Source organism: Delphinus delphis, chromosome 5 (genome assembly GCF_949987515.2).
Source record: "Delphinus delphis chromosome 5, mDelDel1.2, whole genome shotgun sequence".
NCBI lineage: Eukaryota > Metazoa > Chordata > Mammalia > Artiodactyla > Delphinidae > Delphinus > Delphinus delphis.
This window is the reverse complement of record NC_082687.1, coordinates 86,554,866-86,836,561: the sequence shown is the minus strand read 5'-3', so window position 1 is coordinate 86,836,561 and position 281,696 is coordinate 86,554,866. Positions and strand designations below refer to the sequence as shown.

At 39.3% G+C, this 281,696-nt stretch overlaps 2 protein-coding genes and 1 non-coding gene across 6 annotated transcripts; 1 reads left to right on the top strand and 2 right to left on the bottom strand.

The window, feature by feature from the left end:
• Positions 1 to 28,085: 28,085 nt before the first annotated feature.
• On the bottom strand, positions 28,086 to 36,498 carry CCKAR (cholecystokinin A receptor). The gene is made up of 5 exons (XM_060011775.1): positions 36,352 to 36,498; positions 35,421 to 35,672; positions 32,066 to 32,327; positions 29,689 to 29,816; positions 28,086 to 28,752 (listed from the first exon to the last, which is right to left on the bottom strand). The coding sequence occupies exons 1-5, from the start codon at positions 36,458 to 36,460 to the stop codon at positions 28,220 to 28,222; spliced, it is 1,284 nt and encodes a 427-aa protein (XP_059867758.1). The 5' UTR covers positions 36,461 to 36,498; the 3' UTR covers positions 28,086 to 28,219.
• A 65,850-nt stretch (positions 36,499 to 102,348) lies between these two features.
• Positions 102,349 to 259,049, top strand: TBC1D19 (TBC1 domain family member 19). 4 transcript variants are annotated; one of them, XM_060011770.1, is made up of 21 exons: positions 102,349 to 102,527; positions 134,110 to 134,182; positions 135,161 to 135,206; positions 151,605 to 151,680; positions 169,241 to 169,315; positions 170,485 to 170,548; positions 171,717 to 171,763; positions 175,652 to 175,762; positions 190,390 to 190,462; positions 193,821 to 193,859; positions 195,379 to 195,491; positions 204,499 to 204,573; positions 207,850 to 207,912; positions 219,911 to 219,995; positions 223,007 to 223,051; positions 239,149 to 239,181; positions 242,687 to 242,796; positions 244,886 to 244,977; positions 252,134 to 252,249; positions 257,581 to 257,651; positions 258,653 to 259,049. In XM_060011770.1, exons 1-21 carry the CDS (start codon positions 102,429 to 102,431, stop codon positions 258,725 to 258,727), a joined length of 1,581 nt encoding a protein of 526 aa, XP_059867753.1. In that variant the 5' UTR covers positions 102,349 to 102,428; the 3' UTR covers positions 258,728 to 259,049. The 4 variants fall into 4 exon arrangements, with proteins under 4 accessions (XP_059867753.1, XP_059867754.1, XP_059867755.1 ...); XM_060011773.2 differs by lacking the exon at positions 102,349 to 102,527 and adding an exon at positions 102,700 to 102,844; XM_060011771.1 differs by lacking the exons at positions 170,485 to 170,548; positions 171,717 to 171,763.
• Positions 170,925 to 171,040, bottom strand: LOC132426375 (U5 spliceosomal RNA). Its single transcript, XR_009519669.1, has one exon. It is a non-coding gene; the product is annotated as a U5 spliceosomal RNA (small nuclear RNA).
• Positions 259,050 to 281,696: the final 22,647 nt, after the last annotated feature.

The window sequence follows — 281,696 nt, the reverse complement described above, 5'->3', positions numbered from 1 at the left end:
CCCTGCTCGCCGCAACTAGAGAAAGCCTGCGCGCAGCAACAAAGACCCAACCCAGACAAAAATAAATAAATAAATAATAGATATTTATGAACTTTGCTGGAGTTTTCTTGTGTTATGTCTTTGAAAGATTGTTCTCCTCCATTATCTCTGTTCTCTCTTTCTGGAATTCCTACCAGTCAGATGACCCTCCCAAACCGCCACCCTGATTGCTTCTTTAATTTTCTTATCTTTATCCTGTTTTCCATTTCTTTGTCTTTTTATTTCATTTTTCAGAGAGATTTCCTCTAGTTTTCCTTTCAGCCCTTCTTTGGATTTTTTCATTTTGGCTCTCATTTTTTGTTTAAGTTTTCAAAAACTCTTTCTTGTTCTTTTTTTCATAACATTCTGTTCTTGGTGTATTTTATGGATACAGTATTTTCAAATGAAGTATTTATTGTAAGATCCATTTTAAGAGAGGTTTTTTTTTTTTTTTTTAAATATTTATTTATTTGGCTGCACCGGGTCTTAGTTGCAGCACACGGGATCTTCTTTGTGGCACGCGGGGTCTTTCTAGTTGCAGCATGCGAACTCTTTGTTGCAGCATGTGGGCTCTAGTTCCCTGATCAGGGATCGAACCTGGGCCCCTGCATTGGGAGCATGGAGTCTTAGCCACTGGACCAGCAGGGAAGTCCCTAAGAGAGTTTCTGACTCAAGAGATCTGGGTTGGAGCCCAAGAAATTGCATTTCTAACAAGCTTCTAGATGATGCTGACCCAGGGATCTCACATGGGTCAAGAAGTGTTGACCCATATTGGCTTTTCCTTTACAATTTTTCCTCAACTGTGATTTGCTACAAAACAAAAACAGAAACTACTCCCCATCCCCCATCCCCACACCAAATAGCCTGGAATGCAGCTAAGAAGTTCAAAGGGCAAGATACAAACATTCCTTTCTTCCAAAAGCCAGTTTTGAAGAACTTGAACCTGTACTTGAATGACCATGAACATGGCCTCAGATTTTCACTAACACATTGTCTGACCACAGGAAGTTCACGTAAACTCTCTGGCCTCTATCTCCTCATCTGTAAAGTGAGGGGACTGTAAAAGATGGTCTTAAAGGTGCTTCTAGCTGGAAGATTCTATGATCTGACTCTACCATCAAAAGCTTGAATGCTATTACTAGAAAATAGAAGTTGGTGCTACTTGCTGAACATATATGTGCCAGGAATATGCTAAATAGTTTACCTGCTTGATGCCATTCTTAAAGCTCTCAAGAACACTGGGGAGCAGGACTTACTATTCCCATTTCATAGACAAGGACACTGAGGCTCAGAGAGGCTGAGTAACTTGTTCAAAGGCACATTGTGAATTACGTCAGATTGGAGAAGGCAGCATGGACAGGGAAAGACCATGAGCATTAGAGACACAGAGACGTGGGCTTAAGTTCAGGTTTCCTCTTTCACTACTAGCTAGCTTTGAGGTCTTAGACACCTCACTCTATTTCTCTAAAACTCAGTTTCCTCATCTGTAAAATGAAGGGAAGGAAGGATATCTGCTTCCCTGAGGTTGTTGATAAACATAAAAATGCAATTAAATATGTAAAGTGGTTGGCATAAAGTAGGCATTCATGTAATGCTGAGTTTGATTTGGGTCACGTGGAAACCAAGCTACACATTTAGGTGGGAGCCAGTGGCTTGGAAGAGAAGAGGCAGACCTGCCTTATGTTTGAAGCCACCTGGATTTTCACCTCACTGAGATTTCACCTGTGGGAAGCCTGAGGGCGGTTTCACCTGTGTCTGAGCAGTCATCTGAATTCTCTAGTAAGAAGGGTGAATGCTCCCTGTTTTCAGCCTCCCAGGAACCATGTTTGTCACTGTGAATAGGGCTGCACAAAATTCAGGAGGCCCTTGGAGTAGCAGAGAAAAGAAAAGTTGAACTGGGAGGAAATTAGGCAGATTTCTCCATCTCTGCCGTAGAAGCGGACTCTCTGTTAGGATTTTGAATTCCGGCAAAAAAACAAAACAACCCAGGCATTTCAACCCATAGAAGGCTAGAAAGAGTGTTTTTTGTTTGTTTTAATGGAGGGAATGAATCCTGGGGGGAACTATACTCTGCGCCGCAGTGACAGGCTCAGTTAGTGTTGCAGTACAGCCGAAGGTCAAGGACACAGAATTCAACCAGGAGGTGGAGACTGAATCCGGGCTTCGCAGCCCCCCAGCAAGAACCTTCTCCCCCTGCAGGCTAGGAGGCAGACGTTCCTGGGGAGCAGGTGAGGTCACCAGCAAGCCTTTTTTCTAAACAACTCCATTGGCGCTTTCATCTCAGGGAGTTTGAAGGTGTCCTAGTCAGCGTGAGATAAGCAGGTGGGTGAGGGTCACACAGGTGTGCAGGATCTCACAGGGGCGGAACGCCTTAGAATAGAAGGGCCCAGCATCCGGGTGTTCCCACACAGGGCAAGGACAAGCAGAAACAAACAATGAAAAAATAAATAAATGAAAAGGGTTCAAAAGCAAATGTAGATGTTAAACAGAAGACTCCTTTGAACCCACAGGAGGACATGTGTAACCAAACACAAGCCAGGCTCAGCTGGGGAGCCCGAGGGGATTAGCAAGATCGACTGTTCATTTATTTTTGAAGATAACGCAGTTACAGGTTGATGATAAAATTGCACCCCAGGGGGGCCCCATCAGCCCGTCTGGGTCAGTGCGCCCTGGTCCCCGGGGGGTGTGGGGTGGCAGAGGGACTCACAGCCGCAGCACCCGGTATCTGGCTTCCCGAGCCTGCCCTGGACTCACGTGCCAGGGACACTGACAGGAAGAGAAACTGCCACGTCTGAAGCTGGAGCCTGGCACTCGAGGAAGCTGTCCGGGGAAATGAGATTCAGTCCCTGACCCTGCTGGAGCTCTTCCTTTCCAAGAGCCCATTTATATAAATGTTCTTGACTCTCCAAGTGCAGGGGCCTGAGACCAGGGGGCAGGGGACACGCAGGCCTCAGGGCACAGCCGCTTAGATGCGGACCGAAAGGGACAGGCCACTGCCTTGTTTTCAAGTGCCTCTTGTGTCACCAAGTAGGGGAATGACACCCTCATCCCACACGCAGGAGAAAGGAGAGCGTGGGTCAGTGCAAAGACCGGCGGGTGTCCAGAGCAGGGGTATTTATACTGTCCTCAAACTGGAAACAACCCAGATGCTCATCGGCTAGCGAGAGAAGAGACAAACTGTGATCTATCCATACGTAATAGGGTGCATGGCAGCCCCCAGAGGTCGTATCTGTGTGCTGATCCTTGAACCAGTGAAGGTGACCTTTTTCTGAAAAAGGGTCTTTGCAGATGTAATTAAGGATCTTGAGATGAGATCACCCTGGATTATCAAGTGGGCCCCAAATCCGAGGACAAGAGGGAAAGAGGAGAAGGCCATGTGAGGACGGAGGCAGAAACTGCAGTGATGCAGCTACCAGCCATGGGACCCCTGGCGCCTCCAGAACCTGGAGAAGATAAGGAAATGAACCTCCCAGAGAGCCTCTGGAGGGCGCGCAAGCCTGGCCTCCAGAATTGCGGGAGAATAAATTTCTGTAAATAAATTTACAAAAAATAAACAAGTTCATGGTAATACATCATACAGTGAACTGCTACTTAGCAGCAAAAAGCAACAAACCATTGATACGTGCAAAATTAGATTGATCTCACGTGCACATGCTGAGTGAAAGAAACCAGGCGTAGACGGCTCCATGCTCTGTGATTCCATCAGAAGACCTCAAAAAGGCAAGACCCTGGGGACGGACATCACACCAGTGGTTGCCAGGGAATGGGGGGAAGGGAATCCAGGGAAATGTTGGGGGTGAGGAAAATATTCCCTATTTTGACTGTGGTCACAGTTACACAACTATAGATATTCGTCAAACCCATAGAATTATGCACATAAAAAGACTGAATTTTACTGGATGTAAATGGTACCCCAGTAAATCTAATTTTTTTCAGGTGAAGAAATGCCAAAAGAGGGTTCTCAAAATTATGGCATGTTGTATAAATCAACACTATTGACACACCCAGAATAAAAACAATGACAGCCTCTGCCCTAGGCGGAGGTCACGTTCAAAGTTCTAAGTTTGTGGACTGTGTGAAGGTGTTGACCTAATTTATCATCCAGAGTAACAAACATTTTGATTATATTTGGAAACAGTTTGTAGTTTTGATTTTCTCCCTTGGGTAGGATTTTGGGGTATGCCTGATGATTGCCAAGAAACTGTGACCATTTGCAAATTCAATGTATTAATTATACACGTAGCTAGATAATCTGAAAAGCAAAATGATTAAAATATTTTCAATTTAAAAAAACCCTACAAAACCATGTTTGATGTGGGCTGTGGGTATTTTATATGAATGTGGGGCCTGGCCTCCAGGGACAAGTGTCTAGGGCCCATGGAGTCTTACGATTGTCCTGGATGGGAGGGGTGAGTAGGAAACACATTTCTGAATCCGCTTTGGTCCCAGAGCTGGCTTGTTGACTTGTGTCCTAAACGTTTCTTGACTCTGTCCATGCTACCTCTTTCCACGGCCATCAGTCTTGTCCAAACCTCCACCATCTCTTCTGTGGATTCCTCCAGTAGCCTCTTAATGGTTCTCCCCTTATCCATTCTGGTTTCCCCCACAATAGCCAGTGGGACTTCCTAACATAGAAACTGAATCACAGCTCTTTCTCGTAAACCCATACCCAGGACTAGATTTTCAGTGTCCTCTAGTGAAAGACAAAATTCCCAACAAATCCTACAAAGTCGTGCAAGGTCAGGCCCCTCCTCCCTCTCCGGCCGCATCTCTCCTTCCTCCCCCGATCTCTGCAACACCCGCACTGCCTCTGTCAGTCCTTCTTCACCACCTCGGCCCTGACTCTTCCTTCTTGCCTGACTGCCTTTCGCCTCAACCCACTTCACCTTGAACTCCCCCTTGCTCGGCTGAGCTCAGCTCAAATATCACTTCTTCTGGGAGCTGTTTGCTGTCACTCCCTCCTCCACTGCCAGCCCTACCTCTGCCAGCTTCCTCGTCACATGCTCTCTTAGCTCCTGGTCCTTTCAGTGATGTGTGTGATTATTTGGTCAATGCTGGATCCCCCAAGAGTCTCAGCTTCATAGGAGAATGAGCAGGTGTCTTTTGGGAGGAGGGTATCGGGGAGGAATCTTGGTCTTCCTCTTTTTAATGCCCCAGCAACTGAAAGAGCGATTAGAACTTGGTTAGTGTTCAAATAAGTATCAGTAAAAGGATGGATAAGGGAGTGAGTGGGTGAGTGAATGCTGTACGTTTTACTCCCATCCCTTGGTGGTCCACTTCAGACCCTAGCACAGGGCCTATTCAGAGAAGAAGCACCAACCTGCAGAGCTGAGAATTCTAAGCTGGACCCCACAGACACCCTGGCCAGGGGAGGGGCTGGCTCCAGACCGCGGGCTTTCTCTGTCCCCACCATCCCCAGGATCCAGGCTCTTTACCTGGGCTCTGTCGGGAAGATGCCTGCTTATATCTACGAGTCTGCAGCACATGGAACCCCTCAGCCCCTGTCCACTGGCAAATAGCTTAGATATGGTCTCTGAAGGAAGCTTTCCCAGAAGAGCAGAGATGAGAATTGGTATCAAGACCACCCAGAAAAGTCATTTCTGGAAGTGCTGCCCAGGGTAAAAATGTAAGGTGGATGAAAGAATAGGAATCCTCCCTAAGGTGGGGTGGAGAGGATATTTCTTCCAATCATGATTGCTTCTTCATTTTCTCCTAAAAATAAAAATTGTTAGCACCCACTATGGACCTCCAGCTTGGGAGGATATAGAAGCGGTATAAAGTATTTTCCCAGAAATCAAGTCACTTGCATCTGAGGATGTCAAATGCACATGGGTGAGACCAGGGCACCATTTATTCATTTGACAAATAGAGTTTATTATGGGTCAGGCCTCTGCTTGGCACTGGGTATCAGCTGAAATGCTGCCCACTAATTTGTCCCCGTTCTGGGCTTTCTCAGCAGTTTTTTACATAGACTGTGGTTGAGTGCATGGACATTGTAGCTGGATACCTGGGTCTGATTCCTGGTTCTGCCATTTTATAGCTGTGTGAACTTGGGCAAGTTAATTAATTTCTCTAAGCTGCTTCTTCTGTGACGTAAGGACTATTGATACCACCTACCCATCCCATTGTTACCAGAATTGCATTAACACTTGTAAAGTGCTTAGAATGGAACCCAGTAGAAGTTAGCCCTCTATAAATGTTGGTCATTATAATTGCTATTATTTCCATCTCCCTGTCTCTGATGGTACAGATCATTTGTATTTCCACCCAATATAAGGGGCTCATAGGGGATCCTCCTCTCCCTCTCTGCTCATCCTTGAGGTCAGTGTGGGGCTGTCATTCAGGAATCTGGGGTGAAGCACATGACCCAGATGGAGGCCAATCAAGACACTGCATTTCGCTGCCCATGACGATTGGCTCAAGGCTGGTAATATGATGTAAGCTGGCCCAATCAGAGTGATTCCCAGGACCCTGTCTTTCTCTTGGGAGGTTGGGTGGGGACTGAAGCTGCTGCAACCAACTTACCTGAGAATGAAACAAATATGGTGAAAGGCTGAGCTCAGACCTGGCAAACTCAGAGTTCTGGGTTCACCATAGGAGCCCCGTGTCCACTGGGTGGAAAGCCCAATCTAGTTCCCATTTTTTTCATTATCAGGTTAAGAAATTTTCTTTCTTTTGGAAACCAGAAGTTTTCTGCCCCTTGCAGCAGAAGGTCCCAATAGACATATCACACGTCCATATTACACCTATTTATTGAGTGCCTTCTACCTGCCAGGACCTGTGCTAGGTGCTGGGGGCCTGGGGGTTGGTGTGTGACATAGACGACACTGCTCTTCTCAGGAAACTTGGGTTCTAGGATGAGACAGTAAGACCCAGGCACCACCCTCCCCCTAAGGGCTACGATCTCTCAGAGCATTTGGGAAGGAAAGCCTTTGTCTTACATCCTCAGCCAGCTTAGCTGCAGACCACAGGGCTCTCTCTGTTCTCCCTCTGGACCCTCAGCCTTGACCTTCTCACCTGCCCAGGGGAGGCAGGGGTGTGGGTACTCCGCTCTCCCATGACAATGTCCCGTGCAGCTGCACAAACCCTCGGACTTCACAGAGGGACCGGGTCGTTAGGGCGTGTGGGTCTAAGCAGAGAGAAATTTAAAATGACACGCTTAGTGTAACTGTCCCCGTAGTCGTACAAGAGAAGACACACACACACACAAACACACTTCACTGGGGACCCCATAGGCACACCCTGTTCCTTTTCCTTTCCTGTCAACTGATACACCCTCTTCTAAAAGATTCTCTTCTATAAGTCTACCCAGGAGGAAAGGAAAGCACCCTTTATTCCCGAAGACTGGTTTGGTCCTGGGTTCTATCTTCCACCCCTACTCACCACCCACACCCCTCAGCTCTTCCAGGTAATACCCGGCACTTGTTTCTTCTCATATCAATTCAAATTCTTTAAGAGCTTGGGTTCTACAGCCAGATACCTGGTGTCCTTGCCTAGCTCCGCCATTTGCCGGCTGGATGACCTTGGGCAAGGTACTTAACCTCTCTGAGCCTCGGTTTCATCTGTAAAATGGGGATAATAATAGCACTTATTTCTTAGGGTCTTTGGAAAGATTATTTGAAGTTATGTATGTGACGTGCATTTGGTTTTTTTTTTTTTTTTTAGTTCCTTGAACATACCAAGAGATTCCCGCCTCTGGGCTTTTGAACCTACTGTTCCTTCTGTCTAGATCACTCTTCCCAGAGCTCCCCATGGCTGTCTCACTCACTTCATTCAGGTGTCTGCTTTTTGAGAAAAAGATGGCCATCCTAATAAGTCTCTCTCCTCCAGCTCCCCAGCTCATTCACGCTTCATCTCATTCCCTGTTTTATTTTCTGTGTAGCGTTTACTGCTCCTGAGTTTCTGCACTTGTCTATTGCCTTTTTCTCCTGCTAGAAGACAAGAGCCAAGAGAAGGGAAGCACTGTTTGCCTTGTTCAATGCTGTGTCCCCAGAGCCTAGAACAGTGTCTGTAAAGGCTCCATAAATATTTATTGGATGAGTTTGAGTCCATCTTCTCAGCTCCATAAATATTTATTGGATGAGAACCGCACTCTGTGGCGGTTTCCTGGCAAATCACTGGGCAAGAGAGACGTTGGTGAGCCCTGCCAGTGAGAAGCTGTGCAAGAGGCAGGTCTTAGCTCACACACACACACACACACACACACACACACACACACACACACACACACACACCACTCTTCTGTTCTTTAGGACAAACAATTCTCAGAGATGCTAAATCTGTTTTCAAGGAAGGGGAATGTTTCCTGGACTACAGTGTAGTCTCCCTGCCTGCCCCTGGCCAGAGGCTTCTCTCTGTGGTCCTGTGGGGCACTGGTGGCTTGGAACAGTCTAAAGAATCACCAGCAAGGGGCTTCTCTGGTGGCGCAGTGCTAATGCATAGGACACGGGTTCGAGCCCTGGTCTGGGAAGATCCTACATGCTGCAGAGGAACTAAGCCCGTGCGCCACAACTATTGAGCCTGCGTTCTAGAGCCCGTGTGCCACAACTACTGAAGCCCATATGCCATAACTACTGAAGCCCGCATGCCACAACTACTGAAGCCCGTGAGCCACAACTACTGAAGCCCACAAGCCACAACTACTGAAACCTGCGTGCCACAACTACTGAAACTCGTGAGTCTAGAGCCCGTGCTCTGCAACAAGAGAAGCCACCACAATGAGAAGCCCGCGCACCACAATGAAGAGTAGTCCCCACTCAGCGCAACTAGAGAAAGCCCATGCACAGCAACAAAGACCCAACACAGACATAAATAAATAAATTTATTTAAAAAAAAAAAAAGAAAATCACCAGGCAGACTTTGGATCCCATTCCAGAACCATCAGCTTCTCAATGGCCAGTCTTGAGCCACATTGAGTCTTAGAAAAATCTTTGAAATTAGAGGTGTATGTGTGTGTGTCTGTGTGCTTTCTTTCTGGGGGAGTTTTATTTATGGACCTGACTTACCTTTCATATGTACCACGGAGCAATGTGAGATCTATTGTTTTCCAATGCTTGCAGTTCAGGTATTTAAAAAGTATATCAAACACACACACGCACACACACACACACACACTTTCTTTTTTTTTTTTTTCACACACACTTTCTTGGTGGGGAGCTGGGAAGATGGACTTCCTAGCATCTTCTACTGAGTGGGCAGCTCTACCCGCCGAAGTTTTCTGAAAGTGTACATTCTGGGCCTGAGTAACTTCAGGAGACATTCTTTGACTTTCAGACTCAATATACTTTTTCCCAAACTCACAGACTATGAAGGAGGAGCCATAAAATCCGGAAAAACAATATATCCATCCTTTGAGGATATAACAATTTATTGATTGGAAATTTCATTGTGCTCTAATTTATAATCTAAGATTTTAAAACACGTAATCCAAAACAGTTTATTCTCCTGAAATGGGATATTACTTCCAGATCCTTATGATAGATCATGTTTCCGTAACTTTCTGCAAATGTTTTAAGTTACAAGTTAAAATTTAAATGTACGCAGGTAAATATAATGTCAAGTGTTGGCCAGTAGATGGCAGCAAGTTTGAACTTGGCTTGGGAAAGATTTTCACTAGTTCGCTGGAACAGGATATGAAAGTCAGCCTGAGCACAGTAAAGATTTAAAAGCTAACAGCTCTGGATAAAAATGAGAGCCCAATGTGCCCTCCAGCCCTCATCTTGATGAGCAACTTTGTAAAGTCCATTTACATCTCTATGCTTTTTGGCATTTATTAAGAAGTATACATCGAAACCCCACTTTGTGCCAGGCAGAGCCGTCATGGCAGACAGGATCACCGCCATTCTGAAGTTATGTTTTAGCGCCATCATTTGGGTTATCATCCCAACAGAGGTGGTCTCTAAACAATGTTTAAAGCAGTGTGCTGAGGGGCAAAACAAGGAGTTACAAGGTGGAGTGGAAGGCATTCTTATTCCAACTCCCTGAAAACCCCAAATGAGTCCAGTCACCAAGACTGAACAACAGGTTCCACACCTCACTGAAGTGAGTTCTGCAGCAGCTAAGAAGAAAATTTAGTTTCTGGAAGGTCTGATCATATCCTAAAAATGAAGAAACCAATTTTTGTGACACCCTAAGATCAGAGTTGATTAATGAGCAATTAGCATAGACAGGCCTGGAGGATGTTTGACAGGCGAGTAAGAACGGGTCCTCTCTTTCACCTCTGTCTTTAGGGTTTGTTGACGTGGTTGATGATTCACAGACAAGGCCGCCTCCCACAGTTACACAGAATCCTGTTCCATTCTATTTCCTAAGGTACAGCAGGTGGGCCAGGAGGATTGCAAAGGAGAGAAGGCACCTCTCACAGGGGACTGTGACACTGGTCAGCGAGCCAGGCTCCGGCTCTTCTTTTGCGCGATGCTACTGGACCCTTCCGAGCCCAACTGATTGGTCCGGTGTGGACATCCAGTGGGGTGGCTGTCAATCTACTGGGGGCCCAGCTAGGAGTGGCAGGTATCTGAGTCATGGCAGCCGGGAAACGGGTTAGCAGCAATGTTTGGAAGCCCAGGCAGCAAGCGCCAGGGTAGTGGGCTGGGGTCCATGTGTTTGGAGCAGTATGAAGGATCTAGACCCTTGGACTTGAGCAGGCTTCATCTATCTCGACTTCCTCTTTGATGATAGGAATCACCTAGGATGGAGAGGGGTGCTTATGAAGTACACAGATAAGCAGTTCTCTCCTCTAGAAAGTCTAATTCAGTAGGTCTGGGGTACGGCCTGAGCTTATTTATTTCTAGCAAGTTCCCATGGAATTCTGATGGGCTAGTCCTTGGACCACACTTCAAGTAACAAGGGCTTAGAGTCCCTTTCAACTCTAGATTCTACAGTGGGTTCATGGCACTAGGACAACTCTGATTTTGTATGTAGTGGGGAAAGAAATTTGGACACCAGCATTCCTGTAGGACCTATCCGATGGCGACCTTGCTCTTGACTCCGTACAAAAGCTATTTCATTTAACCCTCTCAGTACCCAACCTGGTGATTGTCTCATTATCCTCATCGTACAGAAAAGGAAAATGAGAATCAGAGAAGTTAAGTAACTTGCCCAAGGTTGAACAGTTAACAGGTGAAGGATTTAGAATTCAAACCAATGTCAGATTGGTCCAGTGCTCATTAATTAATTAGTCAACATGTTCATTGATCCAAAAAAGAATTATTAAATATATCTATGGATTAAGTACTGTATGAGGTATTAGGACATAAGGTTAGAAAAACAGATGATGCACAAGGCCTCATGAAGCTTTAGCAGGAAAAGTGGCTTTTGAATGAGAAATAACACCACAGAGTGGAAACAGATCCCAAAGCTTTTCACTGCGTCCAGAGCTGCCACTCTGGTTCCAGAGGACGGCGCTGGTCTCCTTGCCCGCCCGAGGAGGACACTTTTCCCCAGATCTTGACATGGCTGGTCCCTTCCTATCACCCAGACTTCGGCTCCACCGTCTCCTGCTCCGTGAGGCAGTATGTCGCATAGCAGGTGAGAGTGCGGACTGCGGCACAGCACCTGGGCCTGCATCCAGCTCCTCCACGTATTGGCTGTGTGATATAGAGCGAGTTACCTCACCTCTCTGTGCATCAGTTTCTTCATCTGTTAAAGGGCAGGAATAGTACCTACCGCATACAGTGGCTGTGAACATTAAATGAGTTAATATACACAAAGAACTTAAAATAGCGCCTGTCGAAGGGTAAGCAGCATGGAAACTTCCACTTCTGGTATTCCCTGAGCACCCTACCTTTTATTCGCACATATCCTATCACCCTGTTCTTTCTTCCTACTCCTGTGACCAAAGCACTCTGTGTTTACTCGTGTGTGGTCTGTGTCTCCACCTCCAGAGTCTAAACAGGGGACCTGGGCATTGTCTACACTCCACGCGCCTCCAGGCCCTGGGGCCAGGCCTGGCACCCAGCAGGTTCTCCATCACTCTTTTCTTTTTTTTAAGGTATATATTTATTTACTTTATTTATTTATTTTTGGCTGTGTTGGGTCTTCGTTGCTGCGTGCAGGCTTTCTCTAGTTGTGGCGAGCGGGGGCTACTCTTCGTTGCGGTGCGCGGGCTTCTCATTGCGGTGGCTTCTCTTGTCGTGGAGCACGGGCTCTAGGTGCCCGGACTTCAGGAGTTGTGGCACATGGGCTCAGTAGTTGTGGCTCGCGGGCTCTAGAGCACAGACACAGTAGCTGTGGCGCATGGACTTAGTTGCTCCGTGGCATGTGCAATCTTTCTGGACCAGGGCTCAAACCCGTGTTCCCTGCATTGGCAGGTGGATTCTTAACCACTGTGCCACCAGGGAAGCCCTATAACTCTTTATTAAAGGAGTGGACGAGTGAACATGAAGTCTGGGCTCCATGGAAAACAGAGCTGTGTTCTCTAGCCCAGCCCAAGCAATCAGGAACAGCTGCCTTCCACGGAAATTAACTTAGACTCAACTACGTACTATATCCCAACATGAAAGCCGTAGCCTCTGCCATTAAGAACAGATGATGGAAAGAAATAGATGGGCTTTGTTGGCCTCCACTGACTTCTCTGGTGAGTTGTTTGAGCCTTCCTGGAAAATCGTTAGAGGTTTTAAGCCCAGAAGCCAGAACATGAAGAACGTCTCTTTGTTGAAGATTAGAGGCAGCAGTCTGTCTTAGCTATTGCTGGTCTGTGTCGTACTTTTGACATTACATTTAAACATGGATTTTTATATTTAATAAATTAAAGTTCCCTGAGAGAGTCTCCAGAGCCTTCTGCTAACATTAGTCATCTTCCTGAACACATGCTGCCATGTGCACTGGGGAGCTGGCCAAACTTGAAGGGAGGGGTGGGCAGCTAGAATCGTCAGCCCAAGTTGCCACTTCTTGTGAGCAAATGATAGAATGAAGCAGATGTGTGGCTTCTGTTGAGCCCTTCTTTCAGTATTTTGAGCCTTCTTGAAAAATCAGCTATTTGATGGGGTGTGCCTCACCCTGGCTATTAGGAGTGTGAAATCAGGAGACATAAAAAAGCGTGCCCAGTCTGTAAATGCCTTTTTCACCTGCTTGGTGATTTCTGAAATCCTAATAGAAAAGCCTTTCTTTTGGCAAAGAGACAATGACTTGGGAAGCATATATATATTTGGGAGGGGAAAGTCTGTAGTTAAAATTTAGTTTAAGTGTTAAGAAGTTGACCTCAGGCCTTTTAGGTTGAAATTTTTCTATATATATATGTATATATATATATATATATATATATATATATATATATATATATATATATATATATATATAACAAATTCACTTTGCTGTACACCTGAAACTGACACAACATTGTAAATCAACTATACTCGAATAAAAATTTTAAAAAAAGAAATACTCTGATTGGGAGAAGACCTAGGAGAAAGGATAGGAGACACACAGAGTGAGGTGGTAGGAAACAGGGAAAGGGCAATGCATCAGTCAGGTATTGCTACAGTAATGCTGCATAACAAATCATCCAAAACCTCAGTGATATATAATAAGGGTTTATTTCTTGCTCAAGTGTGCATTGGTCAACTTGGGTTCAGCTGATCTGTGCTAGGCTGGGCTCGGCTCCAAGCTGTGGGTAGAGTCCAGATCTGCTCCATGTGTCTCTCATCCTTCTTGGACCAGCTGCAAACTGAGGAATAAATGGAAACCCTCAATGCTTCTTCAGTCATAGGCTCAAAACTTGCTCACTGTCACTACCCTGTCTGCAAATTCTTTTGGCCAAAGCAAGTCACATGGCCAATCCCAATATCCGTAGGGCAGGGATATGCCTCCTGCAGAGGAGGTGGCAGTGTCAAGAGAAAGAATATTGGCTGAATATTGGCTGTGTGTCTCACAGGCCTGGGTATCAAAGGCCACTTTTACCAACCTCACAGTGAGCCTCCCATTGCACTAAGCCTTCTCATGTTTATTGGGTCCTGGCAGGATTAGGACAGTGAATTGCAAATGGGCCTCAGGGTCTTTAAGTCATGTTACCCTCTCATGCACCCTAATTTTATTCTGCAAAGGACTCCCCTCTCCTCAGCGCTCCTCCCCTTGCTACCCCTCACTCCAAACTCTAGGACCGCATGCTCCACTGACTCTACTTTTTGGGCCCAAATTGATCAGATTCCATTTCTCTCTCCGGACCTTTTTATTGTTGTTTCAGATCCTCGGGGGACAACACTACCACCCTCCCCAATAAAAACCAGCCATTGTCCAGTATACCTGAATTTCTCAAAATGCCCCTTTTGTAAAAACAAGAGGTAAGGGGGCCAGGAGCTACAGTTTCAGACTCACCTTAAAGAGATTAGCTTTCCCACAGGAAATTCACTTATAACATTATGTTCATAGTTAATAAGTGTATGTTGTTAGTGCTGTGCTAAAAGTAAGAAATTGACAGATCAAGACTGACAACGGCCGACCTAAACCAATGTTTCTGGTTGCCCTGCAGTGGGCATGCACGGAGCCTCTCCCCTTTGGCTTTGATCTCATAGCAGCTGGCAGCTCGGTACCCACTTAGGTAAAGGGGAGGAAGGGGACCAGCCAGGGTGGCAAGCAGCAGAGTTTTTCTTCCTCTGGAGGTGCTGGTTCCTGACCACAGCGGGCAGGAGCAGTGTGCCTCCTGCCGTCCCAGACCCTAGGGAATCAGCAAGACCCAGTTCACACCCAGTGGGAGAGACGGGTGGTCCGGAAACCTGCCCAGCCCAATGCCCAGCAGGGACCAGGGGCTCACTCCCCCCACCCTTTGCTCCCCTCCCCACCTCCTCCTCTTACAGTGAAACACTGAAGATTCAAGTTACATATTTAAATGAAGTGGCCCCATATTTAAATTGAGTTAATTTGAAATATATTTTTTCCAGTACTTGACATTTTTATAATCTGAACCCATGTACAATGGCAGCCCGCTGTCTGGATCCACTCTGGTACCACTTGGGGGTTGGATGAGAAAGGAGGGGGAGGTCACGGGTGTTCATCAGTAAAGACATCAGGATAGTGAAGTAGCCTCAGAATGAACAATTAGCAACAAGACTTTCCAGTTTCATGGGCAATGAAGCCCTGGCGAGTCCGTTTTTCAAGTGTGAGAGGAAGGACTGGGGAAGATGATATAGCTGTCATGGGATCCATCTCCAACTGGGCTTCTGTTTGTTGGTACCTATCTTGGGTAAACCCTGTGTGAGGATCCTGGAGAAGATCACAGGACACTGCCCTCCCTGTGCTTCAGATCTGGGGGTGGATACAGGAGCAGCATGCAAGGCCTACAAACGCACATGTAACTGATATTTATTGAGCATCTAGTATGTGCCCCTTTCCTCTTTATGGACTTGCCAGAAGCCAAAGTAACAGTCCCAACCAAGACTCATGGGTTAATAATTTTAGCTAACGCTTTTGAGCGCCTTTGATATGGTAAGTGCTTTTTAAAAGGATGACCTCCTTCCTTCTCTGTAATTTCCTTAGAGGCAGACACTGGGCTCTTCCCCCCATTTCACAGACAATAGCACCGAGGCACAGAGAGGTTGTTGACCTGCCCTAGGAAGAATCCACAGCTAACACAGGGAAGAATCCAGAATGAACGCAGGTGGTCTGACTCTGGAGTCTTGCTTGAGGTTGCTGCACCACGCCCCCTTTCTCCTACTTCCCACCAGCATGCCTCTGCATTAGCTCGGATGGGGCCTCAGCTCGTGGGGCGTTGCACCAGCCACCCCCGCCATTACTTTGCAGTTCTTTCGGTCTAGCAGGGGGCCTCCTGGGTGCAGCCTGAAAGGGAGAATTGGAGAGCGGAGCTGGGAGAGCGAGGTGACATTGTGCACGTCCGTGTCACCACTCTCTCTGGCAGTGCCACAATCCTTCTGTATTCCATCAGGGAAAAGAAGACCACCCTTGCTTCCTGGCTCGGACCACTTGACTTCTTGGTCAGTCCCAACCTGTGACTCAGTTGCCCCCCCAGTGGCTCATGGCAGGGGGGCTGTGGTGAAATCTGTTGCCCCATAAATCCTTGTCTTGGGGAACAGAGACTCAAACCTTCTAAAGAATAGAAAGTTGCAGAACAAAGATTCTGAAAGTGCATCTCAGAACCACCTGTGTAAATACCACCCGGGGAACTTGTTAATAATGCATATTCCCGAGCCCCACACCAGATTCTAAGGATGCGACCCAGGATCTGAGGTTTTTGGGGGTTTTTTTTGAATTTTATTTTATTTATTTTTTTATACAGCAGGTTCTTATTAGTCATCCATTTTATACACTTCACTGTATACATGTCAATCCCAATCGCCCAATTCATCACACCCCCCCTCCCCCCACGCCGCTTTCCCCCTTGGTGTCCATATGCCTGTTCTCTACATCTGTGTCTCAATTTCTGCCCTGCAAACCTGTTCATCTGTACCATTTTTATAGGTTCCACATATAGCATTAATATACGATATTTGTTTTTCTCTTTCTGACTTAACTTCACTCTGTATGACAGTCTCTAGATCCATCCATATCCTTACAAATGACCCAATTTTGTTCCTTTTTATCGCTGAGTAATATTCCATTGTATATATGTACCAAATCTTCTTTACCCATTCGTATGTCGATGGGCATTTAGGTTGCTTCCATGACCTGGCTATTGTAAATAGTGCTGCAATGAACATTGGGGTGCATGTGTCATTTTGAATCATGGTTTTCTCTGGGTATATGTCTAGTAGTGGGATTGTTGGGTCATATGGTAGTTCTATTTTCAGTTTTTTAAGGAACCTCCATACTGTTCTCCATAGTGGCTGTATCAATTTACATTCCCACCAACAGTGCAAGAGGGTTCCCTTTTCTCCACTCTCTCTCCAGCATTTGTTGTTTGTAGATTATCTGATGATGCCCATTCTAACTGGTGTGAGGTGATATCTCATTGTAATTTTGATTTCCATTTTTCTAATAATTAGCGATGTTGAGCAGATTTTCATGTGCTTCTTGGTTATCTGTATGTCTTCTTTGGAGAAATGTCTATTTAAGTCTTCTGCTCATTTTTGGGTTGGGTTGTTCGTTTTTTTATTATTGAGCTGCATGAGCTGTTTATATATTTTGGAGATTAATCCTTTGTTGATTTGTTTGCAAATATTTTCTCCCATTCTGAGGGCTGTCTTTTCATCTTGTTTGCAGTTTCCTTTGCTTTGGAAAAGCTTTTAAGTTTCATTAGGTCCAATTTGTTTATTCTTGTTTTTATTTCCATTACTCTAGGAGGTGGATCAAAAAAGATCTTGCTGTGATTTATGTCATAGAGTGTTTTGCCTATGTTTTCCTCTAAGAGTTTTATAGTGTCCAGTCTTATATTTAGGTCTCGAATCCATTTTAAGTTTATTTTTGTGTATGGTGTTAGGGAGTGTTCTAATTTCATTCTTTCACATGTAGCTGTCCAGTTTTCCCAGAACCACTTATTGAAGAGACTGTCTTTTCTCCATTGTATATCCTTGCCTCCTTTGTCATAGCTTAGTTGACCATAGGTGTGTGAGTTTACCTCTGGGCTTTCTGTCCTGTTCCATTGATCTATATGTCTGTTTTTGTGTCAGTACCATACTGTCTTGATTACTGTAGCTTTGTAGTATAGTCTGATGTCAGGGAGTCTGATTCCTCCAGCTCCCTTTTTTTCCCTCAAGACTGCTTTGGCTATTAAGGGTCTTTTGTGTCTCCATACAAATTTTAAGATGTTTTTGTTCTAGCTCTTTAAAAAAAAAAAAAAAAAAAATGGCACTGGTAATTTGATAGGGATTGCATTGAATCTGTAGATAGCTTTGGGTAGTATAGTCATTTTCACAATGTTGATTCTTCCAATCCAAGAACATGCTATATCTCTCCATCTGTTTGTATCATCTTTAATTTCTTTCATCAGTGTCTTATAGTTTTCTGAGTACAGGTCTTTTACCTCCTTAGGTAGGTTTATTCCTAAGTATTTTATTACTTTATGTAATTAAAAAAAAGTACTTTTGGGGATTCCTGTAATGCTGCTCTGGGCTGGGGAAGGGGAACTGTTTATCTAGTTATAAGAATCTACCTTTTCAAAGGGCAGGGTGGAGTGGCCTCTGGGAGCTTAGAATGGGGAATGCCAAGCCTTTGTGTCCATGTGGGTGTGACCCAAGACCGCAGGCATAGATACCTCTGTTGTTGGAAGCTGAACTCCCCCTACCCTCATGCTTCCCACAGTTCACCCAACAGTGAATTATTCCCTGGCTGGTAGCAGTTTTTGAACCTCAAGGAATTTGCCAGATGATTCCAGACCCAAGCATCTGCTCAGTTCTCTACTGGGGACTCAGTTTTCTATTGGGGATAACACTTGGTAAGCCCTAGTCCTCACTCACTTGTCCCTCTTTTGAAAGGGCCAGTGGGTCCTTTGAGGGTCACAAAGTGTGACTTCCTGCTCTGCCCTCATGAGTGATGTGGTTCTGGCAGCTTTCTCAAACTCTTAGTCTCGTTTATAAAATGAGGTTAATAATATCCACCTCAAGGAACCATGAGGATAAGGAAGAGACATGCACATCTGAAACTGCATTCTGCCATGAGCTGAGGAAGCAGAGGGATTAAGCATTTAATGGACACACACTGAGGGAGGTGGGTGAATACTTCATGGGTAGACTTACTTATGCCCATTTCACTGAGAGCTGTGGAATTAGGAGACTTGAAGTCTCTAAGTCACTGTTACAGGTTGAATTGTGTCCCCTCCCAAATTCATGTGCTGAAGTCCTAACCCTCTCCCCAGTACCTCAGAATGTGACCTTATCTGGAAACAGGGTCACTACAGGTGTTATTAGTTAATGACGTCATTAGGGTGGAGCCCTAATCCAATATGGCTGGTGTCATTATTAAAAGGGAAATTTTGACACAGAGGCATGACCACAGAAGAACGCCAGGTGAGATGAAGGCAGAGATGGGGTGATGTATCTACAAGCCAAAGAATGACAGACATTCCCAGCCAACCAGCAGAAGCTAGGAGAGAGGCATGGACAGGGCTCAGAAAGAACCGTCCTTGCTGACACCTTGCTTTTGGACTTCTAGCCTCTAGAACTGTAAGAAAATACATTTCTGTTGTTTAAGCCTCCATGTTTGAGGTCTTTTGTTACAGCAGCCTTAGCAAAGGAGCACAGCCACTAAGATTCTGAAGGGTCAGAGCCTGGTCACCAAGGGTCTACACGTGGAGCTGTTGCTAAGACGGTGCAGGGCTCAGGCTACCCCAGGGCTGCGACCTTGAGAGAAAGCATACTGTGCTCTCTCCACCCAAACCAAGGGAGACCTTGTTGAAAGCAATATTTAAGGCAGGCTTAGGGTGTCAGAAATGCCCCCACAGGGTAGACTGGGGAGTATATTCAGGAGGTCAGAGCTGAGTGTGTCTCATTTTAGTTTCAGATCTACATTCTGTCTCCTTCCCTCAGCCTTTCATGTCCATGCCTAAGTCTCAACCCCTAGTACTCAACACCTTGATTTTTTTTTTTTTTTTTTTTTTTTTTTGCGGTATGTGGGACTCTCACTGTTGTGGCCTCTCCCGTTGCGGAGCACAGGCTCCGGACGCGCAGGCTCAGCGGCCATGGCTCACGGACCCAGCTGCTCCGCGGCATGGGGATCTTCCCGGACTGGGGCAGGAACCCGTGTCCTCTGCATCGGCAGGCGGACTCTCAACCACTGCACCACCAGGGAAGCCCAACACCTTGATTTTTGAGCACCATCCTTGTATATATCTAGGAGCCATGGATCCTGGCCAAACTCTGTTTTTTCCTAATAGCAGCCTTGACAAGGTGGCAGAAGCCACAGGGGAGAAACACTGGCAGATAGAATAATGGCCCTGCAAAGATATCCATGTCTTAATCTCCAGAGCCTGTGGGTATGTATGTTACCATGATCCAGGTGGACCAACATAATCACAAGAGTCCTTATATGTTGAAGACAGACAGATCAAAGTCAAAGAAGGAGAAGGGATAATGGAAGCATAGAGGGGGCAAGGAGAGAAAGGAAAGGGAGAGGGGGATGGGGAGGACAAAGGGAGGGAGAGAGAGAGAGAGAGAGAGAGAGAGAATTGAAGGTGCTATGCTGCTGCCTTCAAGATGAGAAGGCCATGTGGCCTCCAGAATCTGGAAAAGGTAAGAAATGGGTTCTCCCCTAAAATTTCCAGAAGAAATGTTGTCCTCCTGACACCTTGGTTTTAGCCCAGTGAGACCCGTTTCAGATTTCTGACCTCCAGGGCTATAAGATAATAAGGTTGTGTTATTTTAAGCCACGAGGTTTGTGATAGATTGTTACAGCAGCAACAGAAAATGAATACAACTGGGATGCTTTGACTTGACTCCAAATAAGGGGCTGCAGGTTGGGATGGTGACAGTCTCCAGCCCCACCTGCCCTGGCCAGAGACACATCACCCAGAAGCACTCCTTTGCTTCTTCCCAAATAGGTTCAGAACCTATGATGTGCCAGTCTCTGCCGTGTCCTCCGTCTGTGCTGCACATGATCATATTTAATTTCTTCCCTCTCAGTTTCCTGACATTCTTTCTCTGCCCCAGCACGTGAGAGCTCCTGGATGCAGTTGCCAGATATAGCTGATAAATACAACATTGCCCAGGACATGCTTATACTAAAACATTATTCATTGCTTATCTGAAATCAAAATTAAATGGTGTCTTGTATTTTATCTGGCAGCCCTCCACCTGGAAGGTGCCCAGGGAAACACCTGCTGAGTTAGGCCCTGGGATCCACTGGCTCCACCTGGGGAGTTTTTCAGCTGGGTTGAACCCGCTCAGCCACTACTCCTGTTCTCACTTGCCCAGCTCATTTATTTGCCCTGCACCCCAGCCCCCAGCCAGCTGTTTCCTTATAGCAGCTGCTGCTTCTGTGCTTGAGGGATGTAACTGAAATTAGGGCCCAAGAGGGAAAGACAGAGCAGTTGATGGAGAAGAGACCTAGGGGCAAGTGTGAGGACTTAGCTCAAACTCTCAGAAGTTCTGGTGGTACCACACAAGGGGCATTTCTGAGGCTCTGTCTTCTCTGACCAGTTTGGACCGGTTTTGGGCCTCAGGAATGAGAGGGGCCTTCTGAGCCCTGCACCTTTGGTAGGGGGAGGTGTATTAGTCAGCTAGGGCTGCATAACGAAATACTACAGACTGGGAGGCTTAAACAACAGACATTTATTTTCTCACAGTTCTGGAGGCTGGAAGTCCAAGATGAGCAGAGTTGGTTTCCTCTGAGGCCCCTCCTTGGCTGGCAGATGGGCTCTTGCTGCCTCTTCACATGGTTGTCTCTCTGTCCACGTGCAGCCCAGGTGTCTCTCTGTGTGTCCAATTTCTTCTTATAAGGACACCAGTCAGATTGGATTATGGCCCACCCTCAGAGCCTCATTTTAATTACCTCTTAAAGGTCCTGTCTCCAAATACAGTCACATTCTGTGGTACTGGGGGTTAGGACCTCAACATATGAATTTTAGGGGGACACAATTTAGCTCACAACAGGAGGCATGTTGGACCAGGATCTCCTCTCAGCTAAATGCTGTGGTGTGTTGAGTGGTCTGCTCACTCAACAAAGCCAAGGGCACAGCAAGTCTGCAAATCAAGACCCTAAACTTGGGAGGCCAAGCTTAACTGTAGTCACTCGCTAGTCCTGACAGAAGACAGGCTGATACTGCAGGTCCAAGGATCACAGATTCTTAGTCTTGATATCGAGTCAAATTAGTGGTTTTCAAACGCCAAGGGGTTCCACTAAGATTTCAGGGAAGTGTCTCAAAGCCCTCAATCTTTCATCTCTTTCCCATTTGGGCTTCCATACAGAATTGCTTGGGGAGGTAGGGAGGAAAGAGGTTCCTCTGTGTTAAAATTTTAAATCCACTAATCTAGACCCAATACTTTATTTTATAGGTGAGGGATTCATTCATCAAACATGTTTTGAAAACCTTCATGTATGATCCTCTGTGCTAGATTTGGGGTTGTTTGTTAGTGAAGCACAAGGCAACAAAAATTGACCAATAGGGCTTCCCTGGTGGTGCAGTGGTTGAGAGTCCGCCTGCCGATGCAGGGGACACGGGCTCGTGCCCCGGTCCGGGAGGATCCCACGTGCCGCGGAACGGCTGGGCCCGTGAGCCATGGCCGCTGAGCCTGCGCGTCCGGAGCCTGTGCTCCGCCACGGGAGAGGCCATAACAGTGAGAGGCCCGCGTACCGCAAAAAAAAAAAAAAAAAAAAAGATGAGCCAGATTTTGAGCCTGAGAATCTGAGCAAGTGGAGGTACCATTAGCAAGCAGACAGAATCAGAAGAGGTGGTTTGAGATATGACAGATCATTCCATTTCAGATGATGAATTTGGGGTGGGGACATCTTAGTGACGGTCTGTAGATAATAATAACCTGTAGATTTAACTGGGGAAGGGGGATTTGATAGATAGATAGCAGGTGAAGCGACAGACCAGGAAGCTTCACATGGCAGGCTGACAGATAAATTGACCTATATTTGTCTCCTCTCTGATTCTTCTGAGAAAATAGACCTACTTTAATAATGTTGATAATTCGCCCAAGAGGTGAAAGCTCATTGACTGATAGCATCTCTCGGCTTCCCCGTGATATGGCAAAGTGTATTATCTTCCCTCTAAAAATTAACATAGAGATAGAAGCATCCAAGACACATGTGCAAAATGCCAGCTTTCAAATCCTCCACATTCAGGGAGCTCAGAGCAAGGCCATTGGTGAGTGAGTTTGGGGGGGGCGGGGGACAGAGACGGGATTTCTCATCCTTAATCTTGTGTAGCACCAGGACGAGGAACTGTGAAGCATTATAGGAAATGAAATCACCAGCTGTTGATCACTTAGGTTACTGAATGTCACCTAATCCTGACAGCAGCTTGGTGGCGTTAGAATGGGCCTGATCTGTCTCTGCTGTTTACTAGCTGTCGGACCTCGTACACATGGTCACTCCCCTGAGGCTCAACTTATTCACCTGTGAATTGTGGAAAATGATGCCTTGCACGTTGTTTGGAGATTTAAATAAGAAACCAGATGCTGCTTTGCAAGCAGCCTTCTCGGGGCCTTCCAGGGTAAAATCTGAAACCGGCCTCCTTGGTAGAGGGCAGGGAGAGACTGAAGACAGAGGCAGCCCTCCAGACTGGTCATGGCAGGTATAAGAAGCAAGGGGACTTTCTTGGGTGGCAGCAAGATGAGTGGATCTCCACGTGTGCCTACCAGACTCTGAGAAGTTTACTCAGAGGCCTTTTCTGCACTGTCCAGGAGCCTCAGCACCACATTTCTATCTCAAGGTTGTATCCTTGGAGCAGCTTCTGGGAACAGGGAAGGCAAGTGGAAAGCATATTCCAGGGACAGGGGAGGGGAAGGGGAGCCTCCAGCTCGAGGGTCAACTGGCGGTAGCATCTTTTTGACGGCCTCCTTTAACCCCATATGTACCAGACATTTATTCATCCTTCCATGAGTGTGTATTGTTACCCGCTGTCACCAGTGACTTCACAATGCATAAAGCAGGCTTTAACGAATGTTGGTACTTCTTTCATCTAGGAAAAACTTGGTTTGGGAGTGGATTTTTCTGCCTACGTTTCAGTGGGAATGTGGCTCGTGTTCTAGGGACCAGCCTCACACAAGTTGCTCTGGGCAGCTGTGACCCAGAAGGGGCTGAGAGCTTGCACATTCCTCTTTGCGACCCTTTCTTTCTCACCCTGGCCGCCTTCTCTCAGAGGTGCCCTCGAGATCAAGCCTTCCTCAGAGGTGGTTACGTGCTTAGTGTCAGGGAGCTTTTCTGATTGCGAAGACAACGGGAAGCCAATGAAACTAAGGGAGGGTATGGAATAATAAAAGCACATAGCACATTCCGACCCACTGAATCCCACAGTACCAAAAATGGAGCAACAACCCGTCATTTTGCAGGAAGGAATTGATACCCAGAGAGGGTGTGTGACCTGCCTGGAGCCACACAGCAAGTTAGGGACAGGGCTAAGTTTGGGACACAGACTTCCGGACTTGGGGTCCAATGTATATCCTCTTTACCGTCAGAGGACGTGTTTATGGTCAGAGAACTGGAAAGCAGTTTTTGCTGTACTTCATGTTCAGCGTGGAGGATTGGAAACAGAATGAGGCTGCCCAGTCAGCTTTACCTCTTGTCAAGCCCTACCTACTGCACACTCTGGGCAAGATGCCTCTGGTTAGGATGGTGCTGTCCCCAGAGCAGCCCGGAAAGGCCCGGCATTGAGGACGGACTCCATTCAAATGTGTTCATCCATTCACTTATTCATTCACCCCCAGACACTTACTGAGCACCTGTAATGTGTTATGTACAAGGGTGGCTGCTGGACAATTCATACTTGTCTGATCTCTCTTCTTGAGCAAGAAGGAGGACCTGAAATTCTTCCCAGGCTGGGCTGCTCAGAGCCAGGGTGTAGTGTGGAATTGTGGGGCTGGTCCTCAGTTGTGGCCACAGGTTTAGGAAATGTGGAATCTATGTTCCACTTGAGGGTGACCAGAAAGCCGGAGGGGCCATAGAGATCCGAATCAAGGAAGCACATTGGCTGGAGCTGAGAGACGGCCACAGGGCTCAGAGGTAGGTTTGGGTGGGGGTGGGGGGGATGGCACAGGAAGATGCCTGCAGGAGAGCAAATAGATGGGAGGTAACAGCTAAGGGCGCCAAGTGGGCTTTGATAATACTTATCAGCCCTAACAAGTGAGTAGAGTACTTAAACATGGATTAGGGACACAGTGATGGTTATTTTTACTGTTCTCCTTAAAGAGAATGAGGGTGGAAAGGAGCAAAACCAAGGGATACTGTAGACCAGTGCTTCCCAACCCCCTCCCCCCTTTTTTATTTTGCTAAAAAACACATTAACTTTAAATTTACCATCTTAACCATTTTTAAGCACACAGTTCAGTAGTTTTAAGTACATTTACATAGCTGGGCAAGAGACCCTAGAACTCTTTCATTTTGCAACACTGCAACTCTACACTGGCTAAACACTAAAGCCCCAGCCCTTGGTAATCACTTTTCTATGTTCTGTTTCTATGATTTTTGACTACTTTAGATACCTCATGTGAATAGAATCTTACAGTATTTGTCCTTTTTCCCAGCCCTTTAGAAAAATCTGTGTCCTGGCACTGTTCACAGGCGTGACAGCATCCCATTGGTAACATCTCCAATTATACACACACACACACACACACACACACACACACACACACACACACACACGGGGGAGAGCAAAAGGGAGGGAGAGGTGGCAGCAAATGCTCACACAACCAAGTCTTGGGTAGGGATATGCGCAGAATTGGAAAAAGCCCTCTAGAAATTCTGATACTCCCCAAGAGTATGCCCGCCTTGTTGAAACTCACTGTTGTGGACAGGAAAAGAGTTCTCCAAAGCATCGGAGGCAGAGCAGGAGTCAGTCGCAACATTTATTGAGCACTCATGGTGTACAGAGTACTGGGCAAAGCACTGGAAGGAAATACAGTGGAGATTCAACAGCTGCTGTCGCTCGCCTCATGATTACATTTTAAGTGAATGGAGAAGATACACACACGAACATGTATAAACTAATATCTAGACACATGCATTTCTTATTCACCATTGCAAGCTATCTTGAGAGTTTACCGAAGTAACTAAGGCATGAGAAGCCATTGGGACACATGGGCTAAGTAAAAATCAAAGATACATTTCAGTGCTCAGGTTCAAACTTACCACTCTGGTGATGAGCGGAAGCTACCAGAAGACACTAGAAAATACCAGAAACTAGGTGAATCTATTTTCTTAACTCTATTGGTCATTTTATTTCAAATTTAAGAATTCAGTTTCCCATGAAATAAAGGCAATTGACTCAACAAAGTACTAGAATAGCTTTATGTTAAAAACATTTTTTTTCTTAAAGTAAAATCAGCCTATTGATAGTACCATTTCCAAAGGTCAGGCACCGATTCTGAACGTTAATAGCGTTTTTCTTCTTTTTAAAAAAAAGCTTCCATTATGTGAAAGACTTTCCAATAAATTTAGTGAACAGATGCATTTCATTGCTCTATATTATATTTGGGAAAACTTGTTTATATTCTTACATGCTTTTAAAGTAGGGTTGCCAGATAAAATATAAGATGTATTTTAGTGCATGGGACATACTCATACTAAAAAAAATTATTAATTGTTTATTTGAAATTAAAATTTAACCGGACATCCTGTATTTTATTTGCTAAATCTGGCAACCCTATTTTTAGGTTAACATACCTTTGGAATTTCCAAAGGTTTCCAATAAGGTGTGGGGAGCAAAGAGGCTAATTTAGCTTCAGTTATATGCTAACACTGTCGGAGAGGAAGGTTTATTCTTCTGGCAGGAAAATGGTAGGTTTTGTAGGATTTACTCAAATATTGGAGACATCTTCATTTCTTACACCTTTTATCATTACTATTTTAGCAGCGCACGTTTTAGTCAGTTGAATTTTTACCTTGAAATTTTTGACAGAGATGACTGGTTAGAATTATTAAAATAAGATTGTAGTCTGAGGAATAGAAAAACTAACATCTGGCTTGAAAAGTCCCCTATAACATATGTTCACATCCTCAATAATTTCTTCTCTGTTAACACTTTATACCCCCAACCCGCAAAAAAACAACAAATGTCAACACTCACATCTTGTTAAATTATACAACGTCCCTTCCCCTATTCATGATCACTTCCTGCCACTCTCTGCCCCTCCCCTTTCCGTATTGATTTTTTTTTTTTTTATAATTGAAAACACTAGCCCTTGTGCACCACAAAGAGTGTCTGTCAGGCATGGATCAATGGGTGGTCATGGACCCAAGAAAACAGGAAAAAGAAAAGCTCACCTCTCAGATGCTTGGAGGCATGAAAACTATGAAAGAAAGTGGTGGGGAGGGAGGGAGGAGGGCCGGTAGACTGGACTGACACATTTTGTTCCTTGTATCTAAATGTACAGTTCATGTCTTATTTTAAGCTGAGATTCTACATTGGAGGAGAGAGATTTCAACACCAATTTTGCAAAGAAAAGAAGTCATGAAACTCCAACCGTCGTAGAGGAATGTAGAATGATAACACTTTCTGAATTCCAACCTCCATCCGCTATTCTTTTTTTAAACACCCTGAAGAGTATATATATATGTAAAGAATGTACTTCTCTGTTCATATTCCACATACACATAAAATTACTATGAACATTAACAAACACATAGATTGTACTTAAAGGCATATACAGCCTTTGACTTTCAAAAGCTGCTTGTTAATTGAGTCCAAGTATGCCAGTTTTTATTCTGGGCCTGACTCCACCTGTTTCCAGCTTGGCCAGGTGCACATAGGTTACAGCTTTCCTTTGTACCTTGAGGTCTTTCCAGAAAAGAGGACGAGTATGAGAAGTTAAGTTGAGGCAAAGAAGCCATGGGGTTTCATATCACCATATAAAGGTGGAGTTAAGCAATATATATTATTAAAGTAGAAAAATGTTTCTATGCCCCCTCTGGCATTTAACATTCCTTATGCTAAGACAGCATTCCATCCAGCTACTTGCCACATACTCTTTTCTTTTCAGAAATATAAGTTCCAAATTCCATCGTTTAGACAATTTCCAGATGCTGTTCTGATGACGACATAAACTTGTCTCTGAATGCCCCTGACCGACCTCAAGGGGCACAAGTCAGGCTGTTCTTTTACTACAGAAAATGGCCGGAAGAGGGTTTGCTTTGGGTTCCCATTCGTGGTCATGATGAGGTGGGTGGCTACAGAATGTACGTGAAAAGGTGATGGACTCCCCAGGGGCAAAGTAGCCCCCCAAATTTTGCATCAGCAGAAGCAGCAGTGCACAGAAGGGTGTCCCTATGGGGAGTGAGAGCCCACTTCAAAGCCCCACTTCTAAAGCTCAGTAGGGTCCGCGTCCCAGTTTGAACACGTGCTTGGCAATTACACGTGCAGGAGGAGTCCTGTTGGACTCCTGTTACCGGCCTGCTGAGGTTTTTCGAATGGTGACTGGTAGGGAAACTGCCTGCCTGGAGCTGCCTGGAATCCCAGTCCCGGCCCCGCCCTAGTAGTGTTCCCCTGGCACTCAGACGAAGGATGCCAAGCAGACAAGGAATAGTTCGCACTGGGGATGGCGCCTTCCTGCTCCTTCACTTCCCGCTTCCTCTTCCTCCTGCTTTCTTCTTTTTCTCCTTCTCTGCTGCCTCCCTCGGTCCCCGCTCCATCCTTTGGTGCTGGCGGCCAGGGCACAGCTCACGGGGGCGGGGCAGAGGCGCTGGCGTGGCTGTACGAGCGCCTGGACAGAGAGGCCCGGGTGGTCCTGCTCTCCACCTCCTCCCCCGCCTCCCCTCTCGCTCCTGGGGGACCAGGGTTGGGGCAGCAGGGGAACGTGGCCATGAAGCCGAGGCGGAACCGCTGGTTCATGAAGCAGTAGATGATGGGGTTGACGCAGGAGGAGGTGTAGGAGAGCAAGAGGATGAAGGAGATGGGGGTCCCGGAGAGGCGGCGCTCTGCAGAGGCGGTGTCGAAGGCCCGCCAGGCGTTGGCGCTGAAGATGGGCATCCAGCAGAGGAAGAAGAGAACCACGATGACCATGAGCATGCGGATCACTCGCTTCTTGGCCATCAGGTTGGCCGCGGGCCTGCTGCTCCTGATGCGGCTGGGCCTGCCGCCGCCGCCGCTGGACAGCTGCTGCAGCTCCAGCTTCCCTGGGTGCTTGGACCGCTGCAGGTAACACCCATCGCTGGCCTCGTATCTGCCGCTGCTGCCGGGGCTCGGCTTCCTTTCTGGATGGGCAAGGGACAACACTTATTTTTCGGGATGGGTCATGCCAGACGGAAGGCGTGGAACCCCTGCCCCCTGCATCAAGGGGCTAAACCACACTTGAACTGTACTATTGGGCAGGCGACCTCGGGCCTGGTTGACATGGGTAGGTATTGTTTACACTAGTCCTTTCCTTCAAATGAAAAGCTACTTAAAACTACTAAAATACTGTGTAGTATCTGATGTACATAATTTATAATAGTAAAATAATATTTTACACGTGTAGATTATAGGGCTAAAGAACTGTTCAAGAATGAATAGGCACAGTCTTCTTCCAGCTCCTCAGGGGGAAGTTTCCTGCTTGCTTGGGAAAGCTCCAGACTGCTTTTACTGTGAGGACTCTGCATAATGAGCAAAAACCAAAGAAGACCTTGAAGTTGTATAAGTGGTAAAGAGCTGAGTAAAGGGGTGGAGTGAGAACGGTGTGTGGGGGGGGCAGCGAGTGATACCAACAAAGGTATCGGGTAAGTTTCTCTGGCGAGTGGACTCTAATGAAAGGGGGGACGGGAGGCTCTGTGGCAGCTGCAACAGGAGTGAAGGGGAGGAGAGAGGATGGCGCCTGGAATTACAATTTGCTTTGGTTGTGGAAGGCGGTCCATTTGTACGCAACAGCACAGAGAGCCTGGGACCCGTGGGCCCTCGGCTTGTAATTGGGCGATGTGTGTATTATGTCATCTTATTCCACCCAGCACCCTTTTGAGAGGAATAATTTCTTCATTTTACAGATGAGGAATAGAGACACTGGGTCTCACGACTGTGCCTTAGGACACAGAGTCTCCTAAGAAGACTTTTGAAAACCTCTAATATACCCTATACACACTCTGGGTATATCCATTTAAGTTACAGAAAATAAGCGTTTGTAATCTTTTGGCATCAACATACAGCTAAGAGATAGTTACCTCTAGCAGACTTCTTCTGGCTAGCATCAAATTTTATACCCTGGTAAAGTTCCAGAGAGATTAATCCATATGCCACCATCATCACAATTCCAGGAATAAGAAAGAGGATGAGTAACAGGAAGGTGTGCCTAATAAAATAAAAAGCAATAACCAGCATCTCTAGCATTTCAAACTCAGATGGGATGGAATAAGCAGGGCTCATCTCCATTTTAATGAGTCTGAGGAAACACATTAATTACTAGTATTTAATATCTTTGGAAATTCCCCATCTGGAGAGTCAGTCATTAGAAGTTGTTTACTTCTTTTCTTTCAGTTAAAGTCTCTTATGAAGGACTAGTTAAATGGAAAAGTTTGGTGTAAGTCTGTGCCTGAAACAAGTCTACATTTAAAACAGACGAGAGCTTAAAAAAGAAAAAACAAACAAGCCAATGAGAGTAGGTGAATACCTCAATAAAACGGTTTCTGAAATAATAATAATAAGAGTTTACATTCATTGATGACTTATTCAATTTCAATATAGTATATATATATATTACTATATCTAATTCCCATAATAACTTTTGAGGTAGGTACTATTAACATGATACCCATTTTACAAATGAGGAAACAGACTTAGAGACAATAAACAATTTGTCCAAAATGACACAGCTCGTGGCAAAGGTGAGATCTGAAGCCGAGCAATACAATTCTAGAACTCATGCTCTTAAACATCACAATATACCATTTGTTGACTTTATAGCAACAGAATCGTCTAATGCATAGGTAGCAATGATGGAAGACCTCCTTGGTTTTGCAAAATAAGCATTCTGGCTGTTCTGACCCGCTGGCACAGTGGCAAGCTCGTTCTAGTGCCTGGTGGGCCAGAGCTATGCTTTCTCTAAATATGTTTGATTCCTGAAGAATTGCAGCCTCCTTCCTTATGAGTCTGGCCCCTAAATCACTTTTGCAGTCTGGCATGTGTAAGATTACGCAATTAGGCCATAAAATTGTCAGAGGCTCACGGTGGCTGAGCCATTTCTCATTTCAATTGGACATGTTTTGATAAGAGTTCTTTTCAAATCTTGGAAAAGTCCCTCATTTGCAACATAACTCTTTGTGTGTACGCGTTACTTGGTTGAAATGAAAAAAAGGAAGGCAAAGAAAGCAGAAATTATCTCAGTTTTGAGCTATGTTTTTTTTAAATCCTTGTCTGAAGTTTCCAACATCTGTGTTATTTAGGGTTGGTTTCTATTGTCAGTTTTTTTCTATGTACAGCTCATATTTTCCCATTTATTCCCATGTCTAATACTTTTTTAAAAATATTTATTTATTTATTTTTGGCTGTGTTGGGTCTTCTTTTCTGTGCTAGGGCTTTCTCTAGTTGCTGCAAGAGGGGGCCACTCTTCATCGGGGTGCGTGGGCCTCTCACTACGGGGGCCTCTCTTGTTGTGGAGCACAGGCTCCAGACGCACAGGCTCAGTAGTCATGGCTCACGGGCCCAGTTGCTCCGCAGCATGTGGGATCTTCCCAGAACAGGGCTCGAACCCGTGTCCCCTGCATTGGCAGGCAGACTCTCAACCACTGCACCACCAGGGAAGCCCTTGAGCCATTTTTAAATGTCTAGCTCCCTGCTTCTAAAACATGCTGGGAACTGGTAAACATAATGTCCTGTATTTGTGTAGCCTTTTTAAAGATATTTAGTGACATTTTCATAAACATGCTCTCATTTGAATCTCACATCCATCTAATGAGGTAGATAAAAAAAATCTTTATTCTTAAATCTTTGTGTAGATAAAGAACTTGAATGTCAGGGAGGTTATATGAACTTGTCCAATATCACCCACTAGTAAGCAAAGAAACAGGTTCTAGAACCTTGCCTTTTTATTTCCAGTACAGTGTCCCGTGCAAATACCACAGCTGCAGCTCTAAGAAAAACCACGTGGGATTTGGAACTCATCCTCGGCTCTACCTCCAGTTCTTGGAAAATCAGAGCTCTTCCAGAAGCACACTGCATAGTGGTTAAGACCAGATGCTCTCTTATCTCTTCTAGGTTTGGGAACTTGAGTGACTTGCTTAACCTCTCCATGTCTCAGTTTCCTCTGTAAAATGGGGACAATAATAGTACCCACCCTATAGGGTTTTGAGAGGATTAGTTGAATTTATATATATATATATATATATATATATATATATATATATATATATATATATAGCATTTAAAACACAGCACTCTAAGTGTTTGCTGTCACTGTTACTCTAGAAAGAGGTTAGAGTGAAACTTCTCGATAAGTCTCTAGGAGACTGATCCCCCCAGACACTGGACAATACATTCCAGTTTTTATTAAACCTGCAAAATTATATCGAGTTGTATTAAACAAATAAACCCATGCAGCCTTACCAGGACTGCTGCATGACATCATTTGGCAGTAGAAAACGGCACATGTTCGCGGTCTGATTGTTATTTTTGGTAAAAGGCACCAAGTTGCTATAAATCGGGTACGGAGTCATGATGGTAAAGGAGAGGCACCAGGTAGCGGCAATCACCTTCAAAGCGTGGGATTTTGTCTGCCAGACGCGGGACTGTAAGGGTTTGCAAATTGCCCCATATCTCTCCAGCGATATGGCTACCAGATTAAAGGTGGAGACACTCACAGAGGTGCCTGGAAAAGGAACAAAGAAGCTGGTTACGCAGGCTCTGAAATCCAAAGTTTATTTGCACAATGAGCTTAAGCATACCTGATCTGCGCAGGTTTGATAGATAGCAGAGGAAAACGCTCAGAGGGTAAGAATATTGTGTATGTATATCTAAAAAAAATGACTTATTCCCAGCTTTGTTCCCAAAACGATTTGAGGCAGGTAAAGAAATGTGTTTGCAAATACATCTTATTGCCAATTTTTAGATAAGTTTATTGAACTTTGATTACAACCAACTCCTTCCTAGGCTGAAGGCGCTCATTAATTAATAACCAAGTGGATGAAATATGTTCCTATCCCACAGAAGAGGTTCTGAGCGACCTGTAGAATAGCTTTAGTTTTGAGCGTGATCTGCATAGTTAAGTTGACCTTTTAACCCAATATTCTCAAGGACTGTGACCCTGAAAATTCAGTGGGGTCTGAGCTGGGAGCATTAAAACTCTTCCTGAAAATTTCTAGTACAGACTTTTTTTTAAAGATTTTTTTGATGTGGATCATTTTTAAAGTCTTTATTGAATTTGTTACACTATTGAATTTGTTGCTTCTGTTTCATGTTTTGGTTTTTTGGCCACAAGGTATGTGGGATCTTAGCTCCCTGACCAGGGATCAAACCCACACCCCTTGCATTGGAAGGGGAAGTCTTAACCACTGGACCACCAGGGAAGTCCCCAAACTGTTTTTAAGAGTGAAACATTCTAAGTTTCCAAATGGAGTGTTGAAAAATTACCTAGTGAAAAAGGAAGAAGGGGAAACTCTCCATATTATAACTAACGTTTTTCTCTGGGAGGAAGGACTAGGGCCTTTTTTCTCATTCTCTTTGCTTTCTGTATTTTGTAAAAGGAACATGCATCATCAGTGAGAAAGACGTCAAAACACCTCATTCAAAAGGATATACTTACGTATAGTCAAAAAAGCTTAATTTTCCTTATTTTTTGTATTTTGTGTGTGTACATACTTATTATAATCTCATATCCCCTTAAAATTCCCTTTAATTCTTCATCCATAAATTCAACTGATTCTTCTCTTATCTCTTACCATGATGGAGGAGTTCTTAGCCTGGGGCCTTTTGTGAAACTATGTACAAAAATATTCTTTTTCTAGGGAGAATATCCAGAGTATTCCTGAGAGACTTGAAGGAATCTACAACCCTGAAACCATTCTATAAGAACTTACGTCTGAGACAGGATTGGCTGTGTTTTATAGGACTTTAAGGAGTTGATGACATCTGAATTAGAGGGTACAGCCCCAAAGTCCTGAGTCAAGTCTGTACAATGGGTCCACTGTACTTATAAACCCACCAGCAGGCGAGCACTCTTGTTTTTGGCTCTGTATTAGGAGCTTAATGAGTGTTAACTATTAGAAACAGTATCGAGGAGAACATAAAATTAAGGGAAGAATTGAAATCACTGGAATCAGAAATCCAACAAAACCATTATGGCATTGCAAACACTTGCAGAATTATCTTGCTTTTCATTTTCTAGAACAGTCTGTCCTAGAAATTTTCAGGAAGAGTTTTAAGGCTCCTAGCTCAGACCCCAGCTATTTAAAAACATTTTTGGTTGAGGTGAAACTTACATCACATAAACGTAATCATTTTAAAGTGAACGGTTCTGTGGCATTTAGCACATTCACAATGTTGTGCCGCTACACGAGCACTCTTTTTAAATCTCCTTCCACAAACCCCGGTTAAGATTATTAAGTATTATCATAAGATATATACAGACAGGTCTTGAAAGCCTAAAGCACTATGCGATGTTGGTTACTATTATTGCGTCATTGTTTAACAATGATCCTTTTCATTTGCGAGTCGAGGACTGGACCCAGATTGACACTTTCTTGGCTATTTGTCCGTGTCACGCAGATCAGTTATTCATCGTCATTTCGTCACTGCTGGATCCTGCTTCCTCAATTGGGAGAAATAAAGGCTTTCAAAGCTTTCCGGTCATTGAAGGCTGCCCTAGCCCAACTCAGCTCTGCGTATTTGGCCCAGCTTAGGTCAGAACAAACAACAACTCCTTCCTCATTCCCCGCCTCTCCTCCTCCTCTCCCAGCTAATTCTCAGAATGGGCAAGGGACAAAGCATTTTGACAGACAGAGGGGGCAGAGAGGCATGTTTTGTTTCCGCCTTAGAAGAGCCACAACAGTTGGCAAAGCGAGGTCATGTACTCACCACTGTTGTGGCTACCGATCTGGGTTCAAGTCAGCTCTGTAGCTTACCGCCTGTGTGTCCTTGGGCACATTATTAACCTCTCTGTGCCTCTGTTCCCTCCTCCATGAAACAGGGAAGGATAACTGTATATTCTTTATAGGGTGGTTGGGAGATAAAATATGATCATGGAAGTAAAAACTCAAAGCAATTAGGAGAATATCTGGTGCTCAAAAAATGCATTCAAAAATATTAGCTCTTGTGACTTTTATTATCATCACCATCATTTTGATTGGCAAAGGCAGAGAGCTGCGTATCTCAGCCAACCAGTGTCAGCTTAGTGACCCACAGGCTCTAGGAGCAAATTCAATTCCTCGTCTGGTGGCAGAGGTCTCTCTCTCTCTCTCTCCGTGCCTGAGATGGTCCCAGACCCTGGGAAAACAGTCTGGGAAGTGAATCCTGAGAAGGGAATCTAGACCTCTGATGAAACTCATTTTCAAATAGTCCCTGTTCCCTAGGAAAGCCAGAGCAACGGCAGAAAGAGCCCTCTTCCAGCACCCTGGCCATCCCAAAAGCCATGCCTTGGGTTGGGTAGAGCTCAGAATACAATCAACGACCTCCAGGAAGGAGCAGAACGGCTTGCATCTGTCTTACTTTCTAACAGAAACAAGCAAAACCAAGCTCTTCTGTGGCTTCTTACCAACTTATTCCACTTTGAGAAACTGACCCTTAAAACTGGGGACTGACTTCTGGGGAGTTATGAGGACTGACCCCTCATAAAGCCAGCTCCTCTGTCCTTACACCTAGCCCCACACAGACAGATGTTTTGTTTTGGCTGTTAAGGGTTGGGGAAGGCCTGGGGCTGAGCAGGGTCTGGGGCGAGCTCCAGAAATAGGCACCAGCAGCAACTCACCCATGAAGTAGGTGGTGGTCTTGCAGACAGCGCTCCCAAAGATGAAATCCTTGAGCAGGTTGGGGATGAGGTTGAACGGCATGCAGAAGAGGCAGAGCATGAGGTCACTGACAGCCAGGGAGAGCAGGAAGATGTTGGTGACCGTTCTCATCCTCTTGTTCCGAATCAGCACCGTAATGACCAGCGTGTTTCCCAGCACACTGAGCAGGAATATCAAGGAGTACAAGAGAATCTGCACGGCTGGCTGCCACTCTGAGAGGAGGAACGCGGACGAGGGATGGAGGTTATGAGAGCAGAATGTTAAAACCTAGCACGCGCACCAAGCACTTATTTCCTGCCGATTTTTTTTTTCAGGGGCGGACATCATTGAACCCAGCTCTCCCTGTACTTAACAATATTTTGCAGAAACAAAGTGAGGAGAGCACAGAGTGATTCAGTTGCTTCTAAAAGGTTGGTCTGTTAAAGGATCACTCACTCAGGGAACCACTTTTTCTTAAGAACAAAGCCCCTCTAGTGAATAGTGATTGCTTTCTTTCCTAGCTGCTAAGCATTATTTCGCTATAATCACTTCTTCACACTGATTTCCCCCAAGAAAAGGCGACAGCTAGATTGTGACAGCACCTTTTCTGTGATGCTTGTAAGTTCAAGCTTTTACACTTGTCCTCTCTTCTGGCTCCACTTCAGGTCCTCCTCCCACTGCTTTTGTGCCCCCGAGTCCTGTACATTAATCCCAACTGTCCCCTGGGGAACAAGAAGAACATTGGACTCAATTCTGCTCTTTGATCTCTTATCCAAACTTCTGAACAGATGACTTTACCCAGCCTTGTCTCACGAGGACTTTGTTATATTTTTGCAGTCAGCCTTGCCTTTGCTGATTTCTTCCCCCAACTTAATAGTTTTCTGAATTAAAGTATCAGCCTCTGACACCTACCTTTGGAGGCATGGGGCTGATCCAAGCAGAAAAGCGTCTCGTTTTCGATCCCCAGTTTGCAGGGAGGCGTCGTGTTGCTTCCATTCAAGAGAAGGCTGTCCACATCCATCCTTGCTTTGCTGCTTTTCACCAAGCGCTGGCGAGCTGATGAACGGCTCACTCTCGGCTCATTCCTCTAATGACCGACTGGAGAGTTTCCCAAATGGAACCTGCCGTGGAGGGGCAAGGGGGTTGGGGGAGTGATTGCCAGGTGTGGGCTTCTGAAGCCATTCTTAAAGGCGACTGGAGTTCCACACACTCAGGCCAGCTGGGCAAGCATGTGCACTCCTGTCTTGGAAAGAACAGCTGGTGCAAGGCAAGCCTGCTCCACCTTCCAGGCCCATCCCATTCCTGGGCCAGCCATGGGGCCCTGAGCACAGACAGCCTGATTGTAACTTAACCCTTCCTGGAGTGTCGCTGCTTTTCCACACACATGCCCACAGGTGTGGACACACACACACACATGGACACATTACCTCTCTTCTCTGTATAGGAACCTGTCACCGTCCCAGACATAGGCAGAATAAAGCCCAAACTGGCCGTGTGAGACAGAAACAATTAACACAGTAACAGATACCATAATGCAGAGCATCAGGACTAAAGGACACGGAGGGACTGCGTTTCTACCTCCTTATATAAAAGCAGTTAGTGCCTTTTTAGCTTTGGACCCATGCCCAGCAGTGTGTGTGGATATAACTACCGGTTGTTAAGTTCTTACCAACCGCAGGGTTATTTCTCTGCCCTTGGAAACTGAAAGAAGGGGGGTACTTTGACTATAGGTACCTGGATTCTTATTACAGAAACACTTGAGTAAGATTTTCCATTCATTCATTTATTCACTCATCCATTCATTCAGCACATGTTCATTGAGAGTCAGCCGTTTGCCAGGTACTTTCTAAACACATAAGCAGATAATGAATAAGATTATTTCAGATGTGTAAAGCACCACAGAGGAGGTGAAGCAGGAAGGCGTAATCGAGAGGGATGGATGGGGGGTGCTAGTTTAGGCAGGGTGGTCAGGAAGGGCCTCCCGCAGGAGGGGTCTCTGATCAGAAAGCTAGATGGCAAGGAGGAGGAAAGCTTGTGCCGATCTGCAGGAAGCTGCTTCTAGGCAGTGGGAGCGGTCTGCTTGGCAGAGGTCACAGCAGGAGCAAAGGCCCTGAGGTAGGAATGAACTTGATCTGTTGGAGTTCAGGTAGAAGTAGGAATGAGGTGGGAGGTTAGGATAGAGAGGGGGACCTGGCCGGGAGCTCTGGGTTTTCTGTGAGGCTTTGTGGTGCCGGAAAACTCCTCCAGCCCTATTGTACACGTGCTCTCCTCAGTTGAGACCTTTGGGACAGCAGGTGACAGCAGAGGGCCCTGTGTTTCTCACATGTTGCTTGGCCCAGCTGAGACCTGGTCTAGACGCCTCTGGGACCCCTTGTGTTTTGACAGCTCTCTCAGTTGACAGAGCTACGTGTTATATATTTGCTGAATCCCTGCTGGACACGGATGAGCTAAGGGACATTTTCACCATCCAGGCTCAGTGGAGCTGGGAAGAGAGTGGTACCTCTGTTCTCTGAAACCATGAACAGCTCACGTTGAGGCACTTAGTCATAAGAACTAGAAATTCGAGGAATGTTGGAGAAGCTAACAGTAATTATTAAGAAGACGAGCTTTGGCATCAGACAGACCCAGGATCACATCCTGGCTTCACTGGTTACCTGCCGGGAAATACTGGGCAGGTTTCTTAACCTAAGGCTCATTTCCTTCTTCTGTCAAATGGGGACCAAAATGACCTCATAGATATTTGTTATGAAGATTGATTGCCTCAGGACAGTGCCTGACACAGAAAAAGTGTTCCATAAATCACAGAGAATAGTAACTATTATTATTATTTTCCTTTTACACACAAGGAAATTGACTCAGAGTGGCCATGTAATTTGCTGGCGAGAACCAGCTGTGGATACCCCCTCACTGGCCGGCAGCCCCATCCTCACTCCTCTCCCTGCAGCATAGAGCTTTCTTCACTGTCCTAGTGTCCCATAGCCCGTTTGGAGCCAGAACCCGTGTCTCTGCCTGTCATTCCTGCCTCGGTTCCTGTTGGCTGAATCTTCTCATTCTGCAGACTGCTACGGACCCTGCCCACTAGGAGGGGACCCTGTGCAATACTGTCCTGATTTGGAAAGGGATAAACATTCAGATTCTGAGCACTGGCTATAGCTAAATTCCACTGCACTGCTGTTCCCAGCAGCTGACTGCTTCAGCTGCTTTAAGTGGGCTGATATCACCGTCCATAGAGGGTGCTTCCTAAGGACGCGTTCCTCAGGCCCTTCGGCTGCGCTCCAGCCACTGTAGGGAACCTGCTGCTCAGGGTCCAAGAGCAGAGGGGCAGAGGGCTGGTGTCCACCTGCTCTGAACTGAAATGGAGCCCAATTTGGGGCGTTTCTCCTCCTTTCCTTCCTCCCTCCCTCCCTCCCTTCTTTCCTTCCTCCCTCCCTTCCGTCCTCCCTTCCTTCCTCCCTCCCTCCCTCCCTTCCTTCCTTCCTCCCTCCCTCCCTTCTTTCCTTCCTCCCTCCCTTCCTTCCTTCCTTCCTCCTTCCCTCCCTTCTTTCCTTCCTTCCTCCCTCCCTCCCTTCCTTCCTTTTTTCCTTTTATCCTTTCTTCCTCCTTTCCTGCCTTTCTATTCTGTTCTGTTCATCCATTGGCAGGAAGAAAGGGTGGAGTGCAGGACAGTGGGTCCTAGAAGGTTTGTAAACTCACAAGGAGTAACTGTGGCACATCTGAGTGCTGTGTTTTACGAACTTTAGTGCAAATCTGATCACTCGGCTTAGTGGTTAAAAATTGGGGATTCCCAGGCTCCCTTCCCAAGGATCCTGATCCTTCAGCCCCGAGCCTGGGAATCTGCACTTTTATCCAGCATTCCTGGTGATTTGGAGGCCAGTGATCACAGGATTACCTCTCAGGAAGCTCCCTGGAAGCTGGTAAGTGTGTGAGAACAGGTGTCAGATGGTGGGAACCTAAGCCTGAACTTCACCCCAGTTGTGAACATGAACAAATTACCTGACTTTTCTGAGTCTCAGCTTGTTCATCTGTAAAACAGGCATAATATAGCACTACCTCTAAACAAAGCAACTCATGGAAAGCACCTCGAAAAATGCCTAGAACACAGGGCTGGACTCTAATTGTTATTATCAGTGGATAAGAGTAATCCTGGGAATGCTCTGTTTATCCCCGTTATTATGGTCAGGATAAGGGTTTGTGTCTCCAGGACCTCAGCACAGCGCCTGGCATACAGTATGTGCTTGGGGAATGGGAATAAATAAGGAGTAAAAAATCAGGAGAGCCAATATTGCATTGCTTATTCTACGCTTCTATATCTCTATTACATCGGTTCTTTTCCTGGCCAGCTCTGGAGTTTTCAGTCTGACTTTCTGAGCCAGTGTTACCACAGAGTTAAATTTAAAAAGAGAGAATTCCAACAAGAGACATTAGGGCTATCAAGGGAGAGCTGATGCATTTTTCAGGGCGTTAGCCGTCACTTCGCTCCTCAGCACGCATTTATTGAATACCTTCTAAGCGCCAGGCAAGGTGCCAGGTGCTGGGGATAAGCCATGAACCAAGTGGATGGAATCCTGCCCTTGGGAAATTCTCCGTGCACTGTGAGAGGCAGGCGATAAACAGATGGGGCAAAATAAAAGTAGTCTTTTTGGGCTTCCCTGGTGGTGCAGTGGTTGAGAGTCCACCTGCCGATGCAGGGGACACGGGTTCGTGCCCCGGTCCGGGAAGATCCCACATGCCGCGGAGCTGCTGGGCCCATGAGCCATGGCCGCTGAGCCTGCGCGTCCGAAGCCTGTGCTCCGCAACGGGAGAGGCCGCAACAGTGAGAGGCCCGCGTACCGCAAAAAATACAAAACAAAAGAAAAAAAAGTAGACTTCTCGCCTTGGAGCGCTACCTTCTGACTGAGCACAGGCCCAGGAGAATTGATAAAAATTTACTAAACTGAGTTGAAATGGTTTAAGTGCCTCCCCTCTCTCCGAGCCACAGAGTTTGGGTGTCTCCTGCAGTCCCCAAAGCCCCGTGGGTACTGAGGACATCTGGCAAACGCTCCCCACTAGGAAGACAGAACATGAGCAATCCTGATGGACCCCTGGATAAAGAAATTGGTAGCTGTTCCCCAAACCATTCTCCATCTTAAGAAACAATTGTTCTAAAACACATAAAAGATTTATTTGGATTTTTTTCCTCATTATAACGTGAATCATATGCTCATGATTCATGTTATGTACATCTTTTAAATAAAGAAAAATAGATAAGTAAAAATATTATACAAATACATTTCAGAGCCCCACATGATTTATCCTCAGAGAATCACAGTCCAGAAGCCAGAGGTAGTTAACAGGTAATGGTATGTTGCAGGATTCTCAATTCTTAGGGCAGCCTGACATTTCTTCAAATGATCTTACCTCCCCTCTGCAATTTTCCCCCTCTCTGCTGCTCAAAATGTCACTCTCTAAATTCCTTATTCCTCATTCTCTTTCTAAACTCACCCAGACTGCTGCCTACTAGGGTTTTTCTCTTCTCCTCCCTGTAACCATCTCAAATTTCTGGAAGAGCCTGACTGGGACTCCCCTCCCTCCTCACCCTGCACTGGCCACGTATGGGTTCCTCAGGAGGGTAGATGCACTGAGCCCCGCTGCCCTCAGAGGCTTGTGTGCAACCCCCTCTGAAGTCCTTCTCCCACTGGCTGCCCTTCTTGAGAAATCATATTGGATCCTTTCTGACAAGTGAAAAACCCCTCCTTGCTACAGAGGAGGGCAGACATCATGTCTGTGTCTGATAAGGCTGTCACTTAACAAGTCATGGCTGAGTTTGGGCAGGTAGCTTTGCCTCGGTCTCCATTTCCTCACCTGTAAAATGGGTTAACAGAGGTAACACCTACCTCAGAGAGCTGCTGGGATATTACATGTCACAGTGTGTGTAAAGCACACAGCAGAGTGGTTGGCATGTCATAAGGGCTCAGTAAATAACAATAATGATAGCAATAGTAATAATAATAATAATATACCATGTTTCATGTTGATAGGAACATTAAAATCATCCTTAATACCACTGCCTCAAGATAGACGTTTGTTTGTTTGTTTTTAAACATCTTTATTGGAGTATAATTGCTTTACAATGGTGTGTTAGTTTCTGCTTTATAACAAAGTGAATCAGCTATACGTATACATATGTCCCCATATCTATTCCCTCTTGCGTATCCCTCCCGCCCACCCTCCCTATCCCACCCCTCTAGGTGGTCACAAAGCACTGAGCTGCTCTCCCTGTGCTATGCGGCTGCTTCCCACTAGCTATCTGAGAGAGTGGCATGGACATATATACACTACCAAAGATAGACGTTTGTTAAAGACTTGGTAGCTCTCCTTCCAGCCTTTACCTCTAATCACAGTTCATAAAAAGCAAATTCATAAAGAGCAAACTCCTACTTTATATACAGTATTCATCCTACTTACCACTTTTTGAAAATGTACTTTTAAGATAGAATTTTCTCTCAAAATGAGAAATATGGTTTTTGTAGGGTTCTGGAAAATGTATTTATTTTTTTTTAATTTAGACAAGAAAGTAAAAAAAAAATTACAACTGCATCACCCAGAGAGTTTGAAAAGTGCTTTACACATATACTGTTTCGTATATTCATTATTTTCACTTAGTATTTTTTCATCATCCTGTTTCGGTACTTCTCTATGGTATTATTTTTAGGGATGGCTATAATTTCATTCAGAACATGTACTCCAAATGACTAAAGTATTTCCATACAGTTGGGTACTTAGTTATTATTTGTAGCCTTCTGCTTTTATAAGTGACACTGTAGTGAACACTTGTGCATATATATATTTTGAGGCATTTGATGTACATTGGCAACCTCGGGGCTGCCATCAGTACCACTCCAAGGGCAGCGCTCACGTTGAATGCACTGTCACTGCCACTTGTTAGAGCTGCCAATGAACGACGCCTGGCACTGGTGGCCTGAGGCCTGGGCAAATAGCTTTCTAAAGGATCAGACTCGTTTATAAGGTTGCTGCTTATTAGTACTGGTTTATCATCCTTTTATCAGCATTTGATATTATGAGTTCACATTTTCAGTTTGCTAATTTAATCATTGAAAAACAGCACCTCGTGGTTGCTTTAATTTGCACTTTTTCTTTTAATTGAAGTATAGTTCAATTAAATTTACAATACTACATTAATTTCAGGTGTATTACATAGTGAGGCAATACTTTTATAGATTATAATCCCTTTACACTTATTTTAAAATATTGGTTATATGCGCCGTGTTGTACATTATATCCTCGTATCATATTTATTTTCTACCTAGCAGTTTGTACCTCTTAATCCCCTACCCCTATCTTGCTCCTCCCCCCATCCTTTTCCCCTCTGGTAACCCCTAGTTTGTTCTCTGTATCTGTGAGTCTGTTTCTGTTTTGTTATATTCATTTGCTTGTTTTATTTTTTCAGATTCCACATGTAAGTGAAAACCTACAGTGTTTGTCTTTGTCTGACTTATTTCACTTAGCATAATGCCCTCCAGGTCCATCCATGTTGTTGTAAATGGCAAAATTTCAATCTTGTTTTATGGCTGAGTACTATAATTTGCATGTCTTTTATCACCAAAGATGCTGCATATTTTCCATGGGTTTGTTTACTAGTTGTATTTCTTCTGTCACTTATGTAAACCCAGGATAAGCCAGAGCATTTTTTATGACTTGTTTATGTGCTCTGTCCATTTCTTTGTTCAATCACCAAATATTTATTGAACACCTAGTACTTGGCAGGAACTGATGTAGGTACTGTTCACAGCAGTGAATAAAACAAAGTCCCTCTCCTTACTGAGCTCCCATCCTCATGAGGGACGCACAATAAACATAGAAATAAATAGAGCACATAATATCGGATAGTGATAAGTGCTATGCAGGGAAACAAAGCCAGATTAGGGGATGGAGAGTGATGGGTGACCAGAGAAGGTCTTCCTGAGGAGGTGACATTTGAGCAGAGATCAAAATGAATTGAGGGAATGAGCCTCATGACTATCTGGGAAAAGAACATTCCAGACGGGGTATTATTTGTCATCCTAAAATGTTTTTCTATCACTTGACAGGAATCCTACCTAAAGAGATGACAGCGATATTTAATTTACAATTTACTGTCATAAACTGCTGCGTGTAGCACAGACTGCTTCCCTTCCCCCCCTTCTTTTATAGTAATTGAAGCCCCAATTTTTAATTGGGTGCGTGGCTGCCTAGAATTAATGTTATATATTTCCATTCTCCTTTGCAGCTAGATGTGGCTGTATGCCAAGGTCTGGCCAATGAGAAATAGGCAGAAATGAATATACAGCTCCTGAGAAGTATCTTTACAGAGAAGGAGCATACCATTTTCTTTCCTTTTCATCCTTCCTCTGACTAGAATGAAGATGTGAGCACTGGAGCTGGAGCAGCCACCTTGTACCCCGAGGTGGGTGCCAAGAATTGAATATAGCAGAAACCTGGATACTAATAGAAACCTAGATTCCTGGTGGTCTTAAAATTTATATACTAGCCAGACCTGGACAGCTTACCTCCCATCTTCATTTATGTGAGAAAGAAAAATAAATTTATTTTATTAAGCCAGTGTTATTTTGGGTTTTCTGCCACTTGCAACCTAATCCTAACTAAAACAGTGTGAACTAGAGTCTGCATATTTAATTTCTGATCTAGTCTCACACGATTCCTCAGTTGCACTCAGGATGCATCATGATAGCAGTCACCTCACCGACTGGGCTTGCCAGCATGTCTGACTCCTTCCCACCTAATCAGGGTTTACCATTCTTCAGGGCCCAACTTCATCCCATCTCCAAGCAGCCTTCTCCAGCCCTCATGGCTCTGCCTTTTCTTTTTTTGTGTGTGCGGTACGCGGGCCTCTCACTGTTGTGGCCTCTCCCGTTGCGGAGCACAGGCTCCGGACGCACAGGCTCAGCGGCCATGGCTCACGGGCCCAGCCGCTCCGCAGCATGTGGGATCTTCCCGGACCGGGGCACGAACCCGTGTCCCCTGCATCGGCAGGCAGACTCTCAACCACTGCGCCACCAGGGAAGCCCTCTGCCTTTTCTTTTAACTGCCACAGCCTTTCCCACTGATCCCACCCATTGGGACTTAATCAAATTGCCTTATTCTTTCTCAGGTTGAAGATAAATTTCTGTCCCATTATTTCATCTCTCCATCTCCACTGTTCTACCCCAGTCCACGTGACCCATAACTGATGTTCCTACTTTCCCTATGACTTCTCCTATCCCTTCTCCATGCAGTAACCTGAGCCGTGGTTTCAAAACATAGACCAGGGGCTTCCCTGGTGGTGCAGTGGCTTCATCTTACATCCGCATGGCCTCATCTTACACTATTCCCCACCCACTCCCCAACTCTGTGTGTGCCGACACACTTTCTCCTCCCTCCAGTGCCACACTCCTGGTCCACTCTCTTTCCCACAGTGTTTGCCCACATTGTTCTCCTGTCCGGGCTTTTCTGCCTGCCTGTTATCTCACCCTCACTTACCCCTACCCACTGATGCCACCTTCACAGGGAATTCTCCCCTGGACCCAGACTAGTTTTCCTGTTGGATGTTCATACAGCCTGCAAGACTCTTCTTTCACTTACTGTGTACTTACATAGCACTTACTGTAGTTTTGAATGTTACATTTGTGTGATTGTGTGGTCATCATCTGTCTCCCCATTAGCCTGAAGCTCTGCGAAGACCAGGGCTGTGTCTGTTTTGCACATCGCTATAGTAACTCCTCAGTCGAAGTGTCCAGGACCATTCCTCGTAAAACCTCTAGGAAGTAATAATTATCTATTACTATAATTTTGTTTGGCAGATGAGGAAGATAAGCCACAAAGAGATTGGAAATGCAACATCAGTGTTCAGCCCCAAGTAGGACTGGGGCCAACATCTACGCTTGTTTCATGACACGACTACAGTATAAATACCACCTAACAATTCTCAGAGTCTTATGGCAAAAGAGACCAACAACTGACCGACTCCCACCCCGTCTGGTCCTCAGCACTGTTGTGGATGGGCTGTGAGTCTTTAAGACCCAAGGATATGACTCTCAGAATGGAATTTCACAGTGATGACAGACACTGGGCGAGACACGTGGGGGCAGAGGATCTGGTAACCTGAGAGTAGCAGGAAGACAGAATTAGCTTAGAATTTTCCCACTCTTTCTTAGGGTCTCCAAGGACCACTCAGAGCAGGACATCAAGGGATGAACATGCCAGGACCCCTCCATGTGTCTTTACTGTGCCATCTCCATTATCTGGCCTCAGTTGGGTTCCACCCTTGACCTTCATGACTCTGAATATCCAGATCCTAATTCGTAAAGTACTGACTATAATAGGAAGCTCACAGGCTCATATGAAGATTCCGTGGGATAGGGTACGTGTGTGAAAGTTCTGTCTGAACTCTAGAGAAGTGTGTGAGTGGTACAAGCACCATTTACTGAGCATGAACCCTCCTTTGGGTGCTTTATTCTGCCATTTCTATTCCTCACCCAACCTTGTGAGGTGGCTTTAATTATCCCATTTTACCAAAGAGGGACTCAGAGTTCCAGGAAATAGACCTGCTGCCCCACCACGGAGCATCCTCCAGTTATGTGTGGGAGTCCTCAGAGCAAGGCTCAAGGGCACCTGCACACCATTCTCTTAGCTACCATTCCTTCCTCATGTCTATCATTTTATCTCCCACCCTGGATCTCACCATGGGCATGTACTACCCTTGCAGCCACAGGCTATGGAAAAGACACTGTCTCCATATATTCCCGGTCCTTGGCCGGTCCTTGGCCGGTCCTTGGGCAGAGGTGGCGACCGAGCACCCAAATGGGCCAGAACCTCAGAAAGCCTCCTGTGAAAAGTGTTCCATCCGCCCCAGTCCCCAAATCCCGTCCAAAGGCCACCCTGACCCTCCATCTCCCCATCTCCCGCTCTCCTGCTCTGCTCCTCAACCAAAAGCCTTTCTCCCCCCGAGTTAAAAGACCACAGCCCCCAGGGACTTCCCTGGTGGTCCAGTGGGTAAGACTCCACGCTCACAATGCAGGGGGCCGAGGTTCGATCCCTGGTCAGGGAACTAGATTGCGCATGCACGCCACGACTAGGAGTCTGCGTACTGCAGCTAAGAAGCGCTCATGCTGCAACGAAAATCCCGTGTGCCGCAACTAAGACCCAGCACGGCCAAAATAAATAAATAAATATTAAAAACAATAAAGTCAATCCCAAGGTTTTTTTTTTTAAAAATGGACCACAGCCCCCAGAGATATCAGTGGCTGTGAAGAGCTGGATGTGCCTCCTGGGTGGTGGAAAGTCTGTGTCCCAACTCTGCCAGCCAAATGTCCTATTCCATTATTATTATCATCATTCAGTAAGATGTCCCAGTTACTCCAGGACAAGGCTGCTGCACACCATTAGGTCACTAAAAACTCCAGGTTCACATGGCTCAGAGGTGTGGGGAGCCATCAACACTGCTCTTACAGGGACCTCTCAGAGAGGTGTGCCTGCTGGCATCTGATCCACCCACATGTCCACTTGCTATCTGGGGACTGTAACAGCTACTGAATCCATTAACTGGACTAAAAATGAAAGCAGTTGGAAGCACAAGTGGCTTGAAATGTTTAAGCACCATAATGCTGATCTGGCTTCATTCCTGCCAAAAGTAGGGTCAGAGCAGAACTCTTGATCTCAGCCCGCTTCATGGCCCAATACATTAAAGGAGAAATGTCAGATTTAAGGGTTAAAAAATATGATTTCTCTGCCTGTCAACAATAAAAGCTTGGATTTGAAATTCGGTTGTCTTAGAAAGGTACTAACAGGTCATAGAGTACTTACGGCACCTAAGCACCCAGGCTCAGAGCTTATAATTCACCTTCCTTCCAGCTCCACGAAGTGGAGGGGGCATGGGGTCTGGGCTCCTTGAGGTCAGGGCCCCCTCGGCCACTTTTTGCTGCAATTATATCTCCAGCTGTTCCTGCAATATCTAGTGCATTGTAAGCATTCACTAAATGCTTGCTGGGTAAATGCATGAACAGATGGGAGGATTGATGTCATTGAATGTCATTTTATCATTCTTATAGACAGAAGAAAATTTTAGATTCTGACACTGAGAGATTTTCCAGACTGGATGGCATCGTCTTCCTTATTTTACTTGTGATATAACTGTTTAGAGAACTCAAGTCTCTTGAATGAAGGACTTTTTCGAAGCCATTAATAATATAGCAGCAACAATGAAAGTAATAATAATACCTAACATTGATTGACTTCTGTTTCATGAGCTTTATAAACATTGACTCTTATAATCCTCATATAACCCCTGAGGGAGGAACTACTATGCCCCCCATTTTCTGGAGAGGCTGAGTAACTTTCCATAAGACCACAACAGAAAAGAAACATGTTCCACTAGGGCTGTTCATGACTTTCTTTGGGTCATAAATCCTCCTTAGGAATCCAACATTATGAGTTTCCACCTAAGGAAAAATGTGCACTCCTCAAAACATACACTACCGTGCACAGTTTCAGCAAGTGCATGAACCTGCCAAAATCTATTCATAAACCATAGGTTAATAGCCAGTGTGACAATAACCTTAGGTTTTGGAATAAGACACACCTGGTTTCTTTCTCTTTTTTAAAAGTAATAATTGTTAATTAAGAACTAATACTGGGGACTTTCCTCGTGGCGCAGTGGTTAAGAATCCACCTGCCAATGCAAGGGACACGGGTTCGAGCCCTGGTCCAGGAAGATCCCACATGCTGCAGAGCAACTAATCCCATGCGCCACAACTACTGAGGCCACATGCCACAACTACTGAAGCCTGCACACCTAGAGCCCGTGCTCTGCAACAAGAGAAGCCACCGCAATGAGAAGCCCACGCACCGCAGTGAAGAGTAGCCCCCGCTCGCCGCAACTAGAGAAAGCCCGCACACAGCAAAGAAGACCCAACACAGCCAAAAAAAAAAAAAACCTAATACTGAAGTACATGTTCTTTAGTGAAAATCCAAACATTAGAGGTAATATCTAAATTCCTTTTGACCAGTTAATTCCAGGACCCTTCTTAGAAGGAACCATTCTTATCAGTTCACTTTATATCCATTTTCTATACATTAAATACCTATCTATGTACCCATGGAAATTACTTGGTATGGTTGCATGTTACTGGGGAGTTTACAAAAATGATATTGTATTGCATCTTTTTTTCCTGCAACTTGCTTTTTTTTACTTAAGGATCATCAGAGTTTTTCAGCCTATATAGATCTGCTGTATCCTTTAAGCGACTGCATAGTACTCCACAGTGTGGACACATTACACTATCACCATTTTCTTATCGAGTGACTTTAGATTGTTTCTAGATTTTTGCTCTTGCAGACAAAGCCACGGGGAACACTTTTATATGTACTTCTCAAGCATGTGAGCAGGTATTTGTCTTGAAGAACACCAAAAGTCTGGGATTGCTCGGTCATAGAATATGTGTTTTTTTTTTTTTCGGTATGCGGGCCTCTCACTGTTGTGGCCTCTCCCGTTGCGGAGCTCAGGCTTGGGACGCGCAGGCTCAGCGGCCATGGCATGGGGGATCTTCCCGGACCGGGGCACAAACCTGTGTCCCCTGCTTCAGCAGGCGGACTCTCAACCACTGCGCCACCAGGGAAGCCCTGCATTTTTAAAATATAAACAAAACCACCAAATTTCCCTGGAAAATGATGCTGTCAATTTGTACCCCCTCCAACAATGTACACAATCCATTATTTACCCACATTCAACCATTACTTTTACCAATCAGTCCAGGTTTCCCTAATCCGATAGGGGAAAAAAGGTATTTTGTTTTATTTGGCATTTTTGATTACTAGTGATGTTGAGCAGCTTTTTGTATTCTACTGATCGTTTGTATTTTTTCTTTTGTGAATTACCTGCTCATTTTTCTATGCATTTTCGTCTTGCCATTGATTTATGAGCTCTCTCTCATATTCTGATACTAAACATTTCTTAACTAATGTTACAAATATTTTCTCTCCATCTATTTCTTGTGCTTGTAATTTACACACCTGGATTAAAATCCCGGCACTAACACTGATTTCTGGATGACTTGAATAAATACTTACTCCTATGAGCCTGAGGGTCCTCAACTGTGAAATAGAAGTAGCATTTACCTTTAGGGTTGTTGTTAGGATTAAATGAGATAATGACTATAAAATGCTTGACTCAGTACCTGGCACAGAATAAATGCTCAAAGGTAATTAATGTTATTATTATTATTCATTGTTAAGCTTTAAAAGATTCCCCCATGTTTGAGCTAAAATAATGCCTACCTTCAACTTTTACCCAGTGGTTTCAGACCTACAGGAAAACAAAAATGAAAGTTTGAAAGATCTTTTAGGATGAATGGTAGAAAAAACATCACATCTGACTTTAGTTTATAACTTCTATTATAGCTCTGTTTTATTTTCACTTCCAGCCAATGTTGAAGAAATCAAATTGTTAGCACAGCAAGGGAAAGCCTGAACAGAAGTAAAAATTGAAAAAAATGTTTCAAGCAGATTTATAAAAACATTTTTCATAACAGCTTGGAAAGGTGTACAGACATCCTGTCTTCTCCCTGCTATAACATTACCTACAACATCATTGTTCTTAAAACCACCCATTTGTTCCTAAAGATCAAACAGCTCCTTCTGAATCTAATCATCATAAGACTTTTTGTATAACTTTGCTCTACAGGTCACAGACCGCCTCATGAACTTGATTCCCCCGTAAGCTTCTAGAATAGGTAAGACAGGAAGAACTCTGCCCCTCCAAACTTCCAAATAAGGAAACAGAGACTCTGAGGCAAAGCCATTTCTGACTTTCCCAGTCTGACTTGGAGTCCCCTCCTAGGCACCTCCATCCCATCATGTACCTACCTCTATCAAACCACTTTCAAGTCAGGTATATGTGTCTTGGTTTCCTTCACTAAATGAGTTCCTTGTGAGCAGAAACTCTACCTTCTGTCTGTGCATCCTTAATCCCTGCCTAGCATGAATGCATAGATAACAGATGGATTAATTGATGGATGGATGAATGTATGTCATACCTGCTAAAAAGTGGTACCCAGGTCTCCATAAGCCATGCAGAGCATTTCTTTTTTAGATGTATTAACAAAATTTTTTAATGTCTTAAATGATCATACAGTACAGTAGACTTTGGGGGGAGTGCGTATATAGAGCTCTATGAATTTTAGGACATGTATAGATTCACATACTCGCAGCCACAATCAAGTGACAGAACTGTTCGATTGCCACTAAACACTCCCTTGTATCACCCTTTATAGCCACACCCTCCCCAACCCCTGGCAACCACTCGTCTATTCTCTATCACTAGCATTTTGTCTTTCCAGAATGTTGTACAGACCATAGAGAGCATGCTCTGTAAGGCACTGAATATTCTAGAGCTTAACTTTGGTGTTGCAGCTGCTCCCTCAGATATTTACCTTGCTATCCCCTTGGCTGCTTCCTGCTCCTGTCTTATTGGCAATTTGCCTCTCTTGCAGGAACTGACTTTTCGGCCCGTCTCAGGCTGCTCTCATTTCCGACTGCATTGAGTCTCTCATATTTTGAGCTTTCTAGATCCACTGAGGGGCTTTATTTATGATTAACATTTTCCACACTGTGTCTGTGCCCTGGATGTCTTTCTTCTTCGCGTTATTAAAACTGGATATGTTAACACTAGGTGTTTTCATCTTTATTAATATACAGAAAAACAGCTTGTTTGTTATAATTTCATCTTCCCAGGACTCAGGGGTGAGTCCTTGGGTGCTGCGTCAGAGGGCAGACAATGGAAGTGACCATGGGATCTCATGTTGTGTTCAAATCCTCCCTCCACGCTAACCCTGCTGAGCTTGGATCACATCTGCATACTTGACTCTACCCTGGGACAAGAGTTTTCCCAGGAGGATTTTCTATTCCTTATGTTAATAGGGTCTTGGTATGATCCTCTCCACTACTCTTCCAGATGCAACTGAATCCTGGAGTAAAAGCCCATGGGAGTCCCTGCAAATATACTGGCATACAAGAGTGTTACACAGTTTTGTTGAAATAGCATGGGCTTTGCTGTCAGCTGGAGCTAGAATTGAAAGTGATTTTATCATGTACTCAGTGTGTGACCTTGGCCAAAGTACTCAGCCTTTCTGAGCCTTGGGTCCCTTATCTTCATGTGACAGAGAAAGAAGGGAAGATGTTAGATTATGACTATTTGCACTCCCCACCCCCATACACACACACTCCACAATACAACACACCTGAAATGAGCAAGGATTCTTTGCCTGCTATTGGACTCTGGATTGGTTCCACCAGGGTGAGAGGTGGAGAGGAGAATTAAAGAAACCAGAAAGGCCAGATTGCATTGTTTAAGAAAGATTTGAAGGGGCAGTGGTGAGCCAGGAGGGAGCAAGCGGGAGCCTTTTTCATGGCCAACTACAAGGACGTGGGAGCTTAGGAGCTGGGGCTTAGATGTGTCATTTTGCATCTTCCGAGAAGCAGATGCCAAGATGGAATTAGAAATACAGAGATTTATTAGGGAAAATGCCCGTAAAATAAAAGAGAGAGGAAGCAGGACACGCAGGAGGGAAGTTTGACACCTGTGAAGAAAGAGTGGGAAGGAAGGAGGATTGAATAAGAGCTTCAGTCTGCAGTACAGCTCTGAGGGAGTCTTGGCCAGGCTGATGGGAGCCCCAGACCAAAGACTTCTCAGTAGAGGAGCTCCCTGTTGGGCAGGAATGGCCAAGCTCAGGTACCCCTACCACTCACGTTGGCTGGGAGCAGCCCAGGGAGGGCAGTGGTGGGTCCAAAGCCCTACTGACGCTATGGTGGGTCCAAAGGAGCTGCAGCACGAGGCTGTCAGCTACAACAGGTTCTCTCTTGAAGGGAGATCAGAGAGGCATGCTCCAATGTCCTCCATAGACCGTGGTGTAAAGATGGCCCTACCCCATATACCCTCATGGCTGCAGGGTTGATGGTGTTACCGTTCTATTGCTGCTCTTGACAATTACCAAAAACACAGTGGCTTGAAACAACACACGTTTATTATCTTATAGGCCTGTAGGTTTGAACTCCAAGCAGAGTCTCACTGGGCTAAAGGCAAGTGTTGGCAGGGCTGTGTTTCCTTCTGGAGGATCTAGGGGAGAATGCGTTTCCTGGTCTTTCCCAGGTCCAAAGGCTCACAGCCTGCTTCCTCCATCTTCAAAGCCAGCAGCAGCAGATGGACGCTTCTTCCATCCCATCACTCTGACCTTTTTTCTGTACTCACATCTTCCGCCCTGTCTGCTCTTCTGCCTCCCTCTTCAACTTTTATGGACTCGTGTGATTACATTGGGGCCACTCAGATAATTCTAGAAAATCTCCCATCTCAAGGTCCTTAACTTAGTCATGCCTGCAAAGTCCTGTTGGCTGTTCAGAGCAGTATATTCATAGGTTCCGGGGGTTGGGACGTGGACATCATTATTCTGCCTCTCATGTTGGCTGTGAGTTTTCAGTCTGGATTCTGTGTCCCATCAGAAACACAGTCTGTGGAGCCAGCCATTGACAGAGAGGGAAGCAGTTGGGTTGTGTGGCAAATAGATGAACTCCAAAGTTGGATTTTTATCAAGAATTATGTGGGACGTTAATGATGGATATTTCTTACAAGCTATGTACTAAAGATAGTTTTGTTCAGGCAAAAATGGGAAGGGGATGATCAATTTGAGGGCAGAGGTAATGCTAACAAAATTTCGTCTACAAAAGAAAAATACAAGTGTAACAAGTTTGTCGGATGCTTTCATCTGAAGTTGGTTCTTTTTGTCCAGCAGCCTTTTCCCACAAGGAGAATACCTAAATATATTCCTCTCCTTGTGGGAGGAATACCTCCCACAAGGAGAATACCTAAATACCATAATCAAAATTTCAAAAGAAACATATTCACAATAAAGCACATATCTGTTTAAGAAGAAGAATCTTGAAATGTAGTGAATCTGAAACAGATTAAATTCTTTTGCTTAAAAAGAGTAAGTTCATACTGTGGGAAATGCATTGAGAGTAAGGGTTATGGGATGGCCTTCATCAATGTTCAAAATCTTATCAACGCCACAGAATTCATAATGGAATAAAAATCTGTGAATAAAATGAATGTAGGGAGATTTTTAGCCATGGCTGTCATCTTACTCAACATCAAGGACTATATGCTGGAGAAAAATGCTGTGGCTATAATAAGTGCAAGAAGGCTTTTAGCCAATGCTTGATGTTTACTCTCTATTGGAGAATTCATATTGTGGATAAAGCCTATGGATGTAATGGGTATAGAAAACCTTATAGCAAGTTCTCAGACCTTACTAGGCACCAAAGAATTAATAATGAAGTCGAAACCTATGAGTTTCATTACTCTAAGGCTGGAGTAATGACCGTGAGAAGACAAGACCTTCAGCCATGCCTCCAGCCTTGCCTAAAGTGAGGGAAGTCATGTTGGAGGAAAGCCCTACAAATGTAATGATTGTAGGGTGTCCCTTAGACAGAGCTCAAACATTGAGCAACATTTCAGAATTCTCATGTGAGTAATGAATGCAGAGAAGACTTTAATAGATACTGGCAATTCATGGATTGAACAAACCCTATAAATACAGAGAACGTGGGGACACCTTTAGTCTGTGTCACTCCTTACTCATATCAGAGGATTCATATTGGGGAATGAAGGTGGAGCTTCTCTTAGTTATACATTTCATTGATTTAACATCAGAAAAAAGGCACAGCAATGAGAAACCTCTGAATTCGGCAATGTCTTTGGTTATAGCTCAGTCTTATTGACAAGTAGAGAATTCTGATCTGGGAGAAATCCAAATCACAGAGCAAGTGAGTAATTTGAATACACAGGTAAAGCCTGAGAAATGTGAAGAGATCCATTTGTCTGTGTAAATACTTGGTTTTCATTATCATTTCACAGAAAATATTGGTAAATCAAGCCAAAGAGCAAGGATATTGAGGACTTTTGTCTTAGAGTCAAAATCAATAGAGGTAGCGGCTGCAGACAGAAGGCAATTTCTCTGTTATAAGGAAAGCCTAGCACATTTTTTCTTAAAAGTCTTGTCTTTTGGGACTTCACTGGTGGCACAGTGGTTAAGAATTGGCCTTCCAGTGCAGGGGACATGGGTTCGAGCCCTGGTCCAGGAAGATCCCAGATGCTGCCAAGCAGCTAAGCCCATGCGCCACAACTACTGAGCCTGCGCTCTAGAGCCCGCGAGCCACAACTACTGAGCCCTCGTGCCACAATTACTGAAACCCATGCGCCTAGAGCCCCTGCTAAGCAACAAGAGAAGCCACCACAGTGAGAAGCCCGCACACCACAACAAAGAGTAGCCCCTGCTCACCGCAACTAGAGAAAGCCCACACGTGGCAACAAAGACCCAATACAGCCAAAAATAAATAAATAAATATATTAAAAATTAATTAATTAACAAAAATAGATAAAAGCCTTGTCTTTTAATAATGTGTATTGTAGGAATCATGAATGAACTCATTTTTTAATGGATAAAGTTTTTTGGGTTTTTTAACATCTTTATTGGGGTATAATTGCTTTACAATGGTGTGTTAGTTTCTGCTGTATAACAAAGTGAATCAGCTATACATATACATATATCCCCATATCCCCTCCCTCTTGAGCCTCCCTCCCACCCTCCCTACCCCACCCCTCTATGTGGACACAAAACACTGAGCTGATCTCCCTGTGTTGTGTGGCTGCTTCCCACTAGCTATCGATTTTACATTTGGTAGTGTATATATGTCCATCCCACTCTCTCACTTCGTCTAATGCATAAAGTTTTGAATCTATTCCAAATGGCTCTGAGGAGACAATGAAGAACGAATCATCCAGAATGAAACTTTCCAAGTGAAAGGTCTTGATACACAGGAGGAGCCACAATTTTGTGATGATGAGTATAAAAAGGAAGATGTAGGAGCAGAATGGGAGAACCTAGTGATTTTAGAGGAGACAGTAGACTCACAGTGGTGGTGAGCATTGACTTATGGGGAGAAAAAACAAGGACAAGCTTCAGGATGGAGATCTGTGGAATCTGAGGGAACTATTTTCTTTGCTATCAGAAACCATGTAGAGAAGCAAGTGTGACCAAGGCAAATGGGAATGAAGGGCCAAGGTCCTCGGGGGAGACTGCGGCAGGACTCCCATTTAATCCACAGTGAACGTGAACGTTGGGGATTATGTTATTCTTTCACTTGAAAGTAATTTAATATATTGTATAAATGAAAAGGTTTTTTTGGAAAAAAAAAAGAAGAAAAATATTGGACTACAGTGGGGAAAAGATTTGTCAATGGAAGGAAGAGAGGCCTAGGGAACACCAGGAGGCTGAGAAAGCATGGCCCTGTGGAGAGGGAGAAGAAGGGAGGAGACATGCAGATCCTTGAGAAACAGATTTTAATTACGCAGAGCGGGTCTGTGGTGATTGCGCAATGTAATCCCTTCTTTTTTTTTCTTTTTTTAACATCTTTATTGGGGTATAATTGCTTTACAATGGTGTGTTAGTTTCTGCTTTATAACAAAGGGAATCAGTTATACATATACATATGTTCCCATATCTCTTCCCTCTTGCGTCTCCCTCCCTCCCACCCTCCCTATCCCACCCCTCCAGGCGGTCACAAAGCACCGAGCTGATATCCCTGTGCTATGCGACTGCTTCCCACTAGCTATCTACCTTGCATTTGATAGTGTATATATGTCCATGCCTCTCTCTTTCTTTGTCACAAGGGTAATCCCTTCTTTACTTCCCCATCCTGCTCCCACCCTAATACAACCTTCAGTAAAGTTCACATTGCTTTCAGTGCCAGCAGATCAGATCCGTGCTTCCTTTAAGGTGGCCTTGCTTTATTTGGGTTACGTGTAAAAGCATGATTAGCGTCTACCTTTGGGTCATAAGGGATACGTAAAGCGAAGCACGTGGAATTGCTTGACACAGAGCATACTGAGCATCTAAGATGTACCTGTCACTGTTCTATGTGCTAGGAATGGAGCGGTAGACAGGACGGTCTTGCCCTTGTGGATCTTCATAAGAGGTCATTTTTCTTAGCTTCCTTCTCAGGAAACATTCAGTTTAGGAGATAACACACCCAAAAGGACATTTAGGATCTCTTTGATTTCACACCTGCATAGACAGGCAAGCCCCTTGAGTGGTATGATATTGACCAGTTATGATAATAATCTTGGTTAATATTTGTTGCTTGAACTTGGGGAGTTTTTATGTGTGAATGTGTTGAATCCTCACATCGTGCTCGTAAAGCAAGTATCTGTGTCACCCCCATTCTGAAGATAAGGACGATGGAGCACAGAGGTCTCGAAGCACTTAGCAGGGATTTGGCAGAGGTGAGATTTAAACCAGATGTTAGCCTTCAAAGCTGCCACTCTATGGAGACATCATTCTACCACTGGAGTGAAAAGACCTATTCCCTCCGGAGAAGTAAGCGTTATCTAATGACCCTACCCACGCAGCCCTTAATGAGTTAACTGTTGGACAAATGTTTGCTTTTCATAAAACAAACTTTAATGCCTTTATCTTTCCAAATGTGTGTAGTGCCGACAAGGCCATTCAGGGAGCCAGGGAACAGAAGCAGGCCGAGTAAGCCTTTATTTACATTTTGAGAAGACAGTTCAGCATTTTTCTTGTCTACAGAAGAACCCTAATATCTGTCTACAGAGCTCGTTCTGGGTTCCCGCCACTGTTTGCTCCCCAACCCCACTGCCAAGATAAAGTCCTCCCCTTAATCCTCAGGATGCTGAGACTGCCCTTGCTCCCACTTCCAGACAGATATTTTCTGTGCCAATGCCAGGAATAATTCTTCAGCAGATTGCTGTATTAGTCCTTCATTTGTGGCCCAGGTTAATTTTTTTTCCCACTGCCATATTCATTTCTCCTGTGAATGACACACCTTCTTCTGGATTCATTTCTGTCTACTTTTTCCCTCTTTTGTTTAGTTTTTTCTTCCTGTTATTCAAGGTTAATAGTGATATTAATATCTTCTATTTGCACAGTGCTCTCTGAATTACAAATGTTTTCATTTACTTACTTTAATCCTCTCGAGAGTTTTATGAGATGGGCATTTTACACCCATTATAGAGATGAGAAAACTGAGACTCAGGTATTTTTGGCGATTTGTCCAATGTGATTGTAGTGGACATTTGTTGTTCGCCTAGCATCTGTTTCCCCTTTTTCTAACACCGTTCCAATTTTTATTGCCGTTGACTTCCCCAGTCTTAGGACGTGAGGTCCTTGTGAAGCTGAGTCAGCTAATGGTTCCACAAATGGCTATTAGAGTAATATACCACCTGAGCATCATTGAAAATTGGTCAGTGACCTCCATAGAGGTGGCAAAAGGTCATCTTGGGAGTGATCTGGAGAAGGGCCTTCTTTTTTACTGAACATGAATCTTTGAGGACCCACAGGAGACAAGAGATGACTGAAAATGGAGTTGATGCAGAAGGACTCAGAGCTAAAGACAGTCAGCGTCTTTATAAGCTGGATCCTGCTAGAAGTTCCGGTTGAGAGAGCCAACACCCACCCCTTCTGACTTAAGCTAGGTGAGTTAGGTTTCTGTGGCCGAGTCCTGATCACACCCCACGTGATCAAAGCAGCAAACTGATGTGACCCAGCTCACCTGACTCCACACCTAGTGTGTTTGCCCTTGTTCAGAGTCACCTTCAAAGGACCAGCGACCCACCCACCTGAGTGTGACTGGAGAGCATAAGGGACCACTTCATTACAGTGTCACCCCCTTCCTGCACACTCCCAGAACTTCATCTTTATCCCGGCAGCTGCATTTCTACTTAAGGATCTTCTCTAAGATCTTTAGAGATCCTAGTGATTAAAAACAGAGTTAAAAATGTCCAGCCTGTAAACCCAAGGTCACTCTTTTTTCATTTTGAGTGGAAGGGTGATCTTCCTCATTTTCTGAGAGTTTCCTTTATCCTTCTGAAGAACTACAAAATAATAGTTAATAGCTTTGCAGTAATATCTTCCCATTCCCTGAATTCCTTAGAATAAATGTCATCAAGCTTGGCTAATTGGAGTGTGTTCAGCTTCTAAATAATCACTGTCATTCTTTCATTTGCAGAGACAGAGATTAAAGAGAAAACACTTAAGGGCTGCCAACTTCAGGAATGCTATTTTTTGTCTATCTCTTTTACATTTTGTTTTGTTTTTCTCTGATTTTTATTGCAAAATTAATACATGTTTCCCGCAAAAATTTAAAATAAAGCACATAATATTAAAAACATACTCCCACTCTCCATTAGCCTACCCTTCCCAGTTCAACTCTCGAGAAATAATCACAGAACAGGGAATCAAAAAACATAACAAATTATATTTGAATCTTTCCTAAAATTTTTTAAAATGCATTTCAAACGTATTCTTTGGGGAAAAAAGCACATATATGTATAGAAAATACTCCTTTTCTCCACTCTCAAATTTCACTCCCTTAGGGTGGCAATTGGGTATTTTATACTGTTCTGTGATAGTTTTCATTTTTACTTAAGAATATATGATGGATAGTTTCCAGATCAACATACATAGTTCTACCTTATTCTTCCCAAAGGCCGCATGATCGTTCACAGTCTATTTATACTATAATTTATTTAACCATTCTCCAGTTGATGAGCACTTCAATTGTGTCTATTTTCTATGATTATGAACAATAAAGCAATAAATATCCTCATACATGTATCTTTATACACACTGGCACAAGTATTTCTGAAGGCTCAATTTCTGAAAGTGGAATTTCTGGGTCATAGATGAAATATATATATATATTTATATAAATATATATATATATAAATATATAAATATAAATATATATATATATCTCCTTTTTTAGATGTTGTCAAGTAATGCTCCAAAAAGGCTTTAGCAGTTTATATTGCCATCAAAGTATACAAAAGTGCGTGTTTCTCAACATGCTTGCCAATACCAGAGGTAATCAATTGTTTACATTTTGCCAGACAACAGGTGGAAAAAGGAATCTTGTGGCTATTTTAAATCCTCTTCTTTTACTATTAGGAGGAGTTTGCTCCTTTTTGATATGTACTTACCATTAATATTTCTTCAGTGAATTTCCTTAATATATCATTTGACCATATTTCTATTGAGTTGTTTGACTTTTTCTTATTGATTTTGTAGGACTCTTTATATTATTTATTTGTTTGTCCTTTTGTCTCACATCCCCTGAAAGCTTTCAGCTTATTGGATTATTTATATTGTGATCCATGGTGACTCATTTTACTCTAATTTTCCAGATAGACGATTTCCCCCCATTTTTATGTACTCAAATTTATCTGTTTTTCCTAATATAGTAGTCTTCTCAGTTTCATTTCATTATTAGGAAAATCTACTGCAATTAATAATTGATTTTTCTCCAATATATTTGTTAACCTTTCTTAGTTTATTTTTATTTTATTTGGTGTGAAGTAGGAACTTCATTTAAATTTAATAAATTGGTTGTCAATTATTCCAACACACTCTATTGAATAAATCACATTGTTTCTTCTGATCTGAAATACCACCTTTATCATATTTCTTAAACCTGTCTTTATTCTAATTCTGGACTCCCTGTTCTGTTCTAGCAATATATGTGTGTATTCTGAACAAGTGTTGCAGTATATCTATGCTCTACGTTATCCATTACATGTAGTACAGAGTTAAAAGCACAGGCTCTGGAATCAGACTGCTTGGCTTCAAATCCCGGCTACATCACTTATTAGCTGTGTGACTTCGGGCCGGGTACTAAATCTTTCTTGACTTCGCTTTCCTTATCTGGAAAATGTGACCAATAATAGTATAAGTCTCACGATGTTGTTGTGATGCTTAAATGAGATAAGATATGCCGAGCATTTAGTTGAATGCCTAGCCCGTTAAAAGTAGTACATTCCTAGGGAACTTCAAGTCTGAGACCCACCAAGTGCTGTGTGCTCCTTTTACAGATATGTTTTTTAATCTCCACTTTAAAAATAATAATAAGTAAGATTTAGAAATTTTAAGAAACTTGCCTGATGTGTGATGTGGTGGAACCCTGATTCTAAACTATGTCTCATTGTAAGACATGTGCCCTTTCCACTGTATTATCCTCCTTTTAAACAACAGGCACTTTGCAATAGTGGTAATTTGTGACTCACCTCCTTCCTTTTTTTTGAATTTAATTGAATTTAATTCTTTTATGCAGCAGGTTCTTCTTAGTAATCTATTTTATACATATTAGTATATATATATGTCAATCCCAGTCTCCCAATTCATCCCACCAACACCGCCCCCCAACCGGCTTTCCCCCCTTGGTGTCCGTATGTTTGTTCTCTACATCTGTGTCTCTATTTCTGCCTTGCAAACCGGTTCATCTGTACCATTTTTCATATTCATTTATATCATAGTCTTATTGCTAGTCCCATTAGTCTGAAATCGGCTTTCCCAAAAAACACTGTTTTTTACCCTCTCTTGACGCCCTGGCTTCCATGCTGAGGAAGGCTGCCAGTGTTAAAGTTACTTCCCCTGGGCTTCCCTGGTGGCGCAGTGGTTGAGAGTCCGCCTGCCGATGCAGGGGACACGGGTTCGTGCCCTGGTCCGGGAAGATCCCGCATGCCACGGAGCGGCTGGGCCCGTGAGCCATGGCCGCTGAGCCTGCGCGTCCGGAGCCTGTGCTCCGCAACGGGAGAGGCTACAACAGTGAATGGCCTGCGTACCGCAAAAAAAAAAAAAAAAAAAAAAAAGTTAGTTTCCTAAGGGACTTCCCATGCACTAAGAATTGGGGACAACAAACAAGGCCTAAAACATAGTAATACATTTTCTCTTCTGGTGGTTTTCATAACTATGTTACCCAAAAGAATATTCAACATAGGCTGTTGGCCAAAGCTTAAAATTATTTTAATTCCACTGACTTTTAAAAATGATATTCCTAGTAATAGGTTTGGTCATGGTGCTCTTGGTTTGCCCTCTGCTCTGAGTTCCCAGGACATCCTACACCCTGCCACCCTCTACTCTCTTTGACAGTTTGTTGAGCATCCCCCTCACTTGGTTCCAGTGATTCTAGGATTGTTCTTTCCTAGATCAGGGATCCTTTATGTTGAAAACTCACTGCAGCAGAGACCAGCTAGATGTTCACCAATCCCGTTTCCTCTTCTTAGACACATGGGACAATTATATTCCCTGCCTTCCCTTATGGGTAGAGCTGGGCCTTAGGATGAGTTATGGCCAATGAAATGTGGTCAGAAGTGATACAAACTACTTCCAGGTCTGACAAGAGTAGACTGTGTGTGATGGTTAATCTTATGTGTCAACTTTATCAGGCCACAGTTCCCAGATATGTGATCAAACATTATTCTGGATGTTTCTGTAAGGGTATTTTCGGTTGAGATTAACATTTAATTGATGGACTTTGAGCAAAGCAGATTGCCCTCCATAATGTGGGTGGGCTTCATCCAATCAGTGGAAGGTCTTAATAAAACAAAAGACTGGCCTCCCCCAAGCAAGAAGAAGTTCTGCCAGCAGATGGCCGCAGCACCAGCTCTTCCCTGGACTCCAGCCCACCCACCCTACAGATTTTGGAATTGTCAGACTCTATAATTACATGAGCTAATTCCTTAAAATAAATCTTTTTTTCCTCTCTACACACACATTCTATTGGTTCTGTTTCTCTGGAGAACCCTAATTAATACACTGTGCCATTCTCCATGCTATTTTGTTCCCCAGCTGCGTGGCTAGAAGTAAAGTCCTCCAAGATGAGGGAGCCACGTGACAGGAGGAGCTTGGATCCATCCCTGCCTGAGTCACCATAAAAGGCATTCTGCCCAATAACATCATCTGGCTGTATCAGGCTTTGTATGAGCTGGAAATAAATGCTTTTTTTGTTTTGTTTTGTTAAGTCACTGAGATGTGTTACAGCAGCTGGAGTTACTTGTCCTAACTAATATACACACTTATATCATTGTTGTCTAGAAAATCCAATGAAAATGTCTGACTTTTCTGAAGCCCTTTCTTTTTTCTTTTTTTTTTTTTTGTGGTATGCGTGCCTCTCACTGTTGTGGCCTCTCCCGTTGCGGAGCACAGGCTCAGGATGCGCAGGCTCAGCGGCCATGGCTCACGGGCCCAGCCACTCTGCAGCATGTGGGATCTTCCTGGACCGGGGCACGAACCCGTGTCCCCTGCATCGGCAGGCGGACTCTCAACCACTGAGCCACCAGGGAAGCCCCTGAAGCCCTTTCTTGAAACTAGGAATTTTGCTTGGAAGCTATCCTGACTCTGGGATTCTATCACCCTTGAGTGATAATCCTGGTGCTCAACTATGTGATCCTAATAATTTTTTTCTTCCAGTTTTATTGAGATATAATTGACATATAGCCCTGGATAAATTTAAGGTATACAGCATAATGATTTGATTTACATACATCATGAAGTGATTATCACAATAAATTTAATGAACATCTATCATTTCACATAGGTACAAAATTAAAGAAAGAGAAAAAAAATTTTTTTCTTGTGATGAGTGATCCTAATAATTTTGTCATATTTTCTATAGTAGGCCAATTAAATTATCTACAAACATTATTTTATTAGTTTATTCAAGAAGTATCTACAGAGTGCCTACCAAGTTCTAGGCACTGTTAGTGTTAAGGACACAGTGGTGAATAAGATATGTATGATGCCTGTCCCATAGAATATACAATCTAGTGGGGGATTTATGTCTCTCAGAACCTTGCAAGGTTCACATTATCATCTCTACAGATGAGGAAAAGGAAGCACACAGAAGTTAGGTGGCTCTACTAAGCTCTTTCTGGGTAAGGAGATCTCTCTCATTGACTCACTAAGCCACCCTAGATGTGGGCTTCCAGTGAGCAGTACCTGTTTCTGGTTTCAGCTTCCAGTAGCATTTGATTCAGGAGGAAAGCATTGTTTACCACTTCTCCTGCACGCTTATTCCTGAGCTCCTCCACTTTCCATAAAAAATTTAGTGTCCTGCAGGCCAAGGAAACCATAGGCTTCATCTCTACTGGTGTGCACATCCAAATGTATCATCAAGGCTTGTGACCGCAAGCAACAGAAACTAAGTTTGGTTAACTAGGGCAGAAAAGAGAATCTTTAGAATGATATTCTATTTCCAACAGAAATGATGGAAGATTTAGAGAGCAAGTTGAAAAAAAGTTGCAGGAACCCAGGTTAGCAGAAACATAGCCATGACCACATCTCAGGAACTTTCTGGCAAGGCTACCATTACCACTGTGGCCACTGGATTAAAAACTGCCATTTTTGTTTTGAATACTGTTTCTGCATCTTTGTGTCATCGTCTGGATGGGATAAGTGAGTTTCAAAATCTGGGCCAGGAATCCATGCTAAAGTAGCCAGGGATCAGGGAGAAGGATCCCTTTGAATAGAAATGGTGTGGTGAACAGATTCTGGGTAGCCAAAAGTAATGAATGCCCACTCCATCAAGACAGTCCCAGGTGAGACTGGGGTACAGAGGCAAGCCATGACCATAAGAAATTCTCAGCATTGGTGACCCCAGAAGCCAGGCATTGGCAGGGTTTTAATTCTGGGGTAGAGGGGATCCATCAAGTGTGGAGCAGTAGTAATCAAAATTCTGAGTTTCAAGAAGTAAAAACAAACTCTTTTCCCTTAAGCTAAAAAGGGAATTTATTGCCCAATGACATGAAAACGTACAAGAATATTTTGGCTTTAAATATGTCTTGGTCCAGAGATTCAAATGACGTCACTAGAATCCAGTCTTGCCATCTCTGAGCAAACTCTCCTGTATGTTTACTCTGTTCTCAGGCTCTACTTTGTGGCAAGATGGCTACCAGCAGCCCCAGGCCCACATTCTCCCAGGTTTATAATCAGCAGAAAACAGTGTGTGGCCCTCTCCAGAAAGTTACAGTAGAAGCCTAATTATGTCTTGTTGGTTTCTACCGGTGACATGCCCATCCATTAAATCATCAGTATGGTCAGGGAAAGATGATATCTGATTGGCTAATCCCAAGTCACATGCCCACCCTAGAGCTGGAATAGAATTAAGTCTATTTGGCACAAGGACAGAAAATGGGGGAGGAACTGGCCCTTCAGAGAAAAACCAGAAGACGGCAAATGCATGTTAATAGCAAAAGCAAGATGTCCACTTTGAAGTAGGACCCCAGACAGTGGTGGAACATACGGGCTAGAAGGTCTAACCTGGCAGATAAATAGGGGGTTCGTCCAAGTGGGGAACCCTAATGAAAACCAAGGAGGTGATGCAGAAGGGACTTGGGAATTGAGCCAACATAGAGAAGGCTTATGGACCAGAAGCTGGCCTGGTGGGCCAGAGCTTCCTCAGGCAAAACATATACTTGTCCTGCAAAACACATTTTAGATTCCAGCTGCTGGTCAGTGTGAGCTGATTGTCTGGTAAGAATCAACCCAGGGACTGTAAGAGAATGAGCGACTGGGCTCCTGTGGAGCCAGAGAGGCTGGGGCCCAACCCAGCTTACTCAGGAAGCAGGAGGGCAGTGTAGGTAGCTGGATCAGTAGCACTAGCCCAACCTCCCTTGGTCCTTTGCTTATATTCATACTTCTCCAAGTATCCCTGCCCTTCCACCTAATCTTGCTGACATCCTCATTTCTCCCTCTTACCCTATTTCTCTGTGATGAGCTGGGTTTCTTGCTCCCCTCACTTAGCCATCTGGCTCTGACCCATAGCTTGTTTTGGCTGCCAGGCAACCAGATGAGAACTCAGGAATCAGGCACTGATGTCAGCCAGACTCTAGTCTTTGATGTCTCCTTGCTCCTTGTAATGGATTGAATAGTGCCATCTCCCCAGTCATGTCTACCTGGAACCCCAGAATGTGACCTTATTTGGAAATGGAGTCTTGACAGATTCAAGTAAGTTAAGGCTCTCAGAGTGAGATCATCTTGGATTTAGGGTGGGTCTTACATCCAGTGACAGACATCCTTATAAGAAATGCAGAAGATGCAGAGACACACATCAAAGAAGGTGATGTGAAGATGGAGGTGGAGACTGGAGTGATGAGTGTGCAAGCTGAGGAAGGCCAAGGATTGCAGGCCGCCATGGGAAGCTAGGAGACAGGCCTGGAACAGATTCTCCCATTGAACCTCTGGAAGGAACCAACCCTGCCAACATCTTGATTTCAGATTTCTGACCTCCAGAACTGTGAGAGAACAAATGTTTTCTGTTTCAAGCCACCCAGTTTGTGGTAATTTGTTATGGCAGCCCTAGGAAATTAACACACCCCTTCAGGCCCTGCTGTGGCTGGTTTTCTGTATACATTGCCTGCTGCTCAACGTTAAACAGCCAGTTAGTGGTTGAATAGAGTTTGAAGCTGGTCCTTATGATACCTGAATTAAAACTCTTGCCTCTACCTCTTGAGGCTTTAGGAAGCACCTGATTAATGTGGAGGATGAGGCAGCAGGGAGCAAAAGCCTTTGATATCATCAACCCTGACCACTGTCAACTTCATCACAGACTTTCTGGTTTAGTATACTTGTTGCCTAATTTCCAACCTTCCTCCAAGGCGAAGAAGAGAGACTGCAAAACCTGTTCAACACAATGAAAGGGAAAAATTCTGTTCATCACCCTGGTTTTTATTTGCTAGTTCCAAATAGCTAAATAACAGAATTCTCTAACTGCAATCAGGATGTGTTTGCTTGGCCCAGGTATAGACAGGCTCAGATGTCTCCATAGTTGGCTTTGTTGGAGGAAAAATAATTAGAACGATGACTCAATGCAAAAATCACATTACTTTAAATGATATGAATAGCAGTCAAGGCAAGAATACAATTATCTGCAGGTGGAATCAGAAAGCAGAGGTTCACTGTCACAGTCCAGAAGGAGGTTTGTTGTCGTCTGAGTTCCTTCCTCTTCCAGACAATTTCATTGACTGTTGATCAATCAAACACAGTCGAGAACACAGAAACTTACCCCAGTGTATCTAAGAAAATAAGATGGTATCTTGGTCTGTGTGGGCTGCTGTAACAGAATACCATGGACAAAGTGGCTTATGAGCAACAGAAATTTATTTCTCACAGTTTTGGAGGCTGGGAAGTCCAGGATCAACAGGTCAGCAGATTCAGTGTCTGGTGAGACTCCACTTCCTGGTTCATAGACAGTTGTTTTCTCCATGTCCTCACATGGATGAAGGGGCCAGGGAGTTCTCCTGGATCTCTTTTAAGGGCACTAATCCTATCCATTAGGGCTCCACCCTCATGACCTAAGTACTTCCCAAAGAGCCCACCTCCAAACATCACATTGGGGATTGGGATTTCAACATATAAATTTTGGGGGGACATAAACATTCAGTCTATAGCAGATGGCATTTCAAGTTAGCTGAGGGAAAACAGATTATTCTTATCATTCAACAATTCATATAGGGTCAATTGATTATTTGAAAAAAGTTAAGTTCTATTCTTACTGCACAGCATACTTGAATTAGTCGGTGTACTTGGATGCAGACAATAGAATCCTCTCTAGTTAGTTTAAGTAGAAAAGGAAATGATTAAATTATTGAAGGATATTAAGTGGCCCTGAGACTCTCTTAAGAAGGCCAGGAATCAGGCCTGAGGACTATGCGGCCAGGGAATAACCCAAATTACAATACAGCCCAGCTCGAATGGAAATCCTACTGCTCCCCTCCTAAGTATGGACCTCCAGACTTCACCACTGTAGCTGCGCAAAAGCTGGCGACCCCAGAACCTCTGCCATCGCTGCCTCTGAGATCTGGAGGCCTGTGCCGCCACTCTGCTCAGAGTGGATCTTTGGAGACCTCTACTCCGATCATCACTGGTTTCTAAGTTGAAATTTCACCTGGATTGGTAAAGCATTGCTTGTGCCCTATTTGCAAAGGCAGCTGAACATCAAGCTTCTGGCTTCTACCATGAGGGAAGTACAAACAGATAAGGTGAGAACAGCCCCTAAACACACACACACACTGGAAGGAGTGTGTCCAAGTTGCTGGTTAGCTAAAAACACGATAAATATTCACTATAATACTTCAGAATAAATTCTAGGAATTACAGAGTTAACTGTAAAGAAGGGAGCCCTAAAAAGACTGGGAGAAGATACAGGCAAACATTGAACCAATCTTGAGACAAGGAAACACTTCCTGAGCATAAAAGCAATAGAAGAAATCACAAAGGAACAGATCAATAGATTCAGCTACTTAAAAATCGAATCCTTCTTACATCAAGCAAACCATGAACTATTTGACTGATCACCCCATGTGGCACTTGCCTCCTTTAAAATACACACGTGTAAGGCCAAAGTCAACTGAATAAAATATATTTGGAAAGTCATCAGACATCACACAATTTGAGTCCAAATGAAACTATTTCAGTCCTCTCAGATTGCCTAAAAACCAGCTCTGTTCTACTCCAGAGGATTATTTATATTTCTAAAGAAGAAGCTCTTGTTTTTCCCAGTCTCTTAAGAATTGCTCTTACATATTAGGAAAGTTTGTTTATTTTTATTGTCCAAATTACTTTCTGCCTTTTAGAGTTAATCCATGTCTAGACTTATGAGATTCTTTTAATTAGAAAGAGAAATGACTTGGTCACAATGTCGATTTTTCCTGCAGTTCCCTCAGCTCTGTTTATAAGGTTATTGCTGAATGTATTATTGCTAAAGTGGAGACCGATGTGGGGTGGTTAAAAGGAATCCTGTTTATTCCTTTTCTTTACAGCTCCTGGAGAATGCTGGGACTCGGCTTTTGTGGCTAGCTGGGCTCTGACAAGTGCTTTTTACTGACAATATAAAATATACGTTTTTTGATTCCTTGTCAGATTTCAAATGTATCATTCAGATGATAATAAACTTAATCTGCAAGGAAAATGAGGAAAGAAGAGCAGATCAGGGTCTTGACACAGAGATGTGCTGATGTGTGTGAGGCTGGTGGTCTGAGCCTAGAGCAGTGCAGATGTGGGGGGACATATCCCACACGCTGACCCACTCACTCCGTGGTAGGTGAGGGGATAAACAATATCCCACAGATGCGGAGGAGATAAAGAAGGGCTATTTGACCAGTGTGATCTTAATTGTTTTGGAGTTTGTGATCTAAGATTAAACAAAAAAGGGTACTTGTAAGCAGATATGAAAACCAGGGTCTATTCCCAGCCAGTAGTTTCCATCCTGTGCATTTCTACCCCTGTAAGCTTACCAATACCCATTTCATCACAAAACACAGAAAAAGTCAGAAGACTTTATTCTGGCATCTATATGCCAAGCACTTTGAATAGGTAACAGGAAAATAATTTTGCTGTTGACAACACTTTTTTCAAGATGACAGGTGTGGTGGATTAAAGATGGTGCAAATTCTAATCTGAGTTGGCTCTAGCTTTGACCGATAGAAGGTAATAGAAATCTTTACCTTAGAACATCCAAGGCTGAGCTTTAAGAGAGCTGCAGCTTCTGCTTTCAAGTGTTGGGAATGTTCCTTCTTGGAATCCAATTGCCATACTATGAGAAGCCCAAGCAAGTGGAGAGGCCACATGACAGGGAGCTGTGTGGCTCCAGTTCAGCTCCCAGCAGAGACACAGCACCAACTGCCAACCATGTGAGTAAACCATCTTGGACATTTCATCCTCCTGATGCCGGTAAGGCCAGCTTACACCATATGGAGCAGAGGAACCACATGGCTGAGCCCAACCAACCCAAAGAACTGTGACAGAGATAATAAATACTTGTTATGTTAAAACAGTGAGTTTGGGAGTTGTTTATGCAGCAATAGGTAATCAAAATAGTGAGTCCTGATAAAATGACTGGAGGACCCTTTGTTTCCTGAGCAGTGTGTCAAGTTTACATGTGTTAGTGTAAAATTCAGACCTGGCTTAGAGCCAAAGTCATATGGTAATAAAAGTTTGATAGAGTTGCTTAGGGTGAAAGATACTAGAGGGAGAGGAGTAGAGGCAAAAAAAGGAAAAAAAAAAAGAGAGAAGGAGAATGAGAAAGGAAAAGAAAGATAGATGGATAGAGAGAGATAGAGAGAGAAGCTCTGCCCCATCCCTTCTGGTGGCAGGTTAGCAGAGAAGGGAGTTGGAGAAAGAAACACTAGGTCATTCGCTATTCTTCATTGCCCCTACACAATCTTCATTAAAGTCTACATTACTTACAAATGTTTCTGCGCAAGTGCAACAGTCAGACACAGTGGCTGCCCACGGTTACTCCAGAGCCACAGGACAAGAAGGCAGAGTGCAGGGCACAGGCAATAGGCAGCATCTCATCTTGTCAGCTGCCCTGTGAGATAGGTATCATTCAACTCATCGGCAGATGAGCAAGTCGATGCTTTGAGGTGTGATGTTTCCAAAGTAGTGCGGCGTAAAAGTGACAGCAGCGGGATGATTCACCTCTAATACCATTCTATCTAATACCATTGCTTGAATTCTTTCCACCTCACCTTGTTTTCTGTGCCTCCTCTCATCTTTTACGGTTCAGATAAGCAATCTTCAAGACTTAAACAAGGGTTTCATATGCCTTTTATCCCTTGGTTTCTCAAGGCTTTTATTCTCTATCAATTCAATGCCCTAGTAGTATTTAAATGTTGTTTGAGAGGCTATTAGCCTAATGGCCACATGCATACATTCTGGAGCCAGACTACCTTGGTTCACAGCTCACGTCTATCACTGACTGACTTTCTGAAATTCGGCAACTTCCGTAACCTTTCTTTTACCTCTGTTTCCTCATCAGTAAAATGGGGATGATATTTTTTAACCTCTCCAGGTTGTTGAACATTTTCAATGAGTTAATGCCTAAAGTTTTTATGGCAGTACCTAGCACACAGTAAATGCTACGCAAGTATTAGCTATTGTTATTACACTACCCACATTGTATCAGCACCTTCTGGAAGATGGGAAACTAAACTTTTCCAGCCATTCTGGTGTTTATTGCTGGTATTCTTGGTTTGTATTGGAGATGAGAGGAGGCAGGATGCCCTCTCCTTGTTGTGAGCTGCACTGCCTGCTGAAGTGGTCAGCTTGTCCCCAGCAAGTGGACAGTGAATTCTGTCACAGGACAGCAACGGAGGACCAATGAAGAAGTCCATTTAAAACTTCCTTTTTCTTTGTGGGAAGAAAAGAAATAACTTAAGGAGACAATTTATAGACATCTCCTCTATAATTTAAGGAGACATCAGAAGAGCAAACAAACAAGCCTATTAAGGAGAAGCTCTAAACAAATTTCTGCATGGCACTAATTTTCGTCCATTAAAGGAAAAGAGGCAGTGACTTTGGTTGGCATACCTCGTCTGTCTCCGTGTGAAGGGAACAGCATTACAAGGTCATGTCAAAGATCTCAGATGTGATTTGGGGATTTGTCTCCAGGATTCCCCCATGAGAGAAAATGTAAAAACAGTTCAGGAAGACTATTTATCAAAATAGGTGAGAAATTTGAGACTTTCTAAGATCAGGTAAAAGATGTCCCCTCACACCACTCGTTTTCAACATCATACCGGAAGTTCCAGCTAATACAATAAAGCAAGAAAAGAGAATAAAAGATATACAGATTGGGAAGGAGGAAATAAAACTATCTTTGTTCCCAGATGACATGATCTGGAAAGTGTGAGAAAACACTCCTGGAACTGATAAGTGAATATAGCAAGGTTGCAAGATACAAGGTTGTTATACAAAAGTCAATTACTTTTCCACATACTGACAATGAACAAGTGGAATTTGAAATTAAAAACACAGTATCATTTACATTAGCATCCAAAAAATTCAACCTAGGTGTAAATCTAACAAAACATGTATAAAATCTATATGAAGACAACTACAAAACTCTAAGTAAAATCAAAAAAGAATGAAATGAATGGAGAGATATCCATGTTTATGGATAGGAAGACCAAATATTGTCAAGATGTGAGTTCTTCCCAACTTGATCTACGGAGTCAGTGCAATCCCAATGAACATTCCAACAAGTTATTTTGTGGATATCAACAAACTAATTCTAAAGTTTATATAGAGAGGCAAAAGACACAGAATAGCCAACACAATATTGAAGGAGAAGAACAAAGTTGGGGGACTGACACTATCTGACTTCAAGACTTATTATAAAGACTTATTATATTGTAGTAATCAAGACAGTATAGTATTGGCAAAAGAATAAACAAAGAGATCAATGGAACAAAATAGACCCCAGAAATAGATTCACATAAATATAGTCAACTGATCTTTGACAAAGAATCAAAGGCTATACAATGGGGAAAATATAGTTTCTTCACCAAATGATGCTAGAACAACTGGACATCCACATGCAAAAAATCGAATCTAGACACAGCTTACACTCTTCAAAAAATTAACTCGAAATGGATCACAGATCTATATGTAAAACATAAAACTATAAAAGTGCTACAGGATAACATAGGAGAAAATCTAGATGAATTTAAGTAAGATGATGCCTGTAAAAAAATTTTTCTTTTGACGTGGACTATTATTTTTAAAGTCTTTATTGAATTTGTTACAATATTGCTTCTGTTTTGTTTTGGTTTTTTGGCTGTGAGGCATGTGGGATCTTATCTCCCTGACCAAGGATCGAACCCACACCCCCTGTATTGGAACCACCAGGGAAGTCCGATGCCTTTTTAGATACAACACAAAAGACACAATCCATGAAAGAAATAATTGATAAGCTGGACTTTATTAAGATTAAAACTTGTGCTCTGCAAAAGACAATGTCAAGAGAATGAAAAGAGAAGCCACAGACTGTGAGAAAATATTTCTAAAAGACACATCTAATAAAGGACTGTTACCAAAATATACGGATAACTCTTAAAACTTAACAATAAGAAAACAAACAACCCAATTAAAAAATGGCCCAACAACCTTAAAAGAAACCTCACCAGAGAAGATATACAAGTGGTAAATAAGCAAATGAAAAGATGCTCCACATCATATGTCGTCAGGGAAATGCAAATTAAAACAACAATGAGATACTAATACACACCTTTTAGACTGCCCGAAATCTGGAACACTGACAATACCAAATGCTGGTGAGAATGTGGAGCAACAGGAACTCTCATACATTGCTGGTGGAAGTACAAAATGGTACAGTCACTTTGGAAGACAGTTTGGTGGTTTCTTACAAAGCTAAACATCCTCTTACAATGTGATCCAGCAATCACTCTTGGTTTTTAGTCAAAGCAGTTGCAAACTTATGTCCACACAAAAAACTACCTGCAGATGTTTATAGCAGTTTATTCATGCTTACTGAAACCTGAAAGCAACCAAGATGTCCTTCAGTAGGTGAATGGATAAACTGTGGTCCATCCAGACAATGGAATAGTATTCAGCACTAAAGAGAAATGAGCTAGTAAGCCATGAAAAGACATGGAGGAATCTTAAATGTATATTACTAACTGAAAGAAGTCAATCTGAAAATGTTACATGCTGTATGATTCCAACTGTATGACATCCTGGAAAAGGCATAACTATGGTGACAGTAGAAAGATCAGTGGTTGCCAAGAGTTGGCTGGGGGTGGGGGATGAATAGGCTGAAACAGGATTTTTAGGGCAATGAAAATATACCTTAAGTTGTTGTCACAACTCTTATCCAGCGGCAGGCTTTCATTTCTGTTATAAGACCTGGGGACCAGAATGCTCCATTGCCAATTGTTCTGCCTTAATGATAATAATAGTTGTAATTATTATCATTAATAATAACAAAATGACCATACTGGTATATTATTATTATTGCTACTACTACAATTGGTTCTAATCATTTGCAATAATTATGTTCTAAAGAGTTACTGAGAACTTTAAATTAGTTGATACTGAACAATTGCTCCTAGGGGAAATACAGGGTTAGGCACCTATAAACCTATGCTCACAACATTTTCATCAATCAATCAATACATACCTTATTTCATGTATGTTTCTGTTTAAAGATACCTCAGTTAGCATATATTGTTGATTAGTTAACATTGAACTCGTGGCCAATAGCACCATAACTCATGCCTGAATGACTCTTTATTTATTTATTTATTTATCTATTTTTGGCTGTGTTGGGTCTTCATTGCTGCTTGTGGGCCTTCTCTAGTTTTGGTGAGCAGGGGGCCACTCGTTGTGGTGCACGGGCTTCTCATTGCGGTGGCTTCTCTTGCTGCGGAGCACGGGCTCTAGGCACGCAGGCTTCAGTAGTTGTGGCTCGCGGGTTCTAGAGCGCAGGCTCAGTAGGCGTGGCACACGGGTTTAGTTGCTCCGCGGCATGTGGGATCTTCCCGGACCAGGGCTCGAACCCGTGTCCCCTGCATTGGCAGGCAGATTCCTAACCACTGCGCCACCCCAGAAGTCCATGCCTGAATGACTCTTATCTCACACATGTATTTTCTCTACAGGGCGTAGCACAGCCTTCTTGCACTTAGGGACACTAGACATCACTTCACCGTTACACATGGGGATTATTCTAAACAGACATCACCAGAAAAAGCAGAAATGCAAAAATCTTGGCACTAAATAGAGTGCAAAAGGCGATAGGTTACAGTATGAGAGCTGAAACAAGGAGGCAGAGCATTGCCTGGTTCAACCTCAGCTGGAAGCGTAATCACTGAGTTCCTCCCTAATTTAAAGAGACAAATACATAGCAGAAGAGCAAATAAACAATCAGCTAAAAAAGAACTCCTTTATATTATTTCTCAATTAGCCCAGAACTTACTGGGCCCTGGCATGTACCCCAACACACAGTAGGAACTTAAAATCCCTGGAATCTGAAACAGTTGAAATTTTCATCTCTGATTCCTGAAATTGTCTGAGCTACCCCTTTGTCAAACAGAGTTTCTCAGAGAAAGATGCTTTTTACAGCAAACTGTTATAGAAGCCACCTAGCACGTCACAGTAACCCTTCAGGCCTGGCTTGCAATTTCATTGTATTAACTACAGTATGCAGGGGCTGGCTTTAACACATCAGGACCACCCATTTCACTGTCCTTGGCACACAGACTTAACAGGGCTCCCTGCTTCTATCAGGACTAAATGATATTCAAACACCGACCAGGAACCGGGTTGGCCATTGCAAGCTGGATATATTTTCTTTGTTTTGTTTCAGAGCATATTGTCAGTCTCCCCAGGGCACTTTATATTCAGAAAAGATCTTCCCTGGGAGCAGTAGGTAGCTCTTACAATTTGGCAATGTGGATACAGTACTGGGTTTGAGGTGGCTGAAATGAAGTAAAATCTAAACGTCATTTTCATTCCAAACTCTTAGTTTACCTTAAATCAGCAGCAGGCTGCCTAAAAAATCAGAGCATTTAACCCAGAGGAACATGAAAGGGAAAGTCCAGGTTAGATTTTCTAGCAAATTCATTCTCTTGTTAGGGCCCCTTTTGAAAGTTTTTTGTTAATTACAAGCATAAGCCTAAAATCATATTTATTTATTTATTAACACTTTAGAAGCAGTTTAGACATCTCTGTTCTAGAATAGAATGATGGCAGAAGATCTTTCTTGTTGAACATTTAGTCTGTCTGAGCACAGCCTTAGGCACTTTCACAGATAATATTCCATTTAACCTCCACAATGACCCTGTAAATTGCATATTATTACTCCATTTTACTGGTAAAGACACCAAGGTTTAAACCTGTGATGTAATTTGCCCACAACAGCTCAGTTAGTAATGGGAGAAATGGAAGGAGAATCAAAGTTTCTAAAACCAGGAGTAGAATAAGAATTTTTTTTTGGACCCAGAGTCAAAAGCATCACAAACTTGACTACATTAAACAAACAAACAACAACAAAAACCTTTTCCAAAAACACTATAAGCAAAGCAATATGTCGAGAGCCCCTACATTTCAAAGTGAGGTGCTGGACCAAATATGCAGGACTTGCAAAAGGTATTTAGAAAAAATTATTTTGTGACCCCAAATTGAGTGACCTGGAGAGTCAGCGTTGGGGAGAGAGTTGCACGTGCTGTGCATTCTGTCTTCCTTTGATGAGGGCGGGGAGGAGAGCGCGGTCTCCACCGTAAGCCACATTCTGCAGGTTGCAAGAGAGCGTGGCATGTGTCCCTCGGAGTTGAAGGCACACAGGGATTTGTATTTGACCCAATTCTGAAAAATTTACAGGCAAGTGCTGGGTGATGCCGCTTGAGGCAACTGAATAGAAAGGTCCACACTGGGAGTAAACTACATTTCACTGTTGGGGAGCACAGATGCTTCCTGGGGGACCAGCTGGGGGACTAATTGGAAGGTTCCAGCTTGGAGTCATCTTGGACTCCACCTGAGAGAACCTTCCAGAGGTGTAATGTGACTCCAACAGAGGGAGTGGACAGCCAGATGCCCACAGGCTTAGGAGGAATTATAAGTAACCAGTGAAAGGGGGGAATTCTCTACATTAAGGAAGCTGTGATCACATGGGGCATCTCTGGAAATCCATGAAAGCATCCCATGAAAGAAAGAATCTGTTCTGGGAATCTCCATACAGTAGAGACAGTGCTATGCATTCCAACTCCCGGGTACCCAGACCACATTTCCCAGCTACACTAGCAGTTTGGTGGGATCATGTGACTGAGTTACAGCCAATGGAGTGTGAGCAGGAGTGGTACCACAGACACCTTCCCAACTAAAATACATCCACAGGATCTTCTGTGCTTGTTCTCTTTTCCGCCAATAGCAGAGCAGGATAATGCCCTAGAAAATGGAGAAGCCACAGACTGAAAGAAGTGGGGCTTTGAGTGCTACCAAATATTGGCCCTCTTCTGGCTTGTAACGTCCCTCTAACTCACTCTTATAAGGACACTAGCCATTGGATTTAGGGCCCTTCTGGATAATTTAGGATGATCTCTTCATCTCAAGATTTTCAACCTAACTATATCTGCAAAGACGCTTTTCCCAAATAAGTTAACATTCACAGGTTCCAGGGATTAAGATGGAGACATATCTCTTTGGGAGCCACCATTCACCTCACTACAAATTGATTAAAATTTTAAAAAATCTTTACTAACCTTATAGATGAAAAAATATGTTCTAGGTATTTTTGCTGAAAACATCTTTGCCACAAGCATTTTTGTCACCTAAAAATGCCTATTTTTCTTACATCTGTGGGCTCACACCTATGCTCTTCCTCTCCAACATATTTAGGTCTCTTTGGTGCCTCTTCCTTTCTATTCAAGCATACATACCTCCATCCTCTCTTGAAATCAAACACGTAAGAGCATCCTCATTTAACCCTGTAACCACCTCTGGCTGAGATTCTGTTTTTCTCCTTTTTATTGCTAAATTTCTGGACTAAGTAGGCATCAGATGGTCCCTCTGTTGCTTGAATAATTGCACCTTCATTGTCATATTTTGTCATAAAAGATAAAATAATGAAACTTAAAAGAGGGACATTAAAAAGGACATAATGAAGCAAGAAAAATGAATAATAAAATTAAAAAGGCTTCCTTGCAAAATACAAAATATCTGAATACATTTAAAATGTGTGCAGACAATATTGTGCAAATAACTGATTGCATTTTGTGGTTCATACCTAAGCCCTTGTCTTCCAAGTCTTTTGTTCACAGTATTTTATACTTTTTTTTCCTGCTTATTGATTTGTGTCCTTGTTTGGCATCACACTTTTTCTTTTTTGCTAAAATTTCTTCCTTCATTAAGAGAGGTATTGGTTTGCACTCCTGAGTCAGAATCAGCATTTTAACAAGATCCCCATGTGTCAGAAGAGTATGAAAGTTTGAAGAAGCACCTGTCATATTCCACTCTCCCTACTAAAAATAAAATATGTGTTTTCTCATTAAAAAAAGAGAGGTATCAGTTTCCACATGAGAGGATGCATGTGTGTAACTGAGCTTTGTGTTGCATTGTGAAAGCCTACACTTGCTTGTTCTTGGCATATTGTCACATGTCCATTGATAGATGTTCCAAAGTTGTATGGGAAAAGGGGTTCAACCCCATGCCTTTGAGGCCCTTGGCCTCTTTCTCCTTCAGTGTAGTGTGTTTCAAAATAAGAAACCCACCACTGGGGCAAATCATCATCATCTGTCAGCTCAATAAAGCCATCAGTAATGTTACTAACTGGAGGAAATGCTAGCATATTTCAACCAGTTGAAACCAAACTGTCAGCCCATTATTTATCTTTCATGGAAAAATTGCCTTAGGCAAATTAGCTAAGTGGCAAAAATGCCTGTGGTAAAAGTGTCTATAGCAAAGAAACTGAAGTGAAAATACCGGACAGACAAAAAAAAAAAAAAAAAAAGATTACCTCTATATACTCCTCTCTCTTTTTTTTTTTTTTTTTTTTGCGGTACGCGGGCCTCCCACCGTTGTGGCCTCTCCCGTGGCGGAGCACAGGCTCCGGACGCGCAGGCTCAGTTGCCATGGCTCACGGGCCCAGCAGCTCTGCGGCATGTGGGATCTTCCCGGACTGGGGCACGAACCCGTGTCCCCTGCATCAGCAGGCAGACTCTCAACCACTGTGCCACCAGGGAAGCCCAGCACCCATTTCTTTTTTATCTCATAGTTCCTGTGCTATATGGTTTGTTGACTTCAGTTATAATAAATAATTGGCACCAATTTTCATATTAATTAAAGAAAAATTAGACACTCTCGCCCCCCAAAACATCTGTGAATTGTGGTTGAGGCAACATGTATTAGTCAGGATTCTGTCAGTTGTTAGGGGCCGAATTGGCTGAAGTTATCATGGATCCTACAATAGGTGGTTCACGAAATTAAAACGAGCCTTGTAGGAATCATGGCACCTCCAGGGACATCTGGGATTGGAACTAGACCCCGAAGCCCCAGGACTCTACATCATCTGCCCATCATATTTCCAGTCTCTCTTTACTCTCACCTATTGAAGATGAGCTTTCTCCATGTGGAAGGGAAGAGGGCCACCAGCAGCTCCAGTTCCACAATTTTACCTCCTGTCCCTTCAACTCCAAATGGAAAAATCCCAGGGAAAGGCCATGTTTGGCCCAGCCTGGTCACTTTCTTACCTTGGAACCATTCTCTGTGGCCAGGGGAATGAGAGACCGTGGTCTTCCACAGAGGAATGGCTGATGGACTGGGGAAGGGGGTAAGGGAGGGGTATCACTCAACTGGAGAAGGAAGGTTCATTCCTCTACTTGGAGGAGGTGTCCTACATGAACAAAAACAATAGATAATCACCTCAGAAATGTCTTATTATTTGGAATAATAATAAGTAAGTAATAATAATTATACTAATTAATAATTATTATATATTATATATATTTATTATATATAAATATATAATATATTATATTATATATATTATTTATTATATTATATATTATATATATTATATTATATTATTATATAATAAGTAATTATAATAATAAGTAATAATAATAAGTAATTATTTGGAATAATAATAAGTTTCCAAATGTTTCCAAAGGTTGACACTGAAGGTTGGGAACTGAGTTTCCAAAGGTTGACACTGAAGGTTGGGAACAGCAAAAGTTTGAGACCCAATGTCAAGGAGCTGGGGGGCCCAAAGAACATGCTGATTTCACCGACTCATCTTTCAGACATCAGCTCAAATGTCAGTTTCCTCAATCTCGAAAATGAGGCCTATTCCTTTGTTATGTACTCTTGTAGAGTTGTGTCCCTTTCCTTAAGGTAACTTGCATCGATACATTTCCTCTTTGGCTCTTCTGAATAAGTTGGTGTCCTCTAGAGTGTAGAAGCCCCATGATAGGAGGAGGGCCACATTGGTTTAAGCGCCATTGTATCCCCAGCACTGAGCACACAGTACTTAGAATAAAGGATGGATATAATTGCTGAAGATGTCAACATGAATAACCTATTTGAGGAAGTGTGAAGAGATAGCAAAGCTGAGAGCCAGGAACTGAGCTTGGAGAGGGCCTAAATTAATTTGAGTAAGAGGAAGAAGAAACGGCTGGTGAGCCAGACAGAGATGAGCTGGAGAAGGGAGATTTGGCTTACCAAGCCAAGATAGGATAGACTTTCATTGAAAATGGACAGGTGGCAATGTTTACTGCAGTGAATCAGAAAAGGATAAAAACAATTTTAAGTCACAGCCCCCAGGTTTGTTCTGGAAGAGAGAGGTGAGACTCAGCTCACCACCACAGTCCGTCTTGACCCAAATCAGAACTGTTCCCCCATGGATTAAGGAAAGCTCTCCTACTTAGAAAAAGCCTGAGCACTTGGCCTCGAGCCCAGCCTATGAATTTGATCTGGGGTCTTTGCAGAAAAATGAATAATTTCAAAGCTTCTGCTGGTTATTTGTTTTGTTAAAGGTCATCAGTTGGGATTCACTTCTAGTGAAAGAAAGGAGAGATTAAATCTCTATGCAAAAAAGAACTCAAACTCATACTGGAATTGAGAAGCTGAAATAGTGGGCAGGGAAGCTGGGACTTCTTTACTCTGGCTGCACATTGAACCACATGGGGAGCTTTTAAAACATAACCATATCCTGACCCTGATTCAGAATCACGTGAATCAGAATCTCTGCAGGCACAGTCCAATCACTGGAATTTTTAAAAAGTCCCAGGTGACTCTAGTGTGTAGTCAGGATCGGGTTAAACTTCACTAAACTGTTTTCTATGTTTGTATGAGCTTTTGGAAGTTTACCTTCCTCTGCCTGGGGCTAGAGATGGGGAGCTAGAACTTGGGAGAGAGAGAAGATAAGAGGGGGCCTTTTATCTGATTGAGGAGGGGACCCTCAGCATCACTGTGACTGGCCTTGGACTAAGGAAGTAGACAGCCTATATTGGATGTCCCCCCAGTCCCCTCTCCCCCCCTGCCCCCCATGAAAGGGCCAGTCGGTAAACTTCAGGATTTGTGATTTGTAACTTATGACTGATACATAGTTAATTCTTTTGTCTTCTGTGATAATTCCTCACAGTAAACTTGTGTTAGCAGGGCCATGGGGAATGAGAGAAGGGGCTGTGTCCACACCTGGGCAAGAGTGGCAAGATGGCAAGGGGTACCCACCAGAACAGACTGGTACTACCATCTTGAGGGTGGTGACAAGCATCTTCCATCACTAATCTTCAGCTAGATCTGGCAAGACACTGGATTTCTCATAATAATGCAGAACGAGGGCAAAAGATTTTATCTGAATATAGTTTTAAAAACTAGTCCAGAAGAGCAATAAATTTGATTGGGGACAAGGAGATCAAGGATTTTTAGATTTGGCATTAAGATCTGTGGGAACACCCAAACCATCAGTTTCAGAGGAATGGAGTCATATTTGTAGGCTCTTACCAATAGGGTCTGTGTGTGCATGCACTTGCTGGGGGTGGTGGTGAGGACAAAAGAAAAGCAATGAAGGTGCAATTATTCAAGCAACAGAGGCACCATTTAATGCCCACTTGGTCCAGGAATTTGGCAATAAAAAGGAGGAAAAATAGAATATTACCCAGAGGAGGTTAAGGCATCAAATAAGGATGCTCTTATGTGTTTGATTTCAAGACAGGGTGGGGGTATGCATGCTTGGAAAGAAAGGAAGAGGCACCAAGGGGAACTAAAGATGTTGGAGAGGGAGGGCATAGGTGTGAGAAAAATAGGCTTTTTTTAGGTGTGTGGTCTAGAAACTTCTGATTGTGCCATTCCTATCAATATAATATGTTTGAGGGTTTACTTTGTTTTTTATTTTTATCTTTATTTTTTTGTGCGGTACGCGGGCCTCTCACTGTCGTGGCCTCTCCCGTTGCGGAGCACAGGCCCCGGACGTGCAGGCTCAGTGGCCCTGGCCCATGGGCCCAGCCGCTCCGCGGTATGTGGGATCTTCCCAGACCGGGGCACGAACCCGTGTCCCCTGCATCGGCAGGCGGAGTCTCAACCACTGCGCCACCAGGGAAGCCCTGAGGGTTTACTTTGAATGCAACTATGTTTATTTACTTATGAACTGCTTATGTGACATTATTATTTTATATTATATATTAATAAAATTGGCAAATGGGTATTTTTAAATGATGATATAAAATAAAATATTTTAAAACAGTTTTAATTATGATACTACATAAATCTTTTGTTTTCAAAATATTGTTTATATCCATGACTACATATTATTAATAGTAAAAATATTTTTAATCACAGCAAAGTAATCAAATATGCTTCACTATTTTTGAAAATCTTGATTTAACTTTTTGTATTATGTAATTCCAAGGTCTGGTTCTAATTTCAGCTTATTTTGATACTTGATTTTATGTCTGTGAGAGCCAAAAAAGATACCTCACAAAAATACATAGATCTGACTGGAAGTAGTGTATCATTTGCTTTGCTTGTCAATTCGTGATACTCATTTTTTATTGCCACCCATCAATTACGCAAGGATTGTTCTTGAAATTCAGCTAGGAAATTTTCATCTTCCCTGATGTCAATCATTTGTTCTTGTAAACTAATTGTAAGGCATTCTGTCTCTATTTTTAACAAATGGGTTTAAAATCCACTGAAATTATTTGTTTAGGGAAAAACTTCTGTTTTATTGAGTGATAACACACATGGTAAAATACACTGATCTTAACCTCAATAGAGGATTTTTAAGCAGTAGAAAATTCAGTTTCCAAGTTTTTCAAGGGTGCAAATATGGCTGCTTTTACAGATAACAAACAAATCGTTTGGAGCAGCAACATGAAATCATTGTGGGAAACTCCCAGTACCAGTTTCCAAACTGATCTCTCCATAACATCAATACATTTTAAAAAACAATGACATTTTTTTTCTCGTCATTAAAAATCTCACTCACCTTAGGGCTTCCCTGGTGGCGCAGTGGTTGAGAGTCCGCCTGCCGATTCAGGGGACACGGGTTCATGCCCCGGTCCGGGAAGATCCCACGTGCTGCGGAGTGGCTGGGCCCGTGAGCCATGGCCACTGAGCCTGCGCATCCGGAGCCTGTGCTCCGCGACAGGAGAGGCCACAACAGTGAGAGGCCTGCGTACCGCCAAAAAAATAAATAAATAAAAATAAAAATAAAAAAATCTCCCTCACCTTAAAGGGACAGATTAAACAGACTTACTTGTTTCAAAAATATTTGCTAGGTAGCATGCTAGTGACATTTACTTGTCATCACAGAAAAGGTCAGTAGATTTGTAATATTTATGGGTTTTTTGTAAAAGAAAAATAAGTATCATCTTTAAGTTTGACAGTGATTTTGCTTTGAGGTAACTGCTTTGTATGTGGGGTACCACATTAGTCTACTGTTGCTGCAATGATGCTGCGTTACAAACAACCACAGGACCTCAGTGGTCTAAGGCATAAGCAGTGTTTCTTGCTCACATGTCTGGGGAGACCCTGGTCCTGGTTGTGTGTGACTGAACTTGGCTCTGGGCTGCTTCATGTGTCTTATTCGGAACCCAGGCTGCCAGGAAACAGCAATTTAGGGCCTAGTCTTCTCATGGTTGTAGAAGTGAGCAGGACTTGCATCTTAAGCCTCTGCTCATGTGACAGCCTCTAACACCCTATTGGCCAAAGCGAGTCACACACTAAACCCAAAATCAAGAGTGGAAAGAATACTCCGTCCATTATGAGTCTAAGTCAAGTGTATTGAAGTTAATTTTCCAGACTGAAGAATTGAGACCAATCATTCAGTTCACCACAGGCTCCTAAGATTTTTGTGGTCATTTCTCATCTCTCTAAAACATATTATACAAACACTACCACAGGGAGTGCTGTATTTGTAATCTTTCCACAGAATGTGTTTACGTATTCCTCAATGCTCTGGCCCCATCAGTAGTTTGCACTAACACAGCTTTAACTAAAACATCTCTTTCTCTCTCTCTTTGTTTTTGAATGGAAGGCATTCCTTTTTTTTTTTTTTCCCAAAACAAACAACTTTTTATTGAAGTGTAGATGATTTACAATGTCGCATTAGTTTCAGGTGTACAGCAAAGTGATTTAGTACACATAATATATATTCTTTTTCAGATTATTTTCCATTATAGGTTATTACAAGATATTGAATATAGTTCTCTGTGCCATACAGTAGGTCCATGTTGTTTATCTATTTTATATATAGTAGTGTGTATGTGTTAATCCCAAACTCCTAATTTATCCCTCCCCCAAGGCATTTCCCATTGAATTCACTCGAATTCTTCTGCTGGATGCCTTTCCTCAGAGGTTCTCACACACACACAAAAGTAGTCAGTCCTTCCTCTGTTCTTTACTGAAACAGAACCCCCAAAACATTGTCAAGTGAAGCGTGCTGGCGTGACTGTGTTTTCCTTTGACAGAGTAGCAAACTTCCCATACTGTTTAACTTGAACTACTACTAATTTATTCAATTTTACAGCAGTTTTTGGTTATATATTCCAACAATATTTTCTGACAGATGAATATGTATTGTTTGTAATCCTATTGCTTTCAACATATCATTTCAGCCATTTCACCACCACGGGAAGAACAAGTGTTTCCACCTATGGTGTGTAGCTTGCTTGGTTTCAATCTAAACATTTCAAATGAGCATTCTAAATATTTACCACTCAATTTAACAAAATGTCATGAAGTACTAAATTGATATCACAGGATTTTAACGATTGCTGAAAAGTAGTAGATTTTAACTATTGCTGAAAAGTAGTGGGTTTCATGTTTTGCCTGCTTGATTTTTTATGTGACTTGGTGTACTATCAAAGGAGAATATCCACTATATCTGGTAAGGATACTAAAACACTGCTCCCTTTTCCAGTTACATATCTGTGTGACACTGGATTTTTTTCATCAACCAAAACCAATGTAGCACCAAAGATTGAATACCATAGCAGATTGAAGAATCCAGCTGTCTTCTGTTAAGTCAGACATCAAAGAACTGTGCAGAAATCTAAAACAATGCCTCTTTTCTCACTAATTTTTGTTTCTGAAAATACATTTCTTTTAAATAAAAATATGTAGGTTAATATATAACAGTTTGTTATTTTTAAATGAATTAATAGACAATTTTTTATTGTGGTAAAGTGTACATAACAAAATTTACCATCTTAACCATGTTTAAATGTACCATTCAGTGATATTAATAAACATTCATATTTTTGTGCAGCTATCACCACCATCCATCTCCAGAACTCTTTTCATGTTGCAAAACTGAAACTCTACATTAAACAAAAACTGCCTTCCCCTCTCTCACCAGTTCCTGGCATCCACCATTCTACTCTGTCTCTATGATTCTGACTGCTCTAAAGTACCTCATGTAAGTGGAGTCACATAGCATCTGCCTTTTTTGCGCCAAGCTTATTTTACTTAGTATAATGTCTTTAAGGTTCATCCTTATTGTTGCATATGTCAGAATTTCCTTCCTTTTTGAGACTGAATAATATTCCATTTTATGCATATACCACATTTTGTTTATTCTTTCATCTGTCAATGGGCACTTGGTTTGCTTCAATTCTTTACCTATTGTTAACAATTCTTCTCTGAATGTGGATGTACAAGTATCTCCTCAAGACCTTGCTTTCAACCCTTTAGGGTATACCCAGAAGTAGAATTGCTGGATCATATAATAGATCTCATTCTTGGGCTGGCGTCTTCCAGTAAAGTGAGATGTTTCCAGTATAATTCCCAAGATTTAAAAGCTTCTTTTTCCTTCTTTTTCAAGGTTATGTTATCTTGGTGACCTAAACAAAATAATCTGTACAGTACAATTTAGAAGTTCCTTGAATTTTTTGTGTTTGGCTCCAATTTGTACCTTTGAAAATGGGCTATGACTTTTCTTTGCTGTTTATGGCAGAACTATCTATTTTGCTACTTTCAGCTCTGGCCAAGTCGAGAATGCCATTTAAAATTAGTCATTTTTTCCTTCCTGGGCTTAATAGACACCTATTTATGTAAAGACAGAGAATGGATCTTTGCGTTTCCAGGAAATAGGGACAATTATGAGACTGTGCAAATAGTGGTCCCAGACAACACAGTGGTCCCGGTGGCTAACAGAATTTTATGCCATTCAGGAAATAGGAAAGCAACATGAGCAAGTTAGAGAGCAAATTATGGATAGATTTCTTTTCCTAACAAAGTGTCCAAAGAATTAGACAAGGGACATTAAGCCCCATAAGGAGAATGAAGAACAATTTGACATAATAGACCCTGAATTATCAGGAAATGAGGAAAGTTTATCTTTAGCCATCCAGCCTCCTCCTTTTATTAATGACTCTCTCTAATATCTTTACAGCACTTTGCAATTTACATAGAGCTTTTCTTGTTGGTGGCAGCCTCCTCCTCATGTCTTCCCCTGGTCCCCCTGGGCGTTCTCCAAATCTGATCTCAGAAATGCAATTGCACGACTCATCCCCAGAAAGCAGCTTCAAATCCTTTACGCAACAAGACAGGGTCATACTGGAAAAAAAAAAATTCATTCAAACAAAGGTAAAAATGACTGATAATGTTTAATATGTGACCTTTCCAGAGGCATAATATTTTACCCGAAGATAAGGTCTTAAGTTAAACAGATGATTCTGTAATTCTATAGGTCGGGCAGCAGGAGAGATTTTCTGGGGGAAGGGAGGGCATAGGATTTGAAGTGTCTTTTTTGATATCTCTAAAATGAAACTATTTAGGAAGCCATTTTGCTCTCTGGAAAAGTATTTCTCTGTCTAGTTCTGTAAAACTGATGGCGTACATTTCTTAGATTAGTTGAATTTAATTGGTTAGAATCCAGATTTTCAAACCATCCAAAAATATAGACTCAGAATTTTAGAGATTGGGACTACAAACAGCAAATGCTGGAGAGGATGTGGAGAAAAGGGAACCCTCCTGCACTGTTGGTGGGAATGTAAATTGATACAGCCACTATGGAGAACAGTATGGGGGTTCCCTAAAAAACTAAAAATAGAACTACCATATGACACAGCAATCCCACTCCTGGGCATATACCCAGAGAAAACCATAATTCAAAAAGAGATGTGCACACCAATGTTCATTGCAGCACTGTTTACGATAGCCAGGTCATGGAAGCAACCTACATGCCCATCAACAGACGAATGGATAAAGAAGATGTGGTACATATGTAAAATGGAGTATTACACAGCCATAAAAAGGAATGAAATTGGGTCATTTGTTGAGACATAGATGGATCTAGAGACTGTCATACAGAGTGAAGTAAGTCAGAAAGAGAAAAACAAATATCATATATTAACGCACATATGTGGAACCTAGAAAAGTGGTACAGATGAACCAGTTTGCAGGGCAGAAATTGAGACACCGATGTAGAGAACAGACGTATGGACACCAAGGGGGGAAAGTGGCAGGGGGAGGGGTGGTGACAGTGTGATGGATTGGGATTGACATGTATACACTAATATGTATAAAATGGGTAACTAATAAGAAACTGCTGTATAAAAAAATAAATAAAATAAAATTTAAAAAAATAGGAAATATCCCAACATGCTTTCAAAAAAAGAATTTTAGAGATTGGGAGAATCTTACAGCTATTTTGAACAAACCCCTTATTTTATAAATAAGAACATTGAGAGGCAGAAAGTCTAAATCTGATTAGAGCCACAAGATCCAAATGCTTTATTAATCAAAGAAGCCAATAATGTAAAGACTAAACCTCAGATTGGTGAAGAAGATCCCAGAGGCCAGGTTTTGTATGTTTGGTTGTGGCTGTGGTTCTGTAAATCCAACTGAAATGCATCCGAGCTGTAGGTGACACGGTTCTAGTGCTTACCAAGGTGTTGCTTTGATCGAGCACAATCATTACCTTTTTTCCCTAGATTAATCATTATTACTTACATTAATCTTTTACTCTCTCTCTATATTTATGAAATTTAACATATAGCAGGATACTAGAGAAGTCTAGTATTGGTGACCTGCTGGATTCCTTGCTGGCTTTACACCATCACAGATTTTTGATGGAAGACCTTTAAAGATCATCATGTTTAGACACATGTGGCTAAACAGATGAGACACTGAGACCCAAAGAGCTGCATCCAGAATTGAAAGTTTGGATGCCCTGTATCTGCGTCCATGTCTCTGTCCGTCGTACCACGTGGCACCATTTTACAACAAGCCCAGAGGCCTCTGGTGGCTCCAGAGAGACACGTATCCTATATACTTCAAAACTGGGGAAGGTTGCCCGGCATGATCCCTTTGGAGTAAATCCAGTTCTGGAAGAGGAGAGGAGACTAAGGTATTCTTTTGCCAGGCTTTATGAGATCCCTGGAAACGTTCTCAGATGATGTGTTAGTCGTTAAGAGTTTGATTTTTTTCCATTTAGCTCCTTTTTGTTTTGCTTGGCCTAACAAGGAAGGAAAACACTTACTGGGTGATAAAACCAATAACATCTAAATTGGCTGCTTGTTTTATGTTTTCCTCGTTCAGTATTTCCATTTGTGTTAAAATTCAGAAGCTCATCTTAAAGAGCAAAGGTTACATTCAAGATTAATGTCAAAGAATTCCTAAAATAACTGACTGAACTACCAAGATCCTGGTCCTTGGAGGAGCTGTTCTTTCCAAGAAAAGTCTGATGACTCGTGTTGGTTGTAGGAGTTTGTAATTTGCCATGAAAATTGAGCATTTATGATTTAAAGTTTTCCTTGGCTACATCTACCCTGAATTATTTGGAGGAAAATTGGAAAAAGGAAAAACCAACCAAACGGTCAATTGTCTGGGTATTTTGGCTCCATAATGACAAACATATAGCTGTTCTGCAAGTATCACATGACTGCCTGAATTTTTTATCATCCAGATTTACAGTCATGCACACATTTGAATTCAAACCTGCATTACCGTCAAGGAACAATTTGTTTCTACCTGGCATATAATTGGAAATTTAAGGCACAGATTTTGATAATTACTAGCTTAATGAATAAACATAGCTTAGTTGAATATGAAACAGCATGACTCATAGAATCAAAAATTAGTTGAAAGAAAAATATTATGTCAGAGAAAGGATTGAAGCAATCCAGCTGTAACTTATAATCAGAGCCAGCGTATTGTCTGCATAATGAGGTGTATTTTAAACCTAAATGTTCATTAAGACAATCATTTGAAAAGTTTCAATATAAAGGCAGGGTCTCTGGAACCTAAGCCCTGAGTTCTACTGATTACTAACAGGGAGGAACATCCACACATAACTTGCAGGTCAAGGGTTCACACTCATCTGTCCAAGAGTTCAGCCAAGGAATCCCTGGTGCCCAGAAAACAGGGGAGGAAAAACACACAAAAACAGGAGATTGTACGAAATGAGAAAGGGCTGTTCTGACCCACATCTATTCATCGGTCTTCAGAGGCTTTACGGCTCATATCTACCAAACTTCTAACCACTAGCAGCTTGGGCTTGGTTTCTTTTATTTTTCCGTTTGTTCATCCAAGCTAATACCTTTAATTTTGTATCATATTAATTATTTGGATGACGAATACAATTTGACGTTGATGACTAAGTAACCTGGGTCGACCTTGTCAAATATCATCGCTTAGAGATCACTGATTAGAGATGCCTTCCCTAATCACCCAATCTACATATCAGACACCTCTACCCATCACAGTGTTTTATTTTCTTCAAAGCAACCACGTTCATCTAAAATTGTCTTTTAAAAAAAATTGATGGGGCTTCCCTGGTGGCGCAGTTGTTGAGAGTCCGCCTGCCGATGCAGGGGACACGGGTTCGTGCCCCGCTCCGGGATAATCCCACATGCCGCGGAGTGGCTGGGCCCGTGAGCCATGGCCGATGAGCCTGCGCATCCGGAGCCTGCGCTCCGCAACGGGAGAGGCCACAACAGTGAGAGGCCCGGGTACCGCCAAAAAAAAAAAAAAAAAAAAAAATTGGTCATGCATTTAACAGTACATTTTCTAGAGTAGCACTGTAAGATCAGGGTCCTGGATGGTCCAGTTCATTGCTGGGTATCTTGTGCCCAGGACCTAACCTGGTACATGAAAGACACTCAATAAATATCTGTTTAATAAATATCTGCCTAAGGCACATGACCTTAATTAGATCTCTTTCTTTCCTTTGGAAGGGAAAAAACCCTCTAAGACAAACTGAGAAATTGGAAAGAAGTTAGGAATAACTAAAAACAAGACGGAATAAAACAAGCAGAGCAGATGATTGAAAAATTAAAATTCAATGACTATTATTATTCAATGATTAGGAAATAATTTAAGTGATTTTACAGGTAAAAATTCAAAAGATAGTGAAAAGGTTAAAAAGTAGAAGCAAATTTGGCCAAAAAAATAAATAAAGACAAGATATTGGGTGGAAGGTTTGAACTGCAGGCTTGGCATATTCCCTGCAGGGATCCTTGGGAATTAGAATCCTGGATGGGCCAGAAGCGCGGAGGATCTGGATTTTCCTGGCACTGTAAATAAGAGCCCACTCATTGGAAGCAACCCAGATTCAAATCCTGGAAAGTGTAGATAATTCTGAGATGAACCTTAAGTGAGATAAACCTGTATAGGTCTTAGCACTATACCTGCTTCTTAGCGAGTATTCAAAACTGCCAGTTCTTATGATGTTTTTTTAAATCAGGAAACAGGCTGTGATGAGCAGAGCTGTTGGGCCTCCCTGCCTGCATCCCATCAGCCACCAGGTTGCTCCCAAAGTTGAAGGAGTGGAGATTTGTCCAGAACATCAACGACATCTTGCAGGCGACATTTTGTGCTATCCCCTTTCCTCACTATCGGGTACTTGAGTTTCCCAAGAACTGTACATCTGGAATGGAAAAAAATTCATAAGAAAGGTTCCACTTACAAGCTCTTATTCAGACACATGTAACTGATCATGAAAGGCTTCCCCACCTCCTGTGCTATATTTTCTCCATAATCTCTCCCTGCTTCTGTTATGGCACTTAGCACCTGCAGCCGTGTTTATAACCGTTTCTCCTACAGCAAATCCCTCCAGGACAGAAGCATGTGTTACTCATTGTTATGGACTGAATTATGTCTCCCTGCCCTCAAATTCATATGTTGAAGCCCTAACTCCCCGTGTGACTGTATTTGAAGATAGAACCTCCAAAGAGGTCATTAAGGTTAAATGAGGTCATAAAAATGAGGCCCTAATCCAATAGGACTGACTTCCTTATAAGAAGAAGAGATGCCAAGGATGGTCAAGTGCGCAGATGAAAGGCCATGTGAGGACACAGTGAGAAGCAGCCACATGGAGCCAAGGAGAGAGGGCTCAGGAGAAACCAAAACTGCCAGTCCCTTGATCTTGAACTTTCTGCCTCCAGAACTGCGAGAAATAGATTTTTGTTGGTTAAGCCATCCAGTCTGTGGTATTTATTCTGGTAGCTTCGGCCGACTAATACCTCCATCTGTGGTGGAAGTGGTAGACTGGCACTCAGCATCCCTTGCAGCCTCCTTCCAGTGTGTCTTCCTGTACTGTAGAGGAAGAGAGCTCGAAGTGTTCTCTTTCAGTCTTGAATGTAAATGAGTTTCCTCAATCAGAGGCCCTTACGGGAGATTTGGAAGGTGGAAGTGAGGCAGGGGCCGTCTTCTGGTAGCTGAGGATGTTGCGGGGGCAAGCACAGTCAGGAAGATGCTGAGTTGTTCTGCCACAGCATTCTAGTATCCAGAACTTAGCTTCGAGGGCATTGAGAGATAGCTGTTGGCAGTGGTTGAGATAGCCTCTTGACTGCTAGATGGCCGCTAAGGCGGTGTATCCTCAAACTCAACTGTTCCTGAGGGTGATCTGATTCCCCCTCCCCTGACTGTGGCAGAGGCTGCAGCTGCCTTGGTGGGTTCCCTTGACAATGTTGTTCTGAGAAACATTTCTGGAGCCCTGGTTAGAACTTGCTTCTCAAGGCTTTCCTATTTCCCGAGTATTTAATGGTCTGGATAAAATCTCCTCCTGCTTAAGAAAGCTAGAGGGGTTTCTGTTCTTTGCAACTGAATCCAGACGGACGCATTCTCCTCTGTGTCATTAGCCTTGAGCACAATGCCTGGCACATGTAAAAGGTGAACACATGTTTATTGTTGTAGTCTAAACTAACGGTTATTAATCTTTGATGTGTATCATCAACACCTGGAAGGCTAATAAAGAACACGAAGTCCCAGGCTCATTGAGGTAGAATAGGGCCCTCATTTTTATATTTTTATCAAGTTCCTTAGGAGATTCTAATACTCACCAAAGTTTGAGAAGCTCTGGCTGAAACATTCTCTGAGGCCTCCCAGGGACCAGGGCATGCTTCTAAGCACAGTGACTCATTGAAGTCTCGTAATAACATTAACAGTTGGAAGTAGTATTATCCCCATTTTAGAGATGTGAAAACTGAGGCATAAAGAGCTTAGAAAAGTACCCCAAATCACACAGCAAGTGGTAGATCCTAACATCTAGCCCCAAGCATCAAGGAGCTTAGACCATGAGCCCAGGCTCATGACCACTGTAGTCTTCTGCTTGGATGATCTCTCTTTGCAGAGCCTAAAGATGAATCTCATTTAAATTTACATCATATTCCTCCAAGTAATTTTTAAAAAACTTAAGAATATCTCAGTCTCTCTGACCAGGTCCTTCAGTTACTAAAGAAAAATATTGAGCTAACAAAAATCTTTCCAGTAAAACAACAGTCTCTTGGATAAATGCCAACATATTTCAAAGTCTAATAAAACCTATTTAAATCAAGGAATAGCTTGAAGGAATAATTGCCCTCAGATACAAAACTAATAATTCCCTGAATTTTATTATATTTGAAGTGAAGAATAACAAAACTGACCCTTAGGTCCAACCATTTATTAGAGAAAGCATTTATACATTTTCAAGAATATATGAATATAGTATTATTTAGCTACAGAGTCTCACACTCCATTTTCCTTACTAATCATGTTCCTTACATTCTCAAGATTACATCCCTAATATTTAATAAAATCTGATTATTTCTCTAATGCCTAGAAATTAATAATGTCAAAAAAGATATTAGACGATGTCTAGAGGAACTTCTTATAGAGATGTGCACAATGAATAAAAGGAAATATTCTCCCCTCACATACTTTGTAACCTCTTGGTCAAGAGAAGTTCTCACATTTAAATTTTATCATTATTAAAAGGGAGGGGGCTTCCCTGGTGGCGCAGTGGTTGGGGGTCCGCCTGCCGATGCAGGGGACATGGGTTCGTGCCCCGGTCCGGGAGGATCCTGCATGCCGCGGAGTGGCTGGGCCCGTGGGCCGTGGCCGCTGGGCCTGCGCATCCGGAGCCTGTGCTCCGCGACGGGAGAGGCCACAGCGGTGAGAGGCCCGCATACCGCAAAAAAAAAAAGGGAGGATTTCTGAAAACTTTTGAAATGTTCATTCCTATCACTAGTGGGGCTTGTAAGATAAAAGTGGGACCTGAATATTTTTGAGGCAAAAATTACCCTCATTTTTCCCAGAGAGGAAATATGAGGCCAAATAAGCTGGGTTCAAATCCCAGCTCTGTTATTATGAACTTTATTGTGACTTTTGACAAGTTACCTAAGATTCAAGTTTTAGTTTCTATAAAACTTAGGGAGGGACTTCCCTGGTGGCGCAGTGGTTAAGAATCCGCCTGCCAATGCAGGGGACAGGGGTTCAATCCCTGGTCCGGGAAGATCCCACATGCCCCGGAGCAACTAAGCCTGTGCGCCACAACTACTGAGCCTGCACTCTAGAGCCCATGAGCCACAACTACTGAGCCCACGCACTACAACTACTGAAGCCCGTGTGCTTAGAGCCCATGCTCCACAGCAAAAGAAGCCACGGCAGTGAGAAGCCCGTGCAACACAACGAAGAGTAGCCCCTGCTCGCCGCAACTAGAGAAAGCCTGCGTGCAGCAACAAAGACCCAACGCAGCCATAAATAAATAAATAAATTTATATATATTAAAAAAAAACTTAGGGAAAATAACCCAGACCTTATGAGGTGTTACAAGGGTTAAGTGAGATAGTATTAGTTTATTTCCCTCCATGTTGAATCTCTGCAGCTCTGAAGCAAAAGAAGGAAGGAAGGAAGGAAAGAAGGGAGGGAAGGAGGGAGGGAGGAAGGGAGGGAGGGTGGAAGGAATGGAAGAAAAGGAAAGAAAAAAGATGATGACAGCAAACATCACTCACCAAAATAAAAATTCTGGAATCATGGGAATGCATGGGATAAATTGTCAGAAAACTCGGGTGTAAATTTGGAGCTCTGCCTCCATCTTCTTATGTGACTTGAAGCAGTTTTTTAATTTTACTGTTGGAAAGAGCAAATTTTCACTCTTGTCAAAAGGAAATGAAATTTTTGACCTCCCAGCTTTGTTCTAATTCTGACAATCTGCGCTGCAGGAATGTAAAAAGTAATCCTTAAAATTTATTTTAAACTTTCCACCTTTACTCAGATCCTGAAAACCTTAAAATGTGCTTTTCAACCATCTACATTTCCTGTCCCTTTTCTTTATTTGTACTGTCAAGAGAAGTTTTCCAGCAAATGAGTCAGTTGAGACAGAAACATTTATTTTTCTGATGTAATGTGTCAGTGATGCTCTTTTAAAGTGTTTCCTGTATGTTTTGACATTAAGTGACATCACACACATACACACACACGCACACACACACGGTCTGAGTAAAATACTAATGGTAAATCAGGGCCACTGTTCCCTTCTCCTTAGGGACTCCAGTTTGATTTTGCCACCTTCCCTTTCTCTTAACAAAAATGCTGTTTGACATACATTTCATGTTTAGTTCTATGAATTAAACTTTGTTTTGCTTTGGGACTCTCATACATTACTTGGGACCCAGCAAAATGGACCATTGGGCCCAGATGCCCAGTCTTGGAAAGGGCTGTGGACCCAGCTCAAGAGGTCAGTCCCCAAAAATGCAGTCCAGTTCAGCATGGACACACCAAGAACAAAAGAACAATGCAGCAAGGTAAAGTGCCAAAGAGTCCCACAAAACAGAAAATCAGAATGGAAATTCTATAGAGAGAGTCAGGATGTTAGGGAGACAATGAGGGGTCAAAGTAGAATGAGACTCCATGGAGGGAGGTATGTACATGGGCTGTTAAAGACCTATGTTAAGAACATGAATACCTCTTGGGTTGGTTAATTTTATGTGTCACCCTGGCTAGGCATGTCCTAACACTAACTTGGTCAAACCCTAATCTAGAAGTTGCTGTGAAGGTCTTTGGTAGATATGGTTAGCCTCTACAATCTGCTGACTTTAAGTAAAGCAGGTTGGCCTCCATAATGTGGGTGGGCCTCATTCAATCCGTTGTAGACCTTAAGAGCAAAAACTGAGGTTTCCTGGAGAAGAAGCAATTCTGCCTCAAGACTATAACCTAGAAATTTTGCTTGAGTTTCCAGACCGTTGCCCTGTGGATTTTGGATTCAAGATTACCACATCAACTCTTACTTGAATTTCCAACCTGCTGACCTGCTCTACAGATTTCAGGCTTTCCAAGCCCCACAGTCATATGAGTCAATTTCTTAAAATCAATCTCTCTGTATCTGTGTCTGTGAGTATAGATTTCTATCTCTATGTCTATGGGTTCTCTTCCTCTAGAAAATCCTGACTGATAAGATCTCTGTTGTCATTGTTCTTCTCCAATGCAAGGATATACAGTTTGGAAGACTCTCCTGGCCTGAAAGTTTGGGTTTAAAACTGCAAGACCCCAGCCAAGTAGCCCTGCCTGGAGAAAATTGCAAATGGTCATTTTTTTTCTTTGGCCAGCCCCTAAGAAATGTCTGCTACCTTCCAGGAACCTTATTTGGTGCCAGACTTATTTTGGTTCTCCCCAAAGCAGACTCTGAAATAAGAATTTGAGTGTAAATAGTGTGGGGAAGTAGGGAAGTGAGACAGGATAGGAAGACAAAACAGGGTATGTTAGTAAGTAGGGTACAGTTGCAGGCTAAAGTTCAACGCCACAGAGACTTCTAGGACACTGTGTGCTCTGAGGGCATACAGCTGTGTATCAAGGATACGAATTTTGCATTAATTTTCTAGATGTTGCACTATTTAAAATATTTTTACATTAAAATAAACAGATGCATATTTTGGAATACCTACACAGTCTTGTGAATTTTTGAGATAAAGCATGAAAACTCAAAGGTATTTTGAGGTATTTGAGAACCACTCTTTTAGTTCAGTCTTTGTCTTTTCCGCTCTTTATCAAACATGTAACTCAGTTTCCCATTTGAAGGCTTCTCCTTGCTGTGACACCCACTTCATTCCAGAGTTCATGGCCTTGCTCTTTCCACTGCATAGAGCTTATCTCAGGCTTAAGTCCTGGTAACAGACCTGTCAGCCCCTTCCCCAGGACCCCTTCTTGTTAACAGCCTCTGCAGTGGGCCTGCTGGTTATTCACTAGACGGCCGTGCTCTGCCCCCCACTGGCTCTGCTCCCAGATGACTGGGTCTCTGACATATGGTTTTTGATATTCTTCCTAGGTCTATAACTTGATCCTAAGTTCTCATCTGCATCCATAGGGACAACTTGTTTCCTTCCACAGTGAATAGAAACAGGCCCTACTACGATCTTCAACTGGATCTCTAGGACTTAATATTGTAGCTGTCTTATTCTGATATATACGCTTGTCTTGTACATGTCACTATGCCTTCAAGAAAACTGCAACAACAACAACAACAACAAGATGACAAGGAGATGCTGCAGGGAAGGCCACATAAAATGGAAAAGAAGCAGAGTTGTAATCATAGAAATGAAGAGAAAACGAGCTAGGTAGATCCTGCTCTACTCGGTTCCCTGAAACTTAGAGGAAGAGCCTGGAGAAACTAGGACATCACTTGGCAGCAGTAAATCTCTTTCTCCCCAAGCAGTGCAGCTTGTATTGAAGAATAGGTTATTTCTAATGTTCACTTCTGCTTGTACCACCAGAGAGAATAACCTAGAATTTCAATAGAGTGGTTTCTAGATACAGAGAGCCCTTCATCGAAAGTCATTTATGCACAGAAATATAGATCAATGGAACGGGATAGAAAGCCCAGAGATAAACCCACGCACATATACCTTATCTTTGGTAAAGGAAGCAAGAATATACAGTGGAGAAAAGACAGCCTCTTCAATAAGTGGTGCTGGGAAAACTGGACAGCTACATGTAAAAGAATGAAATTAGAACACTTCCTAACATCATACAGAAAAATAAACTCAAAATGGATTAAAGACCTAAATGGAAGGCCAGACACTATAAAACTCTTAGAGGAAAACATAGCCAGAACACTCTATGACATAAATCACAGCAAGATCCTTTTTGACCCACCTCCTAGAGAAATGGAAATAAAAACAAAAGTAAACAAATGGGACCTAATGAAACTTAAAAACTTTTGCACAGTAAAGGAAACCATAAACAAGAGGAAAAGACAACCCTCAGAATGGGAGAAAATATTTGCAAATGAAGCAAATGACGAAGGATTAATCTCCAGAATTTACAAACAGCTCATGCAGCTCAGTATCAAAAAAACAAACAACCCAATCCAAAAATGGGCAGAAGACCTAAATAGACATTTATCCAAAGAAGATATACAGAGTGCCAACAAACACATGAAAGAACGCTCAACATCATTAATCATTAGAGAAATGCAAATCAAAACTACAATGAGATATCATCTCACACCGGTCAGAATGGCCATCATCAAAAAATCTACAAACACTAAATGCTGGAGAGGATGTGGAGAAAAGGGAACACTCTCGCACTGTTGGTGGGAATGTAAATTGATACAGCCACTATGGAGAACAGTATGGAGGTTCCTTAAAAAACTAAAACTAGAACTACCATATGACCCAGCAATCCCACTACTGGGCATATACCCTGAGAAAACCACAATTCAAAAAGAGTCATGTACCACAATATTCATTGCAGCTCTATTTACAATAGCCAGGACATGGAAGCAACCTAAGTGCCCATCAACAGATGAATGGATAAAGAAGGTGTGGCACATATTTACAATGGAATATTACTCAGCCATAAAAAGAAATGAAATTGAGCTATTTGTAGTGAGGTGGATGGACCTAGAGTCTGTCATACAGAGTGAAGTAAGTCAGAAAGAGAAAAACAAATACCGTATGCTAACACATATATATGGAATCTAAAAAAAATGGTCATGAAGAACCTAGGGGCAAGACGGGAATAAAGTCGCAGGTCTACTAGAGAATGGACTTGAGGACACGGTGAGGGGGAAGGGTAAGCTGGGACAAAGTGAGAGAGTGACATGGACATATACACACTACCAAACGTAAGGTAGATAGCTAGTGGGAAGCAGCCGCATAGCACAGGGAGATCAGCTCGGTGCTTTGTGACCGCCTGGAGGGGTGGGATAGGGAGGGTGGGAGGGAGGGAGACGCAAGAGGGAAGAGGTATGGGAACATATGTATATGTATAACTGATCCACTTTGTTATAAAGCAGAAACTAACACACCATTGTAAAGCAGTTATACTCCAATAAAGATGTTAAAAAAGAAAGTCATTTATGCAGAAGCTGCTTTCTTCACATGTCACCAATTTTTTTTTTTTTTTTTTTTTTTTTTTTTTTTTTTTTTTTGCGGTACGCAGGCCTCTCACTGTTGTTGCCTCTCCTGTTGCGGAGCACAGGTTCCAGACGCGCAAGCTCAGCGGCCATGGCTCACGGGCCCAGCCGCTCCGCGGCATGTGGGATCCTCCCGGACCGGGGCACGAACCCGTGTCCCCTGCATCGGCAGGCGGACTCTCAACCACTGCGCCACCAGGGAAGCCCACATGTCACCAATTTTTGTCGTCTTTTTTTTTCTCACAATAACATTTACAGAGATTTTGCTCTTGCCACATAATCTTTTACTCATAGACCTTATTTTACAAGTGGATCTTCTTACTTGTTTTTAGCTTTTAAAATAGCATCATGATACTGAGAAATTGCTATACTGAGAAGTACTATAATTTAGATTCTGGGTCTTAAACTGCACACAATCAACTCTGTGTGAATGGTAAGTGATCTGAATATTGCCTAGCTCTAACGGTTTTAATTTATTTGTAGTCTGATTGGCCCCAAAATCAGTCAGGGAAGTTCATTTATAAGTGTCCATATCATAGTAAAATTTTACACTGAAGTCATTTTGGACAATAGAGCAGCATCAACAAGCAATCCTTCTCCCTCACCTTTCTCCCAGGATTGAGAATAAAGTACTGAATTATTTCTTGCCAGAGTCTCTTGTAGCTAGAGGTGGTTTTGTGATAGAGCTTAAGGCAATAAGTAGCATGGAGTATTCTTGGGGGCTTCCTGGAAAAAAATAGTTTTTCCTCAAGAATGAGAGACATACACAGTCATTGAGAACTCTTATTTCCTCCCTCCCTGCCTTTGTAGGCAGCAGTAGGAGAACATGTTACTTGGAACTGAAGTAGCCATCCTGAGACTGAAGCAATAAGCTAGATGGTGAAAGCCAGCATGCTAAAGATGGCAACATGGAAAAGAAAAGAAGAGCTCAGATTCTTGATGATGTTGTTGAGGCACTGAACCAAACTTGGGACACTCTTCCAGATTTGTTGTTAATAATAAGTATCCTATAATTTAAACCACGGTTACTTGGATTTTCTCCTGAGAGTTTTATAATTTACAAGGAGTCAGCACAGTTCCTGAGATTGCACACAGAGCCAGTAGCCCAATCTTCCCGTTTCACACACAGTTGCTTGGGACCAGAGGAAGAAAAAAAAATGGGGAGTGGAGGATAGCGTGGTCGGATACTCAGCCTGGACTCAGAAATGAGGTATGGCTGCCTTGTAAAGAGAGGTGGCAAACAGAATCAAAGGGGCTTTTTTCATGAGGGCTTTGGTGACCCTTGGGATTTAAGCACCTGTGGTGTTTTGCAGCTTTAAGATCACCAGAAGCAGCACCCTGGACAGTGGCTTGGGGGCATCAGACATCACCCAAGTGAGCAGAGGAGGTAAAAAGCAGAATTTTTCCTAAGCGCACCTGTGTCGTTTCCTAACAGCTCTCAGGAGTGACAGGAAGAGACTTTGAAGAGGAGCCTGAGGTCTTGTGCTAGCCTGTGGGGCTGCATATCCACGACAGGTCGTTGATATCTCTATGAGCTCGTTTGTTCCCAAACACAGCGAGATCTGTGACATTCGTGATACACACAACACACATGATAATTGTTATTTCAGTAAATTCCTGACGACATACAATTCAAGCCATTCTGCAGACACAACATGCTAAAAGCAGTGTCTCCTTCTAAAATAACAGCTGAAAATCATTTTCATTGTAGATTGTAGAGTTGATGCAAGCCACACTCATGTGAATAAAGTAAGGACATGTTCTGTTATATCCTGAAGCATGCCTTGTTTTTGCGTTAGGCTGGCAGGGTGTTTTTGACGTGGTCCACACCCTTGCCTCTGTGAAGTTACTGGTCAGTGATTTTAAATGCATCCCCTCACCCACAGTGAAATCTGACACTACATTGTATGTAAAATAAATCAAAGCAGCGCAGGTCTGAGAAAGTCAAGATTGGGTACAGGGGCTTATACATGTTGGCCCAGAGTACCTCTGCTCCGAATTTGAGGCAATTTCAAGGAGGCTTCTCTCTGCATCTAGTTTGTTGTTGTCTCCGTTTATACAGTTTTAACCGTTCAGATTATTTGGACCCCTTTTGCTATCATTTGTTAGTCTGGGTCATGGTTCACTCTAACATGTCAGAAATAGAGTGTTTTCCCAATCCTCAACCACACTAGGTAGAGTAAGAATTTCCAAGGTAAAGTTCTCCCTTGAGGGATAAATATGGGAATCTGCACCTTCAATGACTTTAAAGTAATAAAATGTCCAGATACACAGGTGGGAGGGGCCTGTCTACAATTCCAGCTCTTTATATGCTGGCCTTACCATCCCTTTGGGACTGCGAATTCCTTGAGAGAAGGGACCATTTCTTACTTGTATTCCTTGCCATTCCTAGCACAGAGCAGGTGTTCTGAAAAGTCTGGCTAAATCGAATTGAAAAAAAAAGAGAACCGAGGGCATTCTAGAATTGAATTATACTCCAACACATCCGCTTCTATGTATGTGAGAAACACTTTTTTAATGTTAGGATTAAATTTTGTTTTTGCTTGGGCATGCCTTCAGAATCAAATCCTAACTTCTTAATTGCTGCTTTAAGACTGAAAATTGTTTTCTCTTTAAAAGAAAAGTTTTTAAAGCCTCTGCCTGTGCAAAGAATTGTGCTGGCTACTTTCACATGTTTTGCTACATTCCTTTAGGTACTTTCTATTCCCTTGTCAATCGAACTGAGCATTGTTTTTGCCAAATTATCTCAATTTAATATTTACTGATTTTTAATACTAGGTACACTATCCCCTCAGGTGGGTATTTTATCCTCTTGTTACAGATGAGAAAGCTGAAACTCTGAGGACGGAAGGGACTCATGCAGTTCCAAGGGTACAGAGTAGGAGGGAAGCTAGACCGTCTTCTGACTCTGCGCACCATGCCTTTTCTTCGGCTCCATGGTTTCATTTCTTTCCCTTTAGTTATCTCTTTAGTTATTAATCACTTCACCCTTTTCAATCTCAAAAGAACTTTCTCCACAGTTTTCTTTTTTTGTTCATAGTGATGTTTGTGCCGGAGATTCCTGAATGGGCGGGGTGTTGGGATGGAGGGACTGTAAAGAGTTGAAGAGATGTACTCATCTACGAGTTTGAGAAATTCTGAGGTGTGGGAGAATGTTTTGTAGAGTCTGTCATTAATTGCCTTAAGTACTTTTTTTTTCCTTGCCTGCCTCATTCCAAAGATGTTTCAATAAACGAACCTGACCAAACAGGTTATTTGGAATTTGTATTTACCATCACAATATTCCGAACAGTTGTGTTGTGAAGGCCAGGGTACTGTGCATAGATGCCAGAGGTCCGGTCCCTTTGAATTGTTATTGCTCACCTGGTTTAGTCCTTTGCTATTCAGAATATAGTCCTTGGGCCACCAGGGTCACCATCTCCTGGGAGCTTGCCAGAAATGCAGATTAGCAGGTCCCACCAGAGGCCTATTGAATCAAAAGCTCTCTCTTGATGCCTAAGCACATTAAAATTTAATGCAGTTAGACTAGTTTTTGCAGCAATCTTGGTCTGTTTTCTTGGAATCTACATCTTCTCTGCTTAAAATATATGCACACACACATTTGAAATTAATTCCTTATTATTTTGGTGAGGTTATTCTAATACATGTATTGTTCCATAGGCCTTATATTAGCTGGCTTTTGGAATGTCATTCAACTAATTAAATCAGCTACTTCTAGTTCTCTTAAAAAATTTTGCTCTGTTACTTTGATGTCAAGAACCATGTTTTATTTACCTTTGTGTCCACAGTTTCTTGTATGTAAATGCTCAATAGGTTGAAAGCTGAATGAATTTTGAATTGATTTTTGATTGAACGAATGAGTGCATGGAAGAAGAGAAATCTGGATGGTACATTCCTTAAGGCTGGGACAATGTCTTAGCTATCCTGGAATTGCCAATGCTTCACAGAAAACCTATCAATAAATGCTTCTTGGTTAAGTTGTAGCTGTTAGGTAAGGAGATGCTGTCTATTTATTCCTGGCATAAGACCCCAGAGAACAGAAAGAGAAGGGGGGAAAAATGGAGTGCTAAGTATAGTATAGGCCCCCTCACAATTGTTACCTCAGCTAATCATCAGAGCATCTTGTCAACTGGGTATTATTTTACTAAGGCGGAAACTGAGTTCTGAAATTTAAGCACCTGGCCCAAGTTCACACGGCTAGCATCACAGCCTCATAATTTTTGGAAGTCATTTGCCATGTCGTTGTGTGCACTGCCCTGTTTCTGTAGAGATTGGAAGGTTATTATTTTCCTTTACAATATTTTCCTATTATTTTCCTTTATAATAAAACACAAAATACACAACTTTCTGATTTCCCCTGGTGCATCAGAGGCGCTGTGGCTCTAGAGGAAAGAGCTCCTCCTCTTGCCTTTCAACAACAGACCAAGCAGGAACAATGGAGTGAAAAGCTACTCCCCTCCCCCCACCCCGCAGGTCGTTTTCTGCCAGCGGAACGCAGGGGCTGGAACCTTCAGGCGTGGGGGGGACCAGAGAGGAACGGACACACGGCCCGGCAGTTGCTTGGTAACGCCCGCTGGAGGAGTCCCTGCGTAATAAGGTCCCCGAGAAGTGTCACTGGCCCTGATTGGGACCCCGTACGTAGCCGGTTCTCTCCCCGGTAGCGGCCTGCCCCCGCTGCTTGGCGGGCTAGGACAGGGGAAATGTTGCAGGAGGAGTCGGATCTCGCCCTCATTATTGCCCAGATAGTCCAAAAGCTCAAGGGCTCCAATTTGTACGCTCAGTTGGAACGGCAGGCCTGGGTAAGTGAGGCTGAGTGGGAAGGGATGGAGACCAGCGGGGCCGTGGCGGTGCTTCGGCCTCCTTCTGCACCCCGCTGACCTAAGCCGAAGCCCGCCTCGGGTCTCTCCAGCTCCGCTCCTGGGCAGGGAAAAGCCTCCCTTCCAGGTGTAAGCTCCACTTGCTCAGTTTCGGGCGTGAGAGTAATAGATTTTTTTTTTTTTTAAAGAAAGGTGGGGCACGTCACGCCTTTCTTCAGGCCAGAGAACCGCCGAGGCTATTCATTCATATTGTAGTCCTTTACAGGGTCTAATTTTTTAAGCTGCTGGCGTCAGTGGAGGTAGGTTGGACAACTTTTCCCATCCTGTAGGTGGGTTTGAGCCCCCAGGTACATTTTGGTTTCCGCGTCTATATATCACCTTCTTGCACTCTACCCTCCCTGCAATGATTGCCCGTCTAACCGTCCACTGGGCGTTTATCGAGTATTTTCTAATATGCTAAGTTCTTTGGATGCAGAGATTGATCAGGAGATCTTTCCCTTTTTTTTTGTGAATGTGATAAATGGAATCATACAGTATGTAAAATTTTGTGCCTGGTTTCTGTCATTTTGCATAATGCTTTTGAAATTCATTCGTGTTGTTGGTATTTCAGTAGTTCTGTTCCTTTTTATTGTTGAGTAATATTTCATTGTTTGGATGTACTACGATTTGTTTATCCATTCATTGGTTGCTGGGCAGTTTTGGTTATAGAGCTATGGGTTGTTTCTGTTTATAGAGATTATGAGTAAAGCTAATACGTGTTTTCTGGTATAGGTTTTTTTTTTTTTTTTTGCGGTACGCGGGCCTCTCACAGCTGTGGCCTCTCCCGTTGCGGAGCACAGGCTCCGGACGCGCAGACTCAGCGGTCATGGCTCACGGGCCCAGCTGCTCCGCGGCATGTGGGATCTTCCCGGACCGGGGCACGAACCCGTGTTCCCTGCATCGGCAGGCGGAGTCTCAACCGCTGCGCCACCAGGGAAGCCCTTTGTTTTGGTTTTTAGTTTTCTTTTCTCTTGGATAAATACCTAGGAGTGGAATTGCTGAGTTGTATGGTAAGTGTATGTCTATAAGAATCTGCCAAACTTTTCCTAAGTGGCTGTATTATTTTGCATTTCCACCAGCAGTTATGAGGATTGTTCTGCATCCTTGCTAGTGCTTGATGTCAGTTTTTAATTAATTAATTTTTATTTATAATTACACTCCTCTAGTAGGAGCATAATGATATCCCATTGTGGCTTTAACTGCATTTGCCAAATGACTAAAGATATTGAGCATCTTATCAAATGTTTATATCTCCTTTGGTGAAGTAGTCTGTTCAAATCTTTTGCCTATTAAAAAAAATTGTGTTTGTTCTCATATTGTTGAATTGTAAGGATTCTTTATATATGGCATAAGTCCCTTATCAGATATGCAGCTTGCAAATACTTTCTCCCAGTCTGTGGTTTATCTTTTCATTTTCTTAACTGGGTCTTTCAAAGAGCAGAAATTTAGAATTTTGAAGACATACATTTTTATTAATTTCTTTCATGATTTGTGCTTTTTGTGCCCTGCCTAAGAATCTTTGCCTCCCCCAAGGTCTCAAAAAGTTTCTCCACAGTATGGAGTTTCCTTAAAAAACTAAAAATAGAACTACCATACAACCCAGCAATCCCACTACTGGGCATATACCCTGAGAAAACCATAATTCCAAAAGAGTCATATACCAAAATGTTCATTGCAGCTCTATTTACAATAGCCAGGACATGGAAGCAACCTAAGTGCCCATCAACAGATGAATGGATAAAGAAGATGTGGCACATATATACAATGGAATATTACTCAGCCATAAAAAGAAATGAAATAAAGTCCACAGTTCCTCTTCCTAAAAAGAAACGAAATCCATCTAGGTGGATGGACCTAGAGTCTGTCATACAGAGCAAAGTAAGTCAGAAAGAGAAAAACAAATACTGTATGCTAACACATATATATGGAATCTAAGAAAAAAAAAAAAAAGGTCATGAAGAACCTAGGGGTAAAACGGGAATAAAGACACAGACCTACTAGAGAATGGACTTGAAGATATGGGGAAGGGGAAGGGTAAGCTGTGACAAAGTGAGAGAGTGGCATGGACATACGTACGCTACCAAACGTAAAGTAGATAGCTAGTGGGAAGCAGCCGCATAGCACAGGGAGATCAGCTCAGTGTTTTGTGACCACCTAGAGGGGTGGGATAGGGAGGGTGGGAGGGAGGGAGACGCAAGATGGAAGAGATATGGGAACATATGTATATGTATAACTGATTCACTTTGTTATAAAGCAGAAACTAACACACCATTGTAAAGCAATTATACTCCAATAAAGATGTTAAAAAAAATAAAAAAAAAATAAATGGTATCATGTCAGGAGGGAAAACCAGAAAACGATAAATTTCATATGTTTAAAAAAAAGAAAAGAAAAAAAAGCTTCTCCTATGTTTTGTTCTAGAAGTTTTATTAGTTTTAGCTTGCACATTTAGATCTAGAATCCATTTTAAGTCAATTTTTATATATGATGTAATGTAAAGCTTTTTGTTGTTGTTGTTTTTTGCATGGGTATGTCCAATACCATACCTATTTCTAGTACTTATTTGTTGACAAATCTATCCTTTCTCCACTAATTTTCTTGGCACCTTTGCTGAAAATTGATTTAGTATACACACACACACGCGCGCGCGCGCGCGCACGTGTGCATGCACGAATATTTCTGACTCTATTCTGTTCCATCGATCTATTTGTCTATTATTATGCTAATACCACACTATTTTGATTTTTATAACTTTATAGTAAGTCTTGAAATCAGGTAATTAGTCGTCCAACTTTGTTTCTCTTTTTCAATATTGTTTTGACTACTCTAGGTACTTTGCTTTGCCATATGAATTTTAGAATCATCTTGTAAATTACTACAAAAAACTTACTGGGATTTGTATTGGGGTTATGTTGAATGTAGAGATCAATTTGGGGAGACTTGACATCTTAACAGTATTGAATTTTCTGGCCAATGAACATGCTTTGTGTCTCCATTTATTCTTATCTGCATCTTCTCTCATCACTGTTTTATAGTTAAGTGCACAAATATTGCACATATTTTATTAAGATTTTCCCCAAGTATTTCATGTTTTTTTGATACTATTAACATGCTGACTTTTTTTCTCATTTCAGTTTCCAATTACTTGTTGTTAGTATACAGAAATAAAATTGATATTTGTATATTTACCATGTATCCTGGGGAGTTACTAAACTTATTTGTTAGTTATAGTACCGTTTTTGTAGATTGCTTAGTATTTTCCAAGTATATGTGTCATTTGCGAATAAAGATGTTTTACTTCTTCCTTTCCAATCAGTGTGCCTTTTAGTTCTTTTTCTTGCCTGTTACACTGGCTAGTGACACCAGTGCAATGTTGTATGGATGCTTTTTGTTAGGTTGAAGAAGCTCTCTTCTATTCCTGGTTTTCTGAGTGTTTTATTACTAATTGATGTTGAATTTTGTTAAATACTTTTCTTGTATCTGGAGAGATGCTCATGTGATTTTTTAATATATGTTGATATGGTGAATAATACTATTTGGTTTTGATTGTTGAACCAATTTTGCATTCCTAAGATAAATTCTACTTGGCTATAATGCATTGTCCTTATATATTTCTTGATTCAATTTGCTAATACTTTGTTGAAGATTTTGTGAGTATTCTTATAAAGGATATTGGTTTATAGTTTTACTTTAACATCTTTGTCTAGATTTGATATCAGGTGATGCTGATCTCTTAAATTGAGTTGAGAAGTGTTCCCTTCTCTCCTGTTTTCTGGAAGAATTTGTATAGAATTGATATTATTTCCTCCTTAAATGTTTGGTAGAATTCCCAATAACATTATTGGGGGCTGGAGTTTTCTTTGCGGGAACATTTTTTTTTTTGCGGTACGCGGGCCTCTCACTGCTGTGGCCTCTCCCGTTGCGGAGCACAGGCTCCGGACGCGCAGGCTCAGGGGCCACGGCTCACGGGCCCAGCCGCTCCATGGCATGTGGGATCTTCCCAGACCGGGGCACGAACCCGTGTCCCCTGCATCGGCAGGCAGACTCTCAACCACTGCGCCACCAGGGAAGCCCACGGGAACATTTTTTAATAAAGAATTTAATTTTTAAAACATGTGTGAGGCCATTCAGATTATCTTGTTGAGTGTTCCACATGCCCTTGGAAAGCATGAGCATTCTGCTGTTACTGTACTCTACATGTCAATTAGGTCAAATATATTGACAATTTTGTTCAAGTGTTCTATATCTTTACTGAGTATGGAGGCTTCAGTCAGTACAGTCAGGAGCCAAGCTAGGCTTGAGTTTTGTTATTACTGTCATTAGCTTCAGTGTACCACAAGCTTCAAATTCAGTGGGCTGCTGTAACTTTGTGCTTAGAAATAGTGCTGGGGTACTGGAGGGTTTTTCTCAGTGTCTGTATCCTCAGTTTTCATTTGTCTCGTTTGCCTGTGCCACAGAGGGAGGTCTCTCTCCATGCTCTGATCCCATCCTCAGCAGTAGCCTGCTGTTTGTTACTCAGTCCTAAGCTCATGGTAGATACAGGCGTTTTCTCTCCTCCTGGTCCTGTCTCAGTCCAGGTGCCTTGGGAGTGGGTCTTTGACAATGTTCCTTTCTCTTCTGCTTTTGGCAGCCAAACTTTGCCTTGTGGCAAATAATGGGTGAAAGAGAGATTCCTGCCTCTTCCTAGTTGTGGCTTACCTCTGCTATGTACTGGTACAGGATTTGGGGCCCGTGAGAGTTTTCTTACGTTTCCATGAGGAAGACAGTTTTTGTATCTATCTCACCCCCAGAAGCAACAAATTATTGCCTCCCTCAGAGGTTTAAGGCCTCTTCCTCAAATGAGAGGAGAGTTTGGGCAAGGTGGCATGGTTGCATGCTTGTTTTGTAGTGGTAGCCTATCCTTTCTTGTACACCTGTGCCACAGAAGGGGGCTCTCTGCAGTTCCTGCTCTCCGTCCTGATGGAGACCTATGGAAGAGGGCATGCAAGTGAGTGTGAATTCCCCTTGGGTTTTGAGCTCCCAGTGTTTCTCAACTGACATGCTAGCCCATATCTCATCAATAACAGTTAACAATTTTAGCTGAATTCTTCGGTAGCCTCCTTTTCCTCCTGTGCTTTGCCAAATATGAAACAGTTTGGAGTCCCATCTGTCTTTAGAGGGGCTTGTTACTCTTTGGAATTTAGTTCACTTGATTGTCTTAAAACTTCAGTTTTATGGTGAGTTGAAAAGTTATGATTTTGTAGATTATACCACTTTTTCTCATTGTTAGGGTGGGAGTGATGTTCCTTATTCTGGCTGTCCACATCCTATGCATTAGCAGAAGTCCAATAGTAAGTGCTGAAGGATTGAATCTATGTCAGTGAGAAAGATTGGTCTGTAATTTTCCTTTCTTGTAATGTCTTTGACAAGTTTTATATCAAGGTTATACTGGCCTGATAAAATGGTAGGGAAGTGTTCCCCCCTTTTTTCTTTTCTATTTGATACAAAAATGTTTAACTGTGTTATTTCTTTCTTAAATGTTTGGAAGAATTCTCCATTGAAGCCTGTGTCTCAGATTTTCTTTTGAGAAGGTTTTTTATTTTGTTGTGTTTTGTTTTTAATTAGTAGACTTTATTTTTTATAATGGTTTTAGGCTTACAGAAAAATTAAGTAAAAGGTACAGAGTTCCCATACATCCCCTTTCCTTATATACTGTTTCCCTTATTATTGGCATCTTGCATTAGTGTGGTACATTTGTTACTATTGGTGGACCAATCGATATTGATACATTATTATTAAATTCCACAGTTTTCATCAGGGTTCACTGTTTGTGTTGTACAGGTCTATGGATTTTTGACAAATGTATAATACTGTGTATCTACTATTCCAGTATCTTACAGAATAGTTTTACAGTCCTAAAAAAAATCCCCTGTGCTCCACCTACGCATCCCTCCCTCCTTCCAAGCCCCTGGCAACCACTTGGTTTTTACTGTCTCTATAGTTTTGCCTTTGAGAATGTCCTATAGTTGTAATCATAACAGTATATAGCTTCTTCAAATTGACTTCTTTCACTTGGCAATGTCCGTTATGTTACTGTATGTCTTTTTGTTTCTTGATAGCTTTTTTTTTCTGAATAATATTATATTGTGGGGATGTATCAATTTGTTTATACATTCACTATCTGTTGAAGGACATCTTGGTTGCTTCCAAGATTGGCAGTTATGAATAAAACTGGTATAAACATTCCTGGGTAGATTTTTGTGTTGACATAAGTTTTCAGCTAATTTTGGTAAATACCAAGAAGCATGATTTCTGGCTTGTATGGTAAAAATTTGGTAGAAACTGACAACTTGTCTTCCATTGTGGCTATACCATTTTTGCATTCTCACCAGCACTGATTGAGAGTTCCTGTTGCTGTACATTCTCACCAGCATTTGGTGTTATCAGTGTTTTAGATTTTGGCCATTCTGATAGGTGTGTTGTGATATCTCACTGTTGTTTTAATTTGCAATTCCGTAGTGACATGTGATATTGAATATCTTTTCATATGTTTATTTGCCATCTGTATGTCTTCTTTGGTGAGGTGTCCCTTCAGGTCTTTTGCCCATTTTTAATTGGGTGTTCTTATTGTTGAGTTTTAGGAGTCTGTTTTATGTTTTGGGTACAAGTCCTTTATCAGATATGTGCTTTGCAAATATCTTCTCCCAATTTGTGGCCAGTCTTTTCATTCTCTTAGCAGTATCTTTCTCAGAGAAGTTTTTAATTTTAATGAAGTCCAACTTATCAATTTTTTTCTTTTATGGATCATGCTTTTGGTGTTATGTCTAAGAATTAATCACCAAACTTAGATTTTATCCTATGTTATCTTTTAGAAGTCTTATGGATCTGGGTTTTACATTTATGATCCTTTTTTTTTTTTTTTGCATGTGGATGACCAGTTGTTCCAGTACAATTTGTTGAAAAGACTGTCTTTGCTCCATTGAATTGCCTTTGCTCTTTTTTCAAAGATCAATTGACTATATTTGTGTTGGTATTTCTGAGTCTCTATTCTATTCCATTGATCTACTTGTCTATTTTTTAACATTACCACATTGTCTTGATTTTGGTAGCTTTATAATAAGTTGAAGTTGTCAGTCCTCCAGTTTTGTTCTGCTTCAGCATTGTGTTGGAAAGATTCAATTTTTAATAGATATAGGAGTATTCAGATTTTCTATTCCTTCTATTGTCAGCTTTGATAAATTGTGTTTTTCAAAGAATTTGTTCATTTAAATGATATAAATAATTGACTTAAAGTTGTCTATAATAAGCTATTATTTCTTTATAAGGTCTGAAAAGTCTGTCACAGTTTCTGATTATGAAAATTTGTTTGCATGTGTGTCTTTGAACAGTTTTGCTAGGTGTTTATCTATTTAATTGATCTCATCAAAGAACCAGTTTTAGCTTTGCAGTTTTCTCTTAATTTTGGATCACATCTTTATTATTAATTTTCTCCTATTTTCTTTGGGATTGATTTGCTGTTCTTTTTTTAGTTTCTTGCGATGGAAACTTAGATCATGGATTTCAAGACTTTTTTTCTGTTCTAAAATATGCATTTAAGGCTATGATTTTTCCCCTAAGCACTACTTTAATTGCATTCCACAGTTTTAATGAGTTATATTTTTACTATCCTTTTGTATAAAACATTTCCTAATTTTTTTTGTCATTTAAAAAATTTGACCCAAGGGCTATCCTGAAGTATATTGCTTAATTTCCAAGCCATTAATATTTTCTTTTTGTACTTTTTTCGAAGTACAGTTGCTGTACAATATTATATGTTATAGGTGTAAAATATAGTGATTCACAATTTTTAAAAGTTGTACTCCACTTATAGTTGTTATAAAATATTGGCTATATTCACCATGTGGTACAGTATATCCTTGTAGTTATTTTATACCTAATAGTTTATACCTCTTAATCCCCTACTCCTATATTGCTCCTCCCTTCCCTCTCCCCACTGGTAATGACTAGTTTGTTTTCTGTATCTGTGAGTATGCTTCTTTTTTGTTTATTCACTAGTTTAAAAATTTTTTAGATTTCACATATAAGTGATATCATATAGCATTTGTCTTTCTGCATGACCTATTTCACTTAGCATAATGACTTCCAAGTCCATAGATGTTGCTGCAAATGGCAAAATTTTGTTCTTTTTTATGGCTGAGTAGTATTCCATTGCATGCATATATATGTGTGTGTGTGTGTGTGTGTGTGTGTGTGTATGTGTATATATATACGTGTGTGTATATATTTTATATATATATATATATATATATATATATATATATATATAATCTCCCATCTTCTTTATCCATTCATCTAATGATGAACACTTAGGTGGCTTCCATATCTTGGCAATTGCAAATAATGCTGCTATGAACATTGAGGTGCATGTATCTTTTTGAATTAGTGTTTTTGGTTTTTTTGGATATGCACCCAGGAGTGGAATTGCTGGATCATATGGTAGTTCTATTTTTAGTTTTTTGAGAAACTGCCATACTGTTTTCCATAGTGGCTCTACCAATTTACATTCCCACTAACAGTGTAGGAAGGTTCCCTTTTCTCCACATCCTCGCCAACATTTGTAACTTGTGTTCTTCATGATAACTATTCTGACAGGTATGAGCTTTCGATGTGCATTTCCCTGATGATTAACAATGTTGAGCATCTTTTCATGTGCCTTTTGGCCATCTGCATTTCTTCTTTCAAAAAATGTCTATTCAGTTCTTCTGCCCATTTTTTAATCAGGTAGTGTTTTTTTATATTGAGTTGTATGAGCTGTTTATATGTGTTGCATATTAATCCCTTATCAGACATATCATTTGCAAATATTTTCTCCCATTCAGTAGGTTGTCTTTTTGCTTTGTCAGTGGTTTTCTTTGATGTGCCAAAGCTTTTAAATTTAATTAGACTGCATTTGTTTATTTGTTTTTATTTCCTATGATTTAGGAGATGGATCCAAAAAATTATTGCTGTGATTTATGTCAAAGAGTGTTCTGCTTATATTTTTCTCTAGGAGTTTTATAGTATCTGGTCTTACATTTAGGTCTTTAATTCATTTTGAGTTTATTTTTGTATATGGTGTTACAGAATATTCAAATTTGTTTTTTTTCCATGTAGCTGTCCAGGTTTCCCAGTACCACTTATTGAAGAGACTGTTTTTTCTCTGTTGTATATTCTTGCCTCCTTTGTTGCAGATTAATTGACCTTAAGTGTGTGGGTTTATTTCTGGGCTGTCTATCATGTTGCATTGATATATGTGTCTGGGTTTTTTTTTTTTTTTTTTTTTTTTTGCGGTATGCGGACCTCTCACTGTTGTGGCCTCTCCCATTGCGGAGCACGGGCTCCGGACGCGCAGGCTCAGCGGCCATGGCTCACAGGCCCAGCCGCTCCGCGGCATGTGGGATCTTCCCGGACCGGGGCACAAACCCGTGTCACCTGCATTGGCAGGTGGACTGTCAACCACTGCACCACCAGGGAAGCCCTATCTGTCTGTTTTTGTGCCAATATTATACTGTTTTGATTACTATAGCTTTGTAGTATGAAGTCAAGGAGCATGATTCCTCAGCTCTGTTCTTTTTCTCAAGATTTTCTTGGCTGTTTGGGGTCTTTTGTATTTCGATACAAATTTTAAAATTATTTGTTCTAGTTCTGTGAAAAATGCCATTGGTATTTTGATAGGGATTGCACTGAACCTGTAGATTGCCTTGGGTATTATGGTTATTTTGACAATATCGATTCTTCCAATTCAAGAACACGGTGTATCTTTCCATCTGTTTGTGTTGTCTTCAGTTTCTTTCATCAATGTCTAGCAGTTTTCTGAGTATAGGTCTTTTACTTCCTTAGGTAGGTTTATTCCGAGGTATTTTATTGGTTTTGATGTGATGGTAAATGGGATTGTTTCCTTAATTTCTCTTTCTGATTGTTGTTAGTGTATAGAAATGAAATAGATTTCTGTATATTAATTTTGTATCCTTCAACTTTATTCTATGCATTGATGAGCTCTTGTTTTCTGGTGGCATCTTTAAGATTTTCTATGTATAGTATCATGTCAATGTTATTGATTTCCAGCTTAATGTCAGTGTTGTCAGAGAACATTTTCTGACTGATTAAATATTTTAAAATTTGTTGAGGCTTGCTTTACAATCTAGTATGTAGTCAATTTTGCTGCGTGTTCCACATGCACTTGTAAATAATGTGTATCTGTCACTGTTGGGTCAGGCTGGCTATATATGTCACTGAAATCCAGGTGTCAGTTATGCTGTTCAGCTTTTCTATAATCTTATTGAATTTTTTTCTGTTTGTTACCAGCTATTCAAAGATATATGTTTAAATCTCCCATCATGCTTGTATATTTGTCTATTTCTTTTAATTCTCTAAATTTTTAAATTTATTTTAATTTTAAGGCTATTTCATTGGTTGTATATAGCTTTATATTGTGATAGCTTCCTGGTAGATTAACCCCTTAATCTTTATGAAATGTCCTTCTTTATCTCTAATAAGGTTCTCACCTTAAAGTTTGTTTTGTCCAATGTTAGTATAGCCACAACAGCTCTTTTTGATTAGTGGTTGCATGGTATGACTTTTTCCATACTTTTATTTTCACCCTTTCTGCATCAGCGTCCTTGTATAGTTGTTTTTTAAATCCAGGCTGACAAATCTTTTTATTTTATTATTTAGTATATTTACATTTAATGAATTTACTGATATATTTGGTTTTATATTTCTGGTCTTAATATTTGGTTTTTTAATTTGATACATTTGCTTCACATTCTGCTTTCTCTCTTTTCTTGTATTCTTCTGGATTATTCAGATTTTATTCAGATATTTTTGTTGTTCTATTTTCATCTCCATTAATGTGATAGTTACACATTATTTTACTGTTATTTATGTAGCTACCCTAGAGGTTACAGCATTTATTCTTGATTAATTGTAGTCTTGAATAAACTAATTTTTTTTTTTTTACTATTTCCCTGTAATGTAATGCTAGAACTTAGAACACTTTACTTATTTACACCTCTTTCCTTTGTGTTATTTTTGTTATGCATTTTATTTTAAATTCCACAGGACATTGCTATTATTCTTTTGTAGCATAAGTATTTAGACAATATTTGCTGGGGTTTATTTTTGTTTTTTTTTTTTGTTTTTGCATTTTAGTATTTTTAATGGTATTGCCAACATCAATGCATTCACTATGTGATTTTTCAGAAAGGAGTTGAAATCCTCTGACCTCGATTCTGATTGTTTCTGATTTGTAGCTGAACTGCCTGAATGGGAAAGTTAAGACTATATTAAGAAAGAAAAAAAGTAATATATACTCATTTTTAACCAATTTTTATCCTTTTTGTTTCTCATTATTCCCTCCTACTTTTCTGTATTTACCCTGGGATTATTTTTCTTCTGCTATAACAACTGTTTTTAGTATTTGTTTCAGTGCAAGTTTCTGGGTGACAAGCTGCTCAGTTTTACTTGTCTGATGATGTCTTTATTTTTGAAGGATTTTTTTTTTTCTGTGCATAAATTTCAAAGTTGTCAGTAATTTTTTTGTCAGCCTGTTGAGACATTTCATTGCTTTCTGGCCTCTTTGTTTTCTGTTGTAAAGTCAGTCATCAGGCTTTTTGTTATCCACTGAATGTATGTCGCTCACCTTCACTCTGGCTGTTTTAACATTTTCCATCTTTGATTTTCAGCAGTCTTGTTAAGATGTGCCTTGGTGTGTTATTATTGTTGTTTGCATTATTATTATTATTATCATTTAATTTATTCTGGTTTGAGTTTGTGGGGCTTCTTAAATCAATTCACCAATCCTGTTTTATGCTATTTTATATCTCTTGGTAAATCCATCTAATGAATTCTTATTTACATTTAGTGTGTTTTTCAATTCTAAAATTTCCAAATGGTTCTCTTTTATTGATTCCAGTTCTCAGGTAAAATTACCTGCTTTTCATCTACTTTGTCCAGTTTTTCTCTTTTAAAAAAATATAACTCAATTGTTTTAAAGTCTTTGTCAGTTAACACCAAAATCTGGATCATATGTGGATCTCTGTCTATGGTGTTATTTTCTCTTATCTTTTATTCATCTGATTTGGTCTGCTGGCATGCCTAGTAACTTTTATTTGTTGCCAGACATTGTGTCCAAAAAACTGTAATGCCTCCTTTCTTGAGGGTTCACTCTCCCCTCCACTGGGCAGATAGTCCTGTGACTGATTCCCTTAATCCAGTTAGGGAGTGTGCTGGTTTGAGGCTGAGTTTTACTTTCAGGCTCAATTTTCCTCTGGTTCTTTCCTGGCTCTCACAAGTTTTCAGCTAAGAATTTGATATACTCTAAGGGTCTTTGCCCTTTGGGTCCCAGACTCTAACCTTTTTCTTGTCAGACTGCTAAAAAACTTTTTCACAGGTTTCATGCTTAGGTTTGTAACCTTCTACCCCACAGAGTTCTAGTATTCAAAATGTTTCTTGAGAAAACTGGCAATGTGCTTAAGATCTCCAAGTCTCTGCAACACCTCTGCTTATTTCTCTGTCCAACCTTGGTAGCCCTCCACCAGGCTTTGTACTGGGTTTGTCCTGATTCTCAGCCTTCTGTTCATGCTCAGAATAATGATCCCAGGGAAAATGTTGCTACAGAAGCCAGTTCGTCTCTCAAGATTTTTTCTCTTTCTGTTTCTCTAGTTCTTGTTCTGTCAACAACTCTTTTCTGTCTTCAGATATTTGGATGTTTGTTTGTTTGTTTGGTTCTACTAGTTGTTCTACATAGGGATGCTGATCGACCACCAGCTCCTACATACAACTTGGAAACATAAAGCCTATTTTGTGAGGACTGAACAAGATAATATGCCAGGCACATAGTAAGTACTCAGTAAATAGAAGTCTGAGTTAAAAGTCCAAATGGAATATCACTCCTTTTTCTAAAACCCCTCAATGCTTTTCATTGCCCTTGGAAAAATGTACAGAGTCCTTGATTAGGCCTGCAAAGCTTGGTGGCACTGTTCTTCACACTCTACTCTTCAGCCATAGCTGTCTAAGATTTATAGATCTTCCATAACCTTACAGTTTAGTTTAGGTACTTCTTTTTTTGTGATCCGTAGTACCTGGAACTTTATTTTTTGTAGTATTTAAACGTCTGCCTTCCCCGCTAAAGTCTGTTTCATGAAGGCAAGAAAAGACTGTGTCTCTTGTCCTGCTCTTTTTTACACCTAGCATAATGACTGGCCTGAGAAGGGTGCTCAACATGTCTATTAAATGGAAAAAATCCCAATTCTTCTTTTTTAATGTTCGTTCTAACAGTATATATTGAGTACCTACTATGTGCCAGTTACTTTACTAAATGATAAAAGAATACAAAAAGCATCTTTACCTTAAGGAATTCAAAGTCTGCTGTGGCACTCTGCTTTTCTTTAAAAATGTTTTTCCTTTAAATATTTCTTTTTATTCTAATTTGGGATCTAATAAGTCAATAGCTGTTTCTCAATTTTGTAAGAAAGCCTGAAGTTTCAGAAAATAAGCAGTAATGACAAAACTTTTTTTGAAGATTTTTGTATTTCACAATTGCAAATAAGAGATTCATGACCTATATAAATTATAACTTCATTTGGAGATTACTGCCCTGAAGACATATTCTTGTTCCTTTCTGTTTTGAACTCCACTTCTATTAATTCAGTGTGATTCTTTATTTTGATTATTCAACAAATATTTATTGAGTGCTTACTATGTGTCAGGCACAATTCCAGGCCCAGGGGATAAAACAATGAATAAGATAAAGTTCTGCCCGAATGGCAAGATGATAGTATTACAAATAAATACAGGTCCATAATCCCTTATCCAAAACCTGGGGGAAGATATGTTTTGGAATTCACATTTTTCAAATTTTAGAAAGGTAATTCATGCATATTTGTATGTTATTTAATATCCTTACCATTGTCTTACAGCACCTTGTAATTATACACATTAATATTAATGTAGCAAAATGTATGAATTTTTACACTAAGTGTGATAAATAAGGACTATAAATAGTCTCATGTCTATTCAGGTCAGATCAGATTTTGCTACCAAATGAGTTCAAGTCAGGACAGATTTTTGCCACTAATTCAGTTATGAAAAAACTTTGGTTTTCAAAGCTTTCCAGGTTTTGGAATTTCCTGTAAAGGATTATGTATCTATGTAACATCAGGCAGTTAATTGCCTTGAGGTAATAAAAAGTAGAGCAAGGAGGAAAGATAAAGAAGGGTAAGGAGATGGTTACATGGGAAACTCAAAAACATGTATTTGGCTGATTCTTAAGATAAAATAAGAGATCTATAACATTATAGATTCATACTTTAAAAGAATATAATTATAAATCCTTTAAAAGTAATGTAGTCTTGGGCTTGAAAAAATAAGTGATAACGATTTTGCCTTAGTTTATATCCAATAGCTCAGACATTTAATAGAAATCAGTTAACTCTTAAAAGGCAACTTTACAGTCAGCCTTGATAATATACATTTAAACAACTGGCTGTTCATTTGTTACACACCTTTAAAAATGTAATCAGGAGCCACGAGCATTTTCTGTACTGCCTTCATTTTATCTGAGTATATTCAGAAAGTGCTACAGCAGTGTTGGCCCAACTTAATTAGAAAAATAAAAATCACACCGAATACTTCAAAGACAAATATAAATGATTTTCAGATTTTTCCCTTGCCACTAGTGCTTCTCTTTTAGTATTAAACATTGACTTTATTTTAATGTATCCTTTTATATATTGAAGTTTAATTATTTAAGATCTTGGTATAATAACATGGAATTTTGTGTTTCTAGAAAAAGCTTATGGTTTTTGATTTCTGAGTTTTCCTAAATTATGAAGTCAACCTACATCTTGAAATTGAATTTGTTCACTCATCCTCTAGACATTAGAGTGATAGCCTAATTCCAAATTTGATCTCTAGCACCAGATCAACATTGTTATTTTGTATCATGCATTATTTGTGTTTAAAATGGATGTTGTGTAAAACCTCAAATGTTATTTCCATTCCATTAAGTGCTTAATAAGTCTTGTTGCTCAGATTGTTATTATAAATAATAGAATTGTGAAAGGAAGGAGTCTGAAAGAAGATAAGCTTTGGAGAGAGAAGGAATAATATAACTGATAGGATGTTGTCATGAGTCTAGAACCCCATAGCATCTTAATGCTGGTGTCCCTTACTAAAAACTTATGAAATTGTATCTCAAATATCATTTGTTGTACATCATTATTAGAAATATGTACCATATATAGAGAGTTTAGAGATCGTACAAATGAGAGAAGAAACTGACATTTATTTATTATTTATTTTAGGGAAAGGAAAATTAAATAGATTTAATTAAATAGATTTTAATTAGATACATTTTCTGTAAGGCATGGATGGATAGAACATATATAAAGTCCTGTACCATGATTAGAGCTTATTATCTTCTGTCTTTTTTTTCTCTCTAGGGTGGGATTGGTATATACTAGGGGAAGTTCCATATTGAACTACTGCATTTATTATATAAATTAACAATTCAGTGACTCTGATTGTGTTTGATGTGAGCCAGGGAGTGGTATCATCCTTACCAATATCTACCTTGGCTACTGTCATGTCCTTTCATCTTGGAAAGTAAGACAGTGAAGAAATGAATCATGGTATACAGGATTTCAAAATAAGGAACCTCTTGTCTCCATAGAATTTAGGTACTTGAGGGATTAGATAACTATTAAAATGTGAATCTGTTTCGTGTAAGTTAGTACATCTCTTCATGTTTTATTTCAGTACTGAGTTGCTTAGAGGTCATGTAGGGTTCTTGAATTAGGTAAGGCCAAGTTGAAATGAGAAGGAAAAGTACAATATATTATGAAAGGAGGCTAAGAAGTAAAGATGTAGAGTAAGGGGCATAAGACAGTCAGTGCTGGCAAAGAAGGGGGTCAGCTTGGGGACATCAGCAAAAGAAAGCCAGTGAAGGATCCATCCTCAGGTGAGAGAAACCAGAGCAGAGTTTGAATTATACAATACAGATTCAGTATTAAGGCATGGTCAGCTTGCACAGAGCCAAAATTTCCAATTTGAAACTAAAACTCATTCTTGGCTACAATGCACGTCCACTGGAACTACAGGCCTTACAGAAACAAATCTGGTTTACAGTTTTAGAAAGAACCAAAAGTATTAGGAAGAAAAGGGGGTACCCAATTCAACATGTTTTAATTGAGCCTCTTTTCTGTGGTGGTGATGGGCTCTTGAGAAAAATTCGACGAAGTACAAAACAGTTACGTTAATGACAAGAATGTTTGCGTTTGATGTGGGAAAGGACACTATTTCCTTTTTTTTTTTTCCTTCTCCCTTAGCTCTTTGTTTACCTCACTAAATACGTTTTGAGTTCCACAAGAGTGAGGAAGGACTATGTGTTGGTTTTCTTTTTATACTGAGGAACTGGCGTGTAGGACGTGTTCAGTTAATTATTGAAATAAGAATGCAAATGAAGAGGCATATACTAGGGTATAACTATACTAAAAGGAGACCCCTGGGATTGGAGAAGGCTTGGATGGCACTCAAGGTGGGAAGATGGGAGTGAATTCCCAATGTTGGAACAGTGAGAAGGCTAAGCAGAAGGTTTCTGTTGTAGGGTACTTCTAGAGAGATGAGATTATATAAACTGGGTGGGACAAGATTTTTAGAGTCTTGTAAAGCCAGAATGGGTTTGTCTTTATTTTATAGGCAGTGAAGTGGTCATTGAGGTATTTTGAGGAGGGTGAAGACATAAAGGTGGCTTTTTGGGACACTAGTCAGGCACCGGTGAGCAGGATAGATAGGAATCCAGAGAGTGTTCCCCCTTCATCCTCCACTTTATTTCTTCCTACGTTCTATTGGAACTTTGACTATTCTACAAACTGTTGGTGCACAAGAACATTCCCATGCCTCTGCTCAGTCTGTCCTCTCAACCTCTATGCCTTTGCTCCCCTTTTCCAGTTTCTTCAATTAGAGTTAATTGTTCCTTTCTCTGTGGATGATACCTCTGTTGTAACATATTTTCTTATAGCTATCTTCCTTTCTGGACTAAAAATTCCAAATACAATGTCTTATTCATCGTGTTCCCCATGGTTTTGTTTTATGCACTTTTATTTGTAACCTTTTTTTCCTCCTGTTTGGTTTTGTTGTTGTTGTTTTTTGCTGTGCCACGCAGCTTGCGGGATCTTAGTTCCCTAACAAGGAGTTGAACCTGGGCCACAGCAGTGAAAGCGCCAAGTCCTAACCCCTGGACCACCAGGGAATTCCCGTTCCATGGGGTTTTGCAGGTGTAGGCCTAAGGAATCTTTAGTGTAATGCATTCATTGAAAACATGTTTATGAAGTACTTACTATGTGATAAGTATTGTTTTGGTATAGAGATGAAAGACAAGTCCTCTAGAAACCTATAGTCCAGTGCAGTGGTTCTCAAAGTATGGTCTGTGGACCTGTGGTGGTCCCTAAGACCCTTTCAGGTCAAAACTATATTGTAAAATACAAAGGCCTTTTTTAAAAAAATTCACTGTGCTGACATTTGCACTGATGGTACAAAAGCAATGGTGATGGGTTTAAATCGGGGAACTAGTACCAAACTGTACTAGTAGTCATTGTATTCTTCACTGATATACATTCACAGTTAAAAAAAAAAAGTTTAATTTCAGTGTACTTGATCAAACAGTAAACAATTATTTTATTAAATCTTATTTCTTGAATATACACTTTTTAAATATCCTGTTTGAGGAAATGGAAATTATGCATAAGGTACTACTGCTGTATATTGAAATAAGATGATTATCTAGAGGAAAACCACTCTAGTGATTAACTAATTAACTGAGGTACAAGCTGAACTGCTTTTTTTTTTTTTTTTTTTTTTAATGAAACATCTTTACTTGTAAGAGTAAACTATTGACAAACTGTTATTCAGACTTGGATATTTGGAAGATATTTTCTTTAAAAATGAGCAAAGTGAGCCTGTCACTTCAAGGAAAACTGTTATGTGTTGCCAGTGATAAAATCCAAGCTTTAAATAAAAATCAGATTCTGGAAAACTTGTATTATCACTGTGACTTTGATGGCTACTTAATACTTAAAGACTTTTCTGATGATATTGATGGTGATATTAACAAATGTTACTTTTTGATATTGTTTAATGAAATGTGTCCACTGCATCACTTAGTTAATATACTTGAAATGATCAGTACATAATGTTACAAAATCATGTGTAGGTAGAAGATTGATTCAAAGTGCAAGGCAGATTGCCACATGTTTTTCTAATAAAGTCTGAAAAGTTTATTGATGTTCAGATTCCACATTGCAACTAATCTTTAGGAAACTACTACTTGTCAAATTTAGTGTACTATCAAAGGAGAATATCCACAGTATCTGAAAAGGATATTAAAATATCCTTCCCTTTTCCAGTTGCATATCTGTGTGACACTGACTTTCATATACATCAGTCAAGACAACATAGTGCCATAGATGAAGTATCACAGCAGATTGAAAACTCCAGTTGTCTTTTACTATCCAAACATCAAAGACATTTGCAAAAATGTAAAACAGTGCCTCTTTCTCACTAATTTTTGTTTCTGAAAATACAGTTCTTTTAAATAAAAATATTTAGGTTAATATACAATGGATTTACATTGTTATTTTAAGATGAATTGACAATTTTTTTTTTTTTTTTTTGGCTGTGCGGGCCCTTTGTTGCAGTGCGCAGGCTTCTCTAGTTGCAGTGCATGGGCTTCTCTAGTTGCAGTGCATGGGCTTAGTTGGGGTATGTGGGATCTTAGTTCCCTGACCAGGGATTGAACCCAGACGCCCTACATTGGTAGTGCAGTCTACTGGACTACCAGGGAAGTCCCAACAAATATTTTTATTGTGGTAAAACATAAAATTTAGATTTTAACCATTTTTAACTGTACAGTTTAGTGGCATTAAGTACATTCACATTACTGTGCAACCATTATCACCATCCATCTCCAGAACTTTTTCATCATCCCAAGCTGAAACTCTGTACCCGTTAAACACTAACTTCCCATTCCTTCCTCCTCACAGTGCCTGGCTATTACCATTTTACTTTCTGTCTCTATGAATTTGACTATTCTAGATAGCTCATATAAGTGGAATCATACAGTATTTGTCTTTTTCTGACTGGCTTATTTTGCTTAGCATAATATCCTCAAGGTTTATCCATGTTGTAGATGTGTCAGAATGATCTTCCTTTTTTAAGGCTGAAGAGTATTCCATTATATGTACTACATTTTCTTTATCTATTCATTTATCTGTGGACACTTGGGTTGTTTAACTATTATGAATAATGCTGCTTTGAGCATGAGTGTACAAATATCTGTTCAAGTCCCTGCTTTCAGTTCTTTTGAGTATATATGTAGATTTGGAATTGTTGGACCATATGGAAATTCAATTTTTAATGTTTTGAGGAACTTCCATACTAATAAACAAATAGGTTTCATTTCTCTGTATTAGTTTCTTATACTGTAAATATCAGTAGATCTAATCTACATAAACAAAAGTAATCTTGGATCCTCAGTTATTTTTAGCAACTTTATTGGAGTATAATTGCTTTACATTGTTGTGTTAGTTGCTGCTGTATAACAAAGTGAATCAGCTATACGTATATATGTATCCCCGTATCACCTCCCTCTGGCACCTCCCTCTCACCCTCCCTATCCCAGCCCCTCTAGGTGGTCACAAAGCACCGAGCTGATCTCCCGGTGCTATGCGCTGCTTCCCACTAGCTATCTGTTTTACATTTGTCAGTGTATATATGTCAGTGCCACTCTTTCACTTCGTCTCAGCTTACCCTTCCCCCTCCCTGTCTCCTCAAGTCCATTCTCTACATCTGCAACTTTATTCCTGTCCTGCCCCTAGGTTCTTCAGAACCACTTTTTTTTTTAAGTTCATATATGTGTGTGTTAGCATACGGTATTTGTTTTTCTCTTTCTGACTTACTTCACTCTGTATGACAGACTCTAGGTCCATCCACCTCAATACAAATAACTCAATTTCGTTTCTTTTTATGGCTGAGTAATATTCCATTGTATATATGTGCCACATCTTCTTTATCCATTCATCTGTCAACAGACACTTAGGTTGCTTCCACGTCCTGGCTATTGTAAATAGTGCTGCAATGAACATTGTGGTACATGACTCTTTTTGAATTATGGTTTTCTTAGGGTATATGCCCAGTAGTGGGATTGCTGGGTCATATGGTAGTTCTAGTTTTAGATTTTTAAGGAACCTCCATACTGTTCACTTTACATTCCCACCAAGAGTGCAAGAGGGTTCCCTTTTCTCCACACCCGCTCCGGCATGTATTGTTTGTAGATTTTTTGATGATGGCCATTCTGACCTGTGTGAGGTGATACCTCATTGTAGTTTTGATTTGCATTTCTCTAATGATTAGTGATGTTGAGCATCCTTTCATGTGTTTGTTGCAAATCTGTATATCTTCTTTGGAGAAATGTCTGTTTAGGTCTTCTGCCCATGTTTGGATTGGATTGTTTGTTTTTTTGATATTGAGCTGCATGAGTTGCTTGTATATTTTGGAGATTAATCCTTTGTCATTTGCTTCATTTACAAATATTTTCTCCCATTCTGAGGGTTATCTTTTCATCTTGTTTATGGTTTCTTTTGCTGTGCCAAAGCTTTTAAGTTTCATTAGGTCCCATTTGTTTGTTTTTATTTCCGTTTCTCTAGGAGGTGGGTCAAAAAGGATCTTGCTGTGATTTTTGTCATACAGTGTTCTGACTATGTTTTCCTCTAAGAGTTTTATAGTGTCTGGCCTTACATTTAGGTCTTTAATCCATTTTGAGTTTATTTTTGTATATGGTGTTAGGGAGTGTTCTAATTTCATTCTTTTATAAGTAGCTGTCCAGTTTTCCCAGCACCAGTTATTGAAGAGGCTGTCTTTTCTCCATTGTATGTTCTTGCCTCCTGTATCAAAGATAAGGTGACCATATGTGCATGGGTTTATCTCTGGGCTTTCTGTCTTGTTCCATTGATCTTTATTTCCATTTTTGTGCAAGTACCATGCTGCCTTGATTACTATAGCTTTGTAGTATAGTCCAATGTCAGGGAGCCTGATTCCTCCAGCTCTGTTTTTCTTTCTCAAGATTCCTTTGGCTATTAGGGGTCTTTGTGTTTCCATACAAATTGTGAAATTTTTTGCTCTAGTTCTGTGAAAAATGCCACTGGTAGTTTGATGGGGATTGCATTGAATCTGTGGATTGCTTTAGGTAGTATAGTCATTTTCACAGTGTTAATTCTTCCAATCCAAGAACATGGTATATCTCTCCATCTGTTTGTATAATCTTTAATTTCTTTCATCAGTGTGTTATAGTTTTCTTCATCCAGGTCTTTGCCTCTTTAGATAGGTTTATTCCTAGGTATTTTATTCTTTTTGTTGCAGTGGTAACTGGGAGTGTTTCCTTAATTTCTCTTTCGGATTTTTCATCATTAGTGTATAGGAATGCAAGAGATTTCTATGCGTTAATTTTGTATCCTACTGCTTTACCAAATTCATTGATTAGCTCTGCTAGTTTTCTGGTAGCATCTTTAGGATTCTCTATGTATAGTATCATGTCATCTGCAAACAGTGACAGTGTTACTTCTTCTCTTCTGATTTGGATTCCTTTTATTTCTTTTTCTTCTCTGATTGCTGTGGCTAAAACTTCCAAAACTATGTTGAATAAATGCAGTGAGAGTGGGCAACCTTGTCTTGTTCCTGATCTTAGTGGAAATGGTTTCAGTTTTTCACCATTGAGAATGATGTTGGCTGTGGGATTGTCATATATGGCCTTTATCATGTTGAGGTAAGTTCCTTCTATGCCTACTTTCTGGAGAGTTTTTATCATAAATGGGTGCTGAATTTTTTCGAAAGCTTTTTCTGCATCTATTGAGATGATCATATGGGTTTTATCCTTCAGTTTGTTAACATGGTGTATCACATTGACTGATTTGAGTAAATTGAAGAATCCTTGCATTCGTGGGAAAAACCGCACTTCATCATGGTGTGTGATCCTTTTAATGTGCTGCTGGATTCTTTTACTAGTATTTTGTTGAGGATTTTTACATCTATGTCCATTAGTGATATTGGCCTGTAGTTTTCTTTTTTTTGTAACATCTTTGTCTGATTTTGGTATCAGAGTGATGGTGGTCTCATAGAATAAGTTTGGGAATGTTCCTCCCTCTGCTATATTCTGGAAGAGTGTGAGAGGGATAGGCGTTAGCTCTTCTCTAAATGTTTGATAGAATTCACCAGTGAATCCATCTGATCCTGGGCTTTTGTTTGTTGGAAGATTTTAAATCACAGTTTCACTTCCAGTGCTTGTGATTGGTCTGTTTATATTTTCTATTTCTTGCTGGTTCAGTCTCAGATGGTTGTGCTTTTCTAAGAATTTGTCCATTTCTTCCAGGTTGTCCATTTTATTGACATATATTTGCTTGTAGTAATCTCTCATGATCCTTTTTATTTCTGCAGTGTCAGTTGTTACTTCTCATTTATCATTTCTAATTTTGTTGATTTGAGTCTTCTCCCATTTTTTCTTAATGAGTCTGGCTAATGGTTTATCAATTTTGTTTATCTTCTCAAAGAACCAGCTTTTAGTTTTTTGATCTTTGCTCTTGTTTTCTTCATTTCGTTTTCATTGATTACTGATCAATCTTTATGATTTCTTTCCTTCTGCTAACTTTGGGGGTTTTTTGTTCTTCTTTCTCTGATTGCTTTAGGTGTAAGATTAGGTTGTTTATTTGAGATGTTTCTTGTTTCTTGAGATAGGATTGTATTGCTATAAACTTCCCTCTTAGAACAGTTTTTGCTGCATCCCATGGGTTTTGGGTCGTCGTGTTTTCATTGTCATTTGTTTCTAGGTATGTTTTGATTTCCTCTTTGATTTCTTCAGTGATCTCTTGATTATTTAGTAGCTTATTGTTCAGCCTCCATGTGTTTGTATTTTTTACAGTGTTTTCCCTGTAATTGATATCTAGTCTCGTAGTGTTGTGGTTGGAAAAGATACTTGATATGATTTCAGTTTTCTTAAATTTACCAAGTCTTGATTTGTGACTGAAGATATGATCTATCCTGGGGAATCTTCCATGAGCACTTGAGAAGAATGTGTATTCTGTTGTTTTTGGATGGAATGTCCTATAAATATCAATTAACTGCATCCTGTTTAATGTGTCATGTAAAACTTGTGTTTCCTTATTTATTTTCATTTTGGATGATCTGGTCATCAGAGAAGGTGAGGTGTTAAACTCCCCTACTATTATTGTGTTACTGTCAATTCCCCCTTTTATGGCTGTTTGCTTTTGCCTTATGTACTGAAGTGCTCCTGTGTTGGGTGCATAAATATTTACAATTGTTATGTCTTCTTCTTGGATTGATCCCTTGATAGTTATGTAGTGTCCTTCTTGATCTCTTGTCATAGTCTTTATTTTAAAGTCTATTTTGTCTGATATGAGAATTGCTACTCCAGCTTTCTTTTGATTTCCTTTTGTGTGGAATATCTTTTTCCATCCCCTCACTTTCAGTCTGTATGTGTCCCTAGGTCTGAAGTGGGTCTCTTGTAGACAGCATATATATGGGTCTTGCTTTTGTATCCATTCAGCCAGTCTGTGTCTTTTGGTTGGAGCATTTAATCCATTTTCATTTAAAGTAATTATTAATATGTATGTTCCTGTTACTGTTTTCTTAATTGTTTTGGGTTTGTTATTGTAGGTGTTTTCCTTCTCTTGTGTTTCCTGCCTAGAGAAGTTCCTTTAGCATTTATCATAAAGCTGGTTTGGTGGTGCTGAATTTTTTAGCTTTTGCTTGTCTGTAAAGGTTTTAATTCTCCGTCAAATCTGAATGAGATCCTTGCTGGGTAGAGTAATCTTGGTTGTAGTTTTTTCCCTTTCATCACTTTAAATATGTCCTGCCCCTCCCTTTTGGCTTGCTGAGTTTCTGCCAAAAGATAAACTGTTAACCTTATGGGGATTCCCTTGTATGCTATTTGTTGCTTTTCCCTTGCTGCTTTTAATATTTTTTCTTTGTATTTAAGTTTGATAGTTTGATTAATATGTGTCTTGGTGTGTTTCTCCTTGGGTTTTTCATGTATGGGACTCTCTGTGCTTCCTGGACTTGACTATTTCCTTTCCCATATTAGGGAAATTTTCAGCTATAATCTCTCCAAATATTTTCTCAGTCCCTTTCTTTTTCTTTTCTTCTTCTGGGAGCCCTATAATTCGAATGTTGGTGCATTTAATGTGTCCCAGAGGTCCCTGAGACTGTCTTCAATTCTTTTCTTTCTTTTTTCTTTATTGTGCTCTGTGGTAGTTATTTCCACTATTTTATCTTCCAGGTCACTTATCCGTTTTTCTGCGTCAGTTATTCTGCTATTGATTTCTTCTAGAGAATTTTTAATTTCATTTATTGTGTTGTTCATCATTGTTTGTTTGCTCTTTAGTTCTTCTAGGTTCTTGTTAAATGGTTCTTGTATTTTCTCCATTCTATTTCTCAGATTTTGGATCATCTTTACTATCATTACTCTGAATTCTTTTTCAGGTCGACTGCCTATTTCCTCTTCATTTGTTTGGTCTGGTGGGTTTTTACCTTGCTCCTTCATCTGCTGTGTATTTCTCTGTCTTCTCATTTTGCTTAACTTACTGTGTTTGGGGTCTCCTTTTTGAAGACTGCAGGTTCATAGTTTCTGTTGTTTTTTGTGTCTGCCCCCAGTGGGTAAGTTTGCTTCAGTGGGTTGTGTAGGCTTCCTGGTGGAGGGGACTGGTGCTTGTGTTCTGGTGGATGAGTCTGGATCTTGTCTTTCTGGTGGGCAGGAATGCATCTGGTGATGTGTTTTGAGGTATCTGTGAACTTAGTATGATTTTAGGCAGCCTCTCTGCTTGTGGGCTGGTTGTGTTCCTGTCTTGCTAGTTGTTTAGCATGTGGGGTCCAGCACTGGAGCTTGGTGGCCGTTGAGTGGAGCTGGGTCTTAGCGTTGAGACAGAGATCTCTGGAAGAGCTCTTGTCGATTGATATTATGTGGGGCCGGGAGGTCTCTGGTGGTCCAGTGTCCTGAACTTGTCTCTCCCACCTCAGAGGCTCAGGCCTGACACCCGGCCTGAGCACCAAGCCACACGGCCAGGTACGTGGGGAGTTTCTTGTCTTTTGGGAAGTCTGAGGTCTTCTGCCAGCGTTAGGTGTTCTCTAGGAGTTCCTCCCCATGTAGATGTATTTTTGATATATTTGTGGGGAAGAAGATAATCTCCATGTCTTACTCCTCTGCCATCTTGAAGGTCCTCCCAGATCCTCAGTAATTTTTAAGAGTGAGGGTCCTGAGACTTAAAAGTTTGAGAATCAGTGGTTTAGTGGAATGAGTGAAGTAGAGTGGTAGGTTAGGAAGTTACTACAATAGAGGAAAAGTTGGACTGGACTTTGCTCAGACAAGGATGACCAGGGCGGTAAGGAGAATCTGTCATATGAAGAGATCTTGGAGAACCTAGAAATGTATGTGACCTTGAGAAGCTTTCAGGGAAGACACAGTAGTTAAATTCGAATATTTGAAGATCTCTCACAGAAAAGTGATTCAGCATATTTTCTGTGACCTTGGGGTGGGTCGGGGGGCACACATGGTGGTGGCAGATGCTAAGGGGAATCAATTTTAGTTCATAATAAAGGATTTTCTAACAGAATAGTTCAAAGATGGAATTGACTAAAGGTGGCGAAAGCTAGCTTAGAGTTTCTAAGTGAGAGTTTCTAAGCTAGAAAATCCCTTGGAGAAGAGAGTCAGTCATTAAATGGTTAGTCGACCTAGAAGAACTCTATAGTCCCTTCTAACCCTGAAATTCTGTGATTCTTCAGGCACAGAAAGATGAAGCCCAGGATTGGCACAGTGGCATCATGAGAGGTGGAGAGGATGGGACATCTTTAGAGAGAATCAGAGGGTTTTTGGAACCCTTTTTGTAAACCTTCCTCTGCCTTGGTTTGTGCTTCATGAGTATTTAGCCTCAGTTTATCTCCTGGCTTTTTTGACCCCACCACGACTTCAGCCATTTTGCTTCTCCAGTTTCCTTTACTCACCAAGTTTAGAAATTTAAGATTGCCAGTGAGCAATGCTTTGGATTAAGCCTGTTCTGGTGGAAGTAGAACGAAACTGGATATGCGCCACCAGGGAAGCCCCCCAAGTGGTTTTAGAACTATGCTCTGTTATATCCAAGGATTCTGAAAACATTCTATTCACTTAAAAATACTTAATTTAGTCATTATATTAAGAAACAACACTCTTTCAAATGCATTGTTATATCAAATACTCCATAATCCACTATTGTGATTTCACATTAACTTGTTTCTGCATAGATCTTAGAGGAAGAAAAACCAAAACCCTGTTTATTTCATCTCTTTATATGTTTGTTTGGACACTTAGAAATGTGTCATAGGTGAGGAAGGATGTAAATCTGCACTGATCTTTCCAAATATTTGGGCTTGCACATGTCCACTCATGGTACGTTGTACAAGTGAGGTAGTACTGCAGGGGGTATACAGTGACAGGCATGGGCCAGGCCGAGTGAAGGTGCATCTGCTCAACACGAGCCCCCATCCAGGTGCACTGCTGAGATATGGAACAACATCTGATGTGAGAACACGTCACATGGTAGTAATACTATGTGATGCATAGTTTCAGCAGTTCTAGGTATCAGAAGCCCTTTTCTGATGTTTGTATTTGTGATAAATACTTTTAGTGATTTGTCTTCAAAATAAAAAATTCCAGCTGCATACTTCTCTTTTGATTTCCTGCAGCAGTTTGTTTGGGAGTGCTGAGATTGCCAGGAGGGCTGTTAACAATGTAAACACCTATCTCTGTGAATCAGGATCTTTTTTTTTTATTGAGCAAATAAAACAAAATACAAAAATAAATTAGGTATTGAGACCATAGCAGAATAAAGCTGTGCCTTTTTAATGTTAATCATACCTTAGTCAATGAGAAAAGACTCATTGTTTTCATTGTCTAGTAGTATCACTTTCAACGTGTTTTATATAATTGGTTTCCGATAGGGTTCAGATTTCATTTGAAAGAAAGGATTAAGCTGCTAAAACATGTTTGAGAATTGCTGTGCCTTATCACGTTGCCCTCCTGTCACTGTCCTGCTTCTGAGTCTCAAATTTCTCAAGATTCTTACAATTAGCTTAGATGATTAATGAATTTTGATTTGCCTTTGATATCAAAAAGTATATCTAGGAGGACTTCCCTGGTGGCACAGTGGTTAAGAATCCGCCTGCCAATGCAGGGGACACGGGTTTGAGCCCTGGTCTGGGAAGATCCCACATGCTGCGGAGCAACTAAGCCCGTGCGCCACAACTATTGAGCCTGCGCTCTAGAGCCCGTGCACCACAACTACTGAGCCCGCCTGCTGCAGCTACTGAAGCCCGTGCGCCTTCAGCCTGTGCTCTGCAACAAGAGAAGCCACTGCTATGAGAAGCCCGTGCACCGCAACGAAGAGTAGCCCCTGCTCGCCACAACTAGAGAAAGCCCGCGCGCAGCAACGAAGACCCAACGCAGCCAATAAATAAATAAATAAATTTATATTAAAAAAATGTATATCTAGGATATCTAGCAACTTGAAGTATTGAAAATGCTTAGGAGGAATAATCATTTTTTTCTCTTGAAATTCTTTAAATTTTGCTACTTCTGGGTCATTTCCAAATACAGACTTAGTAAAAAGAAAACCTATTTCCTTTTGCCTTGATACTGTTGAATAATAAGAAGGGTTTTGCAGCTTTTAAAATCCTAGGAATTACAGACTGGAAACCGGTCTCTTCAGTTAAACATAAGTTTTATAAAGTTCCTTGTTTATTTGAGGGGAAATTAGTTGAAAAGGATAGAACATGGTTTGGTCAATATAATTTTGTCAAGCAACAGTTAATGACAAGTAACACTTGGGATGCAGAAATGAAGACATGGTCTTGCCTTTGAATTTAAGAGTTAAAAAGAGAAATAGGTGAACTGAAAATTACAGTGTAATTGGTTAAGTGCTCTCACAGAGGAATAGCATGTACTATTTGCAGGTAGCAGGTGAGGTAGTTGGGAAAGGAGGTGATATTTGAAGGATGTCTGGAAGTGGAAGCTAGTAGGTATTTGCCAAGGTGTTGAGGGAGCTCTTATATCTGAGGAAACAATATGAACAAAAGCCTGGAACCCTAAAGTATTTGACATTTGGGGTATCAGTGATTATAGCTCTCTGTGGCTAGAGTGTAGGGCGTCACGGAGGAGGTGTGAAAAAAGAGGATGTTGTTGGCTTGGTGGAGCAGCAGCTGATGAATTTGGAGAGATAAGTTGGTCTACATTGTGAAGGTCCCAGTGTGTGCTGTTGAAAAGTTTAGATTTCTTATATATGCTGTGGAGATCCACAGCCGAGAAAGACTTACGTTTTAGGAAGAAAATGCTGGAATATGGATTGGAAAAGGGAGAAATTGGTTCATTTATTCAATAAACATTTATTGAGCATCTACTATGTGGAAGTAACTATTCTAGGCACTTAGGATACAAAGGAGAACAACAAAAAAAGATATCTGCCCAGGTCGAGCTTACCACTTCTAATGTAGGGAGATAGTATACCAATAAACATAGTAAATAAATCATACAGTATACTAAGAGGCATAAATGCTAAGAAAGAAGAGAAAGTAGAGTAAGGTGGTGTGAAAATGCCAGGTGGGGGGTAGTTGCAATTTAAATAAGGTGGCAGCACTACTATATATAAAATAGATAACTAATAAGGACATACTGTATAGCACAGGGAACTCTACTCAACACTCTGTAATGGCCTATGTGGGAAAATAATCTAAAAAAGAGTGGAGATATGTATATGTATAACTGATTCACTTTGTTGTACACCTGAAACTAACACAACATTGTAAATCAACTATACTCCAATTAAAAACAAGAAGAAAGTACACATACCAGATGGGAAGCTGGCCATGTTTCTTCCTCCTTGACCTATAAACAGAAAAATCAGGTTGCCTTAATAAAGTGGGACTTTATTTTATTTTTTTTGTGGTACGCAGGCCTCTCCCCGGGGACTTTATTTTATTTTATTTTATTTTATTACGGTACGCGGGCCTCTCACCGTTGTGGCCTCTCCCGTTGCGGAGCACGGGCTCCGGACGCACAGGCTCAGCGGCCATGGCTTACGGGCCCAGCCACTCCGCGGCATGTGGGATCTTCCCGGACCGGGGCACGAACCCTCGTCCCCTGCAGGTGGACTCTCAACCACTGCGCCACCAGGGAAGCCCTAAAGTGGGACTTTAGAATGGAGAGAAGGAATAGATTGGGAGGATGTATTTTTCTTTTTCCTTTTTTTGCCCTGTTTGTTGTAAAGTAAAACACAAACAGAAGCTACACAAAACAAATCTATAATGTAATGAATTATTATAAGATGAACGACTTTAAACAACCACCCTGGTAAAAAAGTGAAATGTTGCCAGCCACACCAGAAACCTCTCCATTTGTCACAACCCAATCACAAGTCCCTCCCTCCCAGAGGACCTGATTTTTATGGTAATCACTTTCCTGCATTTCTTGATAGTTTCATTAACCAAATGTATATCCCTGGATGCTCTGAGTTTTGCCAACTAAAAAAAGATTATTTGATATACCTTTTAAGTCTTTTAAAATCTACAGGCTTTCTCTCCTTCCTTTTTTTTTTCTCCCTTACAATTGATCAGCTGAAGAACTGGGCCGTTTGACCTTTAGGATTTCTCACAACCTGGATTTTTCTGATTACACACTCATGGTGCAGCTTGTATGACGTAGAAGTTGACAGTTGGACCCAGAGTCTTTGATCAGGCTCAGGTGCCGTCTCAGTGACCACGACTATTGGCACTGGAGTCTTCTTTCATTCAGAAGCACATAATTGCTGGTTGTTTTTTTGCAAAGTTAATAGCTGTTTCTGCTCAATGCCTAGAATTGATTAGGGATTGCAAAACAGTGATATTCTAATTATATCATATCTGTTTTAGTTATTAGCTGGAATATTTTTATAAAGAGACATTTCCCATTATCTATTATTTGGTTACCAAGTGGTACAGTTCCTGTAGGAAAGGCAGGCTAGATAAATGCCTTTTCATTTATCAGTTTTCAAGGTAATAAGTTGGTTCCCTGTCATCCTCAATTTTTATTACTCTATCAAGTTTTTCTCCTCAGAAAGGGAGAAAGGGAGCCCTGGCTGGCCAGTTTCAAGAATTCATAGGTGCTAGGCTGCGCCAGTGTCTTCAGATCTCATCTGCTATATTGGATTAGACAAAACCCCTCCCATTGTCAGCTCCTGTTCTAAAATTAGCTCATCATATGTTCCAGTGAACACTTGCTGGCTATTTCGGGGTTCTCCTCTTTTCATATCTATCAGATACTCCTCTGCTTTTTCCTGTGTAGATGCTAATACCATACAGGTTATGTGGCTGTTGGTTTGTCCACAACTGCTTATATTTTAGGTTTATGAGGAATATCTTATCACCAAGTTTGGTTGTAAATGTTTTCCATGGAATTTTGGTTTTGCTCTCTAGTTGCTTCGTCTGTTTTTATGTGGAGATCAGGAAGATTAAAAAAAAAAATCGCACTGCCACCAATGCCGTCTTCCCAGAAAGGGGTTGAATCGTAGAAGAATTAGAGTAGAATTGAGAATAACGAAAGTTTCTGAGTTGGAAGATTTGGTGAATGGTAATTTCATGGATGAGGATTAAAAATAGAAGAGGAGAAAGGTAGTAAGTGGAAGATAAGATCAGTTTTTGATTTCTTAGATTTAAAATGCTTATGAGATACCCTAATAGAAAAACCTTCTTAAAAAATATGCTTCTAGAATTTGATAGAGAGAGCTAGGTGATGAAAGATGAACACTTCAAAGGTAACTGAAGCCATTATAAGTTGGAGAAATTAGTATTTTTGGTAAAAATTACAGTGTGAAAAACCAGTAGAATAGAAATCATGCAATTGAAGATGAAAGAGACACTAATAAGCATTTGTGAGTGAGTAGTTTTATGTATTTTCCATAAATATGTACAACAAATGCAGGTTTACAGAGCAGCGATCCAAAGATGACACTGTTCAAAGCTCCAGTTATATGGATGCAACAGAGTTTTTGGTTATTAGGTGAATCCAGGTGCTATATATGCTAAGTATAATATTAAGAGAATGAATTTATAAAATCTGAGTATTTTTCCTATTAGAAAAATAGATGTTAAATGTTCATAAAAATAAAATGCTTAGGTGAAGATGTTAACTATTCATAAGCTACAAGATTTAATATTTTAAGTAGTCTATAGTATATTATCACAGGTCCTCTATTTCAAGAATGGGTGAAAAAGTCTTCTCTCTTATGAGCTATTCCAGATACTCCGATGCTCTGACCTCAAAATGGAGTTTTTAAATAGTGTGCACATTTGGACATTCCTTTTTAAAACTTTCATTAGCATTAAATATCATCCCAAATGACTTACTTTTGACCTCTGTCTTTTCCTTTCTTCTTTCTAAAATTAGGCCAGTCTTCAGAGACCTGAGATTAAACTTGAATCACTAAAAGAAGATATTAAGGAATTCTTTAAAATATCAGGTTTGTAAGTTGCTTTTTTTTCCTTCTCGGATTCTTTAAGGCAAAATAAGGAAATACTTTATTCTGAGGGAACACTGTATCCACAGCCAATTACTCAGCCAAAATTGTGTAACAGTCACGGGATAGGTTTCTATTTGGGGAGAATTAGAACTTTCAGATATTTCTGCAGAAATGCTGCAAAAATTCAGGAACACTGTGGGAATGACTGCTTTACATTAATCAGTTTTAAATACTGTTTACCTTCCTGGTCAAAATACATCCTGAATGTATTAAGAATCTCCATAGCTAAGTAACTTGACTTTTACCTTTCATTTGTGGCTTTTTTCCTTCTCTGCTTCTTTTCTCTCCCATGTTTCTTTTCTCTCCTCTTTTCTACCCTTTCAAAGAAAACAGAAGAAAATCCCAACTTTTTTAGAGCAAGCAGTTTAGCAGCCCTTGCCCTGGGAACTGAGATATTAAGTGGTTTACTTGCCCGTATAAGTTCAAGTAGTTAGCAGCCAAGCGAACTGATCTGACTGATGGTGCCTCATAATAATCTACTTCTCTTGTTTAGGAGTTTAATGACTAGTTAATTGTCACGAATTACTTGTAATCTTTGTCAAGTGCCTGGCTGTTTCTTGCCCTTCCCTTGGCACATTTCTCATAGCTCTGGTAGTGCGATGGCCCAAGATTTTGGCATTCATTGAGTACCTTAACAGTGGAAGAAGGAAATATTCTTCTCATCTTAAGAAAATGGTGCCATAGTTTTATAAGAATAAATCATGTTGATGACTTTGCTACTTAGTGTTAGCCAAGGGATATTGGTAAATATATAAGAAATAATTCCTTAGTATAACACTTTACACAGCAACTGGAAGTTGATAAAGTTCTTTCACCAATGAATGTAATGTTAAAGTTTTTGTGAGATAAATTTAATTATGATGTATGTTTATTTTTAAAACTAATATGTTTGTATGTTTTACTCCTTTTTTTTAATAGGTTGGGAGAAGAAACTTCAGAATGCTGTGTACAGTGAACTGAGTGTGTGAGTTTTTCCTACCTATTTTGAGATACTCTTATGTTTAGCTGTATTTGCTTTGTAAGTAACGAATATAGTATTGCTATGTGTACTCAGTGTTATTATTTCTCATTAGTATTTAAATGGCATTTCAAGTAAGTTAATACTATTAAAAATTACAGTCTTGCCTGAGAATTAATAGGTGGGGTTTTTTATTGCCAACATTTTTATACTAATTCATTTATCCAGTGTAATTAGGAAATATGATATTTCTCATAAGTTAATATTTTGGATAATTTAAGCTTACCAATGTTCTTTTTATTGTTGCCATTTTGGATCTTATCCTTCTGTCTTTGTAAACTGATCATTTTAAACACAATTAACTCTTTTTTTAAAAAATTGGTGTCATTATTAAGAACATTAATGTGTTTATTTATCTGGATTTGTTCTCAGAGTCTGCTGAAGTGTACAGAACTATTTGTCATTACAAAAAATATAGATCCCAAATGTTAGCTTTTGTAGTTTATTTAATGTTCCATTATTCATCAGTTATTTATTTCTAGCACTATGCCAGGCACTGGGAATATAGCATAGAACAATGAACACAATTTCTGCCTTCATGGAGTTTATAATCTAACAGAGTTCTTAAGTCTTTTTTTCTTTTCTTTTCCTGCTATCAATGTGTCTCTAGCATTCTCTAGTTTCTCACACTCCCATTTCCAATTTGCTCCTTCTAATCTGCTGTTAACTGGGAAATGAGATAACCCAGTTTACCAGAATTGTCTGTAAAACAAAGAGACTCAGATGAATGCTTGTGGATTTGTGCTTAGACACGTTTTTGTTTTTTAAATTTATTTACTATTTTATTTTTGGCTGCGTTGGGTCTTTGTTGCTGCGCGCGGGCTTTCTCTAGTTGTGGTGATTGGGGGGCTACTCTTGGTTGTGGTGAACAGACTTCTCATTGCAGTGGCTTCTCTTGTCGCAGAGCACGGGCTCTAGGTGCGCGGGCTTCAGTAGTTGCAGCACATGGGCTCAGTAGTTGTGGTTCACGGGCTCTAGGGCGCAGGCTCAGTAGCTGTGGTGCACGGGCTTAGTTGCTCCACGGCATGTGGGATCTTCCTGGACCAGGGCTTGAACCCGTGTCCCCTGCATTGGCAGGCATATTCTCAACCACTGCGCCACCAGGGAAGCCTGACACACATTTTTAAAATTAGTATTTGCTTCTTCGGTTATTGCTATCTTCTGAGTTGGTTTTTGACCTCTTAAATAACATCACATATAAAATGCTATCTATTAACTAAAGTTGATTGTGATCATGCCTTTGGTTCTAGTCACCAAAGGAAAAGACATTTATCATGACAAGTAAGGTTTCAAAATTCCCCAAATGTAGTAGAAATACCACGGGTTGATTAGACTAATATGGACATGCTGATTTGTCTCTCTGCCTGTTAAAGCTTGTAACTTCAGTGTCTTTGTCTCTGATATGGGCAGAATAAAAGCATCTGCTGTGTATAATTCCAAATATTAGATTTTCATCTGCGGAGATATTACTGATGATTGCTATTTTTGTGGCATAATGCATTCCTGAAAATTGTTCTATGAGACAGAGTGCCTTTTTACTTGCTGGCAGGGACAGCATTTCATTCATTGTCATATCTTTGATATCCTACATAATAGACGTTAAATAAATATTTTATTTTGAATAACTTGTTGAGATATTTGAAGGAGCCCAATAATACTACCTCTTTCCTCACTTGGGTTCTGAACAAATTGAGAAAATAAAATAAAATATAAAGGCAAATGGGGGATCAAAATTATACTTTTATTTTTGGTAAAGACTGGGTAGGAGGACATAGCTTAGTGCAAGAGCAAAATAAGCTGTTTAACTGAACTCTAGGCTTAAATAGACTTAACCTTCTAGTTAAATAGCGTTGGTGAGTGTGTTCAGCTTAGTCTTCCAAAATTTAAAAGTTGGAGAAGGCATTAAACCTCTTCTGTGGTGTAGTGAGTAAAGCCCTGGAGAGAGGCCAAGAATGTTACGGTGAGGGAGCTCTTTTCATGTGGAAGGGCACATCTGGAGTGGGAAGAAGTGTTTCCTAACATAAGTCAGAAGAATAAAGTGGACTTAGCACATTCTGTTGCATTTTTCATTGGCAAAAACCACGATGGATAAGTAAAGAAAGCAAAAGTGAAGTAGAAATATTTATTGTTAAGTAATTGGAACTGAAAAAAAACCATACTCTCATTACTAATAGAAGTGTGGACATGTGAGCTCTACAGATCATACATGGAATTTGCTCATGTCATTTTACTTATTTTGGTAAACATTCCAAATATTTTAGTCAGTTTTTTTTTTTTTTTTTGTGGTACGCGGGCCTCTCAACGCTGCGGCCTCTCCCGTTGTGGAGCACAGGCTCCGGACGCGCAGGCTCAGCGGCCATGGCTCACGGGCCCAGCCGCTCCGCGGCATGTGGGAATCTTCCCGGACCGGGGCACGAACCCGTGTCCCCTGCATCGGCAGGCGGACTCTCAACCACTGCGCCACCAGGGAAGCCCTAGTCAGATATTTATTTAACAAATATAGCAGAAAATTTTCTGTGTTCTGTTATTACATGAAACTTGTAACTCTAGCCCAGGTTAGTTCTTCCCACTTCAAAACTGCCTACTTCGTTTAACTATTATTGTGTTAATAACCACTTAATATTATGTTGATGATAATTTACATTGATTGAATGCTTATTTTATGTCCAGCACTGTGGTAAGCACTTTTAGGTATTACCTTGTATTAGGTAGTCTTTATAACCACCCTATGAAGTAGAATTTATAATTATCATCATTTTACAGAAGAGAAAAATGAGTCTTAGACCACTTAAGTAACTTGCTGAAGATCATATAGCTTGTAAATGGCAGTGCTAGGGTTTCACCTCTAGCTGTCTGATTCTAAAGCCATACATTTTACTACATTTCACATATACAGTAAATCCCCTACATATGAACCTTCAGGCTGAGAACTTTGAAAGATGTGAACGTGCCTTCGCATGTCCAATTACATAAATTAGTTCACGTGTCTGGCATACATTGTCACATGCATGCATCCTCTACAACTGGTTGTGCTTTTGTGTACTTTACTGTACAGTACTGTATACTGTATAGAGTACAGTAGTACAGTATCTTTATTTCAAGCTAGATCTGCAAAAGGACAACTTCATTGAACTCCTTGCTGTGCAACAAGAGGAGCTTTCTAATGAAGACCTGATGTAATTGGAGGCCCAGGGAAAGGACGAAGAGAGACAAGAGGAAGAAGAGATAACTGAAAAGCCGAAGAGATTCACGACATAGGAAACGGCAAGAGGATTTTCTTTATTTGAGGAGGCACTGTTAGTTTGTGAGGCACAGGACCCGAACATAGAATGGTACACGAAGGTTGCAGCAGCCGTTCAGAATGCAATCCAGTGCTACCGTGTCATCTTCGATGAGAAAAAAAGAGCTACTACCCAGACATCACTGGATCGGTTTTTCAAGAGAGTAGATAGAACTGAATCCAGCAAGGAACCAGAACCTGTGCCGTCAGTGTCAGGCATGAGTGAAATTGCAGCTTGCCCTCCATCTCCTATTGCTGACAATCCTTCAGCTCTACCATCTCCCACCTCCTCTCCCTCCTCCAGTCAGTAACTCTTCTTGCCTGTTCACTCGATGCCAGACCCTGTATGCCAGCTGTTGTACTGTACTACTGTACTTTTCAAGGTGCTGTACTGTTAAGATTAAAAATGTTTTCTTTACTTTTTGTGTTTGCTTTTTATGTATTATTTGTATGAAAAGTATTATAAACCTATTACAGTTTGGAACTATATAGCTGATTGTATTAGTTGGGTAGCTAGGCTAACTTTGTTGTTCTTACCAACAAATTGGACTTACGAACGCACTCTCGGAACAGAACTCGTTCGTATGTAGGGGACTTACTGTATTTACATCTTGTTTCTTACCTAGATTAAAAGTGTTCTGAAACAAGAATTATGTCTTACATTTCTTTGAGTATCTCCTATAGCATCAAATAAATGACGTTGAATCAGCAAGTAGTTACTGAGCCACCCACCAATGCTGGCGCAAATAAATATTTGTTGAATTGAGGACACTTAGTACAACTGTTAATCCTAAACTTACTGTAAAGATTTAGAAAATGTACCGATTTCTTTGTGTCCTATTCTTTACTGTATTTTGTGTAGAGCAGTTTATAAAGAATTAGAAGACCTATTGTTTTCCCTTAAGGAATATAAATTAAAGAAATATATAAACCTTTTTAAACCTTCTATATATGTATATATTATAAAAAAACATGTACTGTAGTCTACTGCTATAGTAGATATATGCAAGTATCTACCATACCTTGGAGAGGTATAAATGCTGAACTACAGTGGGCCCAAAATGGAAAGATTTTAGATAATGAGTACCTTACACTAGACCACAAGATTGGGTAAGTCTTTATAGACATTCACGGTGTTCTCTGGAAGAGTCCTCAGGTGGTAGACCTGGACACCTCCAAAGTGTCCTAATCATAGCTCTTCTTTGCCCTCTTAGTTGTTTGTTTGTTTTTTATGTTTATTGGAGTATAATTGCTTCACAATACTGTGTTAGTTTCTGTTGTACACCAAAGTGAATCAGCCATATGCATACACATGTCCGCATATCCTCTCCCTCTTGAGCCTCCCTCCCACCCTCCCTATCCCACCCCTCTAGGTCATCGCAAAGCACCGAGCTGATCTCCCTGTGCTACGCTGCTGCTTCCCACTAGCTAACTATTTTACATTAGGTGGTGTATATATGTTGATGCTACTCTCATTTCACCACAGCTTCCCCCTCCCACCCCGTGTCCTCAAGTCCATTTTCTATGTCTACTTCTTTATTCCTGCCCTGCAACTGGGTTCATCAGTACCATTTTTTTTTTTTTTAGATTCCATACATATGTGTTAGCACACGGTATTTGTTTTTCTCTTTCTGACTTACTTCACTCTGTATGACGGTCTCTAGGTCCATCCACCTCACTACAAATAACTCAATTTCATTTCTTTTTATGGCTGAGTAATATTCCATTGTATACATGTGCCACATCCTCTCCATCCATTCATCTGTCGATGGACACAAAGGCTGTTTCCGTGTCCTGGATATTGCAAATAGAGCTGCAATGAACACTGTGGTACATGACTCTTTCTGAACTATGGTTTTCTCAGGGTATATGCCCAATAGTGGGATTGCTGGGTCATATGGTAGTTCTGTTTTAGGTTTTTTAAGGAACCTCCATACTGTTTTCCATAGTGGTTGTAACAATTTATATTCCCACCAACAGTGCAAGAGGGTTCTCTTTTCACCACAACCCTTCCAGCATTTATTGTTTTTAGATTTTTTGATGATGGCCATTCTGACCATTATGAAGTGATACCTCATTGTGCTTTTGATTTGCATTTCTCTAATAATTAATGATGTTGAGCATCTTTTCATGTGCCTCTTGGCCATCTGTATGTCTTCCTTGGTGAGTCTAGTTAGGTCTTCCGCCCATTTTTTAATTGGAATCTTTGTTTTTTTGACATTGAGCTCCATGAGCTGTTTGTATATTTTGTAGATTAATCCTTGGTCTGTTGTTTAATTTGCAACTATTTTCTCCCATTCTGAGGGTTGTCTTTTTGTCTTGCTTATGGTTTCCTTTGTCGTGCAAAAGATTTTAAGTTCAGTTAAGTTCCATTTGTTTATTTCTGTTTTTCTGTTATTCTAGGAGATGGGTCAAAAAAGATCTTGTTGTGGTTTATGTCAAAGTGTGTTTTTCCTATGTTTTCCTCTAAGAGTTTTATAGTGTCTGGTCTTAAATTTAGATCTTTAATCCATTATGAGTTTATTTTTGTGTATGGTGTTAGGTAGTGTTCTAATATCATTCTTTATGTGTAGCCGTCCAGTTTTCCCAGCACCACTTATTGAAGTGGCTGTCTTTTCTCCATTGTATGTTCTTGCCTCTTTCTCGTAAATTAGGTGACCATATGTGCGTGGGTTTATCTCTGGGCATTCTATCCTGTACCATTAATCTATATTTCTGTTTTTGTTTCAGTACCATACTGTCCTGACTACTGTAGCTTTGTGGTATTGTTTAAAGTCAGGGAGCCTGATTCCTCCAACTCTGTTTTTCTTTTTCAAGATTGCTTTGGCTCTTCGGGGTCTTTTGTGTTTCCATATGAATTGTAAAATTTTTTGTTCTAATTCTGTGAAGAATGCCATTGGTAGTTTGATAGGGATTGCATTGAATCTGTAGATTGCTTTGGGTAAGTATAGTCATTTTCAGAATATTGGTTCTTCCAATCCAAGAGCATAGTATATTTCTCCATCTGTTTATGTCATCTTTGATTTCTTTCATCAGTGTTTTATAGTTTTCTGAGTACAGGCCTGTTGCCTCCTTAGGTAGGTTTATTCCTAGGTATTTTATTCTTTGTGCTGCGATGGTAAATGGGATTGTTTCCTTAATTTCTTGTTCTGATTTTTCATCGTTGGTGTATAGTAATGCAAGTGATTTCTGTGCATTAATTTTGTATCCTGCAACCTTACCGAATTTATTGGTTAGTTCTAGTAGTTTTCTGGTGGCATCCTTAGGATTTTCTCTGATTGTGTCATGTCACCTGCAAAGAGTGACAGTTTTACTTCTTTTCCAATTTGTATTCCTTTTATTTCTTTTTTTTCTCTGGTTGCCATGGCCAGGAAATCCAAAACTATGTTGAATAAGAGTGGCGAGAGTGGACATCCTTGTCTTGTTCCTGATCTTAGTAGAAATGGCTTCAGTTTTCACCATTGAGAACGATGTTGGCTGTGGGTTTGTCATATATGGCCTTTACTGTGTTGAGGTAGGTTCCCTCTGTGTTCATTTTCTGGAGAGTTTTTATGGGTGTTGAATTTTGTCAAAAGCTTTTTCTTCATCTATTGAGATGATCATACGGTTTTTATTCCTAAATTTGTTAATGTGGTGTATCGCATTGATTGATTTGCGTATACTGAAGAATCCTTGCATCCCTGGGATAAATCCCACTTGATCATGGTGTATGAACTGTTTAAAGTGTTGTTGGATTCTGTTTGCTAGTATTTTGTTGCGGATTTTTGCGTCCATGTTCATCAGTGATATTGGCCTGTAATTTTCTTGTTTTGTGATATCTTTCTCTAGTTTTGATATCAGGGTGATGGTGGCCTCGTAAAATGAGCTTGGGAGTGTTCCTTCCTCTGTAATTTTTTGGAAGAATTTGAGAAGGATCAGTGTTAGCTCTTCTCTAAATGTTTGATAGAATTCGCCTGTGAAGCCTTCTGGTCCTGGACTTTTGTTTGTTGGAAGATTTTTAATTACAGTTTCAATGTCTTTACTTGTGATAGGTATGTATATATTTTCTAATTCTTCCTGGTTCAGTTATGGAAAATTGTACCTTTTCAAGAATTTGTCCATTTCCTCGTGTTTGTGCATGTTTTTGGCATATAGTTGTTTGTAGTAGCCTCTTACAATCCTTTGTATTTCTGCCGTGTCAGTTGTGATTTCTCCTTTTTCCTTTCTAATTTTATTGATTTGCGTCCTCGCCCTTTTATTCTTGATGAGTCTGGCTAAGGGTTTATCAATTTTTATCTTCTCAAAGAACAAGCTTTTAGTGTTATTGATCTTTCCTATTGTTTTCTTCGTTTCTATTTCATTTATTTCTTCTCTGATCTTTATGATTTCTTTCCTTCTACTGACTTTGGGTTTTCTTTGTTCTTCTTTCTCTAGTTGTTTTAAGTGTAGGGTTAGATTGTTTACTTGAGATTTTTCTTATTTCTTGAGGTGAGATTGAATTGCTATAAACTTCCCTCATAGAACTGCTTTTGCTGTGTCCCATAGGTTTTGGGTCATCGTATTTTTATTGTCATTTGTTTGTATATATTTTAAATTTTCTTCTTTGATTTCTTCAGTGATCTCTTGGTTATTTAGTAGTGCACTGTTTAGCCTCCATGTGTTTGCGCTTTTTACAGTTTTTTTTCCCTGTGATTGATTTCCAATCTCATAGCATTGTGGTCAGAAAAGATGCTGGATACGATTTCAATTTCCTTAAATTTTCCAAGGTTTGATTTGTGACCCAAGATGTGATCTATCCTGGAGAATGTTCCATGTGCACTTGAGAAGAAAATGTATTCTGCCACTTTTGGGTGGAATGGTCTATAAATATCAATTAAATCTGTGTGGTCTATTGTGTCATTTAAAGCTTGTGTTTCCTTATTTATTTTCTGTTTGGGTGATCTGTCCGTTGGTGTAAGTGGGATGTTAAAGTCCCCTGCTATTATTGTGTTACTGCCGATTTCTCCTTTCATGGTTGTTAGCATTTGCCTTATGTATTGAGGTGCTCCTCAATGTTTATTGGGTGCATAAACATTTATAATTGTTATATCTTCTTCTTGGATTGATCCTTGGATCATTATGTAGTGTCCCTCCTTATCTCTTGTAACAATCTTTACTTTAAAGTCTACTTTATCTGATATGAGTATTGCTACTCCAGCTTTCTTTTGATTTCCATTTTCATGGAATATCTTTTTCCATCCCTTCACTTTCACTCTGTATGTGTCCCTAGATCTGAAGTGGGTCTCTTGTAGGCAGCATATATATGGGTCTTGTTTTCATATCCATTCAGTCAGTCTGTGTCTTTTGGTTGTAGCATTTAATCCATTTACATTCAAGGTTATTATCGATATGTATGTTCCTATTACCATTTTCTTAATTGTTTTGGGTTTGTTTGTTATTTTGGGGAGGATTTGTTTTTGTGGGTCTTTACTTCTCTTGTGTTTCCCGCCTAGAGAAGTTTCTTTAGCATTTGTTGTAAAGTTGGTTTGATGGTGCTGAATTCTCTTAGCTTTTGCTTGTCTGAAAAGCTTTTAACTTCCCCATCCAATCTGAATACGATCTTTGATGGCTAGAGTAATCTTGGTCGTAGGTTTTTCTCTTTCATCACTTTAAGTGTATCCTGCCACTCCCTTCTGTCTTGCAGAGTTTCTGCTGAAAAATCAGCTGATAACCTTATGGCGATTCCTTTGTAGGTTATATTTTGTTTTGCCCTTGCTGCTTTTAATATTTTTTCTTTGAATTTAATTTTTGTTAGTTTCATTAATATGTGTCTTGGTGTGTTTTTCCTAGGGGTTATCCTGAATGGGACTCTCTGTGCTTCCTGGACTTGGGTGACTATTTCGTTTCCCACGTTAGGGAAGTTTTTGACTATAATCTCTTCAAATATTTTCTCAGTCCCTTTCTTTTTGTCTTCTTCTTCTGGGACCCCTACATTCAAATGTTGGTGCGTTTAGTGTTGTCCCAGAGGTCTCTGAGATTATCTTCAATTCTTTTCATTCTTTTTTCTTTATTCTGCTCCTCAGCAGTTATTTTCACCATTTTGTCTTCCAGCTCACTTATTCGTTCTTCTGCCTCAGTTATTTTGTTATTGATTCATTCTAGTGTATTTTTCATTTTAGTTATTGTGTTGTTCATCTCTATTTGTTCTTTACTTCATCTAGATCTTTGTTAAACATTTTTTGTATTTTGTCAATCCGTGCCTCCATTCTATTTCTGAGATTGTGATTCATTTTTTAAAAATTTTATTAAAAATTTTTTTTAACATCTTTATTGGAGTTTAATTGCTTTACAGTGGTGTGTTAGTTTCTGCTTTATAGCAAAGTGAATAGGCTATACATATACATATATCCCCATATCTCCTCTCTCTTGCATCTCCCTCCCACCCTCCCTATCCCACTCCTCTAGGTGGTCACAGAGCACTGAGCTGATCTCCCTGAGCTATGCAGCTGCTTCCCACTAGCTATCTGTTTTACATTTGGTAGTATCTATAAGTCCATGCAACTCCCTCACTTTGTCCCAGCTTACCCTTCCCCCTCTGTGTCTCCTCAAGTCTATTCTCTATGTCCCCCTCTGTGTCTCCTCAAGTCTATTTTCTATGTCTTTACCTTTATTCCTGTCCTACCCCTAGGTTCTTCAGAACCATTTTTTTTGTTTTGTTTTGTTTTTATATTACATATATATGTGTAAGCATATGGTATTTTTTTTTCTCTTCCCGACCCACTCAACTCTGTATGACGGTCTCTAGGTCCATCCACCTCACTACAAATAACTCAATTTCGTTTCTCTTTATGGCTGAGTAATGGTCCATTGTATACATATGCCACATCCTCTCCATCCATTCATCTGTCAGTGGACACCCAGGCTGCTTCCATGTCCTGGATATTGCAAATAGAGCTTCAGTGAACATCATGGTACATGAGTCTTTCCGAACTATGGTTTTCTCAGGGTATATGCCCAGTAGTGGGATTGCTGGGTCTTATGGTAGTTCTACTTTTAGATTTTTAAGGAACCTCCATACTGTTCTCCATAGTGGCTGTATCAATTTACATTCCCACCAACAGTGCAAGAGGGTTCCCTTTTCTCCACACCCTTTCCAGCAATTATTCTTTCTAAAGTTTTTGATCATGGCCATTCTGACTGGTGTGAGGTGATACCTCATTGTAGTTTTGATTTGCATTTCTTTAATGATTAGTGATGTTGAGCATTCTTTCATGTGTTTGTTGGCAATCTGTATATCTTCTTTGGAGAAATGTCTGTTTAGGTCTCTTGCCCATATTTGGATTGGGTTGTTTGCTTTTTTGATATTGAGCTGCATGTAAATTTGGAGATTAACTCTTTGTCAGTTGCTTCATTTGCAAATATTTTCTCCCATTCTGAGGGCTGTCTTTTCATCTTGTTTATGGTTTCCTTTGCTGTGCAAAAGCTTTTAAGTTTCATTAGGTCTCATTTTTTTTTTTTTGTTTTTTTTTGCGGTACACGGGCCTCTCACTGTTGTGGCCTTTCCTGTTATGGAGCACAGGCTCCGGAAACACAGGCTCAGCAGCCATGGCTCACAGGCCCAGTTTCCCCGCGGCATGTGGGATCTTCCCGGACTGGGGCACGAACCTGTGTCCCCTGCATCAGCAGGCAGACTCTCAACCACTGCGCCACCAGGGAAGCCCAGGTCTCATTTGTTTTTGTTTTTAGTTCCATTTCTCTAGGAGGTGGGTCAAAAAGGATCTTGCTGTGATTTATGTCATAGAGTGTTCTGCCTATTTTTTTCTCTAAGAGTTTGATAGTGTCTGGTCTTACATTTAGATCTTTAATCCATTTTGAGTTTATTTTTGTGTATGGTGTTAGGGAGTATTCTAATTTCATTCTTTTACAAGTAGCTGTCCAGTTTTCCCAGCACCACTTACTGAAGAGGCTGTCTTTTCTCCATTGTATATTCTTGCCTCCTTTATCAAAAATAAGGTGACCATATGTGTGTTGGTTTATCTCTGGGCTTTCTATCCTGTTCCATTGATCTATATTTCTGTTTTTTGTGCCAGTACCATACTGTCTTGATTACTATAGCTTTGTAGTATAGTCTGATGTCCAGGAGCCTGTTTCCTCCAGCTCCGTTCTTCTTTCTCAAGATTGCCTTTGCTGTTCAGGGTCTTTTGTGTTTCCATACAAATTATGAAAGTTTTTGTTCTAGTTCTGTGAAAAATGCCATTGGTGGTTTGATAGGGATTGCATTGAATCTGTAGTTTGCTTTGCGTAGTGTAGTCATTTTCACAATGTTGATTCTTCCAATCCAAGAACATGGTATATCTCTCCTTCTGTTTGTATCATCTTTAATTCCTTTCTTCAGTGTCTTAGAGTTTTCTGCATACAGATCTTTTGTCTCCTTAGATAGGTTTATTCCTAGGTTTTATTCTTTTTGTTGCAGTGGTAAATGGGAGTGTTTCCTTAATTTCTCTTTCAGATATTTCATCTTTAGTGTATAGGAATGCCAGAGATTTCTGTGCATTAATTTTGTATCCTGCTACTTTACCAAATTCATTGATTAATTCTAGTAGTTTTCTCATAGCATCTTTAGTATTCCCTATGTATAGTATCATGTCATTTGCAAACAGTGATGGCTTTACTTCTTCTTTTCCAATTTGGTTTCCTTTTATTTGTTTTTCTTCTCTGATGGCTGTGGCTAAAACTTCCAAAACTATGTTGAACAATAGTGTTGAGAGTGGACAACCTTGTGTGTGATTCAGCTTTACTGTTTTTTCTCTGAATTGTTTTTCAGGTAGATTGCCTATTTCCTCTTCATTTATTTGGTCTTGTAGGTTTTTACCTTGCTCCTTCATCAGTCACGTATTTTTTGGCCGTCTCTTTTTTTTTTTTTTTGAGTGGCATTGTGTTTCTGTCTTACTGGTTGTTTGGCCTGAGGCTTCCAACACTGGAGTTTGTACGCTTTTGGGTAGAGCTGGGTTTGGTGCTGAGATGAGGACCTCAGTGAGACCTCACTGTGATGAATATTCCCTGGGGTCTGAGGTTTTCTGTTGGTCCAGTGGTTTGGACTCGGAGCACCCACCACAGGAGCTTGGGCCCGACCCCTGGCTCATGAACCAAGATCCCGCAAGCCATGTGGTGTGGCAAAAAAAAAAAAAAAAAAAAAAAAAGAGAGAGAGAACAATAACCAAGTTAAAAAAAAATTAGACTAGGAAACTAACAGATGTATTAGAAAGTATATAAAAATAAAAATATAGATGAATCAACAACCAGAAGGTACAACAGTACCACAATAGTAAAAAAGAGGAGGAGGGAAGAGATAAAAAAAAGGGGCAGGTGGGGAAGGCTTTGGCTCTGGAGGGCGGGACCTAAGCAAGGGCAAGTTTTGGGCAGTGGGCAGGGCCTATGCTTAGGACCCACAGGGCTGGAAGAGGCCCTGTGGGCTGTGGGAGGTGGGGCATAGGCTCAACGGAACAGAAGGGGCCCAGGTATGCTCCCCACCCCTGGTCTCAGAGGGTGGGGGAACTCACCTGGGAATCCAGCAGGATTTCTAGGCTCGAGTGGGTGAGGCAAACGCCCTCCTCTCCTCTCCTGTTCCTCTGGTTTCAGAGGGGCCCTCCTGCCTGCCTCTCCTTTTATCCCCTCGGCCTCCTTCCTATGCCCCCAGGACCAATGCGGCCATGGGGAGTGGGGGCCCTTGGAGGGCAGGGGACCGGCTTGGGAGCTCAGCAGTCTCCCCGTGCCCAAGTCAGTGGGGCAAATGCCCTCAGCTCTTCCTCCACTCCTCCCTGAGGGCCCCTCCCACGTGCCTTTCCTGATCTCCCCAGCCTCAGGGGCGCTGATCCTGTCTGGCCTCCACTTTTCCTCCCCCCTCAGTCCCCCCACGTCCTACCAGTTCACTTGGGGGTTCCTCCCATCTCCTTGGGCGTTAGGGTCCTCCACCAGCAGCTGGCAGGGAACCTAATTATGGGGAGACGTTAACTTGGCGTCTTCCCACACTGCCATCTTGACTCCACCCTGCCCTCTTAGTTTTAAATATTACTATGTGCTTGTTATGTGTTACGTACAGAGCTAGGTGCTGGGATAGTGAACAAGCTAGACAGATAGTCTTTGCTTTTTATGGGGCTTACATCCCAGTGGGGCACAGAGAATTTAAAGAGTCAATTATAGTACAATATAGTAAGCACTATAACAGGATAAGTACAAGGAGTACATAGGGCAGGCGCTTAACTCACATTGGGGATGTCGTGATGACTTATCACAGGAAATAATATTCAGACTGAGATCAAAAAGCTGAGCTGGATTTAGTCAGGGGAAGGGGTAGAGAAGAAAATTGCTTTAGGCATGAGGGAACAACAGGTTCAAAGGTGTTTATAGGTGGAAAAGAATGCAGTATATTGGAGGAACAAAAGTTATATGGCAACAAGTGTTGGGTGGTAGAGAGGAAAGGGGCATAGGAAAGAATTATGCTAGATCTGTAGGCAAGGATGTGCTTCTTACTCAAGGATTTGTAGACTGGATCCTAAAAGCATTTGGGTGCCATTTTAGGATTTTTAAGCAAAGTAGTGACATAACCACATTTGCATTTTATTTATTCAACAATGTACTGGATATCTAGTATGTGCCAGGCCTTATGCTAGGCACTGGAAATACAATCACTGGTGAATAAGGAAGACACTGCTCCTGACTAACCGCCAGGCAAATTGGCAAATAGGTTGAAAATAGTGTGGAAGCAGGGGAGACTGCTTATGAATCTGTCAGATGAATGCAGGCGAGAAATGTTGTTTGCCTAAAACTGTCAGTGGGGTAGAGAAGATGAGTGGCATTTATGGGGATTTAGGGAGACAGGAAGAGGGAGGAGTCAAGAGTGATACGGAGGTTTCTGCATTGTTCCTACTGACCCTCATCTCTTTGTATTACTAAATGTAAAATACGTGAGGACAGAGATTTTATTTTATTTTGTTTTATTCTTTTGTATTCTATTCTATTTCATTTTATTTATTGTTTTGGCTGCGCGATGTGGCATATGAGATCTTCCCCGACGAGGGATCGAACCCATGCGCCCTCACTGTACCTCCAGGGAAGTCCCAAGGACAGAGATTTTAACATGTTTTGTTCCCTGCTGTATCTCTATTACCTTGAACTTAGTAGGTTCTCATTAAATATTTACAATTGAATAAATATCTAACTTTATTTTGGTTTAATATGAATGATTTGGGGTTGTCACTTCTTACCTTTTTTTATGGATAAATTTCTTTGAGCATTAAATAACCCTTAAGTTCATCAGTAAGTGCTCTCAAGTTTCAATCCTAAATTTCTAAGTTTTATTAAGTTTAGAAATAATTACCATTAAAATAGAAGAATTTTTAAGAGTTATATTTAATTATACATCACGTCTCTTTACAAATGATGTAGTGAGTGGTATAAAATATATAGCTTTTAAACTATCTTGCATATAAGAAGAAATACTGAGATATCTAGAGATTATCAAATTTTTTTTCGCTTGTGAGTGGGAAAAGGTGATTTGTTTAGGTACATGGAATGCAGATTTTAGTAGAAAAAAACAATTAGCCAGAAATAATCAGTTAGTGAAACTGTCTGGTGTCCCCCTTTGGATGTCCCCCTTTGGATGAGGAATTTCTTGAGAATTCAGTGTATGGTTCTTGATTGTTAGAACGTGGTTGCTTTGCTGTAGGTACAAGTTATATGATTAATTTCAATGGGAGCTATATGTTGTGAAAGAGATTGAAAACTCTGAGTAAATGTTAAATTGTTGTGTTCTCCTATTGCCTTCTCTATGATTTTATATCACTCTGTGCCTCAGTCATTACATTTCAACCATCCTGGCTTTTTCTGATTTTTAAACATTCCATATTTTCCCACCTCAGAGTCTTGTGCTTGCTGTCCTTTTACTTAGAATGTTCTTCCCCCAGATCTTTGAATGGTTGGCTCCTTTTCACTCATGTCTTGGTTCAAATATTAGCTTTTCTAGACACCTTCCCTGCCCTTCCAAATCACTTTTGACTCTATCCTGCTCTCATTTTCTCATGGCACTTATTACTATTTTATATTATTCTATTGATTTATTTATTTGTTTGTTTTTATAAATATTGACTCTTTCTTCACTAGAATATTAGGTACATAAGAACAGGAGATAACTGTCTTAATCCTACCATATACTTAGTACTTAGAATGGCTCAAATATTTGTTGAATAAATAAATCTGTTTTCTTAATAAAAAACAATACATTTTGAATATAAAATGTAATATTACATAGAAAACATAATTTTCAAGACATTAAAATTTTACTAAATTTGTGAATTAATGTAGTATGTAATATATTAATACTAAAACATGGCTATTACAAAAGATAGTATTTTTACTATCATTTCAATCCTATGGAAAAGGAAATTAGGAGAAATGAGAAAAGTTGATATATTAGTAAGTTAATGGACTTTTTTAGACTTCAGAATTAAAAAAAATTTCTCTAAGTGTTATAGTACTTACATACTAAAATTAACAGTTGTGAAAATTTTCATGTGAGCACTTACAGAGCTAAATAATTTTTAAATTTACCTAAGTTTATGAATTCACTTTAACTTTTAACAAGTCAGTAAATCATTAATTTACAACTACTATGCTAGTAGGATAAGAATTAAAGTTTTATTAGGTTGTTGTACCTTGTGTAAGCACATAGAACTGCTAACAAATATCTATTTCATTTCTATCATGGACTACAGAGGTAAGTAATTTCTAACAGGCGAACTGATTAATTATTAAGAGTAATGTATATACTTTTCAATTCTTAGCATAAGGGAAAATTATATCAAATACATAACTCAGACTTCTTTGCCCCCTATATATGCTTTTGTGGTGCTTTTGTAGTTTTTCTTGCTTGCTTTTGGTTTGTAAACCTTTTGAGGGCAGGGGCCTGTTTACCTGTATATAACCAGTACATGGCAGTAGGCTCTCAGGTCTGTGGTTGTTGAGTGAATAAATAAAAACATGCATTCTTTGTTTATTTTTTTTTAAAAAAGAGTAATGTATAATACTCAGCTTCCTCTTTTTGTCCCCAGGTTTCCTTTACCCAGTCATCCTGCTGCACCTCCTGAACATCTTAAAGAACCTTTGGTATACATGAGGAAAGCACAGGTTGGCTACTGTTCATTTTAATTTTATTTTTCCATACCAAGTTATATAATGCAGAGTGAAAGATCCTTATTAATATTAGGACTATATTTATTATATGAAAGACTGGGTAAAGACCATTAAAGTGAGGTGAATACTATTTGCATACTTTTTATTTTCAGTAACCAAGGATTGCACTTACTTAACTATAGTAATCTTGAAAATGTTGAGTAGAAGGAAAAAAAATCATGTACTATACTGGCCTAAAATTTAAAATATCATAAAAGTAAATATTATGAAACAATTTGTTCCTAATGTTGTGTGATATTAAAGGAATGAAATGGGAATGAACTGACTCACTCTTCCCTTAAAATTTTAGCTTTTGACACCAGTGTTACTGATACTATATTTGAAACATTTGTTTTCACAGCAGGTTATACATACTAATTGTATTCTGTTACACAACCTAAATGAACCTTGTATCTAAAATGCACTGAAGGGCTTCCCTGGTGGCGCAGTGGTTGAGAGTCCGCCTGCCGATGCAGGGGACACGGGTTCGTGCCCCGGTCTGGGGGGATCCCACGTGCCGCGGAGCGGCTGGGCCCGTGAGCCATGGCCGCTGAGCCTGCGCGTCCGGAGCCTGCGCTCCGCGACGGGAGAGGCCACAACAGTGAGAAGCCCACGTACCAAAAAATAAATAAATAAAAAATAAAAAAAAAATAAAATGCACTGAAAACAACTAAAAGTCACTTTAAAAGCGTAAAATAAAATAACTTTAACAGAAAAACTGTAAAAAGCTGTTAAAGTAGAAACTTAACAAGTTCTGTCACATGCCCCTAATTCTTTTAGCTGGCCTTTGCCTTGGCCCTGTGTGGTCTACCTGCCTGTGAGGTGGCACTATTCATGAGCCTTCCTCACAGTGCTGGGGACTCTCTATCTAACACTGCTGAGGCATTTAAGGAACCTCATAAGTCAACCTTCTTTCTCTATAGTCTCAGAAATTATTATGAAAATTTTCAGATACACCCTAAAGAACTCCAGTGAACCCGTCACCAGCTTCAACAGTTATCATAGTTCTGCTTCTCCTGAGAAGTGTTCTGCTTGCTTTGAGTTACCATGCTCCACAGTGGTAGATGTTAGGCAGGTTTTTCTTTTTCTGCTTTTATATTCATTTTAAAAACCCTCAAAATTAGAGGGTGAAAGGAAGCAATATAAACAAAAAACATGGAGATATTTGAGGAAATATGTAATATGTTTCTATCTCTAGGTGGTACTTTAGGGCTAGCAATCAGACAGTATTTATTATTGATGTGTCATAAATCATAATCATCACGTGATACACGTATGAAATAATTGGTCTTTTGTTGTAAAGATATAAACTCAAGAAAATAAAACTAAATGCTTAGGTCTAAGTATTTTTTGGCAAAATTTGAAAATTTCTGGAAGTTTTAGAGAAAGTATCAGTTTTAGCATAAGTATAAAAAACAAAGCACAAAAGTTGGTTTCCTATTAAGACTGAAGAGATACAGAGATAAAAAACAGGTCTGTTCTTAAAGCCTACTGCTAGTTGCTGAGACTATATATGAATGGTAAATATATGTATTGTGTATATACACACAAGGAGTATGGTACTCCTCTCTTTCCTCTCCAGGCTTACCTGCTAGATCCAGAGTTGGCACGCTACAGCGCATGGGCCAGATCTGCCCTGCCACCCGTTTTTGTATGGGTAGCAAGCTAGGAATTTTATTATTTTTTTTAACATTTTCAACTGGTTGAAAAATCAAAAGAAGAATAATATTTTGTGACCCATGAAACTTATAGGAATTAATAAAATATGTTTTATTGGAAAATAGTCATGCTCCTTTATTTACATATTGGCTATGTCTGCTTTTGCACTACTATGTCAGAGTTAAATAGTTGCTTTAGAGATGTTATGACCTGGAAAGCTTAAATTTTTTACTGTCTGCCTTTTTATAGAAAGTTTGCAGATTCCTGCACTAAATTAGTCCCTTTAAGAGCAGGGACTGTGCTTTTAATCCTGAGCATCTAAGCATAGTGCCTAGCCCACAGAACACTCTCGGTAAATGTTTGATGAAAGTCAGTTGACTCTTGAACAACGTGGGTTTGAGCTGCATGAATCCACTTATATGTGGATTTTTTTCAATGCTAAATATTGCAGTACTACACTAACCTGGGATGGTTGAATTTGCAGATTCAGAACCACAGGAACGGAGGGCCAAATGTTAAGTTATACTCGAATTTTCCACTGTGTGGAGTGTTGGCATCCCTAACATCCAAGATGTTCAAGGGTCAACTGTAATTGATTCTTTTTTGTTTCTCTGTTTGTTTGAAATTCAAGAATTGTTTATTATTTATCAAAATAAGGGAAGTGACATTTTTACAGTCTTTTTATGTGGGTCTCTAAATCTGCAAGACTGAAGATTTTTTTTGTTGCAGTAATTTTTTTTTAATATCTTTATTGGAGTATAGTTGCTTTACAATGATGTGTTAGTTTCTGCTTTATAACAAAGTGAATCAGCTATACATATACATATATTCCCATATCTCTTCCCTCTTGCATCTCCCTCCCACCCTCCCTATCCCACCCCTCTAGGTGGTCACAAAGCACTGAGCTAGTCTCCCTGTGCTATGTAGCTGCTTCCCACTAGCTATCTATTTTATATTTGGTAGTGTATATGTGTCAGTGCTACTCTTTCTCTTTGTCCCAGCTTACCCTTCCCTCTCCCCATGGCCTCAGGTCCACTCTCTATGTCTACCTCTTTATTCCTGTCCTGGCCCTAGGTCATCAGAACCTTTTTTTTTCTTTTTTTTACATTCCATATATATGTGTTAGCATATGGTATTTGTTTTTCTCTTTGACTTAATTTCACTCTGTATGACAGACTCTAGGTCCATCCACCTCACTACAAATAACTCAATTTCATTTCTTTTTATGGCTGAGCAATATTCCATTGTATACATGTGCCACATCCTCTCAATCCATTCATCTGTTGATGGACACAAAGGCTGCTTCCATGTCCTGGCTATTGCAAGTAGAGCTGCAGTGAACATTGTGGTACGTGACTCTTTCCGAACTATGGTTTTCTCAGGGTATATGCCCAGTAGTGGGATTGCTGGGTCATATGGTAGTTCCGTTTTTAGTTTTTTAAGGAACCTCCATACTGTTCTCCATAGTGGCTGTATCAATTTACATTCCCACCAACAGTGCAAGAGGGTTCCCTTTTCTCCACACCCTCTCCAGCATTTATTGTTTGTAGATTTTTTGATGATGGCCATTCTGATCATTATGAGGTGATACCTCATTGTGCTTTTGATTTGCATTTCTCTAATGATTAGTGATGTTGAGCAGTCTTTCATGTGTTTGTTGGCAATCTGTATATCTTCTTTGGAGAAATGTCCATTTAGGTCCTCTCCTCATTTTTGGACTGGGTTGTTTGTTTTTTGGATATTAAGCTGCATGAGCTGCTTGTATATTGTGGAAATTAATCCTTTGTCAGTTGCTTCATTTGCAAATATTTTCTTCCACTCTGAGGGTTGTGTTTTCATCTTGTTTATGGTTTCCTTTGCTGTGCAACAGCTTTTAAGTTTCATTAGGTCCCATTTGTTTATTTTTATTTCCATTTCTCTAGGAGGTGGGTCAAAAAGGATCTTGCTGTGATTTATGTCATACAGTGTTATGCCTATGTTTTCCTCTAAGAGTTATATAGTGTCTGGCCTTACATTTAGGTCTTTAATCCATTTTGCATTTATTTTTGTATACGGTGTTAGGGAGTGTTCTAATTTCATTCTTTTATATGTACCTGTCCAGTTTTCCCAGCACCACTTATTGAAGATGCTGTCTTTTCTCCATTGTATAGTCTCGCCTCCTGTATCAAAGATAGGGTGACCATATGTGCGTGAGTTTATCTCTGGGCTTTCTATCCTGTTCCATTGATCTATATTTCTGTTTTTGTGCCAGTACCATGCTCTCTTGATTACTATAGCTTTGTAGTATAGTCCAATGTCAGGGAGCCTGATTACTCCAGCTCTGTTTTTCACTCTCAAGATTGCTTTGACTATTCGGGGTCTTTGTGTTTCCATACAAATTGTGAATTTTTTTGTTCTAGTTCTGTGAAAAATGCCATTGGTGGTTTGATAGGGATTTCATTGAATCTGTAGATTGCTTTGGGTAGTATAGTCATTTTCACAATGTTGATTCTTCCAATCCAAGAACATGGTATATCTCTCCATCTGTTGGTATCATTTTTAATTTCTTGCATCAGTGTCTTATAGTTTTCTGCATACAGGTCTTTTGTCTCCTTAGGTAGGTTTATTCCTAGGTATTTTATTCTTTTTGTTGCAGTGGTAACTGGGATCGTTTCCTTAATTTCTCTTTCAGATTTTTCATCATTAGTGTATAGGAATGCAAGAGATTTCTGTGCATTAATTTTGTATCCTGCTACTTTACCATGTTCATTGAGTAGCTCTGATAGTTTTCTGGTAGCATCTTTAGGATTCTCTATATAGTATCATGTCATCTGCAAACAGTGACAGCTTTACTTCTTCTCTTCTGATTTGGATTCCTTTTATTTGTTTTTCTTCTCTGATGGCTGTGGCTAAAACTTCCAAAACTATGTTGAATAAAGGTGGTGAGAGTGGGCAACTTTGTCTTGTTCCTGATTTTAGAGGAAATTGTTTCAGTTTTTCACCATTGAGAATGATGTTGGCTGTGGGTTTGTCATTTATGGCCTTTATTATTTTGAGATAGGTTCCCTCTATTCCTACTTTCTGGAGAGTTTTTATCATAAATGGGTGTTGAATTTGTTGAAAGGTTTTTCTGCATCTATTGAGATTATCATGTTTTTTATCCTTCAGTTTGTTAATATGATGTATCACATTGATTGATTTGCGTATATTGAAGAATCCTTGCATTCCTGGGATAAACCCCACTTCATCATGGTGTATGATCCTTTTAATGTGCTGTTGGATTTTGTTTCCTAGTTTTTTGTTGAGGTTTTTTTGCATCTATGTTCATCAGTGATATTGGCCTGTAGTTTTCTTTTATTGTGACATCTTTAACTGGTTTTGGTATCAGGGTGATTGTGGCCTCGTAGAATGAGTTTGGGAGTGTTCTTCCCTCTGCTATATTTTGGAAGACTTTGAGAAGGATAGGTGTTAGCTCTTCTCTAAATGTATAATAGAATTTGCCTGTGAAGCCATCTGGTCCTTGGCTTTTGTTCTTGGAAGATTTTTAATCACAGTTTCAATTTCAGTACTTGTGATTGGTCTGTTTATATTTTCTATTTCTTGCTGGTACAGTCTTGGAAAATTGTACCTTTCCAAGAATTTGTCCATTTCCTTGTAGTTGTCCATTTTATTGGCATATGGTTGCTTGTAGTAATCTCTCATGATCCTTTGTATTTCTGCAGTGTCAGTTGTTACTTCTCCTTTTTCATTTCTAATTCTATTGATTTGAGTCTTCTCCCTTTTTTTCTTGATGAGTTTGGCTAATGGTTTATCAATTTTGTTTATCTTCTCAAAGAACCAGCTTTTAGTTTTATTAATCTGTGCTATTTCCTTTGTTTCTTTTTCATTTATTTCTGATCTGATCTTTATGATTTCTTTCCTTCTGCTAACTTTGGTGTTTTCTTGTTTTTCTTACTCTAATTGCTTTAGGTGTACATTTAGGTTGTTGATTTGAGATGTTTCTTCTTTCTTGAGGTAGGATTGTATTGCTATAAACCTCCCTCTTAGAACTGCTTTTGCTGCATCTCACTGGTTTTGGGTCGTCATGTTTTCACTGTCATTTGTTTCTAGGTATTTTTTGATTTCCTCTTTGATTTCTTCAGTGATCTCTTGGTTATTTAGTAGCATATTGTTTAGCCTCCATGTGTTTGTATTTTTTACTGTCTTTTTTCCTGTAAGTGATATCTAGTCTCATAGACTTGTGGTCGGAAAAGATACTTGATATGATTTCAATTTTCTTAAATTTACCAAGGCTTGATTTGTGACCCAAGATATGATATATCCTGGGGAATGTTCCATGAGCACTTGAGAAGAATGTGTATTCTGTTGTTTTTGGATGGAGTGTCCTATAAATATCAGTTTAGTCCATCTTGTTTAATGTGTCATGTAAAGCTTGTGTTTCCTTATTTATTTTCATTTTGGATGATCTGTCCATTGGTAAAAGTGAGGTGTGAAAGTCCCCTACTATGATTTAGTTACTGTCAATTTCCCCTTTTATGGCTGTTAGCATTTGCCTTATGTACTGAGGTGCTCCTGTGTTGGGTGCATAAGTATTTACAATTGTTATGTCTTCTTCTTGGATTGATCCCTTGATAGTTATGTAGTGTCCTTCTTGGTCTCTTGTAACAGTCTTTATTTTAAAGTCTGTTTTGTCTGATATGAGAATTGCTACTCCAGCTTTCTTTTGATTTCCTTTTGTGTGGAATATCTTTTTCCATCCCCTCACTTTCAGTCTGTATGTGTCCCTAGGTCTGAAGTGGGTCTCTTGTAGACAGCATATATACAGGTCATGTTTTTGTATCCATTCAGCCAGCCTATGTCTTTTGGTTGGAGCATTTAATCCATTTACATTTAAGGTATTATCAATATATATGTTCCTATTAACAATTTTCTCAATTGTTTTGGGTTTGTTTTTGTAGGTCATTTCCTTCTCTTGTGTTCCCTGCCCAGAGAAGTTCCTTTAGGATTTGTTGTAATTCTGGTTTGGTAGTGCTGAATTCTCTTTTGCTTGCCTGTAAAGGTTTTAATTTCTCTGTTGAATCTGAATGAGATCCTTGCTGGGTAGAGTAATCTTGGTTGTAGATTTTTCCCTTTCATCACTTTAAATATGTCCTGCCACTCCCTTCTGGCTTGCAGAGTTTCTGCTGAAAAGTTAGCTGTTAACCTTATGGGGATTCCCTTGTATGTTATTTGTTGTTTTTCCCTTGCTGCTTTTAATATTTTTTCTTTGTATTTAATTTTTGATAGTTTGATTAATATGTGTCTTGGCGTGTTTCTCCTTGGATTTATCCTGTATGGGAGTCTATGCGCTTCCTGGACTTTACTGACTAATTCCTTTACTATGGTAGGGAAGTTTTCAACTATAATCTCTTCAAATATTTTCTTAGAACCTTTCTTTTACTCTTCTTCTTCTGGGACCCCTATAATTTGAATGTTGGTGCATGTAATATTGTCCCAGGGGTCTCTGAGACTGTCCTCAATTCTTTTCATTTTTTTTTTTCTTTATTCTGCTCTGCGGTAGTTAGTTCCACTATTTTATCTTCCAGGTCACTTATCTGTTCTTCTGCCTCAGTTATTCAGCTATTGATTCCTCCTAGAGAATTTTTAATTTCATTTATTGTGGTGTTCGTCATTGTTTGTTTGCTCTTTAGTTCTTCTTGTTCCGTGTTAAACGTTTCTTGTATTTTCTCCGTTCGATTTCCAAGATTTTGGATCATCTTACTATCATTATTCTGAATTCTTTTTCGGGTAGACTGCCTATTTCCTCTTCATTTGTTTGGTCTGGTGGGTTTTTTCCCTGCTCCTTCATTTGCTGCATATTTCTCTGTCTTCTCATTTTGTTTAACATACTGTGTTTGGGGGTCTCTTTTTCGCAGGCTGCAGGTTCGTAATTCCCATTGTTTTTGGTGTCTGCCCCCAGTGGGTGAGGTTGGTTCAGTGGGTTGTGTAGGCTTCCTGGTGGAGGGGACTGGTGCCTGTGTTCTGGTGAGTGGGGGTTTATCTTGTCTTTCTGGTGGGCCAGACCACATCCAGTGGTGTGTTTTGGGGTGTCTGTGAACTTAGTATGTTTTTAGGCAGCCTCTCTGCTAATGGGTGGGATTGTGTTCCTGTCTTGCTAGTTGTTTGGCATGGGGCATCCAGCACTGGAACTTGCTGGCCGTTGAGTGGAGCTGGGTCTTAGCATTGAGACTGAGATCTCTGGGAGAGCTCTCGCTGATTGATATTACATGGGACCAGGAGGTCTCTGGTGGTCCAGTGTCCTGAACTTGTCTCTCCCACCTCAGAGGCTTAGGCCTGATATGGCCTGGAGCACCAAGACCCTGTCAGCCACATGGCTCAGAAGAAAAGGGAGAAAAAAAAGAAAGAAAAATAAATTAAAAAAAAAAATAAGTAAAATTATTAAAATAAATAATAATTTTAAAAAAGAGAGTAACCAAACCAATAAACAAATCTACCAATGATAACAAGCGCTCAAAACTAAACTAAGATAAACATAAAAATCAGAAACAAGTCAGTCGCAGACACCAAACCCCAAGTCTACAGTTGCTCCCAAAGTCCTCCGCCTCCATTTTGGGATGTTGTCTATTCAGGCATTCCACAGATTCAGGGTACCTCAAGTTGATTGTGGGGATTTAATCTGCTGCTCCTGAAGCTGCATGGAGAAATTTCCCTTTCTCTTCTTTGTTCGCACAACTCCTGGGGTTCAGCTTTGGTTTTGGCCCCATGTCTGTGTGTGGGTCGCCCTCAGGCATCTGTTCCTGCCCAGACAGGACAGGGTTAAAACAGCGGCTGATTAGCGGGCTCTTGCTCGTTCAGGCCTTTTGGGAAGTCTGAGGTCTTCTGCCAATGTTCAGTAAGTGTTCTGTAGGCGTTGTTCCACATGTAGATGTATTTTTGATCTATTTGTGGGGAGGAAGGTAATCTCCACCTCTTACTCCTCTGCCATCTTGAAGGTCCCTCACTACTAACTTTTATAACTACCAACTTTCAATCTGTCTTTCTCCTTATGTACCTTCAATTCTATTAACTTTAACCTCAAGCAGATGAACCCTTATAATGTGTCTCACTGCCTTCTAACAGACCTTCAGTGATTGCCAATTGCCTAACAAATGACGTTTCTACTCCACAGCCCACCATTTAAGAGTTTTACTATCTGTCCCCGGCTGCTCCTTCCACTTTATCAGTCTCTGCTGTCTTATAACTGCCGTTTGTGCCATTCCAAGTGAATCATTTTGCCTTTCCTCTTGCATCTTTAACACTTACTTTGTTTTCCTGTCATGGAAAGCCCTCTGCCTGCTTTACATTATGTAAATCCCATCTATTTTGTGTCAACTCAGATGGCGTCTCTTCTCTGACGTTGTTATTACCCTGTTGAAAGGATCTCTCCCTCTTTTGCACTCTTGTAGCACACTGTCATTTCATGGCCTTCATTCACAAATTGCATTCTATTATAGTAATTTCTGTACGCATCTTTCTGTCTTTTCCTATAAGCCTCTGGAAAGCAGTAACAATTTTTAAAAACTTTTGTGTAACTGTTACCTCTAGTATACTGACCTTTATGTAGCAGGAGCTTAGTAAGTTTATAATGAATCAATAAGTAAAGGCATTTACCATCCTTTCTAGCAATTATTACAATATTTACTTAAAAGATATTTACTGAATGCCTACGAGTAGAAGACACTCTGCTATGTGCTGTGAAGATTCAGAAATAAATTAGATACAGATTCTGCCTTCAGGTAACTTCATGATTTAATAATTGAAATAAGACTTGGACATATGTACCTATAACATAAGGTAGAAAGTGCTATGTGCTATAGGGAAGATGGCTAGGAAGTTTTCTGGGCTGATGAGGGGAAGAGGCTCCTTATACTGCATCAGCATTTTCCAGAGTGTTTTGTACAGAATCCTAGCCCTGAGAGATACTCCATAAAAGGGGGTTCCAGGGACAAATAAGTTTGGGGATGGAAGTACACATTGTTTTCCTCTTGGTGAATCACAATTTATTATTTTTAGTGGACTTGATTTTTTACAAGAGTTTTAGATTTACAGAAAAATTGAGAAGACGGTACAGAGAGTTCCCATGGAACCTGTACCCAGTTTCCCTATTAACATCTCACATTACTATGGTACGTTTGTTACACTTAGTGAACTAATATTAATACAGTATTAATAACTAAAGTTATACTTGATTCAGATTTCCTTAGTTTTAACCTCATATCCTTTTTCTGTTTTAGGATTCCATCCAGGATACCACATTACATTTGGTTGTCATGTCTCCTTAGGCTCCTCTTGGCTATGCCAGTTTCTCAGACTTTCCTTGTTTTTGATGACCTTGACAGTTTTGAGAAGTACTGGTCAGGTATTTTGTAGAATATCCCTCTCTTGGAATTTGTCTGATGTTTTTCTCATTATTAGACTAGGGTTGTGGGTTTTTTGGAGGAAGATCACAGATATAAAATGCCATTTATAGTCATTAGATTATATCATGGTATATACTATCAGTATGATATATCACTGTTGATGTTGACCTTGATTGCCTGATTGAGGTATTATTTGTGAGGTTTTTCCACTGTAAAGCTACTCTTCCCCCCCCTACCCTTTGTATGTATACTGTACCGTCTGGAAGGAAGTCATGGTCCACACTTGAGGAGAAGTTATGTTCCACCTCCCTGAGGGGGGGAGTATCTACAGAAATTATTTGGAATTCTTCTTCATGGAAGAGTTGTCTCCTCTCCCCCATTTATTTATTTATTCAGTCATTTATTTTTATCAATAGGGACTCATGGATATTTATTTTATACTTTTTTTAAATCTAATACTCCTTAATTTTGTTGCTTACAATTTCTTTTGGCATGTTAACAGCTCAGAGAGGTTCTGCAATAAAGAAACCGTTTAATTTTTATTTAATCTAGTGTTCAAACTTATGTAATCTATTTCCATGTAAAATACTTTGGGAACTATTTTACTACACCTTTCACAGGAAGCAATATTTGAAGAAACTTATATGCAGTGTGATAAATATAAGTGCATAAGTTTTCTTGTGAGATAATAGTAGTAAGCACATAGAGCTCTAATTACGTGCCAGGTACCATTCTAGTGCTTTACAAGTATTCACTCATTTAATATTTATGCTGACTCTATGAAATGAGTCACTCTTACGGTCTTAGATGGGGCCAACTTTACCAAACTACTCAGTGGAAGACCTGGAATTTGAATCTGGACAGCCGCTCCAGAATCTACACTACCTGACGATATTTAGCCTATTTCTGTATCCAGTCCAGAAATGCCCAGACAAACTCAAGATGTGCTGCGTGGTTGAATTTATCCTATTCACTGTCAATCGAGTAACCTTAGCAAAAATGAGAATTTTGCTAGTTTTATATTAGTTCAATTCACATCCCCTTCCTAACTGGACTTTCTGCCTTCTGTATTGTCACTCCATTTCTTAAAACCTCTAAGACTTTTAGGATAGAGCTCCAATTCCTTACTTTTGCTTAAAAGGCTATAAGTGATCTTGCCCCTTTTTTACTGTTCAGGTCTCATCTTTTGCCTCCTCACACTGTCCCTCCCCCTACTGCCACTCCCATGCCCACTTCCACACACGTACGTTCTCTCTCTCTAGTCATCCTTGATCTCCTCAGTTGTTCCCCAGCAGGAGAACCTGTGCTCATGCTGTTGCTTCTACCCAAAACTGCCTACCCTCAAATCCCACATATTTTTGGCTAACTTCTGCATATTCTTCAGGTCCTGTGTTAGATGATAGTTTCTTTGGGAAGGACTTCTGACCCCTAGTTCTCAGATACTCAGATATTTATCCTGTTTCTCCAATCTTCCACATGGGAGGCACCCTATACTTCCCACCACAATACTTGGGTTGTCTGTATCATCACTAGATTCTGTGGAGCAGGGCCAGTGTCTCTCTTTTCACAATTGTATCTGCAACATCTGGCATAGTGCCTAGCCCATGGTAGACGCTCAATAGATATTTTTTTAAAATAATGAATGAATTGAATAATCAAAAACTGCAAAGTATTCCCTTTTAGAAAATATTCATACCCTTATCCCTAGTAATTTCATTTCTCAGACCCTAAAGGAAAGAATCAGAGAAACACAGAAATTCATGTTCATGATAATAGTAAAAAATTTTAAGGCATCTAAACGAACAGCAATAGGGCCTGCTTAAATATAACATGGAAACTCCAAAAGACAATGTTATACAGGCATCAGAAATGACATTTTTGAAGAAACATAATGACATGGGAAATTGCATATGATATAATCTTAAATGGAAAAGCAAACTATAAAAACAAAATAATTCTGCTTTAATTAAACGTATATATATGCGTGTGTATATTCATACACACATATACATCTCAATTGTACACATTCATGCATAGAAAACAATGAAGAGAATAAAATGGTAACAGTGGTTATTTTGGCTGATTGAAATCTATGAGTGCTTATTTATTATTTTATTCTTTACATATTATTGTTTTTCCAACTATCTTGAATAAATGTGTTACTTTTATAATCGGAGAATTACTAAAACTTTTTTCCATTAGATAGCTGGATGATTATTATTTTGTTTTACTTTATTCTTTTCAAGGTGAAGAAAGTAATTTTAAACTTTATAATTTTATAGTTGTTTGCGTGTTATATATTTATTATGTATTTTTTAATGACTTCTTATTTATTTTCATGACTATGAAAAAGTAACAAGGTGATAGTTAATACCCATTTAAAGATTTCAATACAGTTGCAGTTCTTTTGTGAATCTTTTGCCTCTCATGGCTTAGAAACTACTGTATTTATAAAACTCTTGAAATACTTTGAGTTAATACCATAGATTCCAATTATTAGGGAAACTGATTAGAATGCAACAATAATTTCATTTAGAGAGGATATGGGTTTAGGTAAAAGGTAATGTCTTCCTATTTAAACATTTTAAATGTAAAATGCCATTCATTTTCCTTTTAAACAACATTTTAAAAGATCTTTATTTTATAAGTCTTTGGGGTAGAAACTATTACTTTCTTCTTATTTTGTATTAATGCACTGTCGTTTTTCAATAACTTATTTGCTACTTCTACTTTTTTTTGGTGCTAGGTACACACTGAAATTTTTACTTAAATAATAACATAGAAATAACTATGATTTTTTTTTGAGCATTTAGTTTTGAGACTTAGAGCTTATTTATTCACCTCCAGAAATAGGACCTGAGAAAAATTAAGTATCTGTAAAACTGGAGCTAAAGTGGACCTTCACATTTATCCAGTCCAACCTCTAGAGTTTGTCTCCTTTTGGTGGAGAGCTTCTGGAAACAGGGAATTCACAATTTCACTGACTTAACCCATTTTGATTAAGTCTTCTTACTTGCTGGAAAGTTTCTTGCTTGTGTTAAATGGTTACATGCTCCTTATAACATTTACTCACTGGTCTGAGCTTTGTGCTTTATAGATAGAAAGCATTCAGTACATGTTAGTCAGTGAGACAAAGGAATGAATGAATACCACTTACTCAAGATTAGAGTTCTTGAGGATGACCTAAAGGATGACCCAGCTTAAAAGCAGCCGCTTGCTTCATCTTGGATTTGTCCTCATTGTCAGGAAATCCTATTACTATTTCTGATGTCTGAGCAAATGATTTCTCTGACCATCCAAGACTTCTATGAAATGACTTCTGACCATCTGACTGAAGTTCTTGCAAGGCGTACCTTGGAAAAATCCTGCCAACCTTGCCATAGATATGGAACAGGGAGTAGGGAAGTGGCCAACCACTGGGGTCGCTTTTCTTTCATTATTTTTAGGATTTTCAAGGAAGTGGTATGTGTTCTGTTGTCAACTAGAAGTTTTGATATACCTGGCTTCCTATTGCTTGCTTATTGTTTTATGTTTTCTTTGGTTTATGACATATAGACTGGTGTAGCCCTTATGAACTTTTTGCAGCTTATATTATTTGTTTCTGTCTTATCCTCCCCACCCTCACTACAGGGATGCTTTCATCTTTTAGTGACATGTGTTTAATAGGTGCACAATAAACATTTGTTGAATCTATGTCTTTTCATTATTTGAAAACTCAGCTGTTACACCTCATTTCCCCCTTTTCTAGCCATAAAAATTTGATTTTTTCTGAATTGAACATCCTTTTCCTCTTTCCTTCTCTCAGTTTTAAGTTGTTCTTCTCTTCTGGATCATTTCCAAGTTTCCTTTTTTTTTTTTTTTGGCTGCATCAGATCTTAGTTGCGGCATGCGGGATCTTTCGTTGTTGTTCATGGGCTCTTTGTTGTGGTGCATGGGTTTCTCTCTAGTTGTGGTGCACAGGCTCCAGAGCATGTGGGCTCTGTAGTTGTGGCACGTGGGCTCCAGAGTGCATGGGCTCTATAGTTTGTGGCACGCAGGCTCTCTCGCTGAGGCGGGCGAGCTCAGTAGATGTGGTGCGCGGGCTTAGTTGCCACCTGACATGTGGGATCTTAGTTCCCCAACCAGGGATCAAACCCGCATCTCCTGCATTGTAAGGCAGATTCTTTACCACTGGACAACCGGGGAAGTCCCCATTTCCAAGTTTCTGCTTTAGTTGCAGAGCACAGAAAAAATAATTGAGTAAAACTTTGTGCAGCATTGCTTCAGTTCTTAATATTCTTTTCCATTCTACTCTCAGGTGTTCTTTTAAAAAGTTTCCTTATTTGTAAAATGAGGGTAATGATACATATCTCACAGGATTAATAAAATAACACATGTAAACAAATGAAAATCACATAGCTCTGTTTCCTAAATTATTTTCATTCAGAATGCTTTCTTCTAATATCTAATTTCTTTTCTTTGTAACTTTTTTCTTAACTAGTTTCTCTGTATATTACATGTAACATTAAATTTAAATTTGGTAAGTTGAAATACTTGGTAAAGTGGGATATCCATTTAGGAGAACTATGATTAATCACTTGAAATTGTACTTTATTGAAAACACCTGGAGAGATGTTTTGTTAGAATAATTTTTTAAAGGATAAGGTAAACATGTTTCAGAATATCTTATCAAGGTATAATTACAGAAAGTATCATTCTATTTTAAATGGTCTTCATGTTTGAGTTTTTAGTAGGTTTTATGTTGTATTAAAATGGTGTATTGCAGTCTTGAAAATATGCACTGTGTATAAGCCACACATTGCTGTCTCTTGTAACTTTAATTTTGTTTTTATATCTTAGAGTTATTTTCTTTTTATCAACTCAAGAGCCCTCTTATTAGTGGTTGAAAATGAGAATTTTTGGAATCATAATTCAATAGCTAGAAATTTAGTTCTTTATATAATAGGATAAGTAATACAAATTCAGGGACTGACTTTTTAATCTTATGCAAATTTTAGTTTTATAGTAATGGCTGAATTAAAATTACAGTTTTTTAAATTAAACTTTCTCATACCTGCTCCCCCAACAATCTGGAGTTGGGGGAGTAAGTGACAGAAGGCTTATTAGAGGAAATTATTTTTAAGCTGAGATCTGAACCTTGAATAAGATTTATCTAGATAAATTGGGGATAAGGATGTTGAGGGTGGAAGTGGGTTATATTGCAGTAATTAAAGTTTGGTCATGAATAATGTACCCAAATGTATTTTAAGTCTTGGATCTAAGAGAACTTTTTACAGTTAAAAAAAAAGAAAAGAAAAGAGAAAGAATTGAAAATAAGCCAGTAAATGGAATTCGTTTTGGGGGTATTTCATGCAATTAAAATTTTTTTATTAATTTTATTTATTTATTTGGCTGCCTTGGGTCTTTGTTGCTGTGCATGAGCTTTCTCTAGTTGTGGTGAGCGGGGGCTACTCTTCGTTGTGGTGTGCGGGCTTCTCATTGCAGTGGCTTCTCTTGTTGTGGAGCATGGGCTCCTGGAGCATGGGCTTCAGTAGTTGTGGCTCATGGGCTCTAGAGCTCAGGCTCAGTAGTTGTGGTGCACGGGCTTAGTTGCTCTGCAGCATGTGGGATCTTCCTGGACAGGGATCGAACCTGTGTCCCCTATACAGGCTGCTCCGGGTCTGCCGGCGGTGGGGGGGATGGCCACTCAGGCCCTGGCAGGGCACCTGCGTTTCAGACTTCTCTGCAGCCAGGGGCCACAGCTGGGGCGGGGCCGGATTACCTGCCCAGGGTGGGAAGGAGGTGGGATCACACGGTATGGGCAGTATTTCATGCAATATATTAAGAGTATTCTTTTATTCTTGAAAACCTATTTCTACATATTTAGTAAATTAAGCCTCATGCATTTCACACAGTTCTGTATTCCTCTTATAGATGATTTTTTTCCTATTCATTCATTGCTTAGGCAGTTGTATCAGATTATTTTTAAATGCTTGCAACATAACTTAGGGTAAAATCTGTTCAATTATTGAGAATTTATTATGTGCTAGACAAAGTGTGATATGTGCTATGATAGGTGAAGGAAGAGGTGCTGTGAGAACCCATAAGCAAAGGTACCGAATATTATCTGGGATGAGGGGCCAGGTAAGAGAAGGCTTAATAGAGGTAAAGACCTGGAAGGTGAATAAAATTTATTCAGATAATGTAGGAATGAGTATGTTGGGATGGGAGGAGAGCATGGAGGGTTTATTCCAGATAGAGAGTAATGTATTTAAATATGTGTATTAAAGAAGCTCTGAATAATGATAGCTGTAGTAAAAGCTATCAATTATTGAATGATTATCATTATTGTGTCACTGTTCAAAGTACTTTAATCTTTATAACAATCACATAATGGAGCTATTATTATTCTGCTTTTATTGTCTGGTTGTAACTGTCCTTTATGGGTAATGTAATATATAATTCTCTCCTTTTCTCCTCATTTGGGTTAAATTTTGGAGCTTTGGCATTATTTTATTTTGGTTTTAGTGAGTCAGAAGTGGTCTGTAGGCATATTTTAATAAAAAGACCAAAAATTATGGCATTTTAGCTTGGCATTAAAAAGAATAGTTTACTAAAATATGGTATATATGGGTAATCCATTTATGACTGACCATTAAAATTAACTTATTATTTCAAGTTTACAAGAAATGTAATAAATACTGTGAAAAAGTAGTAAGACCAATCCAGATTGTGATACATAAAAGACGAGTGGTCTGGACTCCTCAAAAAAGTCGATATGAAAAAGAAAAGGATGAAAGCACTCTAGATTAAGCTGCAAGGAATGAGACAGAACAACCAAATGTAATGTAATGCATTCAATTTTAATGGATCCAGGATTTTAAAAAATATAAAGACATTTTTGGGGATAATTGGAAATTTTTGAATATGGACTAAATATTAGATAATATGAAATATTATTGTTAGTGTTTTTAGGTGTGACAGTGGTAATGTGGTTATGTAGGAGAAAGTTCTTATTCTTAGAAAATTCATGGTGAAGTATTTAGGGTAAAATATCATGTTTGGAAAAATTATAATATAACAATTTCTGTAAAATTTTATTTTACTAGGTCATTAATGGGATTCCTGAGTATCAAACATTTATAAAATGCTTAAATCTAACTTACCTTTTTATTATCTGCTGTTTTCCCTTGTAATGTTTATCACCATCTGATTGTTGATTTATTTTTTTTGTCTATCTTCATTCCCATCCTCCACTAGAACGTCAGTTCCATGAGGACGGAGACTTTCTGTTACTCACAGCTTACTTCACAGCTCTAAGGATAGTATCCTGCGCATAGTAGGCAGTAATCAATATTTGTTGAGTAAACTAATGAATAAAGATAACCAATCTCAACCAACTTCACCATTTCTATATAGCTCATAACATCTTTAATGTTTTAAAATCAGTTTTGGTACTGTTAACCAGAAATAATAATAGATTGTTCCTTATGTTTCAGGGAAGTTGGGAAAAAAGAATTTTGAAGAGTTTAAATAGTATGTGCACTGAATTGAGTATCCCATTGGCACGAAAGGTACTTTTTTTTTTTTTTTGATTGGAGTATAGTTGCTTTACAACGAAGTGAATCAGCTATTATGTATACATATATCCCCTCCCTCTTGGACCTCCCTCCCATCCATCTAAGTCACCAGAGAGCACGGAAAGTACTTTTAACATTTAAGTATTTTTTTGTGAATCAAGTACTAGGAAGTATCATGAAATAACTGTCAGGCAGATTTATCTTTTTTTATTACTAGTATATCAGTTTGTTTTGAAACAAAAATCTGTGAAAGGCCAATTATGTGGATGTAGTTTATATAGGTTTCTATTATGTATGCTGTAGTGCTTTTTGTAATAAACCTATATCTTGAGAATAAATATAGACTCTGCAGTATAGGTGATTTGGAGATTTGTCTTATAAATACACTTTAAAGATTTTAATTACCTTTAGTCTCCTTACTTGAATGATTTGTCATCTCTGCACAACTATTTAGATCTAATACTCAACATTTATCTGTCACTCTGGGCTTCGAGAGGGGAGAGGTGAAAAAGGAGAGAAAAGCCACTTGAGAAATATTCTGGATTCTTTATAGCTGCTCATGAGTAGGAGAGAACGTTTCTCTTCACTTCATTCTCCCAACCTGCTATTTATTTCCTGCTGTTGGACAGGATATAGTGAATGTACTTTGGATAATATCCAAGCACAAGTCACTGAAGGCACCAGAAGGATGGTGTAAAAAAAAAGATAAGTTTATATGAAAAACTGTCTAAATATGTAGTATTGTAGAATATATCATCTTTCATATAGGAAGATGGTGCTACTGATTCACAGTCACACTCTCTTGGCCAGTCCCCCTTGCAATGCATTTCTCAGATTGCTGGATGGGGTAAGAGATGCAGTATCTGGCTGAGGAGCAGTTTTTCTCTGTGAAATTTTACTAGCCAGCACAGATCATTTACCTTCTATTCTTGGACTCATTAGCACCACATTGTAACTGAGCCACTGAGACTACTGTATAATGTAATAGTTAAATAATGTAATTTAAGTGTAATTCCCTAAGAAGCTAACCATATGTAATGAAATTATTTTTTCTTGTGTTATGGTAGCTTACTTAAGCTTTTAGATAAGGTATTGATTCTTATTTTTCAGCTTCATTGCTTAACTTCACAAAACAAAATCAATTTCAAAATTACCTTTTTTAGAGGCCAGTTGGAGAACAGAAAGAACTTCTCAATAAATGGAATGAAATGGGAACTGATGAGCCAGGTATATGTAAAACTCTTTTCAAAATGTGGTAGTGGGAAAAAAAATTGCCTTCTTAATTGTGAATCCAAAATAACAATATTAACAATTTTTTTGGAAAGACAGCAACTTTCCCTCTCCACTAATTTACTATCATCTGATTTTTTTTGCTTAAACTTCTACTTTGCAGTTTAAAATTCCTAACTTTGGTCAGTGTTCTCCATTATTTTGAGGATATTTAAATCAGTTATCTTCTTTTAAAGCAGCATTTGAAAACATTTTTATAAAAGGGTAAATTAAATCATTCAGTGGATTTCATAGACAAATCTTTTTCAAACTTTAATTACATTGAGATGTTAAAGATGGATTAAATGTGGAAAAGTTTGGTTTTTTTTTTACTAGCCCTGCCAAAGCAAGGCCTCAAAAAGTTTATTAAACACTCAGATTTGTTTCTCTCCACGAAAATCTTTAGTAAAAGGCAAGCGATTTATTTGATCTGAAGAGAAACCAGAGTATATGTGGAACAGTTTTAATACTTCTAAAATGTTTTTAAGAATTTATTTTGGTTCATTTTAATGTTTAAAATTGAGTCAATCAATTTTATAAACATATAATGAGTGAGAACTCTAGCATTTACTGTGATAAACAGATACATATATAAAATTGTTTAGGTAGACATGTACATAATCCTCACTACTCCTTCTTAAAAGAAAGTTGAGGCGGGTGGGTACTGGGCAAGAAATTGTGCCATAATAAAGGGAGCAGTGTGTTATAGAAGTTCAAAAGGGAGAACAGTTCAATACAACTACAGGAATTCACTAAGAATGCATTGTTTGTATTCTAAGTACTTTGAGAATTCTCATATAGAATTCTCTGTTCTCATATAGAACTTTCATATTATACTGACATTGTTTTTCAATTCAACTACAAATAACCTATTACAAATTTATCAAAGGGGGGACTCTTTATTTCTTCTAGAGTATGTCATCTAGGCTGTCAAGGGAAGGGACTACCTTTTTATTTTTATTGGCTCAATACTTAACACAATGTATGACAAATAACTGATATTCTGCAAATGTTTGAATTAATCTAGCTGCATAGCAACATATGAAAGAATCATTACAATTTATTATTAATAAGAATTTTTATGTTATAATTGAAATTTTGTTTTAATCTATCTTATTAATTCTAGATTTAAGCCTTTTCAGGCCTGTTTATGCACCTAAGGATTTTCTCGAGGTAGGTTCTATTGGCTAAATATATATATATATTAATGAGGTAAAAATGCAAAAGAAATGATGGTGTAAAAACATCTCCAGGCAGAGGAATCACCATGTAAAAAGCCCCAGAGCCACTGAAATGGTGGAATAACATGATTATATTATATTTGGAAATTGCTCTTGGAAAATACATTGGAGCGTGGAAAAATTAGAGGGAAGTAAATCAGGAAGATTTGATTAAAAAATAGTGACTGTAAATCATGTAGCCTGCTTCCTGGCACATATAGGTGCTCAGTGAATGGTTTCCTTTTTTATTTCCTTCCTGTTCTAGTAGTTCAGGCAAGGCATGATAAAGGTCTGAACTAAGAGAACAGCATTCAAAATGGAAAGAATTCAACAGACTTGAGAGATTTTAAGGAAGATTTGGGAACTGATTAGATCTAAAGCGCATGAGGGAAAAAAAAAACAAAGATAACCTTTAAGTGTCTAGATTGGGTAACTGGGCAGAGGTAACTTGCCCTTGAGATAGAGAATACAGGAGGAGAAACAGGTCCATTAGTGAAGATGATGAGCTTATTTAAGTTTGAGAGGCATATTGAGCATTCAAGTGGAACTCTTCAGTAGGCAGTTACAACTCACTAATTATTTTAATTCACCTCTCTTTGATTACACTTTTTTTCTTGTACCTTACATGTAATCCATCAGCAAATCCTTTCAGCTTTACCTTTGAAGTATATCCAGAATCCATCCACTTCTTACTAGGATCATTCCTATTTCACTGGTCCAAGCAGCCATCTCTTGTCTGGACCATTTCAGTAGCCTCTTAATTGCTCTTTCTGCTTCTAAGCTGCCCACCTAGAATCTGTCCTTTTGTTCTTAGCAGAGTTTCTAGAGGAAGACTTGTAAGTACAATTCTGAAGAAGCCACTCTTCTGTTATCTAGGTGCTTCCTATCTCCTTCTACTTAAAAACCAAAGTCATGACAGTGGCCTAAAATATCCTGCTTGGTCTGTTACCCCACCACCTCTCTGAGTTCATCTCCTATTACTTTTTCTCCTGATTTGTTCTACTCCAGCTATTTTAGCCTCCTTGCTTTACCTTGGCTTCCGCCCATTTGTGAGGGCCTTTTGCTCCTTCTTTTCTCTGCCTGCAGTGCTTTTCCCCCAGATACTTGTGTGTACATTCCCCTCACTCCTTATTTCTTTGCTTAAATGTCACATTCTCAACATAAAGAATATGGTCAATAATATTGGATATTATATGGGTATAATATGGGTACAGATGGTTACTAGAGTTATTGTGGTGATCATTTCACAATGTATGCAAATGTCAAATCACTTTGTAGTACACCTAAAACTAACATAATATTGTACATCAACTATATTTCAATTATTTTTTATTTCAATTAAAAAATATTCATGGAAAAAATTCAAACACATACACACACACAAAAATGTTGCCTTCTCAGCAAACTTTTCCCTGGCTCCCCTGGTTGGAACTCCTTATAGCCCTTTCCTACTTTGTTTTTCTCCATAGTATTTAGCATCATATAACATACTATTTTTCTATTTGGCTTATTGCCTGCCTTATCCTATTAGACGGAAGTTTTGTTCACTGCTGCAACAATTACAGAGTCAAGTCAGATAATTGAAAAGGCTCAACAAGACTTCACCCACAAGAATACACCCACATAAGGCTTTCTTTCAGCAAGAGAAAGAAAATACAAAGAGATGGGAATTTCCAGACACATCTCCCAGGCCCCTTTCTCAGTTGCACAGGATGCACTTTGTCTTTGGGTTATGAATCTCCAAGGTACATGCAAGATACTTCGGTCTTGGGAGTCAAGGCACAAGTTTTCTGAGGGGTCTTTTATACCCCACTGGTAATTCAGATGTAAACCAGCAATCTGTACATTTTCAATAAACAATGTAAATAAACTGATATGGAGTTCCTCCAGGGGACATTAAATAGCGCATTATAAATGACTAGTTAGCGCATTTTACCCCATCTTGGCCAAGGGTTGCTACTAGATGTCCAGGTAACCCTGAAGATAAGATAGAGCTACCATAAACCAGCTGCAGCTGCAAGCTGATCCTATCTTTAACTGTTCTCTCTCCAACAGGTTGAACAGTGCTTAGCACATCATGGCTCAGTAAACGTGTTGAGTGAATGAGTAAACGAATGATTGAATCTTTCACATTTTATTTATTTTTTTCTTTTCTGAACCTGTTGTCTCTGATACCAGTTTGCCAGCATAGAACATTGTTAGAAATTATTTCAGGCCTTTTAGAATTGTAAGCAGTATCTTTTTAACTTTAAAGAAAAATTACTTTGGTTTGAAACTGCCTTTATGGTGCTAGCATTATTTCTCTTAGCTTATTAAAGATTTCTCCCAAACTCTTTCCTTTTCTAGCACTTAAATTTCATGTAATCTTTTTATGGTTGTCTTTAACTGTTTTCTCCTTAATAATCATAGTGTTCTGTGGCCTTCAGGACTGTTGCTGAATTGATCCTTTTATTAGTCATGCTGAGATTCTTCTTTAACTCAAGCAAATTTTCTATAATCATTTCCTTAGTTATAGTTTCTGCTTTTCTAATATTTTCTCTTTTCTATTGCCCACATATTCATAGTTTCTTTTTCTTTTCAATTCTGTGTTTTTGAGTTTCCCATGCAAGTATGATGCCTTATTTGTGTAATTAGACTAAAATTGTGTTATTCTATATTAGTCTGTATTTAACACTGTTGATTCTTTGCTAAATCTTCTTTTTTCTTTTTTTTTAAACAAATACCTTTGATATTTTTAGTTTCAATTTAGTGTTTGCAATTTTAGGAAACTCTTTTGACCTTATAGCATATTGCATTTTATCAGCCATTAGTTATCAGTTTATGAATGCCTTCTTCAGATATGATAGTGTTTCTGTCATTATAATCTCCTTCCTTGGATTCTTGGTGGTTTCTTTCCCTCAACAGTTTCAATTTTTAAATATTTTTGAAATTATTATTATTCTCTCCCCAAAATGTGTGTTGTAAGAAAAATAAGAAAATATATGTAAGAAGAAAATTTAAAACAGAAATTACTCATAATGTCATCATAGAGCAATAAATACTACTATACTGTAACTTTTTAATTTAATAAACATATTCTGATATTAATTGAGGCATATTACACTGTATTTTGTACAAATTAAACATAATTTATTTAGGTAATTTCCTCTAATGGAATATTTAAGTTGTCTCATGTTTTTCTGTTTTATAAGAGAACAGTACTTCCTTGATGTTTTTTTCTGCACTGTCTCTGCAAACAGCTTTAATTATTTCCATAATCATACTGATAGAAGTGAGATTCCTAGAGTAAAGGCTGTGCAAATATCTAAGTTTTTTTTTAATCTAGTTAATTTTGAAAAATATATAAATCCGTCTTTCTTGTTAGCTTGGCCTCTGAAAAATTTTTTTTCCCTTTGGGTTCGGTTTATCGGCAAAACCTTATGATGTTATTCACTGTCTTTCTATAAACCTTGTCAGTATCTGTTTTTTAAAAGAGTTAGAGTTGGTTCTAAAATTTTTCCTGGCAAATATTACAATTAAGCAATTTAAATTTTTCTGTCATTTTCCCTGGTAAAATATAATCAAACAATTCTTTTTACCATCAGAAAGTTTTTCTTTCTAACTAAATTTTTAATTTTTTAGTTTTATATGGTAGATCATCTGTTGGAATATTAAATTAAAAACATATTTATAGTATTTTAACATTTTAATACAATTTTAGTTTTCAGAATGTAATTAAAGTATATGCATAACCCAGATAGTTTTTAATCTTGTGATATATACTAAGGTTATTACTACCAATTTTGTAAGTGTAAATAGTCAATAAAGAAACTAACCAATTATGTTGGATTTGTTTTTAAAGGTTTTAATTAATCTTCGCAACCCAAATTATGAAAATGGTGATTCTCATAGTTTCAGGACTCATTTGGGTTTAATCCAAGTTCCTCTCAAAGTAAAAGACATCCCTGAATTGGTAAGTATAGGCATTTAAAAATAAATTAACATATTTTAGAGGGCAACTATTAGAAATATATTTTAGTGCAGCATATGTCTAAAGCAGTAGGACAATCTGCTCATTAAATAAATGAATAAAATGAAAAGTTTCTTTTTTATTGTAAGTATGTTGTATAGAGAGTGAGTTGCTTTGCTAGTAGGATTAAAGATGAGCTTTCCTTGACCTATAAATGCTTTTGCTTATTTCTTATTTTAATAAACAGCATAGATTTATAAGACAACTTGTTGGAATTTGAGTGCCTGATGTATGGCTGTAAAACTGATTGAAACAAATTATGAATTTTATAAAAATTTTTTTTAAAGAATGTACATTTCATTTAATTCACCCAACCTTTATTAAGCTCATGACATGGTGAGACACTGAGGGAGATAAAAGAACATAAGATGAGTTAAAGGCTGTCTTTGCTCTGGAGACTGTCACAATTTGATAAGGTCGTTAGTTTAAAAATAGAGTAATTATAGAAAGGTGGGAAGATTTCCTGATAAAGGAGTTAAGAAATTACCATCACTCCTTCTTTTGTTAATTACCCTAAAACGATAAGGAGCGCAGAAATGTAAATACTGTCTTTGGTGAAAGTAGGAAACAACTTGTAACTCTAAGCTTTAAAGTATTAAGATAGAGAGCTGATGGGAGAATGAAGAATGATGCAAACGTGAAGATGGTCAAGCCTTTAATGCCTCTAAAAGGTGGGAGGTATGGATGACAAGTGTGACAGTAATCAATTTATTATCTTTCAGCTCCAAATCTACCTTTTTTAAAAATTGAAGTATAGTTGATTTACAATATTGTATTAGTTTCAGGGGTACAGCAAAGTGACTCAGTTATACACACACACATATTCTTTTTCAGGTTTTTTTTCCATTATAGGTTATTACAAGATATTGAATATAGTTCCCTGTGCTATAGGGTAAATCCTTGTTGTTTATTTTATATATAGTAGTGTATATCTGTTAATCCCATACTCCTAATTTATCCCCCTTTGGTAACCATAAGTTTGTTTTCTATGTCTGTGAGTCTGTTTCTGTTTTGTAAATAAATTCATTTGTATTATTTTTTTAGATCCCACATATAAGTGATATCATATAATATTTGTCTTTGGCTTACTTCACTTAGTATGATAATCTCTAGATCCATCTATATTGCTGCAAATGGTAATATTTCATTCTTTTTTATGGTAAGCAATATTCCATTATATATATATATATATATATATATATATATATATATATATATATATATACCACATCTTCTTTATATATTCATCTGTTGATGGTCACTTAGGTTGCTTCCATATCTTGACTATTATAAATAGTGCTGCTATGAACATTGGAATGCAAATATATTTTCAAATTAGAGTTTTTGTCTTTTCCTGATATATGCCCAGGAGTGGGATTGCTAGATCATATGGTAACTCTATTCTTAGTTTTTTAAGGAACCTCCATACTGTTTTCCACAACAGCTGTACCAATTTACATTCCTACCAACAGTGTAGGAGGGTTCCCTTTTCTCCACACCCTCTCCAACATTTATTATTTATAGACTTTTTGATGATGACCATTCTGACCAGTGTGAAGTGATACTTCATTGTAGTTTTGCAAATCTGCCTTTTTTGCTCTGTTTTATTATACTGGAGCTGGACCTTCTAAACATTTCTTTTTTGCAAACTAGCTTGATGTTAGGCTTTGTCAATAGAGGATTCTGGAGGGACATTGCAAGACAATAGCAGGAGAAAGGGGCTTTCCATGTACAGAAGCCAGCAGATCAGCAAACAGAAGACCCAGTAGCACTCACCTTGGCAGCCCTCAGTCAACCAGCTCCAGCCTGTACTCTCTGGCAAGGTTTTTCTTCACCTCTGGTCTGCACATTCCTGTGGCAGGCATACCCTCTCCTTAAAAGTCCGAATCTCAGTCTTGAGGGCACTGGGGGACCCTTTCCTGAGTTCTTAGTTCCTTCTTGGTTCACCCTCCTGCTTAGAAGTCATAGTTCCTTTCTGCATTTGCTAATTCTGTTTTTCCCTGTTCACATTTCTGGTATGGTTTCTATTTCTTGACGGGACTCTGACTGATACAAAAAGCCAGATGATTTTTCTCCCTTGAACTTTGGAAAGGATCAAGAATTGGAGATACCACATGTTATAGAGTCTCTGAGGAGACATAGGGCTGAAAGTGGAGATTGTGTAAAAGTCTGTATCAGGAAGGGTTAAGACCCCCGGACTCTTCTCATCCTGCATATTCCGGTGACTCCTCCTCCCTCACAGAAGACCAGAGGTGTGTTAATCACTACAGAAACAGAATCAGAAAGGCTATAAACTCAGTGACCTCAGACATAGAGCTGAACAGGAATGAGGCACGGTATTGAAAACAGAGGAATTAAGTGAAAGTTGACCGAATAGTGAACTAATACCCTTGTCCCCTACCACTACCACTATGCCTGCCCAGTCTCTCCTTCTTCACCCTCCACCAACTTTAGAATGCCAGAGAAAAGGTTAACAGAGATTTGGAGAACCCTTACCGGGGGCGGGGGAAAAAAAGAAAAGAAAAATAGCTGGCTGGCTATAATTGCTTCACAGTGAAGTCCACCACACTCTGCCCAGTTCTTGCAGACAGAGCTTCCAGTCAGTCGTTAATTGCCTCAACCCTAAATGTAACTGACCAGCCTAGGATCTCCAGATACTTGAAATCTTCCAATTTTAAAGGCATAGGTCAAAACTAAAACAAATAAACAAACAAAAAAAGAAGAAGAAGAAATAGCCAATTTAGGGAATGAGTGCTTATTACGACCACCAATAGTTATTTCAGGCTTGAATTTACATCTACACTCACAAGATACAATAGGCCAAAACCTGGTGCGAGGTTCATTTAGATTTGCAAAATGATACAGGACAGAAAACATGGCATGTCAGTATATCACGTAGATCTTCATTGGAAGTCCTTGCAGCCAACCAGATGCTACTTCCTAGCCCCACAAGGAATGCATGCAATTTGAAGTGCCAAGGCTACATAGGCACAGCATAGGAAAGTCTCATATGCGATAGGAACTATTTCTTATAATGCACATGACCATAGCTTCCAAGTCCTCTCAAGAGGCACACCAGGTAGCTAAGGCCTGTGTTTTCCATTAGATTTTTATAGTCCACTTACAGTCTTCCATTTCAGATATAATTTACCAGTCAAGGGTCATATTTTTTCAGTAAATTATGTTGCTTAGTAATATAGCTGGCTTTCCTCTCCACAGTTTTTTTGTGTGATCCAGTACATTTTCAGGTCAACAGTGCTGAGAGAAGGTAAACCCAAGGTTATCTTCACATGGACAAAAAGGTTAGCCTGTTGTTAACCATTTCTCCCCAATAGAAGATGTAAAGCAAACATTAATATTCTCAGAGAGAAGATATTACTCATTAAACAAGAATAGAATTTCATTAAAACAACAAAACAAAACATTAGAAAATGAAAAAAGAGCTTATAGGACTCAAAAATACGGTATGCCAAAAAAAAAAAAAAAAATCAGTAGAAAGCCCAGGAAATGTCTGTCAGAAAACAGAGCAAAAGCAAAAAAGCCAAAGAGATGAAAAATAAAAAGGAAAAGGTATTTTTTTTAAATTAGAGGATCGATCCAGAAGGGCTAACACCTGACCAATAGGAGTTCTAGAAAGAGAAAACAGAGGTAAAGGAATTATTAAAAATTTTAAGAACGGAAAGACAGGAATCTTCATTGTGAAAAGGCCAACCCAGTACCCAATGCTGTGAATGAAAGAAGACCCAAGGCACCTGAATAGGAGAAGACTAAAAACTTTTTATGGAAGAAAAACAGAGTATATATAAAGTTTCAAGCATCTGACCGCTCAGCAGGAAGACTGGAAGCCAGAAGATTTTTAAGTAAAGCCTTTAAAAATCTGAATGAATTCAAGCCTAGAATTCTGTATGTAACCAACAGTCAATCAAATGAGAATTTGAAGTAGACATTTTCAGATGTATGTGATCTCAAATATTTACTCTTATTAAGGGAGCTATTGGCAGAAATGCTCCAAAACAAGATCAAAAACAAAAAGAGCAAAACAGAGGATCCAGGAAATGGGATTCCAACCTAAGAGAAGAACAATTTCCAAAATGACAGTGAAGAGAGGTTCCAGGACAAAGTTTGTGCAACAGGACCAGAGCAGAGCGATTCCAGTTTGGAACAGGAGGTTGGAGGGTTCCAGGATGAGTGCCTGCAAGAAAAACACCAAAAGTAAAGATGATCTGACAGGTTTAACCACATGCAAAATTGTATTGTGGAGGGTCTTTTCAGAGTTGTTAAAGGGTAGAGGAAGAGGTAAGTGATTACAGAAAATTGCATAAGTGAAAAAACGGTTTAATTATGGACTGTATGAAAAAGATACATATTTTAGGAAAGGAAACATATTTATAGCATACTCCTTGCCTCAGCAGTGAATAATTTTTAAATAGTAATAATAATGTAAACTCTTAATATGGATTTAATCAAGAATTGATATATACTTATAATGGAATGATAGAGGGACGAAAAGAGAATGTACATGAGCTAAAAATCCTCATTTATCATTAAAAAATCAGTAGATATTTGAAACTGATAAATTAAAAATAACAATATATACTTGTTACTTGAAATATGGGTGTAAATACCAGAAAAAGAAGCTGAAATTGGACTTCCCTGGTGGTGCAGTGGTTGAGAGTCCTCCTGCTGATGCAGGGGACACAGGTTCGTGCCCTGGTCCGGGAAGATCCCACATGCCGCAGAGCGACTGGGCCCGTGAGCCATGGCCACTGAGCCTGCGCGTCCGGAGCCTATGTTCTGCAATGGGAGAGGCCACAACAGTGAGAGGCCCGTGTACCGCAAAAAAAAAAAAAAAAACACTGAAAGTGGTTGTTCCTGAATAGTGGGCTAAGTATGATTGCGTGTGTGTGTGCGTGTGTGTGTGTGTGTGTTGTGTATGTGTGTGTTGGGGAGGAGTGCATAAATAGGGAACTGCTGTTTTGTTGTTGTTGTTAAGTCTTTTAGCTGATTTGACTTCTGTTTATTGCCCGTAAAGATAGTATAGTGTGGTGGTTAGGTGATTAGATTCTGAAGCCAACTAACCTGGGTTTAAATTCTTGCTCTGCCACTCACTGGCTGTGTGACCTTGGGCAAGTTTTTCTTAACCTTGAGCTTTAGTTTTCTTATTTAATATATGGACAATAGTATCTTTTTTTTAAATAAATGTATGTATTTTTTTTTTTTTTTTGGCTGCATTGGATCCTTGTTGCTGAGCGCGGACTTTCTCTAGTTGTGGCGAGCAGGGGCTACTCTTCGTTGCGGTGCGTGGGCTTCTCATTGAGGTGGCTTCTCTTGTTGCAGAGCATGGGCTCTAGGCGCACAGACTTCAGTAGTTGTGTCTCGCGGGCTCTAGAGCACAGGCTCAGTAGTTGTGGCGCATGACCTTAGTTGCTCTGTGGCATGTGGGATCTTCCAGACTAGGGCTTGAACCCATGTCCTCTGCATTGGCAGGTGGGTTCTTAACCACTGTGCCACCAGGGAAGCCCTGGACAATAGTATCTCATAGAAGTGTTGTGCAGATCAGTAAGTTAAGATATAAGTTATGGGTTGAATTGTGTCCCCCCCCAAAAGATATGTTGAATCTTGACATCCAGTACCTGTGAATGTGACCTCATTTGCAAATAGGGCCTTTGCAGATGCAATGAAATTAAGATGATGTCTTACTGGAGTAGGGTAGGCCCAAAATCCAATATGACTGGTGTCCTTATAAGAAGAGGAGAAGAGACACAGAAGAGAGACACACAAGGAGAATGTCATATGACAGGCAGAGACTGGAGTGTTGCATCTATAAGCCAAGGAACACCAGAGATTGCCAGCAATACCAGAAGCTAAGAGAAAGGCATGGAACAGATTCTCCCCTAGAGCCTTCAGGGAGAGCATGTTAATATCTTGATTTTGGACTTCTAGCCTCCAGAACCATGAGAATGAGTTTCTATTGTTTAAAGCTAACCAGTTAGTGGTACTTTTTGTACCACTGGCAGCCCTAGGAAACTTATATGTAAATATAAAGCATATAGATGGTCCTTGGAAAGTAGTAAGCAGTATATAACTATTAAACATTACTACTACAACTTTCATTAAAAAATAATTTTTAAGAAGTTATTTTTAAAAGATGTTAGAAGCCCTATTAGTAGCAGTTTATACAAAGTGATATGGCTGTACAGAAGAAGTGACAGATTCTTTTCCTAGAGGTGGTGGGAGGTCTTCTCAGAGATACTGCCATTTGAAATAGTTTGAAGGAGTTTGCTAGATAAAGAAGCAGGGAAAGGATAATGTATGAAAATGTTTAGCATGTGCGTAAGTGGGGCTAATTTTGCCTCTGTCTGTCTGAAGGGACCTGGAGCTGGTGTGGATTCATTCTTAGCTATTGGAGAACAAAAAGCCTGTGGCAAATTTTTAAAAAATTGTAACTATACCTAATGTCTGCAGGCATGAGGGATAGTTGTCCCCATGTTTCCTGAATGATGTAAACTGGTGATAGTGATTCTGACCTGATGATGCATGGTTTATCTGTAACCCTGGTCTGTCTGTGTGAATACTGAACTTAGTGAGACTCAGTGAGTCTCATATGATGCCTCAATAGATGGCCCTCAAACCTAGTTCACAGTGTCAGGGTTAGACTTACCCATATCAAAAGGGTCCCACGCAGCCTGGAGGTAGCTTTGGAGGGCAGGGGATCAGCACAGGGACCCTGCTGAACTCCCAGGCCTGTTTCCTGCCCTCCAAGGCCGCCCCCCCCCACCTCGGCCACATTGGTCTTTGGGGGCATAAGAGGGAGGCTGGGGAGATCAGGAGAGGCAGGCAGGAGGGGCCCTCCCAGACCCGAAGAGCAGGAGAGGAGAGGAGAGGAGGGCGTTTGCCCCACCCACTCAAGCCAGGAAGCCTGCTGGGCTCCCAGGTGAGGTCACCTGCCCTCTGAGACCAGGGAAAGGGCACACCTGGGCCCCTTCTGTTCCTTGAGCCTAAGCCCCACGCCCCACAGCCCCCAGGGCCTTTTCCAGCCTCCCTGCCCACCGCCCAAACCTCACCCCTGCTTAGGCCCTGCATTCCACAGCCAAGGCCTTTCCCCCCCCTTTTTTTTAATTTTCCCTTCTCCTCTTTTTTACTATTGTGGTACTGATGTATCTTTTGGTTGTTGATTCATCTATATTTTTATTTTTGTATTCTTTCTAACATATCATAATTTCCTAGTCTAATTTTATTTTTTACTTTGTTACTATGCTCTTTTTTTTTTTTTTTTTTGCCACCCCTTGCAGCTTGCAGGATCTTGGTTCACGAGCTGGGGGTCGAACCAAAGCTCCTGCAGTGGGAGGTCCAAGTCTGAACCACTGGACTAACAGAGAACCTCAGACCCCAGGGAATATTCATGGGAGTGAGGTCTCACAGAGTTCCTCATCTCAGCACCAAGACCCAGCTCTACCCAATAGCCTACAAACTCCAGTGTTGGAAGCCTCAGGCCAAACAACCAGTAAGACAGGAACACAATCTCACTCATTAAAAAAAGAAAACAATGAGACAACAAAAATATATGTCACAATAAAGGAGCAAGGCAAAAACATACAAGACCAAATAAACGAAGAGAAAATAGGCAATCTACCTGAAACAGAATTCAGAATAATGATAGTAAAGGTGATCCACAATCTCGGAAATAGAAATGGAGGCATGGATTGAGAAAATACAAGAAAACTTTAACAAAGATCTAGAAAAACTAAAGAACAAACAAACAGAGATGAACAACACAATAACTGAAATGAAAAATACACTAGAAGGAATCAATATCGGAATAACTGAAGCAGAAGAACGAATAAGTGAGCTGGAAGACAAAATGGTGGAAATAACTACTGAGGAGCAGAATAAAGAAAAAAGAAATAATTGAAGACAATCTCGGAGACCTCTGGGACAACACTAAATGAACCAACATTCAAATTATACGGGTCCCAGAAGAAGAAGAGAAAAAGAAAGTGTCTGAGAAAATATTTGAAAAGATTATACTTGAAAACTTCCCTAACATGGGAAAGGAAATAGTCATCCAAGTCTAGGAAGCACAGAGAGCCCCATTCAGGATAAACCCTAGGAAAAACACAATAAGACACATATTAATCAAACTAGCAAAAATTAAGTTCAAAGAAAAAATATTAAAAGCAGCAAGGGCAAAACAAAATATAACCTACAAAGGAATCGCCGTAAGGTTATCAACTGAGTTTTCAGCAGAAACTCTGCAAGACAGAAGGGAGTGGCAGGATACACTTAAAGTGATGAAAGAGAAAAACCTACAACCAAGATTACTCTAGCCAGCAAAGATCTCATTCAGATTGGATGGAGAAGTCAAAAGCTTTTCAGACAAGCAAAAGCTAAGAGAATTCAGCACCATCAAACCAACTTTACAACAAATGTTAAAGAAACTTCTCTAGGCAGGAAACACAATAGAAGAAAAAGACCCACAAAAACAAACCCAAAACAATTAAGAAAATGGTAATAGGAACATACATATCGATAATAACTTTGAATGTAAATGAATTAAATGCCCCAACCAAAAGACACAGACTGACTGAATGGATACAAAAACAAGACCCATATATATGCTGCCTACACGACACCCACTTCAGACCTAGGGACACATACAAAGTGAAGGAATGGAAAAAGGTATTCCATGCAAATGGAAATCAAAAGAAAGCTCGAGTAGCAATACTCATATCAGATAGAATAGACTGTAAAATAAAGACTGTTACAAGAGATAAGGAGGGACACTACATAATGATCAAAGGATCAATCCAATAAAAAGATATAACAATTATAAATGTTTATGCACCCAACATAGGAGCACCTCAATACATAAGGCAAATGCTAGCAACCATGAAAGGAGAAATCGACAGTAACACAATAATAGTAGGGGACTTTAACATCCCACTTACACCAATGGACAGATCACCCAAACAGAAAATAAATAAAGAAACATAAGCTTTAAATGACACAATAGACCACATAGATTTAATTGATATTTATAGACCATTCCACCCAAAAGTGGCAGAATACACTTTCTTCTCAAGTGCACACGGAACATTCTCCAGGATAGATCACATCTTGGGTCACAAATCAAGCCTCGGAAAATTTAAGAAAATTGAAATCGTATCCAGCATCTTTTCTGACTACAATGCCATGAGATTGGAAATCAATTACAGGAAAAAAACTGTAAAAAACACAAATACAAGGCTAAACAGTGCACTACGAAATAACCAAGAGATCATTGGAGAAATTGAAGAATAAATTAAAAAATACATAGAAACAGATGACAATAAAAACATGACAACCCAAAACCTATGGGATGCAGCAAAAGCAGTTCTAAGAGGGAAGTTTATAGCAATTCAATCTCACCTTAAGAAACCAGAAAAATCTCAAATAAACAATCTAACCCTACACATAAAACAACCAGAGAAAGAATAACAAAGAAAACCCAAAGTCAGTAGAAGGAAAGAAATCATAAAGATCAGAGCAGAAATAAATGAAATGAAAATGAAGAAAACAATAGCAAAGGTCAGTAAAACTAAAAGCTGTTTTTTGAGAAGATAAACAAAATTGATAAACCCTTGGTCAGACTCATCAAGAAAAGAAGGGAGAGGACACAAACCAATAAAATTAGAAATGGAAAAGGAGAAATCACAACTGACACTGCAGAAATACAAAGGATTATAAGAGACTACTACAAACAACTATATGCCTATAAAATGGACAACCACGAAGAAATGGACAAGTACAATTGGAAAAGTACAATTTTCCAAGACTGAACTAGGAAGAATTAGAAAGTATAAACAGACCTATCACAAATAATGAAATTGAAACTGTAATTAAAAATCTTCCAACAAACAAGAGTCCAGGACCAGATGGCTTCAAAGGCGAATTCTATCAAACATTTAGAGAAGAGCTAACACCAGTCCTTCTCAAACTCTTCCAAAACATTGCAGAGGGATAAACACTCCCAAATTCATTCTACGAAGTCACCATCACCCTGATATCAAAACCAGAAAAAGATAACACCAAAAAAGAAAATTATAGACCAATATCACTGATGAAAATAGATGAAAAATCCTCAACAAAATACTAGCAAACAGAATCCAGCAGCACATTACAAGGATCGTACACCATGATAAGTGGGATTTATCCCAGGGATACAAGGATTCTTCAATATACACAAATCAATCAATGTGATACACCACGTTAACAAATTTAAGAATAAAGACCGTATGATCATCTCAATAGATGCAGAAAAAGCTTTTGACAAAATTCAACACCCATCTATGATAAAAACTCTCCAGGAAATGGGCAGAGAGGGAACCTACCTCCTCATAATAAAGGCCATATATGACAAACCCACAGCAAATAGCATACTCAATGGTGAAAAACTGAAAGCATTTCCACTAAGACCAGGAACAAGACAAGGATGTCCACTCTCGCCACTCTTATTCAACAGAGTTTTGGAAGTCTTAGCCACAACAATCAGAGAAGGAAAAGAAATAAAGGGAATCCAAATCGGAAAAGAAGAAGTAAAACTGTCACTGTTTGCAGATGACATGATACTATATGTCGAAAATCCTAAAGATGCCACCAGAAAACTTCTAGAGCTCATCAATGAATTTGGTAAGGTTGCAGGATACAAAATTATGCACAGAAATCTCTGGCATTCCTATACACCAACAACAAAAAATCGGAAAGAAAAATTAAGGAAACACTGTCCTTTACCACAGCAACAGAAAGAAAAAAATGCCTATGAATAAACCTGCCTAAGGAGGCAAAAGACTTGTACTCAGAAAACTGTAAAACACTGATGAAGGGAATCAAAGATGACATAAACAGATGGAAAAATATACCATGTTCTTGGGTTGGAAGAAGCAATACTCTGAAAATGACTATACTACCCAAAACAATCTACAGATTCAGTGTAGTGCGTATGAAACTACCAATGGCATTCTTCACAGAATTAGAACAAAAAGTTTTACAATTCATATGGAAACACAAAAGACCCCAAAGAGCCAAAGCAATCTTGAGAAAGAAAAACAGAGTTGGAGGAATCAGGCTCCCTGACTTTAAACAATACCACAAAGCTACAGTAGTCAAGACAGTATGGTACTGGAACAAAAACAGAAATATAGATCAATGGTACAGGATAGAATGCCCAGAGATAAACCCATGCCCATATGGGCACCTAATTTACGACAAAGGAGGCAAGAACATACAATGGGGAAAAGACAGCCTCTTCAATAAGCGGTCCTGGGAAAACTGGACAGCTACATGTAAAATACTGAAATTAGAACACTACCTAACACCATACACAAAAATAAACTCCAGATGGATTAAAGACTTAAACGTAAGACCAGACACTGTATAAAACTCTTAGAGGAAAACATAGGAAAAACACTCTTTGACATAAACCACAGCAAGATCATTTTTGACCCACCTCCTATAGTAACAAATAAAAACAAAACTAAACAAATGGGACTTAATTAAACTTAAAAGCTTTTGCACAGCAAAGGAAACCTTAAACCAGTCAAAAAGACAGCCCTCAGGGCTTCCCTGGTGGTGCAGTGGTTGAGAGTCCGCCTGCTGATGCAGGGGACACGGGTTTGTGCCCCAGTCCGGGAAGATCCCACATGCCGTGGAGCGGCTAGGCCTATGAGCCATGGCCGCTGAGCCTGCGCGTCCGGAGCCTGTGCACTGCAACAGGAGAGACCCCAACAGTGAGAGGCCCGCCTACCGCAAAAAAAAAAAAAAAGACAGCCCTCAGAATGGGAGAAAATATTTTCAAATGAAACAGCAGACAAAGACAAAGGATTAATCACCACAATATACAAACAGCTCATGGAGCTCAATCTCAAAGACAAACACTCCAGTTAAAAAAATGGGAGGAAAAAAAAAAAAAAAAATGGGAGGAAGACCTAAACAGACATTTCACCAAGGAAGACATACAAATGGCCGAGAGGTACATGAAAAGATGCTCAACATCACTAATTATTAGAGAAATGCAAATCAAAACTGCAATGAGGTGTCATCTCATGCTGGTCAGAATGACCATTATCAAAAAATCTAGAAATAACAAATGCTGGAAAGGGTATGGTGAAAAGGGAGCCCTCCTGCACTGTTGGTGAGAATGTAAATTGATACAACCACTATGGAAAACAGTATGAAGTTTCCTTAAAAAACTAAGAATAGAACTACCATATGACCCAGCAATCCCACTACTGGGCATATACCCTGAGGAAACCGTAATTCAAAAAGAGTCATGTACCACAGTGTTCACTGCAGCACTATTTACAGTAGCCAGGACATGGAACCAACCTAAATATCCCTCGACAGATGAATGGATAAAGAAGGTGTGGCACATATAGGCAATGGAATATTACTCAGCCATAAAAAGAAACGAAGTTGCTTATTTGTAGTGAGGTAGGTGGACCTAGAGTCTGTCATACAGAGTTAAGTAAGACAGAGGAAAAGAAATACCGTATGCTAACGCATATATATGGAATCTAAAAAAAAAAAAAAGGTACTGATGAACCTAGTTGAGGGCAGGAATAAAGAGGTAGACATAGAGAATGGACTTGAGGACATGGGATGGGAGGGGGAAGCTGGGCGAAGTGAGAGTAGCATCTCCATATATACACTAGCAAATGTAAAATAGTTGGCTGGTGGGAAGCAGCAGCGTGGCACAGGGAGATTGGCTCTGTGCTTTGCGATGACCTAGAGGGGTGGGATAAGGAGGGTGGGAGGGAGGCTCAAGAGGGAGGGGATATGGGGACATGTGTATGCATATGGCTGATTCGCTTTGTTGTGCAACAGAAACTAACACAGTATTGTGAAGCAGTTATACTCCAATAAAGATCTATTAAAAAATAAATAAAATAAAATAAAATATTGGCTATATCCCCTGTGTCATACAATATATTCTTGTAGCTTATTTATTTTATATGTAGTAATCTATATCTCTTAACCCCATACCCCTTTCTTGTCAAAAGGGAATTTCTTGAAACTGAAATTTATTAACTCTAAAGAGAAGTTGCTGACTAATTCCTGTTCACTAATTCAGTGTTGTAGAGACAGCAGGTGGGAACTAGAACTCAGTAGTGTGGTTCACTATTTACTGACTCCCCACTGTTATGTGTCACGTAGCACTGTGCTAAGAACAGGAGGTGCAAATGTGTGTAAGAGATAGTCTCTGTCTTCCAAGAGCTTCAGGCTAATGAGGAGATGGACAGTAAAAAGATAATTTCAATATGGTGTGATTATATTCTTTGATACAGGTTGAAAAAAGGTAATACATGTTCATAGAGAAGGAAATCTGAGATTAGGGACCAGGTCTACTGACATAGAGTAAAAAATATCCAAAGCAGTGAATTTTTACCACTTGAGTCATTAAAAATTGGTAACATAAGTTGCAGTGCTTTTTAAAAGTATAGATTAAAATTAGTTTAGTTAAAAATTGAAATATAATGGCAGTTATTTAAAATTGATACAGAAATGAAATGTGTGTTAGGCTGAATAACTGTCTTATGAGGGATGCAAATAAATCACTAACTTAAATAATCATAGATAACTATGAAGGATTAAAACTAATTCCATTTTTTAAAGGAAAAGGGAGTTTGGTTTTAGCAATTAGAATAGTAACAAAACACTGAGGCAAATATTAATAGAAATATTTAATTACTTAGGGAATAAAAGTAATGTGAATACTATGGGGTTGTTTTTTTTTTTTTTTTTTTTCTTTTTTTGCGGTACGCGGGCCTCTCACCGCCGTGGCCTCTCCCGTTGCGGAGCACAGGCTCCGGACACACAGGCCCAGCAGCCACGGCCCACGGGCCCAGCCGCTCCGCGGCACGCGGGATCCTCCCAGAGTGGGGCACGAACCCGCGTCCCCTGCATCGGCAGGCGGAATCTCAACCACTGCGCCACCAGGGAAGCCCTGGGGTTGTTTTTTATATATTTATAAAACAACAGACAAACATGATTACTTTCCTTAGACATTACTAGATAAGTAGAGGAAGTCTGGAGAGTAAATCTAATTTATTCTTATTTTAGCAGAGTACTTGGTAGTCTAATTTTACTTAAAAATTAATTTAAGTTGTTTTGGATATTTGCAGTATTTATTTGATTAAGAGCTGAGTGAAGTACAGTACCATAGAAAGCACAGATACAGAATTATATTGGTAATTTTAGACAATGAATTTAGAAAATAAAATTGCTAAGTGCTACATATGCTGTGTGTGTATGTATGTTTCAGGAGAGATTTAAATTTTATTATTCTTTCCTCAGAATAATTATTCCTTACTTTTACTGATTAGTTTGTTACCTAAAAAGGGAAAATTTTGGACTAAAGCATTACTATCTAAAAGTTCAATAATATTCTTTTCTTCTTTAGATATTTGAATGAAGCAAAGATTTATTTTACATTGTAATTTTCATTTAAGTTGATGTTTAGGTGAAGGTGATTTTTTTAAAATAATGTGTAGCAAAGTCTGAGATGCATGGTAATTCTGTGTTTTATTTTTCAGAAAGAATTCTTTGTGGAACTTGGCTTAACTGCAGGGCAACTTGGTATAGATGACTCTACACAAGTGCCTCCTGGTTAGTATTTCTCCCATATGGCATATACTAAATGAAAATGAGAGTGAGGTTAAGGTTTATCTTGCCATTTCCAAATTAATCTAGTAACTTTTTTAATATCTGGCAACTAACATGCTTTTTGCCTCTCCTTGGTTACTATTAATTATTGAATAGAATCTTGTATGTTACAATTATTAGAGTTCAACTAGATATTTGTCTTTTTATTTGAGGGTCTTTAAAATAATTTTGAAAACTCATTAGACATATGTAAGTAATTTTGTTGGCAAAATTCTAAGAGAATGGCTCAATAAATTTTCATGAATTGGACACACCTAACTAAATTACCACCCAGATCAATAAACTGAAGCCCCTTCCTACCATCTTTCAATCTTTATCCCCTGTGTCAAGGATAACCACTATTTTTACTGTTCAGGTCTCATCTCTTGCCTCCTCACACTGTCCCTCCCCCTCCTGCTACTCCCATCCCCACTTCCACACACATGTATGTTCTCTCTCTAATCATACTTGAGAAACTGCTGCAAAATTTTCAAGTGTCCAGATTGATGGCTCTGCCTCCTCTAAATCTTCTGCATCATGATCATCACCATCACCATCATCTTTAGAGGATTTCAGCAGATCTTCAAGTTCCTTGTTGGTAAGGGTTTCTCTACGCTCTTCTGTGTGTTCCTCAACATTGTCTCCAATCATGTCAGAGAAGCCTTCCCCACCAAACTTCCCCTGCAACATTCAAAATACTACTGACTTCTGCATCAGTAGTGGAGAAGCCCCTGAAATCACTGATCACCTCACTCCAGAACTGCCTCCAGCATGCATCGGCGGTCTCAGGACTTAAGGCATCTACAGCCTCTGCGGGAAGCAAAAATGCACCTGCAGTTGTGAAGCTCTTTCGTAAATCAATAATGCTGCTCAGTCAGGGTTAGCATCAGGGGCAGCACGAAACGTCCTGAAGGCAAGGTAGGTGTTAATTCACCTCAGTGCGCTGCTGCAGGAGACAGGAACATCATGTCCACATTCTCGCCAGTGAAGCAGAGAGTGTTGTCAGTTATGAGGAGGACCTTGAATGGCAGCCCCTTCTCTTCATCCCTTTACTTCAGGAATGAAACACTGATGGAACCTCTCCAAGAACAAAATGGCCATTGCCCAAGCCTTCTTGTATTGCTAGAACATAGGCAGGCAATTTTTGGTTTTGTTCTTAAGGGCCTGGGGATTGCTTGCTCAGTAGATGAGGCCTGGCTTGATCACGTGACCTGTTGCATTGCCAGACAGCACCAGCCTAAGGTGATCTTTCCAGGCCCTGAACCCTGGGGCCTACTTTGCTGTCCTATGGATATAAGTACGATTGGACATCTTCCAGAACAAGCCCATTTCATCACAATTGAAGGTTTGCTCTGGAAGGTAGCCTTTCTCTTCTATAAGTTTTTTGAGCTCTTCTGAGAACGCTGAAGCTCCCTTGGCATCAGCCAATGCTGATTCTCCCATGATCTCTAAGTTCTTGAGGCTGTAGCACTTTACATAGTTAGCCAGCCATCCCTTATGAGCCTTAAACTCCTTCATTCTCCTCAACCCCGTCACAGTAGTATTCACAGAGGCTAAGTGCTTTTTCACACATCATTTTGCCATGAACAGGGATATGCTTCTGTGACATGTCCTCCAGCCACATACTTGACGCCTTTGTGAGCAATTTGTCATGAATGAGAGACCACTTTTGCTGTTGTAGGGGCAGCACAAACACTTCCACAAATTTCAGCTTCTTTCTGCTTTATTTTGCAAATGCTCAATTTGTTTTTACTGACCTTATGGCCCACCTTGGCAAGAAATATGCCGCTTTTCAAAAGATCTAAGATTTTAATTTTCTTGTTGAGAGATAGCACTTAACGCTCCCTCTTAGCCTTTGAGGGATTGTTTAGCTTCTTAAAAAATTATTATTATTATTTTTAACATCTTTATTGGAGTATAATTGCTTTACATAGCTTTTGAGGGATTGTTTTGACCACTTAATTGCTCTTTAGGAGCCATTTTTTCACAGAAACAAAGGGTGCACACAACGTAAGTGACAGACGAGACACAAGGTAAACAATACTCAAATTCAAGTGCTGGAGACTGAGGATCCATGAAATGGCGGGAGACTACAGCAGGGTATGCCAACACATCAGTTCATTCACACAGATTCAGTGTAGTGCTTGGCACACAGCAAATTCAAGTTTTGCTTTTTTGAACTTTCTGGAATTTTTTTTCAAATGTTTTCAATCCGTGGTTGGTTGAATCCACAGACATAGGGGGCTGACTATTATCAGTAGTGCTTCTGTGCATATTCTTGTGTAAGTCTCCTGGTGCACATAGGTATAAGATGCGCACCTGAGAGCGATGTGCTGCTATCATAGGGTGTGCATATATTCAGTGTTAGTAGATGTTGCCGAACAGTTTTCCAAGATGGCTGTACTGATTCACACTGCTACCACCTTTGTATGAGAAGCTCATTTGCTCCATTTCCTTTGCATTTAGAATTGTCACTCTTTTTCATTTTAGCCATTGTGATGGGTGTGTATTTCATAATGGTTTTAATTGCATTTTTCTGGTGACTGATGTGGTTGGGCATCTTTTCATATGTTTATTGGTCCATTGGATTACCTCTTTTGTAAAGAACCTGTTCACAGCTTCTGCCTATTTGTATCAGATAGTTGTCTTTTTTAAATTGACTTACCGGGAGTGCTTTACAGGTTCTAAGTACAAGTCCTTTGCTGGATATATGTATTGCAAATACAGTCTTCCACTCTGTGACTTACCTTTTCACTCTCAGTGGTACCTTTTGATGAACAGATGTTTCTCTGTTTTAATATGATCTAGTTTAGGAGGTTATTTCCATTATGATTGGTACTTTAAAAACAAATCTTTGTTTCTCCCATACAATCTTTTTAAATGGCATTGGTATAGTGGGATTTCCTATAAAGTATTAAGGCTTTTATTAGATTTGCTTTCATGGTAGATTAGAGTAGAAGTAGGGATTTGCAAATAAAGCTATCAATAAGTTTTGTTTTGTTTTTAGGAAAAAAAGTCAAAGATGAATGGACAAACATTTGTGTTGTGAGAAGATATTCTGTATTATTTTAACAAAGAAAATTAGTTTGTCAATCTTTTCTTCTGATTAAATATATTTCCTTTTTATTTCTACAAACTTGAAATAACTTAGAAAAAAGATTTTTCCACATATAAAGATAAATATTCTTATAGTTTCCTGGAGAGCCATTCAGCTTTGAAAATAATTAAAAGCATCAACACCAGAAAACATTTACATAATATTGTTCTAAATGTGGCTGATTATATTTGTATCTAATAATTTTATTTATTTTATCATTTTTAGAGCTTTTTGAAAATGAGCATGTACGTATTGGGCAAAAAGGTAAGCTTTTGATTATACTTATTTTAATTTCTGAAAATGAGATAGTCTCAAGTAAATGTCTGTATCGTATACCCTCAACTGAAATTTAATCTCTGAGAAGCTAAAGACCTAAAAAGGAATAAAATTTAACAATGTAGATAAAACAATGGGAATCTTTATAAAGAGGGGAAATGCATCAATTTGGCTTTATCAATAAATGTCAGGTAAAGAAGTACACAGATGGTTCACTAAAAAGGAAATGATAAATGCAGGCATGCATTTCTCAAGGATATTAGCTTAATCCATTCAACAGTAGAATTTCATTTTAAAATCAAAGAGCCAGGTTCTCTCTTTGATGTGCCCACACCCTTCTCATTAGTGTTAATAGGAATATGCTCCTGCATCAGGAGAGAATAATAGCTGTCACACTTCCCAGCGACTGTTCACCATGGTAGGGCTTAATAACTGAAGCAGATGTTAGTGTTCTGGAGAGCAAATTTTCCCCATCTTTTTAAGATTCTTTTCCTTATTTTTATAAATCCTGTTTTGTCTTTGAAATATGAAGTGCAGGTAAGTCTTGTGTCAGAATAAATCTTCTATGGCAATTATATTATCATGTTCTAAACTCCCTAGTTCAATTTTTCAGAATCCTATTTATTTAGAAGACTGCATTTGTATGATTTGATATTTTCATTAAACACAATTGCAAGTTATCATGTGGTCCCTTTGTTTCATTCTCATTTAGTGTAAGATTTTTTTCCTTTTTCTTTTAAGAAGAAAATATAAGAAAACAAAACTGTTTGACAAATATCAGCAGTTGTCTAGTATTTCTTCTTTTGTTTTTATTTTTTGGTTTTGTTTGTTTGTTTTGGACGGGGGCTTAATTTCCAGACTTAATAGCTAGTATTTTCATTAACATAAAGATGAAAACAAAAGGATAATATATTAATTTTGTGAACTTGACTGCTTATGAATAATTTTTGGCCTTTTTAAAAGGTTATCAGATCTTTTTGTTTTTACTTCTTTAAAAATCCCTCTCTTCTGTTGATTTTGGCAGATAGCTAAAATGTCATCGAATAGAATGGATATCTACATTCTTTAGAATTCTCAGTCATAATACTTCAAATAGTATACCACTTCCAAACACTAGAACATTCATGACTTAGTAGAATATGCATAAGAAATTTAGGGTTTCTGTAGCTATGACTTCATGTGATGATGAAATCCAAAAATTATTCTACATATGCATCACAAGTTTCACATCCATGGAGCTATAGTTAAAGCACAGTGAAATCAAGGTACCTACATTAAAAACTTTTACCTGATGGGGTAGGAGGTGGAGGAGCTTACGGCTTGAAACTTACAGGGCTGTAAATAAGGCCACATCAAAAATCTGAGAGTAAAAGAAGATTGTCAAGATATGATGCAGTTATGTTAGACATAAAGATGAAATGTTAGCTTCCCAAAAGATTTTTAAAGATTTCAATGTTATTTCTTACATTATGAATTTTCTAATGAGATTTTAATATACTTTTGACAGTTCTATCAGAACAAGATAGTGCTGCTGCTCAACAGTATATCAGACAAGGAAGTCCCACAGCACTGAGAGCTGAATTATGGGCTCTCATTTTGAATATTTCCAGCCAACCTGAGGTAAGAAGAAAAAGGGAAAAAGGATGGGCCAGATTTGATATTTGTTTTTCAAAGACCTGCATTCAAAGTAGAAATATTTTTTTCTTAGTCTAATATTTACTCCCTTTTTAATTTTCAAATTCACTGTAGTTTAGAGTTCTAAGATAAGATTAACATAAAATTTAATCACTGTGTGCTTAACATAGATGTTTTTGTTATTAATAATTAGTTGGATAGGGTGAACCTATACATACAACAGAACAATAAGTAAAATCTTAAGAAGTGGAGTCCACCAATTCAGATCAGTGAAGATGTGTGGTAGAACTGGGAGTTATAATAGGGAGAAATAAAGATGGACAGCTCGATATACGTAAATGACTACTTTGTCCCTACAGTTACTTTCAAAATATGCATGATTTTTATGGGTTTAAAAATTGACAGATTATGTGGGAATGTTATTTTTCTAAGTATAAGAACATCTTATTTTAGGAAATAAAATGAATATGAAGAGAAATCACCAACAGACAGGTAATAGATTCAACAAAGAAACAAGTTTAAGACATTGATTCTTTTTGAAATATTTTGGAGAATTTTTTTTTTTTTTTTTTTTTGCTGAAGCCCACTGATCCTATAAATCATCTATTTAAAGATTTTAATAAATAGCAAACTAATAGTTCCCTAACCTAGCAGTTAAAAATATGGGTTTTGTTTAGAATCATATGACCTAGTTTCAACTCCTAGCTCCCTCAACTTATTTGAAATAAGTCATTGAGTGAGTTAAATTTCTTCAAACTTCAACTTACCCATACTTAGATATAGGTAATAATTTTTATATCCCAGTGTGGTTGAAAGAATTAAATGAAATCTATGTGAGTCTTTTATTAACACAGTACTTGATATAACAGGTCACCATTGATGGTAGCAATAGTAATTACATATTACATGTAATTATGTTATAAATTAATTATAATTTATAATAATGCAGTTTTTAAGAAAATCAAACATTATTAACATATATTATAAAAACTACACCTGTAACCTTTGCAAATTGTGCATGCATGCTTGTGTGTGTGTGTGTGTGTGTGTGTGTGTGTGAGTATTTTAAATCTCCCGCTCTGAACAGCACTATCAAAAATCACTTGCTTCCTTTTTGAAAGAATAAACCTTGTGATTTATTTTAGAGCAGTTTTAAACCAAATGATACTACTGATGTTTTGAGGTGACACTTTAAAAGTAACAGTTTACAAAACAGTTTTGAGTGTACGCTGGGCATTTTTTGTGAGTGTATCAACTCTTGTAGAAGAGGTAGTAGTTCTTGTCCTGACCTGTGTAGATGACCTACCAACTTCACTGATCAGGAGCTAAGTTAGCATGTCCTGTCTCTGCAGAGGAACTAACTACTACCATTTCAAAAATAGATTTAGAATCTTTCCAGAAGTATAGTTGTAGAATAAAAGTAGTAATCCCAGATAATGATTGTATAAAGTTCAAAGGCAGTTTTTACACTTGAATTCTGGAGTTAAGTTATCTTGATTTTCTATATTCAAAATGGCATATCTGTAAATAGAAATTAATATTATCAGAAGGCAATCTTGATTTTATTGAATAAAACATTTTCTATCACTTACATTTATTTTCACTGTAAATGTGTGACCTGAACAAACTATAGCGGTTCCGAAATAATTGTTGTAGGTGGTACATTAGAGGGTGGAGGGGGAGAGAGCGAGAGGCAGAGAGAGGGAGAATACTTACTTCTTATGAAGAACACTTTATCAGAACTTTTTGTTCAATTACTTTCCAATCACTTAAAATAAGCTACACATACAAATGCATCATAGTTGAGGAGTTAGATAAATGGAATATTTCAAATTTCACACTCATAAAGCTATTTTTAAAATCTTACCTCAATAGAAAGACTTGGGATTTAATGCTTTAAGTTCCTAGCAGTTAATTTATTTAGTACTTTTACTAGAACATTATTTAACTTTGATTTTTTTCTCTTTTTAAGAAAATATGTGATAAGTTTAAAAGAATTGCTTTTATATGTTTTCTTTTCTACAGCTCTCTAGATCTCTGGATCAAAATATCCATATTTAGTAAACATTCATATTTAAATCTTTTTGCTTAATTTCAGTTTGCTAATTAAAAGTAGAAAATTGTCTTATACTTTGCTCTAGGTTCTTGCTTACTGATAAGATAGCCAAGATGAGTATTAACATTTAAGATTTCCTTTAGTGATTTCACAATAAGGTTCTCCACAACCTGACCTAAAGGTCTGCAATAATGCCTGACCATCCTAGATCTTTCTGGTCAGCTCACCTAGTCTTCCCAGTGCCTGTTTCTGTCCTTCACTCTCCTCAGCCACTTATTTTCAGAGTCTTAGCAAAAGATCTCACCTTCTCCTAACCAGAGAAAACAGAAGTCATCAGAAGGAACTCATTCAAATTCCTTCCACCAAACCTGTAAACTTACTTGCATCAGCACCTGTTCTTGCCTCTACTTTTACATCTAAACCTTGTGCAAGAAAAGTCTATGCTAGATGCTCCTACTTCCTTAATCCCATTAATCACTCAGTCTACCATAGTCTGGCATACACCCCACTACATGACTATAACTGTCCTAGCTAAAGTTACCAAGGAACAGTGGATACATTTTAGTCTTCACATCTACTGCATTTGATACTATTATCTATTCTGCCCTTGAAATATTCTTGGTCTTTAATTTAGTTCATCCTGTTTTCTTAGTTCTTCTTTCCCTCTTTTTCTTTTTTTTTTTTCTTTTTTTTTAAGTCTGCATTTGGGTTCGCCTGCTAGACCTCAAGTGCTTGTATTTCTCAGAATTCAATTTTGATCCTCTTTTCACCCTGCACATTTTCCCTGGACTGTCTCATCCACAGTCACCTTTTCCATAATGGCTTCAACTCTGTTTTCAACCAAACTTTGTCTTAAGCCTAAAACTTTTATTTCCAGTTTCCTGTAGAACTCTAATACATGGTCTGAAAGTGTATCAGACTCATGATATCTAAAAGAAAAGGTATAATCTTTACCTCAATTTATTTGTGGTCATCCAAGAGATGCTGAATTATCTCTCTTCCCACCTGAAAAAAAAAAAAACCTTGTCAGACTTTTGTCTTCTTGGATATTCTACTTTTCTTTCACATGCAGTTTATTCCATCACCTTTTCTGAGAAGCCTTCCTAATATCTCCTCTACCTTGTCTTCTCCCAACTCCATCACTGCTACTCTTAGATACATCCTTCATTTTTCTCCCACCATAACCAGTGCAGGAGCAAAGACCTAAAGACAGAGAAACATATACCATACTTCTTACTTTATTTGGCTGCCTCCCTTTCTAGATTGAGTACCTGAGGACAGGGATTTTTTTCTTCTTCATCATCTGTAAAGTCAGTATCTTGTACAGCATCTAGAAATGGTCAGCTCATCTAAATGCTTAATGAACAATTAAGTATAAACTGTTAGAAATGTTCTGTGAGTTCTTTGACTTCCTGAGAGTATATTTCCTTTTTTCTTTAGTTAAAGAGATAGTGTGTAAGTCTGCATAAAATATAAAATAGATACATATACTAAAATTTTAATATTCTCTGATGCTAAAAATTTGGGCTATTTTGCTTTTCAAAGATTGCTTTTTATAATCATAATTTATTACTGTTAAATATCTATTTTGCCAAAGCTTATACAAAATACTCTTGAAATATCCTATTACATTATTGGTAATTGTTATATTTTATAAATTCTTGTTTTATAATGTCTTTGGTATTAGGGTAATGTTGGCCTCATAGAATGAATTAAGAAGTATTCCTTCTGCTTCTGTTCTCTGAAGGAGATTGTAGAATACTGGCAGAATTTCTTCCTTAAATGTTTGGTAGAATTCACCAATGAGGCCCTCTGGGCCTGGTACTGTCTGTTTTAGACACTTATTAATTATTAAATCAATTACTTTAATAGATGTAGGCCTATTCCGCTTGTCTGTTTCTTCTTGTGTGAGTTTCAGCAAATTCTGTCTTGTTCAAGTAATTGATCCATTTCATCTAGGTTATCAAATTTGTGGGCAGAGAATTGTTCATAGTATACCTTTATTATCCTTTTAATGTCCATAGGATCTGTAGTGATGTACCCTCCTTCATTTCTGATTTGGGTAATTTGTGTCCTTTCTCTTCTTTTTTTTAGTTAGCCTGGCTAAAGGCTCATTCGTTTTATTGATCTTTTCAAAGAACTAGCTTTTTGTTTCAATTATTTTTCTCTATTGATTTCCTGTTTTCAATTTCATTTATTTCTGCTCTAATTCTTATCATTTCTCTTCTTCTGCTTACTTTCAATTTAATTTGTTCTTCTTTTTCTAGTTTCCTAAGGTGGAAACTTAGATTATTGATTTTTAGATCTTTCTTGTTTTCTAATTTATGCATGCATTCAATTCTATAAATTTCCATCTAAGCACTGCTTTTACTGCATCCCACAAATTTTGATAAGTTACCTTTTCATTTAGTTCAAAATATTTTTAACTTTCTCTTGAGATTTCTTCTTTGACCCATGTGTTATTTAGAAGTATGTTGTTTAATCTCCCTGTATTTGAGGATTTTCCAGTTATCTTTTTGTTATTGATTTCTAGTTTAATTCCACTGTGGTCTGAGAGCAGACATTGTATGATTTCTATTCTTTTAAATTTGTTAAGGCTATGTTTTATGACCCAGAATGTGGTCTATCTTAGTGAATGTTCCATGTGAGTTTGAGAGGAATGTGTATTCTACTGTTATTGGATAAAGTAGTGTACAGGTGTCCATCATATCCAGTTGATTGATGGTGTTGTTGAGTTCAACTTCGACCTTACTGATTTTCTGCCTGCTGAATCTATTTCTGATAGGGAGGTGTTGGAGTTTTATTTCAATTGGAAATGCATGGTTTATTTAATAAAGGATGCTGATAACCATCCTTCTGAAAGAAAACTCAGACCTTTGGCTTACCATATATAAAAATAAATTCCAGGTAGGTTATAAACATTTAGATTAAAAATATCAATTTTAGGGGCTTCCCAGGTGGCGCAGTGGTTGGGAGTCCGCCTGCCGATGCAGGGGACACGGGTTCATGCCCCGGTCCGGGAAGATCCCACATGCCGCGGAGCCTGCGCATCCGGAGCCTGTGCGCCACAGCGGGAGAGGCCACAATAGTGAGAAGCCCATGTACCGCAAAAAAAAAAAAAAAAAAAAAAAAGTCAATTTTAGAAAAAACTAGAAAAATATTTGTATAAACATGTGATGTAGGAGAGCCTTGCCTAAGGGAAGCAAGAAAATCCAAAGCCATAAAGAGTTTTTTAAAAATTTGTCAATGTATACCATAAACAAAAATCAAACAACACATATTAATTTGAAGAAAAAGTATTTGTAACACAAATGACAAAAGGTTAATCCTCATTATCAATAAAGAGCCTGACAAGTTAATAAAATAAATGTAATCTAATAGAAAAATATGTAAGTCATTGAAGTGGAAATTCAAATGACCAGTAAGCATATGAAAGAATGTCAACTTTATTAGTATTTGGGAAAGTGCAAATTAATACAACAGTAAGATAACCATTTTTCATCCATGGAAAAGTTAAAATGGTGAGGATATAGGTAAACTTTGTGCTTCATGGGTTGCTGGTGGGAATTTGAATTGATACTTTTTTGGAAAGTAGTTAGGCAATTTGTAGTCCAACTAAAGATATATGTGCGTGTGTGTGTGTGTGTGTGTGTGTGTGTGTATATATATATATGGCCTTCAGCCTACAATCCTACCTTTGCCAGTTTATCCCATAGATACAAAAGCATATGTGCATGAGGATATTTATTGCAGTATTTGTAGTGACAAACAACTAGAAACAACCTGAGTAGCCATCTATAGGCTAAAGGAATGGTTAAATAAATTGTGATACATCTGTAGCACAGCTTCAAAAATATTAAAGTGTATGTAGTTATTAAAAAGACATAGAGAGATGACCATGATATACACTAGAAACTGAAAAATAAGTATAGAATGATTCCATTTTATGTTAAAAAAACAACTAAAATCCTTAAATATTATATATTTGTATACGCATGGAGAAAAGTATGGAAGAATACAAATTACAAATAATGTTACAAATACAATACAAATAACATTAGTTTCTTCAGTGTGGTGGCAGGGAAGAAGAAAAGGTTATTAACTTTTTCTTTATCCAGCTTTAGATTGTTTCACTTATTTTAATGGTCATATATCAGTTTGTAATTTTAAACTTATTTTATTTTTAAGAAGAGACATAACTCTAAGCATCTTAGCTTTTCCACTGTGTTCCCTAGAAGACATTAAAGTATAATACTATGCCCTTTGCCCGTTGTCAAGGATTGGTATTTGAATTAGGTGCTGTTCCTGCCTTTAAAAATGTTTTTTTTATTCTAGCCAGAGAGATGGATTTAATAAATACAATAGAAGGTAAATAAAATAGTAAAATAATTTTGCTTTAGGTAAGAAATCAAAACAACATGAATGAGAACAAAGTAAGGCTTTTTAATTAAAATTAAAATGACTAAAAATAGCCAGTAAATCCCCAGATTATCTTTATGCAAAGAGCACTTTGCCTCAAATCAGAGAACTGTGTATTAAGCATCTTTCAAGACAAAGAAATCGTGTTTCAGGAAACATAGGGTTGGACACCACCCTGCCAAGGCAGCTGCATGCAACAGATATTCTTCTTTGTCCCAGACGAACCTGTCTCACAACTCTTATTTGAGGGAATGTCTTCAGAAAGAATCACGTAGACTGGGATGTACTGATGGAGCCAAGCAGTATTTGGATATGGGTGGAAACCAGGGCTAAAATGCCCAAGACATGGATGGAGGGATTTGGAGGAACACAGGGATCAGCTGAAGTAGTGAGATGATATTTCCATCTCTCTTTAACACAACTACTACCCATTTAGTCTTAACCTTTTTTTTTTAACCTTTATTATTTATTATGAACACCCCGACCAACTATTAGCCTGATGCTTAACTGGATTACGTCTTATGTCCCTCCTCCCTCTCTGCCTTCCCCTGTCTTTTCTTCTTTTTCCTTTCCTCCCCTTTTCTCTTCTTCCTATCTTTCCTCTCTTCCTTCTTATTTCTTATTCTCTATTAAATTAAACATTAGCCAAATCTTATCACTGTTTAGAGTTAGATTTTCTAATATAATACCATATTCTTTTCTTTTTTTTAACTGATTTTTTTGCTATTACAATTTTTAAAAATTTTTATTTTATATTGGAGTATCATTGCTTATCAGTGTGTTAGTTTCAGGTGTACAGCAAAGTGATTCAGTTATACATATACATGTATCTATTCTTTTTCAAATTCTTTTCCCATTTAGGTTATTACAGAATATTGAGCAGAGTTCCCTGTGCTATAACTGATTTTTATTTACTTTTCTAAAAACCTGGACTCAGATGTAAAGAAAAGTACACTGCTGATTCTATTGATCAATGTCATAAACCCTTAAATAAAACCTTAAATAAAACCCTTAAATCAAAACCCATAAATCAAAGTCCTAAACCCTTATTATTGTCCATTAGCCAGATGAGATGAGAGTGTTTCTCATTATCTCTTGGAAATTTATGTATCTTCTCAAGCTGTGCTTAAATCATGTACAGGTTAACTGCATAGGATTCTGTATAGTTATAATCATTATATTTTGAACTAAAAAATGAATAATAAAGGATTTTTAATCTAAAAAAAAACCCTGATGTTTTTCATGTGCTCTATGATTACTTTTACTACCAGGGCTGATTTAGTATGTTTAAACTTTTTTATTTTATAATAATTTAGATATTAGAAAGGCAGTATAGTGTAGTCACTCTGGGTTTTTATATAGGTTTCAGGGCTTTCCCGGGATCAAATCTTACTACCTTTGTGGACTTGGACAGCAAGTTACTTCTTTCTCTGGGCCTTATTTTCTCAAATGTAAATGGGAATAATAATCATTGTTGAACAGTTTTATTTTGTTGGTATGGGATTAAATAGATTAACTCATGTGTAAAACAGTTCCTGACACCTAGTAATTACTTAATAAATACTGCATTTGCTATATTTTTCTTTTTTAAAAAAAATAAATTTATTTATTTTGGGCTGCGTTGGGTCTTCGTTGCTGCATACGGGCTTTCTCTAGTTGCAGTGAGCGGGGGCTACTCTTCGTTGTGGTGCACGGTCCTCTCATTGCAGTGGCTTCTCTTGTTGCGGAGCATAGGCTCTAGGCACTCGGGCTTCAGTAGTTGTGGCACGTGGGCTCAGTTGCTCCACGGCATGTGGGATCTTCCTGGACCAGGGCTCGAACCCATGTCCCCTGCATTGGCAGGCGGATTCTTAACCACTGCACCACCAGGGAAGTCCTGCATTTGCTATTAAATTACAGTTAATCAATTTAGCAAACATTGATTAAATACCCACCAGGTAGCAGATTTTATCCTAAGGGATGGGATTAGGTATATTTATTGATCATCTACTATTGGCCAGGCATGGAGACTGTAGTAGTGAATAAAAAAAAGTCCTGGGAACTTCCCTGGTGGGGCAGTGGTTAGGAATCGGACTGCCAATGCAGAGGACACAGGCTCAAGCCCTGGTCCGGAAAGATCCCACATGCTGCGGAGCAACTGAGTCCACGCACCACAGCTACTGAGTCTGTGCTCTAGAGCCCGCGAGCCACAACTACTGAAGCCCATGCGCCTAGAGCCCATGCTCCACAACAAAAGAAGCCACCGCAACGAGAAACCTGTGAAGCCACCGCAATGAGAAGCCCATGCACCACAACGAAAAGTAGCCCCTGATGGCCGCAACTAGAGAAAGATGGCACGCAGCAACAAAGACCCAATGCAGCCAAAAATAAACAAATTAAAAAAAAAAAAGTCCTTATCCTCTTAGTGTTTATAATACTATTAATGATCATTATTTATTAAAGGCATTATTTATTTGAGGCTGACTTTAAAATGTGATTGACTTTTAATGTTTTTGTTTGTTTAACTTTTAAATCTAGGATATCTTGTATTATGAGCAGCTTAAGACTAATGTGATACAACATGACCTTTTGGTGGACAGTTTAATTTATAAAGTAAGTAAAAGTATACATAGTTTTTCCATTTCATTGATATCATTAAGCAATTATTGAGTCTTCAACATGTAGGGACTGCACTATGCATGATGATACATATTAAACTTGAAAAATAATTTTAAGTGATCATTATACTTACAAAGTTAAGTTTGACCTTCAAAATTTGCAGTTTCTATTCAATGTTATCCTCCTTCCCGTTGAAACTGTCCTCATAATCCTTTCCTGACCCTCCCATTTATTGATTAAGAGAATGATAAGCATTTCCTGTCCTTATAAATTCAAGTTTTCCACACAAACTACATAAAAAGAAACTAAAAGGAAAATGAGATTATGGATTTTTTTTATCTTATTTGTCTCACAGTCTTTAGGGCCTGCTTATTTATTTTATTATTTTGAAGTCATGTTTTATTTTTAATTTCTTTTAGTTTCTAGACATATAGTTAAGCACGTCTCAAGTTTTATGATAAGGATTCATTGACTTTTTGTTTCCAGGCATCTGATATTGAGACGAGATGCAGATGCTGAAAACGTGGTATAGGATATGACTGATTCTGGATTAATGATTGGGTTGTTTAAAAGACTTGGATTTTAGATTTAGAACTTGTAAGATAGAGGAGACGGGCATATTATTCCAGATCTTAGAAGCAGGGGAGAGAAGAACCTAAAAATTTGTCTGGGTAAAACATAACCAAAGTTAATTATAACAATGACTACTAGCATTTAATGATTGCTTACTATGTGCCATACATTGTTCCAAACTCTTTACATAGATTGTCATCTGATCCTGTTAGCTACCTTGGGTGGTAGATACCAGCATTTGGGCTGTAAATGATAAATGCATTTTTTCCTGGAAAAAACTTGCATTCTGCAAAATCATGCTTAAAAATAAGAGCTTATAGGAAAAATAGCACTTTTGTAACTAAAGTGCTAATAGAAACAATAATTGGGAGATGAATTGGACAACTCAGGCAGGCTGCTCCTGCAGGAGTTATTAAAAATGTACAAAAATAATAAAGTGTAAATGCTAAAGTAATGCAGATGGAAGTGGTGCACAGCACCACTGGGGCTGCTTTTCAGGTGGGCACAAGAGGAAGTGCAGAAGCTAAGAGATGTGCAAGGCTGGGGGTGTGCCTCTCTGGAGAGGGGGCCCCCGTGCAATCATTCATTTTCCATTCTCTTGAAATACAGTTATAAGGGCTTCATGCCTGTGGAGGACTTTGTCCTTTCCTGCTGAAGGTTATAATTCTACTTCTGCTGTTCTGGCTTCCCTTTTTTAAAGAAAAATTGCATATGAACGAACACAATTTTCATGTTATACTGCCATCATTCCCTTACTCACCAGCCACATATTGATACATGTGTTGTAGCAAAACAGGAAGTACTATCATTTTACAGATGAGGGAACTGAGGTAAAGAAAGAGTAAAGAAATTTGTTTAAATTCATATATTAAATAGCAAAGCCAAGATTTGAATCTAGGTAATCTGACTTCACAACCGTACCTTTAACCACTGTGCTCTACAGAGAGAAAAGATGAGGAAATTTAAGAGGATGCAGTCTTTTGATGAAAAGTCTTGACTCTCACAGAAGTTTTTACATAGATTTGGATCACAGGTACTACTATTAACTTTGAGGTCAAATGATTGTGCTCAGGGGATTATTTTAACAACAGCCTAAGAGATCTTTTGGGCTTTAAGACCTTCAATCTCCTTTCTGTTCAAATGAGAGAAGACTCAACAAGAGAAGTTGTTCAAAAAATCCAAGAGTGCTAGCATGAGAGTTCTCTTTGCTGCCAACATGAATTTCAGTTAGAATCAGTAAAAAACAAATCTGTCATGAGAAAGAGGTAAACAGTTTGTGTCTGAAGAATTGAATATAAGTTCTGCTAGAATCAATCCTGACTGTCCACAACATGAGTGTTTTTAGGAAGATATCTGTCTCTGGTTGTTTCTGACTTGTATTAGTTGAGTTCTGCTGATCTTATTGGAACAACTCCAAACATTATTAAAGTCAGCCCTTGAGGAAATGAGCATTTTTAAATTATTTGAAGTTTCATTACAAGTCCCTTTGGCAAAGGCTCATTTTTAATTTAACTGAAAGTAAAGTAGAATTATTTTAGTGATTAAAGAAATTAATGAAACAAGGCAATGCTTATATACAGAACACCATCAAACCCTCCCTAAGCTAAAATATCTAATGGTTCTCTCTGGACTGTGTTTTTTTCCCACAAACTTGCCTTGAATCCACACCATCTACAGTTTTCCACCACTTGCTATGATGGACAGTTGACCTGTCAGTTTCTATCAGTGTTTCTCAACCTTTTCTTCATTATTATCCCTAAAGAGAAAATTTTCTCTAATATAAAAAAATTAAATACCAAAGAATAAGATTTTGGTGGGTAAGGATAAGCTTTGGAGGTCCACAAACCATTGTACTATGTAAAAGTTTTTGATCCCCAGGAACGAAGTCTCACCCCTTAGAGGCAATATCATCCTCGTTGAGATTGCATGGTCTCTGCCTCTGCCCATGTTGTGACTTAGACTGGCTCCTTTCTTTCCTCTTAGTCTGCGTCTTTCAGTTTTCCCAAGCGTAGCACACATTCACTACCTCCAGAGTCATCCACAGCTCATTTCATCCTCCTGTAATTGCTGCTTTGATCAATAGTCTGATTGAATTTTGTAGGTTGAGCAATATTATCATAGATTCCTGCAATATTTCTTTGTAACTGTTCCGATATTTCTACTATGTATGTTTTCTTGCTGGTGAGATTGAAGATAAACATTGTCTAGTTTGTTTGTTTGTTTGCTAGCAAGCAATGACTTGCAAGTGAAACATCACAAAAACATGAAAGATTTTTGGTATTTTGAGGAATGGCAAGAATGTGGGTCTGAATAGTGGAAGATGAGATTGGAACAGTAATTTGAGGCCAGATTGCTATGGTTGCTTTTGGATGTTGTGATTGCATCTCCTTTTCTAATTTTAAGACACCTAAATATTAGATTTAAAGGAGATAAAATTGAAATAAATAATAAAGAATTACTAATGGAACCAAAAAGACTGTGAACAATTTGTAGTCAAATAATGTGTCACTTATATTAGTCAAGTAAATTTATAAGTTTACCTGTGATAATTCTAGTGATAAAATCTAATTGAGAAGTTTATAATCATACATAAAAATAAAATCATTGCAGTATTATTTCTAGATGTTGCCTTTATGTCTTAGTACTATAGACATATTCATTTAGGTTCTCTTCAGTGCTCTCTACTTTTAATTATAGGATGTGAAATTGACAGCAAGCAATGATGATTATTATTTTGTATTTGAAGATTACTTATATCAGGTAAGTTGAAAAATTAAAATATGTAATGTTCTTGTTTTAAGTTCTCTAACTCAGGATACTTTAGAAGATATCTCTTTTGTTAACTGAATCTTCCTGAAATCCACTATGTTTATTTTTTATCTAATTAAATGTTCTAAGTTTGGGATAAGGTTAATTTTTGTTCTTACATGGGACTAGGTAGGAGAATAAGAGCTACATATCTGCTCCAACCAGGAGAGGTATATGCACAGATTTTTTTTTTATATACATGTATCAACTCTTTTTTACATTCTATTCCCATATAGGTCATTTCAGAGTATGAGTAGAGTTCTCTGTGCTGTACAGTAGGTTCTTATTAGTTATCTGTATATATATATAGTAGTGTATATATGTCAATCCCAGTCTCCTAATTTATCCCTCCCCCCCCATAACCATAAGTTTGTTTTCTACATCTGTGACTCTATTTCTGTTTTGTAAATAGGTTCATTTGTACCTTTTTTTTTTAGATTCCACATATAAGCAATATCATATGATATTTGTCTTTGTCTGACTGACTTCACTCAGTATGACAACCTCTAGGTCCATCCATGTTGCTGCAAATGGCATTATTTCATTCTTTTTTTACGGCTGAGTAATATTCCATTGTATATATGTACCACATCTTCTTTATCCTTTCCTCCGTCAATGGACATTTAGGTTGCTTCCAAGTCCTGGCTGTTGTAAATAGTGCTGCAATGAACATTGGGGTATGTGTATCTTTTCGAATTATGGTTTTCTCCAGATATATGCCCAGGAGTGGGATTGCTGGATCATATGGTAACCCTATTTTTAGTTTCTTAAGGAACCTCCATACTGTTCTCCATAGTGGCTGTACCAATTTACATTCCCACCACAGTGTAGGAGGGTCCCCTTTTCTCTACACCCTCTCCAGCATTTATTGTTTGTAGAGTTTTTGATTAGGCACGGATTCTTAAATTGAATGTCCAGTTCATATTTCAGTCATCCCAAGACGTTCAGAGAAAGCATTTTACATGATAGTTTTCTATTAAAGGCCTTGAATAAATAATTAAATGTTTTGAAATCAGTTTGAAGCATTGTGATTACTCTTTGATCATTTCATGTGCTGATATTGTGGGTGTTTGGATTTACCTAGGTCTTTTTCATATCTACTAAAATAGAAACATCTTATCACAAATAGGAAATATGAAATTTATGTAGAATTGCTTAAATAATACTTTTTTTAAAGATCACACACACATAGATAGATAGATAGAAGATTAATAATTTGATTTTGAGTGAATGTCAACATGTGTCATGGAGAAAATATCTAGATTCCACATGACAATTTCTGCTTCATTAAATGTAAATCAGTCCCAGCTGTCTGGATTAGCAGGTTTCTAATTGGTAATAGTGGTGGTAGTTGTGCATCTGTTTAAGAAAAGAGTTAAATAAGATTCTCTCAAGAAGGTTTAATTAATCATATATTCCAAGAACTAAATTCCAACGATTTTATAAAATTTATTTATAAAGCTAAAATTTGAAATAACCCTGGAAACAATTTTAAGGAAGTTTCAGTGATTTTAAATGTGCCATTAATTTTTTTAATTTTAAAAAACAGTAAAGATTTAAAATCCCATTCTTCAACATAATTAAAAGTTGGAAAATACAAAAATCTAAAAGTTTATTTACTTATCTAGCTAATATGTAGCCTAGTACCTAATTCTTAGTACTCAGTAAAATTTTGAATGTACAGTAAAGTTAATGCTTCATTTATATATTAATGTTTGTTTCCATACTTAAGAAATATTGAGTGGAAATGATTAGTTTTGGTATTGTATCATAAGGAGGTCCACAGAACCATCCCTAGCAGAAAAATCAAAATCAGTGAAAATTATTTAAAAAACAAAAATATTTAAAGTATCTGGGGCTTCCCTGGTGGCACAGTGGTTGAGAGTCCGCCTGACGATGCAGCGGACATGGGTTCGTGCCCTGGTCCAGGAAGATCCCACATGCCATGGAGCGGCTAGGCCCATGAGCCATGGCCGCTGAGCCTGCGCGTCCGGAGCCTGTGCTCCGCAACGGGAGAGGCCACAACAGTGAGAGGCCCGTGTACCGCAAAAAAAAAAAAAAAAAAAAATCTGGAATCTGTGTTAAGGTCATACATGAAGACAGCAACAACAACAACAACAAAAAAAAACATTTATTCAAGAAAAGCTACTAAAGCTCAGAACAGTCTGTAGCACTTGAGTCGTGATGCACTCTCTCCCTCCCCTCACCCCCAGATCATCATGATGGAAGCTTCAATTCAGCTGAGTGTGGCCAGGAAGATGGGGTTCCGTTTCCCTATAACTTCTAGTCAAGGGCTGAAGTATCTCTATATGAGGGTCAGGTAACCAGTATTTCTCACACTCCTCAGCTCTGTGTTGCAGATGCTACATTCCAGAAGAATGCAGCCAAGAAGTCAGGGACTCCCTGCCTTCAACTCACAGGGCAGACCTCTGTGGAGAGCAGGTTTGAGTAACCTCCATATTTATTTTCTGTAGTGTCTGTACCAACTTGCATTCCTGCCAACAGTGCACTAGGGTTCCCTTTTCTCTGTACCCTCCCCAATACTTTCTTTGTCTTGTCTTTTTGATGATAGCCATTTTAACAGGCCTGAGGTGATAACATATTGTGGTTTTGATTCACATTTCCCTGATGATTATTGATGTTGACTACCTTTTCATGTATCTGTTGGCCATTTGTATGTCTTCTTTGGAAAACTTCTATTCAGTTCCTCTGCCCATTTTTTAATTGGGTTTTTTTTTTGTTTTTTTGCTATTGAGTTGTAAGAATTCTTAATATATTTTGGATATTAACCCCTTATCAGATATATGATTTGGAAATATTTTCTCCCATCCTCCCATCCTTTTCATTTTGTTGTTTATTTCTTTTGCTTTACAGAAGCTTTTTAGTTTGATGTAGTCCCACTTACTTATTTTGCTTTTGTTGCTTGTGGTTTTACTGTCATATCCAGAAAATCTCTGTGAAGTCAAGGAGCTTTTTTTCAGTGTTTTTTTCTAGGAGTTTTATGGTACAGGTCTTACATTTAAGTCTTAAATCCATTTCACGTTCATTTTTGTGAGTGGGGTAAGATACAAGTCTAATTTCATTCTTCTGCATGTGGTTATCCAGTTTTCCCAACCCTATTTATTATTGAAGATACTATCCTTTCTCCATTGAGTATTCATGGCTCCCTTGTCAAATATTACTTGACTATTTATGTGTGGTTTATTTCTGGGCTCTCGATTCTATTCCGTTGGCTTGTGTGTCTATTTTTATGCCAGTGCTATACTATTTTGATTACTATAGCTTTGTAGCATAGCTTGAAATCAGGAAGTATGATGCTTTGTTATTCTTTCTTGAGATTGTTTTGGCTACTCAGGTTCTCTTGTGGCTCTATACAAATTTTAGGATTGTTTTTCTATTTCTGTGAAAAAAATGCCATTGGAATTTAAATAGGGATTGCATTGAATCTATAGATGGCTTTGGGTAGTATGGACATTTTAACAATGCTAATTCTTCGGATCCATGAACATGGGATATTGTTCCATTTGTGTCTTCTTCAGTTTCTTTCATCAAAGTCTTGTACTTTTCAGTGTACAGATCTTTCACCTCCTTGGTTAAACTTATTCCTTAGTATTTTATTGGTTTTGATACTATAGTGAATGGAATTATTTATTTCTTTTTCAGATGTTTTGCTGTTAGTGTATAGAAACACAGCTGTTTTCTGTATGTTGATTTTGTATCCTGCAACTTTACTGAATTCATTGTTTAGTTCTAGCAGATTTTTGGTGGAATTCTTAGGATTTTCTACATATAAGATCATATCATTTGCAAATAAAGATAATTTTATTTCTCTCTTTCCTGTTTGGATGCCTTCTTTTCTTTGTCTTGCCTGATTGCTCAGAGTGGTCTTGTAAAAACACCAATCAATTCATGTTACTTGTGAGATTAAAACCAAAAAGACCAAAATCCTTCATGAAGCCTACATGACTCTGCGTGCACTGGTCCACCTCTTCAGCCTCATTGTTCACCTCTGCCCTGACACTCTGGTACAGTGTATTCCAACCACTCTGATCTTTTAGTCCTCAAGTTCACTATACTTCTTTCTACCTCAGGGCCATGAGACCTGCAATTCCTTTGATGTAAAAGACTGTTACCCTCCCCTCTTCCTCTAATAAATTTCCTATTTTTCCTTCAGCTCTCAGCTAAAATATCACTTACTCACAAATACCTTCCCTGACCCACTCCCTGCTTCCCAATGCAAACATGGCCATCTGAAGTATGCTTTTAAAGTCCTATGTAGTATTTTTCATACTTTTTATTTATAGTACTTTTTATAGCTTATTTGATTATTTTATAATTTCTCCCCCATAAATGTTTAGTATTATGACAGTAAACATGAATACATAAATTATAATATCAACCAAAGGCCAATAATCATATGATTTATAGTGTGTTGACTATTCTACTTCAGTGTGTGGGTAGAAAAAATGTAAATTTGACGATTTCATCCCCTTTGGTGACTGGAAAGAAGAGAATTGTCAATTTTAAGTTACAACTACAAAGGCTTTTTGGTGGTAGTAAAAGAGATTTGCCAGGCAACATATCTGCCTCATTTGATGAACAGGGTCAGTAAGGATATCATTTTAAATGAGAGTAGTAACAATTTCTCCAAATAGTGCCAGAATTAGCCCTTGAGGATATACTCATCTTTGTGTACCCCATAAACTTGGAAAACTTATAAGTGACTAAGTCTGAAAAACAGAACCATTTATAAACAATGGATGCATTCTCTGAGAAAAAGCAGATTGATCATCAGTAAATATTTATTGATTCTTATATGTAAATGATACCACCTTTGATGGGCTTATTACATTCTAGCTAGGGAGGCAAAAATGTTTTGAAATTGTTTTAAAGTGTTTATGTACAGCATTGGATATTAAGTTAATTAATATCACAGATAGTAAGTACTATAGGAGTGTGCTTTAACAATTATTTTCCATTTTTATCATATTTTAGTCCAAATTGTATTATTTTTAGATTTCACATAATTTTTTGAGTCGTACATCTCCTGGCCTCTGCTACTCTTAGTACTTTGTAAAGCTGTAATGTGGATCTTTGTCCTTATAACATAAATAAAAGGATAATTATAACACGTAAGTTCTGTCTTTGGGAATTATGCAGAATTAAATTTTCCTCATGTGGATACTTTCCATGATCGTACCTTTTAAATAACTAATTTTACAATTAGTCTGACTTATCAGAGGGAAGTTCATTTTAAGTAATAAAAATTATAATTGTATGTATTGGAAACAATATTATCAGAAATTGAGTTCTGATTTTTCTCTGGGAAAAGAATTTTATCCCTATACATGTGTGCACGCACACTTGTATGTGTATGTATGTATAAGAAAGAAGAAAGGCTTTTCTTGTCACTAATTATAGGCTTTCCTTTGGCAGAGCTGCCTAGCAACATAACTGCTCTATGGGAAAATTGTTGATTGTAATGGAGTGAACTTAATGTTCCTGGCATGCTCTGTGTCATAACCAATTTATTGGGTTTTGTGACTAGGCTACAAAATTAGACAGCACGTGGCATTGCTGTGTCCATATATAGACGAGAAAACCTCCAGTAATCCCTCCTGAAGGAAGATCTGGGCCAATGCTACAAGGATACACAGGCACTCTTCTGAGTGACTCATGTTAGTTACCTAAATTTTATAAGCAACAACACTGAGCATTACAGAAATAATGTTTTGAGTTATAAGTCAACTTTTTTGTATTCCAAAGTTTAGTTTTTATTTTGCATGAAATTCTTAAAAATACTTCATTGTGCTGAAAGTTTTAAATTATATCAGAGTTTTAAAATGTGTTCAAACAGAAGATAACCCTTATTCCATGGAAGTATATTGGGTAGTTTGACAATAACATTTTCAGGTTCTAGTACTTAATAGCATCATGACAATCTATAAAAGTTAACTTATTGTCCAAAGTATATAAAATATTTATAGGGGAGAATGTTTATATAGTAAAGAGAAGACACGGGAATTAATCTTTCTGTTGGGTGAAAAATTCTCTGCCATACGCTTGGCTTATCTAGCATATGCTTAGTAGGAATACTGACATATTAGAATATGCCATAGTTATACATATTTTAATGCCATTGATGGTGTTCAAGAAAGGCCCAGGTGCAATCAGATATCCTTTATTCATGTCAAGTTATTGAGTGTCTGTTCTGATACAGGCGCTGTGTAAGGTGCTGCATGTTTATTAAGCTCACATTTTAGTGAAAAATGAGGTAAAGGCAAATACATAGTTATAATTTGATAAATGCTCTGATAGACGTTTATGCACTGTTGCATGCAAATACAATTAAAGGAGAAATAAATTCTGGGAGTAGTTCAGCTTAGCGGTGGCTTCAGAATAGAAATGTTATCTGAAATGTCTGGTTCTTTTTCCTTTAATTTAAAAATTTTTAAATTTTTTTATCGAAGTATGGTTGATATACAATAGTATATTATTTTCAGGTGTACAACATAGTGATTTGACATTTATATACATTACAAATTGATCACCGTGATAAGTCTAGTAACCATCTGTCACCATACAGTTATTCCATTTATTATTGACTGTATTCCCTGCGCTGTACATTATATTCTCATGACTCCTTTGTTTTATAACTGAAAGTTTGTACTTCTTAATCCTCTTCACCTATTTCGCTCAACCCTCCACCCACCTCCCCTCTGGCTACCGTCAATTTGTTCTCTGTATCTATGAATCTATTTCTGTTTTATTTTGTTTGTTTGTGGTTATTTTTTTTTAAGATTCCACTTATAAATGAAATCATGGTATTTGTCTTTCTCTGAGGAAATGTCTGGTTCTTAAAGGCAAGGAATTAGGAGACTGAGAAAAACAAAAATAAACATGAGCCATGTGCATACGGTGATTAGTGAAGAGAGATTAGCTTTTCATGGCAGTGAACAACTCTGGCAATTCAGGCTAACCTTAATGAGCACTTGCTATAGAGCAAGGTCTGTGTGAACAGAGAGAACAAATGTGAAAGACATGTCAATACCATGACCTATCATTATAATCACTTCCTCTTGAATACATGTTCAACTCCCTCACGCTTCTCCCAATTTCTAGTAGTAATTGACTGACAAAACCTTAATCCTGGTTAAGTACAACTCTCCACCAATTCTGTGGCTGCAGTGTACATTTGAAAGTAGCTGGAGAAAAACATGCAATCATGATGACTGGTTTGATTTAAATTCATGACCTTTAACCTCAAGAGAGTCCTCACTTCTGCTTGGCATTTCTACTTCATTTCCCTGGTCCAATCATTCATCTATTCCCCTAGAGGACTTCTCATACCTCCTCTCTCTTCAGATCTCCACCTCTTCTCTCTCAGGTAATGACTTTGAGTCCTGTTTCTGAAAAAAATAAAAGTTCTGAGAACCGCCCTCCACCACACGTATTCCACCTACCTGCCTCTGCACCCATATATTCAGCTTTCCCTTCCTCTTATTATGGATAAACTGCCCGTGCATTTATTTATAACAAAGCCAGTCCCTGCATTTGGACACTGAAACTCATCTTCCCTCGGTACTCAAAGGCAGTGCAATTGTTAGTTTTTCCATCATCAATTTTCCCATTTCTATTGGATCACTCCTCTTAGTATACAACTGCATGGTTATTTCTCTCAATCTGAAAAACAAAGCAAAATAAAGTGAAACAAAAATCTTTCTTGATCCCTTATCCCTTCCAGCTACTGCCCCATTCCCCTGTTCCCTTATTTGGCAAAACTTCTTTTAAAAAAATCTGCAGATATTGTTTCTAAGTCCTATCCTCCTATTCTCTCTTGAACCTTCCTTAATCAGTCTTTTTTTGCCCAACTGTCCTACTGAAGATACGAGTGATTTCATATTGCTGGTCATTTCCCAGTTTTCACCTTACTTTATCTGTTTGGTCACTCAATCATGCCTTCTCTTTGATTCTCTTTCTTCACTTGGCTTCTAGGATATCATGCTTTCTGGTTCCCTTCTATCTTACTGGCTGGCATTCTCATTCACCTTTGCTGCTTTCTCTTCATCTCCCTGTCATACCCTGGAGTAACTCCAAGGATAAGTCCTTGGACCTCTTTTTTTCCCCCATCTTTGCCATTGGTGATCTCATATATTCTCCTGACTTTAAGTACCATCTGTACACTGACAACTTCCAAATTTTTATTTAGCTTTAATTTATATTTGTCTTTTGGGGCTTTCTGGACCTCTCCCTTCAACCCTAGGCTTATTTGTCTGGTCCTGGTGACCTGTTCCAAAATCTTATTATCCCAGGCTCATTTCCTGACCACTTTTAGGTTCCTAATTAAAATACACATCAGGGCTTCCCTGGTGGCGCGGTGGTTGAGAGTCCACCTGCCGATGCAGGCGACACGGGTTCGTGCCCTGGTCCAGGAAGATCCCACATGCCGCGGAGCGGCTGGGCCCGTGAGCCATGGCCGCTGAGCCTGCGCGTCCGGAGCCTGTGCTCCGCAACGGGAGAGGCCACAGCAGTGAGAGGCCCGCGTACCGCAAATAAATAAATAAATAAATATATCTTGCCTTGGGCTTACCTGGTGGCGCAGTGGTTGAGAGTCCGCCTGCCGGCCGGTCCGGGAGGATCCCACATGCCGCGGAGCGGCTGGGCCTGTGAGCCATGGCCGCTGAGCCTGCGCGTCCGGAGCCTGTGCTCCGCAACGGGAGAGGCCACAGCAGTGAGAGGCCCGCGTACCGCAAAAAATAAACTATTGTTCGTCTGTATAGTGGATTATTCTGCAGCATTAAAAAATGTGTGTAGAAAATACTTACTTTATAATTTTTTTTACAGATTTATTTATTTTTAAAATTTTGGCTGTGTTAGGTCTTCATTGCTGCACGTGGGCGTTCTCTAGTTGCGGTGAGCAGGGGCTACTCTTCGTTGTGGTGTGCAGGCTTCTCTTTGCGGTGGCTTCTCTTGTTGTGGAGCACAAGGCATGCGGCCTTCAGTAGTTGTGGCACGTGGGCTCAGTAGTTGTGGCTCGTGGGCTCTAGAGCACAGGCTCAGTAGTTGTGGCACATGGGATTAGTTGCTCCGCGGCATGTGGGATCTTCCCAGACCAGGGATCGAACCCGTGTCCCCTGCATTGGCAGGTGGATTCTTAACCACTGCACCACCAGGGAAATCCGTTATTTTATAATACTGAGAGAAAGTAGAGTATAGAACAGTATGCATAATCCTATTTTGTTGGAAAAATTTATGTATGTATGTATAAGAACAGCCCGGAAGGATATACATCAAAATATTAACACTGGTGAGATTGTGGGTCTTCTTTCTCCATTTTTTAATTATCTCTATTTCTAATTCTTTTCTTATTTTTATCATAAACATGTATTGCTTGCATAGTCTTTTAATATATAAAAATAAATCAGCAGCAATGGTTGGTACGTATCTCATGACTGCACCTGACTGATGCCCAGTCTCCATATCTATCCTGTTTCTAAAGCTGGGCCCCTTTCTTGTGTCTTGAACTCATGGTTCCCCTCTCCATTCACTCCTGCTGCTAGTCGAGCCCTGATTTTGTTCCCCAGTTCTGTTAACTGGGCTTCTGCCTTTTTCTGTTATTCCCGAATCCTTTTCTCGGTAACATCTTTTGAATCCCAGGACTTCTAACACCAGGACCTAGATTTCCTGTCACTCACTAATCACCTTCCTGGGGATTGGTCCCCTGCCTCCAGGCTGGTATCAACAATCCAGTTCCTCGTACTGGACATCTTTGATTTTGACTTTCTGCCCTACCTATTTTCCTTTCCAGGTAGAGTTGCCATATCTACCTGCTGGTCAGAACAACCAGCTTCTAACCTGTGCTGGGCTGCCACTTGTTCTACTGCTGCTAATCCCTTTTAGATACCATGAGTTGCCTTCCCTCCCACCCTGACATGCCCACTGCTAGCTGCTGCATCCCAGCAATGAGCCTAGTTCCAGTTTCCTGCACTTTTCAAACTTCTCTGTGCCATCGTAGTTACCTAGGGTCCCCACTCTACACATCTTATCTTATTAAATTTCTTCAAGTTGGTTCTTTTTTGCAGATTAAAAATACACTAAAAGAATCAACTGGTCAACAACACTAATCATTAGAGAAATGCAAATCAAAACTACAGTGAGGTATCACCTCACACCAGTCAGAATGGCCATCATCAAAAAATCTACAAACAGTAAATGCTGGAGAGGGTGTGGAGAAAAGGGAACCCTCTTGCACTGTTGGTGGGAATATAAATTAATACAGCCACTATGGAGAACAGTATGGAGGTTCCTTAAAAAACTAAAAATAGAACTACCATGTGACCCAGCAATCCCACTACTGGGCATATACCCTGAGAAAACCATAATTCAGAAAGAGTCATGTACCACAATGTTAATTGCAGCTCTATTTACAATAACCAGGACATGGAAGCAACCTAAGTGTCCATCGACAGATGAATAGATAAAGAAGATGTGGCACATATATACAATGGAATATTACTCAGCCATAAAAAGAAACGAAATTGAGTTATTTGTAGTGAGGTGGATAGACCTAGAGTCTGTCATACAGAGTGAAGTAAGTCAGAAAGAGAAAAACAAATACCGTATGCTAACACATATATATGGAATCTAAAAAAAAAAAAAATGGTAATGGAGAACCTAGGGGCAGGACAGGAATAAAGATGCAGACGTAGGGGCTTCCCTGGTGGCGCAGTGGTTGAGAGTCCGCTTGCCAATGCAAGGGACACGGGTTTGTACCCCAGTCTGAGAAGATCCCACATGCCGCGGAGCGGCTGGGCCCGTGAGCCATGGCCGCTGAGCCTGCACGTCTGGAGACTGTGCTCCGCAATGGGAGAGGCCCGTGTACCACACACACACAAAAAAAGATGTAGACGTAGAGAATGGACTTGAGGACATGGGGAGGGGGAAGGGTAATGTGGGACGAAGTGAGAGAGTGGCATGGACATATATACAGTACCAAATGTAAAATAGATAGCTAGTGGGAAGCAGCCACATAGCACAGGGAGATCAGCTCAGTGCTTTGTGACCACCTAGAGGGGTGGGATATGGAGGGTGGGAGGGAGGTGCAAGAGGGAGGAGATATGGGGATATATGTATATGTATAGCTGATTCACTTTGCTATAAAGCAGAAACTAACACACCATTGTAAAGCAATTATACTCCAATAAAGATGTTAAAAAAAAAAAGAATCACCTGGTAGTTAGTAACTTGCATTTTCTGCAGTTGTTTAAGGTTTAGGTGACTAACAGTGAGAAATCTTTGGATGAACTTTGCCCATCACACTTGGTATCTACTGTAACACTTACCACGGGTGTACCAATAGAGGGCACTCTTCCCATTGAGAGGCACAGTACTGAACTTAAAAGATTCTACCTCAGTGCCTCTCAAGCAGAAGTAGCGATGAATTACCTGTTATAAAACAGTGCTTATATATATATGGAATCAAAAAAATGGTTCTGAAGAACGTAGGGGCAGGACAGGAATAAAGACGCAGATGTAGAGAATGGACTTGAGGACACGGGGAGGCGGAAGGGTAAGCTGGAACGAAGTGACAGAGTGGCACTGACATATATACACTACCAAACGTAAAATAGATAGCTAGTGGGAAGCAGCCGCGTAGCACTGGGAGATCAGCTCTGTGCTTTGTAACCGTCTAGAGGGGTGGGATAGGAAGGGTGGGAGGGAGAAGCAAGAGGGAAGGGTTATGGGGATATATGTATACGTATAGCTGATTGACTTTGTTATACAGCAGAAACTAACACAACATTGTAAAGCAGTTATATTCCAATAAAGATGTTAAAAAAAATAAAAAGTACACAAGTTAACACAACATTGTAATGCAACCATATCTCAATACAAAATAAAGGGAAAAAAACAGTGCTTAATTGTTTGTTTTTTCCAATGTTGTACCCAGGTATTACTTTGTTTCTCCCGAGATACATCTGTGTTGGGTCACTTTGCATACAACAGCGCTTCACCACCGAAATCATACATAAGAGGTAAAATTTTAGTATATAAAGGAAGTATTCTTTAACACTTACATAATCATGCCAAGACTGTTTATTTTATAGCATATATTGGTTGTCAAAATTTTTGTTGTAAATTATTTAATAAGATGTCTCTCAGGTTATTGTAACTATCTTTCACTCCCACTTAAATCAGTGCCCAAGCCACTTAACGCAGATCACAGGAAAGTGGTTCCCCAAAACAGCATTTAAAATTACTTCTTCATTTTTCCTGTTTGCTCTCTCCTCTGTTGCTGTTTTTGCCATATCTGTTGACTTTTACTTACCCTTCTAACTATGAGTTTATCAGTTGAATTTGCTTTTTCTTTTTTTTGCTTTCTTTATTCCTTCTCTCAAAATGTTACACCACACTTAAAGTTTGATATAATTTATATGCTATTAGCTTTCTTAATTCTATTTTATTGCTTTCTTCTCTTTATCACTAGCTGCCTACAAGATAATGCTATTTCAGTATCCTGCTATCACCTGGCAATTGAACTAATTTCAGCTGGAAGCCTTTCCCCGATTTCTCCTTTTTATTAAGTAGTGAACACCCAGTACTGGAAGCTTATAAGCCTATTGTGTATGGTCATTCTGCTATTCCCATAAAGAAAGATGCTGTTTGTCCTGTATCTCCTAAGTCCAACTGTCTGCCTGATTACTACAACCCCTGCCCTAAGACAGGCCCACATTGCCAGTGCTGGGATCAGGCTCCCCCCACTTGGGGGCTCTCTTGGTTACATTGCTTCTATACTGAATTGATAGAAGCATTTGGTTTACTTGTTTGTTTCTTTCACATCATCTGCTGAAAAACTGATTATAGAACTTATCTAATGGACTTACCTCTAAATTCAGCCAAATTTTAATTCAGCCCTCCATCAGTTGATCCTGTCTTAACCTAGCTAACTTTGATTCTCTGTTTATTCCACATTATCCCACTTTCATTCTAAGCCTCTATATATTCCCTAAACATGGAAAGATTCCCACTCCTCCACCCCCAAAATCATAGGTTCTTGAAGAACTAGCCTATATCTCACAGTATCAGAAAAACTCAGATTATTTCCTTCTATGTAGGGAAAAACCCAATTCTTTCCTACTGTGTTTTGCTCCTGTGTTTTTAATTTACTACTCACACAAAGCACTTCACTTCTGACACTTTTGGTCACACATATGTGGGGAGTTTTCCCCACAATAACAAGCTAGTCTTGACATCACCTGGGTGTCCTGCAGTTTAACTCAATTCTAACACTGTCTACCTAGAGATGGTGTCAGATCCCACAGGTTAAGGACTCAATCCTCACATACATACACACACACACACACTTCAGACACCAGTCACAAGCTTAGGTCATCATCTGTGCTTCTGACCAACTGGCTTTAGACTGGACGTTCCAACAACCCTCTCCTTGGGTTTGACTGATTTACTAGAGAGGCCCACAGAACTCAGGGAAACACGTACTAACATTTACCAGTTGGTTAAAGGATATGATAAAGAATACAAATGAACAGCCAGATGAAGAGGCACATAGGGCTACGCCTGGGAGGGTCACAAGCATAGAAGCTTCTGTCCCCATGGAGTTGGAGTGCGTCTTCTTCCCAGTGTTGATGTGTTTGCCCACCTAGAAGCTCTTCAAACCCCCTACTTCTGGGGTTTTATGGAGTCTTCCTCACAGAGGCATGATCAATTATTAAACTCCATTTCCAGTCCCTCTGGAGTATGAGGGGGTGGGGCTTCTAATCAAGGCTTGGTCTTTCTGGTGACCAGCGCCCGTTCAGAAGCCCACTCAGAGTCACCCCAATAGAATGAAAGATGCTCCTAATGCTCTTATCACTTAGGAAAGTACAAGGGTTTCAGGAGCTCTGTGCCAGCAACCAGGGGCAGAGACCAATACACACTTTCCATTGTCTCCAAGTCCACCAACCCATCATCAATTTCCCTCTCCTCGAAACCTCTAAAGCACTTAAAGGCTGTGCCAGAAAACTTAGCAAACATATCTTAATGTTTCCTGTTTTAGTCTGGATTATAAGCCACATGGTTCAGACACCATATCTCATATCTACTCTGTTTGCCTCTCGGCACCTAGCCCAGTATTGGGTACCCAGCAGATATTCTCTATCATCCATCCATCGACCTACCTACCCATCTATCATTTCATTCTCTTCTTACTCACAAGATCAATCCTTGTTGTCTCCACCCTAACCTAAACTGCTCATGCAGTTCTTCATTTCCTCTCTCCCACCATTCCCAACCAAAAAAATTTTTTTAATTAAAAATCTTACCTTAAAGCCAAAGTGCAAAAACGCATGTGACTTTTCAGTAGACTCAACAGTGTTAGAAAAACTGTCAAGATAAGAGCTACCTACTTTTTCCCACCTCAGTAGAAGGTGGGAAAAAACTCAGACCTTTGAAAGTTTTGAGGAAAAACTTTTAAAAACTCACTTAAACATTTAATTATGGTGAATATACTTTAATTTTCTGAGATAATCCTGATTTCAAATATTTAGCCTCATTCTCAGACCATATCAATTGTTTAGGAATTCAGAAAATATTACCACCATACAGTGAAAGACATTTAATTTTAACTTTTTAGCTCATTCCATAAAATGTAAACTAATGAGGTGTTGCAAAGCTTAGGACTTACTTTAATGACTAGACTAGAATTACTTATAATTAACACAACAATTCTAGGCTTACAAATAGATGCTGCTCTTCTTAAGTGCTTAAGGAGCTTGAAAATGTTTGTTCTTTTAATTATTTTGTATCACTTACCTTGTAGTGCTTAAGTTTATATTATTGACTTTAGTTGATGAAAGGATTTGCTAATACCAAAAGATTGGCTGGCATATTTTCAAATTAATTCCATATCATAAAATGAAATGAAAGGAGATTGTACTATAGTAGTTGATAAATTCCATTAATTTTTAGTATATTCACAAAATTAATTTTTAAAGTTTTTTCTATTTTATCTAATCATATTGGAACTCTCTATGGTTTTCTCTTACAGGAAAACTAGGACTAGAAGAATATGCCGTCTTTTATCCACCAAATGGTAAGAGCAATGCTATTCCTCCCTCTAGTGGGAAATAGGAAAATTACAACTTTTATAATAGCACTGTGACTTCTTATTCTCTATCTTTAAATGGATAATAATTTATCATCTAAAATAAACCTTCTATAGAATAACTATTCTAATTAATTTCATGTTTGTGGTAGTTTTTTGCTGAACTGTGCGTATCCTTTCTGATTTTCCTTGAGACCAGTAGTAGCATTTGTGAGAAAGCTAAGAAGACTCAGGTGTCTAAGTCCAGGGTGCTTAGCTTTCCTCTGAAGGACATTAACTCGTCCGTCTAGGACCTTCCTTTTGGCTTTATTGGAGCAGTGCCCTAATGAGTGGGTTGCCTTGTGTTGCACTTTATTGTTCTCATGATTTGACAAGTGTAATATTTATGAAATAAAAATATTTCAAGAAATACGTCACTGAAAAAAGTATGTTTTGATTAAAGTGATCAAATGTATAGTGACCTCCTTGAATATCATTTCTTTGAGATTATCAGATAGTTTTAAGATATGCTCCTTGGAAAAGCAATATATAGCAGTCCTTATTATGATACTATAATGTTGCATCCTGAAGAAGTTCTTTTACTCCAGCAGAGTTAAGAACATGGGCTTTGTAATCCTGCAGACCTGGGTTCAGATCCCAGTTCTGCCAACTCACCCTATGACCTTGGGTAAGTTATACACCTTCGCTGAACTTCAGATTTGTCATCTATAGCACGTGGGTAACAGATTAAAGGAGATAACACTGTACGACACAGCACCGGATGTGTAGTGATTGCTCACAAAATGCAGCTGATACAAGTTGCGTTTAGCTTCTTTACTGACCAGCCCATCTGGAACTCATCCTTGGCTTTCATGGCACTGTCCTCTCCTTGTACCTCTCAGTGTGCTGTCCCAGGTTCCTTCACAGGCTAGCCTCCTCTGTCCCTCGTTAAGCACTGGCATTCCAATGTCCCACCCCACTCTTGTTCTGCTGCTCTTTTTTTTTCTGCTTCTCTTCTTTTCACACATTTTCCTAGGACTTCTTATCTGCTCTCTTGCTTCTATTTGTTAACTACTCTAAAAGTGATATCTTCAATTCTGACTTCTACATTACTTAACTCAAATTTAACCTGAACTAATTACTCTTCATATGCCCACTATTTAAAAAAGAAAAACAACAAAGGCAAACTTAAATTTAAAAAACAAAACGACAGCAACAAGATGAACCAAACACTGTCCTCTTTCTCTCTCCCGTTAATTGTACTCTCATTTAACCAGTAATTCAAGGCCTAAAATCTGGTAGTCATCCTTGATTCCTTTCAATCTTGGACCCCTTTCATCTAATAAATCACCAGGATCATCCAATCTTATCTTCAAACTACATCTGGAACCCTCTCTACCTCACCATAACTACTACCTTGCCCTCATTCAGGCTTTACTATCTCTAGTTTATTCATTGCAACTGACACCTAACTTGTCTCCCTTCCTCCAGTCTTTTCTAGCTTTTCTCTGTCTTTTACAATGCTGTCTCAGTTATACAGCTAAAAGGAAAATCTGAAAATTGCCGTTTTTCTCCTTAAAGTTTAATTAATGGCTCCCCATTTCTTTATAGGCAATGTCCAAGCCTCTCAGCATGGCATAAGACAACCTCTCTTGACTCTGGCCCCTATTCAGTCTAACTCCTAGCTTCATTTCTCACCATTTCCCATTTCACTTTTTTTTTTAATTGCAACAATATCAAATTATTAATTCTTCACACAAACACAGCTACATACTCTCAGAAAAGCACTATGCTGCTTTCCTACCTCATGACTTCTGTTCCTATGCTTGTAATAGCGCGTTCAACATGTCTTCACCTGGCTGCCCTCTGGTTCAGCTCAGGCATGATCCTCTCCAGGAGACTTTCCTTGGAACCCCAGGTGAGGTTAAGGGCCCTTCCTCTAGGCTCCCATAGTACCCAGTGTGATTACCTTCGGTATCTCTTACTATATTATCTTGGCATTAATTGTCTATGCTTTATCTCCCCCTCTAGATTGCAAGCCTCTTGAGGTTTAGGGCCATATCATTCATTTTTGCTCCTCCAGTATCTAGCTATAGTAGGACCTTAATGAGTATTTATTTGAGCTAAATTAGAGGCTTTTTAATCTTAACATTTATGTGTAAACTTTGTTACATCTGTCTCCCCAGAAAATTAATTTTCATATAACTTTTTATATTTATATAAGAATCGGAAAATAAGAAAAAATAAATACCTCTGAAAGGCCAAATGAAATGTCCGTGGAGTCAACTTTCTTTTCTCTATTCATATATAGGAGAGCTTTTCCAACTTAGTTTAGAATATATTCGCTTTTACTTGACACACGTGCCTAACAAACTTGGTTTGCTGGTTTTTATGACCCCTGTAACAAAAGAAGTACAGAAAGAAACTGATATACATAGGAAAAATGATTAACAACAGTAGAAGTGAAAATCAGAGACCTCACAAAGGAAAATAGAAAAGCTATAAAACAGCATATAAAAGCACTCCTGCAAATAGGTCTGGGACCATTTCATGTAAAAGTCAATAACCCTCCACCCTTTAAATAAGTATTATTGCGTTGCAACATATTATAGTAATTTAAGACTTTTATAATGAGCTAAGGCACCAAGAAAAAAATATTGCTATAACAATAATAGTAATAGTAGTCACAGCAGTAGCAGCTAACATTTTTCCATGCAGAACTATATACTAAGCAGTGTGCTAAGTACATCCCATGTATTAATTCATTTAATCCTTACAAGAATCTTCTGAGGCAGCTACTAGTATTATCCCTATTTATAGATAAAGAAGCTGAGGCAGGCTTCCCTGGTGGCGCAGTGGTTGAGAGCCCGCCTGCTGATGCAGGGGACACGGGTTCGTGCCCCGGTCTGGGAAGATCCCACATGCCGCGGAGCGGCTGGTCCCGTGAGCTATGGCCGCTGAGCCTGCGCGTCCGGAGCCTGTGCTCCGCGGCGGGAGAGGCCACAGCAGTGAGAGGCTCGCGTACCGCAAAAAAAAAAAAAAGAAGCTGAGGCACAGAGTGTAAACTTGCCCAGCTGGTGAGCGGCAAAGCCAGGCTTTGAACCCAAGTTCTTTGACTTCAGAAAAGAAGTCAGACTTTTTTTAAAGAAAACGTTCTTTTTTAAGAAAAAAAATATGTTTATCATTTATTTTAGCCTGCGTCGGGTCTTAGCTGCCGCACGCGGGAACTTCGTTAAGGCATGCAGGATCTTTCATTGCGGCACACAGGCTCTTTGTTGCAGTACGCAGGCTTCTCTCTAGTTGTGGCGTGTGGGTTTTTCTCTTCTCTAGTTGTGGCACGCAGGCTCCAGAGCACGTGGGCTGTGTAGTTTGCGGCACGCAGGCTCTAGTTGAGGCGCATGAGCTAGGTAGTTGTGGCATGGGGGCTTAGTTGCCCCGAGGCATGTGGGATCTTAGTTCCCGACCAGGGATCGAACCTGAGTCCCCTGCATTGTAAGGCAGATTCTTTACCACTGGACCACCAGGGAAGTCCCAAGAAGCAGTATTCTTAATCACCATGCCCTACTACCTCAGAAAAATGTTACTGAGTTCATTGTAGTATCTTTTAGAAGAAAATTAAGCGGTTAATATATTGAAAATTTTGATGTATATAACAGGTTCTAGAAACAGTTTCATCCAGAAAAAAAAATAGTTTAATGTTTAATGGAATAAACCCATTTATTATAAGCTTATGAAAGAAAAATGCTACTGAATTTTGGAAAGAGAAGATTGTGGTATTTTAATTTACCCACCTTTTTTGATTCAAGATCTGTATTTTCCCCTCTGGCATGAGAAAGCTGCACCAGGAATGTGGGCAGTTGTCTGTATAGCCACCAAAGTAGAGAGTGGGGGGTAGTAGGTGGGTAAATTAAAAGCTGTTCATAAGCTGTTCATAATCTTAATACTTAAGTATCATTTCTTGTCTCTGGTTGTTTTAGAACCTTACCAGAATCAGAGGAGATTCTTCTCTGGGGATTGATTCTGAAACTGCAGAACAAGAAGAGACAAAGAGCAGTCAGCCCACTGTCCCTTTGCTCTTTACTCAAGGCAATACCACCCAACATTTGTATATTACCCACCCTGTTTTTCAACCTCTGCCAAAGACGGGATTACTTTGAAATCTCAAGGACACCTCTCCCACTGCCACCAAAAGTGGCCTGGCTTTCGTGGTCACAGGGGCTCACCCAGAGAGCTTTGCCTGCAGCTCATTGACACACTGTCCACCCCTGACCCGGAAGCTGCTTAAATGGGGACAGAGGTTTGCTCACTCACTTCCCCACCTGTGATCTCCTTTCCTAGGATGGAAATAACAGGCCATCATGGCATCGGACATTACCCTGTCACCTTATTTGAAGCCTTGTCAGTGGAAAGACTTTCTCTAGTAGATTTATTAAACAACTGGTGAGCAAAAATTTCTGAGCTGAAGGAGACTCCTCACAGGAAATTTTTAAGCTTTTCTTGTTTTTATTCTTTGTTCAACATGTATAACTTTATTTATTCATTTAATAAATACTTATTAAAGACACAGATAAAGTACCTGCTGCCAAGGAGCTTCCATCCTAGTGAGGGAGACATACAATAAACAAGTACCTAAGTAGCTACCGTAAATAAATAACTCTGAAAATAATTTCAGAGAGTGACGTGAACAATTAAAGGGAACAGAAATTGATAGTAGGTAGGGAGGTGGGGGAAGGGCACAGCTATTGTAGATAAGGAAGTCAGAAAAGATGCCTCTGAGGAGGTAGAATGTGAACAGAGCCCAGAATGTGCAGAGTGAGCTGTGCAAAGGAGGAGGAGAGCACTCCAAAGGGAATGCAACATGTTTAAAGTCCTAAGAGGAACATACTTGATGAACTAAAGAACAACAGGATGGCCAGTGTGACTCATGAGAGTGAGCAAAACATAAACTGGTACAAGGTGAGGTGAGAGGTAGACAGGGGCCAGGCCAGTTAGGGGGACAGTTGTTCTACAGTTTTGTCTAGTAAGTCCAATGTCTGGACTCCCTTAGAGGCAGTTTCTATTAATTTCTTGTTTTGCTGTTAATAGACTATACTTACTTCTTTGCATGCATAGTAATTTTTTTGCTGTTGATAACTGGATATCTTGAGCATTACATTGTGGTAACTCTGAAAAATCAGATTTTCTCCCCTCCCCAGAACTTGCTGTTGCTTGTTGTGGGTTGTAGTTTTTTAGTGACTTTTCTAAACTGTTTTTGTACAAATTATCTTTTTTTGTATTGAGTGCCCCCTGAAGTCCCTGTTCCATTAGCTTAGTGATCAGTTAGTGATTTGACAGAGATTTCCTTAAATGTCTGAAACTAAAATCAGTCTTCACTGATATACTCTGTGTAGGGAGTACTCCTTCAAGGCTTAGCCAGGCCATTTACGGCTCTGCCTTAGCTTTCACTTCCTGCTTGCACATGGCCCAGAAATCAGGCAGAAATGAAAGCTGAAGTTCTTCTCAAGTCTTTTCTAGATTCCCCTCATTACAGAGGAGCTTTTCAAAGCCTTTATCCCTCCATATTTATGCCTCTCCAATCTCTTCCTTCCGAGGCTTTTCAGTCTGCCTAGTCCTTGCCCCATCTGTTATCCCTTGCTGCCCCAGGTGGCTAAGGCTAATACATTTGCTTTTATTAAAAATAAATAAATTGATAAATATCACCTGGCTGGCCACTTTAGCCCAATCCCTCAGGTAGCTACTAGACAGGTCAAAACACACAACCACAATTTTTTGATTCAAGATCTATATTTTCCCCTCTGGCATGAGAAAGCCACACCAGGAATGTGGACAGTTGTCTTTATAGCCACCAAAGTAGAGACTGGGGGGGAGTAGGTGGGTAAATTAAAATACCACAATCTTCTCTTTCCAAAATTCCATAGCATCTTTCTTTATTAAGTATTTCCTTGGTTGTTGTAAGTTTTTTATTAGATTCCAGAATTCAAAAAAGTTGATTCTAACAGTTCTAGCCAGTTTAACCATTGCTATAGCGGAGGGATGGTGTTTTAGAGTTTTCTATTTCACTCTTCTCAGTGACATCTCTCCTCCAGTTCCTGATGAATATCTTTAAAAGATCATCCTGACTACTATGTAGAATAAAAGCATAAGCTCCAAGAGAACAAGGACCTTAATAGTTTGATGACCAATATTATCTAGCATCTAGAATCATGCATGGCATAAAGTCACTGCTCAGGAAACATTATTGAATGAGTGAGCTAAGGAATGAGGGAATGAATGTAGAAGGATATAGAGGAGCAAGAATAGAAGCAAGGAGGTGAGACTTATAGGAAAAATATACATAGATCTGACTGAGACTTAAAATAAACAAACATCATAATTTGCTAATACCATTTGTTTCCTACAAGACAAAATAAGTAATTGCTAGTGAACATTAGGGAGAGGAGTGTTAGGACTCCAGAGCAGTGGTTCTCCAGTAAGGGCAATTCCACCCCCTTACCCTCCAGGGACATTTGGCAATGTCTGAAGACACTTCTGGTTGTCAGAGGGGAGGGATATACTACCAGTATCTCCTGGTTAGAGGCCAGGGTTGCTGCTAAACGTCCTACAGTGTGCAGGACAACCCTTCACAACAAAGATTAGGAAAGGCTCTTGGAAGAAATAACAAAAATATCTCATTTAAAATCTGCCTGCAAGTGTCAGGTTGATAAATAGCAGTGTAATTTGTTATCTAAATTAATTAAATAAATTAAAAACATCACATAATCCAAAATTCATGTCATGTGTAACTTTGGACATAAGTTGAAAAACTAATTATTTGAAGTATCATTTCTAGATTGATATTTAAACATGGTTATGTTCTGATGTTTTGGGAACTTTTAACTACTAAATTTAATAAACTAACAAAGTCATATTCTGAAGTTCCAATTCAGAAAGATAACAGAAATAGCTAGAAAACAATTTGACCATTGTCCTGATCCCTATGCTTACTGACCTGTAGGCTACATGTGAAATGAGAATAAACAGAGGAAATGATTATTTCAACATTGAATTAAATAAATTGTACTAAGTAATCCCAAATGAAAGAGTGTAAAAATTTGCTTTCAACTGGAATGATGTTAAAGTGAATCAGATGTGAGAGTTATGGTACAACTATAAACGCTAAGTATTAATAGAGACAGTGAGGAAATGAAGGGGAAATATTTAGTAAGTGCAAAGCTCGTTGATATTTGGGGTGTTTTCTGAGTCCTATTTACTATTTATATCTCATCTAGTTCAAGATTTATTTTTGTTGATGATGTTTACCATTCTGGACTATGTCAAAGGCCCATTAAATCATTACTTTATAAAGTTATTTCTATTGAATGGAGTAGGCAGTTAGTATTTTAGACTTTCTTCAGTTAGATAGAGGTAGGCTAGGATCTTAAAATAATCACTCATAGCAGACTTGTAGAACTCTGAGGCCAGATTAACGGTGGTGTCCCAAGCATCCCAGTGCCTCTTGGATGAAGGCCAGGTGGCTGAAAACTTGGCCCTTGAAAGACTGAAGTGGTGAGAGGGAAAGGAAAGGATTTTGAAAAACTGGTCAAGAACATGACAGCCTCTGAGATCAAAGAAATGTTTTAGGTGGTATGTGCCCTGGAGTGTTAATGAATTCACTGCTTCTTATGCCTCCTACGTTTGTTTGCCAGAATCTGACATTGTCCTTCTTCAACAGAGCAAACTATGTACGCTCTTCTGGAATCCTAAGCCCTGGTTAATCTTGATTAAGCAGAAGTGAACCTTTATTTAATACTGACAAAATTTTTTTTCCCCTTAGGTTTAAGCTGATACTTAAATGTGGTACTCTCCCTTCTGAGAGCATAAAATAGCTATAGTTAGTGAGCATCTGCTGTGTACTGAATACTGTACTGGTACGCTTTAAATACATTAACTCGTTGGTGCTTTAGTACAACCCAGTGAAGTTAGTAGTATTTATCTCCATTTTCAAAAATGAAAATAGAGACTCAGAGAGTGTTGGTAACTTTCCTGGAGGCACACAAGACTCGAATGCATGTCTGTATGACTTTGTGGGCCATTTATAATTTCAACACTGAGTTATTGAGAACCTCCTGTCCTATATGTTAATTGCTTATTCATAAATGAATCTAATACTTTAATATCTTATTTATAAGCTGTGATTATACTTATAAATGCTTGAATTTCCATCATTAACAACATATATTGAACATCTCACTTGTAGAAAATACCATGCTGGATGCCGAAGACGATAAACAGTATGAATTGTGGCCCTTGCCTCAAATCGCTTATAACCTAGCTGCTTATAGAGCAGCTATAGATTTCAGGACTTGGGGGAAATATGGTGAAAGTGTGATTAACCATGGGTCATCTTTTTTTTTTTTTTTTTGCGGTACGCGGGCCTCTCACTGTTGTGGCCTCTCCCGTTGTGGAGCACAGGCTCCAGACGCACAGGCTCAGCGGCCATGGCTCACGGGCCCAGCCGCTCCGCGGTATGTGGGATCTTCCTGGACCGGGGCACGAACCCGTGTCCCCTGCATCGGCAGGCGGACTCTCAACCACTGCGCCACCAGGGAAGTCCTACCATGGGTCATCTTAATACATGCATCCCTTTTGCTTCTTGGCAGTTCACTAATTCATTCACTCTAACTTTCCTAATGAAAAGCGCTCTGTCTTGATTAAGGTATTCCTATACTTAAGACATCTTTAATTAATATTTGTAGAAGATGAAAATAATAATAGTAAGGTCTTCATTTCTGACTACTTTAACATGCTTGTTTAAAGGTTTCTTCAGTACTTAATAGAGGAAGGAAAAATTGTTTTTGCATAAGAATATAGGGGTTTTGTATAATAGCAACCTGTTTTGATATTTAGTATTTAGAAAGATATAATGTATACTTATATTTTTGTAAGGTACCAAAATATGCCTTCTATTTATGAACTTATTTTTCTCTCTTAGTTTTTCTTTCACATGTCAACATGATTAGGCGAAGATGAACTTTTAAAATTATGTTAAAAGTTTATAATCAATAAAGGAAATAAAATGAAGCCGCAATTAGGGAAGATAGAAAAAAGATGGGTGTTCACAGGAAGAAAAAGGGACTCAACCAAAGATAGAAACAGAGAGAGAAATTAAAGAAGAAAGATGGTCTTTGGACCCTCCTAAGTATTCCATTGAACTAGAGCTGGTGGCTATAGTGTCATTAGGAATATTGACTTTCAGTGTGTGTATCTAATCTGGTTTTGAACTTTTTTGTTTTTAGAAAGCAAAAAACTTTTAAGTTGGTAAAGAATCTTAACCATTGGAAGATTCTCATATGTCCAGTTTTCTTCACATCTCACAAATTTTTCTGTATTTGCCCTAGACATAATCTAGACATAGAACTCTATAGTTAGATGATATTTCAGAGACAATCTTAGCCCCTTTTAATGACAGTCAATTACTGAAGCTCAGGAGGTTTGATGACTTTGCTAAGGTTACCCAGCTGGTTTCTGATAAGCCCACAGTGGAATCCTGATCTCCCGACTAGAGACCAATAAATTTCTTGCTCCTTCTCTATTCATCATTAACTTACCCATCTACCCATTCATTCAGCAAAACTATATTCATTATCAACTATGTGGCGTCATAAAATGCATGCAAAGATGAATAAAACATATTTCCCGTCCTCTGGAGCAATCTGTCAAACAGCTAATGATAACACTAAACTGTGAAATTATAATGATGGAAATGTGAACAAAGTGCCATGAGAATGCAGAAGAATGAGCATTTAATTACGATTAAGAGATTTGGGATGTTTCTCTGAGACGTTACTTGTCCTTAGCAAGGTTTTGATAGACATTAAAGCAATTCATGGTACAGAATTACCAAGTTCAAAGCTACCAAAGTATGAAAGTGCATGATGAGTTCTGACGATGATGAATAATCTAGTGTGGCTGTACCACAGTAGGTACAGAGTCAGGTAGATATATCTCAGGTTGCCATCGTGAATGGTTAAGATCAGATCAAGGTTTTGAATTTCACTCTGTAGACACTTAGCCTATATTATAAGGCTAGAATGTGAATTCCATAGATACAGAGAAAATGTTATATTCATTTTAATCTCTCCAGAGGCTACAGAGTAGGTTTTTAAACACTGATTAATCGTGTGAGTAGGAACTCAGCAAATACTTGGTGGATGGATGAATGGTCAGAGGAAAATCCTCGATAGATGTAGAGGTCTTTTTCATGGTCTCATCAACCTTTCTAGAAGATAACCTGAACCATTACGAAAGTTTGTTGGAGGGCAGAGAGTTTTGGTAAAGGGATACCAATTAGGACGCTCTTGCAGGACCATAGGTAATAGTTCATCAGAGCCTGAACTCAGCCCTGGCAGTAGGAAGGAAGCGAACAGTTGAAAAATGGTAGAGGTAGATTCTCTAGGACTGCATATATTCATTCCATAAACATTTAATGAGTGCCTTTTATATTTGGGGCAATAAGCTTGCCTCTGGGAATAGAGATAAATAAGGAATAGTTTTTGTACTCAGGTAATTTATTTCACTGGAAGAGAGAAAAACAAAAAATGATTGTATGATAAGAGAATGAAAACATCATTTGTTAAGTACTGACTTTGCATCAAGTGTTGTGCTAGGCATGTAACATACATCATCTTATTTAATTTTCACAACTTCATTGGTATTGTCCTCATTTTGCAGCTGTAGGAAAGTCTGTTCCTAATTTTTGCAGGGTCCAGGGCAGGAGTGCAATTGGAAGCCCACCTACTATAAGTCTAGATTTTTAGAAGTTATAAATCAGACTAATAAACTGATAAGTAAAGTCTACTTTGTTTTCTTGTCTTGTAAAATATACCTTTGTAACAGTCTGGAAGGCCAGTTTCAGATTCAGAATTCTTAGACTCCTCAGAAGTCCCTAGCTTGTGGTATCCCTCACCCGTTTCTTATCTATGACTCTACCCCACACCTGGACAGACTTCATGCATGTGGACCCACTAGCCTGCAGGTCCAAGCTCTGTTCACATCTTCCAGAAATAACCATCCTTTGCCCACCTCTCCATCCTGAGGATAGCACCCATCAAGAAGGTAGCTCCACCTAAGAGGTTGTGCAGACCCTGGAAGCTGGCTAGGAGCCTTTGGGCTGGGAATTTCAGAGTCTTGGGTGTCTGGGTTGTGGTCTGAAAGGAGGGACATGAACTCTGGGTGAGGGGTATAGTCAGAGGAGGGCCAGAGCAGGGCCCTTACTCCAAGGCCCCCTGCCTTGGTCTAAGAGCAGTACTGGATAAGGAAACAGGTTAAGTAAGCACCCTAAGTGTACACAGGTAGAAAGTGGAACCAGAATTGCTCAGGTCTGTCTAGGCTCACAGAGGTGAAAGGGTACCTCAACCAGTCAGGGCAAATCAGCTGATACAAGAGTACTGATTAATGAATGATTGGGGGTAGAGAGTCAGGGGCTGTCAGGGAGATCTTTCTAGGAGGAGTATTGTTTAAAATCTCGAAGGGGGCCTCCCTGGTGGCGCACTGGTTAAGAATCCACCTGCCAATGCAGGGGACACAGGTTCGAGCCCTGGCCCGGGAAGATCCCACATGCTGTGGAGCAACTAAGCCCATGCGCCACAACTACTGAGCCTGCACTCTAGAGACCGTGAGCCACAACTACCGAGCCCATGTGCCACAACTACTGAAGCCCACGTGCCTAGAACCTGTGCTCTGCAACAAGAGAAGCCACTGCAATGAGAAGCCCGCGCACCTCAACGAAGAGTAGCCCCCGATCGCCACAACTAGAGAAAGCCTCGCGCAGCAATGAAGAACCAAAGCAGCCAAAATAAACAAATTAAATAAATAAATTTATTTTTAAATAAATAAAATAAAATCTCACAGGGGTGGGGCTGGGACACAGCTAGAGGTGTAGGAGAGCATGGCCTACAGCCCTTGTCCTTAAGCCCCAGAGGCTGAAGGGTTGGCAATCAGTTTGGCAGTGTTAGAGTTGTGCTTGCGGGGTAGGGAAGAAAAATGAAGCTGCTGATTTTAGACTGTGGCTGAATCCTGAAGAGTTAAGCGTTCTTTATCTTAAAGGGACAGGAAAGGAGCACAATCACATTTAGGTATAAGGGCTGAGGGAGGACTAGAAAGCAAAGATGACTCAACGCTTTCTTCCGTGAAGCCTAGGGAGGGAAGGAGTTGTTTACAGAGCTAGGTAGTCCAGAAGGAGGCGCAGGAAACTGGGTTTTTACTGTTTGAATTACAGGTTAATAATGAGAATACTGGTGGAAGGAGAGAGAAAACAAGTATGACAGAGTCTTGGAAAGTAGCTACATTTAAGGAGTGTGCGGAAGAGAGAACTAGTCCAAAAGACGACAAAACAAAAACAACAGCTGAGCAGCAGAAGTTTCTGAGGCAGGGAGCCTGATCTGCACAGCGTCATCAGTGCCTGGTGGGCTCAAGTTTGAGAAGGAACGTTCAGTTGCTAGGGGGCCAGGACACACACACAGGGGAGATGCCTGGATTCAGCCATCAGGAGTTGGGGTGAGAGGGGTGGAAACCAGTTTAAAGAATTGGGAATATATATAATGTGGAAATAAAGGAAGTTACTTTGAATAGTTTTTTACAAGTTAAGCTTGGCTTCAAGGAAAGGAGAGAGATTAGAGATTTGTTTGATGGGAAAGTAAGGTTCAGGGAAGAAAATGGACAAGTCCCCCTCCTCCTCTTCTTTGGTGTCATTATTATTAGCAAGGGTATTTGTAATATCTTTGGCTGAAAGGTTGCAGTGAAACAGGAGAGACTGGAGAGAGGAGTACTTTGATAGGACCTACCCACACCTTGCCTCTGCTCCTCCAGTAGCAGGGGTGAGAGCCGATGCCACCACTCTTCGCCTTCAGGCCACTGACCTCAGGAAGCTTATCCCGGTTCACAGCAATCGCCATGCGAAGCCCTGCTTCCGGTCACCTCTTACCAGGTGACTCTCGTCTACTTAGCTTCAGTGGCTCTTTTATCAGTAAGACCTCCTCCCTCCCCCAGCCTTTTCCTCTCTCTCCCCCTTCCCTCCATTATTTCTCTTTGTGGCACTTATCACTGTCTGACATACATTCACTTATTTTATCATGACTTTCCTGTCCCTAATAAAAAGTAGGCTCCAGACCTCAGAGCAGTGTCTGGCACATAGTAGAGGCTCAATTCCTATTTGTTGAATGATGCACACAAAAGGGTGAGGAGGAGAATTGATGGGGCAGGATTCCAAAGCAGAGGTTGGCAAACTTTTCTGTAAAGGGCCAGATAGTAAATATTTTAAATTTTGCTGGCCACAAACAGTCTCTGCCACATATTCCTCTTTGTTGTTTTTTAAAATAATCTTTCAAAAATGTAAAATCCATTCTTAGCTCACAGGCCAAACATAGACAAGCCACAGATCTGACCATAGCTTCTGTGAGAGAAAGTGAGGGAAACAGGATTAAGAACACAGGTGAAGATGGTAGCTCTGAAAAAGAAAAAGGAAGAAGCATCTTCCTCCAAAGACCTCCCTAAAGGGAAGTGAGAAAACAGATGAAATGTGTGAAGAACGTTTGAGGTAAAGAACAGACAAGTGAGAATTTATGTCAGTGGCATCAGCCTCCCAGAGAGGAGGGAAGTGAGTTCTGCAGTTGAGTGTGCAGCACTTGAAGAGCAGGAAGGTTCTGAAAGAACAGGGTGGCTCATCAAACAGAGATAAACAGGGAAAATGATAAACAGCACAGAATTCAGACACAGTTGGACATCATGATCTGTGGTGTGTTCTAGAAGACTAGGGAAAAATGGGAAAAGGTAGATCCTGAGAATTACAGCTTGTGAAATTTAAGAGTGATGCACCACAAAATTCTAAAGGTGGTTGACCTGGCATACTAGTTCAGAATAATGTTGGATTTTCCTCATACTTTTTTTGATAAAATTACTTCTAGAATCATCAAAGAAATATGAACTAATTTGTGAATAATAATATCAATAATTAACTTTTATTGAGTCTAAACTATTTATTTATTAATGGCTGAGCTACAGTCATTATCTCATTTAATCATTTATGTAGTTCTAGCATTGTCTCTGATTTACGAGATGAGGAAACTGAAGCTTAGGGGATTAAGGAACTTACCTAAAGGCACACAAAGTTCTTAAACAACAGAGCTAGATGAACCCAACCAAGTCTGTCTGATATCTGGTCTGTGTTCTTAACTTACCACAATAGGGTGCTGATCAATGAATTACTATCAGTATGGAAGGAGGTCTCTAGTGACAAGTCCTGTCCTCAACTCTGTCTTTTTTTTTTTTTTTTTCTGTGGTTCACGGGCCTCCCACTGTTGTGGCCTCTCCCGTTGGGGAGCACAGGCTCCGGACGCGCAGCCTCAGCAGCCCATGGCTCACAGGGCCCAGCCGCTCTGCAGCGTGTGGGATCCTCCCAGACCGGGGCACGAACCCGTGTCCCCTGCATCGGCAGGCGGGCTCTTAACCACTGCGCCACCAGGGAAACCCCGTCACTCTGTCTTGTTCAACATTTTTATAGCGCTCTGGATGAGGACATAGATAGTGCATTTATCAAACTTTCCAGCAATGTGGACCCAGGAAGAAGAGGGAATACATTAGATAACAGGATGAGAATCCAGGATTATCTCAAATTGGAACGGTTCACCAAAGAGGAAATGTAACAGAGATAAGAATACAGTTCTTTACTTAGGTCAGAAACAACTGCACAAGTGCACTGTGCTTTAGCTGTGGGGTGTGTAGGGAGGAAAAATGCTTAAAAGCTTTCATCACCTCACTTTAAGGACTGTCGTAAACTACAGCTTGTCCAGAGAATAGAATAGAGAAGGTATTCAGTCTGAGGAACTGTTAAAGAAACTCATAAAGTCTCAGAGCCAAAAAAAAAAAAAACCAAAAAACAAAACAAAACAAAAAACCCAACCTGGTGGTGATGGGGGCGGGGGAGAGAACAGCGTCCTCCAGTATTTCTGAAAGTTTTCACAGAAGATAAATTAGGTGTGTTCCATGTGACCCTTGTGGTCAGAACTAGGAAACATAAGTGGGGATTACAAGGAAAGATAAATTAGGTGTGTTCCATGTGACCCTTGTGGTCAGAACTAGGAAACATAAGTGGGGATTACAAGGAACCAGAGTCTCACTCCGTATGAGAAATAACTCCCCCCAAATTAAACCTGTTCAAGATTGTAATTGGTTGCATTGTGAATGAATGTGCTCCCTATTGCTGGATGTTTTAGACTGAGACTGAACTATCATTTGTTAGAACTTACCCTAGGTGACCTCTGAAGGCTCTGCCAACACTAAGTTTTTGCCTCTGAACATGTCAGATGAATGAAGCGTTTCTGTGCTATTTTTCAAAAAAAGTAAACTCATCTTTCTTTTGTGTTTGCAACCTGATTTAGTACTGTGTTAGATCTATGGTGGTGTTTATATTACAGAGCTTCCATTTTGAACCTAAGCTGTACGAGTTCTAATTTTTCACTTAGACTGTGACAAGATGTTTAGCATACCAAGTTAGGCTTCAAGTATGTTCTTCTAAATGGATGTGCACTTTACTTGTGTATAATTCTTGCCAAAGATTACACTGAATTTGTACCATATTCCTGCCAATATTTTTTCTAAACCACATCCTGTGATGTAATTTGTGGTAAGTTTATAAGGGAATGCATCTATATAAGAGGTGCCTTGAAATGCTCACTTATTTTTTAACAGATTGGACTCCAGTATATAGGATGAGGTTGCTTCAAGAAGGACTTAATCTATTGACTTCCTGAGACCGTTATAGTTAGTTCTTAAACTTAGTTCTGTGATCTGCCTTGTTCTGTTTTTTGTAACACATATTCACAGTCTCAATTTTCAACTTTATCAATAGAAAGTTAACTGGATATATATTGAAAACCTCTAGATTGCTTTTCTAAAGGTATTAAAAAGCCTATCGTTTTGTTGGTGACCCATCACTAAGTCTTTCTGACATGCATGAACAAAGTTGAAGCAAAAATAGGAAACCTCACTATTTTTGGCTTTAATCCTCTAAAGTTTACCTAATAATTCAGTGGGTATACTAATTGAAAAGAAATACTTTTTTATTTTTTTAGGTGTAATCCCTTTTCATGGATTTTCAATGTATGGTAAGTTGGGCTTTAAAATATTCACTGTTTTTATTACACTTTGGAAAATTAAACATGAAAATCACACTTTATATTACATCAACCACACACTTAACCATGTTATTGTGAACATTTTTAAACATTGGATTTGATATCTGTTTATATGTCCAATTAAAAGTTTTTTCAAATAAAGGGTCATCATAATTGCTCAGATGGCGATTGCTTGTCAAATTAGAATTGAACATACCAGGAAAATGGTTCTGTGGTTTTCCATTTTCTAATTCAATGGAACTTAGAGCCACACATTGATATTTAGTTCTAATAGATGTAAAATGAGATTGCTTAAATTCCTAAACTAATTCTCATAAGTCTTTAAAAAAAAATAATAGGTCAGAAAGAACGCAAAGGGAGGGACAACACTGAGTGTGAGTTCATAATTTCTCCAGACTGGCTGGTGTGCACAGCAACAATTACATTGAAGCATCCAGTCATCCTGAGGCACACGTGACAAACGCATGTGCAGGTTTGAGAGCCCTGAGCACCTTTGTGTCCTCACGTATCATTGAATGAGGAATGCAGGAAGCGTAACAAAGATTAGCAAGAGGAAGAATGCTCTATGCCTTAAGTGCCACTTAATTTTTAAATTTTCATGCATTACATATTAGCTTGTTGAAGATTGTTGTCCCAACTATTCCTACTCCCCAACCTTTAGACTAAACAGAAATATACAGTAATGTTTACTTTTGTAAAAAGAATCAGCGATAAATTAACACTTTTCTTTGTAAAAAACCCCTCAAGTGTTCCGCATCAGACAGTCATCGTGAATGACATAATATAAAACCTTTAAAACCAGCATACAATGAAAAGGATTTAAAGTGCCTAGGAATTCTGCATTATGCTGCCCTTGGCTTTATTCTCTTGGGCAACAAAAATTTCATAATGTAACACATAATGTTATAGTGAGGTTCCAGCATATTTCTCTTTTATAAATATGTGAGGAATTTAAAATAGAAAACCTAAAAAGGTTAAGAATATAAATTTTTACCTTTAATAATAAAAAATGTTAGCCCTTTTATTCTTTTATTTTGATAATTCCAACTGCAAGCATTTTTCAAGTAATTAGTTTTTAAAAGATGTACTTGAGCGATTTGGAGAACAGTTAATAACGTCAGGAAAGTTTAAATCTTCTAACAACTCTCAGGGTACAAAATACATCTTTGACTCCTGCCTATTCACATTTCTGGTTGTTTTAATAGGTTAAAGTTTATACACCCAAAGGGGAAAAGTTCGCTAAGGAAATAGGTGATGCAAAATGTTTAATATACAGTTTATACTATTTTAGAAAAATATGTTAAGCATCCACAAATACTTTAGAGCAGCGACCACTTATTTAGAACCAGTATACTAGCATAATTGCAACTTATCCCCAGGATCTCTACATAGTACTAGGCCATTTTAGTTTTAGTTACTGTATTTCTTTAAAATTATAATACTTTCCTCTTTTAAAAATTTATTCAAAACTTTTCTCTAATTTAAACTGGCCTTATCCTTTCCCACATATGTAGATTAATGAAGTTTTTATTGTAGGTATAGTATATTATGATTTCATAAATAAATTCCTATAGTGCAGTATTTAATTGGTTAAAAAGATGATGAGCTCATTCATTTTTATGGAAGAACCAAATAGGGAAAGATGCTTAAAATGGAAAATAAAGTCATGTAGAAGATTTTTTACATATTATATGTAATGGACTAAAACTTTTCCATTTCATAGCTATATAAGGGAATTCAACATCACCAATTGTGGCATCTTGAATAATAACTGATTATAACGTTTTCTATATTATATATGTTTATAGAAAAGTGCTGATTTTAAAATTCTCTTTCATTCCTTCACTGGAAATGATCATTAATGATTACTGAATCTTTAAAACCTTTAGATTCAAATTACAAGTTTTTAAATAGCAATAACGTAAGAAGTTGGAGGGGAAAATATACATCATCACAAAAAGTAAATGAATTCCAAACCTTCATTTTGAATTTGTAATAATACCATGTATTTGTGCCACATTGCTTTTTCTTAGGTTGTTGCAATTAGAATGAGAGTTATTCTTTTTAAATGTATAGAATACCTCAGTTGGGGCTATTTAAATAAGTAGGAATTTATTTTGATAGTAAAATAATTTTTTAAAGTTAGTTTTGAAGTGAAAGGACATGGCTGTTAGTTTTTAAACATATATATATATATATATATATATATATATATATAAAACATAAAGGTCTTTTCCTATAGATATATATAGAAGGAGGGGTTTTTTTGGATGTATTTAGATATTTACCACCCTAAAATTGATTTGTCTCTCTTTTGCGCTTCAGAAAAGTGAAATTTCTCAGTTGCAATGCTAGTTTTTGATAATTTATTCATCAGTAATACTGTGCACCGCCATTTATCCCAGATAATCGAATTTTTGTTTTGTCAGAATTTAAAATTTTTTATCATTTTTTCCTTTCACGTTGTCAAAAGGAAGTGAGCTGAGTTGGCTCACTGGTTTCCCTGCTTACTTAATGCCTACTGCCCTCAGGGCATCACGGACATTATAGAGCCCAAGACCTTCTTACCTGTCTGATCTATATCATAGATGAAATTACCCAATAAGTAAGTCACTTTTATTAAATTAATATTTAGGTAATGCAGTTTTATATATCTGCATTATAGTGTATTTATGCTGCCTAAAATTCTTGAGTGTTGAAAAGATGAAAAGCATGACCACGTTCGCAAGTGCAGAATAATCAGACTGTCAGGTCAGCATCTGATTTTAAAATCTGACTTTCTGACAGTCAGCCATGAGCTGTCTGGTTGAGCTGACCCACCTGTGCTTAACTGCCATGAACTGGGTACAAAAGAAAACTTAATTCAAATTCATTAGAGAAATAAATTCTTAGAGTTGTTTTATTTTAAGCCTATGAAAACTGTCTAGATACATATTGAGATATGCCAATATAGACCAATAGCCTAAACTGTTAATCAAAATTTTAATTTTCAAATTCAGTTAGTTGCAGACCATCGTTCTAAAAGCTAGTCGTAAATCATCTTATATTTTACTTACCTGACTTCAAAAATTAAAAATTTCAAAAGATCCTTTGTGGGACAAAGTAAAAATGAATTGCCTGATTGTCACTTTCTTATTATTTCAATTGAAAAAAAGAGACTTGACTTTATGTAGTTTTTAAAAGTTACTTTGAATTTTCAATATCCCTATATAGTTCCATTGTGTCATTCTTATTCTACTGTTGAGATTATAATATTTTATAATTTACTCCCTTCTTTTTAATTTTTAATGACTCAGTTTTTTATGTGTGCATATATTCCCTTTTCAACATGAAAAAAGAATATATATGTGATTCTAAACTTGTCTATGAATGAATATTATTACTAGAAAATATTTATTCTTTCATGTTTTGTGAACTTATTTTTTTAATTTTAGTAGTTCTGCAATATTATTAATTAACTTTTTTGTTCTTTCAGTTGCACCACTTTGTTTTCTGTACCATGAACCTTCCAAATTGTATCAGATATTCCGTGAGATGTATGTGCGTTTTTTCTTCAGACTTCATTCCATCTCTTCTCATCCTTCTGTAAGTTCATAAAAAAAAGAAAAAATGGATCAAAGCAGACTCTAATCTGTTTTTCCTTTCCTTAAGAAAAACAAATGTTAATTTGTGAGGTCAAGCAACACTTTTCTATAGAATAAATGAAAGAGAAGAAGAAATTGATATTTAAATAGTTTTAGTAATAATTAGAGAGGAAAAAGCCTTTTATCAATTGCATTTAAATTATCTTTTATATGTTGAAAGAAAAAACATAGCAATGTCTGTATTGTTTTCTTTGACAAAGGTGGCTAACTTCTTTGAATGCTGGTTTCCTCCTCTCTGAAACTCATTTCAGAGTTAATAATGAGTTTCTGTGGTGCTGTAGAGCAGTGTACAAAGCACCTGGGTAGCACTTGGCTCGTGGCAGATGTTCAGTAAATAGATGGCTGCTGTTTTTATTGTTGTCGTTACGATTATCATCATCATCATCATCATCTTTTCTTTGTTAATGAAAAATAAACATTTATTTGTCCCTTATTTTTCAATTTGGCTAATTATCAGTTATCAAACTAGATATCTCCTTTGTGTTTATTCAATAGATGGCTCCTTGGCCTTAACATGAAATTCAAAGAGAAGCATACTGGGAGTTGAGTATTTGTATCTGTTTTATTTTGTCCAGTCCTTTATCATATCTTCCTTCCCCCACCCCCACCCTCCTTAGCCTGAGTAAAAGCAGTGTTTATTTTATTTCAGTTATACTTTTTCTGTCTTTGAGCCTGCTTTGGTCTGCTTGTGGGTAACTTGACTGACTCTCCAGAAAAAAACATTAAAAATTGGAATGTGTCAGGGCTACCAAGTTTCCCAAAAGAGGAGGCTGTCACCGCTACTCAACTAAATAGCAGTTCATTATCCTCCCCCCGCCATTCCTGTGTATTCCTATTCCACCTTCCTCTGTCTCCACTGTTGCTCTCATACATTGCTAGTGAAAGCAGGCAAGTTAACAGAAATCTAGGATGTCACAGATGAACAAATGAAGTACCACCAATTATCTTGGGTTTCTTCTCTCTGAGACAACTTGATTTAATGCCTATATTGCATGAATATTTAATCTAGAATAACCAAAAATATATTAATAATTCTTTTTTCTTATAACTCATCCTTAGCCTCAGATTTCTTACTCACATATTCTGTACCATTTTACGCTTCAGAGTTTCAAAAAAATGTTTTTAACTGGCTGCCCAGTAGATACCCGTGATGTTTTCCCTGTGCAGACCACTGAAGCTTGCCACTGAGCAACTCTGGATGTGCCTTCTCTATATCCGTGCTGACCCTAAGGTGTCCTTTTTCAGCTGATTGATTGGGACAGCCCTGCCTCTGCCCTTTCTTTATTCAGTGAAATAAAGACTTAACAGGCAGTCATCTCCTTTTCTGGCTTGCAGCCAGACTTAACTATTTGGAACCAAGACAGCCTTATTTCTTTAGAAATTCAAAAAGAGGATTAAAACTTCCTTACAAAGATCAACGCTGAGGAATGCTGAGCTGCAAGAAAGACTTTATTCAGAGTTGTCAAGTAATAAATGCACTTGAAAAACCATCTACTTTGTGCTCTACAGATAATGCCCTTTTAAAAAAGTGGATTTCAGTTTTTAAAAAAGTTATCCTTATACTAAGTAATCAAACATTCTTGTCTGATAACTTCCTGGTGCAAATGTCAAACAGTTAGTCTTTCTCTGGGGATGGATTTCAATGAAAGAGTTAAAAAAGCAGGAAATATTCTCCCTGATGGGTGAGACAGCTGGAAGGGAAGGGACATTTGGAGGAGAAAGTGAAGGGTGTGGCTGTAGCACCAGAGAAATACCTGGAAACTGGAATGCATCCAGAAAAAACTAATTTTGCTGGGCCTACGTGATACTATATGACTTACAGAGAAGCAGGTTTTTCTATAAAATGACGTTTTCCTTGAATTCCTAACATTACTACATGCCAGGTTACGTGGGGAGCCTATCGTTGTTAAAAAGGAAAAAATATTTATATTGATAATCTTTTTCTCATTTCCATTTGAATAATTTAATGGCAGAGTTCATTTTTAAATACTAAATTATGCATTTCTCTTGTGATTTATTATTGTATCCAGGGTATCGTGTCACTCTGTCTGCTGTTTGAAACTCTTCTTCAAACTTATCTCCCCCAACTCTTTTATCATCTACGAGAAATTGGGGCTCAACCGTGAGTATTTTTCTCTCCTAATTGAAGAATAAATTGATATCAGAAGGCTCTTTTTCATCATCAAAGATACAGTAATTTTTCAGAGACATTAGACTAACAGTCTCCCCAATAAAACAATAATTATCAAGTAGTAAATTATAACTCGACATTGTGACAGAAATTCTTGAGAGACTTACCAAAATCCTAATAAATTCTTATTTGCTTGGATTTTTGTGCTTGGTACAAGAATCACTAAAAGAACTAATTTCTATTCATAATGAAAGGTATTGGCCAAACTGAGGCAAAAATTTGTGGAAACAAATACTACCTGAGAAATGTGATAATACTAAAATTAAGTCAGTTTAGGCCAAATTTATCAGAAAACAACTTATGAAAGACAGAAAAGTTAAAGTTTGCTGGCTTTCATTAAAGGAATCTAGATCGATTATTTACCAATGGTTGTACACTGTGATTTTTTTCTTCCAAAAGCTTGAATTTTTGTTCATTTATCTCAGTATGAGTTATCAATGAATATGTAGGGTACCTGTGGACCTCATTATTATTGGTTCTCTTTTCTCTTTTTTAATTAACAGTGTCTTAAGGCAACAGAAATTTCCAAATGATTTATCAGTGTTTTGTTACTGTCTTCGTTTCTGTGTAACCATTTTCTCCTATATAAGGGCATATTTGAAAGGAACACTAACTCTTTGAGACCACAAAAGTAGTTAATGGGAAATAGAATCCATAGCCGATGGATGAGTGGGTGGATGGGTTTAAGAGACAGACCCAGATTCAAATTCTATCTCTACTAAACTATAAAATCCTGATAAAATTATTTAATTTACCTAAGCCTCAATTTCTTTCTTTAAGTCAAGATAATTTAATTTATTCATCTTTAAAATCAAGGGAATTCCTACCTCATAGAGTTGTTTAAAGATTGAATATGTATATGTTTATATATTGATATATATGTATATATACATATATATCTCCATATATATATATATATACATATATACATCTATATCTCCATTCTAAAATCACCATCGAATTTCAGACATTTTAGATCTTAGAAATGCCATTTATAAAACAACACCTCATATCATCCGTTGATAACACCTAGGTGACACTCTTTCTTTTGTAGACATTAAAAAACAGGATTTTATTAATAATTAATATTATAAAACAAGAATATGGCAGAAATACTTTATATTACATACAAGTCATTTTTTCTTGTGGTAAACTGACCTCTATTTTACTACTGTGAAATGAATATTTGAATATAACTATGCTTTTCCTTACTAGAGTGAAGACATTTAGTTTATTGCTAGAAGCTAAAATCCTGGCTTTTTTCTAGTCTATTTATACACTTTAATCATTAAAAGGAACAAATTTATTTCAGTGAATTATGATAAACATTAAAATTCTGATGCAAGAGAAAATATAAAAATTTAATTATCAGGCTAGAAATCAATTATTAAAAGGCTTTCATGAATTAAAACTAATGCTATTGGAAGGTTTTTAATTTAGAATTTAATTTTTTTACTAGATATAGGACTCTTCAGGATATCTCCTTCTTGAGTACTTAGTGCATTTTATCTGTTATCATATTTATGGACATAAATTATTCATAATATTCCATAATAATTCTTAATTAGCCTTTCAATATCTATAGAATCAGAGTGACATTACCGCTCTCATTCCTGAGATTGATATTTGTATCTTGTTTCTCTTTCTTGATTATTCTGGCCAGAGGTTTATTAATTTTATTCTTCTTTGAAAGAATCAGTTTTTGGTTTCATTGATTTTGTTTTTCTATTTTTGGTTTCATTGAGTTATGCTCTTTTTTTTTTTTTTTTTTTTTTTTTTTTTGCTGTACGCGGGCCTCTCACTGTTGTGGCCTCTCCCGTTGCGGAGCACAGGCTCTGGACATGCAGGCTCAGTGGCCATGGCTCACGGGCCCAGCCGCTCCACAGCATGTGGGATCTTCCCGGACCGGGGCACAAACCCATGTCCCCTGCATCGGCAGGCGGACTCTCAACCACTGCGCCACCAGGGAAGCCCTATGCTCTTTTATTTGTTATTTCCTTCTGTATACTTGCTTTAGTTTTGTTTTGGTCTTGTCTTTCTACTTGTTTAAGGTGAAATTTAGATAATTAATTTGAGACATTTCTTCTTTTCTAATGGAAGCAATAATGTTATAAATTGCCCTCAAAGCACTGCTTTACCTCCACTCAACAAATTTTGATGTGTTATGTTTTCACTTTCATTCAATTCAAAATGTTTCTTAATTTCTCTTGTGACTTCCTCTTTGACCATAGTTTATATAAAACTGCATTGTTTAATTTCTAAATATTTGGAAAGATATTATGTCTTTCTGTTATTATTTCTATTGTAATTCTGTTACAGTTAGACAATGTGCTTCATAAGATTTTAGTTCTTTTAAATGTGTTGCAGTTTGTTTTATGACCCAGAATATGATCTATCTTGATGAATCTTCCATGTACACTTGAAAAGAATTTGTATGCTGCTAGTGTTGAGCAGAATGTTCCGTAAGTGGTAATCAAGTCAAGCTTGTTGATAATGTTCAAGACTTCTATACACTTGTTAATTTTCTTCTACTTTTTCTATTGATTATTGAGAAAGAAGTGTTAGAGCCTCCAATTATAATTGTGAATTTGTCTTTTTATTTCTGCATTGCTATATATATTTTTACTTCATGTATTTGACTCTGTTTTTAGGAGAATTGATCTTTTTATCATTATGTAATGTCTTTTCCTAGCAATAAATCTACTATGTCTGATATAGCCATTCCAGCTTTCTTTTTATTACAATTTGTATAGTGTATTCTTTTCTGTCTTTTTACTTTTAACGTATTGATTATCAGTGTCTTTACTTTTCAGGTGGCTTTCTTGTCAAAAGTATACTTGGGTCTTTCAGTGTGGCAGTTTGTCTTTTAATTGGTGTGTTTATTCCATTTACATTTAATGTAATTGATATTATTGGATTAAAATAATATCAATTGATATTATTTACTATCTTGATAGACATTTTTTTGTTTGTCCCATGTGCTCTTTATTCTTTTTGTCCTCTTTTCCTGCCTACTTTTTTTTTTTTTTTTAATATTTATTTATTTATTTTTGGCCAAATCGGGTCTTAGTTGTGGCACACGGGATCTTTCATTGCAGCATGCAGGCTTCTCTCTAGTTGTGGTGCAAGGATTTAGTTGCCCCACAGCATGTGGGATCTTAGTTCCCCGTCCAGGGATCAAACCCATGTCCCCTGCATTGAAAGGCGGATTCTCAACTACTGGACCACCAAGGAAGTCCCTCCTGCCTACTTTTGTTTGTTTGTTTGTTTTTAATTTATTTATTATTTATTTATTTATTGTCTTTATTTTTGTCTGCATTGGGTCTTAGTTGCGGCACACAGGATCTTTGTCAAGGCATACAGGATCTTTCGTTGCAGCATGCGGGCTTCTCTCTAGTCATGGCATGCAGGTTTTCTCTTCTCTAGTTGTGGCGCGCAGGCTCCAGGGCAGGTGGGCTCTGTAGTTGTGGCATGCAGGTTCCAGAGCGTGTGGGCTCTGTAGTTTGTGGCACGCAGGCTCTAGTTGAGGCGCATGAGCTCAGTAGTTGTAGCACGTGGACTTAGTTGCCCCACAGCATGTGGGATATTAGTTCCTTGACCGGGGATCGAACCTATGTCCCCTGCATTGTAAGGTGGATTCTTTACCACTGGACCACCAGGGAAGTTCCCCTCCTGCCTACTTTTGAATTGAATAATTTTTTACTCCATTTTATCTCCAGTATTGGATTATTATTTATACCTTTCTAAAAATATATTTTGATAAGTGTCTGTCTTAGTTCAGTCTGCTATAACAAATTTCCATAAACTGTATGGCTTATAAACAACAGAAATTTATTTCTCACAGTTTTGGAGACTGGAAGTCTAAGATCAGGTTGCTAGCATGGTTGAGTTCCAGAGGACCTTCTTCTAAGTTGCAAACTGCTTCTCATTGTATCCTCACATGATGGAGAGCAGAGAAGAAAAAGAAGCTCTCACATGACTCTTACGAAGGCACTAATCCCAAACATGAGGACCTACCTTCATAACTTTATCTAATGCTAATTAACTTCCAAAGGCCACACACCTCTTTCCTAATACCATCACATTGGGGGGTAATTTCAATATATGAATTTGGGGGTGGGAGTGGGGACACAAGCATTCAGTCTATAACAGTGCCCTAGGATTTACAATATACATCTTTAATTTATCCCTTCTACTTTCAAATAAACTCCAGGCCTGGAGGGTTTCATGGGCAAATTCTACAAAACATGTCAGGAAGAAATAATATCAATTATTGTTTTTCTGTGGCTGCTGTCAAGATCGTTGTCTTTAGATCTTAGCAGTTTGATTATGATGTATCTGGACATGGATTTCTTGGGTTTATCCTGTTTAGGGTTTGCTTAACATCTTAATTTGAGGCTTATTTCTTTTGCCAAATTTAGGAAGTTTTCAACCATTATTTCTTCAAATATTTTTTTCTGCACCACACTCATTATCCTTTTCTTCTGGGACACAAATATTAAAACTTTTAGTCTTATCTCACAGCTTCCTGAAGCTCTGTTCATTTTGTTTTCAATCCTTTTTACTCTGTAGTTCAGATTGGACACTTCTATTGATTTATATTTAAATTCACTGGCTCTCTCAATGGTTATTTCCATTTTGCTATTGGATCCATCCAGTGAGGGCTGTTTTGTTGCTGTTGTTGTTATTGTTTTTGTTGTTTTTGTATTTATCAGTTCTAAAATTTCCATTTGGTTCTTAACAAAACTCAGAATTGTGCATTAGTAAGGGCAAATTCTACTATACATAAATTATACCTCAATAAACTGTATTTCTAAGAAATTGAATCTGTGATGTATACTAGGGAGCAGAAGGCATGATGTGTGGTGCTGTTGTTCTAATAAGACACTGAGAGATCCAGTAAAATGAAACTAGTTGAAGTTAATAATTTAGCTTAAAAGTTAGTAAATTATTTAAATTTAAAATAATTGGTGGCTAAAAGTTTCTTTGGCATCTATAAACAGAAATTCTAAAACCAACCAAAAATCTTGATTTATCAATACTACTGCCTACATGTATTTTGTTATATTAGAACAATAGTTATCTAGTATTGAGGAATTTCTGAAACCTGGGGGGTCCTTTTTCAGTCTCAAGAAAGTTAATGTGACACCAACAAAGGCAATCTCTCAATCCCATTTTCTCTTTTAAGAAAAAGTACAGATGTTTATCTGTATAACAGTTTTAACAAAGAATTTGGCTAGAACCTCTCAGGGGCAGTCAAGTGATGTTTAATTGCCAATAGTACAGAAATTGAGAGACTATTTAATCTCTTCAGGCACCAAAGCCAAAGAGTTTGTTTCCTGATTCTAGAGATAAATTGTTATTGTAACATAACCTATTTATGAAACAGTAGGATCTCATACTTCTTAGGACTTTTTTTTTTTTTTTTTTTGCAAAATAGAATTTAATTGAATTTTCTGGTTGATTTTTCAGAGTTCTGATGACATCCTCTATAAAACTAAGGGTTTCAAATCAGAGATCTATTTCTAAGGTCCCTTGTATAGCTTTTCTTTTTTTTAAGATTTGATTTTATTTTTTATTTTTAGCAGCGTTGGGTCTTCGTTGCTGTGCGCAGGCTTTCTCTAGTTGCAGTGAGCAGGAGCTACTCTTCATTGTGGTGCGCGGGCTTCTCCTTGCGGTGGCTTCTCTTGTTGCAGAGCACAGGCTCTAGGTGCATGGGCTCAATAGTTGTGGCTCACGGGCTCTAAAGTGCAGGCTCAGTGGTTTGAGGCACGGGCTTAGCTGCTCCATGGCATGTGGGACCTTCCCAGACCAGGGATCGAATCTGTGTCCCTGCATTGGCAGGCGGATTCTTATCCACTGTGCCACCATGGAAGTCCCCCTATAGCTTTAAAACTAGTTTTCTTTGTCTTTTTTCATCCTTTGTAGCCATTTGAGTGAAATGTAGGAATATAATTTATTGAATTGGAAAAATGTGCAGCTATCAAGCTCTTTCAAGTATCTTGAATAAAAATTCAAATGTTCTAGGCTTGCCTGGAACTGTTAAGACTGTAAGATCACCTCATTGATAGCTAATTAGTACACACCCTGAAAAACAGAATGTAGAAGTGAGTTTTCTAAAGAATGAACTATAACATAAAATAGGACTCAGGAATATAATTCTTTCTCTTAATGCTTTTTTTTTTTCCTGTATGCGGGCCTCTCACTGTTGTGGCCTCTCCTGTTGCAGGGCACAGGCTCCAGACGCGCAGGCTCAGCAGCCATGGTTCACGGGCCCAGCCGCTCTGCGGCATGTGGGATCTTCCCGGATCAGGGCACGAACCCGTGTCCCCTGCATCAGCAGGCGGACTCTCAACCACTGCCCCACCAGGGAAGCCCTCTTAATGCTTTTGAGACCACTAATTTGAGGACTCATGGTTTCTCACCGTTGTACTTTTTACAGCTTTTAATAGAGTATTTGAGGGTTTTTTAAATTTATTTTATTGAAGTATAGTTGATTTACAATATTGTGTTAATCACAGCAGTGTTTCAGTTATACATATACATACATTCTTTTTCATATTCTTTCCATTATGGTTTATCACAGAATATTGAATATAGTTCCTTGTAGGAACAGTAGGACCTACAGCAGTAGGACCTTGTTGTCTATCCATTCAATACCATAGTAGTTTGCATCTGCTAATCCCAAACTCCCCATCTATCTCTCCCCCCTCCCCCTTGGCAACCACAAGTCTGTTTTCTATGTCTGTGAGCCTGTTTCATACATAAGTTCATTTGTGTCATATTTTAGATTCCACATATAAGTGATTTCATGTGGTATTTGTCTTTCTCTTTCTGACTTCCTTCACTTGGTATGATAATCACTAGGTCCATCCATGATACTGCAAATGGCATTACTTCATTCTTTTTTATGGCTGAGTAGTATTCCATTGTATATATGTAGAGTGCTTGAGTTTTAAATGCCCATGTGATTTTTCAGACCCACAAAGGAGTTATCTAATAATGGAACTGGTTGAGTTCTTCTGATACTGCTTTTTGATGAGAAAAAATTCCACTGGTAAAATTTCTTTTTTTTCTTTGCTTACAGACTTCGCATATCATTTAAATGGATGGTTCGAGCTTTCTCTGGATACTTAGCTACAGATCAACTCTTGCTTTTGTGGGATAGAATCCTAGGGTACAACTCTCTGGAAATTCTTGCTGGTAAGAGTAAGTGCTTGTTTGTAAAACACATGCTCTTTTTATAGTAAAGCCCCTTTGCTTTCTGATATTCACCATCTGTAATTGGAATTTGAGTCTACAGTTGTCTTTCATTTCTAATTCATGAACATTTAGTAGATTTATCTGCCTTAGAAGACAAGCACTGAGATTCTGCAATCTAAATAGGTCTGCATAACTGCCCATCACGTCTATTCCTAGTCCTTTTTCGTCACTTCTAGGAATGTCCAGCTCCCCTCCCCTGCTTTTAATCCAGCCAGGGCTTACGGTCTCAGCACCTGTGAGGTTTGCACAGCAGAGTGTAGGTATACTTCTGTTTTTTTCCTGACTCCTGTGACTACCTTAGTGTTCTGTTCTGTGCCCTTTCTCAACTACTACCTAAAATCCAAACTGAGACTGAGTCTCCCTGCATAGTTGAAATCTCAGCTCTTCTGGACTAGTTTATACTGAACTCAAAACCTTTTCCTTGTTGCTAACAGTCTCTAACTCCTGCCCTGGTAACTGAGTTTCCCCTTTTACATATTCTCTTAAGCCAAAAAGAAATTCATCTTTTTTTCAGAAAGCCACAAATCTATCTCTTATTTAATAATTAAGTTCTTACAACAGATATACACAGAGGGCAACTGTGTGATAACACATAGGGCACAGATTTCTTATATTATTTTGCTTCTCTGTGTGTAAAATCGACTCAATTATTTTTATCATTGAAATTATCAGGGAATTCAAATAAGTATTACAGGGTTTTCACATGGAGAGCAGAGAATGCTGGTTCCAACCTTCTCCAGTTTTGTGACATTGAACAAATTATTTAATCTTTACCCAGTGATAGCATTGTAAAGACACCTCTCTGGGCCATTTGGAAATAATGCTTAATTGATGACCCTTTTCTTGCAGAAGATTCTCTAGGTACCATATTAACATATTTTTGAATGCTGAAAGTTCGAGTAATTAGATGGCATTTTGAAAAGGAAAATTGAGGTAATAATAAAGTACCATGAAGATAAATGTTGCCCCTGGTATAATGAGAGATATCATTTACTGGGGTTTTTAACAACTCCCAGTATCCTTCTATCTCAGTGGTTTTTAAAGCCCGTACAAATATGAGTTAGGAAAAACTGGTCTGCCATCACCTCTTTTGGCTGAATGTCAGTGATGCATACAATCTAGAGACAAAAGGGGATCCTAGAGGTCATCAGGTTTAACTTCTTTTAAATATTTCTAACAGGCAGTCCTTATCCTGTGCCTGAACATTCAGTGTTGGATAATCCCTGTCTTACCAAGTAGCCCATTTCATTTCTGGATAATATAACTTTTTTTTTTTTTTGGCCACGTTACATGGTGTGTGGGATCTTAGTTCCCCCACCACGGATCAAACCCCTGCAGAGGAAGCACGGGGTCTTAACCACTAGACCGCCAGGGAAGTCCCTGGATAATATAACTTGTTAGAATGTACTACTGTTAAACCAGGATCATCATCATGTTTTTTTCTACTCTCTCACCCCCTCCTTTCCTCAAAGTCTTCTATTTTCCAGGCTAAGTAGTATTGTTTTTTGCTACCATTTCTCAGGTAACAGGATTTTAGGTTTTCTACCAAATAACTCTTCTGGGTAGGGCATAAATTTTGAAGAGTATTGTATGTAGCTTTTTGTATCATTTCAGAAAACATTAGAGCATGTTAAAGAAATGGGCTCAGTATTAGAAAGTACTTTCTAATAATTAGGACTTTCCAAAAGTAGAATGGGCTTTTTAACTGTCATCTGAAGGGTTAAGAGGTTTTCTATCATGAAAGAAATGTTGAATTGGAAGACCTTCAAAGCGTCTTCCAATTTAAAGTCTCCCATTCTGTGACTTATCACCCCTCAGCAAACTGAAGTGAAAGAGAAATGAATGTTGAATGCTGCATTTGCTCTAAGCCACGTACTTTGCTGTAAGCTTAATACAGTAATTAAAAAGTTACTGATGTATAGGTAGAAATGCAGTTCACACTATTGCATCCATTCACTTTCTCTGAGTGTTTTTAAAAAAATCAACAGAGGGGCTTCCCTGGTGGCGCAGTGGTTAAGAATCCACCTGCCAGTGCAGGGGACACAGGTTTGATACCTGGTCCAGGAAGATCCCACATGCCGCAGAGCAACTAAGCCCAAGCGCCACAACTACTGAGCCCCTGTGCCTAGAGCCCACATGCTCTGCAACAAGAGAAGCCACTGCAATGAGAAGCCTGCACATCGAAACAACAACCCAACATAGCCAAAAGTAAAAATAAACAAATAAATAAATTTATTTAAAAAAAAGAAATCAACAGAGAAGAATTGTAGAACATCTAGAAATGGAATTAGACTAATGGGAATTCCTACCATGGAATTCAGATAAAGAGCCATAGGGTAGGTAATTGCATGTAGATGTGTATATAAATTAGTTTTGATTATTTTATACATTTTCGGGGCTGAATATTTTGTGACCACCTTTTTTGCTCAAGTGAGCTTATGTAGTCTTTCGAAATATTTTAGTAAATATTACTGGTTTCAACTGTGAATAATTAGGGCCTTTTGAAGAACAGTTTAAAGCATAGGTGTCTTAATGTTCATGATAGAGTTGCTTAAAATTAAAGTAATGAGAAAAGTTTAAAAGACCAAAAGTAAATATTTGATTTTCTATATTTCATATGAAGCATGACTTCAGTTGAAAATATCCCAGGACTCCCCTGGTGGCGCAGTGGTTAAGAATCCACCTGCCAATGCAGGGAACACGGGTTCGAGCCCTGGTCTGGGAAGATCCCATGTGCTGTGGAGCAACTAAGCCCGTGGGCCACAACTACTGAGCCTGCACTCTAGAGGCCGCGAGCCACAACTACTGAAGCCAGCGTGCCTAGAGCCCATGCTCCGCAACAAGAGAAGCCACCACAATGAGAAGCCTGCGCACTGCAACAAAGAGTAGCCCCCGCTCGCTGCAACTAGAGAAAGCCCACACTCAGCAATGAAGAACCAACACAGCCAAAAAAAAAAAAAATTTTTTTTAATTAAAAAAGAAAATATCCCAAAGTATAGACCTGTTTTCCTTGGCAAATAAACCTGCTGTGAGGAAGTACTGGGCAAAGCAATCATGAAGCAGACGGAAAGGAACTTCTGTGATGTGACACCAAGATAAATAAAGGTTGTGAGCACATAAGCATTTTGGATGCTGAAGTCAATTAGTAACTACTCTTTTATTCCCCCTCTTATCTGCCTTTGGAAAAACTATATATTTCCCACCATGTAAAACTCTTTCCTGCTACAGCGGAAAATTTGACCATCCTGTCAAGCTTTCACCAACTCCGTTAAATTATACTCAAAAAAGGAAATAGTGACCACAACCCTTAGCTCCTAAAATGTCTCCATTTTCAAATATGATTCCAGATATTAGAAAACTATAAAGAAGTTGTTGGTCCACAGAAATGGTTTTCTTTGATATTCTTGTAAAAATGGAAGCTGAGGGACTTTAGGTACTTAAGTTTTCTCCATTTCAATTAAAGGGTAAATTCTTTGCCCCAGGTCTCTTATATCCCTTGTTACATATTAAATAATCCCAGCTGATGACTTTTTAAATTTTGTTTTACCACTACCATGTATTTTTCTCCCAGAATTTTCCTAACTAGTTCTAATGCTTTTTTTGACAAACTGTCCAAAATCTGTTGTCCCCTCAAAAAATGCCTGTGCTTCCCAGTCACTCGGCCTCTATCTGGGGAAATTAAGAGACCTGTATCCTGACTTCTACTCCATAGGCATGACCCCTATCAGGTGGTCCAGAGCCCAGGACCACCATGCATCATCCTTCAGGCCATCTCTGGAAAACCATTCTTTTTTTTTTTTTAAATTGAAGTATAGTTATTTACAATGTTGGGTTAATTTCTTCTGTACAGCAAAGTGACTCAATTATACATGTATATACAGTCTTTTTTATATTCTTTTCCATTATGGTTTCTGCCAGGGGAAAACTATTCTGAGAGACAAAAGAGAAGGTGATTCTTAGGAAAGCACACAGATTTCTATATCAGGGATGAGTCATTACTGCTTACCTTCAATCTCAAAAATGTCATCACATAGTGGTTAAATGCTTGAGCTCTAGGGCCAGAGTTGAGTAGTCACTCTACTATTTTCTACCTGTGTGACTCTGAATATGTCATCCAAACTCACAGTGCCTCAGTTTCTACATTAGTAAAATGGGGCTAACAATAGTACTTAACTCATTTTTGGTATTAGAATTAACTGCTATTATCATTATTATTACTTCCATAGTAAAAATATATTTTTTAAAAAAATTTGCATTATCTATGCAATATACTTAGGAACAAGTCTTCCAAATAATTTTAAAGATTCCTTACCATTCATTTTCTAAACTTTAAGGACTTGTTGGGTAGGGAATGTACTACTACTACTGGTGATGAAAAAAATGGGGAGAAGTCAAGAGTCACCTCCAGGCAGTACCGTTTCCTTATCAGAGTTGCCTGAACCTATTACATGGTCCTTCCATTGTTCATGATGACTCATTCACTTTCACAAAGTTTTATGGTAGATTATGTAATAAGACATAACTCATGTCAGCATTACTCTCTGTTCATATGCAGATGATTAATGGGAACAAAAATCCAAATGTTTTCTAGTCAGTATATATTATTGACCTTCAAGATGTTCTATAATGGTTTGGTTTATTTTCTTTTCAAAGTTTCAACTTCTTTTTCTGTGGCCAATATTAATGTAAATGTCAGGATCAATCCCACAGTAGCCCGCCCCACAGACGTATCCATTTATGACACTCTAAGAAAGTCAATGCTGAGCGTAAAAATATAAATATAACAAAATAGTATAAAAATATTTTTAAGGAAAGAATTTATTGCCACATTTTTATCAGGATACCTCCTTGATACATATGAAACATCATCTGATATATTTAAAAATTCAGTCTGCATATAACTTCTCAGAAGCCTCTCCATTGCATCAGTAAGAAACACCTGCATCAAAATAAATCTTTATTTATAAGATAGTCATTAGATCTTCATGCCATTTAAAAATTGTTACAATTGAAGTTATAGGTATGAAACAATTTATAAAATGGCTTTTTTAAAACCACTAAAATTTCCCTTTTTCCCCAAACTGCACCATCAAGCCACTGTTCTCCAGAGGAGACAATTTCCATTCATCACAAGGCCTTAACTCAGAATGCAGGATACAGTTGTGAAGCACTAATTCTGAGCCCTCATCGTGGGTTGTGGGCATAGCAGTAAATTGCCTGGCTGATGAGTAGACCAGACCAGCAGTTGAAATAGTGTGCATTCTTTTCCAGTCCTGGCAGCTGCTGTGTTTGCTTTCCGAGCAGTGAACCTGATGGAGGTGACATCACTGGCTGCAGCTGAAGTAAGGATAAGTTTCACTCAGATGGGATGGAAATAGTTCCTGAGAGATTGCCAGGCTCGGGCACTTTAGTATCAGATGCATAGGACACACATTACTCGCAGACTAATTTTTTAACTTGGGTAAAACCCATAAGTTTTGAGCTAAGTAATATTAAGTATTCAGAATTCCTTAATTACTTGAAAACAATGTTCTTGTGAAGAAGTCATAAACAAGATTATTATGGGAAACCACTATAACCATTACAGGAAACAAGATACCTAGTAGTTTTAATAGAAACTATTGGGGCTTATGTTGCATTTTCTTATAATTGTTCATATGCTCATAGAACAAAGACAAACTAGTTGAAAGAATTAAAGAGCATGTGTTTGGATGATATAGTAAAGAAACATGGGCTTTTTGTTTATTTTTAGTTGTGAGTTAATTATTTAAAGCTCGTTTCTTTTCAGTAGTATATCTTACACCTGAAGCATGGTTCAATCAAATAGTGGCTTACAATATTACTCTATTTGTTATCTCTCATAGAAATGTACATTTTATCCTTAAAATAGCTGCCTACATTCTTTGTTTAAAGGGAAGAGGATGTTTATGCATCTTGCAACTGAGTAAACATTAGTTCCATCTTAAAGTGATTTCCTAAAGTCGGTTACTCCTTAGTATAACGGGACTAGGATTCATAATGTACGTTTATTTATAGAAGCAAGTTGAAATGTTAGACCTCTTATAAACTCATGCTACCTTGTATATTTGAAGAAGGCTCAAGACTAAAGTCCAGATTATTTTCTACTGCACATTTGAGTATTTTGCACATGTTCTAACATTAAGATGTTCAGAAAAGAGAAAGAAGGTTGTAGCTTCAGTACAGAGATTTGGGACCAATCTGAAGAACTCAGGTGTGTTGATATCAGAATTACATTGTAAAGGTGTTTCTGTGTTTATTTCATAGGCTTCACTTTGCTGATCAGAATGCCGATATTAATCATTCCTTTTGTTTTTTGTTTCAGGCAGTTCTTGCTGACCTTTCTACTTTAAAAGTTATGCCTCTTCTTCAAATTTTTCTGTTTGCTACTGTCACCTGATCTTCTTCAAGGTCACTGACAACACATCTAGTTTTTCATTAGAAAGTAATCATGAACTATGCAAACTCTGCATAAAACCAAAATTAAACTTTGCATATAAGCCAATAAAGATCATGTTCCTCCTCAGTTAAACCTAAGTAGTTTTTCACTTTTTGAAACAATAACTCTGCACACCACGTATTGCACTGCATGCTGCTGCTTTTCAAGAGAGAAGCAGTAGATATAACTTCTGCTAAATTGAGCATACATAGCATAGATCACCCTGGCTTGTAAAAGGCATGTAACAATATATGCAATAAGAACTAAAGCTACTGTAATAAACTTGAATAGGTAATGTAGCCTCTGGGACAGTTCTCTTATGTCAGTTTGTAAATTTATCTCTAGATAATGAATCATTTTGTCTTATAAATTGCATTTCACTCAAAGCCAGGGGTGGGGTAGGATGTGGGAAGACTTGAAAAAGATAATGCTTTTAAGTAGGAATTCAAATGTACTTTGGTGTTTTTAACAACTTTTCTCTCGTCAGAGATCTAGATCCCTCTCCATTTTATTTCTCTCTCTATTGGGGAAGGTCAAATACAGTTGTCTCCACCTGACAGTTTTATTCATCACTTTCTGAAAAAAGAAAATAGAATGATCCCTTTAAATGTCTCAACCTTCCATCTCTTAGTTAGAAGACTTGACACTGCTGAGATCTGTTGCCAGATTCCATTACTGTGGAAGTTTACAAAGAGGACACCCAAGGACTCAATGAAGGGAATGAAAAATCAAAACCATATGCACTTTTTTTTTTTGCGGTACGCGGGCCTCTCACTGTTGTGGCCTCTCCCGTTGCGGAGCACAGGCTCCGGACGCGCAGGCTCAGCGGCCATGGCTCACGGGCCCAGCCGCTCCGTGGCATGTGGGATCTTCCGGGACCGGGGCACGAACCCGTGTCCCCTGCATCGCCAGGCGGACTCTCAACCACTGCGCCACCAGGGGAACCCCATATGCACTTTTACTGAAGTTTGGTTTAATGAGATTTACTTCTAGGGCAGAGCAGCTTAGCGAGACCAGAAGTAGGTATTATACATTCATTCTAGAACTGAAGACATTATGCAAGGCATCAGTCTTATTTTGGTCCTTATTGTAAGTAGAGGGTCTTATTTTATATTACTTCTTAGAGACCTAACATTTCTATAATGCAGAATGATAGAATATGGGGGGAAAAAGTCCAAAAATCATTGTCTTTCAATTTTATACTCAAATTCAAGATGCTGATCACTTCAATAAAATTCTGAATCAATGGATTGATAGTCTTACTGAATGCTTAGAATCGTATTAAGTTTTATCAAAATCTAGTTCTGGAGTCTTTTATTTAGAGAGTATATTTTTAGGAAATGTATGAGGTTTAGCACAGGACTGCAAGTGTGGTGGAATTTTATATAACTACTAGTTATTAATTTGGAAATCTACGTAAATGCTTTTATTCATCAGGTACTTGTTGACTTATTGAGGACTAAATAATCATTTATTCAGTGATTGATTCTTAATAAACTCCATGTTATTGCTTTTGAAGGCGATACAATTACAATCATACGCTTTGCCATTCTGTGTATACAAATGCACATTCATCACAGGGATAAGCATATACCCATGACTGTTAGGAAGAGAGAGAGTTTTAAATGATTAAGGTCAAATGTGTACAGATACACCCACCTTTGGCTTTTTTCTTTAGGAGAATATTCATAAGCTTTTTTAAAAGTAGCAATGTAGTAATCTAGTGGGAGAAACATTAAACTGGAGGAGTTCTTGTCCTAGCTTGAAGTCCCCAGATAATCTATTCTCTCTTATCTGTAATTTGGGTGGGGTATGCGGGGGAGACGACAGGCAGCATGAAAGTTTTGTATTTGCTCTGTTTACCTTACAGGATTGAGTAAGACCAAATGAGAAAATACATTTGAAAGTGATTTTTTTTTTTTAACTACAAAGCACCAAGCAAATATAAGAGGTTGTCAGTAATTAATTTTGTTTTGTTTTATTTATTTATTTTATGGCTGTGTTTGGTCTTCGTGGCTGAGCGCAGGCTTTCTCTAGTTGCGGTGAGCCGGGGCTGGTCTTCGTTGCGGTGCACAGGCTTCTCATTGCGGTGGCTTCTCCTGTTGCGTAGCACGGGCTCTAGGTACTCAGGCTTCAGTAGTTGTGGCTCGCGGGCTCTAGAGTGCAGGCTCAGTAGTTGTGGTGCCCAGGTTTAGTTGCTCTGCAGCACGTGGGATCTTCCTGGACCAGGGCTCGAACCCATGTCCCCTGCAATGGCAGGTGGATTCGTAACCACTGTGCCACCAGGGAGGTCCCAGTAATTAATTTTAAATATGACATTTTAAGATCAAGTGGTAGAAGATAATATGTGAAGAATGCCCAACTTCATTAGCATTTGTATGGCTTTGATCATTTGAGACTTCTTCTATATCTATAAGAAAATGAATGGACCATGGCATAGCAGATCCTTTCATTTGGAACAGGTGGCTCTAGCCAGTCATTCTGAATCTGAACCCCAAAGCCAAGCCTAGGAGGCTGCCACACATTTCGCTGCTGTCACAAGCCCCTCTCAGCCATGTGCTGCTCTTGGCTGCTTGTTAAATTACTGCACTGAGGGCAGTCAGGCTGCCTTGCCCACTCCATCTCTAGCTACACTCACACTACTTCTCTTGACCTCCTCCCTCCAGTATTCTCCCACGCCATCTCCTACCAACCCCTGGCAGCCCCTCACATAGGCTCTGCCATTGATCACAGTGATCTGAATGACCAGTGATAATTACATCATTATTCTGCCTGTGGCATTCTTACTGGTGGTGAAATAGCCTAATAGACGAATGGCATTTGGCTCTTCTGGATTTCAGTTCACTCACTATGTATGTATGTAATATGTATGATCTTATATCGTGGAAGAGTTTATTGAACAATCTTTTAGATCAGAGTGTTTTGGTAATGCAGCCTTCTGGCTAATTGAAATTTTCAGTGTATCTTAAATGCATAGCACCCACTTACACTCTGCATGTACTCTCTCTGCCTATTTCATAGAGAAAATAGAGACCATTAGGCTTGAACTCCCTCAGGCTTCCACTTCACAACTTAGCTTTATTCCCCTATACTTATCTTCTTCCTTGTCTCAGGAAGTATCTAATCTGTTCTTGCAGCTCTCTAAATACAGGTTCGATTGTGTCACTTACATGCTTAAAAATTAAACGATACCACATTGCTTAAAGGATAAAGTCCAGGCTCTGTAGCAGAGTGGGGGAAATTCACCGCAGCTTGATCTTTCCATTCCTGTTCTCTCACACTGATCTGTTATCCTGTGCTTCATCTTCACCAAATTACGTGCTCATCCTCAACCAGCTATGGCCTTGTACTTTATCTCTGCCAGAAGGACCTCCATTTTTCAAGGCCCCACTAAAAAACTCTCCTCTGCTGTAAGATACCCTGGAGCCTATAAATTAGAATTAATTACACCCTTCTCTTTGTTCTCATAAAACTGCTCATTTACTAATATGGTGCTTAGAATATTGAGTGATAGTTTTTTGTGTATGTATTGAGTCTCACATCACTTTGTTCTGAAGTCAATTTTCATTGACTAGTCCTAGGAATGGAAGATGAAAGAAGAAATTTGTCCATGTGTGTTTGTACCCCCGGACTTGTTCTAAAAATTGTTGGAATCTGTTCAACAATTATGTCTTTCTTAAAATATAATTCCTCCTAAGTATCTATAGTCTCCCTTCTGCTGCAAAGGCTCTAATTTTTATTTGGAGATCTACCCCTCCTCCATGTGCTTCAGATGAGGCTGACTCCCACCTCCAGGACCTCTGGGTCCTGGCCAAGCCATCATTATGTACCATCTCTCTGGCCACAAGGATTGGTTCAGGATCCGTGCAAAACCTAAGACTGTGCAAAATCAATGAAACTTGATTATGAGGCTTTGGTTTAATCTTTCAGGGAAGCTGGATATGAACAAGAGAGGATATAGGGTCTGGAGCTGCTGCAGCCTAGGAATGCAAAAAGCGAGAAGCTGCTCTGTTGACCTTGTTAATTCCCAGGTCACACTCCATCAGTCTACCCCTGGACTGTTTTGTTACATGAGCCAAAAGATTCTCTTTGCAATAGAAAGGATCCTAACTGAAGGTATAGTTATTTTACCTTTTAGGTGATCCTCTACAACATGGATATCATCTTTGGTACAGGACCCCTATCTACACACTGGTTAAACTAGCAGAATCTTCTAAAACTTTTTTTCAGTCAAGACAAGGATGAAATCTGTGTTCCAGATGTACTAAGCAACCTGCAGTACCTTAAACACATGGTATGTCTCTCTCTCCTTTGGCCCTTTGCCCATACAGCACCCTCTGCTTGGAATGCCTTCTCTTCCCTCTCTACCTAACTCTTACTTGTACCTCAAAACCCAGCTCAGGTGTTGCATCATCAGGGAAGATCGCTCCTCTTATGAATTCTCCTCATACCCTAAATATACGTAAGCAGTATCCTAATGATACGTTAGCTTGTCTTTGTCTTCCACTAGACAGATTCCTAAAGGGCAAAAATGGTTTCTTTTTCAGCTTTATATCTCTAGAACCTGGCATATTTCTTGCCCATAGTGAGCTTTAGTCAGTGCTTATTGAATGAACAAATGAAGTCATCTAATTGACTCATTTTACTGATGAGGAAAATTGCTCAGTTCAGAGTAATATCTCCACTTGTTCAGTGTCACTCAGCTATTTTACCTACCAAATTGATTTGTGGAGTTGCCTGTGGAAGTCCAAAAAGTAGGAATATTTTGAGAGAAAAAAATGTACACGCTTCAGCTCACTCAAGTTATTTCATTTAAGTCAACTTTATTAAGATATAATTTATGTACAATAAACTGTATTCATTTAAATTACACAGTTCTATAAAGTTAGACAAATGTATAAATCCACATCACCACCACCACAGTCAAGGTGCAGAACATTTCCATCACCTGAAGCAATTCTCTTTATGCTCCTTCCCATTTGCTCTTCCATATGCACATTCTTTCCAAACTACCATTGATCTGCTCTGTTCCTAAATATTACATTGGTCTTTTCTGGAGTTTCATGTAAATGGAATCATACATATGTACTCTTTTGTGTCTGACTTCTTTTGCTCAGCATGATGTTCTGAGATTCATCCATGTTGTGTGATTAGTTTTCCATTCCTTTTTATGACTTAGTAGTATTTCATACAGTTTGTTTGCCCATCATTGTTAACGGCCATCCATGTTGTTCTCATGTTTTCGTGTATTATGGATACAGCTACTATAAACATATGTGTGCAGGCCTTCATGTAGAATATCTTCATTTCTTTAGGGTAAATACCTAGGAGTAGAATTGCTGAGTCATATGTAAGCATAAATTTAACTTTCTAAGAAACCTCCAAACTCTTTTCTGAAGTGGTTCTACCAGTTTATATTCCCACTAGCAATTTATAAGAGTTCCAGTTGCTCCAGATCCTCACCAATACTTGGTGTTATCATGTTAGTCATTCTAATAGGTGGTTTTAATTTGCATTTCCCTAGTTACTTATGATGTTGAGCATCTTTTTATGTCCATTTGCCATTTATATATATCCTTTTATGACGTGTCTAAATCTTTTGCCCATTTTTAGTCAGTTACCTGAAGTTTTAAGAATTCTTTATTCTGGTTACACTTCTGGTTTGTAAAATTTTCTCTCAGCCTCTGGCTCGTCTTTTAATTTTTAACTGTCTTTTAAAGAGCAAAAGTTTTAATTTTGTTGAATCAGTTTATCCATTTTTTTATAGTTCATACTTTTTGCCTCTTATCTAATAAATCTTTTTATAACTCACGGTTACAAAATTTTTTTCCTATGTTTGTTTCTAGAAATTTTATAGTTTTAGCTCTTATATTTAGGCCTTTGATTCTTTTTTTTTTTTTTTTAGTTAATTTTTGTGTATGGTACCACTTAAGGGTTGAGAGTCACATTTGGCATATGGATGTACAATTGTTCCAGCACCATTTGCTAAAAAACTATCCTTTTATGTCAGCACCTCTGTATAAAATCAATAGATCATATGTCTATGGGTTTACTTCTGGACTCTTTATTCTGCTCCATGGATTCATGTCTATACTTATTCCAATATCACACTGTCTTGATTTTTGTAGCTTTAGAGTAAATCTTGAAATCAAGTAGTATAAGTACTCTAATTTTGCTCACCTATGTCAAAACTATTTTGACTGTTTTAAGTTATTTGCATTTCTAAATAATTCTTAGAATCAGCTTTTCCATTTGTACCAAAAAAAAAAAGCTGCTACAATTTTTATTTTTATTGAGATAGCATTAAATCTATAAATAGGTTTGGGAACAATTGTTATCTTAACAATATTGAATCTACCAATCCATGAACATGGACTATCTCTTCATTTTCTTTAGGTTTTGTTTAGTTTCACTCAGCAATATTTTGTAGCTCTCCATGTAGAGTTCTTCCACATATTTTGTTAAAATTATCCCTAATTATTTCACTTTTTATGCTATTGTAAATGGTATTTTTAATTTCAATTTCCAATGGTTTGTTAATATACTGAAATACAGTTGCTTATTTTATATTGACCTTGTATCCTGAGATCTTGCTAAACTTACTACTTCTAGTATCCCTTTTTGTAGCTGCCCTAGGATTTTCTACATATACAATGTGACATCTATAAATAAAGACACTTCTACATTTTTTTCAAATCTATATGCCTTTTATTTCTTTTTCTTCCTTTATTCACTGACTGGAACCTGCAGTAGAATATAGAAGTGCTGCAGCTCACCTAATTTTAAATTAAATGTACTCCTTTCTTGAATAAGTGCAACAAATATTTAAAATATATGTCCATTTACTAATTTGGCCAGTTTAGGGATTAAACGGTGGAAGGAATGAGACAGATTCAGAATGAGATGGGGAGACATACTGGTACAAAGTGAAGATAATTTTGTTAAGTTTTATTTTGCTGATGATCCAAATCACTTCTTCAGATCATTTAATTAAACAATTGGCTTCAGGTATTAATGTCTTTGTTATGTTAATTAGGTGATTATTTTATATTACTTCAACTAATCTTTACCCTTGAAACTTTTTTCTTAGATATGTGGTATGCATGTATTTATTCAACAAACACTAAATGCTTACTCTGAACGAGGTACTATTCTGGGTGCTCATGTTTATACGTATTTGTGTGTTTGCTTTTTCAGTAATAAATGTGGTAAGAGACATTACTTCTTCTGGAACTAGAATACTAACACCTCTTTTTTTGAAGTAATGGTGCTATCCCTCTTACGATAGGAAGAATAATGTCTCCCCAAAGATTTTCATGTCCCAATCCCTGAATCCTGTGAATGTGTTACCTTACATGACAAAAAGGCATGTTGTTTGTGTGATTAATATAAGGGATTTGAGATGGGGCTATTATCCTGGATTATCAGGTGGATTCAATGTAATGACAAGGGTCCTTATAAGGAAAAGAGGGAGGCAGGCAGGAGTATCAGAGTCAGAGAAGGGTTTGAAGATGCTATGCTATTGTGTTTTTTTTGTTTGTTTTTTAATTCTTTCCTTTTTTTTATATATAAATTTATTTATTTTTGGCTGTGTTGGATCTTCATTGCTGTGCGAGGGCTCTCTCTAGTTGTGACAAGCAGGGGCTACTCTTTCGTTGCGGTGCACAGGCTTCTTACTGCGTGGCTTCTCTTGTTGCGGAGCTTGGGCTCTAGGCGCGCGGGCTTCAGTAGTTTGGCACGCAGGCCCAGTAGTTGTGGCTCGTGGGCTCTAGAGCACAGGCTCTAGAGCACAGGCTCATTTGTTGTGGCGCACGGGCTTTGTTGCTCTGCGGCATGTGGGATCTTCCCAGACACTAACCCGTGTCCCCTGCGTTGGTAGGCGGATTCTTAACCACTGTGCCACCAGGGAAGCCCTATGCTATTGGTTTTGAAAATGGAGGAAGGGACCATGAGCCAAGGAATGCAGGAATGCGTAAGGCAAGGAAATGGAGTCTCACCTAGGGCTTCTGGGAGGAACTTGGCCCTGCTGACACCTTGATTTTCAGACTTCTGATCTTAGAACTGTAACATAATCAATTTGTGTTATTTTAAGCCACTAAATATGTGGTAATTTATTACAGCAACAGCAGGAAACTAACCTACCTCCTCTCAGATAAATTGTGTTTACCATATCGACTGTAACCTATGACAATAAATACGCATTGCTTCAATTCTCTTACCTAAAAAATAGGTGATTCTACCTGTCGAGTTCCTCTCATGTGGTTTTTATAATATTCAAATAGGATAAAATTTGTGAAAGTATTTTGAAGACAACCTTCTTTTGCTCTGGTGGTGACAGGGAAAAGACCCCAAAAAGCTGGGCTTTTATAAGGCAAGTGTAACGGAGGAAGAGACGTGTTGGGGGAAATGCATTGCCAAGTCATAATGTTTCTCTCCATGTGGAGGGAGTTCACTGGTGTAATGCTTCTCACTCTCTCCTCCCATAGAGAGGAGTGAATTATATTATTGTTGAGGTTGGGATCAATGAGTGGGCATGTAAATAAAGCCAGCCCCTTTCTCTTACCTTTCTTTTAGGGTCTAGCAGCCCAGAGCAAACGTATGTTCTGTAGTGTTCCTCTACGCCCTAGCTTTAGAAGTCTGGATCCCGTGGTATGGGGAGAAAGTGGGGTGAGGGGGTGGCTTCAGTTGTTCAGGTCATCCCTGAGTGCATAAGCCCAAGACACACTTTTGAAAAGCCTGTCCTTGCTGCAAAATTAAGTCACATTCCCGAGATTAACTTTATCAGTAGGAAAGAAGATACATCATCTTCATCTGCTTTTATTTACCTAGATTTTCATTTTACCTCTCAAGTACTCAGAACTCAGGCAGGAGGAAGGGTGCTGTTTATTGGGCCTCCAAACTTCATTCAGTAGGGCAAAGAGGCCACTTCTTTGGCGGTCCAGTGATTAAGACTCCACCCTCCCAATGCAGAGGGGCACTGGTTTAATCCCTGGTCGGAGAAATAAGATCCTGCATGCTGCAAGGCATGGCCAAAAAAAGAAGGGCAAGGAAGTTAAGGGTTTGAAGGAAAAAACTATAACAATGGGTCATGGAATATAAACTAGAAAAGAAGAAATGAGGGATAAGGAGGGGTTGGTGATTGAGGGCTTTCATTCTCTTATATGAATAAAGAGAATGGTTGGATTAAAGGTCACAACAAAAAAGTGAAAGCACTTTTGAAGAAAGGGTACTTTAGCAAGTAGCTTGGAAGAATAATATTTGTAGCCAGGATGAGATATTTGCATTTGAAATTTTGGAGATTATGCCATTTTTGTTGATGCCGAGATCTAAGGCATGGTGGATAGCTATGGTAGGGTAGAAGAAACACATCATTGAAAATATGAGGAAGTCAAGAAACCAGGAGTCTGTAGTATTGGATGAATCAATCATCAGCCTACATGTTGAAATCAGCAAGAAGGATGACAGGGATAGAGATAAGAAGAAAATTGAATTGCAAGTTAGTTTTACTGAGAATGAGGAAGAAAGACCCAGAGGCTACTAATTAGTGACTATAACATGGAGGAAGAAGAGTGGTACAGTTGGATGCTGTGAGCCTCAAAGGAGCAGAAGGGATTTGTAAGAGGGAAGGGGGGATAAAACTCCAACTGGCATTGAGGAGTAAGGCTGATGCTGAAGCACTTTGGGTCTGAGAGAAAAGAAATAATCCATTTGAGAGGGCTGCATAGAAACCATGTCCCCAGGATACAGCCACTTTTCGTTAAGAGGTGAATACAGTCTTCAGAGAAAGGGTTGAAAAATACAAGGGTTCATTGATTTCACATTGGGAATTAGGAATTTTAAGAGACAAAGTGGGAGGAATTTACTAGGGAGAGGAATGAAGGATGGGTGGGAATTAGGTCAGAATAAGGGAGGAAAGTTTAGGTAAGTAACTGATGACTGGGAAGCTTAGAATTCTGATGGAGAGAGGAATAAATGGAATCCTCTCAGAGATGATTGCTGTGCTCCAGACCGTTTTCTGTGGTGGAGCAGCTGCTCCCTGAGGGAGCCTGGGGTTGGTATGGTCTAATTATAGTCAGCTGCTTCTTCAGTCAGCAGGAGTTGTGGTTGTCTCTGCGCCAGCACTGCACTAGTTTGGTGACTTAGCTATTTTTTTCCCCATCCAGTGAATTTGGTTCTCCTCTCCCTCTTTGGGCTTTTGCCTATTCATGTTTCAACTTATTCATGGCTTGGGGAGAGATTATTTTAATTACTCAGACAAAAGGATCCTTCCTTTATAAATGGAATCACTGCAAATTTTCATGAAATAGAAAGCAACAAATTGTCTCTAATTACAATTTAATTTGCACCCATTGAACAAGCGATGGATTGACTCATGGAGAGACAATGTGTGTATGTGAGAGAGAGAGAAAAAATGAATGAAGGAATGAAAGGATGAGAATGTCAATGTTAAGACTGTATAGGAAGAAACTCTCTCACCTTTCAAAGGACTGTGTGCCTTACCCTCAAAGAAGGGCATACTATTTTTTGTGTTGATGGGCTTCCTCCCCTTATTGTAGGAGAAAAGTGGCTGAATAATTAAACATCTCATGTGTGAGAACCTAAAGAAAATGGAAAGACCAGAATAAATGTATGGGAAGAAAGATCTAGATCTGCGGACAGCCCTCTAGGACCCCAACACTGACAGGGCTCTGACATTCCCAGGCTGGTGGCCAAGTTCACAAATGTTGTAAGGGGACACCATATGAGGGACAAGAACTCCCCTGGACAGAAGGCCAATCCAGGACTTCAGCCCTAGGACAAGGTCAGTGGCCTCATCCAGAGAGTAGGAACAACACCCTTCCTGACCTTCAGGACTTCTCTTACCAATATAATCAATGACTGTGTGAGGACACCTCCCAGCATTAACCTTAGGACCCTCTTTACTCTAAGGGACCACCAGATACCTATTCTATGTGAGGGAGATTGTTGGAAGGGAGAGGGAGGGTTCCTACTGTGCTTTGTAGGGAACCATGCATATTAGTAACTCCTGTGCTGAAGATAGAGGGAATGGTCACAGCTCTTGAAAACAAATATTTTCACAATATCCCTTTCTTTTTTTAATAAATTTATTTATTTATTTATTTATGGCTGCATTGGGTCTTCGTTGCTGCGCTCAGGCTTTCTCTAGTTGTGACGAGCGGGGGCTACTCTTCATTGTGGTACACAGGCTTCTCATTGCAGTGGCTTCTCTTGTTCCGGAGCACAGGCTCTAGGCGCGCAGGCTTCAGTAGTTGTGTCACGTGGGCTCAGCAGTTGTGGCTCATGGGCTCTAGAGCGCAGGCTCAGTGGTTGTGGCACATGGGCTTAGTTGCTCTGCAGCATGTGGGATCTTCCCGGACCAGGGCTCGAACCCATGTCCCCAGCATTGACAGGTGGATTCTTAACCACTGTGCCACCAGGAAGCCCTCCATATTTTTTATGCTCTATTAGACATAAACTTGAAGCCCAGCTCCACCATTTGCTAGCTATGTGACCTTGGTAAAATTACCTAAACTTTATAAGCCTTAATTTCTTCATCTATAAAATGCTAATTAGAACAAAATAGGACTGATTACTCTGAAAATTAAATGAGATAATGCATATAAAACATTTCACATGACACTTTACTTACAAAGAAGAAAGGAAACTGTTCTTTTCCTCAAGAGGTATAGAATTAATATGTATATAGTTACACCAAAAATAACAAGTCCTGAATAGTAGGGCCCGTCAAAATCTCTGCCATTTTTAGGATTTCATGATCAGTACATTTGGGAAATGTGTAGTACAATATCTTCCTTTTGGAGATTTACACTGCCATTAGAGACTCTCAGAACTCTTGCAATATACAACCTGATTAACTACTTAGCCCTTGGGTTTTCAACATTGTATGTACACAAACTATTAACATCTTGCAGATTTAGTCTTCCCCAAAACACAGTTTGGGGAAACTTCCACTTCTGTCCTAGGTGGTTGTTATTGACTGAGTGTTTGTGTTGCCCCCAAATTCATATGTTGAAGCCCTAACACAGAATGGGATGGTATTAGGAGGTAGGACCTGTGGGAGGTAATTAGGTTTAGATGAGGTCATGAGGGTGGAGCCTCCTGATGGGATTAGTGTCTTTATAAGAGGAGGAAGAGACCAGACCCCTCTCTCCAGCACAAGGAAGAAAAGGTCCTGTGGGCACACCAAGATATATTAGCCACCACAAGCCAAGGAAAGAGGCCTTAGAATGAAATCTACCTTGCTAGAAACTTGATCTTGGACTTTCCAGACTCTAGAACTGTGAGAAATAAATTTCTGTTGTTTAAGCCTCCCAGTCTATGGTATTTTGTTATAGCAGCCAGTTAATGAAATAATTGCAATCATATTTACTCTCTCCCTAAAGCAACTAAAAAACAAACTAAAACAACAGGTCTCAAGACATGTGGGACATCAAACACTAAGGACGGTGAACCTTACATTGCCCCAACTTACTGCCTATAGAAAGGTCCCATGATGCAACACAGGAAGGGGAAACCCAGCAAGAATTTGATGGTCTCCCTGAGTTGAAGAAATGGAACTAGGAGGCCAAGGAGGCCAAGGCAACAGGAGTTTGCAGGACAGAGTACTGGAGAGGAGAGTGATGCACAGAGAAGTGAAACTAAGGATCTGCAAAAAAATCCTTTTCAACTATCCAGCTGGGAGCTTTCCTCAGAGCATGCATGTGAGGAAACTACCCAAGGCCAAGAAAAAAAAAAACTACCCAAAAGTATTAGAACAATCCCTTGAGCTCACACAGGGCCAGGATGGTGCCTGTTCCCACCAGCCAAAGTGGAAAACCTCATAATTCATGGGGCATTAGGCAGAGTATTCAAAAGCGTTTTGCCTCATTAGTGGAGAATATTAATCCTCAAACCAATGGCGCTCTGGTCCCACCTAACAAACCTTAACGGCAAAACTGAAGATCAAATGGTTTCCAAGTAACTTAACCCTAACCCAAAAGAGAGCTCAAGAATATCTGTAGGAATACAAATATACCCAGCACTCAACAAGGTAAAATTTACAATATTTGACATTTAATTTAAAAATTACCAGGCATGCAAAGAAGTAGGAAAATTCACTTCATAAGAGGCAAGAAACCAGTAAATCAAAACTGATTGAAAAGACACAGATGATAGAATGTGTGAACAAGGACATTAAAACAGTTTTTTATAACTGTCCCGTATGTTCAAAAAGCTAAAGGAAAAACTAACCATGTTAAGTAAAGACATGGAAAATATTTAAAAGTTCCAAATCAATCTTCTGGAGAAAAACAAAAATACAGTGAGATGAAAAATAGCTGGATGTTTTAACGTAAAATTAGACATTTCAGAAGAAAAGATTAGTGAAACATGAAGAAATTGCAATAGAAAGTATTCAAAATGAAATACAAAGAGAAAAAAAAGACTGGAAAAAAAATGAAAAGATAAATGAGATATATGTCAGCTTCAGACGGCCTAATATACTTGTAATTAGAATCCATAAGGTGGGGGGTAGAGAGGGTGATATTTGCAAAAATAAAGATATAAAATTTTCTAAATTTGATGAAAAATAACCTCATGTGCAAGAAGATCAACAAACCCCAAGCACAAGAAACATAAACAAACTGCAACAAGACAAATCATAAATTTGGTTAAAAGCAGTGATAAAGAGAAAATCTTAAAAGCAGCTGAAGAACTCCCATTCTATGCAGAGAAATGAGGTTAAGGATGACAGCATGTTACTTGCCAGAAACATGCCACCTAGAAGACAGTAGAGTAATATCTTTAAAGTACTGAAAGAAAAAATATTGTCGATGCGCGGAGGAGGCCCGGAGGGGCTGAGGCACCCCAATCGCGAAAGCTCTGGGAACTCGGGGGCTCAGCTGGCGAGACCCGGGGGTCCAAGGAGAAGGAATGTGGGGCGGAAATGGTCGCTCTGGGGCGAGACAAGGCTGAGAGTTGCAGAACAGAGAGAGACTCCTTACTGGCAGACCGGAGACATCGGTTTTGGTCTCGCTGGATGACCTGAGATAGTAACTGTCCTATTGAAGCCCCCAGCAGGGCGGCAGCCAGAACTGAGGCGCCAGCAGGCATGTAAAGTTGGTCATGCATCTCTGCTGCTTGATACATTTCGAGCCCAGTAACAGAAGAGCCTTCCTGAGATTGCCGTCACCATACTTGCCTGTCACCTTCGCAAGGGCTGATGCTCCGGAAACCTCAGGGACTCACAGAAACCTGCACCCCGGTGATGGCACACAGGGACTGTTTTCTTGTTCTTAGTCTAAGTGGTTGCCAAGAAGGAAGGCAGAGGTAGAACAGTCGGATCTAGGGCTCTCCCCAGAGCTTCTAATCTCAGACCTTATTACACTCCTTTCTGAGCCCAAGGACAGAGTTCACTTGAACAAATGATTTTGAGTCATGAATGAAAACTCTTGCTCTTTCCATGATGAGAAAGAATTAAGAGGGGGACAGAGAAAATAATTCTGCAGATGGTTCAAAATCCAAAAGTACAGAGGATGTACATATAGTGAAAAAACTACCTTCCACCCTTGTCCCCCAGCTACCCAGTTTTCCTGATGGAGGCAAAGTTACTACTTCCTTGGATATAATTCTGGAAATAGTCTCTGTAAAGACACGCAAATATATTTATGTGTTTTTTAGAAATTCAAATGGCAAAATAGTGTATATACTCTGCCCTTTGTGTTTCACTTAATATATCATGAAGATTGTTGCAAATTGTCCATAAAGTACTTTCTTACTCTTTTTTATGGCTGTATAGGATCTCATTGAGTGGATATGCTTTAATTTGTTTAAAATTAGTCCATTAGTGACAACTAGATTTATCATGGCGATCATTTTGAAATGTATAGAAATATCAAATCACTGTGTTGTGCACCAGGAACTAACAATGTGTTGTAGGTCAATTATACTTCAAAAACAAACAAATAGGGACTTCTCTGGTGGCACAGTGGTTAAGAATCCGCCTGCCAATGCAGGGGACACGGGTTCAATCCCTGGCCCGGGAAGATCCCACATGCCGCGGAGCAACTAAGCCCGTGCACCACAACTACTGAGCCTGTGCTCTAGAGCCAGCGAGCCACAACTACTGAAGCCTGCGTGCCTAGAGACCGTGCTCTGCAACGAGGAGCCACCACAGTGAGAAGCCCGCACACTGCAACGAAGAGCAGCCCTCGCTCGCCACAACTAGAGAAACACCATGCGCAGCAACAAAGACCAACGCAGCCAAAAATAAAAAAATCAAAAACAAACAAAGGAACTCATAGAAAAAGAAATCAGATTTGTGGCTACTAGAGGTGGGGGTGGAATTGGATGAAGGTGGTCAGAAGGTACAAACTTCCAGTTATAAGAAAATAAGTACTAGGAATGTAATGTACAACATGATAAAGATAACACCGCTGTATATTATAAATGAAAGTTATTAAGAGTAAATCCTAAGAGTTCTCATCGCAAGGAAAAAAAGTGTTTTTTCTATTTGTTGATGTATCTATAGGAGATGAGGGATGTTCACTAAACCTATTGTAGTCATCATTTCATGATGTATATAAGTCAGATCGTTATGCTGTACACCTTAAACTCATACAGTGCTGTATGTCTGTTATATCTCAGTAAAACTGGGGGGAAAATATAAAGTATAATAAAATAAAATTAAAAGTCCATTAGTGGACAGTCAAAAAAAAAAAAAAAAAAAAAAAAAAAAAAAAAAAGAAAAAATATTGTCAATCTAGAATTTTTTACCCAGTAAAATTATCTTTCAAGAATGAATGGGGAGGGACTTCCCTGGTGGCACACTGTTTGAGAATCCACCTGCCAATGCAGGGTACACGGGTTCAATCCTTGGTGCAGGAAGATCCCACATGCCGCAGAGAAACTAAGCTGGTGCACCACAACTACTGAGCCCACACACATCAGAACTATTGAAGCCCATGTCCCTAGAGCCCATGCTCCACAACAGGAAAAGCCACCACAATGAGAAGCCCACACACCGTAACAAAGAGTAGCCCCTGCTCACAGCAGCTAGAGAAAACCCTCGCACAGCAACGAAGACCCAATGCAGCCAAAAAAAAATTAAAATTAAAAAAATATCTTAACACTTAAAAAAAAAACTGTTAAAAAAAAAGAATGAATGGGAAATAAAGATAATTTTTTCACACATTCAAAAGCTGAAAGAATTTATCACCAGCAGACATGCCTTAAAAGAAATGGTAGGAGGCGGAGTCAAGATGGTGGTGTGGGAAGACGTGGAGTTAGTATCTCCCCACAACTAGGCCACCTGCCGGCTGCTGGTGGGGAACTCTGATGCCCAAGGAGACAGGAGGAACCCCAAAGTGAACCAGTAGGACATAGGGGGACAGAGGGGGGAGGAAAATTGAAGCCAGACAGGATCAGCGCCCCTGAGGCTGGAGACGTCATGAAAGGCAGGCAGGAGGGACTCTCCGGGAAGAGCGGGAGAGGAGTGGAGGGCAATCACTTGGCCCACTCGGGCCAGGAAGCCTGCTGAGCTCCCAAGCCAGTACCCACCCCCAAAGCCCCATCCAGGCCACGTGGGTCCTGGGGGCATAGGAGGGAGGCGGGGGAGGTCAGCACAGGCAGGTGGGAGGGGACCTCCCAGACCAGAGGAGCAGGAGAGGAGAGGAGGGCATGTGCCCTGCCCAGTTGAGCCCAGGAAGCCTGCTGGGCTTCCAGGTGAGGTACCCCTCCCACTGATACAAGTGGTGGGGGGTACACCTGGGCCCCTTCTGTTCCTTGAGCCTAAGCCCCACCCCCCCACAGCCCCCACAGCCTTTTCCAGCCCTGTGGGTCCTAAACATAGGCCCCACCCACCATCCAAAGCTCACCTTTGCTTAGGCCCTGCCCTCCACAGCCAAGGCCTTCCCCCCACTCTTTCTTTCTTTTCCCTCCTCTTTCTTACTAATGTGGTATTGATGTACCTTCCTGTTGTTGATTCATCTGTATTTTTATTTTTATATTCTTTCTAACATATCTGTTAGTTTCCTAGTCTAATTTTATTTTTTACTTTGTTATTGTTCTCTTTTTCTTTCTTTTTTTTGCCACCCCACATGGCTTGCGTGATCTTGATTCATGAGCTGGGGGTCGGGCCGAAGCTCCTGTGGTGGAGCTCCAAGTCCGAACCACTGGACTAACAGAGAACCACAGACCCCAGGGAATATTCATCGGAGTGAGGTCTCACAAAGTTCCTCATCTCAGCACCAAGACCGAGCTCTACCCAATAGCTTACAAACTCCAGTGAAGGAAGCCTCAGGCCAAACAACCAGTAAGACAGGAACACAGTCCTGCTCATTAAAAAAAGAAAAAAATGGTGGGCTTCCCTGGTGGCTCAGTGGTTGAGAGTCCGCCTGCCAATGCAGGGGACACGGGTTCGTGCCCTGGTCCAGGAAGATCCCACGTGCCGCGGAGCGGCTAGGCCCGTGAGCCATGGCCATTGAGCCTGCGTGTCTGGAGCCTGTGCTCTGCAACAGGAGAGGCCACAACAGTGAGAGGCCCGCGTACCGCAAAAAATATATATATACATATGAGATGGCAGAAAAATATGTCACAGATGAAGGAGCAAGGTAAAAACCTACAAGACCACATAAATGAAGAGGAAATAGGCAATCTACCTGAAAAAGAATTCAGAGTAATGATAGTATACATGATCCACAATCTCGGAAGTAGAATGGAGGCATGGATTGAGAAAATACAAGAAAAGTATAACAAAGATCTAGAAGAACTAAAGAACAAACAGAGAGATGAACAACACAATAACTGAAATGAAAAATACACTAGAAGGACTCAATAACAGAATAACTGAGGCAGAGGAATGAATAAGTGAGCTTGAAGACAAAATGGTGGAAATAACAGCTGAGGAGCAGAATAAAGAAAAAAGAATGAAAAGAATTGAAGATAATCTCAGAGACCTCTGGGACAACACTAAACGCATCAACATTCAAATTATAGGGGTCCCCAAAGAAGAAGAGAAAAAGAAAGGGACTGAGAAAATATTTGAAGAGATTATAGTCAAAAACTTCCCTAACATGGGAAAGGAAATAGTCCAAGTCCAGGAAGCACAGAGAGTCCCATACAGGATAAACCCTAGGAAAAACACAATAAGACACATATTAATCAAACTAACAAAAATTAAATTCAAAGAAAAAATATTAAAAGCAGCAAGGGCAAAACAAAAAATAACATACAAAGGAATCCCCATAAGGTTATCAGCTGATTTTTCAGTGGAAACTCTGCAGGCCAGAAGGGAGTGGCAAGATATACTTAAAATGATGAAAGAGAAAAACCTGTAACCAAGATTACTCTACCCAGCAAGGATCTCATTCAGATTTGATGGAGAAGTCAAAAGCTTTTCAGACAAATGAAAGGTAAGAGAATTCAGCACCACCAAACCAGCTTTACAACAAATGCTGAAGAAACTTCTCTAGGTGGGAAACAAAAGAGAAGAAAAAGACCCACAGAAACAATCCCAAAACAATTAAGAAAATGGTAATAGGAACATATCAATAATAACCTTGAAGGTAAATGGATTAAAGGCCCCAACCAAAAGACACAGACTGGCTGAATGGATACAAAAACAAGACCCATATATATGCTGTCTACAAGACACCCACTTCAGACCTAGGGACACATACAGACTGAAAGTGAAGGGATGGAAAAACATATTCCATGCAAATGGAAACCAAAAGAAAGCTGGAGTAGCAATACTCGTATCAGATAAAATAGACTTTAAAATAAAGACTGTTACAAAAGATAAGGAGGGACACTACATAATGATCAAAGGATAAATCCAAGAAGATATAACAATTATAAATGTTTATGCACCCAACATAGGAGCACCTCAATGCATAAGGCAAATGCTAACAACCATGAAAGGAGAAATTGGCAGTAACACAATAATAGCAGGGGACTTTAACACCCTACTTACACCAATGGACAGATCATCCAAACAGAAAATAAATAAGGAAACACAAGCTTTAAATGACACAATAGATTTAATTGATATTTATAGACCATTCCACCCAAAAGTGGCAGAATACACTTTCTTCTCAAGTGCACATGGAACATTCTCCAGAATAGATCATATCTTGGGTCACAAATCAAGCCTCAGAAAATTTAAGAAAAGTGAAATCGTATCCAGCATCTTTTCTGACTACAATGCCAAGAGATTGGAAATCAATTACAGGAAAAAAACTGTAAAAAACACAAATACAAGGAGGCTAAACAGTGCACTACTAAATAACCAAGAGATCACTGAAGAAATCGAAGAAGAAATTTAAAAATACATAGAAACAGATGACAATAAAAACATGACAACCCAAAACCTATGGGATGCAGCAATAGCAGTTCTAAGAGGGAAGTTTATAGCAATTCAATCTCACCTTAAGAAACCAGAAAAATCTCAAATAAACAATCTAACCCTACACATAAAACAACCAGAGAAAGAATAACAAAGAAAACCCAAAGTCAGTAGGAGGAAAGAAATCATAAAGATCAGAGCAGAAATAAATGAAATGAAAATGAAGAAAACAATAGCAAAGGTCAGTAAAACTAAAGCTCTTTTTTGAGAAGATAAACAAAATTGATAAACCCTTAGTCAGACTCATCAAGAAAAGAAGGGAGAGGACACAAACCAATAAAATTAGAAATGGAAAAGGAGAAATCACAACTGACACTGCAGAAATACAAAGGATTATAAGAGACTACTACAAACAACTATATGCCTATAAAATGGACAACCACGAAGAAATGGACAAGTACAGTTGGAAAAGTACAATTTTCCAAGACTGAACCAGGAAGAATTAGAAAATATAAACAGACCTATCACAAATAATGAAATTGAAACTGTAATTAAAAATCTTCCAACAAACAAGAGTCCAGGACCAGATGGCTTCAAAGGCAAATTCTATCAAACATTTAGAGAAGAGCTAACACCAATCCTTCTCAAACTCTTCCAAAACATTGCAGAGGGAAAAACACTCCCAAATTCATTCTACGAAGTCACCATCACCCTGATATCAAAACCAGAAAAAGATAACACCAAAAAAGAAAATTATAGACCAATATCACTGATGAACATAGATGCAAAAATCCTGAACAAAATACTAGCAAACAGGATCTAACAGCACATTAAAAGGATCAAACACCATGATCAAGTGGGATTTATCCCAGGGATACAAGGATTCTTCAATATACACAAATCAATCAATGTGATAAACCACATTAACAAGTTAAGGAATAAAGACCATATGATCATCTCAATAGATGCAGAAAAACTTTTGACAAAATTCAACACCCATTTATGATAAAAAGTCTCCAGGAAATGGGCCTAAAGGGAACCTACTTCAACATAATAAAGGCCATATATGACAAACCCACAGCAAACGTCATACTCAATGGTGAAAAACTGAAAGCATTTCCACTAAGACCAGGAACAAGACAAGGATGTCCACTCTTGCCACTCTTATTCAACATAGTTTTGGAAGTCTTAACCACAGCAATCAGAGAAGAAAAAGAAATAAAAGGAATACAAATTGTGGAATGGGCATCATCAGAAAATCTACAAACAACAACTGCTGGAGAGAGTGTGGAGAAATGGGAACCCTCTTGCACTGTTGGTGGGAATGTAAATTGATACAGCCACTATGGAGAACAGTTTGGAGGTTTCTTAAAAAACTAAAAATAGAATTACCATATGACCCAGCAATCCCACTACTGGGCATATACACTGAGAAAACCATAATTCAAAAAGAGGCATGTACCACAACGTTCATTGCAGCGCTATTTACAATAGCTAGGACATGGAAGCAACCTAAGTGTCCATTGACAGATGAATGCATAAAGAAGACGTGGCACATGTATGCAATAGAATATTACTCAGCCATAAAAAGAAATGAAATTGAGTTATTTGTAGTGAGGTGGATGGACCTAGAGTCTGTCATACATAGTGAAGTAAGTCAGAAAGAGCAAAACAAATACCGTATGCTAACGCATATATATGGAGTCCAAAAAAACAAAAATGGTACTGATGAACCTAGTTGCAGGGCAGGAATAAAGACTTAGACATAGAGAATAGACTTGAGGACATGGAGTGGGAGGGGGAAGCTGGGCGAAGTGAGAGTAGCATCAACATATATACAGTACCGAATGTAAAAATAGTTGGCTGGTGGGAAGCAGCAGCATAGCACAGGGAGATCGGCTCAGTGCTTTGCGATGACCTAGAGGGGTAGGATAGGGAGGGTGGGAGGGAGGCTCCAGAGGGAGGGGATATGGGGACATGTGGCTGATGCACTTTGTTGTGCAACAGAAACGAACAGTACTGTGAAGCAATTATACTCCAATAAAGATCTATTAAAAAAAAACCATAATGAAAAAGGATATTATATATGTATAATTGTGTCACTTTGCTGTACAGCAGAAATTAACACAACATTGTAAATCAAGTATACGTCAATAAAATTAATTTTAAAAAAATGGTAAAGGGAATCCTGCAAGCAGAAGGAAAATGACATTGGAAGGAAACCTGGATCGACACAAGGTAATGGAGAGCACTGGAAATAATAATTATGTAGGTAAATATAAAAGCATTTTTCTTATTATTTAAATCTATTTTTAAAATTAACCGTGTCAAGCAAAAATAATAAGAAATTATGAGGTTTATATAGAAGTAAAATGCATGACAATAGCACAACAGCAAGTAGAGTAGAATGTAGTTACATAGTTTAAGGTTGTCCACATGAGTGGCATGGCTGTCACTGGGAGGTATACTATGATAAGTTTAAGATGTATATAATAAATCTTAAGGCAACCACTAAAATAAAACAGCAGTTATTATAATAAGCCAAAGGAGATAAAGTGGAATCATAAAAACATGCAGTTCAGAAGAAGGCAGAAAAAGGAGTAAAAAAGATACAAAATACACATGGAGAAAATAGAAAATAGCAAAATATTCAGCCAAATCAATAATCACATTAAAATGTAAGATTTAAATGTAAACATTTCAATTAAAAGGCAGAGATTGTCAGATTAGATAAAAAACAAGACCTAACTATATATTCCTTTTAATTAACCCACATTATTATGAAAGTATGTTTAGGTTAAAAGGATGAAAAAAGATATAGCATGCTAATGCTAATCAAAAGTAACCTGGAGTGGCTGTATAACTATCAGACAAATTAGATTTCAAAGTAAAGAAAGGAACGTTACCATAATGATAAAAGGTGAAATCATCAAGAATATATAACAGCCCTAAATGTTTATACATACAACAAAGTTTCTAAAATTATGAAGCAAAACTGATAGAGGAGAAAGGGAAAAAGAGACAAATCTAAAATCATAGTCAGAGATTTTAGCACCCCTCTATCAATTATTTACAGAAAAATTAGGCAGACAAATCAGGATGTTGGTGTTGGTAGTTTTGTGCTGATCTTGAGGTTCTTTCTGTTTTCTTTCAACACATAATTTCAAATCTTTTTTTTTTTAATTTCAAAAAAATTTTCTTGAAATATAGTGTTTAGTATTTGTTCTGTTTTCTTGTTTTTGGTTTTCTTCTACAGGAAACCCTGGGATAGTAGGTCCCCTGATATCTTTACATAGCTCTATTAGATAAGCCTTCTTCACTTTTCAGTGAATGAAACTGATGATCAGAAAGATTATGCAATTTGTTCAAGCTTCCACAGCTTGTAGGAAGAGAAGAACTCTGGCCTGCTCAACTCTGAATCCTGAGGTCTTTCTCCCACACTACCCTGCTGCCTGAATCCAGAAATCGGCCTCTCACTGCATTTATTTCACTGCCTTTCTGTCCCACGGTCACTCTCATATGTCTTAAAACCTTGCTTCTCAAAGTGAGGTCCTTGGACCAGCAGCACTGGCATCACCGGGGAACTCA

Bases quoted from the DNA above. Each gene is read 5' to 3' on its own strand.
- CCKAR (XM_060011775.1), bottom strand. From the start codon at position 36,460: ATGGATGTGGACAGCCTTCTCTTGAATGGAAGCAACACGACGCCTCCC. The intron at 32,328-35,420 runs GTGAGTTGCTGC...TTCCTTTTCCAG, and splicing joins GACCACCACCTACTTCATGG to GCACCTCTGTGAGTGTCTCC. The intron at 28,753-29,688 runs GTAACTATCTCT...TTGCCCATCCAG, and splicing joins CCAGAAGAAGTCTGCTAGAG to AAAGGAAGCCGAGCCCCGGC.
- TBC1D19 (XM_060011770.1), top strand. From the start codon at position 102,429: ATGTTGCAGGAGGAGTCGGATCTCGCCCTCATTATTGCCCAGATAGTC. The intron at 135,207-151,604 runs GTGAGTTTTTCC...TTTTGTCCCCAG, and splicing joins GTGTACAGTGAACTGAGTGT to GTTTCCTTTACCCAGTCATC. The intron at 244,978-252,133 runs GTGAGTATTTTT...CTTTGCTTACAG, and splicing joins CGAGAAATTGGGGCTCAACC to ACTTCGCATATCATTTAAAT.